General features: G+C 52.0%; 17 protein-coding genes across 23 annotated transcripts; 5 read left to right on the top strand and 12 right to left on the bottom strand.

The window, feature by feature from the left end:
• Positions 1 to 2364: 2364 nt before the first annotated feature.
• Positions 2365 to 4485, bottom strand: FXYD2 (FXYD domain containing ion transport regulator 2). Its single transcript, XM_071576288.1, has 6 exons — positions 4403 to 4485; positions 3715 to 3753; positions 3518 to 3592; positions 2858 to 2894; positions 2704 to 2734; positions 2365 to 2534 (listed from the first exon to the last, which is right to left on the bottom strand). Exons 1-5 carry the CDS (start codon positions 4410 to 4412, stop codon positions 2710 to 2712), a joined length of 186 nt encoding a protein of 61 aa, XP_071432389.1. The 5' UTR covers positions 4413 to 4485; the 3' UTR covers positions 2365 to 2534; positions 2704 to 2709.
• A 1141-nt stretch (positions 4486 to 5626) lies between these two features.
• FXYD6 (FXYD domain containing ion transport regulator 6) lies at positions 5627 to 15293 on the bottom strand. 4 transcript variants are annotated; one of them, XM_071576284.1, is made up of 8 exons: positions 15182 to 15293; positions 8933 to 8995; positions 8706 to 8747; positions 8523 to 8597; positions 8351 to 8387; positions 8027 to 8076; positions 7871 to 7913; positions 5627 to 7370 (listed from the first exon to the last, which is right to left on the bottom strand). In XM_071576284.1, the coding sequence occupies exons 2-7, from the start codon at positions 8988 to 8990 to the stop codon at positions 7885 to 7887; spliced, it is 291 nt and encodes a 96-aa protein (XP_071432385.1). In that variant the 5' UTR covers positions 8991 to 8995; positions 15182 to 15293; the 3' UTR covers positions 5627 to 7370; positions 7871 to 7884. The 4 variants fall into 4 exon arrangements, with proteins under 4 accessions (XP_071432385.1, XP_071432386.1, XP_071432387.1 ...); XM_071576285.1 differs by having other exon boundaries at positions 8933 to 8992; XM_071576286.1 differs by lacking the exon at positions 15182 to 15293 and adding an exon at positions 14060 to 14268.
• A 4643-nt stretch (positions 15294 to 19936) lies between these two features.
• On the bottom strand, positions 19937 to 30094 carry TMPRSS13 (transmembrane serine protease 13). The gene is made up of 13 exons (XM_071576347.1): positions 29941 to 30094; positions 24888 to 25059; positions 24469 to 24570; positions 23688 to 23810; positions 23475 to 23604; positions 23152 to 23244; positions 23020 to 23063; positions 22605 to 22764; positions 22348 to 22520; positions 21883 to 21981; positions 21502 to 21644; positions 21241 to 21393; positions 19937 to 21125 (listed from the first exon to the last, which is right to left on the bottom strand). Exons 1-13 carry the CDS (start codon positions 29959 to 29961, stop codon positions 21111 to 21113), a joined length of 1428 nt encoding a protein of 475 aa, XP_071432448.1. The 5' UTR covers positions 29962 to 30094; the 3' UTR covers positions 19937 to 21110.
• A 3005-nt stretch (positions 30095 to 33099) lies between these two features.
• IL10RA (interleukin 10 receptor subunit alpha) lies at positions 33100 to 37482 on the top strand. Its single transcript, XM_071576375.1, has 7 exons — positions 33100 to 33199; positions 34019 to 34139; positions 34264 to 34442; positions 34710 to 34888; positions 35207 to 35357; positions 35520 to 35647; positions 35787 to 37482. Exons 1-7 carry the CDS (start codon positions 33136 to 33138, stop codon positions 36696 to 36698), a joined length of 1734 nt encoding a protein of 577 aa, XP_071432476.1. The 5' UTR covers positions 33100 to 33135; the 3' UTR covers positions 36699 to 37482.
• On the bottom strand, positions 37301 to 52112 carry SMIM35 (small integral membrane protein 35). Its single transcript, XM_071576377.1, has 8 exons — positions 51956 to 52112; positions 47168 to 47304; positions 43061 to 43154; positions 42460 to 42655; positions 40815 to 40931; positions 40441 to 40474; positions 40091 to 40220; positions 37301 to 39570 (listed from the first exon to the last, which is right to left on the bottom strand). Exons 4-7 carry the CDS (start codon positions 42473 to 42475, stop codon positions 40115 to 40117), a joined length of 273 nt encoding a protein of 90 aa, XP_071432478.1. The 5' UTR covers positions 42476 to 42655; positions 43061 to 43154; positions 47168 to 47304; positions 51956 to 52112; the 3' UTR covers positions 37301 to 39570; positions 40091 to 40114.
• On the top strand, positions 44593 to 52519 carry TMPRSS4 (transmembrane serine protease 4). The gene is made up of 13 exons (XM_071576376.1): positions 44593 to 44759; positions 48120 to 48150; positions 48229 to 48342; positions 48492 to 48644; positions 48752 to 48881; positions 49883 to 49984; positions 50100 to 50140; positions 50610 to 50769; positions 50965 to 51131; positions 51356 to 51451; positions 51558 to 51697; positions 51833 to 51982; positions 52146 to 52519. The coding sequence occupies exons 1-13, from the start codon at positions 44751 to 44753 to the stop codon at positions 52155 to 52157; spliced, it is 1305 nt and encodes a 434-aa protein (XP_071432477.1). The 5' UTR covers positions 44593 to 44750; the 3' UTR covers positions 52158 to 52519.
• Positions 52520 to 52640: 121 nt separating this feature from the next.
• SCN4B (sodium voltage-gated channel beta subunit 4) lies at positions 52641 to 60015 on the bottom strand. The gene is made up of 5 exons (XM_071576189.1): positions 59852 to 60015; positions 56498 to 56661; positions 55600 to 55825; positions 55233 to 55362; positions 52641 to 55125 (listed from the first exon to the last, which is right to left on the bottom strand). Exons 1-5 carry the CDS (start codon positions 59913 to 59915, stop codon positions 55032 to 55034), a joined length of 678 nt encoding a protein of 225 aa, XP_071432290.1. The 5' UTR covers positions 59916 to 60015; the 3' UTR covers positions 52641 to 55031.
• Positions 60016 to 65189: 5174 nt separating this feature from the next.
• On the bottom strand, positions 65190 to 70619 carry SCN2B (sodium voltage-gated channel beta subunit 2). 2 transcript variants are annotated; one of them, XM_071576394.1, is made up of 4 exons: positions 70360 to 70619; positions 67721 to 67887; positions 67363 to 67573; positions 65190 to 67210 (listed from the first exon to the last, which is right to left on the bottom strand). In XM_071576394.1, the coding sequence occupies exons 1-4, from the start codon at positions 70529 to 70531 to the stop codon at positions 67011 to 67013; spliced, it is 750 nt and encodes a 249-aa protein (XP_071432495.1). In that variant the 5' UTR covers positions 70532 to 70619; the 3' UTR covers positions 65190 to 67010. The 2 variants fall into 2 exon arrangements, with proteins under 2 accessions (XP_071432495.1, XP_071432496.1); XM_071576395.1 differs by lacking the exon at positions 70360 to 70619 and adding an exon at positions 68790 to 70302.
• Positions 70620 to 72151: 1532 nt separating this feature from the next.
• LOC139682163 (myelin protein zero-like protein 2) lies at positions 72152 to 78004 on the bottom strand. 2 transcript variants are annotated; one of them, XM_071576209.1, is made up of 8 exons: positions 77835 to 78004; positions 75970 to 76018; positions 74482 to 74639; positions 73883 to 74108; positions 73606 to 73720; positions 73197 to 73251; positions 72888 to 72983; positions 72152 to 72670 (listed from the first exon to the last, which is right to left on the bottom strand). In XM_071576209.1, exons 2-8 carry the CDS (start codon positions 76010 to 76012, stop codon positions 72509 to 72511), a joined length of 855 nt encoding a protein of 284 aa, XP_071432310.1. In that variant the 5' UTR covers positions 76013 to 76018; positions 77835 to 78004; the 3' UTR covers positions 72152 to 72508. The 2 variants fall into 2 exon arrangements, with proteins under 2 accessions (XP_071432310.1, XP_071432311.1); XM_071576210.1 differs by having other exon boundaries at positions 73606 to 73717.
• Positions 78005 to 79160: 1156 nt separating this feature from the next.
• On the bottom strand, positions 79161 to 86048 carry MPZL3 (myelin protein zero like 3). Its single transcript, XM_071576390.1, has 6 exons — positions 85940 to 86048; positions 84497 to 84663; positions 83875 to 84085; positions 83060 to 83225; positions 82145 to 82208; positions 79161 to 80187 (listed from the first exon to the last, which is right to left on the bottom strand). The coding sequence occupies exons 1-6, from the start codon at positions 85998 to 86000 to the stop codon at positions 80161 to 80163; spliced, it is 696 nt and encodes a 231-aa protein (XP_071432491.1). The 5' UTR covers positions 86001 to 86048; the 3' UTR covers positions 79161 to 80160.
• A 252-nt stretch (positions 86049 to 86300) lies between these two features.
• MPZL2 (myelin protein zero like 2) lies at positions 86301 to 91018 on the bottom strand. The gene is made up of 6 exons (XM_071576259.1): positions 90742 to 91018; positions 89230 to 89396; positions 88619 to 88829; positions 88231 to 88375; positions 87699 to 87785; positions 86301 to 87164 (listed from the first exon to the last, which is right to left on the bottom strand). The coding sequence occupies exons 1-5, from the start codon at positions 90794 to 90796 to the stop codon at positions 87725 to 87727; spliced, it is 639 nt and encodes a 212-aa protein (XP_071432360.1). The 5' UTR covers positions 90797 to 91018; the 3' UTR covers positions 86301 to 87164; positions 87699 to 87724.
• Positions 90592 to 97657, top strand: CD3E (CD3 epsilon subunit of T-cell receptor complex). Its single transcript, XM_071576258.1, has 9 exons — positions 90592 to 91047; positions 93708 to 93880; positions 93985 to 94084; positions 95114 to 95134; positions 95432 to 95446; positions 95585 to 95785; positions 96467 to 96619; positions 97024 to 97070; positions 97386 to 97657. Exons 2-9 carry the CDS (start codon positions 93746 to 93748, stop codon positions 97440 to 97442), a joined length of 729 nt encoding a protein of 242 aa, XP_071432359.1. The 5' UTR covers positions 90592 to 91047; positions 93708 to 93745; the 3' UTR covers positions 97443 to 97657.
• A 1848-nt stretch (positions 97658 to 99505) lies between these two features.
• Positions 99506 to 101580, bottom strand: CD3D (CD3 delta subunit of T-cell receptor complex). Its single transcript, XM_071576199.1, has 5 exons — positions 101403 to 101580; positions 100743 to 100949; positions 100175 to 100306; positions 99997 to 100040; positions 99506 to 99724 (listed from the first exon to the last, which is right to left on the bottom strand). Exons 1-5 carry the CDS (start codon positions 101473 to 101475, stop codon positions 99662 to 99664), a joined length of 519 nt encoding a protein of 172 aa, XP_071432300.1. The 5' UTR covers positions 101476 to 101580; the 3' UTR covers positions 99506 to 99661.
• Positions 101581 to 102482: 902 nt separating this feature from the next.
• ZW10 (zw10 kinetochore protein) lies at positions 102483 to 112800 on the top strand. Its single transcript, XM_071576336.1, has 16 exons — positions 102483 to 102615; positions 103198 to 103332; positions 104318 to 104419; positions 104587 to 104664; positions 104756 to 104915; positions 105116 to 105262; positions 105819 to 106010; positions 106193 to 106356; positions 106552 to 106734; positions 106998 to 107236; positions 108168 to 108239; positions 108906 to 109075; positions 109633 to 109763; positions 110033 to 110164; positions 110391 to 110593; positions 111444 to 112800. Exons 1-16 carry the CDS (start codon positions 102499 to 102501, stop codon positions 111562 to 111564), a joined length of 2346 nt encoding a protein of 781 aa, XP_071432437.1. The 5' UTR covers positions 102483 to 102498; the 3' UTR covers positions 111565 to 112800.
• On the bottom strand, positions 112295 to 116833 carry TMPRSS5 (transmembrane serine protease 5). The gene is made up of 12 exons (XM_071576059.1): positions 116797 to 116833; positions 116511 to 116618; positions 116129 to 116251; positions 115599 to 115695; positions 115191 to 115304; positions 114947 to 114990; positions 114653 to 114815; positions 114387 to 114559; positions 113928 to 114026; positions 113585 to 113727; positions 113090 to 113242; positions 112295 to 112336 (listed from the first exon to the last, which is right to left on the bottom strand). The coding sequence occupies exons 1-12, from the start codon at positions 116831 to 116833 to the stop codon at positions 112295 to 112297; spliced, it is 1296 nt and encodes a 431-aa protein (XP_071432160.1).
• Positions 116834 to 153249: 36416 nt separating this feature from the next.
• On the top strand, positions 153250 to 184625 carry DRD2 (dopamine receptor D2). Of its 2 annotated transcripts, XM_071576387.1 has the most exons (8): positions 153250 to 153942; positions 172860 to 173163; positions 175325 to 175434; positions 175917 to 176053; positions 177986 to 178176; positions 179353 to 179439; positions 180079 to 180418; positions 180933 to 184625. In XM_071576387.1, the coding sequence occupies exons 2-8, from the start codon at positions 172891 to 172893 to the stop codon at positions 181124 to 181126; spliced, it is 1332 nt and encodes a 443-aa protein (XP_071432488.1). In that variant the 5' UTR covers positions 153250 to 153942; positions 172860 to 172890; the 3' UTR covers positions 181127 to 184625. The 2 variants fall into 2 exon arrangements, with proteins under 2 accessions (XP_071432488.1, XP_071432489.1); XM_071576388.1 differs by lacking the exon at positions 179353 to 179439.
• A 5553-nt stretch (positions 184626 to 190178) lies between these two features.
• ANKK1 (ankyrin repeat and kinase domain containing 1) lies at positions 190179 to 201832 on the bottom strand. The gene is made up of 8 exons (XM_071576343.1): positions 201604 to 201832; positions 199777 to 200071; positions 199280 to 199431; positions 198369 to 198418; positions 198116 to 198271; positions 197772 to 197890; positions 196825 to 196870; positions 190179 to 196415 (listed from the first exon to the last, which is right to left on the bottom strand). Exons 1-8 carry the CDS (start codon positions 201789 to 201791, stop codon positions 195067 to 195069), a joined length of 2355 nt encoding a protein of 784 aa, XP_071432444.1. The 5' UTR covers positions 201792 to 201832; the 3' UTR covers positions 190179 to 195066.
• Positions 201833 to 212061: the final 10229 nt, after the last annotated feature.

Raw genomic sequence — 212061 nt, 5'->3', positions numbered from 1 at the left:
GTGGTCTGCTCAGGTTCCCTCTCCCATAGCTCCTGGATTCAACATCCAAAGCAAAGGACTGTGGAGGCATGGAGAGCAGAGGCAGCTGGCAGCCCCTCTGCCCTGGCACAGGGAGGCCACATTTACTGTGCATCATGTGATTTGCTCTCGCCTTTCCTCTGTTCCTGGTTCTCAGATTCCCTGGGATTCCCGGAGGAGCACCAAGCTGGGCTGCTCACAGTTTAGCTCTTACAAGAGCCTGCCCTCCAAATATGGCACCCAGTGCAAGTGTTTGGGTGCTGGAGCACGTCCTGTGCTGCCACTGCCCCCCTGTGAGTGTCCCCAGCCCCTGGCTCAGCCCCCAGCCCGGCCAGGGGTGCGAGGGGCTGTGCAGGTGCAGGCACACGTGGGTGTCCACAAGCCGTGCAGAATAATGCTATTAATGCCATCTGGTGCCGAGACAGAGATCCCACACAGGCAGCCAGACACAGCTTTTCACTCCCCATAATCCCCTGCCCCCGAGCCATGGGGGCTCTGTCTGTGGGGCTCCATGGGGGGCTGAAGGGCACGGCTGTGCCCTGTGCACTGGCACACTTGGGGAAGGCAGCAGGCTCAGGGGTGCAAAACCCTGCTGAGGATGGGTCACTTCACACCCTTCCTGCCTGCTGGGGCTTTTGGCCCCTACTTTTGGGGGACACAAGCCCACTGCACTCAGCATTGACTGGGGGTCAAAGCAAGGAGCAAGCAGGGCAGCTCTGCTGTGATCAAACCCTTCTGTGCTGTTAAACAGGTACTTTCCATAGAATCAGAATCATTCACATCAGAAAACACCTTTAAGGTCATCAAGTTCAACCATTAACCATTTTCTCCTTCAGCTGAAGGACCCCAGTCCATGTTTAAGCTGTGTGAAGCTGCAATGACTCTTCATCAGTGAGTCAGTGTCAAGTCAAAATTATATTCCAAAATAATCTCCTTACTGTGTTAAATAAGCACCTCAGATTAGACAAATTGCACGGATTTCGTCTAATAACCTTCCCCCAGCTAATCCTATTTTTCTGTCAATGTCTGACCTATATCAAAGCCCAAATGGACCTTGGGAGGTGATTTCTCCATCCCAGCACCACCAGCATGGTTTGGCTTCCAGAAGGCAGCGCCTCACACACCTGAACCCCTGCAGTGGCTTCAGGTGAGAGTGGGAAACTTGGTGTTTCTCACCCAAAGTGTTCCCTGATCAAGCACCCCTGGAATGCTGAGGGCAGTGGTGGGGGACAGGCACCCCTGCCCTTCGGTCACTAGGGGTCTGTGTTGGTCCAGCTCACGGCACACAGAGTGACCCTCCCTCCTCACTCACCCCGCCCAATTGTGGGAGGGTTCTGCCTTTTTTTTTAAGAGTCTTTTTTTTTCCTCTGTATTCGAAGCTGAGAGAGGCCGTGAGCTCTCACAGAGCTCCGAGCTCCATCCCAGCCCTGTTCCTGACCGAAAAGGATGCCTCGATCAAGCTGTGTCATGCCGTGGTGGGCTGACCTTGGCTGAACTCCAGTTGCCCACTGAGCTACTCCCTCACTCCTCTCCTCAGCAGGACAGGAAGGGAGAAAAAAAGAGGGAAAATCCCCCAGACTCGTGAGTCAGGATAAAGGCAGTTAAGAAATCAAAAACAAAGGGAAAAAGAAAAAAAGAAAAAGAAAGAGAAAAAGAAAAAGGAAAAGAAAAAAGAAAAAAAGAAAAAGAAAAAAAGAAAAAGAAAGCCCAAAATATTGTATTCTCTACTTCCCATCCGCAGGCAATGTCCAGTCCCTTCCCGAAAAGCAGAGGTCACTCCGAAAGAGAAATGTCATAAATCACGAATATCCCCCCTTCCTCCTCCTTTCCCTTACCTTTTACACCTGAGCAGGTGTCACACGGCTTGGAATGTCCCTTTGGTCAGTTTAGGGCTGTCTTGGCGATGCACCCTCTCAGAATCCTGCCCATCCCATCCTGCTGATGGAGATGTTGGAGAGACAGCACTGATGCTGTGGGAGCAGCAGGAGCCAAAACTGGTGTGTTACCAACACCTCCCCAGCTCTCAGCACCACGAGGGCTGAAATGGGGAGAATTAATTCTGTCCTAGCCCGACACAAGCACCCAAAGAGCCCCATATGAGCCTGCTGCAGCCAGACCCTGCCTGTGCATCCCAGGGGAAAGGCACGTGCGGGAGAAGAAATATCCGGAGTAGAGCCAGGGTGGAGCCAGCCGGCTGTTCCATGCCGCGGGGTGCGGAGGGGCCGGCAGGAGCCTTTCCTGGCTGAATCCCTTCCTGGCTCTGGGGTGGAAGATGTCTGCAGGGCAGAAAGGTGTTTTGGCGCTGCGCCAGGAGAGTGGGCGATTCAAACGCCTTTGGGCACAGAGTTCGACATTTCTGAGCTTAAACTTTATTAGCCAAGAAACTTTTGCTGGGTCTTAAAGGAGGGAGAAGCGTGAGGGTAGTTTGCATTTGGCCTTACAGGGTAAGGCAGAAGGAGTGGCCCTTGGCAAGGACTTGTTGCCTTCTGATGCAGCTTCATAGTGGTAGGGCAGCTCTGAAAACAGACAGAGGGAGGGTTACGTGTCCACCGAGGCCAGCGTGTCCCAGCCCCTCTCCCCCTCCAACACAAACCTCCTGTAGGTACTTCCCTGCAGCACAGGTACCCCAAGCATCGCTCCCTGCAGAGGGAGCCTGGCTGCCAGCTGGAGCCTCCTGCAGCCTACCTGCACCTACAGGTTCTCCTCGTTCTCTTGCCTGTGGAGCAAAAAGCAAGGGGAGATATGTCACACTGGACGGGGAGTGCAAGCCCAGATCCCTCCTTTCAGGACTAGAGCACTGAGGAGAGATGAGGCTGGCTGAAAATTGTGCAATACCCACCTTGGCTTCTTCTTCCCTCTGCAGTGGAACCGCTGGCCTGGTGGAAAAGGAGTGACTGAGGTCCCTGGGGCTGAGCCTCTCCACCTCACCCCTGCAAGCCCTGGCACTGCCCAGTCACAAATGCCCTCTTGGAGGTCTGTCTGTCTTCTAAGCTGTCCCACAATTGCAAATGCTGTTGGTTTTCATATTTTTCTCCCTAAAATTGCTGGGCACAGTCACGGTGCTGCAGCCGCCCCAGCCCCACAGAGCAGTGCGGGTATGGAGCAGTGCCAGAACACACAGGGAGGCTCACAGGGTGCCCTGGGTCACTCTGGGAGCTGCTGAGGTCCGAGGGCTCTGGGAACACCACTTTCTTGCTCTGGAAATGTCAGAGTTTTCTCTGCTATTTTTAAGGAGTGACCTTCCCTCTGAAGCCTTGGCGCTGGCAGGGAAACACTAAATATTTACGTGGTCTCCTTCCCAACTCGCTCTCTGTTGGGAGCGTGCCTGGATGGAAAGTTCCCAGGCAGCCCCGGGGGCAGGCTGTGCCCACCCCTGGTGCTGTGGGGCAGTGTGGGTGATCCCCAGCCCCACACTCAGCCAGAGGAGTGGGGCAAGCAAAGCAGGGGGCGTATGCAGGGAATGGAGCTGAGAGGGTGCCCAGCCCACACAGGCACTTACTGAGGATGATGAGAAGCCCAATCACAAAAGCCACAACTGCGAAAATCAGCCCCCCATTGCGGATGGTGTCATAGTCTGTAGAGGAGGAGAGCCAAGAGGTGTCAGCCCAGCCAGGGTGTGGGGCTGAGCCCACAGTGCAGAGCCCACGGCAGTGTGGGAGGGGGCTGCCTGTCCCCCTGCCCAGGGCACACACTCACCATAGCTGAACCTGTCCATGCCCTGCTCGGGCACTTGCTCTGGAAAAGAGGAGAAATCCCAGTGAGAGACAGGTCCTGGGCACTGGGCTCATGGCACGGAGGTGGGAGAGACCAGGAATGGGGACTGCAAGGGAGAGCGCTGTGACTTCCTTAGTGTCTATCCAACCCAGCCAGTAAACGTTTCCCAAAGCCCTGCATTTCACCCTAGGAATTTTAACGTCTGTGGTAAATTCGTGGGATGCATTTGCAAGCTGCATTTGCAGGATGCACAGGAGTTTTCAATCTCCAGCTGAAGCTGCAGACTTCACTGCCCTTGGGAAGCACCACTGCCTGCAGGACTCCGTGGCTCTGCTCCCCTGACACACAGAACTGAACAACCCTTCGGGCTCACAGCTCACACCAAGGTGCATCCCAGCAACCCCCCTCCATGCCAGCAGGCTCATCCTTCTGACAGGTGCGTGTCCCCACTCCAGCCACCTTACCTGACTGCACATCCCTCTGCCAGGAGCTGTTTGGAAGCAGAAATCAACCCAAGAAGCCAAACACCAGCTGGCACCGATGTGCCAGTGGGTCGCAGAGCTCTGAGGATTCATCCCCATGTCTCCCCCTCAATCCTCTGGGAGAGTTTCCCCCGTGTAGGCTGCATGGCAGGAGATAGAGATGCCCCAGTGAAAGTGTCTGCCCTTACCATCACCCATCGCCTCGGCGTGTTGTCCAGCGGGCGCCTCGCTCTGTGAGTGGGGCACTCGCAGGAAAGCGCATTAATTGGGAGACAAACCTCATTAAACATTAATGGCTTCGGTGTAATGTTTATCGCAGTCACGAGGGGAGGCACAGGGCTCTCTCCCTCCCGCCTTTGGGAAGGAGGGGAGGGGAAGGCAGGGCAGCACCCACTGTAACAGCCAGAGGGGAGGGCTGGGCACCCCAAGTCATGAGTGTCCCTGTCCCAACCCTCCCTCAATTTCCCAGCGTCAGCCTGACTGGGCTTCACCTCCCGCAGTGGTGGCGATTCCGACAGACAGGCTGGGATACAGGCTGAGACTGCCTTTTGCTAGAGAGAAGCGGGCAGCACACCCTGCCCTCCCAGCCTGGCACTGTGTTTGTCCCACAGCCAGGTCAGCACTTCCCAGCCCAGCATGGAACCATCCCAGGGGTCCTGCAGCCCCCTGGCACTGCGATGTCCGTGGTGCATCCCTGCTGGCAGTGGGGCACCAGGATGCTCTGCCCCCCAGGGTAGTGCCAGCCTCAGCCCCAACAAGACCAGGTGCCAGGAGGGCTGTGCAATCCAGTTTGCTCTAATCTCACAATCAGTGAGCGGGAGTCACGCGCCCAAGCTGATTAGTGCCAGGGTGGCCATGGGAAAGCCAACCCCAAAGGAGGCTCCCCTTGGCATGGCTAAGGAGTGTGGGCACCAGGAGCCCACGACAGCCCAGCTCTGGCGCCACGGAGTGAAGCCAAGCCCTGGAGGGTGCTGTGTGGGGCCGCCAGGGTGGCACTGCTGCCACAGCACCCTGGCAGTGCTCAGCATCCCCCGGTCCAGCGCGGCAGCAGCCCAACACAGCGGCTCCCAAAAAGCCAAGGGACAAGGAGTCTCTGTGCCCACGGCCCCACGCTCCTTCACACGGGCTCTGGCTCTTGTTGAGGCGCTCCTGGCTGCAGGAGGGAGCGCAGAGAGGGGGCTTGGCCCGCACAAAGCCCATCTGTGCTGCCCAGGGAGCTGCCCCTGCTCGTCTCTCCTCCCATGGGGACAGCGTGGGAGCTGCCGGCACCTCGCCCAGCCGGGCTGCCCTGGGAACGCCACAACCCTCGAGATGATGCAGCCAGGCACCGATAGAAACGATATTTTATTCCTTTCCCCTTAGGTCACAGCACAGAGCACACCAGCCCTCCAGAACAGCAGCACACTCGCCTCTTTAAAAGGAAACACAATAGCTCAGTTTATTTTACAACAGTCAGGGCTTGGCCATTTTACACACCACAGGGGTCTCTTTGTTTCGTGTTAACACCGACGGCACACTATGGACAGCACAGGCACTCCGATGGGACACCCACACCACTGGCACTCAGGGGCTGGGCCGAGGGGTCTGCTCTGCCTGGGAGATCTCTCAGGAGGGAGGGAAGTGGCATAGTATTGAAGACATAGTCCCTCTGCATGGCACAGATGGGGACAGATCTTCCCAGGGACACCGAGGGATGGCAAGCACACAGGGACACAGCCCACCCCGGAGGCAGGGCCACCACGGTGGGCTGGGCACAGCAGAAACCCCTCTCAAAACCATCCTGGGGGGCAAGACCCCCTTCCCGGTGTGGGGATGGCACCCTGAGGTGTTTCAGTGTAGCACTGATGACCCCCTGCTTCTGCCCAGCTAAATGCCCCACATCTGAGTTGACAGTCCTCAGCCCCAGCTGAGGTTTTGCCTGCCTGTGGGCTTGGGGAAGAGCCAAAAAACACAGTTTTGCCTCTGAGCCACGAGCGAACACAAGGTGATGATGGACTCTGGGCTCAGCACGTTGTCACAGTGCAAGCTCAGGTGTGCATAACCCCAGAGCATCGCTGCCTCTTGCTGCTGCTCCACGGGGGAAGGGGTAGCTGGCACTGGGAGTGACACAGAACTGCCACGGGACAACACGCAGCACTGACACAGGTGGCACAGGCAGCGACAAGGCATGGGGAGGGACAGGGAGCACCAGGAGGAAACGCTGCTGCCCCTTCCCTGTCGGAGACAAGCACAGACAGGATCTTTGTTTCTCTTTAGCCCTCGGACTGTGTAACCTGCCCAGCTCTGTCCACGGGCAGAGTGCTGCAAGGAGCTGGTTTGTGCTGGTTAGCAGGGTCACCACTGTGCAGCCGCCCCCTTTCACAGTGTCACTGTGCTGCAAACCTCACGGGCTTCTCTGCCACCACGGCCTTTCCTCGCTCAAAGCGGTGTCCCACAGGTTAACCAGGGACAGAAGCATGGGGTGCCAAGCAGGTGAGACAGGAGAGCTCCCTTCAGCCTTGAATCCAGCACCCCAGTGCTCCTAGCGAGGGAAGCCGAGCTGTGGGATGTCTCTGCCCGACTCGCCCCCCACTGCAGCTGCCTTTGGGTTATTGCTGAAATGGCCATGGGTAGTCCAGAGCCACACTGGGCAGGTCCCTGGGGCACTACAGGACAGGTCCCCAAGCCCTGCCCAACACCACCAGCAGGGGAACCACCAACACCTGCTGGCAGCACTGCCGGCACGGTGCGGGCTGTGCTGCTGGCTCTGGGCTGGGGGACAGGGTGTCCCTGCCCCACAGCCCACACTCCCTGCCCCACACAGCCCCCGTTGCCAGGCTTGGAGGGCAGCCCAAAGGGCAACGCCTGCCAGTCCTACACAGCCCGAATCACACGCACAGCACGAGAAAGGTGAGGAGAAAGTCACGATTACAACATCAGCAACAACTAGCCCTAGAGGTAATGATCATCTCACAGCAACATTACACATCACGGGAGGCAGAGTGGACGGTGACTGGAGTTTAGTCGGGTTAGGAAACAGAACCGGTGCTGGAGTACAGAGGGTAACACAGACACAGCAGCTTTGTGCCTCCTGAGAGGGACCTGCTGCTGCGATTTCAGTTTCCTCGCAGGCCGTGGGCATCTGCGGTCCGAGCGTCTGTCCTCGGGGCTCTGGGTCTGCGTGGGGAGGAAAGGAGTGAGTCAGCCTGGGAGCACTGATGCCTCTCCCTGCAATGGGTCTCGTACCCTGGCAGCACAAACTGCCAGTACGGGCTTCCCCCCGCTGCAAACAGGGGCACAGCCCAGGAGCTCAGAGAGCTCTGACTGCAGGCACCGAGTGAGATGCCCTGAGGGACTCCTACCCAGCTCTCTAAACACCCTAAAACCAAAACCACTTTGGGGTGGAGAAGCACAAGAGAAGGAAGTGTAACACAAGGGAAAATCCGGACAGATGCTTCCTTTTCCTGCTGAGCTGCCTGAGGACAGTCAGGACCTTGCCAGCACTGAGAGTTTTCCTGCTGTGGCCCCTACCAGTGCTCACACCCACACCATCCCCAGATGCCGAACTCCCCAGTCCCAGCAGACTGGCCTGCTCAGAGCCCTGCATTCACTCCCACACATGGCCCCAGCTGTCCCTCCCATCCTGATGCCACCACCCAGACTGGCAGGGGACTCACCGCATGGCTCCTGTTCAGTTCTCTGCTTTTGGTGCCCCTGTTGCTGCAAAGGAAAGAGCAGAAGGGTTTGTGGTGCCCACCCAGCACTGGGAGCTCTGTGGGCAGGTGGCTGTGACACGGGGCAGTGGCACAGTGGGCAGGGGACAGTGACCTTACCATTTGAGGTGATCAGGGTCTCTGCCTGAGCCTCCTCATCCCCTGGAGCCCTGCAAGGAGAGGAGCACGGTGAGAGCCACTGGGATCTGTGCCCCATCCCAGAGGTGGGATGCCCAACAGCACAGGGACATGCTGAGGAAGGTGCTCTGGGAGCATGTGGAGCTCCTCTGCCACCCAGAAGCTCTGCAGCAGAGTGTCCCCCAGCTTTGGGCATCCAAAAGGGACACTCAGAGAGTGCAGCCATGCTGCCAGCTGTGGGAGGGAGCCTGGGAGCAAAGGGAGCTTTTAAAGGGAGATGTTGCCCACCGGGCTGCCCTCACTCACCTGGGTTTCTGGTTGAAACTGCACCTGCACCTCCTGCCTGCAAGGGAAGAGAAACTCTGTAAGCATGGCCAAAGTAGGAATGGAGTGTGGTCTTTTCCAGTGTGCCCCACCACGAGAACAGCCCCAGCTGCCCCAGCCTGCCAGCCCAGCACCTGCCAGCCCCCCAACTTACTGAGTATAAGGAGAATGCCAACGGTGAACAGGACCACGGCAAACACCAGCCCCCCGATTCTCAGGCTCTGGTAATCTGGGGAAGGAGACACAGGGGGCTCAGTCTTGCTGGGTTCAGAGAATGGGGCAGCTCTTTTGCTCCCCATGGCACATGCACACCCACCCCACATACAGCCATGCTCACCATAGTTAAAGGGGTCCTCCTCCTCCTTCTCCTGGGTGGCCACTGGAAATGAGAAGACAAGGGGTGTGAGGGGAGCAAGCCATGGATCCCAGCTGGCACAGGCTCCCCATGGGAGTTGTGGACTCTTAGGGCTGCTGCCCCATACCCCATTCCAGACCCCTTGGATCTGTGGGGTGGCTGTTCCCCACAGTCCCACAGCCTTTTCCCAGGAAGCACTTGGCACCTACCGTCTGCCATGGCCGCTGGCACCAGCAGGGAGCAGAGGAAGATGAGCGCTGCCTCCATGGCTGCTGTGAGAGAGGGGAGAGGCAGCTGTCAGCACCCAGATGGCTCATGGAGGGCACCACGACGGGTCAGGGGCACAGGGGTACTAAAGACAACCCATGGCTGGTTGTGTGGGCAGGCAGGGCCAGACCATGCCATGGGGAAAGGAGACAGGCTGGCCTTGTGAAGCACACAGGGTCTGGCTACAATACCTGGTGCCATTGCTGTGCCCAGCCTCATGGGGACACATCAGCTCCCAGGCATGAGGAGAAGGGTTTGAGTGGACAGACAGACTTTTTGTGGGGTTCAGTACTGTGTTTTCAACCATCTCTGCATTTGGCACAGATTTCAGTGCAGTCTCGAGTTTGCTCTGCAGGCAATGGGGCCAGCACCAGGGCTGTGATCTCTTCATCAAGGTCAATACTGTGCCCTTCACCCAGAGCATACTTTAATTTGTCCCAATTAGCATAGCAATTACAGCACACAATGAGGCCAGTGGCCCTGGTGGGACCTGAGCTTGAAGCCATACTTGCCCTCCAGGCTCCCTGCACTCACCTGCAGCAGCAAGGAGAGACCATAAATAACCTCAGTGTCCCTCACAGCTGAGCCTGTCCCTGTCCCTTCACACACTGGGGACACCTGGATGAAGCACAGATCCTTCTCCCAAGGATGCCAGTCTGGGTGTAGCATCACTGTGGGCAGGCTGTGACACTCCCTGGCAGCTTGGTCAGGGGTGCACATCCCAAAGTGCTGCACCCATTTGGGATGGGCACCCTCATTTCTAGGGCCAACCAGGCAGCACTGCTCTGCCAAGGGAGGGCACTGCCAGCACTCATGGTACCAACAACCTGCTACAAGCATCCCTTCTCCAGCTCCCAGGGGGACAGGGGGGAGCTGTTCTCTATCCTGTCAGCCGGCACAGGGCACTGCAGACCCCCTGGCTGTGTGCAGGGGACACCTCATGCCAGGAGGAGAGGAGCTGGCTGATGCACTCCTCCAATGGGCTCTGGAGGGTGGATGCAGACCGGGTGCTGCCTCCCTGGCCCCTGCAGCTCCCCATGCCTGTCCCAGGGCCCTGCCTGGTTGTGTGTGCAGTGCCAGGCAGTCACCGAGTGCCCCGATGGTGGGGCTGGGTGGCCATACATGGTCAGGAGCACGGAGAGGGCTCGCTGCTGGCATGGGAGAGGACAGAGGTCTATCAGGCACCCTGCATGGCACTGATAGCACCGAGTGCTCCAGAGCTGCTGCAGCTGCTGCGCTGGATTAGAGCCGATAAGGAAGGGGCCCTCGGCAGAGCAGGAATTCAGCTCGCTGACGGATGCAGATCCCGGCGTGCGACTATTCAGCCCTTCCAGAGCCTGACCTGATTCCAATGCAACCTCCATCCCAGCTCACCCCAGCTGCCAGCAACAGGGGAGGCAGCTCGGCTGCCCCAGGCTGGCTCCTCAGAGCACCAAAATCCCCCAGATTCTGCCAGAGCCCCTTCACCCAGTTTGTACTCCACGCTCCCAGGATTGGCAGGCACAGAGCGGGCTCAGCAGAGCCCACCAGTGCTGTCCCTGGCAGCATTTGGCTCTGTGGCCAGTCACCAGTGCTGCCCTGGGGAGCCAGTTCCCATCACACCCACAGGGGATGCAGCCCCAAGCCTGACCTTGCCAACACGAGGAGCACATTCCCACAGCTTGCCTTATTCATCATAACAAGTAGCATCCCATGATAATTCCCATCCTTCCCTCCCCTTCCACGATTTGCCATTCCAAAGGCGATGTGTTTATCCAAACACAGGAGGGTTTCATCTCCCTCTGCTGCAGCTGCCACTGCCATTGTGTAGTGCAGGGCTGCACTGGATTGCTCCCTGTGCCCAGACAAACCCCCTCGTTTGCCCGAGACACATCATTTGAGATAATTACCAGGTCTTAGAAACACACACAAAGAACCTACAGCTGGTGACACAGTAACTTCGAGCTGCACATTTCCCCACGTCCTTTATCTCCCGTCTTTTATCTCTTCTCCACTGAGTCTGCCAGCGCAAAATCAGAGTCATTACCCATATGAGGGTGCTGCGTGTGCACAAGAGATGTGATACCGCTCACACTATCACAACATGAACAGTATTAATTGGCTCTTGGAGAATATTAATGACGCCTTTATTTTTCAAACAAACCATCCATTAGATTTTCACTGTTTATTCTGCCATTATTTGCCTGCTATTGGAGCATCCCATTCAGGGAATTTTGCATTATTCTCTGCCCTGAGCCCCTCCATGTGACACTGGGCCCTGCTCAGCCACACACACCATTTCCAACCCTCTGCTCAGCTTTTGGCTTCCCACACGGAGCACGGCAGAGTTCACTGTTTGGCCCAGCCAGGCACGCAGCACACATATGTTCTTTGTTTTTCTAACTCAATTCCTAGAATTCACACACTTCCGCACACTACAACTTATCTCCACACGAGTTACCCGCCAGGATTGGCAGTGTCCCTGCTCCAAAGGCAAACACAGCGTTCTGCAGTGCAAACGAGCCCAGCTCCCCTCCAAGGCAGCATATGCTTTGTGAACAGCCACAGGTTTTTTGGGTTGCTCCAAGCTGGCCCACCCACTTCTTCCTGAAGCTGAAATAAAGTGAGAAGAGGAAACATTGCCGAGGGTTTGCCGTTCTCCCTGCTCCTGCCTTCCCTTGCAGATTCCAGCTGCACCTTGGCACAAAGGAGAGGAAAACAGCAGCTGCCTCAGGAGCAGCAGCAGTGCTGAGCTCAGCCACTTCCTCACCACCCAAATCTTCCTGTTTTCTGCCCATGGGTGACAGAGAGTTTGGAGTCACCACCCTGAGCTGCCACGTATCCATGCACACCACGGGGACTGGCAATGCCTGTGACTTGAATCACAACATGGGGTTTTCCTGTTAAAACTGTGAGATCTGGCTGAACGCGGAGAGGTAGAGTGGCAAAGAGCGGGGCAGCAGTGTCCAGGGACCCTTCCCTTTCATCTCAACTCAGTCTGCTGTTTCATGAGGGAAACCAGAATTTTTCCCCCCACCCCTATCTGCACAGCGATAAGGAGGCATCTGGAACTTGGGAGAGGCTGAGAGGGAAGGAAGGAGCGATACAGAGTGAGGGAATACCTGGAATTTGCTGTTTTCTGGGAGGATCTGGATGAGAACAGACTGAGGGAATAACCCTGTGCTGCAGAGGTGGCTGTGGCTGGACCTGCCCCATGATGAAAGGTTGCAGGGGCTCAGTTCCCTCTGCCCAGCACAGCTGCGTTGGGTGGCAGCACCAAGGCCACCCTCGCCACTCCCAGCCCACGCTGTGCCACGTGTCAGGAGCCACCCTGGGGTGATTCACCGCCCTGCCACGCGCACAGTCAACACGCTTCCCTCCCTGCAGAGCACGGCCACAGCTCCTCCTCAGCCTCTTCCTTCTGGATAATCCCTCCTTGCAATTCCCATGCTGCCGGGTTGGCGCGTGTGCGTGCGTGGAGCCTGCGCAAGGGACGGGAGTGGGGTAAATCCGGGCGAACAGCCCCGGTCTCTCCTGCCTGGCTTGGCTTTCTGCAGCACAGCAAATCATGCCAGAGCAAGGCAGGTGAATTTATAACGCCATTGGATCTTCAAGTTCCCTCTTTCCTTTCCATTGTTTAGCATAGATCTGCCCTGTCAAGTCTCAGCCATCACAGCGTAATGCCGGGCAGCCTCCGCCTTCCGTCAGGAGTCCTCAGGGCATCTCCTGAAGATCAGACCTAGTTAAAATCTCTGGTTTCTGTGCAAAGCCCCCCAGACCGTGACAGCAGTGCTCTGTTGCCCGGGGCGTTTAGGAGCGTGCATGTGTGAATGGACATTTCCAGCTCTGCATAGATGTGCTCTTCTGCCATTTCACGTCAGCATCAATCTGGCTATTAATGTGCCTGTTGTTGTGCCTCGTGTGCCTAAATGAGAGAGAAGGAGAGATTTCCAGCCCTCGCCATTCTGATACGGACGGCACTTCCCAAATCCGGTGCTGATTCAGAGGCTGACTGCATGGAAGACACAAAACTGACTTTACTATGGTCTAATTGTCTTTTATGGGTTTGGGGTGTCTCTAAGCACATGCTGTGCTGCATCCCTCACCAGAACCCCAGAATTCCACTTGCAGGGCTTCTTCCAGCCTCATGGAATTGGCCCTAACCCATCAAGGAGCCTCAGCCAAAGCTGCCTGGCCACGTCTGGCTTGGCACAGTCCCTGGCCCGCCATGACAACATCCCAACAAGCAGCAGTAGGCACAAAGCAGTGAGGACAACCCTCCACTGAGGAAAATCTCCAGTGCAAGCACTGCTGAGGTAATGGCTGCCTGGCCAGAGAATTCAGCTGTGGGCTCTGGGAGGCAGTAAACATCATCACCACCTCCAATCAGGAATCTGCTGCTCCTGATCCCTCCTTATTTGCTTAACAGGTGCTGTAAACCTCACCATGCACCTGCCTGGACTGTTCCACCACACCCAGCCCCCTTTGGCCACACACCACCTAAACAAGCCCAGGCTCCTTCTGCTGAGCAGGGCACGGCTGGGCACCAGCACATGGGAATCACACAGGTGAGACAAAGCAGAGGTTACCTGGCAGATCCTGGTGGTGAGAGAAACTCGAATCACCAGCACGCACTCACAGAGCAGCGTGTGGGAGAAGCTGTTTCAGGCTCCCATGCGTGCTGGGTACCACAACACTGCTCAGCAGCACATGAGAGCAGACATTTTCTCTGTTCTCTCCTCTGCTGTCACCATCAGCCACGACCATGAGGCAGAGACCAGTCCCCAGCAGCATGGCTGGTGTCTAAACCAGCACCACCACACGCTGCATGGAGGGATAGGCAGGTGGCAGAGCACTCAGGCAGGGCAGGGCAGAGCAGGACACCTTGGCTACGCCACTGCCAGTGGTGCCTTCTCTGTGCTCAGGGCCACAACAGCTGCAGAGCTCAGTGGCCTCTTTACACCTTGGAAACACACAAAGAGCCTGAAAGGCAAACACTGGGGAACAGCTGAACACAGAGCTGCTGCTTCGCTGTGCCAGGGAGTCGTCCTCAACACCTGGCAAAGCCGTGACTCTCCACCATGTTTTACCTGGATGGGTACATTGCAAGCTGGCAGATAAAATTCCAAGATGAGAGTGAGATATTAGGCTGTTGGGAGGAAGGCACAGGCAGCCTTACACCTTGCAGGCATGAGATATTCTCTAGCAGGTCCCAGGCACGTTCCAACAAGTGGCCTTGCTTGGCAGCCATGGCACTTCACGCTGGCATCTCTCCCTTTCATGTTCCACCTCACTTTGCCTTGGAACCCTGGTCCTGCTGCACACAGGCAGGGATTCTCCAGGCTTGTCTTTGTCAAACTGGAAGCAAAACCACCCAATGAGACTGAGAATCCCAACGGGACCCAAAAGCACCGTGAAGCACTGCGGGCTTGCCAAAATGGGTGCTTCAACCTAATCCACACACGGCTTTTCCCAAGAGGCTGCTCTTTCACGCTGCTTATTCACATCCACACAAACCACCTGTCACTTTCCCTCCCACAGAAATATCCCTGCAAGATCCGAGTTCCACCACATGGCCTCCAAAATCCGTCTCTTTGGAAGCATTAATTACACACCCTGAGAGACACGCTCTTCCCTTCCTCCAGACGCCTTCCCGGGATAAGGCGCTTGGCTGTTTACACACGGTGTTACTACAATATTGAACAACAGGAGCCAGAGCGCTGCCAAGGGCTGCGAGAGGAGGGATCCCCCCACTCCCCGGGATCCCCCTCCTCTCAGGGATCCCCCTGCTCTGCAGAGCCCTGCCAGCCTGGTGAGCACTGGGTGTGAACCAGGTCTACCCACGGTGGTCTCGGGTGGGATCCGCCGGGGCATCTTCCCCAGCACGGGAGGGGGGCTGGTAACCAGGCAACGGTGGGATGAGGGGAAACCGCGGTACCCGGCGTTGCCATGGCAGCCGCCGGGGCCGGGATGCGGGAGGGTCGGGGCGCGGGGCGATGCCCCGGGGCAGCGGGGCGAGGTCTCGGACGCCTCCGGGGCAGGAGCGGGCTGGGGCGCAGTACCGCACACCGGCATCGGGACACGGGCCCCCGAGCGCGCACCGCCGAGCCCGGCGCTGCCGGGCGGACCCCGACCACCCTCCCTCCAACCCGACCACCCTCCTTCCCGCTCTCCCCACCGGCTCCGCGACGCCCCTCGACGGCCGGACCCACCTGCGCTGGCCGTGCAGAGCCGGGCAGAGCCGGGCTGGCCCCGCGGCTCCGGGCGGTGCCGGGGGAGCGGAGCGGAGCGCGGAGCGGGGCTGCCGCACAAAGGGGAGCGGGCGGGCGGGGCGGGGGCGGTGCCTGCGGGCCGGGGGGCGCGGGCAGCGGCGGGGGCGCGGCCAACACGGTCCGGCCCTCGGAGACTCCCAGATCCCCCCAGAGGAGGGCACGGGGATTCTCAGGGGGGATGGAGCATCTCCGCTGTGAACGCAAGGTGGGAGAGCTGCGTGTTCAGCTTGGAGAAGAGAAGGCTCTGGGAAGAACTTAGAGCTCCTTCTAGTACCTGAAGGGGCTCCAAGAGAACTAGAGAGTAACTTCAGACAAGGGCATGAAGTCATGGGACAGGGGACAATGACTTCCCACTGCCAAGGCAGGGTCAGATTAGATATCAGGAAGAAATCTTCCCCTGTGAAGGTGGTGAGGCACTGACACAGATTGCCCAGAGAAGCTGAGGTTGTCCCATCCCTGAAAGTGTCCAAGGCCAGATTGGACAGGGCTTGGAGCAACCTGGTCTAGTGGAAGGTGTCCCTGTCCATGGCAGCAGGATTGGAATGAGATGAGCTTTCAGATCCCTTCCAACACAACCCATTCTGTGATTCTATGGTTCTCCAAAAGTCATGGAGTTTGCGGGGTGCAGCTCTGAAGGGGAAACACTTATCTGGCTTTGAAATGTTCCTTCACACGCTGGAGGAGTAGGGGTGGGCTCTGCACCTACCATGGAGGGACCAGGGCAAGCAGTGAGCAAGGAACAGGCTGCTGGAGCTCCTCTGGCGCCAACAGAAAATACACATGGGTGAGTTGGCAAACACGGAGCAGGAGCTTTTGTGTCTTGCTGCCTCCTGAGGGCGGGAAGGCAGAGCTGGGAAAGGGACTGCCACGCTGCCAAGCCAGGTGGCCCAGTTCACAGGGCTTCAGTCACATCATTCAGTCAAATCTCAGGGGCCATCCAGGCCGGGGTGGGCAGCAGGGGCACTTCCAGGCTGGCCTGGCTCAGTCGTGGTAGCACCTGGTTTGGTTTCAGGCACACTCAGGATCTGCTGCCTGCACTGGCTCCACCAGCATTTAGCAGCTGCAGAAAAACAGACCCTTTGGGTCTCACCCAGAGCTGGTCAGGAACCAGCACAAACTTTAGGCAGCCACTGCTGCCTGAGAGGAGAAGGGCTGGACAAAAGGCTGCTGTGAATGCTCTGTCACAGAGTTTTGTGGCAAGCGACCAGTTTATTCCCATCAGACAGCTGGGAATGTGGGGAGGAGCAAGACTGGGAGGGAGATACATGTTTAATATAGGATGTGAAATGGGAATAGGGTGCTGGGGGCACTGCCAGGAGCCTTGGGCACCACTCCCTTCCAGGCCAGACTGGCATACCCGTGTCTGCCTGGCTCCTGCTGCTGCCCTGGAGAGCCATTTCTTCTCAAAAAAACACCTCAGCAATGCTGTCATCACTGAGCTGGCTCATCCCATAATAAGTCAAATGCATCTTAGATAGAAATCAGGCAGTGACGGCACACAGACTATTCTACAGCCATTTCCCAGGTTCCAGTAAAGCATACAAAGGAAAATAAACCAGCACTGGCATTTCAAGGCAATTATTCAAAGGGTCAAGAGATACAGACCAACACGGAGGAGCTGGACAACATCAAGTCTGTTTAATGCATAGGGATAACGTGATAAGGCTGTCAGTTACCCTGCAGAGAGGGAAGCTGGGATCAAGCTGTTATAATCGAGTTTTGGGCTTCTCCGACCTTATCTGCCTCTCAGCTGTCATTATCCACAGCACACAGTAAAACATTCAGGTGTGACCATGCCCTGGGGACTGCAGCAAGTGTGTGGGGTCTCTGCAGATCCCCCAACACTGATCCCCCATGCAGCAGCAGCCAGGACTCAGGGCTGGATGCAGCTGGATGTGCTCTATGTTCTCTGTCCCCTGGTTCTTTATTTGCAAATTTCCAAGGTGCTGCCCAAAGGGATTAGAATGGAAAGAAGTGGCAGTATAGATTTTTTTTCCTCTACAAACTCAGGTAAAATAGAGACCCCCACTTTGAAGGTGGGGAAGGTCTGCTGTGCTGCTCCCATTGGAGAAAAGCTGCTCTGTCAGTTGCTAATGGTAAACATTTGCCCTTGCTGCTGGGGAGACTGTACTGAGCTCCAGCATCTTTTCTGGGCAAATTGGGCAAAAAGTGATTGGGAGGCCAGGCAGGAGATGCTGATTTATGCTAATGAAGAGGCTGGGCTGTTCTCCTCAGCTATTTAAGTTAACAGGAACACTGCCAGTAACTTCAACAGGGCATGATTTTAACTGAGCGTGTGTCCCTTACCCTGGAGCAGGCATCTCCTCCCCATATGCTGGGAACAGGGATGGAGCCACTTGCTCTCCAGAGCTTTCACCTCCAATTTAAACGTCTCTCCATGTAATGCCAAGCTTGAGAACTGCCTACTGGGTGGCAGTGCAGCCCTCACACTGCTCAGGGACACAGTAGGACTGCACAGTGACAAAAGCTCTGTGTACCCATAAGGCTGCGTGTACCCCAGTAACATCACTTTCCATCAGGCCCAAGTCACTCCCAGTTCCCTGAATCCCTCCAGGAGTGAGGATCAAGCAGTGGCTGCACTGAAGCTCCTGCATTCCCCTGTCAAGCACAGCCAGTGCTGGTATTGCACAAGATGAAGTCCAGCGTCTCTGTGCCAAGTGATGATGTTACTGATCATGGAAGGGAACCAATCCCAAACTAGAGGAAAAACATTTTTGTGGAGAAACATCATCACTGAAACCCTATAAACAAATCTGTTTTGACACAGCAGAACAAAGAGCTATAAAAGGAGAGTTCGGGAAAACCACCACTAATGGGCGGTAATTCACGTGGTGCCCGCCAGACTGTATTTTTGTAACTTTTGTGCCCTGGGGACACTTGCCTCTCATTTCCAAAGCATGGAGGAATATGGGAACAGCCCAGCCAGATGAGGAACCATACTCAGCACTCCTTGTCTTAAAAGATGCTCCAGAGTAGGATGTGTTGAGCAAGAAAAGGAGCTTTACAAGAGCCACAGGTGATGGCTGGGGCTGTCCCAGGAGGCTCCTCAGGGCTGGGTTGATGCCCACCACATCTGTACTCCCCCTGTGTATGGATAGTGCTCCAGAAGTGAAGGCAGAACAGTGTCCAAGGCTCCATCTACACAGCATTTGGGAACAGCATGGGCAGCCGTGGCCAGGCAGCTTCACAGGAAAATTAATCACTTCTAATCTGCTTAGAAAACTTCAGCCCTTGGGAAAACAGAGCATACCTTCCCCTGGGCCTGGGAGGAGACACCACTGGATGGCAGGTTTAGAAGAAATAAATTACATTTGTATTAAGGGCTGAAAGTGTTTCTCTGCTGTGAGAGACTATTTCAGAAGAGAATAACCCCTGTGGAGGTGAAACCCACAGCGAAGGAGCAGGTCCTCAACATGTTGCAATGGAGTTACCATTACTGTTCCCAGGAACAAAGCTCCAGGAAGATCAGCTCTTAGTGGGTTCCAGTTTTTGTGTTATTTTTTCTCAAAAGACCAATTTCTCCTTTAACAATAATAATTATAATGAGCTGCTGCTTTGTGGGGCACATTATGACTTATCAACAGAAACCCTGAGATCCCAGAGAACCTCTGGACAAACATAATCTGGGTCTGTGACTAAAAACCCATTGAATTCCTAGTTAAACCAGACCAACATAAAATGGGGAAGGCACATGAGACCTCTATTCTTACTCAAGATCAGCTGCTTCTGTTCATGGAAAAATCTGTTGTTGTCACCACTGCATGTGCAGGGTGGTTTTGTAACACGTGCAGCCTCTGTGTGCAGGGAGCAAGAACTCCCCATTCCTCCCTGGAATTCAATAGGTTTGCCCAGGCCCTTTTCACATGTTATAAAGTGAAAACAGTCTCCTGGGCTCTGCACACCCTGTTCTTCACGGGCGGCTCCTGCATCCGTGGGAGGTTTCTGGGCTGCTGCTCTGGAAAGGGATTTGAGGTCAGGCTGACTCAGTGCCTCCCAAAAGGCAGTGACTTGCTTTGTTTTAGTTCAGGTCTGGAGCAGCCGCCCAGCACTGCTCCAAATCCACCAGTAAAGCAAAACAGGGATTGCACTCACTCTTCCCTCTCAGCAGACAGGTGGCAGCCTGAGCTCCAGGGAGAGGCAGGAGCTTTCTGCACACCTACAGCCAGACTAGACCTGCTATCCCAAACTGCAAACACAAACCACAGCTCTCTGCCTGTCCATAACCTTTCCCATGGGAAACAGCACTGGGGACACAGAGGATGCTCCCAGGAGGTGAGGAATCTAAGAATTCTTTCTCCCAGCCACAAGCAGTAACCCAGAGGATGAAGGACAGGAAGGACCAGTCCATCTCATGTGCCCACAGGAATGGTGACAGCCAGGAAGCAGCTCAGGAATGGATGGGCACTGGGGGGCTTAATCCCCCATAGACCTTTGTCTGAGGGCTGCACACCCTGCAGCATCCCACTGCTCACTGCACACCAGTCCCATGGGCCCACTGCCACGTGTTGCTTTGCTGCCAAGGCCAAAAACCTGATGTGAAGATGGGGCAGCCCTGGGGCATTACAGCAGGGTCCCCACCAGGGCCATGCCCCAATGATCCCTTGGTACTTTGGCACTAAGACTCACCATTTTCTCTCCAGTCCATTCAAAAGAGCCATTTCCAAGTGGAATGCTGCTAAAACATTTATTAGAGGAGTGCAGGGTGGCCAGGCAATCCAGGACCCTTCTGCAGCTGAACACGTGGCTGGGGAGAGGAGCAGCCAGCCTCTGCTCACCGTGGGGGATCTCCCACAGCACCTCGTGTGTCCCCAGCATCCACAAGGATGTGAGCACTTGTTTCCTCGAGGGAATGTTTCTGTTTTCCAGCGTGGCCAGGGAGGTGAGGCTGGCTGTGCCATCCCTGTGTGCTGGGCAGCCCGAAGGAGGAGGCAGCAATCCAGCATGGCCACTGAGCTCACAGCAGGGCTGGCTCACGCTGGGCACTGCCTGGCAGGTTGCCTGCTCTGCATCACACTCCAGCTTGGCCTCTGGCTGCTGCTGGCTTCTGTCACACCTCACACAGCCACCCCCACAGCACAGACCTGCCCCACGCTGCTGCCAAATCCTGCCCAGAGCAGGGTGGGGACTGAGGCCGGCAGAAGTCCTGGAGGGGAGTGCTGGCTCCGACCAGATCCACGGCATGGAAAAATAAACAGGTATTTCTCTCACAGGGAGGAATGCTGTGTAAAAGGCACTTCGTAAATCTGTTCACAAACATGAGAGCAGTGGCTGCTCCTCCCAGAGGGTGGAATAACCGCACCTCGGGGCTCCTCTGCATGAGAAAACCATGTGTGATCTCAGAGGTGTGGGCAGTGTGGACACAGCTGCCCCATCCCACACCCCAAGGCAGCACAGCTGTGATCTGGCATGGGAAGTGTTTCCTCAACGTGGGCACCCCAATTCCATTGACAGGCACCAGTCACAGCCACTGAGGGTGTCACAGTCCTGCCAGGAAGCACTTGTGACACCCTGTCCAGACAGGGTCTATTTACAGGAGAAGAACCACAGACATGGGGTGAGGAGGTGCCCCCAGCCAGCATGGCCAGCTGCCAGCATGGGCTGTGTGCTCCTGGGGCTGGCTGGGTGCTGTGCCCCGCTGCCTCCAGGTCACCCCCTGGCACCAGGCAAGGGCAGTCACTTCACATGTGCCATTTTTGTAGAGTTCGGGTGCAGCAACAGGTCCCTGGGTGCACAGACAGTCCAGAGAGAGATGTGGGATTGGCTGGTAGCATTGTACCCTGGCAGCAGCCCAGGGCAGTGGCCTGTGCCAGCTGGAAAGGCACAGCCCAGACAAGTGTCCATCCTGCTCTTAGTCATTCTCGCTCTGCAAAGGAGAGAGAGGAGAGCAAGGGTGAGGTGCCAGGGCCTGGGCTGGGGGGGTACAGCCCCTCTCCATGCACGCAGGGCCTTCCTGCCCAAGCACAGCACTGCCACCTCACCTCCATTTTGCTGTATATCCAGCTGAGGAGCTTTGTCACACGTGTGTAAACTCCAGGCTTGTTCTTCTGGCCACATCCTGTTCCCCAGCTCGTCACCCCAGCCACATACCAGCGGCCATTGTCCTCGCAGACCAGCGGCCCTCCGCTGTCACCCTGGCTCAGAGGAGCAGAGCAGTGAGGAGGGGAGACAGGAGATGCCCCTCTGGGAGGTATCCAAAAGTGAGCAGCCCTCTCCTGGTGTGCCACATGCCCCCAGCTCACCTGACATGCATCTTTCCCTCCCTGCAGGTATCCAGCGCACATCATCCGTGGGGTCAGGTAGCCCTCGTACACCTTGTCACTGTTGCAGATCTTGTAGTCGATGAGCTTCACCTCAGCCTCCCGCAGCTTTGGGGACGTGTTATCTGCAAGGCAGGAAGAGCTGTGGGGCAGGGGGGGAGTCTCAGCCCCCACTGCCCCCAGGCCCCTCTGCAGCAGCGAGGGAGGAAGCTGGTGTTTCTTATGGGTCTTATTTCTGCAAAGCCTCACAAGCTGGGAGGGCAACCCCTGAGAGTTGTGCCTGTGGGAACGGTCCTCGAGTACCACAGCAGAGCTGTGCTTGTGGACAGGAGATGCCTGTGGAAAACCTGCATCCTCCCTCACCTTCATTCTCCCTGGTCTTCCCAAAGCCCGTGATGAAGCAGGACCTGCCGGTCTGGAATCGCTGGCTGTACATTGGGAGGCAGGCTGGGCGAACCTGGGCTGGAAGAAGACATGATGAAAGCCAGGCAAGGAAGGAGGGATGAGTCACCCCAGAGCAAAATAGCTGCCATAGTCATGAGCCCTGCAGCCAGGGAGGAGCATGGGGGGTGGGAAAGGTGACCCTCTCTGCCCACCCCAGCATAAATACTGGTGACACAGCTGAGCCCATGGCTGCATGTGCCAGCTGCTTCCTGGCCATGGGATAGGCAAGAGAAAGGAAGGTGGCCTCAGCAAAGTTGGATGCTCCAGCTGGCAGCAGGTCCACACACCCCAGAGTATGATTCCAAGGGGACCTGAGCTGCTTTTCACTCCTGCCCATCCTCAGTCTCTCCCTGTCCTCTGTGCAGGTAAGCTGTGAGGCCTCACCTGAGAGCGTCAGTGGCCTGGAGAGCTTCATGAGAGCGATGTCATAGTCATCGTGGTCATCACTGTAGTTGGAGTTGATGATGACCTGGGAGACAGGGATGCCCTCCATGGGCTGCTTCAGGTCCGACACCCCACCATACACCTTCCAGTCGTCCAGGATCTTCATGCTGTTCCTGGAGGGGTGAGATGGGGCAGGAAGGGGTAAGATATGGGGTGTGGGGCTGGGCTGAATGCCCCCAGGTGGCAGCAGCACTCACATGAAGAAGCAGTGGGCTGCAGTGAGGACCCACTGTGCGTCGATGATGGTGCCACCGCAGATGTGGATCGGCCCGTACTGCACGCTGACCTGCCACGGCCATTTGTTCACTGAGGTTTCCTTTCCCCCGATGATCCGGCCAGAAATCCTCTGCCCACAGGCTGGAAGGGAGAGCAGGGCTGAGAGAAGGGCTTGAGGGAGAAGGTGAGCACGGAGTGAGGAAACACACAACATCCCCCCCACCCGCAGGCACCACTCATAGGGGCAGTGGGGAAATGCAGTTTTGTAGTTTTCTGCTACCCAGGTTTGTTGGAAAACACCCCATTTGTCCAACCCTGAGCAGAGAAGGGGGGAAAGCACTCCCAAGCCTGTGGAAAGACTCCCTGCCCACCCTTGGCCATGTGCCAGCCCCTTACTTGTGCATCGGAGCGAGACGTACTTTCCTGTGAGACACTGTGAGCTGCAGGAGAGAGGAGGGAGACACAGCCTCAGCCCCATTCCTGCAGCACCACGGCAGGGGCAGGGCAGGAGGTGATGCTGCCTGGTACCTGTTGAGGCTCTGCTGGATGGTCTCTCGCTCATCAGTCACCGTGAGACTCTTGCCAGAGACACGCAGGGGGATGTATTCAGTCTGTGATGCACTGGGGGGAGAGAGAAGAGACAGTGAGGGTCCCCATGGCCAGGCGCTTGTCTGGTCCCTGCCTTATGCTCAGAGCAGCACTGGACATGCCACCTTCCATCAGAAAGCACAATGCTGGCAGAAAGAGCACAGCACACGCTGGCGCCCAGTCAGGGCAGGGGGCCAGAGCAGCACCCAGGGGGTTGGCAGAGCCCCAGTGCCTGAGCAGAACAACCCATCCTCAGGAATTACTTCTGAAATCCCAGCTGCCGGCAGGTCTTTCTGGAGAAGGACTCGTCCCAGGCGCTGCTGCACACTGGCAGCCACTGGCTCTCGGTGCTGGAGTAGACGTGGAGCAAGGACTCCTCAGATGTGAAACGCACTGTAGGATGGAGCAGGTGGGTCAGGGGTGATCAGCATCCTAGGGTGTCCCCACTCCCACTGCCCCAGCTCCCAGTGCCTCACCACAGCCCAGTTCATCACTCCGCTGGGAGCAGTCGACGATGCCGTCACAGCGCACTGCGCTGTCCTTGCAGCTCTCCGCAGGTTCCTTGTACACGATGCCCGTCTGAGACCGCCAGAACATAACTAGGACCAAGAAAATATCACGCTTAGGACAGGGTTAGGCGTGGCTGTGACCCACCTGGATGGGCATCTGGAGGTATTCCAAGCATGGGGGCACTCCCAAACACCGGGCATGAGCATGAGCTGTGTTTGAGCTGAGAGCAAAAAGCTGCTGCACACAGGACTGGAGGGGGACTGGCCACCCTGAGCACTCCCCCTGTGCAAGACCCTCTCCCTTCACCCACAGAAAGATAAACTCTGCCTGTTAGTGCTTCAAGCCCACCAGCTGGAGAACGGCAGCTGGATGTTACCAGGATTAAAGGGATTTCCCAATGTCTGTACCAATTTATTTGGTAGATTCTGCCCTGAGGAGGGTAAGTGTGGGTGCTACTAGGGGTGCCCTGTTGCCATCAAAGCGAGCCCAGCAGAAGGAAAGCCTTTGCAGCCCCAAGCCCAGCAAATACCACTGTCAGCCCAGGCAGCAGATCTCCTTTCCTGGGCTCCTGTCTCTCCACCAGATGTCAGGAACACTTAGGGAATGGGAAGAGCACATTGCTGCCTCTGATCCAGGGCTTCCCTCTGGCACTTCCCAGCATAGATATTCCCAGTCTGTGCTAACCCCCAACCCCTCTGAGATCCCCTCTAGGAGCCCCAAGCCACCCCAGGCTGGACCCTCACTCACACAGCAGGATGAGGGCGATGAGCAGCACGATGAGGACGGAGACGCAGAAGATGAGTGCAAGACGCCGCTGGCTCATGCAGGGAGCTCTGAACATGGAGGATCCTGGCAGCAGGACAGAGGCAGGGTCAGGGCGAGCAGCTGCCTCCCCAAGGCACCCAGACCCTCCTACCCGCCACCGGCTCCTCAGAGGACCCTCAAGATGTGGAAACCAGGGTCATGCACACCCCGCACTGAGATGTGTTCATGGACCTCTCCCTTGCCCCTGGTACCCCTCACACCCCCAGGGAAACATCAGCCTGTGGCCAAGGCTTGTGCCAGCAGCAGGCACAGGCATCCATCTCTGCCTCCCTCCATCCCTCCCCACTCTGGGTGGGACTGGGGCCAGGGCAGGCAGAGACCACCCTGGGCACCATCCTTACGTGTGCTCTCACAGGCCGTGCAGGGGGTCGGGGCCGGGCTGGACTCGGGGCTGTAGGGTTTGAAGCTGATGCCGAGGACGTTCTCTCGAGGCTGCGGAATTCGGGCGCCGAAGATGCTGCTGACCGTGGAGGCATGGAGGCTGGGAGGGACACTGCCAGGTGATGCAGCGGTCTGGGAGCAGAGGACACTGTTACTGGCAGTGATTGATGCCCACTGGAGAGTCCCCCAGCTGCCACCATGCCAGCTGTGAAGGCAAGTGTGACACAGAGCTGAGCCCCCTGGCACCACACTGAGCCCCCTGGCACCACCAGCTGTGGGTGCTGTTGGTTATTTCTCACAGCACCATGAACCTACTGGAGAGTCACCACTCTACTGCTCCTCTCTGCACCAGAGCCTGAGCTGTATCCCATCCAGGATGGCCCAAAACCTTGTTGTCACGCAGCTTTTCCCCTTCAGGTGGATGAATTCCCCAGACCCATCGCTGTGATCGGAGCAATCAGCCGGGTATTTGGCATTGGGTCAGTCAGTCCGTGGCCCAGTTCCACAGGGTTAGTGCCCCAATTTATACATCTATCCTTAATTAGCCATTTGAAAAATACAGTGTAATTTCCAGCTGTTATTTAGTAATACTTAATAATCGGTGTTTTCCAAGCCCTGAAACGTCCTGTACCCTGGAATGCTGCTCTGCAGTTGTGTCACTCCTAATCCATGAATTCACCAAAGAATATGTACCTGTTTCCTTTCCTCAAGATACACTCTTCCAAGTGCTCCATCAGCTACAGAAGCCAGAGCCTCTCATTTGCCTTCAGAGAGGACCTGTATACAGATCCCCCCAAAAATGCAGCTTCCTCTGCCTTTTGTAAAATCTCCGTAGGATGGATGGGGCTTGGAGCAACCTGCTCTAGTGGAAGGTGTCCCTGTCTATGGCAGGGTATTGGTATTGGATAAGCTTTATGTCCCTTCCAACCCAAACCATTATAGGATTCTATAATGCTGCTGACGTCCCACTGAAGGGGCACCCAGGAGAAGTGGAGCCATCACTCCCCAGGGATCACTTACCAGTCAGAGGTGGCTCTAACACATCCCTCTGGAAGCCTGTCTCTGATATTTGGCCCTGAAGCTGCTAGAGGTGACCTTTCCTCAGGACCAGAAAACATCCCTTTCCCTGTAATCCAGCAAGCAGTAGCACCCAGGCTGGATCATGGCTCTGAGACAGGCAGAGGATGGAACATAGAGCAGGAGCAGTGGTGGGAGCCATCATTGCCCTTCCAGCTGGATTTTCTCTCCCCCCGTGTTTCCTGCCACGCGGGAATCGGGAGCTCTAATGGGCAGGTCGCGAGGCTGCTCAGGCTCATGCTTTGTAAAGACAGCTGTGCCCTTTCTTGCAATGCGGTGGTGTAACTTCCTGGGCATTATCCGTGAGTCACAGCCCCGGCGTGGCCACGCCGAGCCGGCTCAGCTCCACTGCACACCGGGGACACGCACAGCGCTCCCGGACTGTGCCCGGGGAGCTCATCACCCGCAGAGCCGGCGAGCACAGCACCCCGGGCTCTGGGGATGCTGCCTGGCCACCCGCCCTGGCCAGCAGCGGGGTGTGCAGGGCCAACCCCCGGCACTGACCTACTCCCATCGCCCGCGGGGCCCTTGGCACAGGCAGCACTAACACCTCCTGCCCGTGGGGAGCCACCTCTCCACTCGTGTCAGGCTCCCCAAGCTCCGGTGCGTGAGGAGGAGAGAGGCACTTTCTGTCTCACAGCATCACCCCACTCTCACCCCTTCCTTCCACACAGCAAGAACAAGCCTGGATCTGCTCAGCCTGCAGGCTGAGGTTTCCCTACACCAGAAGCCCAGGATGGCTGAGCTGAAGCCTTGCCTTCTCCTGAAGGTGCTGAGGAGCCCAAGAGAGCCCCTCAGTGTGTTCTGTTCTGTTAGAAGGGCTGGGGAGTGCCCAGCACTGCCCTTCCCTGATGAGCCTGAGCAGTCACACAGGTGGGATTCCGATTGTCACATGCCCACATCATGGAGCATCCCTGGGTACCCTCAGTGCCCACTGTTAGACAGAGAACACAGTCAGTGAAAGCTGGAGCTGTGGCAGGTCCTGACCTGCTGATTTGCAGAAACAAAGCAATGTGTGGATGCCAGGAATCCTTCCCAGGGAAAGAATTTCTCCTGTGTATGTATAAATTAAGTTTTTCTAAGTACCCTTTTACAATGGCATTTTTGTGCTATCTCCACACTTGTGATATTTCCAGTCTCACCCTGCAGCAAGCACAATCCTTTGCTTGTCAGACCAGCAGAATTACAAACTTCCAAAGGACAAACCTTTCTATCACACTAGAAAACACAGCCCAGCTTGCCCAGGGAGCCAACGATGCTGGGTGCTGCAGCACTTCCACCTCCAGTGTGCAAATATATCAAATTAACACCGAAGTACGCTATAGGTCACACCGCTCTGAACACTCCTCAGCAGGAAGCATGTGCCCTTTTATATTCAACTGAACTTTTAGCTACTTGTTTCCTCAAAAGTCTAAGTCCAATTAATTTCGTAGGCCAATCAGAGAAGCTAACCAAGCTTTTGCCATGGGCTCCAGGTAACCAGCACACCTGTTGTAAGGCCACTGCAGCAGAGAAAATAGCAGCGGTTCTACAAAGATGTTTCTGTTAAGAAGAGTACATAACCCTGGTGAGTGAGTGACAGCTCCTGCCCACAAAACCTTTACTCATCCTCTGCTGGCTTTTGAGTAAAAGTCAGAGGCAGAGCCGAGCCTGTATCGCACACGTGGCTGCGGTTTGAGGCCTTTCTCTGACGCCCTCTCTGCAAACGTTCCACCAGCCCCGAGAGCAATGTGTGTCAAAGGCAAGTGCCGGGAGGGGAAGCACAGTCTGTGGCAGGGATGGATCTCAGAGAGCAGCTAGGAAGGATTTTGGGGACACACGGGGACTCCTGGCCAGCTCTGCTCACCTGGCATTTGGCAGCAAGTGGACACTGCCTGTCTGCAACACAAGCCCTTTGCTAAAGCTGTCTGGAGTGTAAACACCACCTCCCTCCTCCCTTCTCTGAGGCTCTGAGCAGGGGTGGGCAAAGCACCTGAACCACAGACAGCAGTGCTGAGCTGCCCATCCCCTCTGCACCGTGAGCTGTCACGTGCACTGAGCTGCAGCTCGGCTCCCTGCTGCAGAGGGAAGGCCCCCATATCCATGGAAGCAGGGGACAATCACCTGGGGAAACATGATCCAGACTGGGCTGGAGGCTCAGGATCCATGGGCAATGGGGAGGGAAGCAGAGAAACCAGCCAACAGACTCTCACAGTTTCAGACTGGGAGGAAGAGTGGAAGCCAGGTAACACCTGGGTGTTGCAACTGGACCCAGGGCCCAGCAGTGCCTCGGAGGAGCAGAAGGACACAGCAGCTACTCAAAATCTGGAGCGTCAAGAGGGGAGGGAGGCAGCCTGTCTTAAATAAGTTGGAAGGAGCTACCTCAATAGGAAATCATCCCCCAGCTCAGCTCGGCTGCCCGCCCTCACCATCACTCCCAGTTGCTCACAGACCCATGCCCAGACAGGGAACTGGATCCTTCACCTGTGGTGGAGCACAGATTGTGCAGATCAGCCCAGCCAGAACACAATGGAGACACTGTTCTTGCCAGGGACAAAGTCATCCCCAGCCGGTGAGAGCCTCTAATCCTTGCCATTGACACCGTCCTGCTTGTCCTGCTTGAGTGCCACAGCTGAGCAGGGCCTCTCTGGCAGGGGACAGCCCCCAGCCCCAGAATGGGGCAGGAGCTGCAAGAGGATGATGCTGAGCCTCTGATGCTGTAAAGGGGCAGCACACGGGGAACTGAAATCCCAAAGCACACCAGGGCCATTTTGCAAGCACAGGTGAGAAGCCATGCCAATTAAGTCAGTGTGATGTGGCCAGGGACAAGCTGCCCTATGCCAGTGTGAGCAGCGACCGAAAATGTTCCAGGGTGTGAGTAATGGCTGCTCACCCCATTGCACGGATGGGCACACAGAGACACGGAAACATGAAGAGACTCTCTCGCAGCTGCAGAGCCAAGGGTGGCTCCTGGGACTCCTGATGGCCCATTTAATCCAAGTGACAAAGCCAAGGTGGCCCAGTGGGGATGTCCAGTATTGGGCAATTGTCTCTCTCTGTAGGCACCCCAGTTTCTGTCTTGCTGCCACCAAGATGAAGTGATGCCACTTGCTTTTAGGTCACCCAGTGGTGGGACCACGCTGCAGAGCAGAGCTGGGGTCAGGCTGCTCCTCGGACCCAGCCAGCACAAACCCACTGTGCCCCTGCTCCTGGCTGGCACCACCACACCAAGGGACAGGAAGGGGAATGTGTTACAACTGGCTCTGCCTCCCCTTGAGCCCCATCCACCCCATCACCACTGGCTTTGCACGTCCCGGACGTCGCTGGCACAGCCGGCAGTGCTCGGCACGGTAATTACCGCTGGCCTCGCCCAGGCGGGCTGAGCACGGTGCCCAGCCGGGATGGATGTTTTCCTCATGACAGGATGCTCATCACAGTTCCACATCCTAGGCTGAGCAGGTCCCAGTAAACCCAGCCCAAAACCAGTATGGAGAGCAGGTGAAAGGGAGCAGCAGGGCTGAGCCCACCAGGGCACTGCTGCCAACGTGATGGTGAAAAGTGCCGGAGGGCTCAGGAACGTGCAGCTCCCCTGGATGCCAAGCGGAATCAGATCCCACTGACAGCACCAACTGGTCCCCCTGGTTCACAATCCACTTCAACATGGCAAAGAAGAGTACTGGGGGCCTCGACACCTCCTCTGCCAGCATGGGGCTGACACCGAGGATGCTGGTGACTGTCCTTCTCCCTCCACGTGCCAAGGGGTGCCGGAGGCAGCAGCCCCCCCGGGCAACTCATCCTGGCTCCTTCTCCCCACTGGCTGCTGCGAAGGCAACACCCCGGAGAGCAGGGAGGAGAGTCTGGGCTCTCCAGCAAACCCCAAGGAGAGCAGGTCCGTCCAGCCCGAAGCACCTCCGTACCCCCAGGCGGGTCAGAGCGAGGGAGCCGCCCGCACCTTACCGGAGAGGTTTTGCCGTCCATGGGCCGCCGCGGGCAGGGCTGGGATCACAGCTCCGACACGGCCATCCTGCGCAGCGCGATGCCGAGCAAAGCCGGGTGCCGGGGACGGGGCAGGAGCTGTTTGGAGAGCGGGCTCGTACGTCAGTGCCAGCGCCAGGCGCGGAGGGAAACCAGTTGGACCTGCCGCCCGGCTCCACCGCTGCCTGTTTCCCAACTGCTCCAGGCAGAGCATGCAAAACACCTGCCTCTGTGCCGGCCACCCCGCAGAGAGACACGAGGCAGGGGCAGTGGGGGCCTGGCTGTGGCCAGAGGGATAGAAATCTGGGAAAAGGTGAGGCCTGGCCCCAGAGCTCTGCTGCATCCTGGCTGCTCTCCTGGCTGTCTGTCCACCCAATTCCCCCCTTTCTTCCCTCTGTGTCCATCCACACCTCTCCAGTTCAGCCAAGGGCATGCCAGCTGAGGATGGGAAGGAAGGCGATGCACAGCCATGCCCAGTCCTAGGAAAACCTTTCTGGTGTGACCCAGAAGTCAAGAATTCCATTTCCTAGGAAAATGAAATGCACTTTCCCTCTAGTTTCTCCAGAGGCCTTTTTACTCCTTCACTAATAAAGGGATGCTTTTGGCCGTAGACAGCAGTGGCCTCCTGCCTCTCCTGCAGGCAAAAGCAGGGGGATATTTTGCTTTACTTAGAACTCAGGTAGAAACATTAAAATACCCAGATCAAAAGAAAAAGTCCAGCTCTATCCTGTGCTTTCTAATATCCAGACCCCGGACCTATGACCCTCACTGCCACACATTTCTCCTGGCATTATTCATAGTGTAAGTCCCTTATTCATCAAGCTCCCCACCCACACCTGCTCAACAGAAGGGCAGGAGACAAGCATGGACATCCAAACTTGGAGAAAACCCTGCTGCAAAGCCCTTTCATTTCAAGGCTGATAAGCCTGGGCTGGATCCCACTGTTGCCTCCTGTTCTGGGAATCCTGTCTTCCAGGGGGGTTTCTGAGCCAGCCCTCACTCCGCAGCACACTCTTCTGCAGTTTTTGCAGGCAGGAGTGGGTTTGGGGGGTTTTTGTTTGCTTTTTGTGGTTCCTTTGTTCCTCTGCATGTTGTTCTTTCTGGGTGCTGGGGCTGGCTGAGCACTGAGCTGCATCCTCAGAGAGCCATGCCCACAGGAGCTGCAGCATCCTCTTCAAAAAGGGATTTTCAGAAAGCAGCTCCAGGTGACAACTCCAGGAATCATTCACTGCTTGCTGGTGTTTCTACAAAGCCACCTACAGAAAGCAAATTACAGAGAACGTGTTTGGCTTGACCCCAGCAACCTGATGGTAAATGTCAGTGAGCACAACAGCTCCCAGGTGAAATCCTCACCCTTGCCTGCTGGTAACTGCTCCTGTGAACCCTGCAGCACCCTCCTGTTCTCCCAGCTAGCACAGAGGTGATAATAGCACACACAGTCAGAGCCGGCTCCACCAGCCCAGGAGAGCCTGGCAGCTCCTCCCCACTCTGCTCCCACCTCCAGGCACAAGGGGATTGTAACAGCAGAGGATCACTCTGCTTTTGTCCTGTGGCAAGTTGTGCAGAACCAGCCCTCCGGCCCCAGTCCCACACTGAATGGTGCAGCATTGCTGTCTGACCCCTCTGTCACCCTGGGAAAACTTCCTGAGGGACTTCAGAAAGGGAAACACAGGTCCAGGTGACCCACCATGCAGCAGCTCAGGTGCCAGCCCAAACCCCACAGGGTGCTTGTGCCTCTCATCATCCAAGCGTTCTGAAGAACTCTTGTTCCTCCTCAGCGTGTTTCATTTTCCCTTAAATCTCCAACCCACTTCTCCCAAGACTCTGAACTGCCTCACCCACAGGACCAGCACTGACTTATCCACAAAGCTCCCTCTTTCCTCGTTTTTGGTCCTGTTGGTTTTAATTGTCATTACTTTACACAAAACAAAAGCTGTGGCTTTGTGTGGGATGGGCTGTGCTTCATCTCAGGACTCCTAAGTTCAGGGACTGCCAGATCTGACTCAGGATCTGATAGCAGAGTGATAGGACAGCAGCTGGTCTGCCATGGACAGGGCAATAAACCCAGGGTGAGGAGGGGATCTGGTGCTGGTGCTCTGGCCAGGCTGCAAGTTCATGGAAGTCCTTGACCTTCAGCAGGAAGGATGAGTCAGGAAAAACAGCAGAAATCTCCCACTTAAGGCATTTAAGATGGTTCTTCAAGGAGGGATCTGAGGTTCTGTGCCTCTATGCCCACCAAGCCAGGCCTGACTTGATATTCTCTGAGTCTGTCCAAAGCACTTTTTGTTTCTCTTACTCTTTTTGTCTGTGTTCTTTCCACTAATTTCCCAGTGGGAAATTCCTCTTCTTGTGGCGAATCACGCTGCATCACGAGGGCCCCAGGAAAGCCCTCTGCTGTAATTCCACCTGCCAGAAGGCAAAGCAGAGGACTCACAACCCTCTGGGGGGTAGTTCAGGTCCCAGCATCACCAGACAGGCAGAACATCACCATGGGGCCAGACTCCACGGCCACGTGAGTCATGGCCATACCTGGGGGGCTACCAGAGCCCCAGGGATAGTGACAGCCCCTCTGCCACACTGGACTTCAGATATGTGTAGGTGTTTGCAGGGGACAGAATAGTCCAGAAATTGTCCCTCAGCCCAAGAAACAGGGAAAGAAACAGGAGGGTACAGAAGGAGCCAAAAGGAAGGGAAAGACAAAACCCTCTTCTGGGGCTCCAGGGCTGGATAGAACCTGGTTGAATTTAGCTGCTGTCAGGACAGAATATGGTGCTGTGCTCTGTAAAATCCTTGTGACAGGTCACCCTCAGTGCTAACACTCACCTTTGCTGTGCTTTTAACATCTCTTTACATAACAAAGCAGGAAAAGCAGAAGCACCCTATGCTTGTACTGGCCTTTCTCAGCACTGCACCGTTTTGCTCAGAAAAGCCCCCAGAATTCTTCATTTTCAGGCTGCTGTTGGAAATGCCCAGCCTGGGGCTGAGATATTGGCTGGGGGTGAGTGGGTGGACAGAAAAAAAAAGTGGAAGTGGCTGCACAGTGACTTTCCTCTTGCTCTGTGTACGCCTCCAAGACGTCACTGAGCCAACCCCCGAGGAAAAACAGGCGCTCAGAGCCCGCCAGAGCAGAGCTCAGCACTGCGCTCACCCTGCTGCCACAGAGGATGCTGAGCTGCCATGGGCCCCTCCACCACCACCCTGGCACTTTGCCTGGCACTGCTCCTCACCTGGACGACAGACGGTGAGTCTCTTGCCCACACCGTGCTGGTTTTCATCTCCCTGCTGGCTGTGGCTGAGCCCCACAGCTCTGGGTAGGCTGTTCTGATCCCCTCCACACCCAGGATGGGGGAGGTAAGCAGGGAGGAGGTTGGGCATCATCACTGGGTGCTCAGCCCTCAGACTGGAGGTTTGGAGCAGGACACAGCCAGGGCTCTCTGCTTGCCTTTTGTTGCTGTTTGGAAGCCCAATAGCTCTGTGAGTCCTCAGCCTTGCTTATCCCCGCTGGTGTGGTCATAGGTGAGGTGCCACTGTCACTGCTCGGTGCTGGGCTCAGTGTTTGCTGGCTGACAGTGGTTGTTGAGGAGACCCACACAGGAAGGGTGGCAAACGTTATCAAGCGGGGCTTTGCTGCCAGGTGACAGTACTGAAATCGAGCAGGAGGTGTGAAAAAGTCTGTTTCATCCAGGCAGCAAATGAGCAAAACAGGAAAGATAAGTCCAAACAGAGCTGCAAGAAAGCTGAATCCAAAACAGAGCCCCTCTCCCCAATGGCAGGGGATTGGGGATGCAAATATAGCTCTTTTCTTGGGGCAGAAAAACACCGGGAACATCCCAGTTGGGCTGAACTGGGCTCTCCCCAAAAAGAGAGGAAGAAGAAGATGGAGATGAGCAAATACTGAAACGTGGAAAAAGAAACTCAGGGAAATCCTACATATTTTGAGTGTGTAATTTGGGAGTGATACTCCAGGAGGCCATCCCAAGGGCTCTGCCCAGCTCCAGTGGGCACCAGTGGGACAGTGGGATGCACAGCCTCACCCAATGCCCACCTTTGGTCCCAACAGGTGAGGAACTGGCGAGCCCCCAGCATGTGCGTTTCGATGCCAAGATCGCGTGGCACCTTCTGCGGTGGAAGCCGGGACACAACCACTCTGGGGACATCTGCTACGACGTGGAGTACCGAGTGTGAGTGCAGTGATGGGGGCACGGGCAGGGGGGTGATACCTGCCTGGCATCTGATCCCAACAGCAGGGCAGTCGAGTCCCTGTGCTGCCCACATGGCTCTCACCCCCGGTGCTTCTCCCCACAGCTACGGCAGGAATGTCTCCTGGACAGCCATCCCAGAGTGCACAGGGACCTTGGGGCACTCCTGTGACCTCACCTACTACACCCTGGATCCCGAGAGGCGCTACCTGGCACGGGTCAGGGCTGTCTCTGGAAACCACACGTCCTCATGGCAAAGGACCAACCCCTTTTCCCCACAAGAAGGTAGGTTGGGGTCTGCCTTCACTCAGGCAGGGGTGGGAGTCTCTGAGGATGGTGAGGTCAGGGTGCTAAACAGCTTGAGAAGTACTGTGGGATCAATGAGAGCAGGGATATTTCCCTGCATACCTTCCTGGAGGGCTGGTGGGCTGCAGGATGGGATGGGACAAAGCGAGGATGGGTGGCCCTGGCTGTAAGAGACAGTCACAGCTCAGTCCAGCGCTGCAAACAGGAGACAGCCCTAATGTGCTTTCCTGACTGACTTGCTTCCAGCCATCCTGCACCTGTCGGGTCACAGCCTCTCTGTGAGAGGCAACACCATCCACGTGCAGCTCCAGCTGCTTTTCCAGGCTGGGAACACCACTGTGAACTTCGAGGACATACATGAGGACATACACGAGAACACGAGGCAGTACCAGGTGTACGTCAGGAGGAGGCAGGACAACAAGACGGTGAGATGAGTTGCTGCTCCCATGCTCTTCCCACCTGTCCCACACAGTGCTGCTCAAGTGGAAAATCATATTATTAAAGCACAGTCTTCTGTAAAACTAAACATTGAGCTTTCTCACAGCCACGATATCACAGAGATGTTTCTCTGTGTGTTTTATTGCAGTAGACTCCCTGACTCCTGCCATTTTGGGTCTAGCTGCCATCAGCCCTATCTGACACACCCCAGGGACAAGGGAGGAGGGGGGAGCAAAGACGGAGTGCCCTGCCCTCCTGTGGGAGCTGGGAGCTCTCAGGTACCAGCCTGTGCTCTCTTGTTGCAGTTTGTCAAGACGGAGACCACCCCAGAGTTCACCATCACCAGCCTGTTCTGGGGTACCGAGTACTGCCTGAGCGTGGAGCCCAGTGTGACCAACCGGCCCGTCCCCACCATGCGCACCGACGAGCAGTGTGTCACCACTGCCCAGAGAGACTGTGAGTGGGCAGCCAGGGAAGGTGGGGGGACTCATGGGATGCAGACCCTCCTCAGCCTCCTGTCCCTACGGGCATGGGGGTCCACGCCAGGACAGCTGCTCTGTGCAATGTGCACTGAAAGTGCTGCCTTTCTCCCTCACCTGGACATGTCCTCTCTTGCAGGGAGTGAAAAGCTTCTTCCAAGCATCCTCAGCTCCTCCTTCATTGCACTGTTGCTTTTTCTGGGCATCCTGGTGTCTCTGCTGGTGTGCACCTACATAAAGAAGCCCATGAAGACCCCGTCTGTCCTGGTAAGACAGGGACGTGCCAGGCCCATGGCACCATTTGCGGCTGGTGTGGAGGTGCAGAGGCAGGCATGGGGAGCACTGGGAGAGGCCAGCAACACGAGGGACAAAGCACAGATCAATCTCTTCTTTTTCTCCCTCTCAGAAGTCCTTCATGAAGCAGAGCTCGCTGTGGGTGGATCACGAGCCCCCATCCTTGGGCAGCCTGGATGCAGATCTCATCCCGCAGCTGTTCCTGTGCCAGAAGGATCCACAGCCAGACAGCAGCCTTGTCAGCAGCACCAGCACAACCCAGCAGCCCCTGGAGCAGGACTGGAGGCTCCCAGTGTGGCCTGAGGACCGGCTGTGCCTGCTGGGGCCTGTGGGGAGCAGAGACAACAGCGGCACCAGCACCGACAGCGGCATCTGCCTGCACATCCCCTCCTCCTCTGAACTGAGCTGCCCCACGGACTCTGAGCCCCAGGGCTACAAGAGACAGCTGCCCACTGGTGATGACAGTGGTGTGGGCTTGGAGAGTGCCTGCCCTGGTTCCACATGCTCCTCCAGCAGCGGAAACAGCAGCCAAGGGGAGTCCAGCCTCTCCCCTGCCACCAGCCAGGAGGATGTGGAGTTCCGTGGGTACTTGCAGCAGTCCAGGGGCACAGTGGAGCCAAGCCAGGACCCAGTCAAGGGGGTGCCCCTCTTGGGCTGTGCAGGGTCCATGCAGAGCACAGACGTTGTGCTGGATGTTGAGTGCTCTGAGCTGGCTGTGTCCAAAGGATATTTGAAACAGTCCTCTGCAGAGCATCCCCGCAGCCACACACAGGACCTTGCACCACCTGCCTTGGGCTTTTCCAGCCAGATTGGACCCCTAGCCCCCACTTTGCTGAGTTGGGAGTCTCCCTTGGCCTCCAAAACTGGTCCTGAGCTCCTGAAAGCTCCCTGTGACATTAGTATCTTCAACACTGACTTCCTGGGGATGCTGCCCCTCACCTCCAGCCTCAGCACTGACTGGCTCACGCTGCCAGTGAACCCCCTGAGCCTGCTCAGTGGGGACAGCAAGGACAGCCGCCTGTGAGCCATCCCCAGGCTGGGGAGCAGGTACTGACAGCCCTGCACATGATCCAACTACCTCTTCTTCCCACTGCCCGTGGGGAGCAGCCACTCAATAAGCTATTGCCAATCCCTGAATGTTAACACACCAAACTGAGCAGTGCCAGGACGAGATGTGCCCCAGGAGCACCTGCTCAGCTATTGGTGGGCCTTCTTTTGTCCCAGTACTGCTGGGACAGCCCCCAGTGTGTCCTTCCACCTGGTCTCTTGTGTACAGCTAACAAGAGACATGGATCAACTGCGCTGGAGGAGTTCACTCCAACCTCCTCGGACCACCAGGCCCAAGGATACCCACCAGGATATTTCCCAAGGATGATCCTGCCTTGTCTGCTCTCCTCAGCAGCCCAGCATGGAGCTTAGGCCAGTCCTGTGCTTCCACTTCCCCCTTCCCCAGGCCAGCACTGGGCTCCTCCAGCTGACGTCCACAGCTCTGGTGACACCCTCCAGTGTCATCCAGACCTTTCACAACACAGACACTGGAAGCAGAGCGCAGCCTGACATCAGCCATCCTGCTGCTGGGAGGATGGCACTCCCACCCTGGCTGCCCTCACATGGAGGCAGCAAGGGACTTTCCTGACCCTACAGAGACCCTTTGGCAGAGCCCCAGGGCACTGGTTGGCTCTGGGAGAAAATGGGATGCACCAGCATGAGCTGGGGTAGCCCTGCCCACACTATGGTCCATATTCTACCACTGTTCTTTACAGACATTATTTATTCTATTTAATTTGTAAATACAAAGGATGTGGTGTTATTTATTTGGTCTGTTTTTCTGTTCAGACTCTCCTAAGGTCAAGCTGTACTTTCTGTTTTCAGATACAGACATTCCCCATCAGCAAAGGGCAACAGGCCTTTGCCTCACATGAGGAAGGGCATTTCCACATCAGAGCTGGAAAAAGGAGAACCAAGCCAGCTCATCAAGAGCTTGTCACGCACCTGAGGACCAGAGTGGTTGTCCCAGGGCAGTGTTGTGAGAACACTCACCAGGGAAGTAGCAGGGAAAAGGATCTGGGTTGCTCATGGTGATTCCACAGAGATGCACTGGGTGTGCAGTGCATCCCATGGGACAGCACTTGGGGTCATTACCAGAGAGAGACAGGAACATCTCAAGGCAGAGCAGAACAAATCCAACCCACGGGTTGGGGAAACCAGGAAGGCTGAGCATGGCATTTTGACAGGCTTGTTGACATGGTGGTATTTGGTCATAGATTAGACTTGATGATCTCAGAGGTCTTTTCCAACCTGGTTGATTCTGTGATTCTGTGAACAGTTATTGTCAGAACGGAAACAGCATGAGATGGAACAATTCACCGTGGGCCATACACTTGACTACTGCCAGATCACAGCAAAGTCTTTCCAAGAGTCACGTAGTTTCCAAGAACCTTCACGGTGGGATAGTCCCATTAAAACTGTTGGTGAAAACCCTCCTCAGGGAGTATGTTTTTCAGGTGAAAGCATGAGTCAGTGGAGGCAGGAGAAGGGGGTTGATCACTGCAAGGTGGCCCTTTGTTATGTCTGATGTTGCAGTAATCTCACAATCTCACTTGAAATCAGTCCTTGCACCCCACAATGTGGAGGGTCCTGTGTTCCTCCTCCTGCCCCTCCATTGACCCCATTCCTTCTATGAATGTGTATTTCAGGGATTGGAGCTTTTAGCTTTCTTTTTTTTTCTTTTTTTTTTTTCAACTTCCTCTGGAAAACAGAGTCATCAAAACTAAGTTTGACCCTTTTTTTTTAGTTTTTCTTTTAAACACTGCTGACGTCAAGCTCTGTGGCTGGATCCTGTGCTGTGCTGAGCACTGTCAGTTCCTGCTCACCACGAAGGGCTCCAGCTGGCAGCACATGGGCCAAAGGAGGTGCCACTGACCCCCTCCATGAACAGGCAGAGCTCTTCTTTCAACCAAATCCTGGAGTTTGCCAGAAAGTCTCAGATCACAGGGTTAGGTTTCAGTGGCCGAGAGTTTGGATGGTTCCTCTGACTCTCTGGAAATCCCACTCTGTCCTCACTGGTTTCCCTACACGCAGCCACGTGGTCTCACAAGTTTCTCTTCATTTTCCTTCTGAGAAAAGTTTGAAAAGAAATGGTCCCAAAGCCCTCCTGTGCCTCACCAACCGTCGCCATCCTGGCAGGGCTGCTCTCTGTGGCCACAGCAGCTTTCCCATGGCTGCTCTCATGCTCTGGACACTTCCACAGCCACTTGCTCTGTCAAGACTGAAGGCAATTGGTATGAAAAAATCAGAAGAAACCCCACAGGGACTTTCTGAGGTGTTTGCTTGTACTGTTGGTTCAGGGGACAAACTCCCACACTGGTCCAGATATTGGAGTGAGGAGGGGATTTGGAACAGACTTCCCATTTCTTCACAGCATTTCCCGCAGCTGTACAAACCCAGTCACGCAGTTCTGGGGCTCCTGGTCATCCTCCTCTGCTGGTTCTCTGCACTTCTGGTGCTGTTCACTAAGTGCCTGGTTCCAGATCTCCTGAGCATGGAGGTGGCTGGTCCTGAGGGCTGGAGGGTCTCTGAGCCATGAGAAAGGTGGCTGTTTTCTCCACAATGAGTGCTGAGGAAACCTGGGATAAAGCTGCATCATCTTCCTCCATCCCAACAAGAGGAGGCCCTGCCTGTGCCAGCCCCAGGCACCTGCTGTGCTGCCCATGGCCAGCCAGGGAACTGTGGTTGGGAAGCTGATGGAGAAGCTTCCAGAGAACTGGAATTCTGAAAGTCTCTTTGAACACATCCACGTGTATCGCCTGCTTCAGGTGCCGGGATGGGGAGTTGGACCAGATGGTCTCCAGAGATCCCTTCCAATCCCAACTATTCTGTGATTCTGCAAATCTTTTCTTAAAAATGGAAACTGCACGTTACCATTTCATAAGAAATCCAGCACATTCAGGGGCTGATTTTTACAGAAGTGAAAATGGAGGAGTTCCCCCCAGCCGGTTTTGGTTGCTTTTTTGGTTGGTGCTGGGTGGTGGGTGAAAGGCAGCAAGAGGAAGCGGTGCAGGAGTGCCCAGGCTCCAGCCCCAGCCCCCTTTGCCCCTGCCCACATATTCCATCCCAGGCTGAGGACAGTGGGGAAATAAATGAAAACCAAAGCCTGTGCAGGAGAAATGAAAGCCAGAGCCAAGGAAAGCCCCTGTAGCACCACAGCCACAGGATTTCTGCTGAAAAACCTTGGGACTATCCCAGGGAAAGCTGCGATGCCCAGGGGCTACAAGGCAGCAGGAAGGCTTTGGAACACAGCACTCTCTCCCCCCTGGGGTCCCCACAGGGGCACCCACAGTCTGTGCTGGGGGACAAGCATGGCTGGGGACACCGACACCCATCACCAGGCAGGGGGGAACAGGGGTGATGTCCTACCTGCTCACCAGCCTGGCTCCCACCTCACGGCCCCTGGTTGTGGAAGGGCTCATAGCCACTGCCTGTGGCACTCAGAGAGCCACTGATGCTGAATGGGGGCACCAACTCCATTGCCACTGAGCCCTTCCCACTGCAGGGAAAGCAAAGATGTCAGCAAGCTGCCTGTCCTCCTGAAACCCCTGCCAGCCCACAGGGTGGGGACTGTCCCCATGGAGTCCCCCAGAAAAACTGTCCTGAGGAGGCAGCACCTGCAGGCTGGTGGGTTTAGGACTGGTGAGGATGTGTGACAGCTCAGCACTGCACAAAGTGAGCAGCCAGCCCACCCCAGGTTCCCCCACTGCATCACTCACCGGGTGTGGTAGAGGCTGAAGACAAAGTCAGGCCCTGGAGAGGCAGGAGGAAGAGGAGAGAGAGGGGTATCAGAGGTGTCAGAGCCACATGATGCCACAAATTCACCTTGTCTTTGCTGTGACTCTGTGTGGCAGCACAGGGACAGGCAGGACAGGCAGGACAGGCAGTGAGACAGCACCAGAACATCACTGTGCATCCCCCTCCTCCTTGTGTATCCCCAGCTTGCCCCAGAGCCCCCCTGCACGTAGGTTTCCACAGCCCTCCGGGGCCAGCTAAGGTCAGGTGTGCTCCCCACACCCCAGACCCTGCAGCCCTGTCCTTAGAACCCTCCCTGCCCTGTCACCACCTGTCCCCCTGCTCTGCCCACACTCACGGCGCCAGCACTGGCCCCTCTGGTACCACTGGATGAAGGTGTAGCCAAAAGCCATGAGGATCAGCAAGGCCAGCCCGATGCCAAGGACAGCCCCAGTCACGTTGATGGGCTCTTGCCCTGTAAAGCAGAGGGAGAAGGAGCTCTGCAGACAAACCCCTGTGGGAGGCTGGGGGTTCTGATCATCCCGTGGTGGACACAGGACAGCTGAGGGCTGGGATATGACCCTCCACCCTATGCTATTCCTATAGAGGGGATGGACTGCACACCACAAGGCTGTTGAGTGCTCTGGCATGGAGATTTTTGCTACCTCCAAAGCCCTGTGATGGTCACACAGACACCACCTCTGCTGTCCCCAGGTGTCCTGGAAGGCGGGATGGTGACTGGGACAGGAGCTGACCACTCTGACGATGCTGTATTCCCACTTCTGGTCCCACTCACACTGTCATGGGTAGCAGTTCTTTTCCCGACTACCCCTGGAGCCATTTATCCCTGCAGCCAGCCCGGCACAGCCGCACAGACCCATTTCTGGGCTGGCAGTTCCCTCTAGAGGATGCACTCGTCAGGGCAAGCAGCCTCCTGCTGCCAGGGCCAGGCTGGGACGGGACATAGAAAGGGCTGTGCAGGGACATGGATGAGGCTGTGCAGGACTTCTGCAGGGCTCTGCACCACTCCATCCCTCCTATTCATGGCCCAGGGGCTGGAGAAGTCCAGCACCAGCCAGTGCTCCCAGGATTGCCAGGGGGACACCAAGGTGCCCATCACAGCAGAGCCACTGAGAATCCATCTCTCTGCTGACAGCTCTGGGGGCAGCTGTGCCCTGGAGAGCACAGGGAGGGCTGGGCACTGCCCCGCAGCACAGTCAGCCCCGCATTGGAGGGTACAGAGACGGGTCCTGCGCCGTGCAGCGTCAGGAGTGAGGAGGCAGCAGAAAGGGATGACCTAACAGCAGCTAAATTTAGGCAGATGCCAGTGGAGTGAGAACATTTCCCCTGTGGTCACAGTGTTTGCATAGTGAGCAAAGTCCCGGAACATTCTGCAACCTGCAGCACTTGCTCTACTTGATGGGTTCCACCAAAGAGGTGGGAGCACCAGAGTGTCTGAGAACACCTGAGTTCCACAGCACAGGAGCAGGAGCAGCCTGCCCTTCCTTCCCTTCCACCAGGCCCTCCTGGCAGGGCTGAGGGGGCCAGGATACATGGGCAGCCAATGCCTCCTGCTTCTGCTGGGGCAGAGGGGAGATGGAGCTCTGGGACCCCAGAGGGGTGAGGTCAGGGAGCTGCTGCAGCCGTGATTCATGTGCAGGAGCTGTGGGGCAGGAGGAACGTGGTGCAACAGCCTCCCTGAATCAGCTGGCTGCCGAAACTGCCCTGTCCCCACGCCTACTGCCAGTGGGAGGGTGATGGCTTCATGCCCAGGCCCTGCCCCGTGCTGTGTGTGGGAGGCATCTCTGCCTTGACACCATCGGGAGCAGACATCCCCACATCCCAGCAGGATGGCTCTGAGCAGCGCTGCTGGAGGCAGAGCCGTGGCTGCAGCTGAGCCCCAGCTCACAGACAGCTGGAGGAGGAAGGACATCAAAGCACTGCCCTTGCCACAAAACACCCCACCTTTGCCCTGTGGGGGGAGAAAAAGGCCACCCACTCACCTGACTGGGGGTCCATCTCCCGGTCTTGTGCCCAGGAGCTGCTCACGGCTGTCCCAGGCTGGAGGATGCTGCAGCAGAGCCCTGTGTGTGCTGGAGGCTGGCACGTCCTGCCCGTGCCCTCCTCTGCCAGTGACACAGTTGTCTCACCACCCTCACTGCAGCAAGGCCAGGCACCAGTCCTCACCCACTGGTTCAACTGGTTCCAGGGGAGAAAGCAGAGGAGCTCTGGCAGACATGGCAGACGGCACATCCCAGTGCCCAGCCCAGCCTCCCCAACCCTTGGGATGGGCATGATGCCCACCTGTGTGGGCAGGTATGCCCTCCCACTGCAGGAAGAGGCTGCACTGGGAGCCTGAGGGACAAGGACAGCCTGTACACAGGTGTGTCCAGCCCTGGTAAGGTTCTAGAGGGGCTGTGTCCTTTGGCAATCACCTCCTGGCAAAGACCATCAGCCAGGCGGGTGGGAGGGTCCCACACAGAGTCCGGGCTTGGACATTTGGGGATACTCACAAGGGTTATGGCCCCCATGCAGAACCCCAGGGGGACAGGAGTTCCCCACCAACTGCCCCCAGTCAGATATCTCCTGAGATGATGCACTTACAGCTGTATGAGATCATCTTCTCCAAGTCCCAAACCACGGGGTCAGGTGGGAATCAGCTTCTGCTTGTGGAAAGAGGGAAAACCACTTCCCGTGGCTGCAGCGAGAAATGACAAACAGGGATAACCATTAACAGCTGGAAACTGGGCATCCAGGGGGAAAAATCCTTCTTGCTTTGTGGCACCTTGCCAGGCACAGCCTTTACTATACCCCAATGCCAGTGGCACAGGGTGGCCAGGGCAGGAGCCAAGCCCCCCAGCATCCTCCCCAGGGTAAGCAGCTCAGTCCAAGGGCAGGGGTGACGCCTGGGACCTGCAGGGATGCTGGCTGGGATGCAGAGCCAGCAGGAGGCAGAAGGGACAACAGGTATTGCAGACCCCCAGGTACTGGCATTGCCCAGCTCAGATAGAGAGAATGAGACCACTTCTTGCTGGATGGGAGAGGGCATGGATGGGGTGTGTAAATGTGTGGCTCTGGGGCATTGATGGTCACACAGAGCTCTGGCCCAGCCTTGCCTGACCCCTGCATGACCCCAAAGGAACCAGGATGCCCAGAAACCTGTGTCATGCCAGGGCTCTGGGTGCAGGAGGCCACGGAAGGGTGACAGGCTGGAAATGCAGCTGCGCTCCAGGAAGCAAAGCCCTGAAGGCGCATGGAGCTGTGACATAACCTCTGCAAACCTCAGCAGCTTCTTCAAAACCTTTATAACCTTCTACCATGTGACCTCCCTCCCCATGGATGCTCCCCAGCTCCTTTCCCTTCCATGGCAGCAGGGCTGGCATTGGGATGCTCTGGGAAGGTTGCCAGGACTCACCATGGCATACCAGGGACCCAGTCTCTGCACAGCTCCCCACTACTGCAGCCCCTAAACCAGTTTTCGAGCTGAAGTCTGTCACAGGCAGAGCACTTCCCAATATAGGGCTGGAGGGCTGTAAGAACCCCCCTCCTACACACCTCTGCCAGCCCCAGCTTGTGCAACACAACATCCAACCAGACCAGCTTCTCTGCAAATAGATGGGGGTTGCAAGAGAAGGTCACAGCCATCCCTGAGCCCCAGGAAAACCTTCCTCAGGCACTCACTTGCTTTCCATTTGACTTCCCTCCAGCTCTGCCAGGAGCAGTGCCAGCTGTGACCTGGGGCAGCGCGGGGACACACAGACCGAGTGACCCGAGAGTCAGGTAACCTCACACACAAACTCTCCTCCTTTCCTCCTCCACCTACTAAAACATCTCTTTAAAAACAACCCAGTGCAATGCGGAAGAGACGGACAAAGAGCAGGGTGGCCGTGCATCCCCTTATCATCAGGAGGAGCAGGAAAAATCAGTCAGTTCACTTCTGATAAGCTATTTGGTGACAGCAGCTCTGCAGGTGAGTCACCCTCCAGTGTCAGATGCTCAGGAGATTACAGCAGGTGATGGTGCTGCTGATAGACCGGTGTTATATTACAATACAGACCATGATTCCTGTTTCACAATTCCCCTTGTGGGTTTTAAGGAGTGCTGGGGCGGTCCTGTCCCAGTGTGAGTGCAGCACGGGCACAGAGCACAGGCACAGGGGTGCAGGAGCATCGCTGGCAGTGGCTTCTGGGCATTGGGACACCTGCAGCCTACCCGTGCCCTGCACTGGAGGATATTCTGTGATTCTGGGATATTTGCTGGGTGTCTGCAGGCAGAAGGACCACGTTGGAGCTGGATGAACATGGTGAGTCGCTGACAGCTCTGCCCCCTACCCCTGGCCCCAGCTCTTCGCACACTCCACATCCTGCTGCACTCGCAGCCCGGCACTGCCAGGAGCAATTCTCTGGTGATGAGGCAGCCCAGGCTCCAAGAGCTGCTGCTCCCCAGCCCTGGCAGCATCCAGGTAGTGTTCTACCTGTGCTCTCAACACCGCATGGTGGCTGGTGGATATGGCACCTGGGTACCCCCCGCCCCTGAGCTCTCACTCCCCTGTTTCTCTGGCTTGCCTCAGCCCTCTCCCAGCTCGGGAAGCAGACAAGCAGACAAGCAAGGCAGTGTGTCTTGCACTCTGCATGCCAAGGGGAATGAGCCCTTCTGGAGTGTCTTATCCCGCCTGAGAAAGGGATGGTTCTTGGGTATCACCTGGGTGAGAGCCAGGCCCCCTCTGTCCTGCAGTGCAGCTCCCACTTTGGGACTGTCAGTCCCTGTGCTCAGCACAGGGGGCACAATCAGCCACCTGCAGTGCCCTTTGCCAGCAAAGCCATGGCCACCAAACCCCAGCCTGGCAGGCAGTCCCTCCCTAGGAAGGAAAGACTTCCCTGAGAAGTCAGACAGGTACAACCCAGCTCTCTGGACACTGTAAAACCCTCCATCAGCAACACACCAGGATATCATCCCCTCCAGGGCAGGGAACTCACCCCCTGCATGGCAGCAACTGCTCCACACACCTGTGGGTTAAATCCCTGCAGACAAGGAGTCAGCCCTGGAGTTTAATCACCCTGGGAAGCTTGGTTTTGTGAGGGAGCATTCCACCTGCTCCTGAGGGAGGGAAGAAGCACAGCTCAGCACACCCTGCAGCCCCCCACCACAGAGGGCAGATGGTGAGGAGCCAGCTGCACCCCTGGCCCACCAGATGGTGTGGGTGAAGAGGTTCATCAGAACTCCATGGCTGCTGGACTGGCATTTGCTGGAGCACATAATGGCCATATTGACATAAGGTGCTTTGGGAGAACACAGCAAGGGAGCTCAATTAGTTACGGTAGCCTTGGGTTCTCCAGGAAATCATGTGCCTCCACTCCACACAGGAGTGGGCACAGCTCTTACCTAACCTTGGATTTAACCAGTGCAGCTCTTGCTCATAGTGTGGGTTTGAGAGGAGTCAGAAAGAGGCAGCCCTGGGCAGCTCCAAGGTGTGAATGCCTTTGAAAGAGAGGAGGAGGTTTGTGGAATGACGAAAATTAAAAAAAAAAAACCAAAACCAAAACCAAAACAACAATAACCTCTTATCCCACCTGCATCTGCCCCAGACCTGCACAGGTGTCTCAGAAAGGAGCCTGATACTGGATGACGTGATGGGGACAAGTATGGGCAGCCTGGGGACAGGCAGGGGCAGCATTGCCACAGCAGTGCCCCTCAGCCATGGAGGCTGGAGGATCCATCACAGCCTGGGACCGTTCCCACAGGGAACCGTTAACATCCCATTATCCAGGTCATGCCCAGCCCAGGCCCAAGGTGACACAAGAGGTCAGCTTGAGGAAGGACCAGCCCCACGTGCCATGGGCTGGCTGCACTGGAGGGTGTATGTGCAGCATTGCCGAACTCCCAGGGCTCCTGCAGGCACCAGGTGCTGCAGAAAAGCATCTCTGGAAGGGCAGCAGTGATGAGAGGTGGATACAGGTTCCCCTTCCCACCCTGTCCTCCTGCTCCCAGAAGCTCCCCAGCTCCCTGCCACCAGGAGACAGGCTCTCTTCCTTGTGGGAGCTGATCAGAGCCCATCACAGTATGGGGAATTTGGCATAACCTGCCCACACCCAGCACAGGCTCCAGCTGAGCTCAGCTGTTTGGAGAAAAGCCACTGGCATTTCCTCAAAGGAGCCAGACATTGGCATGCTGGGGCACAGCCACATGCCCACAGCACCTGGTGGGATCCTCACCTGCAAAGGTCACTTCTTGTTCCCAAAACCGGCAGCCCAAGCCATGGAGCAGGAACATGATGGGGAGACAACATGTCCTGGCTGGGCGAGGGGCAGCGACCCAAGTGAGCAGTACATAATCCAAGGGGCCTTTTTGTCTTGGCACAAGAATAATGGCTTGGCACTTGCCTGTAAAATCCTGCAGGTAGATTGTGTGTGCATGGCTAAATGTGCCCCGGTACAGTGACCCAGAGAGGGAGGGCTTATCTCTCCTCTGTCCTGCCCTGGGCTGGAGGACAGCTCCTTACCCACATGTCCAGTCCCACTGCACTGCTCTTCTAAGTCCTCTGCTCTCATTTGAGTTGACTAAAGCTATCATCTCCAGCCCTGTGCTGCTTCTGAAGTCCAGAAGTTGGAACAAAGGCTTCCAAGCTCTCCTGGATTGTGCTGCTGGATCTGTGGGTTTATCACAGCGGGTTTAGTCTTCCTTACCTCTGTTCATGCAAAAACCTTGTCTTACCTGGAGTGGCAGAGCCCAGAAGCAACAGCAAAGGAAAAGAGTTCACTGAGGCTGGCCAGGCATGGAAAGGACCAGTCTCAGCAGAGCAGGAACATCCTTCCAGTCTGCTGCTGTTCAATGGTACGGCACAAACACGGCTGCAAAACAGGGCAACAGGATCATACGGTGCCCACCTGAACCCCTCAAAGGAGCTCTGGGCTCTGCCCAGCACCAGCCCACTCACCAAGGGCAAGGTGCCCAGTGCAGCACTCAGGACCTGCCTTCCTGCAGTTCTTGTAGGAGAAGCTGTTACAGGAGGATAATGTTGGGGAGATCAAGCGGATCAATGCCTGATTCATCACCAGCCCAGCCTTGGCTGCTGCCAGGCTGTGTTTACTGTGTGTCCTAGCAGCGGCACAGCCTGCACTCCCTCCCTCCCCGCCCTGGGAGTGCTGGCTCCCATGGGCTGGTTCCTCCAGCGCTCTGGCAGCCTGTCAGGGAGCACTCGGGCTGTGCCTCCTGGTGTCTGACCCTACTGAAGATATAACCCCCGTCGTGACATGCCTGTGTGCCACAGCCCTGCAGGCTTGTGTATTTTGACTCAGAGTTTCTTGGCACATCAGAAAGTGCCTCTTTCATAACATCTATGACTTGTTAAGCCTCTGGTGTGTTAATGGCAGTAACTCCATAACATTAGTAGCCACTTACTGAAATAACAGAGCAGGTGACCTCGGGTGACAGCGGAGCCAAGTGTTGTCACATCAGGTCACACCATCCCTATCTCCAGCAGCTCTAAATCTGGATGGAACTTGAGGCAGTTTCCCTGCCCATCTCTGCTGCCCTCCTTGGGGTGGCTGGTCATGTCAGCTGTGAGCTCACCATGGAGCCAGCTCTCCACACTGCTACAGATCCCTCCAACTGCTCTTTGTCTGCAGTTTCACCCTGGTAACTGGTTGTCCCCTCTGGTTTGCAGGACTCAGCCTCGGAGCGGCTGAACAGCAGAGGTAATACCTGTGGGACCTGGGGGTGAGTGATGCCAGGCTGAGCCTGGCCACACAGGGACACACTCCTCTGTGTCGCAGGTCCCAGCACGAGATGCAAATCCTCCAGGACACTGGAGTCCTTCAAGCGGGTTGGCATCCTCATTCTGGCCGTGGTGCTCACCCTCGCCTGCCTGGTTGCCATCGGGTTCCTGGGTACAGATCCCAACCTCTTCTCCCCCTCCTTTTGCATGGCCATGGCTCAGCAAATATGGCTCTGGACCAGCTCCTTGCTGAGCACCCCTGTGCCAGCCCAGAGCTCACCCATCAGCCAGAGCTTGGTGCTGAGCCCCCTTTACCTCTAGTCAAGGTTTACCTGGACCACCACTACTTGTTCTGCAAACAGCCCCTGAAGCTGGTGCCGCTGCAGCGCGTGTGTGACGGGGAGGTGGACTGTCTGCAGGGCGAGGACGAGGCCAACTGTCCCCAGTGGGTCCCTGAGGGGTCTCCGCCTGGGGGTGAGTGCAGGACATGCCATGAGGGCTCTGGAGGGGCTGTGCTGCTGTGGCCACCCCCCGCCTGCTAAAGCCACCCATGCTGAAGCTGACTTTGTGTCTGCCTCCAGCCCGTGTTTCCAAAGACAGATCCATCCTGCAGGTGCTCAACAGGAACACTGAAGCCTGGTCCTGTGTCTGCCATGACCACTTCGACCTGGTGCTGGCCAAGGCAGCCTGTGAGCAGATGGGCTACAGGAGGTACATGGTTGCTTTCCCCATGTCTTGCTCCACTGTTTTATCTGTGCCTCTCCCATAAAAGCTCTTTTGGAATGGGGCTCTGATTACCTACAGAGCACTCAGAGCTCTGCACTAATGGTTTCAGTCCATCCCCATCACACAGGAGCTGGCTTGGAGCCCTGGCACCCTCCCACATAAGCAGAGTGCTTTGTCCAGTGTTGTCTGCTCTAACCCCAACCCTTGGGCACCCTGCCCTGCTCCTGTGTCTCACCTCATCCCCACCTCCCTGCAGCACTGCCCTCACCAGAGCAGCCCAGGTTCTCCCTGCCAACGTAACTCACCTGGGCAGGGGTGGGCACAGGGCCCCTTTATAGCCTGGGACAGCAGCTCTTGGCTGGGGCTGTGGGTGCTGCAGAGCTGGGCTGGATCACTGCAGCTGCCATGAAGCTTCATGTCATGAACCTGTGTCACCCTTGTGCCCTGCCCTGAGCTAGCAGCAAGTTTGGGGTGTTGCAGTCAACTGCAGCTGGTTAAACCTGAAATTTGGGGGAAACTGCTTGTTATTGCCCCTGGATTAAGGGAGAATTTGAGTAAAATTAGGGGTACATTAGGAAGATGTGTTCTGGTGTTTGGGCCCTTCTAGGAGCACAGACAAAGCCCAAGATGGTGTTTTCCAGCTGCAGAAAGTCAGGGATTGATGCTTGGAGCAAAGGTCCCAGATGTCCCTCAGAGACACCTGCCCTCTTCTCTTCATAGCGGGAGCACTCTCCCTTCCTACAATTGCTTCTATCCTTGGTTCCTGGGCTCAGTGGACAGTCCCCTCAACCTGCCAGTGGCCCTTCAGGAAAGTGGCACTTCCTCCTTTGACATCCCTGTATCTCTGTCCCAAGGAACCCCTTTCTACCTTGGGATTCAGGCTCCCAATGTGCTCAGGCACCAGTGCCTGTCCTCTCTCAGTACCTGTGCCCCACTGGTAGCACACCTGGATGCATTTGCTGACCTGTGCCCTCCATGTCTTTCAGCACCCCTACTTTCCAGGGGGTGGAGGCAAGTGCAGGACAGCCCCTGCCTCCCCGTGAGGTCATCCTGAACAATGGGAGCCTCCAGGTGCTGGAGCCAGGCAGGTGAGTGGGGACCATGTGGGAAGTGACCACAGCCCCGAGCGGGAGCCTGTGCTGCCTGGAAGCAGATCCAGAGCTTGTTCTCCCCAAAACCCAGCCCTTTTCCTCTCTCTTCCAGAAAGTGCCTCTCTGGGTTGGTTGTTTCACTCTTTTGTTCCAGTAAGTACTATGATGGTGGATGCACCTTGTAGGCACCTTGTGCTGCCCCAGGTCCTCACTCCTGGCACAGTCCCATGGGCTGCACTGTGGCCGGGGGAACCCAGTTCCAGCCTCAGCCCTCCCCTTTCCCACTCCCTACAGTGTTTACATGAGGAAAGTTGGATGTAATTACTGCTAACCTCGTTAAGCCAGTACAAACCTTCCAGAAATGAAACACCTAAGGGAGGCTTACCCAGCTTGCCTCAATGGGTTTCCTTTTGCCGATGAATTGCCCTAATTAAACCAATCCTCCTGTTGGGCTGGAGGGGGCAGGGGATGGCTGGACCCTGGATGGGGCAAGGGCTGACAGTGGTGTCATGGGGGTGAGGCACCCCAGCCACAGCCTGCAAGGTGCACGAGCCTCCGTCCCCACTCACCCTGTCCCTCTCTGTCCCTCCTAATGTGTCCCTTTGTCCTCCCACGCCTGCAGGCTGCGGGCAGAGCATCAGGACACCACGTGTGCTGGGCGGGAGCCCGGCTGCCATCGAGACGTGGCCCTGGCAGGTCAGTTTGCAGTACAGGAAGGAGCACATCTGCGGGGGCAGCATCATCGACCCCGGCTGGGTCCTGACGGCCGCGCACTGCTTCAAGTGAGTCGGCACCTCTGCGGCTCCTCCAGGCTGAGTCCCGCTGGGTTTAAGCCACGTGTTGATTAAATGTGGTGTAATTAACACTTCTGTGCCCCTCAATCCAACGCAGCCGACTGATGCTGTGCAGGCAGCGCCCTGCTGCCTGTCCCCATGGAGGGACAAGCAGGGAGCAGTGACAGAGCTGTCTGTGCGCAGGAACAACCCCATCATCCAGAGCTGGCGTGTGAAGGCTGGCTCTGACCTCCTCTCCAGCACTGCCACCTTTGCCGTGGAGAAGGTCTTCCTGGCCGAGGTGACACCCGCATCCCCCAAAGACAATGACATTGCCCTGGTGAAGCTGCGCTCTCCCCTGCATGTCTCAGGTGAGCAGTGGCACACCCTTCTTTGGGACAGGAGGTCTGAGTGTCCTCTGGTGGCATGGAAGGTGGGCTGGGAAGGGGATGCCCAGCCGGCACGAAGCAGGGAGGGCCATGTGACAACAGTGCCCCACAAGAGCATGGCAGGGAGTGAGGTGCCTGGCTGGTGGGTGGCCCCAGCCAGTCTGGGCCCTTTCCCCGTGAGTCTCACCTAGACATCTCCCTTCCAGACAGCACCAAGCCAATCTGCCTGCCTTATTTCGACGAGGAGCTGGTGCCAGGCACACCCCTCTGGGTGATAGGCTGGGGCTACACGGAGGAGCACGGTGAGCTGCACGGCGTGGGGGTGATGGGGTCCCTGCTCGCAGGAGGAGAGGGCTGGTGGACTCCCTTCTCACCCAGGGTCCCTCTAAGCAGCCCTTTATCCTGCAGGGAAGCTGTCAGAGCGCCTGCAGCAGGCAGAGGTGGAGCTCATAGACAAGCAGAGCTGCAACCTGGCTGCCTACCACGGGGACGTCACTGAGAGGATGCTGTGTGCCGGCCTGCCCCAGGGTGGGGTAGACACCTGCCAGGTGGGGGACCTGGGCCAGAATGAGGGGTGGATGGGTCTGCACCCATCCACAACACAGCCCCTCTGAGGGGAGAGCTGTAGTGGGAAAGGGGGGCTGGGCCTCCTGAGCCCCCCTCAGAGGGTCTGTCCTTTGCAGGGGGACAGCGGCGGGCCCCTCCTGTACTCAGGCAGGCATTGGCAGGTGGTGGGCATCGTCAGCTGGGGCCAGGGCTGTGGGACCCCCAGTACACCCGGCGTCTACACCAGTGTCCGTGCCTACCTCGACTGGATCTACTCCGTCCGCAGGGTCAGTCTGTCCTGCCGTATGCACAGGTTTTGGGGGGTGATGAGGGAGAGGCAGCCCTCTTCAGCTGAGCTGTCTCCTTAAGGACACAACTATTTTCCTCTTGGTTTTGGTTGCCTTTTCAAAAGTTTCAGTTTCTTCTCTCTCTCTCTCTCTCTCCTTGCAGTCGGAGCTCTGAGACCTGCCGGAACAGGTCGCTCCTCTCCCCAAGCCTCCCTCCCCATCCCTATGCCCTTGGCTGTCTCGGCTTTGGTAACAGCTGGGACATGGATTTCCAGCCACAGAAGGTGAGCTGAGCCTCCCAAACCCTCACTGGCAGCTGTGATTTAGGATTTCAGAGCCCAGCCAAGGAGACAAAGGGTGGCTCAGAGCAATGGCCACCCAATACCGTGAAGGAATCTGACCAGCTCAAGCTCCCTTCCAGACAAAGATTAATTTATTGCCCTGTGCTGACCCTGCTGTTGCATGATGGCTCCTGGGGGCGAAGCTGCTGTCAGCTCATTCCTGTTATACAGAGAGAAATGATGTTTGTGCTATAGAGTATCCCCATATCCCCATTAAAGGAAAGGATTTGTTTTTTCATGCAGCCTCTGAACTCTTTGTCCCCCCTTCACAGACCTAAACAGACACCCACAGCAACCCAAACCACAGTGAGTTTCTCTAGTAAACATAAACTTTATTTCATTCAAGGCAAAGCTAACTAAACCTCTACAGTGCAAAAATGTGCTGTAAGTCGTCACAGAGCCTGTCGCGCACACATCCTGTGCTTACACGCAGGTGTCTCCCCCACAGATTTACATATGCTTGTACACATACATGTCTGTGGCTGCACACACCCCAGGTGTGCCCTGGAAAGCCTCTGCAGACCCCCCAAAGCCCAAGGGGCAGCAGAGACCCCACCAGTGCTGGCACAAACCCCCAAGGGCAGCCCGCTCCCCTGGGGCCCCCGCTCTGCGTGCAGCACCTGTGTGCATATAGAGTTACGTTCCAAAAAACTGCTTATGTGGACCTCTTCCATCGAGCCAGAGGAGTAATCCATGCATAGTGCAGCATTGCATATCCGGCGGGAAGTGGAACTGCGCCCACACGCCGACGAGAAAAGGCCAACAGGTTAGGACAGCTAAAAATAGTTCTTTAAAAAAACTCCCTCCCTCCCCTCACTGTCCTCTCCCACAGGAGGGCTCCTCCAAGGACAGGCCGGGGGTCTCTCAGGGTGACTGGGAGGTCTCACACCTCCTCCTGCGTGTTCACACGTGGCAATGGCCCGTCACAACGCCAGGCATCAGAGGGACTCCTGCCCCGGGACCTTGGCAAAGCCATGCAGAGCACCCCACACCTCCCGTGAGGTAGCTCAGACTTACTGTCCCCACTTTACGGATGGGGAAACTGAAGCACAAAGAAGTGATGTGCCTGAGGGTCCCACAACCCCCAGAGAGCAGACCAGGATCCCAACTCCCACTTGCATGTCTGACCAGCAGCCGAGGCAACCTGCCCGGTGCCAGGTGCCAGTGTCTGTCCCATGTCCCAGTACATGGCCCTGATCCAGTGGGTGCCACTGAGCCCAGCCTGGTGTGGTCAGCCTGCTGTACTCCAAGCTGCCTTCCATGTCACCATCTCCAGAGAAGGTAGCACCCATCCTTTCCTTGCTCACCTACCTTCCACTCCAGCACCTCTGCTAGAGCACAAGGCCCCACAGCCAAGCAAGTCAGGGCTCAGCTGTGATTCCCAAATTAGAGAGGGGCTTCACTGTCAGACACCCACAAATAGGAGAAATAGGGAACAAAGCACATTGTAAAGGACATTGTCAGCCTCAGTTGTAGAATCAGCTCATTCACTTAATGTCTTCCATCCTTGGGTTGCCTGAGTCCACTCACAAAGACCCTCTGGCTTTTAGTGGCACCCCTTATCCCAGGATCTCAAAGCACTTCACAAGCATTAGCCACGGAAGCCTCACGATCACCACGTGAGGAAGGGCAGTATTATTATCCCCATTTTATAGATGGGGAAACTGAGGCATGGAGAGGCAGAGCAACTTGCCCAAGGTTGCCCAGTAGGCCAGTGGCACAGCCCTGGCCTGGCCCCCCTTGCCAGACTGTGCTCCCTCCCTGCATGGCAGATGGATGCCACAGTTTTCCTTTGGTGAAAGGGCAACACAATCGGCTGCTTTCCCATTGGAGCCTAATATAAAAATATCCATCTAACGAGTTCAGCCTTGGCATCAGCATCAAAAGCACCACTGCTCTGAGTGCCAAGCTTCAGAAAGAGGGGAGGGGGACAGCACAAACCAAGGGAGGGCTCCCAGGGTGGCTGCCTGGGGAGAAGCCCCTGCTGTCCCCAGGGTTGGCCCTCCACACGGGCAAAGCCAGTGTGAAACATGACACAGCCAGGCCCAGCTGCTGATCTCCCCAGCCCTGCTGTGGGAGGAACTGAGGCACAGCAAGGGGCCTCTCACTGATTTGGTTATCCAATGCTTAACAGGGGAGCTGAAGCCAAGCCCCATCACAGCAGCCCTGTTTCTTCCCATTCTGTGCTTGACTCACGGGAGATGCAGCAGCAGGAGACTCTGTCTCTAATGGCCAGCTCTGTGCATCCTTGCTCTGCTCCAGAAACCTTCTGGATGAAGCAGGCAGCTTCCAACCACCCCAGCATCCAGCAAGCCACCCCACACTCCTCACAGCCTCTGCTCTCCAGGAACACTGGGACCCCTGGTCGCCCACCACCTGGCACCCCCAGGCACAGTACCCACCTGGCTGCACACCAGGGCACTCCCAGCCCCCGAGCCCTTCCTTGCCTGCCCGGCACCCTCTTGCCTTCACTCAGAGCAGAGCAGGCAGCTCCCTCTGCCCCAGCAGCCTCCCAGTCTGAGTGCGCGAGAAGCTCCCAGTCCCCGTGGCAGCTGAAGCCTTCTCCGAGAAGCAGTGCAGGTTGCAGGCACGTGTGTAATAGAAACATGTCTCAAGCGTTGGCAGTTCGGAAAGAAAACAAAAGGGGAAGGCTCGTCCCCTGCCCAGGCTCCCACTGAAGGGTGAGCTGGGCTCGGGATGCTGCTGCTTCATGCCTTTGGTGGTGCTTTTTGTTCCGCCTTGGAGCCGGCCAGACCATTCTCAGTGTTGTCATTCCCTGACGAGCTCACCAGACACTCCTTCCTGCGGGAGAGCACATGGCCAGCTGACAGCCCCCAGCCCCTCCTGACCCCTCGCACCACGGCCCTGGCCCCGGGGAGCCCTGTCCACAGCAGCACCCCCACACTCACTTCCCATCCTGGATCTTCTTGATGATGAACAGGACAACCCTCTTGATGAGCATGAAGAGGATGAGGAGGCCGATGAGCCCCCCTACAACGCCCACGATGATGAGCGTCACAGTGTTGTCTGTCTCCACCACTGCAGGAGAGAAGGTGCTGAGGGGGCTCAGGAGGGGAGCAGGGAGCTCCCAGATGCACATCCCACCCCAAAAAGCAGCTATCCCTTCAACCATGAGCCTTGCCCTTCAGGAATGCCAACCAACCACCTGCAGGACACCCCATGCATCACCATAAGAGTGAATCAAGGCAGGTGCCAGCATGGCTTGGCATCTCCGCCACCCCATTGCTACTCAGGGGAGTCCTGGCCAGCACTCACTCTTGTGGACCACGGTGAGGAAGATGGTGGCATTGTGCTGTGCGTTCCTCTCCTTGGGGTTCTTGACGTGGCAGGTGTATTTCCCAGCATCGCTGAACTCCACGTTGTTCAGCACGATGGAGATGTTGTAGTCCTTCTTGGTTGTGGAGCCAACAAATTCGACCCGCGGGTTGCCTGTCACGAAGGTGGGCTCTGTGGCCGTGTTCTTTATCTTGCCTTGGTAAATCTGCAGGGGTGCAGGGTGTGGGGTCAGCTGGGCTCCCAGCGTTCCCACATGAGAGGAAGCCTGGAGTTCTCCTGACAGTGCCTTGCCTCAGGTCTGCACACACAGACACTCACTGTCCCAGTACACCCCCTTAAAGCCATGGAGGAGGACCCAATGCACATTCCAAAGGGAAGCAGCAGATTAATCTGATTAATCTGGCCCGCCCTGCAGTGACAGTACAGACCAGGTAAAACATAGGAGAAACCCTGCCAGAGAGAGCCCTTTTGCTGGCCAGACCAGCTCCAAACCAGCCCTTCTGCTAAGTAGTTGAGGAGTGGAATATTCCCAGCAGGATGCAAATCTATACAGAAGCTTTACTACTACAGAACAAGTGAAGGAGGAGAAAATTAACCCCATTTTGCCCAAACTCCAGACTTGCACCTGAACAACCATTTTATGAAAATAAATGAGCCTGTGGGCAGCGGCAAATCTAGAACAGCTTTGTGCCAAAAGCACAGATGTGCTGGGGTATTTGAGTCACCCTGTTTGCACAGCCTTGTCCCACCCAGAGCTGGTGACACTCAGAGAGATGGGCATCCCACACAACTGTGAGAACTGCAGTGCTGGTCTGCACTGGGGAAGCAGAAAAGGTCCTGCCACAAAAGCAGAGGCAAAGCCAGGAGAGCCACCCACCATCTCTGTCGAGTTGAAATACCATGTGAAGACCAGGTCCTGGAAGCCCATGCAGGTAGTGAAGGTGCAGGGCAGCAGGACATTGGAGTTATTCAGAGCCATCACAGTGTTGGTCTTCCCCACAGACACCTCCAAGGCGAAGGCAATGGCGAAGATGTGCAAACCTGGCAGGGAGGAGGGGAGGAGAAATGAGGACATGGGTTTGTCACCCCTCATCCCTTCAGCATGGCAGGCTGGTATGGCAGGAGCAAAAGTGCATGTCCCCAGCACCAGTGTGGATCAGTGAGAGAGGGGACCTGCTCCTGGAGGAACTGGGACTGGCTGGCACCCACAGGGGCAGCACGGGTTGAAAGGGAACCATAATATCACCACGAGTGAAGCGCACAAATGAAAGGCCTGATTTGCATGTTATCCACAGGCCTTCAGCTAAACCTTAAAGGGGGAGAAAGAAAGCCAAAGCAAAGCAGAGCTCTGTTCTTCATGAAGGAGCTGGAACAGTAATTAGTGTCGCTGTCCTGGCCGCCTGCCACCCGCCGTCCCCCTCACAGCCAGTGCAGCTCCTCACAGCTCCGGGTGACCCTCCAGAGCAGCACCCTCACTCCTGGGAGCTGAGGGCCTCAGCTCCCTCTGGAGACGGCAGATGACCTTCAAACTGGAGAATGCAGCTCTCCTGCTCCTCGCCTCCCCATGAGCTAGGAGAAAGGCATCGAGGAGCAGGTACAAGCACAGCTGCACTGAAAGCTCTCGGGGTGCCACACAGGGACTGGCATTTCACCCCTGTGCACCAGCCACTGTCCACACAGATCCCTTCCGGGGGCACAGGAATACTTCTTGGGGCACAGAAATGCTCCTGGTCAGAGGAGCAGCCCCACTCCTCATCCCCACCACACTGTCCCGTTTGTATGATGTGGCATGGGCAAGATGTGACACAACCTAGCAAAGCACTGTCCTCCCCTTTCCTAGACCTCATCCACCCCTGCAGAGCTTTTCCTGGGTGCTCTGACACTAAAGCCAGGGGACACAGCTCTTCCCACAGCTATGAGCCGATCCCCAGCTCCTCCAACACCTTAACTCGGACACACCGCCCTCAGCCTCAGATTCGCATCTCTCTGCAGCCGCCTCAGCTGCTGATTTATTCTCCCACACATGCCGGTGCTAACAACTCCCCAGGCACGTCGCAGCCGGAGCCAAGCCCGAGAGCCCTGCATCCTGGGCTCCGGGCCCTGCTGCAGTGCTGCATTGCAAGCACTGCAGGGAAAGAGTTATTTAACTTTATACAGGAGCACTCTGTTTTGCTCGAGAGGCCGTAGCTAATGACAGGGAGTGGTTCCCCACCAGATGGAATCTCCTGCAGCTGCCAGGCTCAAAGACCAGCCCCAGGCTACAGAGGGGACTTCACAGCAGGAATGTCCCAGGGGAATCATGCTGCTACCTGGAGTAGGAGCTGGCAGAGGGATGCCTGGCTCTGCAGGTATGTCTGAGCAGGCGAGGTGTTGCAAGCAGACACTTACTTACAGGAAAGATGATTCCTTGCAGCTTGTAACACTTTTAATCCTGTCTGCCACTGTTAGAATGTCATGAACATAATCTGAATCGAAGTGTGGGGTAAATCAAGGCTGACCTTGTTCCTGTCACGCTGTGGTATCCAGGAAGACAAAATTGATATGTGACCACTAAATAAAGCACAGAGGAAAACACGCCGGGAGATCACTGGCTGAACCTGCCACACACCAGCTGTCAGCATTACTTTTCCATATGCCCAAAGCTGGTGCACTTTGCACCACCAGAGCCCCAACCTTCAGTGCACGGGGCCAGCCCCACCGGGGGCTCCAGACTGCCTCCATGCCTGCAGGCACCAGCATTCCCTAAGAGACAGCCAAAGGGAAGTAGGGAACAGCCACTCCTGCTGCTGTAAGAGCCTTGGCTACCTGCTCTTTTGCTCAGCCCCACTAATGAGGGGTCCCACTGCCACTGAGCGATGTGCTCAACCAGAACCACCATCTCTGGGAAAGCTGCTCTGTAAAAACTTTCACTGTGCAGAACAGCCAGCAAGACCTCCTGGCACAGGCTGAAAGCCGTATCTGGCAGGCTGGCCAGGCTCTTCTCCAGCAGGGTTCAAGGGAAGAGCTCCCAGGGTGGCTGGAGCCCAGCTATGATGTGCTCTGGGACAGGACACATGGCCCTAACCCTTCTTGTGGGCACCAATGGAAGAAGCTGTGCCCTGGCTCCCTGGTGCAGCCAGGATCTCACTGCCACTCTCTGGGGAGCATGGCATTCCCGAAATGCACACACACACAGACCTGCCCAGCATCCCTCTTCCCACCTCCCTTTCTAGTTCCCAGCCCACCTGAGTGACCTGTGGGATGAGGGTCACACCTCCAACGTCCCCCGCCCTAAGTGGTCTCCAGCATCTTCAAGCCTCTCCTACCACCCCACTGCCAGCCCCATGCTGAAAGCATCTTCAACCAGGTGCTGGCACCCAAATACTGCAGGGAGTCAGGTACTTACATGCCTTTTTGTGTCTCCAGCTCCCTTAAACTTAAGAACTATGCCCTCTAAAACGCCTCCCAAGGGAGTTTCCCGGTAGCAAGGGCTGCACATCCAGCCCTTTTTTCCAAGCTGACACGAGGATGACCCACGGGAGCAGGAGTGCAGCGGGTGCGTGAGGCTGATGCAGGCGGCTGGAACCAGCCCCAGGTGAGCAGTGGGGAGGGGACGGCTGCGAGCACCTCCCTGCACCCTGTGGCAGGGGAATCTCGGGCATCCCCGGGCACAGGGCTGGGCATCATGCTCCAAGCAGCGGCCCCTGCAACGCGGGGTCCGTCCCGGCGCCGGGGACAAGCGCATGCGAATGGTTGTTGTACAAAATGAACTGTAAGACAATGACCTGTCGGCGGGCGTGCTGGCGCTGAAGCAGTGCATGGCCTCCCCACGGCCATCCCCCGGTCACGGGCGGGCGGGCAGCGCGGTCCCCGCTCGCCGGGCAGCGCAGGAGCGGGGCAAAGCGGGGTACAGCCGCAGTGCTCGCAGGAGAAGCGCCGGCCACGGGAGCGCTGGTGCGGGCAGGGCAGGGGCCGGAGCCGGGACTTCGGAGCTCGGGCTCGGCTGCCAAGTCACCTTGACCAAGTGACTTATCCCCGGACTGTCCGTCTGCAGAGCGGAGAGCGGCGTTAGCGCCCGCGGGCGGCATCCCCGGGCGCGGCGGGCGGGATGCGGGGGCCGAGCGCGGAGCGGGGGTTCCCCCGCCTCGGGTCCCCGGGACAAGGTCCCCGCCGGAGAGCCGGGGGAGCGGGGCAGGACGCGGGCGGTACCCGGGGCGTGGAGCGGGTCCCCGCAGCCCCCCGCGCCCCTTACCCAGGAGTGCGGCCAACAGGCGCGGCGCGGCGCGGTGGCGAGCGGCGGGCGAGCCCGGGGCCATGGCTGCGGCGCGGTGCGGGGAGGTGCGGGGCGGTGCGGTGCGGAGCGGTCCCTGCTGCCCGCAGCGCCCGGCTCTGGTCGCCCCCGCGGAGGGCGAACGGAGCCGGGCGGGGCCGCGCCGGGCGGGGCTGCGCTGAGCCTTCCTCCGCCCTCCTCCGCATCCCCCCGCGCATCCCCCCGCATTCCACCGCCCCGCGCATCCGCCTGCCCGGGGGCTCGGGGTGCGCTCCCTGGAGCAGCGCAGTGACGGTCTGCCCTGCACCCCGAATCCTGGGGTTGGATTTGGGCACCTCACAAGAAGGACACTGTGGTGCTGGAGCGTATCCAAAGAAGGGTCTGCGGCACAAGTCTGATGAGGACCGGCTGAGAGAGCTGGGGATGCTCAAGAGGTTCAGGGAGGACCTTATCGCTCTCTGCAACTCCCTGACAGGAGGGTGGAGCCAGGTGGGCGTCGGGCTCTGCTCCCAGGGAACAAGGGACAGGATGAGAGGAAATGGCTTCAAGTTGCTCTAGGGGAGGTTTGGATTAGATTTTAGGGAAAATTTCTTCACAGAGCTGTCCAGCACTGGCTCAAGTGCCCAGGGCAGTGTTGGAGTCACCAGCCCTGTAAGAGTTCAAAAAACATGTGGGTGTTGCACTTGGGGACAAGTTTTAGTGGCGGCCTTGGCAGTGCTGGGTTAACAGTTGGATGCAATGATCTCAGTGGTTTTTTTAAACCTTAACAATTCTATGATGGCCTGGGAAAGCTGGGCTGGTGCTGCCCTGGGCCATCTTTGGAAAGGGCCAAAGTGCCACTAAGGCTGGTGGCTTCCCTGCAGCTGCAGGGAGGACAAAGAATGGGACAGCCTCAGCTGTCACTTGGGCATCTCACAGAGCGACAAAACAAGTGTCCCTGCCCTCCATCCCCAAGGCACCTCCCAAACCCAAGGCAGACAGAAGATGCAGGTGGAGATTCAGATCCAGCCACCAGTGGGCAGAGGGACCCACTCAGTCCTCAAGGAAACTTGCTGTTCTCACCCTGAGCTTGTTCCAGAACAATTGGCTGCAGGTTATCAGAGGCAGTAACCATTTCTTGATATTCAGCACTACACACCATAAACTGAGCAGCAGACAAAATCAGGTGGAAAAGAGATTTTCAATCAGCTGGAGTCATAACGTCTGATTCCCTGATAGCTGATATCAAACCTATTGTACATGATGATTGCAGTCCACAATCTTTCATTGACTTATGTAATTCTTTTATAATTCATAAGGAAGACAATCACCCTGCCTGTGTGTCCAGGGTGCTACAACCCTTCACAGCATGTCGAGTCTCCTCATCCCCTCTCCAGATCCCTTTGCAGCTCACTCTCCTGCCCACTTGGCCAGCAGCATGAAGCAGGAGGGAAGAGAGAAAGCAGGAGCTTTGCAGGGCACAGGGACATCCCAGGGGAGCCTGAGAGGATGTCAGCAGTGCCTGTGGGTTGAGGCATTAGGGCTGCAGATCTGGCAACAGAGACAGGAAAAGTACGGGTGGAGCGGGCTGGGCAGCGCTGGCAGCCGCGCTGCAGGAGTGGCGTGCACGGTACTGCTGATGCAGCAGAAGGTGCCTTGGCAGGCGGCTGTGGTGGATAGAGAGGTGATGGATACACAGAGGTGAGTGGAGCTGCAGGCACCAGTGACCAGGCAGGCACAGTGCCAAGACAGGAGGAGAAGCACTGCATTTGCTGGAGCATCACTAATTGTGAGAGGGGAGGCAGAGAGGTCTGAGGGGGTGGAGGGATGCCTGTCACCTCCCTGCATGATGGCTCCTGGGGTCAGAGTCACAGGTGAAGGTGAGTCTGAGGCTGGAATCTTCAGCATCCAATGAGCAGGACCATGGAGACCTGCAGCACTGGGGACCAGGAACAGTAGCACCCTTACCCTGGTGCAGGGAAAGGCCATTAGATGTGAAAAACCCCCTTCTGTGATGCTCAAGTGTCTGCCAAGTTTACTTCCTAAACGAGGGGTCAAGCTGGAATGCGTTTGGCCAAGCTGTGATTTAGGAATCCTACCAGCAGAACCCCAAATCCTTTTGGAGGCAGGAAGGCTGGAAGTAGCAGCACCACCTGGCTGCAAAGGCTGGCCACAGAATACAAAAGAGCTGCTGTGAACACTGGTACAAACAGGGTGCACTGGGCAGGTGGGTACCCAGCTCATTCCATGCTGACATGCTCCTGCAGCCACATTTCCCTGCTCAGCATCTCTGCAGAGGCAGCAGCCCGGTGCCCCACTGTGCCTGGGGCCAGCTGTGCCCACACAGCCCAGGGCTCAGAGTGGGATGCTGGCTGTCACCAGAGCCTGATAGAGATGTCACACTTGGCAGTTCCAGCCGGTCTCCCCGGCCGACTGATCTCGTGAGACATCTGCCACTGCCGCGGGCCGGGAAAGGCTCTGCTCTCCCACAGCCCGGCCCCGATGAGCAGCGTGTGCCACGGCCAGGAAGGGCACTCACAGCAGCTGGCCCCGGGATTTTGGCACTATGCTGATGTCCAGCATGAGACCCGGGATTCCTGTGGCTCAGCGGAAACTTGTTCTGCTGAGTCCAGCACCAGGATGCTGTGTCTGGTTTCAGGGAAGGTGAGCTCCCTCTGCTCGAACACTGTCACCTCCCGGGGGGACAGGAAGAAGGGCCCAGGGGTGCTGCCAGCTGGTTCACAGCCTGTGGGAGGGAGGGAGACACAGTGGCTGTCTATGCACCTTCACTCTCACTTTGCACTGGTGGAGCTGGGAGGGTTAAAATGCCAGGCTGCTGATCCCCGAGGAGGGCTCTTGCCTCCCTCCACGTGGGTACCAACCAGGTAGGACTGAGCAGAGCAGTTGGGCTGCAGCCTCCCAGCTCAATGCAGCAGGAGCAGTGCTGGCCCCAGCTGCCCTGGAGCATCCTGCCAGGGGCTGTCCCAGGAGGACAGCGCCAGCCCCCTCCCAAACCTCCCCGAGCCAGAGGATGCTGAGCTCCCAGACCTGGAGCAGGCAGAACCCTCCTGCCAATGGAGGAGGAGGAGGTGGCAACGCTGGAACAGAGCTTCCCATCAGCACCTTATATTTACTGCAAGGTCCTCTGGCTGTGACCTTTAAAAGACAAGGTGGCCTGGCAGCCCGGGAGCTGGCAGTGGGCAGGAGGCACCCGCAGGGATTGGACTCTGCAGGACTGTCCTGGCTGGGATGGACCCACCGAGCTGGGAGCTGAGAGGTTCTGGGCACACAGACTGCGGGTGAGTACCTGGATGCCTTTGTCATTCCAGCTCTCCCCTGCCTGCAGCTCTCCCTTGGAACAATGCTTTCCCCTCTCCCTGCATCCCTCCCCCTGCCAGCGCTGTGCTGCCGCTGCCTCCTCGCCCCTGCCCACAGAGCCGGCTGCCCTCCGGAGCTGCACAGGTTCCTCACCCCCTTTCATGGGCCCTTTAAACAAGCAGGGAAAGAGCAGCAGTGTCCCCCGGCAGCCACTGCAGAGGCATCTGCAAGAAGCACTGAGGCAACCCTGCTGTGTCCCAGGAGAAAGTTTCTTCTGACCTGACACAGCCTGAGGCCACCTCCACTGAACTCTCCCCATTCCATCTCTTCAGAGTTACCCTTCCCACCCCTCAGAGCCCAGGAGTTCACCACCCCAGGCTGTCCTCTTTCCAGGTCCCCTTCTCCCAGCCCCAGGAGCTGGACAGCATCCCAGGACAAATTCTGGGCTCCTCTGAGTCCCCTGTGACTCTCTGCACAGCACAAGGCAGAATTCCCTGTCACTTCCTGACTCTTCTCTTGCTCTTTGACACCTGTAATCCCACCTGGTCTAAGGAAGTTAAAGTGGTCTGTAAAAGGGACTGTCCCTGGCTCTACAGAAGCACTAGAGTGTTGCAGCCACTGCCCTTGGTCCCCTGCAGTGAAGAACTCACCCTTGTCCTGTCTCACGGGGTCTTCTCCATGATCCCACACGAGCTTTTTGCCAGCAACATTCCAAGAGGTGTCCTGAAAGTGCCAAGCTGTGGATCCCCCATCCCCTTTGCCTGTGGCTGTGTTCACTCCTCCATGGGGCTGACCCCCCAGAGCCGGGAGGGGCAATAACCCCGTGCCATCCTCCAGAGAGCTGCTCCTCACTGTACAGAGAAGTAGTTCCCTGCCATGGTCCAGGTATCAATTGGCTGCAGCCCCCGGCACCAGCCCAGCACTGCAGGACTGTGTCAGCAGGACAGTGGAGGTGATTTGGGTGCCCTTCCTAAGGGAGGGAGAGGTGCTGTGGGGACGTGGAAGTTTTCTGCAGTGCTAACCCCACAGCCAGGCACAGGGCAAGGTGTTCAGGGTGCAGTGCTTGGGCAGGCAGGGACATGGAAGAGCTCATTCCATTGGCACTGCTGGCTGCCACCCAGCTGCTGGGAGCAGCAGTGGGCTGTTGAGGGGGTAAGGCAGGGCAGGAAGGCAGCACTGGCCTGGGAAAGAGGTGACTGTAGATGTGTAAGGGCAGCTGCTGGACGCTGATTGTGTAGAGAATTGGGATGCACTGGTGTTCAGCAGCCCAGGTAGAAGGGCAGTGGGGAGATGCATGACAGAGGGCAGCTGTCAGAGCTCCCTTCGCGTCTCCACGGTGGGTAAATTGATGGATGTGCCTATTAACTGTGCCCCAGTTGTGCCGAGCTGCTCCAGAGCATCCACACGGCGTTGCTGGATTGCTGAGTGGGAGAGCAGCCCAGTTACGGGTGTCCATCACCCAGCACCTGCCCTGGGCTCTGCTGGAGCCTGCTGAGCCTTGCGTGCCATGCCCCTGGGCAGCCATCAATCCTGACTCTCTGCAGAGCAGGGATGGGGAAAATGGCAGGGCACAGGTCTTTGTGGCACAGCTGGAGTGCTCACAGTGGGTGCTGAGCACCCCTGAAATCTCAGTGTGGGAAGGCTGGGGCAGCACTGGCCACTGTCCCACATCCAGCAGTGCCCTGCCTGCCCCTGGCTCTGTGGAGCTCCCAGTGGTGGAGCTGTGGACACACAGGCTGCCCTTGGCTCCTTCAGCACCCAAAGCACCACAGCAGGATCAAGCTCCCCACAGGAATTTGCTTGTCCCCCCTGGGGCAGGTGCACAGGCAGAGCAGATGAGGGACCTGTCCTGCCTCTCCCGGCAGCAGCACAAAAGCATCGAGCGCAAAGTTTGTGTTTTGTTGTTCTTTTGTTTGTTTGACTGTACAAAGAGCAATAAAAACATCCTACACTCAGCAGAACAGCAAGAGAAGCCCATCGGAAGGCGCAAACCCGAGGCCACACCACGACCGATACCAGCCCCTCCTGTGTGTATAGATATATATTTGTAGACTCTGTTGTGTACAGATATGTACATACAGATGCATTGGCAAGTTGCAATCCAAAGAATATAGTGCACGAAAGAAATGAAAGGCAGATGCAAGGCTGGCCATGTGCAACACTCAGAGCCCTCTGGGCGTCGAGTTGCCGGCCCAGTCCCACGTGGAGCCAGGGACAGCCCGGCTCTGAGCAGAAGGCGGTGTGGGAACACCGCTGGCACTGTGCGGGGGAGCCACGGGCGTGGGGTGTGCGGGGACAGGCAGCTCAGCCCAGCCCTCTCTGGGACGGGACAGGGGGAGCCACACGTGGGATACGGCACATTCCTGCTGCGGATGGGAAGGGGAGCGGCGTGGGAGCCCAGCGAGGTGGAGCGCCATGGAGAGGGCACATGGGGCTGGGGTGGAAAGCGATGGGGCAGAGCAGGGAGGGCACGGATGTCCCTTCATCCCAGGGGCCTGACAGCATTGCCTGTGGCACTGCTGGGATGGCACCCACCCAGGGACACAGCAAAGGTCTTCCTTCTCCCCTGGCAGTGCTGCTCGTGCGTGGGTCCCTGGGCAGTGTCCCCTGTGGCTCTGTGCACTGCTCTTCTCCTGCCCCACACCCTGCCTGCCATGGGAGAAGAAAAGCCCAGGCATGGTGCTGCAGGGCACACTGCCCTGGAACACTTCCCTAGCTGACCCTGGAGTGCTCCAGCCCCTCAGCTCACCTGCCAGGTGAGGCAGGTGGCACTGGGCACGGGGCTTGCAGCTGGGCACGCTGGCAGTGCATTGCCATGGCAGTTATGGGTTGCGCAGTGCTCTGCAGGGAGGCTGGAGGAGGCAGTCTCAGCATGACAGGGCTGCGTGAGGGTGACAGAGATGTCCTAACTCGGGGCCTGCTGTTGTGCCCAGTCCTTCCCAGCAAGTGACCAAGATCTCCTCTTCCTCCCAGCAGCTCCTCGACCTGAGCAGCCTCACCCTGCCACACCCCACCACCTCAGTTTGACACATCAAAAGAACATTTTCCATTACAATTACCCTTTCCAAGAAGGAAATAACCACAAAAAGTCAGCTAATGCTCAGACCCAAAAATAGCCCAGGAGGCAGAAGGGTACATTCTTTGCAAACCAGGAGCCATTAGTGGTTCCAAAACAGAGCAAAGCTCCGTGGCACTGTGAGCTAATGTCATTACCCAGCCCTCAGCTTCCGAGCAGCCTGGGACAGTCCCTGAGGAGTGTGAGCTTTCTGTCTCAGCACCCTCAGCACTGGCACACAGGACTTGCAAGCAGGAGACTGGCAGCTGTCTGAGATCCTTCGGGATGGGAACACCAGAGCCTGTGCTCCAGGCACAGCAGGAGCACCTCGGGAATGAACCATGGCTCTTAGGACAGAGGGCCACTGGCCCCTGCTCATGATTTCTACTGGGACAGAGTGCAGACAACTGGGCACGAGGCTGCCCAGACCCCTCTGCCCTTCCTGGCACTCCCTGCTCCAGTCCCTTCATGTATGGGGACCGCACTGGTTCCCCCTCTCCCACACCAGCCTGTCCCCAGTACCTCCTCACAACTCAGGCACTCAGAGCAGGGGACAGGCTGATCCCAGCTCAGCCTCAGGGCAGCCTTGATGTGCTTCAGCCCTCCTCCCCAGCCCTGCCCACCAAGGCCAGGCTCCAGGGACCTTCTCTCCGTGCCCTGCTCCAGGCTGGGTTGGGTATTTGGATGGAAGGAGGGATGCTCTGGGGAGACAGAAATCCTTGCTCTGGGAAGCACAACGAGAGGGTCACGCTGTACAGGGGTGAAAAGGGAGGGGCGGGCAGGGGGGCATTACTTGGTGCCCTCATCTGGGTTGCCTTCACCATCTGTCTTCCCTTCCTCCTCCGTCTTCTGGTCGTCTGTGTTGAGCCTCTGCTGCTTTTTCCGGCGCACACATTTCACCACCATCAGCACCAGGATCACCACGGCCAAGAAGCCGCCCACAGAGGCGCCCACGATGACAGCCACTGTTGAGTCATGCTTTGGGGGCTCTGGGGAGACAGGACATGGGCTCAGGGCACAGACCCATCCACTGGAGACAACTGGGAACAGGCAGGACTCCTGCTCCAAGAGCCAGAGAGCAAACCCTGCATGGAGCAGAGAGCCAGCCTTGCACCCAAGAGTGCCCCACCACACGACTGACCTTTGGTGAGCACCTTCAGGCTGATGCTGGCGTAGCCCCGGTGCCGGTCCGGGGGGTTCAGGACGTAGCAGTTGTAGATGCCCTCGTCCTCCAGCTGCACGTTTTTGAGGGTAAAGGACACGTCGTACTTGGCAGGGTTCCCGGTGAACTCCACCCGGTTCCCAAAGCGGTCCAGCTGCTTGTTCATGATCTTCAACCGGAACTGCAGAAACTGAGCAGCCAAGTGGGAGAGGAGGTCAGGCAACACTTGGCAACTCACACCTTTGTTCCTCAGCTGGGCATCCCCTCCCTGCACATGCTGCCCTGCAAGAGACCCCAAGAAACACACACAACTACTTTGAGCCCCAGTGAGACTCACCAGCTCCTCTGAGCAGTTACTGCACTCCTGGTACGTCCAGTTGAGGGAAAACTGCTTGTTCTCCACTTTGTAGCAGGAGTTGAAGGTGCAGGAGAGCTTCACGGAGGTGCCATTCAAGGCATTGATGATGGGGGGGGCCATGACCTCCATGCCCAGTCCCGGGGGTGCTGTCGAATGCAGATGAGTTAGGAAGGGGGCACATCCTGCAGCCAACCTGACTGGGGCCTGGCATTGCCCTCCAGGCACATCCACACACACTGCATCCAGCCAGGAATGGGATTTCCTTACACAGCAGTGGCAGAGAACAAGGGAAGCAGCCCCAACCTTGGCACCAATCCCCTGTCTGGACAGGAAGAGCATCATCCCTGCCCTGCCAGGGCTGATGACCCTTCTGTGCCATGCCTGGTGCTGAATCCTGCTGACTCCCAGCCAGCCCTGCTCCTGCCGTTGCCCGAGGCTTTCCTGCTGCAGGATCGATAGCGCCGTGCGAGGGCTGGATGCAGCGTCAGCACACGGGGCTCGGCGCCACAGCCGCCCTGAAATTTATGGCTGCGCTCATCAGATTTCATTCCCAGCAGGACACACTACGGCAGCGAGGGCTGGGAGCTGCCAGGGCTGGCCCCAGGGGCTGCAGGGGGAATGCAGATGCTCCTCCCTCCCAGCAGTGCCCACACAAGGATTTTCCAGCTGGGAATGACCAGAGCAAGATCTTGGTTGCCAGTCCCTGCTCCCTGACCTCGCTATGGCAGAGAAACAGTTCCTAGTGCAGTTTGCTGGGCAGGACTCACCTGGGGAATGGGCAGGGATGGAGTGAATGTGACCTGCTCCCTACTCAACTCCTTCCCTGCAGCTCCCCTAAACTGCTGCCTGCCCCAGCAGCACCCCAGACCCAGTGCCTGCATCCAGCACCTCCCCTCCCTGGAAGGAGGCTGCAAACACCGAGGCTAACCCTGAGAAGCACAGGGACTCAGAGCCCTGGGAGGGATGGGACCGTAAAGGGGAGGGGTGGCATCTCACAGGGCAGGGACAGCCACACTGCCACCAGCAGGTGCTTTTCCGATCACCTCACCTCTCCCCTTGGGCTGCTGCTCTTTGCTCTCAAACCTTCTTCCCGAGGTGCTCCCGAGTCCAGCCCTGCGGCCGAGCTGGATGCATGTCCAGGCTGCTCCGCTGGCCACTCCACTCCGTCTGCAAGCAGGGCAGGAAAGGGGCCAGGCTCTGCAGCCAGGGAAAAGAGTCTTTCCCAAGTCACAGATATGGCTGTTTCAAGCCACAGGTCCTGCTGCAAAGTGTGAACCTGCAGCACCCTGAAGCTCTCTGGGTGGCAGAGGGGTGCCCTCAGGTGTGGCCAAGCCCTGGAGATGGCTCCTTGTTGTGCTGGAAGCTGTGGAGAGCACTCTCCATTCAGCCCCAGTGAAACAGGGATGGGGACAGCTGGCATATGGGGACAAGTTGCAGCACCCAAGGAAGGAAGAAGTGTCCTGAGCCAGTGTTGCAGCCCTGCTGCCCCATCACAGCTTTAGATGCTTCCAAGAAAACCTTGCAGGGATGGGAGAGAAGAGCCAGGAGCTGACCTGTCTCAGCAGGCCTGGTTGGAGGGGTCCCTGTGTGGAGTTCTGAGCACCCATCACTTGATGCCCTGTGTGCCTGCAATTGGGTGACCTGGCTTTGTCCTGTAGCCTCGGATTGCCCCAGGGCTCTGCAGAGGGATGAGATACCAAGAGGAGCAATCCTGTCACCTAAATCAGGGAGACCACGGCCTGGCAGGATTGTGCTGGAGCCAGAGGGTCCTTACAGGCAGCCAGCACGTGCCCTGGGAGTACCCATGTGTGTGAGTCCAAACACTGCCATTGCCCAGCACTGGGGGACAACAGAATTGGGGGAAGAAGCCCCTAAAACCCCTGGGACCGACTGTCCAGGCTGCGTCCTTCGGTGCTGCGCAGGCTCCCAAATGCTCCGTCATGCTGCACCCTGCACCCAGGGAGGTAAAATTACAGCAGCCTCTCAACCAGACCTCACTAGCATTTGTGTCCTCCTTTTCCAGGCTCTCTCCTCAGGGATAAGGCAGCCCAACAGGAGCTCCAGGACAGCATGAACAGCACTTCAAAGAAGTGATGTGTTCCCGTTTGCGATCGATACCGACCCAAAGCTGCTGACGCGCTGCTGGCTGCTGGGCAGGATGCAGGGAACACATCCCCCCCAGCCCGTGCTGCACTGCCAGCCTGGTGCCTGCTCCCCCAGCTGCCAGCCACCACCCCAGGGGACAGCCACAAGCCACCACAGCCCACCTGCCACCACTTTCCCAGCGAGGCACATCCCCTCTCCCCATGGCAGCCCACTGCTCTCCCCGGCATGCAAACAGCCTCGAGCTCAGCACCCAGCGAGCGGGATGCACAGCTTTTGTAGGAGGAGATGCAGTTGCAACATACCCCCCACCCTGCCCAAAAAGCAGGTCACCCTGGCTGGTGGCTCTCTGCGGGGCGCATGCTGGACCACCTCCATCCCCATCCCTGCGGCACGGCGCTTCCCGCTGGCTCAGCTCACCAGGAGGGGCTGGCAGGTGGGGAGGGGGGCTCCTGGCCGGGCAGGGGGGTGTCTGCCCACCTGGCTGCATGCAAGGGCATCAAGCCGACACTTACCCAGCGAGAGGAGCAAGGTGAGGCCAGTGAGGAACAAGGTGGGCTGCGGGAGCCAGGCTTCCAGGCTCATTTTGGAGGATTTTTGTGTGTGGAGAGGACGTGGTGTTGGGCGTGGGTTTTGGAGGTGGTGGTGGGGTTTTTTTCGAACGCCCGGGTTATTTGCAGGTGACATATAACATTAGAGCCGCTTTATTTCCACAGCCCAATATGGCTGGAGCGGTGCTGGGGCGAAAAAAAGGCAGTAAATGCTGTGGTTGGTGGATTGCAGCCGGCGGAGTGGGAGGGCGGAAAAATTTTTCCCTGAACTGCAGGCGACAGCTCCTGGCACTCCAGTTCTGTGCTCTGCTCGTGTGCTGTGGCACAGGATGGGTTTCTGTGGCCTCTGCAGCCCCCTGGTTTCAGTGGGGCTGTGCAGATGTGTCCCCCTTGCCCTGCTGGAGGTTGGTGACCAGCCACGCTCACACCATCCATGGCAGCAGTTCTCATTCAGCTGAGCCTGGGAACACTGGAAATGCACTCCTGAAGCCAGGTGGAGAGCAGAGGGGCCCATCCAGGCTGGGAAGAGCAGAGGGGCCCAAGGAGGCAGCCTGCACAGCAGCCTGGTCAGCATGCCCAGGAGGAGGCAGCACAGGTAGAAGTGCTCACGGTCACCTGTCTGCTCCCAGACCACTGTAAGGGCAGCTCCCCTGCTTCCCAGGGCTGCCAAACTCTGCCATGACCCCAGCAGCATGCTCCCCCAGCCAGGGCAACACCTCTCCTCACCCAGCTCTTGGGGCAGGAAGGCTCTGCCCAGCACTAACAGAGCTAGAGAAAGTCTTTGATCCCATTGGCACCATGGAAGCCTTTAGGTCCTGGACTCAGGCTGCAGAGATGGGTGCAGGAAGGAGACCTCAGGGAGACCAGAAAGGCAGTGAGTGCAGCTGCTCAGCCCCTTGGTTCTCGTGCCCCAGGACACAGGGAGGAGGAGTTTGCTGAGACAGCATCAGTGGGGAGGAAAGGCAAGGAACATGCTGGAGCCGGGGCACATCTTGGTTCCGACACACCAGAGCCCTGGGGAGGAAGGGATGGGGCAACAGGGAGGCAGGAGGGATGCAGAGGGGCTCTGCTACCTAACCAGCTTCAGGAGGGAGCAGGACAGCTGGGAGAGAAGGCATCAGAGAGTTCAGAAAATGTCAGGGCAAACACACTCACAGCAGTTTCCCACCCTCTCTGCTCAGCCACAACGGCTCCCACGACCTCACAAAGTCAGTGTGAGGTCACATGTGACCCTGCAACCCCCTCAAACCAGCTCCTGCTGCTGGTTCCTCCTGCGATCCCATCGCTCTGCCTCCTCCAGGAAAAGAGAGCAGGGTGTCAACGTGAACCAAGGCGGCAGCGGCAGCGCTGCAGTCTCCGGCAGTGGTGGGAGGTGGAGGGTCCCGGCGCTCCCTCCGCACCTGGAGGTGTCAAACATCTATATATAGAGCAGGAGCAGTGCCAGCACCCGCCGAGACGCTGCTCTGGAGGCCTCAGAGGGGTGTGCTGGGCTCCCCCCAGCCAGGGCTGCCTGTCCTGAGTGTAGGGTGGGTGCTCACTCAATGCCAGGGACACATGTGAGTGCACACACTCTGCTCCTGGGGTCTGTCCTGCTCCCCTCCATCCCTGTCTTGCTGCAAAGGGACCCCTTTGTGGCCCATTTGTCTTTACTGCTCCCCAGGTGCCCTGTGTGAGGCTGCACGTGGGTGCAGGGGCTTCCAGGCCTTGGGGCAGACAGTTCTTGGCACACTTGGACATCAAAAGCTTAAGCACAAGGTAAAACAAAGACAGGGAAGAGTCCCTGAGTTTTATTATCTTTAGAATAACACCATGTTGGCTTCTGCTGCATCTCCCCCCTTGGAGATCCTTATCTCAGGACCAGGCTCAAAACTAGAGCATGGAGGCTGTGCCCACTGTGCCCCTCTCCAGAGACCAGGAAGCAAGAGGGACAGGTGTCCCCTGGTCCCCTGCAGACAGTTGGGGTGGGCTGTGCCCAAGCAGTGCCCTGGCACAGAGCACACAGTGAAGTATCACCAGTTGTCAGAGGAAGGACTGGCAGCAGCAAAATGCTGGTCACCCAAAGGGACAAAGGTGTCAGACACACTTGGCCAAGGGGTTTTGTCCTCCAGCATGGCTATTTCTCCTGGTGTGGAGCCCAGGAAAGTGGCTCCTCTGGTGTCCTGTGGGGCTCCTTGCTTTGTCCATCACCTTGACTCCCTTCTCCCATCCATTCTGCTGGGATCACCCTCTTGGACAGCTCCACGTAGACACCATTCTCCAGGCAGTGGGAAGGGTGCTGCAGGAGCAAGGGACAAGGTGTGAGTCTCACCACAGATATCAGGGTCTGTTTGGAAAGGGTAGGAGGTAAGGGATGCTGCTGTCTGGCATAGGGAATGAGGGGTCTGGCCTGGATGCTGTCACCCTGGTGAGGGGGGCAGTGATGTGGGGGTTACATCAGCCCCACAGCTGTACACTCTGCTCACGTCTGCTTGGGGCAGTTGTCCACTCCTCACCATGGTTATGTAGATGTCCTCAGCTCTCCTCTTCTTCTTTCCATCCTGTTCAGCCTTGGGTATCTCAGCTCCAGGGACTGAGCAGTAAAGCACTTCCTGCAAGGGGAGATCAGGATGTTTGGAACTGGGCAGTTCCCAAACACACAGGGCTGCCTGACCCCACTGACAGGGCAGGCAGCAAGAGCCATGGTTGTGTTTGGGCAGTAAATGGAAGCTCATGCCTGGCCAGTGTGGGATCCCCCACCTTGGCCTCCCCAGCCCTGAGCCCACACACCCGACCTCAGTTATCCCTCCAGTCTCAGCTCTCACCTCTGCTTTTTTCTTGCTGTTTCCAATCTTTTTCATGGCTGTGTTGGATGTAAACCTTGAAGGAAAGCAACAGCAGTGTCATCTGCAGCAAGAAGCATCATCTGCTCCTCCTGCCCCTCCTTCCCTTTCCTGGGACACTGGCATCCCTTTTCCACATGACTCAGCCAGGCCATTCCTGATGCTGGTAGAGCCCAGAAAGTTTGGGAGCCAAAGGGGGACTGGCCAGGGCAGAGTGACACTAGATGGCAGCAGGAGCCTGCACCCCACACCTGGGGAGCTGAACCCTCACACCCGAGAACCTGCCCTGCATGGGCCAGCTCAGGGTAATGCTTGGCTGGGAAGAGCAGCACAGGAAGGCTGCAGGGAGGTGCTTTGCTCAGCCCCTTAAACCCAGAGCCAGTGTTGGTACCTCTTCCTCACACAGAGTCCAGCCAGGAATGCCACCACCACGGCCACACAGACACAGCCCACCACTGCCGGCCAAAACCCGGAGTCTCTCGGGGGCACAGGATCCGGGTCATCTTCTGGGGAGACACCAAGGCAGGGGTGGCACCACAGGGACCCCAACCATGCTGCAGGAGAGCCGTGGTGGCAGGTCTGAGAGCCTCCAGAGCCTCTGCAGCCCCTCAGTGTGGGGCCAAACAGGGTGAGGGGAGACAGGAACAGTCACAGGGCACAGCACACACCTCTCTGCACCGGGGGGCTGACGTGCAGCACTGTGCGGTTCCTGAAGATGTTGCTGTTGAGGTCCAGCCGGATCTCACACTCGTAGGTGCCACTGTCATTCACGTGCAGGTCCCGCAGTAGGATGGAGCCATCCCAGTGGGAGCGGCTCCCTCGCCACTGCACCCGGTCCTTGAAACGGCCCACAGGGACCACACGGTCATTGTAGTAATAAAGCACCATCTCCTCCTGCCAGGGCACAGCCAGCATCAGGTGAAAGGAGCCCAGAGGAAGGCACTGCCCTGTGAGCCTTCCCTCCTCTGGAGCCCTCAGGTCCCTGCTCTCTCCCTCTCCCCATGGAGTTCTTGCCTTGCACAGAGCCCAACTCACTCTGTGGAAACTCCCAGGATGCAGCACCCAGTGAGGTGCTTCCCCTGCAGCGTGGGGCCATGGGGAGATTGGAGGTGTCCTGTCACCACACAGGGAACCTTCCTGCCCTCATGGAACATTCCTCCCCTTGTAGAATCTTCCTCCACAGCCTCTCCAGAGCTGCCTCACTCACCCTCCCCTGCCACCAGCCCCAGAGTCCCATTTCACCACCCACCCCCCGATCCCGACCCACCTGTGTGCCGGCCCCTGCCTTGTACAGCCAGTCCACCTTCAACACGGTCCAGCCCCTGTTCTCCAGGTCTAGGAAGCGGCACTGCAGCAGCACAGAGTCCCCAGCGCTAGCTTGAAGCTGAGGCTCTGTGAACACCCAACCAGACCCTCCGCATCGCTCTGCCAGGGACAAGGACAGCAGGATGAGTCCAGGGAGCACAGCCAGGTGCAGCCTGCCTGTCCCCATTGGTATCTCCTCTCCAGGTAAGCCTGGGGCTCACAGCACTGACCAGTCCAGAGGCAAAGCCTCCCCCTGACCCCTGCTCTTGGCGTGCCTGGGATGTGGGGCAGCACATCCTCCCACCGCCAGACCAGGGGCTGCTGTGCTCGCTGAACAAGCTGTGCAGAAGGGAAGTTGTGAAGCACAACCCCAACCCTCCACGCCTTGGAGCCAAAGCCTGCAGCTCCTGCAGGGCTGTTCCTGTGAGTCACTGCCTGGGAGAACCTGTGCTGCTCTCATCTGTACCAGCCCAGGGGCAATTCAACCGCTTCACACAGATCTCAGTTCCTCCTTCACAACCTGCCCATTTGGCTTCCTTCCCCTTTGCTCACACAGGCTCCAGACCTGGGATCCTACTTGTCTGGCCACATAACTACAGTCTGGGGTTTCCAGAGAAGTTGGACAGTGGGAATAAAAACCAAAAGAGAGGAACATCAAAGAGCGCAGAGCTGACACAACCAGCATGAAGCAGCTGTTGGCACGCTGGGCTGCAGAGCGTGCAGCAGGGAGGGGATTAAAGGTCTCTTCCAAAAAAACAGTTCTGTGAAACTAGTGGGGCAGAAAACACCACTGGAGCTCATTAGAAGAAACCCTGCATGCTCCAGAGCCTGCACTGGCACTGGAGAGGAGAGGCTGAGGCTCTGGCAGTTGTCTGTTGAGAAGTAAATCTGAGCAGGGAGCTGCTTGTCCTCATGTCTGACCCACTCTGCTCAGCCTTTCCCTAAGTCACTGAGGGCTGGGCCCTGGCCAAGCACCAAGTGCTTGTCTGATGTCCTGTAAATAATAAATGCAAAGTGCCACACTTTCCCAAACAGGTTCTTTTGGTCTTGACCATCTGCAGAGCTGAAAATGACAAATACTTGCCAGCGGAGAAGACCAGGGGAGTGAGTTGCCTCAAGCAGAGCCAAAATCAGTATCTTGGAAACCTTTCCCTGTATTTAGACTTGGTGAAGCTGTTCTACTTCTTTCAAGGCCTTGGAGCCTGACTAAGTACAGAACACATCCAGGGATGCCACTGCAATTTGAAGCCTATATATATATACATATGTGAGGTCTGCAGGAAGGGAAGATGCAGCACCCAGAGACCTGAGGAGTTACTGGTACCCAGGAGAGAAGCCCAGTTATTGCTGCAGCTCTGAGGGGTTCTGGCTACAGAAGAAGAGGAACCAACAGATCTTACAGCAAAGGCAGAGAGGAAAGAAGGCAAGGTAAGTAAAACTTGTAGCTTACCCAACCATGTCAGCACCAGAGTCAGGCTCAGCAACACCTTCATCTTACTCTGAAAAGAACAGCAGAAGTGACATCAGTCTCCTGGGGCAGGACATCAACAACTTGCCACCAGGTCAACGTCAGAGAAAGACTCTGCAGCCTGATGTGCAGCCTCTCAAGTTGCGAGCCTGAAACTCAGCAAAGCACAGGTGGCAGACACCAGGTCTCTGGTTTGTGAGACTGCTCTGAGCCCTGGAAAGGAAGAGCGAGTGTGGGGGAAAGGGCTCAGCCTAAACCCCTTTGTGTTTTCCCCTAAGTCATGAATCTTTCCGGTGGTTTGGGGGTCGAGCCTCTGACATCTGAGAAGAGATGTTCATAGGTGTTAACTCTGCTCACAGAGCAGTGGGATGTTTTTAATACCACAGAGGCAGAGAGGTTTGGTTCTAAAAACACAGACTCCCTACTCCAGGATTAACCCCCTTTCCCCAGGGTGATGCACACAGAGAGAGGTTCTGCTGGAGCCCCTTTGGGGTCTGTTCAGACAGTGCCTCATTTGGTCACTGGGTTCAGCTTGACCTGCTGCACATCGCTCAAAATAAAGCTGACATCTCCTTTCTACACATTCTAGATAGGTCCTGCAGCCCAAGGAGGGCCTGGCTATCATCATCAGGAATATGATAGCTGGTGTTGCAAGGAAGGCAAAGTCAGTACCCTGCTGGCTGTGTCCCTGCTCCCTGATTCCCAGCTATGCCCATCAAAGATGCTGAACATATTTAAGGGCAAAAAGTTACTGAGAGAAGCAATCCTGCCTGGACAACCTGCACAAGACAGTTGGATTTGAGGCTGCCATCACCAGCATGTGTTTTCCAATACAGGCATTCTTGCTGCAGAAAGACAAGAGCTGAATCATCTCTGACATCTTGGTAGCTTCTCTCTAACTCATGTAAGTGAGAGGATCTTTAGACCAGCCTCAGACAGGGATTACAGGCCCAGAATTAGCTACTGGGTACCTATGGATCTGTTCTAGGCTGAGAAAGTCACTACAGCTTTGCAGTCAGTAAAACCCTCTGCTCTTGACCACCCTCCCCTTTCCAGAAACAAAAATCCTGCAAAGTGGCAGCACACCTTGTGGAATAGTCTCAGCTCTGCCTTTAAAACCACAGGCCCCCTTTGAGGTCTGTGTTTCTGGCAGTGGAGGTGCAGTTTGTGGTTTGGCTGTGCTGTTTGCAGCTCTGCTGTGACACAGTTTGCTGCACACACAACCTACAAACACAGCACAGCTCCTGCTCAGCTCCAAAGCTCAGCTGGGGCAGCACACCCCGGTGCAGCAGGCCACAGCATCCTACTTTCCAGAGACACTGCCCAAAGCTGCACACTCACACAGAGCTGCACCCACTCAGGACCACCCCCATACAGGACCCAAAATAGCAGCCAGCTAAGAAATAATCCTCAGCACACAGAAACCTGGCATTTCTACACTCAGAACCTCCTAAGTTCCCTGCAGCTGAGCTACTGAGGCTCTGGGCCTTACTTGTCACTGAGTTCTTCCTGGATGTATTATCCTATTTTTGAGAATAAATTCTGGTCCTGCCTGGGAACACATTTTTGTAGGGTGTCCCCCTGTGACAGGCACCAGTAAGTGGGTGCTGAGATGCACCAGCTGGAGACAGCACCCACTCACCCAGCTGACATGTGTTTTATGGTGCTGACACATCCAAATCACCTTTACCAAACAGATTGGGAGGGGAAAAAGACAGACACCACACAGCCTTCCCATTTTCCTACTTTCCCACATGGTATCTGAATCTCCAGCATTTCTGATTCCCTGGTTCTCTTTTCAGGAAAAACAATGGGGGGAAAAAAGTATTTTTGCAAAAACTACTCACCCAGTGTGGGTTAGGGCAGTCAACTCGTCTTGCATGAAGGGTTCTTCAGTGACTGATTTAGAGTATCTGAATTGGTAGTTAATATTTCAGAGTATCTGAAGCAGTTGCTGTCTTGAGTTTGTATGTGTGAGATATTTCACTTGTCAGACTTTGTTCCTTTTCTCAGGTCCAGCCTGATGGCCTCTCTCACACGCAAGAGGAAGTAGATTAACAAATCAGAATGTGGAAGGGCTGCAACAGAGAGGTCCCAACAACTGCAGGAGCACCAGCCCGAGAGGAGATGATGGGGATGCAGCAGCTTCAGGAGAAGGCATCTCACAGGTACAAACTGCCCCAGTCCTTCCATCATGGCAGAACAACCAGTCATTATGTGGGATGGCAAGGATGGAGGCACACAACCTGTGCTCCCTCCTGGTTTGTTCTGGGGGATCAGAGCTGGTTAGAGACCCATCACTGCTGCAGACTGGATGTTGTCCTCACGAGACAGCAGCAGTGACGCTGAGTAACTGTGTTGTACTTTACTAGTGGTGCTGCCAGAAGCCCCAGACCAGCAGACACCTTGTGGGCTAAAGGGTCCTTTAACACCCCTGTCACAGCAGGTCCCTTCAGAAACACCCACCAGACACTGTCTTCCTCTGCTGCACCCCCCAGCCACTTTGAAAACCTGTTTTCACCCTTCCTCTTTCTCTGAAACACCAAAGCAACTCCTGTTCTCTATTCCAGTATCAGTGGCTTTAATGGTACACCAAGAAATTTCCATATGCATAACAAAGCAAGAGAAAGCTCACTCTCACTCAACACCATGCACAGTCCAGAGTGCCAGCACCTCCCTGGTGGCAGTGCAGCTTTGCCCAGGATCCAGGATTTGCAAAGGAGCCACAGTTGAAGGCAAACACTTTGCAGCAAATAGGTCTTTCATTTCCACAAAGAACTTGCGTGATGTGTGACTGCCAAGAGTGGAACAGCAAAGCCACTTCCTCCAGGCTGCAAAATCCCATGAACAGCCTTTCCCAGGAAACTTTTAGCTCACATTGTGTCACCAAGAAGCACAAACATTTTAAATATTGCTTTATAGCAGACAGGAGAAAAGTGTATTTGTCTGCCTGGAGATGCAGATCCACAGCTGACCTGCTTCTCAGTAAGGAACTTCAAATACCTGAAATTTGCAGCCATCATAGAGATGCCAAAGGGGGATTTGGTACCTGTTCCCTTTTGGGTTAAATCTGCTCCCTTTACCCATCACCACATGACAATTTTTATACCTATGCAACAACTCAGGATGAGTTTTATGAGTTCAATTGTGTTTAACCAAAGTTATCCACAGGCCAAAATGAAATAAAGCAATTTATTGGTAATGGCACATCAAAACCAGCAGTAAACTTGTACCCCATCTAAAAAGGGAGAATATTTGACCCATATTTATACACAGGAAGAAAGCAGCAAACAGCAGCTCTTTAGGGATTGAGCAGATATGAACTCTACTGCTCTCTGTCATTCATTAAGGGACAAGGTTGGTAAAAGAGGAAATGCTCTTCCTTAAGGGGAAGCAAAGCTGCAGGATTGGCCATTTCCCGAAAATGGTACCCAGGAGAGGAAGAAAACGACTACTGCAAACAGAACGTTGGGTTTGGGCAGTGCTTGAGTCCATGGTTGAGGTAGATGGGGTTGTGTGTCCCCAGATACAGAGTCCCCATTTGTATTTCTGATTTTCAATTTAAAAAAATGTTTTCTATGAATTGTGCTTCACTTTTACATGTAGAAGGAGATGCAGCCAGTGATGCAGCTGATTAAGCCAAGAAATAGTCAAAAAGCTGTAAGTTCTCTTTGCTCCAAGGATGCCAGATACAACTTCACCAAACTGGCCTGAGCCACCAGCAAACACATTCTGAAAAAACTGAGAATAAACGTTGTCAGTGCTCAAAGATGAGCAGCCCAGAGCTCTGGAGCAGCCTCTTCTTCAGGAGATTTGGTGCCAAGAGCTCAGGAAAGGAGGAATATTACCAACAACTCAAAAATTTGCAAGTGAACCAAGACACAGAGGGCTGGGAGGACACAGCCTGTACAGCTGTAGGCACAGAGGCTTCTACAGGCACTGCTCAAGCAGGGTTAGAAGATTTTCTTTTCCCCAATAATTTAGAAGGATTTTTTAAAAATCATTATTTTGTGCTTGGATGAAAGTGAACTATGCCATCAGCATCATTCTTCCAATCTACCAGGAAAAGGGCATGTCCCTCAGTCTGCACTGGTTATCCAGCAGCTTTCACAGGTATCTAGCCATGATTTTCAGTGCTGTAGTTTTGTTCTTTGTCCATAGATCAGGCTGTCCTCAGTATGGATCTTCCTCGTCCGTGTCCTAAACAGGGAGCATGGAGAGAGAAATTGAGACTTTGTGGGAAGACAGGAGTCAAGGCATGAGTTCAGCAAAATGTTGAGCCTGCTGGGCTTCTGACAAGAGCCTAAATGCTTCCCAAAATGCTGCTGTGCTTGAGCAAGCCAGAGGACTTGCATAAACACTGGTATAAATACATGTAAATGTATATATATATATATGTATGAGCACTTGCAGCTAAGTCTGTTTGACTTCTCACAGACACACAGATCAATCACCACGGTAAAACCAACATGTGAAGTGTGTTTTAAGAGAAGAAGCAGCTAAAGTTCAACCCAAAGATGAGCCATAAAGTGCAGCACAAAACAAAAGCACCACCAATCCCTGCAGAGACAGGCCTGAGCAGCACAAATTATTGGTTTTTCCAGCTACAACAACCACCTATTTTCAGAGTCTGTAATTCTAACCACGGGAATCATTTGCTGGCGTCCCCACGAGCCAGACATGCAGCTCTCAGCTTGAAACTCACTCAAACTCCTCAGCTCTACAAGGGAAATCTCACTAACTCTCCAGTCATTTTAAGTCCAAAGAGATTTTTCGATGGCTTTGCAATTGTAGCTGTTGGGTAAAATATTAAGCAAGGAAAGGTACATTACAGAAATCTCAAAAATGTAGAATCATTAACGTGAGTGCTACAGGAGTCTCAGAGACCTGATTAGACAAATATTTCAGTATCAAAGAATCAACTCTGACAAAAAACATGAAAGCAGGAGGATTATATCAATTATATCCAATTTGGCTCCTCCCAAAGGATAAGAAGAAATTTTTCACCTTTTAAGATCTCCCAGTGCCTGACAGGATTTCTCTCACCAAATTGGAGCTCCATCCTTTCCCACCTGGTCCCTCCCTGCTCCCCAGTGTGTCCCTTGGAACAACCTTTACAACTCCCAAGGCACTTTCCCTTTGGCACAAAGCATTTCCTACTTTCTGCACCTCTCCAAACTCTTGTTCCCAACACTGCTGCATTGTAACTGCTGTGTCTTATGTAGAAATGTAAATATTTAATATTTACCTTCCATAATTGCTTGTTTTTCATTCTGTATCTAACAGGAACCATCAGCACACGCCTGTCTCAAGGCTCATGAATTTAGGACATTTTAAATCACTGGCATTAGAACAGTGAAGCAACACATATTTAAATCCTCCTTAACAGATGTCCTGACTATGTATAAAAGGTAAAAAGGTGCCTCAGGTAAGTTCACTCTGTAGGACACCGTGGAAAAAATGAAAACACTCAAATTACTCTGGAATGTGCCACCCTTGTGGCTGCTGATTCCAGCACACAGGACTCACACAAAACAGGGCAGCAGGTGGGAAAAACACTCAGTAGTCTCAGCACAAGGCACCTGATTAGCAGAAGCTGCTGATGAGTAGGAAGTGAATGAGCAGAATTAAAGGCAACCACACACAACAAAGCACAACAAACAAAAAGTCACAAACAAACAAACAAACCACAGGAGTTTAGCAACATTCTGTTGCAATGGAAACAGGGTAAAAGGAGGAAGTCTCCAAAAGGGAGGCAGGGCCACACGGTGCCACCTCCACAAGAACACAGTGCATTGAGGTGGCACTGCCACCCCTCCTCACCCCAGCACTGCCAACCCCCAGACTGCTCCTGCAGAGCCTTTGGAGACACAGCAGCCAGCACTTAAATTCTGGATTTTCATCTTAAAATGACAGCTTTGCATTCTACGAAGTCAAATGAAAAATGGATCTCAAGCCAACTTCCCCCACCAGGACCACAGCACGACCAGCAGTTCTCTCTCCCTGCAGCTGAGAAGCACATGGAGTTTAAGCCCAGCATTTGGGACACCTCCTGGACATCCAGAGGGGTTATGACAAGCTCTACCTGCTGCTCTCAGCATCTTCTACAAACATCAAAGTTGGCAAAACCACTGTGAAAACACCAGCTTTCACTTACCACACAGTTCAGACACCACGCTCCGAGTTTCCCACAGCAGCCAGTCCTCTCTGTGTGCTCAGGCCTGCAGAAAAAGCACAGGATTAGGTTGGACTTTTCTTCCCCAAACATAATAAAAAGCCCTACAGACTCTGAATTCTATTTATACCACACAGAATCAAAGGTTCTTCATTGTGATGAAAAGCCTTTGATTCTGCACAGCAAAACCAAAGGGAATAAAGACTGTCAGGTCCCTCATTCTGAAGGCAGATATTTCACTTAAGTACCACGAAGAGTACAACAAGAGTTGCTATTTTGGCTGGCAAATCATAAAACACCAATCAGAACACTGAAACACTGCAGTAAAAACCCTATTCTTCAAGGAATTGCAGTACTGGAGTCACTGCAAAGCCAGGGGCAGCTCCTGCATTAAACTGTTACTTGGTTTTTCTCACCACTGAACCTTCCAGAGCAGAATCACCCCCAGGGCAGAAGGGAATTTGGAGTCCAAAGCTCCTTCAGTACCTGGAATCTCTGCTCAGGCCACCACAGGGGAACCAGGTAGCATTATTAGGTTTGTTTTGTTGTTATGGATACTTCACACCAAAAAGCAACATGGAAAGCTCATGTAGGCAAATTATGTCGCTGACTCAGCTGAAATAAAGCCCATTACAGAAGTGAAAGGATGTCTGACCCTAAACTGCTTTGGTTCCACAGCCTCACATGAATGACAGAAAAAGGGAACATACAGAGCTTGGTTCATGCTCCAACATGGGGATTTTCCAAAGCTTTCTGGCTGCTGAATCATGCTTCTGGAGAAGCAGAATCAGCACCTGAACCACAGACACTGAGCACTGGCAGTGGAGAAACCACCCTCTGGCCTGTGCCAACAGGCCAGAGTGGAAATACAGGCTTGAGGTTACAGCCAGAACTTACTCATCAGACACTTCGATGGAGGATTTCTTGTAGCCACCTTTTCTTTTCTCCTTTAGCATCCCGAATTTCCTTCCCATCCTTACCAGCAGCAGGATGACCACGATGATGGAAGGGAGAAACACCAAAATGGACAGCAATGTTGCTGAGGTCAGCTGGAAGGAGAGACCTGCAGGGAGACACAGTTGTACCAGCAGTGAAATACAGTGAAATTCAGCTTTTCTAAGTCCCTGGGACAAACATTCAGCCAGGACACAGCTTGGTGGCCTTTCCATGTAAAGCACAGGGCTGGCAGATTTGAAACAGCCTGTCACCAAATCTGTGGGATTCCTGTCACAAACCCAGCCCTGACGGGTGCTTGAGATGCAAAGAACTACAAAGGAAGGCAGGTCACGACACAGTTCTATCAGCACGTCTGAGCTGCAAATTTGGGGCAGGTCTGGCACGCAGAGCACATGAGGAGACTGAGCATTACTGACAACCAGTGCTTGTGATGTGAGCATTGTTTTTAGGCCAGTGTTTCCTCAACGTTTAACTTGTTCTACTGCAGTATTTGGAGACTAAAACTCCTGAACAAAGGGACACTTTTGATTTCTGTTATTGCCACAGCTCCCTCTGCCCCTTCCTGCCCCAAATAAATCCAATAGTTCTCAATGTATTGAGCTGAGAATGCAGGGCTGAGGTAACTCTTTCTGAAACTTTAACAAGGAACTCCAGGGAACATCTTCCAGGTGATGCTCAGAGTTCCAGGATCCCAACATAGCTGAAATGCAGATCCATTACACAGCTGAGGCCAAGCCATGGAAATGGAGCCTTACCCCTCTCTGTAACTACCAGCACAGTCTGGGGGATGTTGTGGTACACATCTGGAGGATTCTTCACACTGCAGAAGAATGTCCCGTTGTCACTCAACTCTGGGCTTTGGATAGCAATGGAAGCATCACCATTGGCAACATTCCCGACCCAAGATACCCTGTCTTTGAACTTTCCCACTGTTGTTGGGTGTGGAATGGACTGATAATGGAAAACCTAAAAGGAGGCAGAGACGATAATTGTGTCAATAAAACACTCATCCAAGAAAGCAAAGAAAAATGCTTTTTGGATTGAAATCATAAAGGAATACACATTAAGAAGTCAGCAAGAATACTTCCTATACAAGAGAAACAAAACTACCAGTCAGATCTTGACAGTGATACTGTGCATAGCATAATGCAGCACTTGTAGCAAAGCCCTGAATTTACCCACTTTATCATGTTTATGCTATTTTGCATTTACACTGAGTATTTTTTTCCCAAGGAACCCCAAAGGGAAAGAAGGCAACAAAGCCTCCCAAACCACAAAGTGATGCAGCAGCACAGCAAAGCAAACAAAATTCAGATTTTCAGCACACAAAGAGGCCTGGTCAGAGTCCACTAGAAAAAGGCTCCCTATTCCACTTACTGTCTCCATCTGGCCACCATCAAGGGGTCGGTATGTCCAGTACACCAAGAGGTTCTCAGTGATGGGGGAACTGGATTTGAACGAGCATTTCAGCAGGGCTTGCTCACCAACGAAAGCTCTCACTTTAGGGCTGGCTTTAATTTCCAGGGAAAGAACATTGCAGGCACCTGATGGAACAGGCACAAAAGACAAGGATTAATTTCTTGTTGCCAGTAAGGTGCAGGAGTACTGATATCCCAAAAGTACCAACACTGTGCAGGTCATCCATGACCCAAAGACTGAAGCAGACTAATCATCCTTCACAATTAAATTCGAAGGAAAGCAAACAACTTCCATAACCAATTCTCCGTGGGACTAGCTGTAAATAAAGTATCTGGAAAATACCACCAAGAGCCTGCTTATATTTAGATGTGGAGATAAAGACCTGAGAAATGGAATCTCTGATGAGATGCAAAGTACCAGCTTTAGCTACTTTATTTTAAGGTATCTTTACTTTAAGGCAATTCTGGCTCTGTCTGTCTTGCCACAGACCCTGAATTCCGCATGCACCGGGCCAAGAGCCACCCCGCAGCGGTAAGAGCTCTTAGTTCTTGTTTCCAGCGTGTGCATCGCCCCTGCCTGGCTCAGCCGCTGCAGGCTCAGCCCGCCCGGCGCTCCGCGGAGCATCGCTCACATCCCGCCTTTGGCAAACCTCCCACTCCCGGCTTAGGAAGGAGGAGACGGCGATACTGTGCAGGAAGTTCTGCTCTGGTGGTGGCACCTTATTCCGCTGCTGTGCGGGCTCCGAAGGAGCAGGAATGGGATTATATTCCCGCGCCGCTTCCAGCGCCCCGCGGAGCGCACAGCGCGGCCGGAGCGACCCCGCGGCCATCCCCGCCCCGGGACGGCCCTTCCTGAGCTTCCCACCGCCCCGGAACGGCCCTTCCCGAGCCTCCCACCGCCCCACGGACCGTCCACCGCTCCGGGACGGCCACTCCCGAGCCTCCCACCGCCCCACGGACCGTCCACCGCTCCGGGACGGCCACTCCCGAGCCTCCCACCGCCCCACGGACCGTCCACCGCTCCGGGACGGCCACTCCCGAGCCTCCCACCGCCCCACGGACCGTCCACCGCTCCGGGACGGCCACTCCCGAGCCTCCCGCCGCCCCACGGACCGTCCACCGCTCCGGGACGGCCTTTCCCGAGCCTCCCACCGCCCTGGGACAGCCATTCCTGAGCTTCCCACCGCCCCAGGACGGCCCTTCCCGAGCTTCCCACCGCTCCATGGACCATCCACCGCCCGCGAAGCATCCGCTGCCCCCGGAGCCGCATCCCGGGCCCTTCCCGCCCGGTTCCCACGCGGGACCCCCCGGCTCCACCGCACCGCGGGTAGCGCCGCTCCCGTCCCGCCCTATCCCAATCCATCCCATCCCGTCGCATCCCATCCCCTCCGCGCCCCGTTACCGAGCAGCAGCAGCAGGACCCCCTGCGGGAGGAGGCGGCCGCCGGCCCCTCGGAGCCGCATCCCTGCCGGGCTCAGCCCCGGAACATGGCGCTCACCTGGCGCAGGTGAGGGCGGGGCAGCCCCAAAATGGCCGCGCCACCTGGGCACACCTGGGGCGGCCGCGCAGCCCCGGCCGTGCCATCCCGGAGGGGCTGCTCACCCCCTAGTTCCCCACCCTCGGGTCGGGACCGCTCACCCCGAACCCCCCACCCTCGGGTCGGGGTCAGCCCCCTGGGTGCCTTTTCGGCACTTTTGGGGGGCAAACCTGCTCAGCTGGGGGGCTGCGGGTCCGGGGCACAGCCCCCCACTGACCAGCACAGCTCTCAGCAAAGTGCATTTATTTGTGACACGGAATGGAAAGTGAAAAGACACGTAATGTGGCCGGCACATTACAGGCTATAAAGCCATAAAAACACTCTTCAAAACAAACAGGTCGCTGCTTTGTTTTGGGGCTGGTTAAGTATCATAACAGGTTTGATTTGAGGCTCGTTGAGTATCACAACAGGTTTGATCTGGGGCCAAAGGAAGGGCAGTGTTGGGAGCGGGAGAAGGAAAAGGAGGGGAGCCATGGAAGGCACTGCCCTCAACCCCCACAGCAACAAAACCCCCAAAGCTGCAAGAGATGAATATGAAAACCACACCAACTGATGAATCTCCCCACTAATAGTAAAGAGCACACATTGCCCAGCTCTAACACTGTCCATTTAAAGTAGAAAAGGGATTTAAAGGAAGTTTGTTGTAAAAACTGGCTGCTCCTCTGCTCCCTCACTGATCAGTCTTTGTTTTCCTGATGTCAAGGCAGACTTTGGGGGAGGAAAAACAGGGCAACAAAAGGCACATAGTGATTTTTAAGGTGCAAGAGTGCATCTGCTCAAAAACTTCCAAACCCTCCATTCAGTCAGACATCTTGGCACTTTGTTCAAATCTTCTGGCATTTTTTCATCTTCAGAGCAACCTTCTCCAGGTTCTGCAGGTGTGAAGATGAAGGAAAGCTCCTTGTTCGTGGGACAAGTTTCTCCTGCTTTGCTTTACTGAGGAAGTTCAGAACTCGTGCAGTGTCACCCTCTTTCCTTGCCAGAATTTCAGGTTGAGCAGAGGTACCACGTTCACAGCATGAGGTGTCTGTAATTCAGCTTTGTTCTAACATCTGAAATTACAGGCTTTCACCATCTGCTTTAGAAGTGCCTAAGAAGAAAGATTATAAGAAAAACAAACTCATTACTCAGGGTCACACCTGAAAACAAAAATAATAGAAACAACTGCTGACCTCAGAAAGTGAGTGGGTAAAATTGTGCTGAAATGTTTAAGCAAAGCCAGCAACTATGGAAACAGCTCGAGTCTTCCTGCAGCAATTTTAAAACAATAAAGATTAAATGAATAAAAAAGCAGATTCAAAACTGGCAAAAGGAAATTAATTCATTCCTCTTTATCCACAAAGCAGGAATGTCATGGAAAGCAGCAACAGCAGCTTTACTACAAATGATCCCCAAGACTAGGGTGGAGAAATCTCTTGTACATTTAAGAGGCAGTTTCTCTTTGCTGCCGTTTATCTGCCAGTCTCCCTTTGAAGGATCTCCAACAGCAAAGTGTGACTGTGACCTCAACTCTTTCTGTTTATGGCACTCATGGCCTGTTAACTGTGAATAGCAGTGAAATACCTGAGAGATTCTGTCTTAGAAAGCCCCCAGGAACACTGAGACATTAATTAGAGATGGATACCTGCACTGTGTACACCAATTAGACCTTTAGTCTTCTAATGGACTGTCTTCCTTTTCTTCTCTCCTCTTCAGGCTCTCCTTTTCTTTACTGTTATTAAAAGAAACAAGGAGGGGGGGAGGGAGAAGAAAACAGAAGCCCAAATCAGTGTCAGATATCCTGAGCAGGAGGATGTTCCGAGTCACACACGGCAGATATAAGGAGTTACATGATAAGAGAAGTGTGTTAATGTTTGGTGACCACAGTGCCAGGCTCAGGAGAGAGAGTGATCATCTGCCAGCTACCACCACAGCAGCTGGATCCTTCTCAGAGTGAGGAGCCACCGTGAAGGGCAAGAGCCAAACGAGGACTCCAGAGCTGGTTCATCCTGGGTCTCTGTTCTGCCTGCAGACACGCAGCTAATTATCACTAATTGTGTTGGCAGTTTTGCATTGTAGATGTTCAGTGCAGGGTCCCAGCCAGTAATTGAGGGGAGCCACTGAGATACACTTGACAAGCTTTCCCAGGAGCCCTTCCCTCCCTCCTCTGTCCTTACAGTTCAGCGTCTGCCACCTCAGTCCTCTTCTCTTGCGCTTTCCTGCGACGCTGTCGACAGATAATCACAACTGCCACCACGATGATCATCAGCACAGAAGCAGATCCAATGGCCACGGCCAGGAAATGGATTTCTGAGAAATTCACTGTGTGGAGGGAGACAGAGAAATGAACCAGAGGGACAAACAGGGGGCTGTGGTGTGAGGCATGAGACTGAGGGCCTCCATGTGTGAATAAAACCTTTCCTTAGGCTCCTTTTCCCCCTCTATCTTCTACCTACCCTCATGCTTTCTACTTATAACCCCTTTTCTTCCATAATTTTCCCAAATGTGGAGAAAGACCGGGTTCACAAGACCTCCTGGGGAAGGGGGGGGTTCTTGTCCTCTCACCTTTCTGCACAACCCGGAGTCTCACTTCCCCAATGGTGCCATAAACATCTGGTGAGTTGGTCACCTGGCAGGTGAAGGTCCCGTTGTCGGTGGGCTGCAGGTTCCAGATCATGATGGAAACATCGTTACGCTCGACATTCCCATCCCAGGTGACTCTCTCCTTAAACCGCCCCGAAGGAGGCTTGTGGGGCTCCTTCAGGTAGTAAAACACCTGCAGGAATCATGGAAAGATGGAAAGGTCTGGGTTGGGAGGAGCCCTGAGCATTCCAGGGCACTGTAAGTCGTGCCAGGTACAGGATGCCAGCTAAGACAGGGCTGTGGTGTCAGCAGGCACAGCTTCATCAAGCCACAAATATTTCAACCCTGGTCACCCAAAACTAAACACAAACAATGTTTTTTTAGCCAGGGTCTATAAACAGAACTCATTGCTCAGATTAATCATTACAGGTGGCAGAGAAAAGGCCCAAATGTTCAAAGTTGTGGGTCTCAGGTGTGCATGTCCATACCCACAGCTGCAACTGCCGCAGTCACTGGGCTCACCCAGTGCTGGGTCATGGGACTGGTTTGTTGGGGCAAACCAGTTTGAAACGGAGCATGAAGATCTCACTCACCGGCTCGTGGGAGCTCATGTCCTCGGGCTGGAAGTTCCAGGTCACTGACAGCTGCTGGCTGATGGGGCTGCTGCTGGAAAAGGTGCATTTCAGCCGCTGGTTTGTGCCGTTCACAGCAACCACCTCCTTGGGAGTGTAAACTTCCACTGCTGCCGCCAGCCAAAATGCTGCAGGGAAAACACAGGGGGGAAATCACTGTCTGGGTGTGAGCTCATCACTGCTCCGGGTCCGTGTTTACTCTGGGCAGAGCCTGCCTTATCTGGTCCTGGCAATGATTGTCTCAGCTATAACTGCTGAGGGGGGTGATCCTGCAGATTTCTTCAGAAAATCAGTCCTGCCCATTCAAATTGGGCTGCTGAGACCCAGGAAATAACTTCTAATTCCTTTTTTAGAACGAACCTCATGCACACCATGGTGAAAACTGCTCTTACTGATGTGAGAAAGGCCTGTTGGAGGGTTAAGAGCCCAGCTGGACAACTGCAGTCAAATATAGTCAGGCTGAGGAACTTCAGGGGAAATCCTCAAGGTAAAGTGCATTTGTTCATCAAAGAAACATCCTCTGTTAACCACACCACCACAGCTGCTGCTTTAAAAATAAGTGAGCATTGCTGAGTCAATGCTGGCCTGAGAGAAGGACAACCAGCAAGAGGGACAACAGCAAGGCACAGAAAAGAGGAAAATGAAAAATAGGAAAACCAAAGAATTGCTAGTGAAGAAAAAAAATGAATGATTTCCTGTCACTTTAAGAAATTAACTTACCCCAGTGTGATTCAAGCCAAAAAAAGCTTATCTAAGGTTGTAAAATAGGGCTTCATAATGGAGATATATTTAAAAGTAATTTATAACCAAAGACTTCCTTCCAAATAACCTCTTATCTCAAAAGGGAAAGTATTTGAAATGCCAAAGCATCCAAGGTATTCAGATTTGGAAAACTTCATTGGCAGAGATTGTGTTTCTTATCCAAAGATCCAGTGCCAAATCTTCTCATTAAAAAAACAAAATAAACAAAGAAACAAACGAACCTGTGGGAAATAAGTTTGAAACACTTTTTCCAAGTCAGATTACATCCATGTGCTCGTGCATTTGGGAAAAGAGGACGTGGTATACTTAAAATTCAGGTATTTTGATATAAACCACTGAAACTTCAAGAGTTTGTTAGTCTGGAAATGTCACAGTATAAAGGAGCCGAACCCGGGGCTCCTGAACAATCTCTGATTGTTTAGGAACAAAGGTAGGAAAAATGGTCTAAGAGTAAAGTTCAGATTCCCGGCAGGAGAGAAAAAGACGCTGTAACCCGAGCGCAGGAGGGGATCAATGTTCTTCCGCCCGAACACGCCTAAACCTGTTTGTGAAGAAACTCAATCACTTCATGTCACTTCCAGCAAACCCCGGAGAGAACGAATTGCGGCACAACAAGTACCTGAGGAAAGTCTCTGTCTCCGTGAGAATTTAAGGGACAGGAGGAGGAGAGCCAGGATGGCAGCGGGGCCAGGCAGGGGAAGGTTTCCTTACCTGGGAGCTGCACCCCAAGGACCAGCACAGCACCCGCCGAGGTGCGGCCGCGCATCGGGAGGCACGTCGGGGCTCACGGGGTGAGCGCTGCTGGAAGGAGAAAGTCCTCTCAGGCTCTCGAAAACTGGGACAAAATTGGTTTCTCAAAGTCCTCCCAGCACATCAGAGCAAATTCCTTCCTGCCAGCTTGGCCTGCAAGGCAACCTGAGCGCTCTTGGTGCTTGAGTCAGCACTCCCTGCCCTGGTACCGTGGGAAGGTGCGGCAGCACCAATCACTTCTCCGGGTAAAACAGGGAGATTTTCAAGGTAAGATTAATTTCTTCTCCCTCCCATATTCCTTTGCTCTTTTGTGTTGCAATCATTCCTCCTCCCAGCTTCCACCTGAAACCACTCCCCTCTTGTGGGAGGTAGTTTTGCTTCTAAAAGAAAATTTGCCCGAAGGTGTTCATAGACAGCTCAAAGGAATGAGGGCCCTGGTTTGGGTTTTTTTGTTTGTTTGTTGTTGGTTTTTTTCCCCAAAACCTGCAAAGAGTCTCAAAAGAGCAACCCAAAACAAACAGTCTGTGACAGCAATGTGGGCACAGGTCCGGTGGATTGAAGCATCCCACCAAAAGGCAGATACCTACAGTACAATGATTTTAACATTCCTTGGTTGCAGCCAACCCACAGAAGGATTGGGAGACTGCTTGGGAAGTTCTTGGAAAAGTCAGAAGACAAGGACACTGGACATGAGTCCAGCTCAGGGTAGTCCAGGCACAGCTGTGGAAACCTCATGGTGCTTCACAAGTGAGGAACTCCGTGGGACACAAAATATTTTGCTGGAGACACGTGGCAGTTGTCAGAGCATGAAACTGAGCCCTGTGTGTGTTGGCAAAATAAGGATGTTTGCATTCAACGGCCATAAATCACTGCAACAGCAGAATCTGTGCTGGCTGTGGCAGCGTTTGGTCCATGGAGTCATCCCCAGGTTATCAGCTCTAGTTGTGACTGATGCTGATTTTCCAAGGCAGGGCTGGGGAGGGTGCCCGAAGCCCTGGGTGGTTTGAGACACTTCCTTCAGCTGAGGAGCAGAAGGAGGGAACTCTTAGGAGTTTTTGGTTTACCAGAGACACACCGAGAGAATGTCAGATCTGGCCAGAACGTTTTGTAGAAAGAGGACAACAGATTCTCAGAGTTCTGCTGAGGGGCAACCAAATGGATATTTCTCCCATTTGCTTCTATAACATTCTTGGGTAATTTCTGAGGAGAATGCTGAATTTCTTTTTAACTTTTAAACTTCAAGTTACGAATCTTGCAATATAAAGAAGCACTGACGCAAACAATCTCGTGGATTGTCGACAGAACAGCACAGAGAATATCGGGTCTGTTGATGTGTCTCTGCTAATAGCTCTGAGACACCAAGTATCTCTATTTTCACAGGAATAATTTAGCCCCTCGTTAACCCTTCATCACTGCATCTCCCCTGATTTCCATTCAGTAACTATTCCAAAACATCATCTCATTTTCTTTCATCACCACCCTGAACATTTATCGGGCTGGGGGGTTGTTCTGATTGTGTTCAAAGCACTGCAAGGCAGTTCTTAGCAGGCAATTTGCAGCCACTTCCTAACACCCTAACTTTGCAGCCCCTTCCTAACTTCCTATTTCTGCGAAGAACTGGGGACAGGCTCTATTCCCATCTTTACTTTTACTAATCTTCATTTTATTTCAAAGCGTGTTAAGAGAAGATTATGTCCCTGGCACACTCAGTAGTAACGTAAATTCTCTGATGTTTCATTTTGAAACTGAAATAACTAAAAGAAAGCTCTAGGAAGCGTCCTAATAAAGCAAATAGGGCCCACAACACTGGGATTAGCCACGTCAGTAAACAGTGAATTCTTGGGAAGGAGTGAGAAGCCACCTCCATCCCTCAGGCATCTGGGAAGGAGTCCCTTGAGGTCTGTGCCAGGTGCAGAATGTGGAGAGCCCCGTGGAAGGAGAGAGATTGGGATGGTTTGGAATGTCTTCCCTGGACCTGAGCCTCCAAATCCCCACGATCCTCCCAACACTTGAGCAGCTCTGTCGGCTTGGAGCAGAGGGAGATGGACGGGCGGTGTGTTCCCACTCTGTTCGTGCCGCATCCCTGCTGGAAAGAGAAACCTCTCACAGATCCTCCGTAACGAGCTGAAAGATGAAATTCTCAAAGTCTTCCCAGCACAGCGGAGGAATTCTGAGCCCCCCCTGCCCCGGGGTGGGTCTGTGCCTGCCCCACACCCAGGTTGGGAGGGAACGGCCCCTCCGCGCGGTCCTGGCCGGGGCAGGAGCCCCCTCTAGTGGGGACCGGCCACTGCCAGGCGGGATGGCCAACCCCGGGCTGGAGAACCCTCCAAAAATGATGCTGGAATCCTCTGGGTGGGCCAGTGGCACAGGGGGCGAGCACAGGGGCTGGGCTGCTCCCGGCAGGGCACGGAAGGATGTCCCAGCTCCCGAAGAGCAGCCCGTACGGGCTCGGTGCTCTGCCCATGCAGGGGCTCCTCATATGGGATTTCTGATCCCTCTGTTTTGCCTTCTAGGGTCTCAAGGGGACCAACAAGGAAACCAGAGAGGGAGTCTTCATGAGGAATTGTAGGGATAGACCAAGGAAGAATGGGTTAAAACTAAAGAGAGTAGGATTAAATGGGATATTAGGAAAAATCCTTCCCTGTGAGGGTGGGCAGGCCCTGGCACAGGTTGCCCAGAGAAGCTGTGGCTGCCCCATCCCTGGGAGTGTCCAAGGCCAGGTTGGATGGGGCTTGGAGCAACCTGGGATAGTCAAAGGTGTCCTTGCCCATGGCAGGGAGTGGAACTGGATGCTCTTCTTTACAGTTCCTTCCAACCCAAACCATTCCACGATTCTACATGAACTCCAGAAACTCTCTCTTTGAAAAGCTGATAGGAAGGTCCTGATTGCAAATCTAGTCCCGTCTCATTTCTCCTGCTGCTCCCAGGGCAGCTGCCAGAGCCCCCCTGAGGCTCGGATGGGCTGATGCAGAGCAGCCACCCCTCGCTGCCAGTGACGTCCTGTGAAGACATTTTGAGCCTCTGCACTTCCTGGCTTGGGCTTATTTCACCCCACGTGTCCCGGCTCTGCCTTGGCTGCTCGCAGGTTCCACTGGAAACAGTGAGTCCTCCCAGCCCTGCTGTCAGCAATTCTGGGGAAGCATCCTGAGCCTCTTGCTTGTGAGCAGACCTTGGAAAGCCACCGTGTTCTTTGCTGCCTCACAGGGATGCCAGTGTGATGTGGTAGAGAAGAGCAAGAGGAGGAGGAACACAAGGATGAGGTTGGAGCCGTCCTGGCCTCTCCTGGGGCTCCTGCTCTGTGCAGGTGAGTCTTCAGGCAGCAGGGTTGGAGCTTGATGCAGTGTGAACTGTAAGGTTCTGTGGGTTAAATTTTATTTTTCATGCCTTATCCATGCAGTTTTCTTACACTATTTTATGATCCTGGGTAAATACATCAGTTCAGAGTCAGTTGGATATCCCATGGGAGGAATTTCCACCTCACCAGTTTCAACTGAGCTGTTGGTTTAGGATGAAGTGCAGAGGATCTGCAAAGGCTCCAAAAAAGCTGGTAACAATGAGATAAGTTTGAAAGATAATTAATTAGGAGGTACTACAATAAAACTTCAACTACTCTGCCAATGTGCTACAAACACCAACTGCTAATCTTTGGGAAGATGGAAAACATCTGGTCTAGCAATGGCCTGTTCTTTTTTTCAAATTTAAATTCATCTATAGAAAGAAAAAAGCATCAGACCACCTTCTCTCCAGCCAAGCCCTATGTCTGTGGAATTTCAAATCTACAATTACTTCCTATTGACAAATATCTTTAAAGGAAATCACAAGTCTGATTCACATCTAAAAACTATTTCTTTAATATTCCAGCTCCAGAGCCTCTCATGGAGCTGGTTGTTTCCTACAGGGCAGAAAACTCACAAAAGATAAACTGTTTTACAGCCTTAAATCGAGGGTCAGGGTCCCACCTGCAGTGAGTTCACAAGGTTCTTACTGCAGAAACCAGGCAGGATTTTCCAGCAGTCTTTGCTCCATGATAATAAAGCACAATTTTAGAGTGTACAGCTTGCAATAACAACCCTTCTTCTAAACTGAGTCAGAAAATTATTCAAGTTTCCATTCTGGGTTAAGCTGTGTTAAAAATGGCTTTCAAGGGAAAAGGCTTAATTTCAAAACAACATCCTGTCTCACTACCAGAATATTTCTGATGTCTTCAGCATGAATATAGGATTATAAACATCTCGTTAAAGCAGCTGAGTTCAGAAAGGATATCCTGGAATTAGGGAAGGTGTATCATATCAGGGGCTAAATTACTTAATACTTCTTATTTTTTCTTTCATAGCTGGTGTTGCAGCTCAGGAGGGTAAGTGTGTTTTACCATCATTCTTACCTATTTAATATGATCAAAAGACCAAATATGCCTCACAAGTGAGGGCTGAAAGTCAAATAGAAATAATTGAATTTTGCACATATTGTAGGATAGGAAAAATTCACTGTTTATTAATTGACAGTGAACTCAGTGAAGGAAAAATTGGCTGTCATGAATTGTCCTTAATTATTACCAGTGAGCCCCAAGCAAGGCTGGGCATTTTCCAACAGCAACAAGCAGCAAGGCAATAGTGAGGTGATATTTTAACACTCCTTATTCTCTTCTTTGCAGATGAAGCACAGGAGGGTAAGTGAATTTTACCAGCATTCTTAACAATGTGACATAAAGACTGCACATGTCTCACTGCTGAGGACTAAAAAGCAGATTGAAATATTTGAGTTTTCCCCTTGGTTTCCTTTCTACTTGGTCTGCCTGCCCATGAAGAATTCCTGGTGGAGATTTCTGGTACCACGGTGACAATCACATGTCCCTTGACCTCAGACAGCATAAGCTGGGAGGGAAAAGGGGGAACAACAGACACAGACGACACGAGGAAGTACATTCTAAAGGACCATGACAGCTCTCCTGTCTACCTGAGCTGTGCATCAGGGAGTGAGAAGCATGAGCTGTACCTGAATGCCAGAGGTGAGTGAAAAGCCCTCAGTCTACAGGCTAAAGCCTGCACAGTTCAGTGGTGGGTTATCAGGAGCTGAGACTTGATTTTCAGCACTGCTGGAAGTCAGATTAGATACTTTAAGGCATCTCAAATGGCGCCAGATACCTGAATTTAGGCAATCAAATCTTCTAGTTTCACTGTGCACCAAAATGATCACTGTGTGTTTGATTCTCCTGGATCACTCTTTTCCCAAGGGAAATTCCCCAGCAGTAGGTTGGAGGGGAAAGAAACTGCACAGCAGTTTGTGCTGGAAATTACACAGCGCTTTAAAACAAAGAGAGAAAATGTACCAACAAATGAAAAACTGGGTACAAACAGCTGGGAAAAATAAACACCCAGTGGGAGAGATTACTTAAAAATGTAGTAGTTTCTTCAGCACTTGGTGCTTTTGCAAAAAGACCTTTCTTCCTCCTGACAGACAGAAGGTGAGTGTGATGCTGTGCAGCCCTTCCCTGCACAGGCAGTGAAAGAGTCTGAGAGCCCAATTTTTGGCCAAAGGAATCTCCTCTTCCATTCTGTTTGCTCTTTTCCCCTTCCCACCAGAGCTGTTATCTCTCTGCCAGCACTAATGAGATGAGTGGGGCCAGGGCTTTCCCTGCTGGAAGGGAAGGGAGCCCAGCTCTGAGCATCCCCATCTCTCCTCCTGGCAGTGTGTGCCAACTGCGTGGAGCTGGACACCCTGACGGTCACAGGGATCATCGCTGCGGATCTTCTCATCACCCTGGGGGTGCTCATTCTGGTCTATTACTTCAGCAGAGACAGGAAGGGGCGAGCAAGCACCGGTCCTGCCCCTCGGCCACGAGGTAGGAGCCGTTTCAGGCTTCTCTGCTCTCCGTGGTGGCCACTGGGCACTAAATGAAGCCCCCATGGTGTGATGGAGCACCCTCTGCTCTCCCTGAGCTTCCAAACAATGCTCCTGCTTCCCACATCTGTTGCTGCAGGGTGCCTTTGTGCATGGGATGGGAACAGCTGCTTTGGCAGAGTTTCTGCCCATGGGAACACATTTCCCATTGGGTCTGTGCTGGGGCCAACCCTGCAGAGCAGATGCTCCTGGCAGCAGCTGGCTCTTTGAAAGCTCTAAGCTCCTAAGAAAGCCATGCAAATTGACCTGTGGATCCGTGGCATTTCCCTGGGATCCTCATGGAAGTCCCTCGTGCTGTGTTACCCGGATCATCACAAGGATCACCTCTCTGTGCCTCTGTTTCAGGTCAGAAGACGCAGCGTCCTCCCCCTGTTCCAAACCCAGACTATGAGGTAGGGAATGCTTTCCATCCCTCTGCTGGCTGGGGAGGGCAAGCCAGGTTGGGAATTGGTAGAATTTATCTTTTTGATCCTTTGAAGAAGCATCCAGTCCAGCTCCAAGCTTTCCCATGAATGGAGGAAAAACGGTGCTGAGGGTGAAGCCCCTTCTCCCGGTGCTGCCACAAGGATTTGGGAACAGAACTGCAGCTCCCTGTGCTCTGCACCCACCACACACCAGCATTGTGTCTGCTCTGCTGTGCTTTTCCCCAAGTGTTATGTGGACTAAGATAAGAGTTCCCAAATTAACATCTTTTTTTCTTCCCACAGCCCATCCGGAAAGGCCAGCGGGAGGTGTATGCAGGCTTGGAATCCAGGGGTTTCTGAACTTCCCAGGATGACAGGCTGGAAGCACAGGAGCTAAATGCTTCTGCACATCTTGGTCCCAGCTCTCTGCAGCTCTGCTGAGGCATTTTGTGGTAAGCCAGGTCAGGCACCTGCTGTCCCACCCTGGTGTGTGCCTTGGTTTGACATCAGGAAACAGCAACAAATGAACAATTGGCAAGAGGAGTTTTCCTTCTCATTAAAGGACTGCAGCCTCACTCATGGTTCCTGGCCTTCTTTTCCCTTACATTTCTCTCTACTCCAGTTCATACTCTGGTTTTCCCTTTCCACTTAATTTCTGCCCTGAGTGCCTCCACTTTTGCCCAGTGCCTCTCTGGGCAGCGAGTGGATCCTTCAGAGTGTCTGGCCTCTGACCTTGTCTAGACCTCATGTTCACAACCTTGTCTTGATTTGCTGCCCAGGACTGTAGCAAAAGGAACACAGACAGTCAATATATTAAAAACAAAATGCCACAACAGCACTGGGACAGGTTAAGAAGGAACCAAGTGATGCTGGAACATTTCTGGTCTAACACTGGCTGAGCCACCCACGGTTCTGTTACAGAGCAGAGCAACAGCTCTGAGGAAAGGAAACAGCAGCAGTGATGGGGGCTGGGGGTGGTTTAACCCTTGAGTTTCAGTGTGGGGGGATAAACACCCAGCCAGCCCCATGTGCAGGTTGCTGTGCTCAGCCGCAGGATGTGGTTTGGGAGGCACAGCTGGGTTTGCCATACAAGGCTCTGAACAGCGAGCAGGAAGGTTGCAAGATACAAACAGCACTAACCCCCAGCAGCTCCAAAACCAGTCTGGGTGCTCACCTTCTGCAAAACAGCACTGCTCCAGGGGTGCCTGCTCAGCCCAGCCATGGAGCCCATTCCAGGGGTGGGATGGGAGAAGTTTGGACCACTCTGGGTGTACAAGATCTGAACTTTGGCTTCAGGTTACACCCCAGTGCTTCTGCCACTGTTTATGGAGTATATAAATGTACAAGTTTGCCCTCTGTTTGCCACAGCCACTGCCATCCCACACACTCCTTGTCTCAGTGGGATAAGCACCCACCCAGTGACAAGACCTCTCTGCCTCTGTGCTCACCTGCACTGGAGAAATATTTCTTTGTCCTTCCAAAGGTGAGGTGCTGACGAGCCTCTCACAATGTGGCTCTTGGATTTGTGCTTCTCCTGCTCTTTGGGTGGGGTTGGCCACCTTTGCTCATGGCTTTGAGATCTGATGGTAATGAAAGAGCTACAAACTAGGCAGTAATTTTTTAAATGAAGTCCTACCCAGATGGCTTTGCAGGTAAAGGCAGGTATTGACATATTCTACCTGCAATGGCCACATCAGGCTGACCCCCCACTGGACAGGAGAGAGCACAAAACCCACCAAGACATTATTCTGCTCCCCTAAAGAGCAAAATGTTGTCATGTAAGACCCAACACCATAGGAAAACAGGTTCTTTCCTTGTTCATTGCCAACAAGGCTGATCACACACTGATCCCTCTAAGGGCACCTGTGAGGCACCCACAGCTCTGCACAGACTGCATGTTGTTTGCTGTATCACATGTCACGGATTTTTGGGCAGTTTTTATTGTGTTACCTCTTTTTTTCCTTTATGCCACTGAAAAATGGTGCAGTGGATTGCCTGAGCCACAAGGCAATTCTCAGCCCAGTGCTCTCTAAAGCCTGGCACCCAGACTCATAGCAAAGCAGGAAAACACAACCTACAGGTGTGTGCAGCAGGTACAGGGAGAGTGACCTGGTTTCTGAGGTCTCTAACTGCTGGCTGGTGTCTGCCTCCCATGGTGGGACAGGCAGGATCCTTGTGGTTCTGTGGACATCCAGGCAGATCCCATCAAACATGCACCTTCCCCAGATTCCACATCCTATCCAAGGTGCATCTTCCCAGATTCCCAATCCCATCCAATATGCACCTTCCCCAGATTCCAGATCCCATCCACTGTGCATCTTCCCAGATTCCTGATCCCATCCAATATGCACCTTCCCCAGATTCCAGATCCCATCCAGTATGTACCTTCCAGGGACCTCAACACAACAGATGGAGCAGGGAGGTTGTGGGACAGGCTTATCTTTAATGAGAGCAATACAGAAGTGCAGGAGGTTGTGGAATGAGCACAGCACTAAAGCAGCCCACCCTGGCATGGAGCAGGAGGGATCTCCAGGCAAAACCTGCATGTTGGTGGAGTCACAGCCTGCAGAGTTCCCACCTCACTTGCGGGCCCGCGCGGGTGCCAGCCGGCTGTACTGCCCATCATCCCGCTCTCCGAGGGGCTGGCAGGGAAAAAAGGGGAGATGAAACCATGTCTGTCCAGTCCTCTCCTTGCCAGGCCTTTGGCAAATGACCCTCCCCACACACAGAGCTTAACCCAGAGAGTAAGAGCTCAGTTTGCTCATCCTCAGGGTCATTCAGGGGAGGCAGCTGCCCCAGCAGAGAACAACCTGCAGAGTGTCTCAGTGCCTCCAGGCACTGAGTATCCCCCAGCAGTCCTGCCCTCATGGCAGCACGGAGCCCACACCACACTCAGGTGTGCTACAACACTCACCTGGTAGAGCTGGTCATTGGCAATCAGGTTCTGCCTGTCTGAAGCTAAACAGAGAGAGAAGGTGCTCAGGGATCAGGGGGGCCATGGGCAGCGTGGTGGCTTTGCAAACAAACCCAAGCTGCCACCTGGGTGCCACACAGCAGCTGCTGGAGATGCCCAGGCTCTGTTGTCGCCTCACCTCGTGACAGGCGTCCCCTGTCGTGGCCGGTGACGCAGTACACGGCCATTGCCAGCAGCACCGTGGCCATCACATCCGCCATCACGATCCCCGAGATGGTGGCAGCGTCCACCTCGATGCAGTTCTGGCACACTGGAAGCCCACAAGGACACAGACACTGAAAGCAGGACCATGTCCGGCACCCTGTGCCTTGGCTCCTGGGGCCGGTCTTGAGTCCAGAGTGCTCAGCCAGCTCTGCCAGTCCAGGCAGGCTCCAGCCCCAGGTTAAGAGAGGCCAGGGATGAGAGTTTGGCTTGTTGTGTCACCCAGAGCAGTGGTACAACCTGCCACGTGTCCCCCAGCACTCAGTGCAGGGCCAGAGAGTGGCCAGCAACGAGGCAAGTCACAAGCACTAACTGGGGCTGCAGAGCTCTCATGGTACACCAGATGCAGGGGAATCTGCAGCTTATCTGCAGCAAACTGACAGAGCAGCCCACAGACTCTGGGAAATCAGTTGTTCCCTCAAAACTTTGCTTGGGTGAAAACTCCAGGCAGTTCTGGCTCTAGAAACCAGGTGTACAAGACTTACTGCGATAGTGCACCTGGAGCTTTCTCTTTTTGCCTCCTGTTTCACACGTGTAGAGGCCTCTGGGATCATCATAAACTCCACTCAACTCCAGCTGAGGTGTGTCTCCAACAGGAATCCCATCTTTCATCCATGAGACTGAACCTTGTTGGGCTGTTCCACACTGCAAGAACACTTTCCCACTGGATTCTTTCACGGTTATTTTATTTTCTGTGAAAAAAACCCCAACAAGATTACAAAGAGCTTCAATGCTGAGTTATCAACTCTCACAGTGGGGCAGAACTCAGAGCTCCGTCATGGAGATGAAGAATCATGTCAGGTTGTCCCTGAGCAGCAGAAAGGCCACCACAGACAAAAACGTCTGGAGAAAGCAGACTCTGCCATTACAAGGCAGGGTTGAACTATCACAGGGAGCAGCAGACACAGCTTCACGCTGTCACAGCAATGGTCTAGGGCAGGTAGAGCTGGCAGTGATCCCACCCTCACTGCACCAATTCCCTTTTCTCCAGGGACATTTGGAACCTCACATCCAGGTGGAAAACCCCACCAAGGCACAGGGCTCTTTCCCAGCACCCTCCCAGCACCCCAGACACCGGGAGCAACATGGGAGCACCTCCAGGGACCACGGCAAATGTCCCCCTGACCCAAGACCCAGGGACTCACCTTGGTTACCCCAGCTGGGCATGGCCAGGCTGGCAAGCAGAGCCCAGACAGCCAGGGCCCTTCCCCTCCACATGGCACAGAGCTGGTGGTGGTTCTGTCCCCTGTTCAGAGAACTCCTCACCACAACACACCACCCGCCCCAGAGCTGCGTCAGGTGCCGGATGCAGGGGCTGGAGCTGCTGCTGGGGATGGCTGGGGTGTTCTCAGCCTGCTCCTCACCCCAAACCAGCCTGTCCCTCACCCCAAACTAGCCTGCCCCATGGCAGGGCAGCTGGGGCTGAGGTGGGGATACAGTAATACCAACACAGGGACCCCTCAAGAAAATGGATTTTATCTCCAGCATCCACTGGCCCCCCCAACAGTTTTCACTGGGTGTCTTCCAAGCCATAGATCTCCAGCATCCACTGGTGCCTCCCAGACTATTGAACCCCAGCACCCACTGGTATGCCCACCAGATATAAACCTCCAGCAGCCACTGGTTCCCCAGCACCCACTGGTGTCCCCCCAGCTATTGAACCGCAGAACACACTGGTATCCCAGATACAAACCTCCAGCATCCACTGGTCCCCCCCACAGCAGTCACACACCTCCAGTTTTCACTGGTGTCCCCCAATCCATAGATCTCCAGTACCCACTGGTGTCCCCCAAACTATTGAACCCCAGCATCTATTGGTGTCCCCCAGACTACAGAACCCCAGCATCCACTGGTTTCCCCCCCCAAATTTAAACCTCCAGCATCCACTGGTCCCCCAGCACCCACTGGTGTCCCTCCAGCTATAGAACTCCAGCATCTACTGGTGTCCCCAAAACTACTGAACCCCAGCACCTACTGGTGTCTCCCCAGATATAAACCTCCAGCATCTACTGGTCCCCCAGCATCCACTGGTGTCCTCCCATGCTATAGAACCCCATCACTCACTGGTGTCTCCCCATCCACAGACCCGCTCAGCACCCTGGGAGCCCCCCAGCACCCACTGCCCCGTGTCCCCCCAGCCCCGCAGGTGTGTCCGGGCACAGTCTCGAACCCGCGGCCCCTGGGTTCAGCTTCGCGGCGCGGCGTGTCCCTGTCGGCCGCCGTAGTGGCGCTGGCGCGGCCATGGCGGCGCGGGCGGGCTCGCTGGTGGCGGCCGTGCTGGCGCACTCGGGCCGCCTCGACAAGGAGGACCTGGGCAGCCGCGTCCGCCGCCTCTCCCGCCGCGTCGAGGAGCTCAAGGCACGGCTGCGGACGGGGCGGGGACGCGGGGGGCGTAGGGAGATACGGGGAGTGGGGCCGGCGGAGCCGGGCCGGGTCGGGGTGCCCAGCGCTGGGTCATCCTGGAGTGTCCAGCCTGGTCCGGACTGAGGTGTCCAGCGTGGGGTGTCCAGCCCTGGGTCGTCCTGGGGTGTCCAGCGTGAGGTGTCCAGCCCTGGGTCATCCTGAGTGTCCAGCGTTGGGTGTCCAGATTGGGATGTCCAGCCCCGGGTCGTTGTGGGGTGTCGGGAGTGGGGTGTCCAGCGCTGGATCATCCTGAGTGTCCAGCCTGGTCCAGACTGGGATGTCCAGCTCGGGGTCATCCTGGGGTGTCTAGCCTGGTCTGGACTGGGATGTTCAGCCCTGGTTCATTCCAGGATGCCCAGCCCTGGTCCATTCCAGGGGTTCCCAGCTGTGGTTCATCCCAAGGTGTCCAGCCCTGGTTCATCTCGAGGTTCCAGCCATGGTTCATTTCAGGATGCCCAGCCCTGGTTCATCCCAGGGTTTCCCAGCCCTGTTGGGGTCCCTGCCCCAGGAGGTGACACTGTCTCTGTCTGTCCTCAGGGGGAAGTCTGCAACATGATTAACAAGAAGTACAGCGAGTTCCTGCCCAGCATGCAGAGTGCAGAGGAGCTGGTGGCACAGGTGGACGGACTGTCCAGCAACATCGACCTACTCAGGGTGGACATTGAGAACAAGGTGACTCCTGCAGGGTGCTGGGAGGTTCCACCCACTGTCACCCCAAATCTGCAGCCCCCACCCCATCGTGGGGTGTAGCAAAGGGACTGAGGGGAGGAGGTCACAGCCCCAGGGCTGCCAGAGCTCAAGGGGTGTTTGGACAACACTTTCAGGCATGTGGTGGGATTTTGGGGTGGATGGCAGGGCCAGGAGTTGGACTGGATGATCCTTGTGAGTCCCTTCCCACTCAGGATGTTCCATCATTCTGTGACAGACCCTGAGTGATGTCACCCCTAAGGAATGCCCTGAGGTGACACGGGGGTGTGTGACAGCAGGGTGTAGGTTCAGAGCTGTCATTAAGGGATTGTCTTCTTGTTGTGCAGGTGGGAAGTGTGTCACAGTGTCCTCCAGAGAGAAGGACCAGCCCTGGCTGGTGCAGGGGCTGTGACACACAAACTGACCAGCTCCTTGTTGGTCCCACAGTGGTTTAGGGCAGAGCAGGAACTCAAATCATACCTGTGCACATCAGCTGAAGTTCTAAGGAGAACATGAGCAGCTCCTGCAGGTCGGATTCCAGCCCCACACTCTCATTATTGCCTCTTTGATGTCCCAGCATCTGGAGTTCTGCAGTGGTGGTCACTGAGAATGAACTTTTGACTCAGTTCAAGCATTATTCAATTTTAATGACTGTGCTAAAGGAACACTGAAGTCATTTTGACTGCATTTTAAGACTGGATTTCCTTACAGTGCCTTTAAAAAACCTGTAATCTGGTAGGAACTAGAGGATCTGTAAGGGCCCTTCAAACTAACCATTCTATAACTCTTATTTATTTAAAGAAAAGTCAGTCTGTAAGTGTTTGTAATGCTTAAAAGGCATAAAATGGTTGGGGACTTTTTCCTCCTCACCACATTATCCTGGTAACAGAAATACTTTAAACCTCATGTTTTAAGAGGAAATGTGCCTGATAAAAATTGCTGTCAGTGAACTGAAGTTTTGCCATTTTAGGTCCAGCGAGACCTGAACGTGGCTGTTGCTGAATTCACTGAGTTGAAGCAGCAGCTGGAGCGAGACACGCTGGTCCTGAGTGTCCTGAAAAAGCTGCAGGAGGTGAGGAAGGGAGGGGCAGCTTCAAACCATGCTCCTCACTCTGAGACATTGTTCTGGGCTTTTTTGAATGTCTGGAACTCCCCTGTCTCTCAGTGTGTTGTTAAAAATTGAAGTTTCACAGCAGAGCTGTTACATCTGTCACACCTGAATCTGTCTGACTGTTGCAGTTTGATAGAGCTGTTAAAGAGCACAAGACTGCGTTGAGGGAAAGGAAATACATTGCAGCAGCTCAGCAACTGGAAAAGGTACTGATGGCTTCTTCATGACTTCCCCTGGGTGGTTTTGCTTAGCAGGGACAGCACTCAGCAGTGTTTTGTGTCTGATCTCTCCCACCAGGCACGGAGCAGCCTCAGGAATCTGGAATCCCGCAAGGGCTTTGAGCTGAAGATCCTGAGAGCTCTTGGCACGGAGCTCACAGTGCAGACACAGAACATGCTCTGCCACCTCGGGGAGGAGTGGCAGAAGCTCATTGTGTGGCAGCTCCCTCCTTCCAAAGGTGATTTGTTTCACTTTTTGCTTCACTGTTTGAAATTACTGTTTTCAGGCACTGATAGGATAAGAAATACAGTAAAACTGTTGGACAAAGGTGGTTTGAGCTCTTTGTGAAAAGGGAGAGCGTTGCTTTAGCTGCCACCTGAGGGCTGCAGGAGCTTCTCCTGTCCCATTCTGACAGAGATGGTGGTTCTTTGTATTTAGAAAGCAGCCTGGAGGCAGTGGTGCACTCAGAGCTGCGCTTGCACATGGTGCCATCCAAGGAGGAGGAGGTTGCTGGCCCACCTGTGGTGTCTGTGCTCCAGGCCTTGGCTGTCCTGGGAGAGCTGCACACCAGGCTGAAAACTTTTGGTAAGACACACCAGGCAAACAGAGCCCCAGTAGCCCATGTGGGCAGAGTTTCAGGGTTGGGGATGGATAGTGAGATCCACGTCGCTCCGGCAGTACACTGGAACTGAAGTCAATGCTGTCATTTTTATTAATAGGAAATTATTTTCCTATTATTTACCTGGAATTATTTATCCTTTCCTGAGAACCCCAGTAGCCCATGTGGGCAGAGTTTCAGGGTTGGGGATGGATAGTGAGATCCACGTTGCTCCGGCAGTACATTGGAACTGAAGTCAATGCTGTCATTTTTATTAATAGGAAATTATTTTCCTATTATTTACCTGGAATTATTTATCCTTTCCTGACAGTTCAGTATGCTCTTAGTCTGTTTCTGTGTGGTTTCATAGTCTGATACTTAAAGAGTTTTGCCTGATTAGCTGTTTTCTGATACAGCTGATCTAGAGAGTGTTTCTTCCACTTCATGCAGAGTCTCTACATCCAAAATAGTCAGGGTTGGACCTCACTGGAGCAAACTGCCTGCCCTCTGCTGTTGGGAAACATATTTTTTTCATTTCCTCAGGCCAGTTGCTGCTGAAATACATCCTCAAGCCACTGATTTCATACCCATCTCTGCAGCCACTCACTGAGGAACAGCCAGACATGTTCATCCTGAGGTTTAAATCCGAGGAGCCCACCTTGGATCAGTCCTCTCCTATGGAGGTTTTTCACAAGATCAAGCTTATTTTTGAAGCTCTCCACAAATACCTGCTAAGTAGGTAGTTCCTCCCTTTTGTAGCTAGTCTGTGTTCAGTTCCTTGTTCATGTAATTGGAGCAGAAGCTGCTGAAATATCTGGTTGTTAAAGAAAAAGAAAGAGGAAAGCCTTTTGAGCTGGTGAAGGGTCTGGTCCAGGAAACAGCTGTGCTGAAATCCATTTGTGTTCCCTGGAATGCAGATGTGCCTCTGGAGCAGCCTGGGGAGGACAGGAAGGATGGCAGAGTCACACTGGCAGAGCTGCTGGGTGAGCTGATCTGGGAAGAGCTCTCCAACTGCCTCGTTCAGAACTGCCTGGTGAATTCCATCCCAACCAACAGCAGCAAACTGGAGCAGTATGCAGAGGTGGGTCTCAAAACAATCCCTCAGGAGGTGCCAGATGGCCAGTTTGAGCACAATGCCCCAGGTAATCCTGTGTTAGTGCCTTTTAAACCCTGTTTTCATCCCTTGCTTTCAGCTGAGAGGAAGTTCATCCAAATTTTAGTTTGATTTGATTTTAGGAAGCTGTATTAATGTAGAATACATGTCTGCTCTTCTCAGGTGATTAAATCCACAGAGGAATTTGAGAAAGCCTTAAAGAACATGCAGTTTTTGAAAGGAGACACGACTGACTTGCTGAAATACGCCCGGAACGTCAACTCTCACTTTGCCAGCAAAAAGTGCCAGGATGTGATTGCAGCAGCCAGAAACCTGATGACCTCAGAAATCCACAACACTGTAAAGGTGATGCAATACACAAGTTTTTCTATGTGGAAAAATGGGTGTTGGGGAAGGATTGTCTAGAACTGTCAAGTTGTTTTTTTGAGGAGCACTCAGGATTATTTGGGGGTCTTGACAAATAACAAATTCTAAGCATTTTTAATAGTTCTGCAGTCTTGTGTTTATCTTGGGTCTTAACTCTCTGTCATTCAATGCTTTACTGTCTTGCACAGCCTCCTGTCTGTGGGTTCTAAATTCCATTATATTTCTCTCTTGTCTTCCCTTAGATCACACCTGATTCCTGTGTAGCCCTACCACAGCTTCCTGATCCTGGCTCAGGGGACCACTTGAAAAAGCAGAAACCCTCTAACCTTGTGCATAATGGCACAGTAAATTTGGAGAATGAGACCAAACTGAGCCAGCACACCTTCTCCCTGCCCACCTGCCGCATCAGCTCCTCCGTGGAGCAGCTCATGGAGCTGGTTTATCAGACACTCCTGGAGGCCTCAGTCAGCACAGACCAGTGGTAGGAATTGTTTGTCAGTGTGTCAGAAGCTCATTGCCTCTAGCAACACCAAGCATCTGTTAACTCAGATTAAAAGAACTTTTAATAATAGAATATACTTAAAAATGAGAATTAGTGATTAAAGTTGCTCCCATTTTGGCTGGAGGATTCAACCCTAGGGTTGTACAGGAGGCTGGTACATTTGATAACTCTGCAGTACACAGGTTAAACAGCCTTCTGGGATTAGGTTTTCAGGGAACATTCAGGTGCACTGCTTTGTATTTTAGCTATTAAAGCAGGGTAGGCAGGGTAAACTCCCCAGTGTACACAACATAGTTCATGGCTTCTGGGGAGAAATGCTACTGCAGTGTTTACTTCACTGCTTTATCCCACCTTAGCTCTCAGTTTTTTAGAAGCATCAAACCCATCTCTTCTCTCCAAACCAAATGATAAGTGTTGGCACCCATTGTGAGCAGAGTTCTTGCTGTCTTTGTGCTGGTGAAAGCAAAGACCTCCAGCTCTACAGCTGGCAGGGCTCTTGGGAGAAAACAGCTACTCTGGGGACCCACATAAAGTCTGCTTTAAAGAACAGAAACAACAGCCCTGGAGCAAGAGAGTTGCCCAGGTAACCAGCTGCCCTTCAGTGGCAGAGAGAGGGCTGAGTGTTTGTGCACACCTGGTGGGGAAGAGACACTGTCCCCTTTGTTCCTGGGGTTTCAGATGTCTCCCTTCTGCCATGAGGGCAGAAGCTTTTCCACACTGAACTTACAAGGTCACCACAACCTTTGTGAGTTTTCCAGAACACTGACATGGCTGTAATTCATCCTGACAATCCACTCTTTGTGACAGTGCCTCAGTGCTAATAAAACCTTGTTTTGGAGAAGGCTGAGGGTCACCTGTGAGCATGACATTAATTCCAGTGACAAGCTGACCTGAACTTTTTCCCCTGTAGCTGTGTGCAGCTCTTCTACTCCGTGAGGAGAATCTTCCAGCTGTTCTATGAAGTGGTGCCAACATACCACAAGTAAGTGTGTCTGTGTGTGTTTCCCAGGGCCTGCTTTGAGAGGGAATAACACTACTGCAACACTCCCACCTGTCCACTGCAGCCAGAGATTACCAAGGGCTTCCTCCAGCAGCAAAAAGCTACTCCTAATCTGTTACTAAATCCTACCTGTGCAAAGGAGGTGCTTGAGGGTTTCTGAGTTGCCAGTCTTATGAGCAATGGAATGGTTGAAGTTCTTACACAGTTGTATTTGTTTCCAGCCACATAACTTTGACTCCAGGTCTGATGCACAGATTTTTATGATGTTTTTCCTGCCAAAAAAAGCAGCAGTGAAGACTGAAGGGGCACAATCCCATCAGAGAACACTGGGGTGTTTCTGACAGAACTTCTCTCCCTTTTCCTCAACATACCTTTGCTGTAACAAAGTATATTTCTGTTTGAAAGCCCATTGCTAGAAAAAGTGTGGATATAACACATGGTTCAAATGCCTCATTTCAAACTCCTTTCTTGTAAGATCCTTTGAGGATGTGACAGATTAAATGTTTTTATTCTGACCAATGTCAGTCAGGCCTTGCCCATTTCCTGCAACACCTGCAGTGAGTTTCTCTAGGGAAAGCATGACTATTTTTTTAACAGATTAATTGATAAATCCATTTCTTTCTTCTCTCTTCCTCCTTCCTGGGGCAGGGAGAGCCTGCAGAAGTTCCCCCAGCTGGCAGCCATCCACCACAACAACTGCATGTACCTGGCTCACCACCTGCTCACCCTGGGCCACCAGTTCCGCTACTGCACCGCCAACATCCTGAGCAACGAGGCAGCCTCCTTTGTGGACCTGGTGCCTGCCTTCAGGAGACTGGGTAACTTCACCTGCAGTCTTGAAATACACTGGTGGATCACATGGAAATCAGTCCTGGCAGTTGGTGCTGAATGGTTTCATGTAGGTGTGGCTGTTGGCTCACTGTGAGCAGTCCATTATTATTTTCTGGACAGGTGACAACAACATTTTCTGAATTGGGAAGTTTTGGCTCTTTTAGACTCAATTCTTTTCCAGCACATAATTCCAAGTACATTCCAGTACCCAGTACAGTGCTGTAGCACTGCATTTTAGGATCTGCTGCTCTGTCCTTTGATGTTTTCTTCAGCTTATTTTATGGAAACAAATTCAGAGGAAAGTTTGTGGGAGCTCACAGGAGTCACCCACAGTTAATTCTGCTGCTCAAAAGTGTTGCAGCAATGCAAGCTGCACAAGAGCTTACTGGTTAAATGGGCTCTGTGAGACTGTTTAGGGACTGGAAATTTGATGGAAAATAAAACACTGTGGCAAGTTCATTATTCAGCAGTGACAGGCATAAATAGGCAGAGCAAATTTAGTAATTGCTTGATTATTTCTCTCTGCTTGCTTTTGCTCCTAAAGGGATGGAGTGTTTCAAGGCCCAGATGCGAGTGCAGAAGGGGGAAATCCTGGAAAGGCTCTCAAGTGCCAGGAATTTTTCTAATATGGATGATGAGGAAAATTTCCGTGCAGCAAACAAAGCCATAAGGCAGGTAAGGAAGGCAGTCAAAGCCAGACATCCCTTTGCAAGGAAGGTCCAGAGAGTCGTGAAGAGTTTCAGCAGAGTGGAACTCTTAAACCAACTATTTTCTGACATAATGGTTTGGGTTTTTTAATCCTGAGCTGTGTCTTTAGCAGGATATTTCATTGCCTTTTGCTGTTTTCAGTCTGATTTCTGACCATATGTGGTCACCTTATCACTTGGTGCCTTTCTAATGTTCTTTTTGATAACACAGAGGTAACACAGAGCTGTTAATTCCAGGTCTTGCATCAGTTGAAGAGACTGGGCCAGGTCTGGCAAGATGTCTTTCCAGTGACTGTGTACTGCAAGGCCATGGGGACCCTACTGAACACAGCCATGGCAGAGATTGTCACCAGGATTGTTGCCCTGGAGGTACCTGCTGGGGTGGATGTGCCAGCCCTGGGGTGGTGGGGACAGTTGGCATTTGTGACCTCTGGGAGTCCATCCCAAGATCAGATTTCAGGGGAACAGTTATATTTCACAGAAATTATAATTGTGTGTCCATGGGAAATGTTCACAATACCAATTTTTCATTTCACTTTGCATTCCAAAACCAAATCTCCCCACTCTCCACTGTTACATATTTTCTCAACTCCAGGATATCTCTGCAGAAGATGCAGACAGACTGTACTCACTCTGTAGGATCATGGTGGAGGAGGGACCCCAAGTTTTCACCCCTCTACCTGAAGAAGACAAAAACAAGAAGTATCAAGAGGAAGTTCCAATTTATGTGCAGAAGTGGATGACATTCAAAGAGCTGATGATCATCTTGCAAGCCAACCTCCAGGAAATAGTGGATCAGTAGGTGTTTTCCTTTCTTCCTTCTTGGTTGGTCCTCAGGAGCAGGGAAGTGTCTGACACCAGCAGGGCCTGTTCAGAGGACAGGCAGTCACTGCTGCTGAGGATCAGGCAGGGTGGTTTTGTCTGGGTGTTCAGAGTCCATTTCAAGCTTGCTCACAATTTCCTGCAGCTGAAAGAAAAGGCACAGTGGTGAAACCCAAGTGCTATAAGAGAGCCAACCACAGACTGTTGGTGCATCCCCTTGGCTTCTTCAAGTTCAGGAGTATCTCACAGGGAGCAGCCTGGCACTTCCCCTGTTGCTGTTGCACCCGAGTGGCCTCTGCCTTTTTAGGACGCTGTTTCTTGCTGCTTTATACCTTGCAAGGGGGATTCATCTGAATGACCCTCAAGGATTTGTACTTCTGTTAACTTCAGCTGGCAGGAGTTGTGAGCAGCTCCCTCACAGCTCCCTCCTCAGCTGGCTCTGGAGGGCAAGAAAACACCCAGTTCTCAGCAGGTTAAACCAGAAAGGCACCAGCCACAGGGAGAGCACAGAGGGAGGGCAGCTCCTTCCCTGGGCCTCTGGAACTGTGTTTTTCACCAAAGGTTCCCAACTCCACTTCTCCCTGGGCATAAACCTCTTTTTTGTGTTCTTAAGGAGCTGAATGGGAATTTTGCAGACAGGCTTATTTAGGAGAAGGTAAGGCCACTGAGTGCAGAAATCACCTGTTGCTTTGTATGCCTGGCAATTCTGGACTCAGGCTGCACACATGCTTAGGGTAATGACCACTGGAAATGTCCTCAGAGGACTTGTTTTAGTGTACCATTTCTGGGCAGTTTGGTCAGATAGAGCTCTTTCTCTCCCATGCAGGTGGGCAGATGGGAAGGGCCCTCTGGCAGCTGAATTCTCAGCAGCTGAAGTGAAGAGTCTGATCCGAGCCTTGTTCCAGAACACAGAGAGGAGAGCAGCAGCACTGGCCAAAATCAAGTAACTCCACGTTTACACCTGCACCTTGCATCTTCTGATAAAGCAAGAGCAAACTGAGACTTTCAACTATTTTCTTGATTTCACCATTTTTATTTCTACTGGTATAAAAAAGATTAGAATTGGGTAAGTGCTTTCTGGAGCTTGGCTGGGGGAGAAAAGGAACATTTCCTGGTGTCTGAGGGCAGAGAGTGTGGTCTGGGAGTCTGGGACCAGAAAAAGCACAGGTGAGGAAAGGACACTGACTGTCAGGTAGAGCAATTTGGGCTTGAAATTTTGGGAGTTCTGCCCAAATCCAGGTTTTCCTTTGTGAACTGGTGTGTGTACAGTCCTGGTGAAGAAGAGATGCTTCTGCTGATGGTTGCTGATTCCCATTCTCTAGGATTTCATCTTCCTGTTCAGTCCAGCATAGGAAAATAAATCAAACCTTGTATCCAGCACCTCTGTGAGCACAGGCAGACAAACCTCCCATGTGAGGGGCTGTGTAACCTCATCTCATACTGGCCTCAGGGTCCTGGAGAGGATTTTTATTGCTCAATGGTGACTCTCATCTATGCAGTTCTACATCAGGGGGCCTGTAGCCCCTCTGTGTCTTACCTCTTCTGTCCCTGCAAGTTACTCATGATACCCACAGACTCTGAGAGCTATTGATGCCCTCCCAGGAATGCTGAAGTGCCAAACGTAGCTCTTTCCCACCTCAGGATTCTCTGAGGAACAGACCTCAAGAGAGCAACAGTTTAGGGGGGGATGTGAGGAAAGGTGATCCTGTGCAGAGTGAACTGTTGGTGAAGACACAGGGTTTTGCACAAGTAGCAAAATTCTCTTTGTTTCTCCTGGAAAATATCTTAAAACTGACTTAGAATTTTTCAGTCTCGCTTTATGAACTGTAGAAGCCAGTTCAGCTCCTTCCTTTACATTTTTGTTGGGTGTGAACTGGCAAGCTCTGGTGTCTTTCTGGTGTTATATTTTCTGTCCTTTAAGAATGTGGGAATGCAGCAGGGAAGGGAAATCCTGAAGCAGAATCTGACTGCCACTTAAACTCACCTTTTTCTTTTCTTCCCCTCCAAGTGATTTACTCAAAGGCTGAGAGTGTTTCCCTTACACTGACATCTCATATGATCCCCTGTCCCTTTTACACACAGCAATCAAAAAAACACCTCTTTTGAAAAAACAGCATTTGTCCCATGTTTATTGTTCACAGAAATGTAATTTGCTATTTTCTTTAATAAACTATTTATACTGAGCATGTTTGGGATTCTGTTCAGGTTACAAGTGACGGGATGAATCAGCCCCAGACTGTTCTCCACTTATTACGTGGAAGGGGCAAAGTGTAGCTCTGTGAAGTCTCTCCTTGCCTTATTTCTAGTGGATCTATTTAAATAAAAAAGAAAACACAAAACGAAATCAGTACCATAAAAGAGGTTGTCCCAGAGGCTCAAGGGGAATGATGGAAGGAGTTCAATAGGATGCTGGCCCTGGGATTTGTCTGTGAAAAATGCTGTGGGACAGGCTGGGCACGCACCTGGGCTTACCTCAGTGACCTGGTGAATCCAGGGCAGGAGCTGAGCCACATTGGTGTAGACCCCGGAGTGGTTGGGCTCAGCACAGCCCTGGCCCCAGCTCACGATGCCCACCAAGCGCCACGTGGATCCATCCCAGCACACCAGGGGGCCCCCACTGTCCCCCTGTGGGGCAGAGCCAGGGCTGAGGGAGCTGCTCTGCCCCATGGGCAGATCTGGCAGATCACAGAATCACCGCATGGTTTGGGTTGGAAGAACCTTAGAGCCCATCCCACTCCCCCCCTGCCATGGGCAGGGACACCTTTCACTATCCCAGGTTGCTCCAAGCCCCATCCAACCTGACTTTGGACACTTCCAGGGATGGCACATCCAAAATTCTGGGCAACCTGTTCCAGTGCCTCACCAAGGACCTCATCAGGCTGGCATCTCCCACCCAGCTTTGTTCCAAGAAGCTGGAAGGAGGATCCAGGTGCACCCCCAGCACTCCCCACTGCTCCGAGCTCTTACCTGGCACGCATCCACCTGCCCCCAGGGGTACCCAGCACACAACATCCTGGCAGTGAGCTCCCCTGAGTACATGCACGAGCTGTTGCACCTCTTGGTCCCGATCAGGGGCACCAGGGCTTCCTTCAGCGTCCCTGCCACCTGTGCTGGGGATGGGGAAAGAGGAGCCAAGGGTGAAACAAGGTCTGCAGGGAGCAATGGGGAGCGCAGGGCACTGTCTGGGCAAGGCAGAGATGGGGAGATGGAACTGCTTTATGGGATTAGATACAGCCAGGCTGATGGGTGTGGGGAGCAAGGGCAAGGTCTCCAGGCAGTGCTGAGGGACAGGAGCAGGATGGGAGCTCACCTTGATCAGGGGTTGTGTAGCCCCAGCCAGAGACCCAGCACTGCGTGCCCTGGAGGAGGTCCTGGTGGGAGGGCAGCAGGCACACGGCACGGATGGCATCTGGGGAGAAGGTGACAGGGAAAGGGCCAGGGCAGTGGGGACAGCTTGGTCAGGAGCAGCCAGGGAAGGGCTGCAGAGCCCCCAGCCTGGCTCAGAGATGTAAAAAGCTCTGAGTATTCTTCAAGAGACTCAAGGCCAGGCTGGATGGAGCTCTGAGCAGGCCAGTCTAGTGGGAGGTGTCCCTGCCCATGGCAGGGGTTGGAACAAGATGATCTGTAAGGTCCCTTCTAGCCCAGGCCATTCAGTGGTTCTGTAAGTAACTGCTCTGAAGGGGCAGGTTCAGAAGAGGCTGGTTTTGGGACAGCTTTTCATTGTGGGACAGGACAGACAGTTACACAGAAGGACACGACAGCACCTTACCTGAGAAATTGAGGGGGACTCGGAGCTTCATCAGGGCAATGTCGTAGTCGAGGCTGTTGTCGTTGTAGAGCGGGTGGTGAATGATCTCCTGCACTGGCACCCCAGCCTCCTGCCTGAGGGAGCCGTGGGTGATGGACCCTGCAAACACCAGCCAGGCAGAGGCCTGGAGCCTCCTGGAGCTGAGAGAACACCCAACACTGAGCAGAGGGCAGCAAGCACTGGGACCTGGGGGAGCAGAAGGGTGGGCACAGGGAGCACGGAGGTACCTGTGCACACAGTGAGCTGCCGTGAGGATCCACTCCTGTGCCAGCACAGAGCCCCCACAGCGGTGCTGGGAGCCCTGGCACACACTGACCTGCCAGGGCCAGCGCCCAGGGGGCACATCTGCCCCTCCAACAACCCTCACAGTCCCGACGGGCAGCCCACACTCTGCAAGGCACAGGTTAGAAGAGACTCCACACCCTTACTGCAGGGCCAGGAGAACAAGTGGAATGGGGGAAAAGAAACTGCTGGATCCAGGCAGAGATCCTGGGCAAACAGGAGAGGAGGGAATTGCTCACCTGAGCATTTCAGAGCCACGATTCGACCAGATCCACAGCTGATCCTGTGCAGGAGTAAACAGCAGGAATAAATCCTCGTGGTCAGGATAAACAGCAACCAAAATCTCTGGGGCACTGAGGAGCTCCAGGGAGGCCTCAGCAGCTTCCAAAGGGGCTGTTTACTGCACAGCACCTGCACAGCTTGCTATGCTCTTAAGCCTGAAAAAAGGCTTCAACAAACTGCTTCCCTCAGAGCAGCTCTTACCTGACCTGCCACAAATCTTCCAGGCTGCCGTCCTGGTGGGGTCTCACCTGAAGGAACTGCTGCTCACCACTCACCCTGACATCAGTCAGGTTCACTCCTTTCTGATGGGTCATTCTGCAGAAACAACAGGAGTTGTCCCAGGAAGAGGATCAGGAACGTGACCCTGCCATGGGAGCAACGCTCTGCAGTCCTGCAGCTCTGGCAGCTGCTCTTGGCAGGGAGGATCTTCTGGAGCAGGTCCCCGTGTCATCCATGGCCAGGGGTTCCACCTGCATTCCCCAGGGAGCTGTGTGACCTGGCACTGCTGCCCTGGCAAACCCCCAACCTTCAACCTCCTGCTTCTGCCAAGATCGTCCCCCTTAGAGAAGGGCAAACAGGGGCCAAAGCAGCTGCCTGTGCTGTGCCCACCTGAGGTACCCGAGCTGCTCGCACAGCTGGGTGCCCAGGGAATGATTCCAGCCCTCGTGGCACACCAGGAGCCAGCCAGGATGTCCTTCCAGCTGAGCTTCCAGCAGGGAGCTTGCCATGTTTATCCTGAAAGACACTAAAACCATTCCATCAAAGCCCCCTCCTTCGCAGTGCTCTCTGCAGGGTCAGGGACAGATAAAGTAAGAAAAAACCCACCCAAAGCCCCAGAAAAGAAACATTGGAGGAATTAGGAACTATAAATGAACACAGTCAGGGGGTGGTCACAGGCAAAGGAGCCCTGCAAGAGTTGCCTTTGCTGTGGGACCCCTTTGTTCAACGAAGCTGCAATTCTGGGGGAAGAAACAGGACTTAGAAAAATAGCAAAACAACAGTAGGACACAGCTAGTGGGTCAGCAGAAGTTACTTATTTTTAAAGAGTCTCCTCTCTGTTCTCTCTGGGCTTGGCAGGCACTGTTCTGTACGTTGCTCCCCTCTGCCCACCCTCTTTGGCAGGAGGCAAAGACACAAACCTGTGCTGGGAGCGCCCCGGACCACGGGCTCTTCCTCCTCCCTGTCACCACACGCTGGGATCGCATCCAGTCCCTGCAGCTCGGGGGAGCCCTGCTCTGGCTGAGCCTCCTGCAGGTGTTTCACTTCAGGAAACAGAGAAGGGAGTGGAGATGGACTCACACAGCCTGGGCAGCACCCAGGGTGCACGATACAGGAGACAATTCTGCACTGCCACTGGAAGAGGGGAGTGAACCTCACTGGCACCACAACAACCAGCAGCAGAGCCTTCACCAGCCACGTCTCTCCATTCCAAGCCACAGCTGACGGACCAAGGAGCTCCCATCACCACCCCCTCCAGTGCTGCCACCCCAGACTCGCTCAGTGTGGCCGCAGGACACTGACCCAGGAGCCACGTCCCAGCCGCCGTCCCCGCCAGCAGCCCAGCGACCCCAAGCAGCAGGAACAGCCTCCTGAGGGTGCAGACAGTCCCAAAAGATGCCTCAGCAGGATCTTTAAAAGAGGGACAGAGGATCAGTGTGGTTTGCCCGTCTCACAGCTCTCCCAAGCCTCTGGTGAAGCCCTTGGGTTGCTGTGCAGCAGTTTCTGGGGCTCGTTGCTCCTCCGCTGCAAGGCCAGGAGGAGCTGAGCTAAGCCTGTGGATTCTGTGAGAGGTCCAGACCCCCAGCACCCTCCCCATTGCCGAAGGCCATGAACAGCTCACCCATGTGTCCCAGAGAGGGCTGTGCCCCCTGTGCTCCCCTCCTTGGCTCAGCTGCCACGCTCCTGGGGCTGTGCACGGCATCCTCCAGATGGTTGGGGTTGTCAGGAAGGCGCTCAGGCAAGTCTGGGCTCTGGGGAGAGGAGCAGAGTCCTGGGAGCAGAGCAGTAACAAAGACTGGGTGTGGTGGAAGGGGACAAGCTCTGGAGTCCCTCCTCACCATGGCAGCAGGAGCAGAGCTGTGGGAGCAGAGCACACAGATCTCCAGTGACCCAGCTCAGGTTCCCCCGCCCGCATGCGCAGCGGCCACACTCAGGGGTCTCCTTGTTCCAAAATGCCCCTTCTCCTACTGACAGGGCCCTCGCAGGGGTGGAGAGGATTGTTCAGCTGCCCCCACCCCACCCCTCCATCCCCCTGCTCCCAGGAGCTGCCCAGGCTGGGGAGCCCCAAGGGAACGCTCCCATCCCTCACTGAGCAAGATCAGCAGCTGTTGAGCTCCCTCAGCTCTCAAACCCACCTCCCACCTGCTTTCCCCCTTTACCCCCTCCATTACCTGCCATATGAGAAGCCCCAAGTGCTGCTGAGGTGCTGTTGGTGTGAGGGGGGGCTGCAGCTCCAGTCAGCCCTGCTGGCTTTGAGCACCTTGGGGATCAAAACATCCTCAGCTGGCAAAAGATCAGGAAAGAGCCTGGAGCCGCTTTTTATCACCCCCACATCTCCAGCCAAGCACCTGCCAGCTGTGACATGTAAAGGACAACTCTGCTGCCCACAAGCTGCATTAGGGATGTGCTGGTGAGGGCTGGTGGGGCCCCATCACTCAGCAAGATCCCCCCCACCCCGTGTGCCCACAGACCCCAGGGAAACAGCCCCACCTCCCCAGAGGGGTTTTCCCTGCAGCCTTTGAGTGTAGCACACCAAGAGCAGCAAAGGTCAGGCAGCGGCTCTCAGCTCAGCTTCTCATTTTCCATCTAATTCCTTGTTGCTGAAAGATGCCGACACCCCACGGGAGGGGAAGAGTTTCTAACCCCGTGCTGGGTACTGGCTGGGCCTTGTTGGGGCAGGAGATGCTTTTCTTGCCAGTGCAGAGCTCCCGTGGAACAGAAATCGCTTGTGCTGCTGCATCCCCTGACCCAGGGGGTGCTCCAGCACAGTTGTCACACCGGAGGTGGTGCCACATCCCCAGAAACAAAAGCAGCAACAGACTGAAAGAGCTGTCTCATGAAAGAGAGACCTGTCTTATTTACATACTTCTCCACCCTCAAAAGATACAGCTGATGGCTTGTTGCTCAAAATACCAATGAATTTTTAATGTTATTTAAGCAAGGAAACTCCTATGAATGTTTCATGACCTGTCCTGCAGGTTCACGCTGTCCATGAACAGCACCAGGTGTGTTGTGGCACAAACCCACCCTGTGCTGGGCAGATGGTGTGAAAACAGGGGAGTTGGGGTTGGTTTGGATTTTTTTCTCCAGGCCTCCCATCTCGTTTAGTGTTCAGGCCAGAAAGCAACAGCCAAGGCTGCAAATACCCCCCAAATCACAACCTGGCTCAGTGACTGGCCCTTCCCTGGCCATGGCTGTGCTGGACCAGGGGCACTGGAGCATCTCCTCAGCCTGAGGAGGACTCTAGATGGTGCTGGAGCACCAGTGGGAAAGGAGAGAACAGCCAAGCACTGAAACCAGCCTGAGCATCCTTTGCTGTTCTGGACACAGAGGAGAGGAAGGACTCACCCAGGTCAGGTCATCTCCTCTCAGCATCCCACACCCTGAGGCTGTCAGAAAACCAACCTTTGCAAAAGTCAAATGAAGATTCAAAGGTTAATTGAAGATGGGAGCACAGCCAGCAAAAAAAATCCACCTTGACTGCAACAACACTGTGAGCAGGGATCAGTCCATGCAGGGGGAATGATAAACCAGAGTAGATTCCAAAGGGATACACCAGGAACAGTTAAAAAATAAAGACTCATCACTCAGCCCATGCTGCCTCTCTGCTCTGAGTCATGTTCCTTCTTCCTTTTAAAACTCATTAAAGAAAGATCAATATTTCTACCTATCCTGCTTGCCTGCAATAAGAAATGAGAGAGTTTTCCAAATTAAACATTGACACATGGATGGAAAAGGGAGGAAGGGGAGCAGCAACAAAGCTTTTCTGTCCCAGTTTCCATCATTTTTTCCATGGTTCTGCAGAAAAATGAAGCAAAAGAGAAGCAACAGCGATGCCAGACCTTGAGAGCTGCTGAAATGCCCACACTACAGGGATACCTGGCATGTGGCAGAGATGCTGTGAAGCATAAGACATTCCCTTTGTCATTTTTTTAACTTATTCCCATTGGAACAGCCTCCCCTTTCCCACTGGGAGCAGCGAGCAGAGCACAGCTGTGGAGCAACCAGCCAGATGTTGTCTCAGTGCCTGAACCCCAGAGCTGGCAAGGTCAGGGCTGTGCACAGCAGCGTGAGGAGCTGCTCTGGGACATGAGGCACTTTGGCCTTGGGCTCTAACAAGCACAAATTGTCTCCAGTTCTTCTGCTGAGATTAGCAAGAAGGAGTCAATAATTGGCACATAAAACTGTGTATTCAACACCTCGCCCTGATGCTGTTCTCCAAACTCCCAATTACAAGATTTCAAAGCAGCTTTAACAGCTTTTACTGAGTTTCACCTACTTTAACTCTCTGTTTTAGCCTCTGCTGATTGCTCCATCCTTTCCCACAAAAGCTGAGTTCTTCCTCAGGGATGTTTTACAAGAGCATTTAGTGACAGGACAAGGGGTAATAGTTTCAAACTGACAGAGAGGAGGTTTGGATTGGATATTGGGAAAAAATTCATCCTTGTGAGGGTGGGCAGGCTCTGGCACAGGGTGCCCAGAGAAGCTGTGGCTGCCCCATCCCTGGAAGGGTCCAAGGCCAGGTTGGAAGGGCCTTGGAGCAACCTGGGATAGTGGAAGGTGTCCCTGCCCATGGCAGGGGTGGCACTGGATCATCTGTAAGGTCCCTTCCAACCCAAATCATTCCAGGATTCTTTAATTTAGCCAGAGAGACCCTAAATTTCCAAAACAGTATTAGGGGGAGGGAAAACCCCCAAGTTTCACTTATCAGATTTAAAGCATCTCTTGTTGCTGCTTTTGTCTCAAGGAGAGGTTTTAAACCCTTCTTGCACTCTCTGAGTGCTCCCATCACACCCCAAGATGCCCATGTCCCCCTTGGGACCCCCAAACCCTTCCCAGGACCCCCAAAATCCCCCCCCCGCCCCCCCAAAATGCCCATCTCCCCTCTGGGACCCCAATCCCCCCCACTCACTGAAGACCCCTAAAACTCCCTCCCAGGACCCCCAAAATCCCTTCCTGGGACCCCAAAACCCTCCCCTGGGACCCCCAAAATCCCTTTCAGGACCCCAAAATCCCACCTGGGACCCCCAAAACTTTCTCTCTGAGCCCCCAAAATCCCCCCCTGGATCCCCAAAACCACCCCTGGAACCCCCAAAATCCCCTCTGGGACCCCCAAATCTCCCGACTGTCACAGCTGGACAGCCCTGGGGGGAGCAAACAGTAGTTCAGGTGTAATTAGGGCTGGGAGCTCCCAGCAATACTGGCTGCATTCCACACCTCAGGCTGCCTCCAAGGCCAGGTCTCTGCTCCTCACCTGGTGCCAAGAGAGCTTTCTTTTGGAAAAAAAACAGCTTGTGAGCTCCAGTTCTGTGCTCTGAGGGACACCCAGTGTTTAAGTTCCTCCATACTGAAGTTGCAGACCAGCAGTGCAAAGCCCTGGGAGACTGAAAACCTTCTGTGCTCACCCCAGAGGAATTCAAGGAGAGAAGACCCAATAAAAGCAGCCAAGTAAATGTGGAGCAAGGCAGGATTTATTGGGGGCAGGACAAGCACAGTCAGTCTCATTCTCCAGTCTGCTGAAGCAAAAGGTTCTGCAACAACTGGGGGCAGAAAGGGGCAATAAGTGAGAAATGACCATCGATTTAATTCAGCAGCTGCAGTTCACAGGTTCTCCTGTCTGTTCCACCTCTTGGACCAGTTCCTTCCTTACCTCATTTCTTCTTCCTCCCCTTCACCTCCTATCTAATAAAAGTGCCTCTCTGTGAGATAAGGCAGCTGCTGGAAGGCTGTAATGAGAGAAATGGCCAAAAGCAACAGCCTAAAACCCTGCCTGGTCCTGGTAACCCTCTGCCAAATCTCGTCAGGGGTGATGAATCCTGGATTGTGTTTTCCCAGAAGTGATGCTGTGGTCAAAATAAAGAAAAAATATTTTAAAAATTAATAATAAGCCCCCAAACAGCCTCCCACACTGCCCCACCTCAGGCAGGGGGATGCAGTGACATGAAGGAAGGGAGTTTATGGGTTCATTTGCCTGATGCATCTCCCACTGCAGCACAGAGGCACATGCAGAGCAGAACCCATCCACAGCCCTGTTCCAGCCTCTTTCCAGAGGCAATTTGCTGTGTAATGATTATGGAGTTGAGAAGGCAATTTCAGGAAAACTAGTTTCTCTCTAGAAGGAATTGAATAGAGGAACTATTATAACCTGATGCACTAATTTATTCAAAAAGCAGCTGGCACCACGTGAGGCAGGCAGGGACAATTTAGAGGCAATTCTCTGCAGACTGTTCCAGCCTCCCCAGCTCCAGGGCAGGGCACAAGCCCTGCCTCAAACACTGCAGGATCCAGAGGCTCTTGCTCCACACAAGCCAGGACTTCTTAAGGAAAGGGTGACAATTCCCAGGTCCTGTGAGTTCCCTCACATGTCCCCGTGTCTGAGGCTTCACTCATGGCTGTCACTTCCTTCAGACACCTTGTGCTTCCCAGGTGAAAACAGACACCCTGCTGGATAGAAGGCAAAAGGCCAGAGAGGGAACTGAAGCCTGGAAAAGCACTATCACAGCACAGAAACACAACGAGCCACTCAGTTCTGCAGCAGTTTGCTCACCTCTTGCTTCAGAGGAGCAGAGAGAGATGTCCTGGCTCCTGTGCATGCTGTGGCTCTGGTGGGAAACTCTCAGAACTAACCTTGAACAGGGCATTTTCATTCCCTGCACCTTCCAGCTCATGCCTGCCGTGCTCAGAGATGACTGTAAGTTATTTGATGCTCATGTGTTTGTGCTTCTGCAGAGGACAGACAGTCAGAAAAGGGCTGGGCCCTGGATTCTCATCCATCACCTCATAAATGAAGAATTTGAGGATGGGGGATGAAGTGTTTTCATTGTCTGCATCATGTTCCAGCACAAGCCTCTCCTGAGGGATTTCTCCTCAGAGACAAGTCAGAGAAGAGGAATTGTTAAGGAGCAATTAATATTATGCTCCTTTATGGCCATTTCCAAACACAGGTCATTTTGTCACTTTGTCATCTGACTCTTTGCCCTTGCAAATTGCTGAGGACCAAAATCCCAGGAAGAGAAAAGGGAAAGGCCTTCAGGAGACAGGGTGGCACTCACTGTGCCCACACACCCTGCCTGAAAGCCCAGCTTGGTGCAGCTCCAGGGAAATGGCCCTGGGGTGCCTGTTGGCAGCAGGACAGCACTGGGAGCAGTTTGCCACTGCAGATGGCACAGAGGGAGGAGCAGAGACAGGCTGTGCCCTGGGCTGGCCTCACATCCCAGCCCAGACAGGCAGCCTGCCATGTGGGCTGTGAGATATGGCAGCAACTTGCCCTCCCCTGCAGCCCAGATGAAGTCACAGTGATGTCATGGTGGGTGAAGGGCTGCCAGGTCCTGCCAGTGCAGCACAGCATCACCCTGTGCCTGCAGCAGGGGGGCTGAACCTGCTCTGCCCAACCCTTTCCCTCGCCAGAAACAAAAGAACAAACAGAAAACATCCCATCTCTGAAGTTCTCAGCAATTTCTGAGACACAGCCTGGCCTGAGGCACAGCAGGGAAAAATACAGGTAATCCTTACATTAATCCTTACATTAATCCTTACATTAATCCTTACATTAATCCTTACATTCTGCCCTGCCAAGAAGGCTGAAGAGAACCCAGATGTGTGAGAGTCCCTGTGTGCCTTCCCCCTGCAGGAAGCTCTGCAGCCTGAACCAATCCAGCAGTGAGGGATCCTCCTGACCTGCAGAGCCCTCAGCCTGCTGGCACAGAGCTCCCACCTCACCAGCTTCTCCCCTCCCCGAGGGCACTGGAGAGTCAGGGGGCAGACAGATGTTCCTCAGAGCCCGCAGTTCCAGCAGATGCTTTTCCTGAACCTCTGCCCCTGTTCTTTTCCTGCCCCTGCTCTGTTCTGGGGATGTTCCTCCCAGGATTTCATCCCAGCTGTTGAACAGACACATTAGCAAAGCAGGTGCTGGTTGTGATTTCCTCTAGAAATAGCTCTCTAATGTAGCCTAATTAGGAAAATGAACATTCCTAAGGAAGCCAATGGGCTTCCCAAAGGCAGGCTGTGCCCACCTCACCCTCCACAGCAGTCCAAGGCCAGTGGTGCTCCTGCCTGCACCTGCAGGACAGCCTTCCCTGCCCCAAAATCACTCTCTGCTCTGCTCCCAGAAGGTCCCTGAAGTCCACACCAGGAGCAGCAGAGTTTTCCATTTCTGGTTCTTTCTCAAGATCAAGAAGCATTGCATTTGGAGAACCTTTCTGCATCCTTTACTTCCCAGGGGACACATCCTTGGCAGGGCTTTGGGTCTATAAGGTAGAAAATCGAGTAGCAATCAAGGTCCTGCCAGAAAGTTATCCACCTGCGAAGATGTACAGGTCTCTGGGCTGCCATTAGAGCCTGCTAAACACCCAATAAAATTAACTCTGTGCACTCAGGGGGAGCCTCTGCTTTCTCTGCACAGTTAACCTGCCAACATTCCTTGGAAATCTGTCATTGTTCAGCTCAGCACCTTCTCACTCAATGAGAAAAAGGTGCATCCAGGAGAAGGTGGATGTTCCTGCCAGCCTTGCCTGCAAGACAGTGGAGTGAGAGGCTACTAAACCCAACTGCCTTCTTAGCAACAGAAATAAATGTTTCCCCAGCCAGCAGCATCATTTTTTCTGTACTCACTTCCTTGTTGTATCCTCAGAATTCCTGTCCTCTCCTCCATGACAGGGCACAAAGTCATGGCCAGAGCTGTTAACCAAAAGCACCAGGCTCTAAGCTCACTCACACAGCCTCATTATGAGTCCTAATTAAATAATTACACATTTTCATTCACTGTAATCACAGCCCCTACTTATGTAAATAAATATGCTGACAGCAATTACAAAATTATTAAACTCTATTACAAAATATAGATTCAGTTAAAGAGAAAAACACATCAGAGAGGTCCAATCCTCGCCCCTGGACCAGTCTGCTTTGCCTTGTCCCCTCACACTCTGACATCTCATGGCAAACCAGGGGTCCCCTGCACACCCTGACACCTCATTTAGCACCAGGGAACCCCTTCCCACCTGGAATTCATCTGCATTTCTCCAGGCTACAAAGTGAAACACCTCTAATGCATCCAGACGTGGAATTAACTCTCCTTATGCCAACATTTGCCAGTGCCAGGCCCAGCAGCAACACTCCAAGAAAGTATATTTAGGAGAGTAAAATTCCAAAATAACCTTTCCTTCACCTTTCTTATTTGTTTCCTCCCATACATTCATGTGAGGTTGTTACTCAGCAATTTAAAACAGTGGCCTTGATGCCTCCCCCAAGGATCACCTAAAGCTCAAACCAAAAATTCCCTTCCTCTTCCTATTTTTCACCTCTGCATTCAGCACTTTGGCAAGCATGGCCTCTCTGCAGCTCAGGAATTATCAGATTTGCAAAGCAGTCCCTGCCAGCTGGGGAAGGGGAAAAAAAAATGGGATTTCACTTAGGAACTGCTGCAGTACCTATTTATTAGCTCAGATGCATATCAGCCCAATTTACCTTCCTGAAAGAGACTCAGCTGTTTTCCAGGAGAAAATTCCACTTCAGAACTCAGTGCTCTCATTAACTGCGAGATTTGAAGGGAACAAGGACATTTCTCCACATGATGAAACACCCTTGGCACTGAGTACTTCACTTCCCTGTCCTTCCCAGTTCCTATTGCTCTTTCTTTTGCCTGTCAGACACTTTCCATCTCGATGACTTCTGCAAGCAGAGACTCCCTCTGAATGGTCCATTCCAGCACTCATTTTGCACCGAAGGATCTGTGCTGAGCTGACATCCCACCGACATCCCACTTTGCCTTCCTTCTGCTCTGCCAGACAGCCCCTCGTTCGGTAACAGGTTTTTTAGGGGAAAAAGCAGCAGCCACAGCTTTAGGATCACCCCTACTCCACACCTCAGTCCTGCAGGGGGGTCACAGCCTGGTTTCTGTGGGAGGGGGGATTTCTCTCTCACTGCACAGTTAAGAAGGGGAAAGGGGCTTGTCGGGTTATGAAAATTTAACTTCCAACAGCAAGAAAACTGACAAGCTTAAACAGTAAACTTTGGTCAACAAAGGCTGAGAGAAATTCCATCACCAAGAACAGAGAAGGCTGGTGATGCTCAGCGTGAAGATAAAGCTGCCTCCTGCCTTGAGATAAGAAAGGGCTCTAGAATGAATGTTATCAGACAATGTTGTAACCCCTTGCTCTCTTCCCCTCACGTAAATCCCTGAGATAACAGAGCAATGACTGTTTCTGTAACCGAGCAAGGTATTGTGTAATTGCTGGTTAACATCAGCCCTCCCTGGATTAGCATAACCCTCCCTCCCTATTATTAGCATGTGCTGCCCCAAAGCCCTTAAATTAAGTGTCGGGTGTCCAATAAAAGATTCCAGTTTTCATCCCCATGAATGGGATCGTTATTATTGACCTTCACAGGGGATCCTCTCGCAGAGGTAAAAAGGGGGACGAGGAGCCGAGCTCTGTCAGCTGGAAGGTGCTCACTGAACAAATCGGGCTGGGGTTGGAACACGCGGCTCGTGGCTGTGAGGAATTGCTCATGTCCCGTCGGGCTCAGGTGTCTGAGCATCCCGAGGCAGCTGAGCTGGAACGGAGTTTGTGCGGATCAGCAAGATAGACAGGGGGGATGGAGACGGCAAATATCAGCGAGAAATGCAGCCCTGGGCAAAACCCCAACTTTGCCTTTCCCCTGGTAGCAAACATGTTCATCGGTGCCAGACGAGGGTTTTTTTGGGGAGACAGAAACACACAAAACCTCCCAACTCCATTCAGTGCCTCCCTGACATCCGATCCCGTCAGATCTCGGAAGCTCAGCAGGGTCAGCCCCGGATTAGTACTCGGATGGGAGACCTCCTGGGAAATGTCGGGGGCTGTAGGTTCTAGTCCCGAGGACTTCACTGGCACCGTCCAAGCTCGCTCGGCCGTGGCAGATGAACCTCAGGACTGAAACGGTGGGGCCAGTTCTGTGCACGCTGAGCCTCACCTGAAATCCACTGCTCAGGCTGGAAGGGCACGTGGGGACAGCCCTGCCCAAATCTTCGTTCGCGAAGCCGAGCCACACACACACACATCTTGAACATTTTTCCCATGACTACAACCCAGCGCTGATCAAAGCAAACCCTCAGCATTCCTCCTGGCAAAACGTAGTTATTGTCACGGCATAAATCGCACAAGTGTAGAAAAAAATGGGCTTCCCTATCCCCCCCTCTGTTTGCAAGTGGCCGATTAGCACGTTGGTTTCGCTGGGATCGTTTGGTAACAAAGCTTTGCAAGTGGACTAAGTTAGAGCTGTGCCTTCAGTCGAGATTTGAGTTCTCCCTCTGGAATCTGAGCCCCAATTAGCCAGGATTGCATCAGGACTTCGCTTTAAATATGAGACAAGTGACCGCGGTCAGGCGGAATGAAATATCCAGGGCTTGCTGGGTGGGCTCTGGCACATCATCCCACAGACTTCCCAGCGTGGAAAGGGAAGGCATCACCTCACAAAATGTCTGTATTTCCACAATGGATATCGGACATTTCCCTCAACTATTAGTAATGACACCATAATTGTAATAAAAGCATTAATAAATAATTCTTACATTCCGGAAAGTACCGAGCTCAGGAGGAAACCAAACACATCTGTGAGCATCAACCACTTGCTTTTTCTTTTTTTTTTTTTTTCCTGTTTGTTTGACACAACAAAGGAAGAATCATCTGGGAAAACAATGATCCTAAATGGGAGCCCTCGGGCCCTCCGGAGGCACGGCCAGATTGTGCCATCCTTTGTGGCACAGCAGAGCTTTTGAGCGGTGCTGAGAGGGTGCTTTGGCTTAACACAGTTGCCATCTGTGACTCGTCCTTTAGTCAAAAATAGACATATATTGTAGGAAGTCTCAGCAATCCAGATATTTGTCATTTTTGAGTCATAGGGAGAACTGTAAAACTCAGTGTAGATGTACAGCTGAAAAGGTTCCACGCTAATATACGTATAATTACCTCTGGAGTTTCTAACTGATTGATTGTCGGAGCAGTTTGAGCTCCGCAGTTCAGGGATGTGGCTTAGTCTGATTCTTTCCAGCCTTATCTGGACTGGTGGTACCTCATTAAATGCTGATGAACCCGAGGGCAAAGCCTTTCTCAGCCAACACTGTCCATAGAACGGGCACCTTGATGTATGTATGGCCAAACTTCGCGAACGCAGATTTGGGCAGGGCTGTCCCCACGTGCCCTTCCAGCCTGCGCAGTGGATTTTAGGTGAGGCTCAGCGTGCGCAGAACTGTCCCCACCGTTTCAGTCCTGAGGTTCATCTGCCACGGCCGAGCGAGCTTGGACGGTGCCAGTGAAGTCCTCAGGACTAGAACCTACAGCCCCCGGCATTTCCCAGGAGGTCTCCCATCCGAGTACTAATCCGGGGCTGACCCTGCTGAGCTTCCGAGATCTGACGGGATCGGATGTCAGGGAGGCATTTAACTGTAAATACACAGCCCAAGCACAGCATCTTCACTACAATATCCATCTGCAATAATGGTCTTTACTCACTCAAGACACCTGATTTTGAAAAGCAGTTTGCCAATAAATCACCCCAAGCACAACACTGGAACAAAGTGGCTGTGTTTGAGCCTAAAGATTGGGTTTCTTACCCCAGAACTACAGAGAGGTGGTTTGCACATGCAAGAAAACATCAGGTTTCCCAAGGCCAAGGAAACTTTTGCTTTTGTCACTGCGAGATGATGAGTCAGCCCCATGTTTGCAGGCAAGGAAGGAAAGAAACCTTCTTTACCCTCACTTTCTAAGGGCTTTTGGGAGCTGCTCTTTCCTGCAGGGATGTGCAGCAAAGAGGCAGCTGCAGCAGGAATTTTGGACACCCCTGTCCCTCTGCCAGCCAGGGAGAGCCCCGACTGTGCTCTGCAGCTTTCAGAGCCACAGTGCAGGGCTGCCTTTACTCATCAACACATTTGTCTCCTTCCTTCTCACTCCAGCGAGATTTGTCAATCGCTGTGAAATGGAAGGGAGGTGGCAAAGAGACTTTTGATGTTTGACATGTTTCCCGGAGCCCAGAGCTGGTTACTGTCCCCAGCGCCCCGGGGAAAGGGCAGCAGCTGCTGTTCCAGGGACACTGTGACTGTCACCCTCTGAAAAAAGAGACACTTCCATCAGGCCAGAAGACCCAGCACATCCAACTACGGATTTCTGACACCAGTAGAGCACATCACTGAGCACCAGCAGGGACTCAGCCCCAGCACTGAGCTGAGCTGTGCCTGTGCCTGTTGGCAGGACCCTGTGCCCGCCTTGGCCCTGCAGAACTCACCCCACAACCGCAGCACTCACCTCTGCATCACTTTCTGCCTCAAGGGCTGAGAGGAGGCTCTTCCCCTTCTTTGTGGTGCAGCCCCTGCCCCAGTGGAGGGCTAGGAGCATCCCAGCAGCCTCCCCACCTGCAGGCACTTGCTGCTCACCAGTTTGCCCTTCAAAAATCAAATTCCATCCTTATGTCCTGCCCAGTAATACCCGGGCAAGGTGAAGGGGCTCTGGTGGTGATTTACCCCCTGCACTTTGCAAAGAGGGCACGTCTGATCCTTTCTGTGCAAGGAGAAGGGCAGCAGGGTGGTGTCTTTAACCCACTACTGCCTGTCCCCTTCAACATCTCCTCAGGAACCATCTCTGGAGTGCATTTGTGTCCCCCAAAAAATCAGCTCCCCAGCCCAGAACCTCCCAAACTCCCTACCCCTGCAAGACTCCTCAGAGCAGGTTCATTACTTCCTGCTGGCAATTTCCAAGGTGGTGATCTAATGAGTCATTAAAGACAAACAAGAAATAGGAGAAAGCATTTGACTTAGCACTTCTTTCCAAAAAATACAGTAGCTGCAGAATTTTAAGTAGAGCAAACCAGAGAAATTTTAATAATATTAAGCTTAAATTGACAGCAAAAAGAGTGAATACAAAAGAGTAACAAAAAACCAAAATATATATAAACCATAAGGCATTGTGAAAAGAATATGATTAAGCTTTAAAAGTTATACATTGAAAATTTAGACAGTGCTGGGAATGAGGTCTTTTCTCTGGTTAAGAAATATCCTCCCATATAATCAGATAACAAAGACTATAATAATTCATACAAAGGGAGCTGGTGCTTGCAGGCTTCATGTTGGCTTCCCTTTACTCTCCAGAGCCCAGATCTGCAGCTCAGGGGACACACCTGTACCTTGGGTGTGATCTCTGTGTTTCTGGGGCATCACACACATGCTCTGCGTGTCACCTTTTCTCTGCCAAACAAAACCTGAGCTGCTGCTCAGCACCGAAGCAGAGTCCTGAACACTCCAACAGAGTCCAAATCTGTGAGCCAACCTCTGTGTCTTGGCTGCTCTCCCTCAGCCTCAGGTAGAAATCACAGGTTTTACTGTAAAAACAAACATGAAAATCCCCGTGTTTGTTTCCTGCATTAATTCTCACTGTTACAGCAATGGAAACAACAGCCAGGCTGCAGGGCTGGCACTCACTGGGCAGACACTCAGCACTGGATGGAGCAGCAGAGGAGATGTTGAGGGTCAGGAGTGGAGCAGCAGCTCCCAAAGGATCCCTGGGGATGGATCTGCTGCTCAGGGGCAGCTCTGCCCTCACCCCCAGGTCCCTCTAACTCATTCCAGAGTTGGTGATGGAGCACAGAGAAGGAAGGGCTGTGACAAACAGCCCTGGTTTGCACAGTGAGAGATGAATAATCCAACAAGGTCAGGCCCCAAGAGGTCTTTGTGCTCTCTGCGCTCGGAGTTTACACTTTTGGGGTCACGGTGGTTCTCATCTCTCACCAAATGTGTCTGCAGAAGGAAAGACATTTATTCTCCTGTCAGAAAGGACTGTAAGGTCAATTCATGTCTAGAAATAGAGGTTGGACTGAGTTGTAGGGTCTGAGGGTTCAGGAAGGTTTGGCTTTAGAGGCCCATCTTGATGTGAAGTGCCATGTGCTCCTTCCCTTTTCCTGTGTTATGGAGCAGAGCAGGGAGTGCAGTGAAGGAGGGTCTGGCACAACAACCATCTTCCACTTTCCAAAGCTGGACAGAACACCACACCTTGTTTCAGAGCATCACTGCATCAAAAAGAGCTTTTTAACCTGTCATTTTCGGACAAATCACAGCATTTCTCATGTACAAACACAACCTGCAGTGGCTGTTGATTCCAGCCCTCTCCCCAGTCACCAAGGGGTTCTGCAGTTTCCTTTGTGAAATGCTGTATTGATCACAGCAGATAATTACTGCTTAATAAAGGCATTCCTGATCAATTGCTCCTACCATGAAAATTCCCGCAGTGGCTTCATCACTTCTCTGTTGGTGAGGTTTGCAGTGTTTGATAAATTGTCACTTCATGTTTGAAAGCTGAGCAGCTTTGCAGTTGCTTTGTTTGCTTGTTTGTTTGTTTGTTTTAAAGGATGGTGGAGGAAGAAGAAAACCAGAGTGAGTCTGCAGTGATATCTTCACACAAAGCACAACCAGACATTAAATCAGAATCCAGCTCTGTTTAGGTGATGGTTCATGAGGGAGGAAAGCAAGGCAAGGACAGGGGGTTTCTCCCACCAGCTCTTGCCTTTGGGAAGTCACCAGAACTCACCACAAAACTGCCCCCTCCTCCTCAAAAGCGTCACCCTGTCCCTTGGTCCCCATGGCCTCCCACCCCTGGGAAGGTGTGGGACACTCCTTTGGGTGACACTGCCCTGAGGGACTGCAGGACACACAGAGAGAAACTGAGATTTGGCAATGATGAATAATGAAGGATGTGATTCCTACAGTGCTGGTTTTTTGCTGTTACATAAATAACAACAACAATGATAATAATAATAATAGCACAATATTGGCAGATACCAGGGGGATTAAACATCAAATTAATATTTAGCAAGGTTAGGATTAAGCAGAAATAACAGCTTTATGATTAGAGTCTGAAACTGCTGCTAATAACGACTGATTATACTCCTGCAGAGGAAGAATTACAAGTACTTAAGGACAAATAACCTTCCCAAAATTGTTGGCAGCTCAAAGCAGAGAAGCACCAAGAAGCCCAATAAATGCTCTGTGTGATGGGGCTGTTTTGTGGACAGAGCAGAGGTGGGGGAGGATGGAGAGTGGTTTCCAGCAGATAAAACAATTGCTTGTCTCCACTTCCACAGCTACCAAAGCTTTGGGGAGAAGTTAAACTTCTGAGCATAAAAAGGGTAATAAAAACCTCCTCAATTTGCTGCTGCCCAGTGGAACGAGGCAGCTCTGCTCTCTGCACTGGAGCCCCTGTAGCAGGAGCTTTGCTTATTTGGAATTATTTCACATGTAACTTGGCAGTGCCTTGCTTTTCCAGCTCATTAGGTCTGTCTTTGTGGCTCTGGTCACCTCCTCTGGGCTCCTCTCAGAGGGCTGCTTTGCTCTGGGTTGCTTTTCTCCCCGCTGCCATCACTTGGCAACGCAGCACAGGCAGCGAGTTCGTCCTGTTGGGTAAAGCTGAGAGTGAAGGAGAAACAGTCCCGGGGGATCCTGCTGGGCACTCCCTGTGAGATGAGAGACAACTCCTGAAAAAGCCTTTAACAGGAAAAGCAGCGAGGAGAGCTGGGAATGGGAAGGGATGGGAGCAGCGACAGGCAAAGACAAACGGATTTAGTGGGGAAGCTCCTGTGACAGGAGCCAGGAGAGACCAGCTCTCCTCCTCCCATTGCCTGGTGTTTTGTATGATGGAAAACCATTGTTTACTCCTAATTATTGCTGCACACACATCCATCCCTTCTTGGCTCATCCTTTCCCTGACTTTCAGACTGTCCCAGAATAGCTCTTTTGGGAGGATCTACCAAAACAAGGCTCTTTCTTGACAAGAGACTCCCTGCAGTTACACACCCACATCTCACTATCTGGTTACTACTTCCCAACCACCTGTAGCAGACAGAACCACTCAGTAAGGGAGGAAGCCTGAAATTCTCTTAATCAGACACACACACTGCAGATTCCCCCAGGAATCCTGCCCTTCCAGGAGTGTCATCCAACTGCACATGCAAATCCACCTGCTGGAAACACCCCTGGGCCACTGTGCCTGGTAATCCAGCCACAGGTACTCAGACTACCCACAGGAGAGAAGATAAAGGGGATCCCAATTGCGACGTTTCTCTGTGTCAGTTTGGAATTCATGGTGGTGTTAATGCAGCAAACGTGACTTTGTGTGCATTAGGAACTCACAGCTCCCCCAAAGGCACACTCCAGCAGCAGAACACACTTAGGGGAGGTGTTTCCATCAAATCTTCCTCACTGGAGATATTCCAGAACCATCTGGGCACAATCCTGTGCCCTGTGCTCTGGGATGATCCTGTTTGAACAGGGAGGTTGGACCAGATGACCCACTGTGGTCCCTTCCAACCTGACCCATCCTGTGGTTCTGTAAACTGCTGTAATAATCCTTGCTCAACACCTTATAAACAATATTTTCTGTGCAATTATTACAGAAAACTAAAACCTTGTTGTTCATGTATATGTGTATTTGCAGGAGATGATGAGGAAAAAGTCACAAAGATTTAAAACATTTTAAGAAAAGAGAAATTTCATGGAATTATGACACATTTACTAAAGAAAGAGAAATCTATGATGTGTGTTTGCCACATCCTCCCCATCTCCCCTGCCACAGAACCTTCATTGGAAAAATTTCTTCCTTTATTCTCTGGGCAATATTGAGCTCAAGCCCTTCCCAAAACTGGCTCCTATGGATGAGGGTCCAGAGGGTCAGATGGACACTCCAGCCCATGCTGGATTTGACTTTTCCTCCTTTTATTTCTTTCATTTCCTCTTTGTTGGGAATAATTTCAGGTAAACTCTGCTTGCCATTTGAAAGTATGAAGTTTTTTGTTCCTGTAATTACTCCAAACCTCCATGAAAGCCTTAAGCAGCTCAGCCTGGCTTTCTCCTGCCAGCTGAAGTCCCTGCCTTTTCCTCAGGGATGGAGCTCCTTGGGAATTCCAGGAGGGTTGCACAGCTCTGCACTGAAGGTGATGGAGGGATTCACAGGGGGTAAAATGTTACCAGACAGGAGCTCTGGGTGGCCACATTTAACTAAATTGGTGGGAAATCCTTTCCCAGGATCAATTCATGCACTCCCCAGTGCAGGGGGTTACAGACAGTTGTGTGAGGGATGGGGGCATACAGGGAATGGGTGTTTGCAGTCACCAGGCTGGGTTGAAATAAATGTTTGGCATCACTGAAGCAGATCCAGAGCCCCCAGGATTCTGGGCAATCCACAGGAGATGAAAATAGTTAATTTAAAAGAAGTGTCCTTTAAGAGCTCCAGCCCCAGGCACAAGACACAGCTCAGGCAGGAATTTTGTCAAAAGCTGGTGATTAATTGATTCTGTTGCAGATTAATAATGAAAGGGAAGCTGATGGTAACTCCTCACTGCCTCTCCTCAGTGCCCCTCCATCTGTCTCCAGGGAAGCACCACCAAGATACTTTGTGTGATGCATCAGGCTCTAAAATCGAGATTAGAACAGGGAAAAGCAGAAAGAAACCAAGCCCAGCTTTCTAAAGGAGAAAAATGGGGCCTGTGGCCAAATGGGCACATTTAATGGTTTCATGCTGCACTGGGGGAAGATCTAGTTTGGAAAACCACTCTCTGCACACAGTAGAGATGCTCATGGCTCTGCTGTCTGATGTCCTGGCTGGGCATCCATCAGGACAAGTCTTGTTCAAAGCATTTGTAGAACTGTATTAACCTGCAAAAAGAACTTCTGGTCTGCAACAGCCTGGAAGGCAAGAGCTGGATGGACTTGTGGTACCAAGGCAATAAGAGAAGCTTGATGTCAGGCTGCAAGGCTGAGGAGAAGGAAAATCTGTTTCCTCCTGTACTGGTCACTCCCTGATCTGGGATTTTATTGCCTTCCTGCAAGACTGTGCAAGCACGACTCATTTCATCGATTCCCTGCTAACTTTGATGGATTTATTGCACCCAAGGCAGTCTGGCCATGGAGTTTGGCTCCTCTGGCTCCAGCTGGCTGCTGCCTGGTGGACAACTGCACCCTTCAGACCTGTTCCCATCTCCCAGCCCTCCTGCCGAGCCATTCCTGACCCCTTGGCCCATCCCACTTTTATCTGAGCCCCTTTTTCTTGCCTTGGCCCTGTCTGGGGTGAGTGGTGGCACATGAGCTGTGCCTGGGCTGTAATTCAGGGGCTCTGCCTCCAACACTATTGGCTGCAATATCATAATTAAGCTGACAGAGCAGCAGACTGTGGCAGCTGGGGCTGTGATTCACGGCCAGCACGAGGCTCCAGGAGCGCAGAACCAGGGCCTTGTGCCTCCTCCCACTTAGCTAATCAAATGAAAATAGAAGAAATTAAGCCTTCAATTAATCTCCCCCTCCCCCCGCGGCTCGCCTGTGGTGCTGAGCAGATCCACATCAATTTGCCAGAGGCCAACAGGGAGAGGGAAACAAGCTGGGAAGAGGCAGCTCAGATATTTTGCCCAAACATCCATAAGAGAGAAAAAGCCCAAGTTGTGCCTAAAAAGTTAATTTTTAGGAGCTCACTGTAACATTAGTAACTAATGGGAGCTATTTCCTAAGAATAAAGTTCAGCAGCATCTCTGGCTCATTCATATATGACCTCAAAATTAATGTTTGAATTAAAGCTTGGCCAGACCAAGCCCAGGTGAGGAGGAAGAAAGGTCAGTGGTGCCTGAGAGAGCACCAAGGCCACTGTGATGCCCACAGAGGGGCAGAAAGGTTGGCAAAGAGACAAAACACCAGTATGGGTGTCAAAATGGTGCTGTGCCACCCTCAGCTAAAATCATGGAAGTGTCAGGAATGTCTCCTTTGCCTCTAGATGGCTTCACAGCTCAGGGCACTAAACTGGGTTTAGGCAGGGACAGAGTAATAGGTTTATTCTTAGATAATCAATCAGAGGGCAGTTGGTTTGCGTCGCTGGTTGGTCGCCAAAGGCAATGCAAAGGAGGTTATAGGACATGTAGGATCAGCTCCATCACCCAGATTAATGAGGTTACATAACCATGGGTGGCTGTACCAGGCCTTGTTTTCCATGTGGATGGGATGGAGCTGCCACGTTCCATGGGGAGTGGAATGAGCTCGAGTGAACAAGGCCCACAGAGTGTCCCATCCCAGATTTGATTTCTCTGATCTTTATTGAGAAGGAGGATTGATTCTATTACCCCTGGTACAGAGCAAAAGCCCTTTTCCCACTTACTGGAGGTGCATCCAAGCAGGCCCTGTATGAAGGCAACTCTGATTCCTGGGAAATGCCCTGCTTCTCTGGAGTTTGCTTTTGGTATTTGTACCCATTTTGGCTGACTTAGCCAAACCTCAGGAATAACTATTTCCTTTCCCCACTCCTGGATTAACCATCAGAAATGAATGTTTTCAAGCTAAAAAATAAAACTAGTACATAAACATCCCTCCACAAGGCTGAAAGCTGAGCTCTGCTGTGGCTGCAGTTCCACTGCCTTGTAGATTTAAAGGTGCTTTTATTTCTTTGCTCATGCAAGGCAGTGGCTGAGCCTTGTTCGAGGCTTCCCAGGTGTGACCTGCTCAGCTGAGCAGAGCTCCTGCCATTTGCCTGATAAACACAGTCCCCATGGAAGTGAGAGGAGTGTCTGGTTTTGAGTTCCATCCACCCTTCCCATTCTGCCTGCAATTCCCTTCTAATTTGATTTTAGAAAAGGAAACCAAGGTAGAGCCATTGCCTTGTGTTATCACAGTCTGTTCTGAATTGGAAGGGACCCACAAGGATCATTGAGTCCAACTCTTCAGTCAATGGCCCATACAGGGGATTGAACCCATGACCTTGGCATTATTACAACCAAGTTTTAACCAACTGAGCTGATCTCAGGGATATTTTTTTAATAAGCCATATCATGGAGTTCACTTTCCTCTCACTTCTGCTACACTCAGCAGTGCTGAACTTCACCCAGAGAATTATAATAAATTCCTTATGTTGTTCTGATTTTTCTTTTCAATACCTGCCATGCCCAAGCAAGAGGAAGGGCAGTCCTTGTGCTTTCGAGTTGGGCACGAAGAGAACCCTCCCTGCCCAGCTTGGCTGCTCTCAGCAATCCTCCCCCTGCCAGAAGGCAGCAGCCACAGGCAGCTGGGTGAAGAGTCCTCCCTCCTGCCTACACACACAGGTAACCGTGGGCGGGCAATTCAAGTCCGGGTTTAGAGTTTTAGCGTTTGATTGCCGTGCGTCAGTCGCAGGGAGCGTCATGTATATGCATGACCTGCCTCCGGAGCATCCCGGAGCAGGCGAGCACAGCCTGAGCCTCCCGGGGCAGCCACACTCCCAGCTCCTCGTTCCCAGGTAGCACCTTCATATTGCTTGGGTTGCAAAGCTTGGACAGCTAAAAATAGCCAGTCTGACACAGCAGCTTGGATGGGGCTTGGAGCAATCTGGACTAGTGGGAGGTGTCTCTGTCCAAGGCAGGGGGTGATATGAGGTAATCTCTAAGGTCCCTCCCAACACAAACCATCCTGTGGTTCTACAATTCTGTCTTTTCTACACTGCCTTCTTTCATAGAGTCATAGAATGGATTGGGTTGGAAAAGACCTCCGAGATCATCAAGTCCAACCCTTGATCCAACCCCACTGTGATCACCAGCCCAGGGCACTCTGTGCCCTGGGCTGGTGATCACAGTGGGGTTGGATCAAGATGTGTTGGATTCTCACTCAGTTCCACATCCATTGGATTGGAAAAGACCCCCGAGATCATCAAGTCCAACCCTTGGTCCAACTCCAGTCCCTTTACCAGATCATGGCACTCAGTGCCATGGCCAAGCTCAGCTGAAAAACCTCCAGGGATGGGGAATCCACCCCCTCTCTGGGCAGCCCATTCCAATCTCTGAGCACTCTCTCTGCAAAGAAGTTCTTTCTGCTCTCCAACTTCAATTTCCCCTGTCAGAGCTTGAGCCCATCGTGCCCCCTTGTCCTATTGCTGAGTGCCTGGGAGAAGAGACCAACCCCCACCTGGCCAGAACTTCCCTTCAGGGAGTTCCAGACAGTGCTGAGGTCACCTCTGAGCCTCCTCTTCTCCAGGCTGAACACCCCCAGCTCCCTCAGCCTCTCCCCACAGCACTTGTGCTCCAGTCCCTTCTCCAGCCTCGTTGCTCTTCTCTGAACTTCTTCTTTGTGCCTCTTTTCACAAAAGTCCCCTGGCTGGAGACTGTGGGATCAATGGAAGGGACACAACTTCTTCTTTGCTTCACATTACATCACTTTCCCGTTCCATTTAAGGGGAAATATTTCTGAAAATGGTCAGCAAGGGGTATCTACAAAGCAAAACTCAGCAGACATGAACATTTCCTCTTGATTAGAAACATGTGGTAATACAGAAATAAGTCCAATTTCATAACACTGAGTTCACTTACCAAGAGGATTTGCTTTCATAGGCTACAGAAGCAACTGCTTGTGGTAATTCCTCAGGGCAGCCATGGGAAATCAGGCCCTGGACTGATCACAGTGGTGCCTTTTATAATTATTTATGTAGTTGACTTTGTTTCTTTATTGACATCTTAGCTCTTTTTTCAGGTAGGTGTTTGTCCCAAGACCTGGACATGCCAATTAAGTCATTTGCCACACTCAGTCCCATGGGGGTGGGCAGAGCCATGCCTTGCTCTGGTATTTTTGTTCTGCTGTCCATGAAACCATCCTGGGGGTGCACATCTCTGCATTAAAACAACACTCAGTGACTACCAAGGATGAGGACACAGCAGACAGGGCAGAGCACTGGGTGAGATCCCTGGATTTCTGCACTGTGCCTTTGGAGACTGACATAAAACAAAGCAGAACACAAGTGAAAGGCTTGTCATGACATAAAATGTTTTGCAGGTTCATCCAAGGGAAAAAAAAAAAAGGAAACAAACTCCCAGATGAGCAAACCATGAAACAGCTGAAAATAAAACAATTCAATTCGTGTGAGGCTTTCTAACAAGAGCTGGGCAGTGGCACAGGCTGAGCTGCACCTCACCCACTGCTTTGGAAATGCTGGAAATGGAACATTCCCATTGCCTTGGTCAAGGGGCTGAAAATCCCTCTGCCCCAGGAGCTCTCCCCAGATAGAAAAACACCCTGCAAGGCTCCTGAACAGTTTTCAGAGATCTCTTGCTTCATACAACTCTTAATTATCAAAACATTTCCGAGCCAGGACAGGCAATAATGGCTCCCACTGGCAGGTTTAACTCTGGTCTTGGTACAGCAAAAGCATCTGCCCCTTGTGAGGAGATGAAAGAACAGCTGGGAAGAATTCTGAGTGTGAACATCACCCCTAAACAAATATTAGTGCTGGGTTTCACTCTGTGAAGTGTTTCTTTTGCTTGCACATCAGTTGTGCTGAGCAGCTGCTCATCACTCAGGAAACATCCAGCAGAAAACCCAGATACTGTTCCATTTACTTGCTATTTTTGAGGGTCAGAGGAACAAAACACATGTTTTTTTGCTGCAGGCTTGAATCCTAATCCTTATTCTTCCAAGATCCACAGAGCTCACAGTAAGGAGATATCATCTTTTATCCTCAAATCCTGGAAAAGAGTTCTTACTGGTGAGGTTTCTGAATTATCTGGCAATGCCTGGAGAGATTTAGGGAAGTTTTATTATGTTATGACACAGAGAAACCTTTATGTGAGCACAACACAATGTGAATCACTGGACTGAGAGTCAAAATGGGCAGTCCCAGAAAGTCCTCTAAAAATTTCCCGTGCCTTATTTTAATAAGACACAAAAAAGTTATAATTTCTGTCATTTGAATTTCAAATCCAACAGAAAGATCTACCTGATGCTTCTATTTTAAAATGCAATTCTTTCTTCTCTTTTCTTTTCAACTCCTTTGCAGAACCAAACATCATGTTTCATCTCCAAGCAGTGAGATTAAAAAAAGCCAAAACAATTAGTGGGGAGCTGATGAAGGTGACAGGGTCATAATTAGTGCTGTTCCTCTCCAGCATGTGTTTATCATGCTAACAGAACAAGTCACTCACAGGGTTAGAGTCATGAGCTGCAGGAGCACACATGGATTGTGCAGCTCTAACTCTGCTGGGGCTGCTCTGCAGGGAGGGGAAGCACAAAGGAAATATTTTAAAGGTGGGACAGCACGTTGTGTCAATGAGCAAATGTGAACTGGCTGCTGGGAGAGGCTCTGTGTGCCTGGCACTGTGCAGCCTCTCTGTGGCATTCTCAGGGTGGTCTGTGCTGGGACAGGGGCAGTCCTGGTGCCAGTTCTATGATATTTCAAGAGAAAATGGCTTTGTGTCAGGGCACCAGGGGCACTTGTGCTCAGCAGCACCTGCACAGTGAGCAGAGGGCAGGGGATGCTGGAGGCAAATCCTCCAGGAACCCCAAATCCTCCAGGAATCCCAAACCAGCCTCCTTGGTGGGCACAAATCAGACAGACTAATCTGATAGTCAAGAGATGCCTTGGAGCAGCCCAAGCCCAGCTTCAGGCTCTGGGCAGAGCTGTTGCATCACAGAATCACAGACTCATAGAATGGATTGGGTTGGAAAAGCCCTCCGAGATCATCAAGTCCAACCCTTGGTCCAACTCCAGTCCCTTTACCAGATCATGGCACTCAGTGCCACGGCCAAGCTCAGCTTAAAAACCTCCAGGGATGGGGAATCCACCCCCTCTCTGGGCAGCCCATTCCAATCCCTGAGCACTCTCTCTGCAAAGAATTTCTTTCTGATCTCCAACTTCAATTTCCCCTGTCAGAGCTTGAGCCCATCGTGCCCCCTTGTCCTATTGCTGAGTGCCTGGGAGAAGAGACCAACTCCCACCTGGCCAGAACTTCCCTTCAGGGAGTTCCAGACAGTGCTGAGGTCACCTCTGAGCCTCCTCTTCTCCAGGCTGAACACCCCCAGCTCCCTCAGCCTCTCCCCACAGCACTTGTGCTCCAGTCCCTTCTCCACCCTTGTTGCTCTTCTCTGGCCCCGCTCCAGCCCCTCAATCTCTTTTCTGAACTGAGGGGCCCAGAGCTGAACACAACACTCAAGGTGTGGCCTCACCAACACAGAGTGCAGGGGAAGGGTCCCACGGGCACATTCCCACCTCCAGCAGGACAGCCCAGTGGGCTCCTGCCTTCCCCCAGAGCTGGGCTGTGCCCAGGGTTACCCACAGCCTCAGCCAGCCTGGGGGCTGCCCCTCCTGACCCCCTGCTCACAGTCCTGAAGCCTCTTGGAGTGTTTTCTGTCCAGAAGGATCCTCCCCACCCCATGGAGAGGAGACTCACCAAAATCCAGCTGCTGAAACAGCTCAGCTGATTTTTCAATGTTCACCAAAGGACCAGAAAACAGATCCTGGGAGAGCTGCTGGTGGAAATCTGCCCAGTTAGACACCTTGAAAGAACTCTTTGTAAATACCTTCTCTTCACCCTCCCCACTCAAGGATGTTTCAGCAACTGGGTACTTCTTGCAGCCTTTTGCAAGGACTTGACTAATCTGCTTAAAACTCTTTTGTCTTCCTGTATCCAGAGCTGAAAATGAGCAGCAATTACCCAGGGAGGACGTCCCTGTGAGAATCCCTTGCTAATTAGGCCTTAAGTGATTAGTTCCCTTCCCATCTTGCCCTAAATCTCTGTATTTTTCCCTGGTGTTGCAAAGTCAGCTGGAGAGAAAGAAACAATCAGCAACTCTTATTTGACTATGTGCAAACACATGTCCAGGAGGAGCAGAGAAAGTGGGAAATGGGAACTGTGGAAGGTGTGGAATGAGCATTACATGGAATGTCCAGATGAACACTATTTATTACTCTGAAATGTGATTAAAAATTTGGGTGATTTTGAAGAAACAGGAACATCTCTGCCTCAAGATACACCAGTGCTCCAGTGGCAGGTCAAGGAAAAGCTTCCCCTGGTTTAATAATCCTGAATTCAGTGCCATATTTCACTGACAAAACCAAGAGAGCCACTGACTAAACATCATTTCCATGGCTAAATCCTTGCCTTCCACTGGGGTTTGGCACATGTCTGCAGAAAAACACCCTGAGCCATCAGTAATGACTTTAAATCATCTGAACTACCTCTGCCCAGCTGCAGGATGGCTCCCCATTTCAGCAATTATAATTAAACCAGTTACATGACTCGTTTAACAAGCTGGTATTTTCTCACTGATGGCCTGCTCAGTGTGCTGAGAGAGGTGGGCAGCTGCAGGGTTAATAAAAACCCTGGTCTAGAGCCCTAATCTGTGAGGAAAGTGCCTAATTAAGCTCATTGACACCTGCTACCAATATTCATGGAGTCTGTTATTTGCATTGCTTAACATTATTGAGATTTCTTTTTATAATATGTGGGCAAATCTTAATGCAGGAGACACCTGGAAAGGGGGAATAGGGCACCTCATCTGCCAGCAAAGAATGGCAGCACTGGAGCAATTTTGCCTCCTCTCTGACACTTGCCCAGCTGTTTCCATGGCACTTCCCTGCCTCACAGCCTGCCTGGCATCTGCTTGCAGCAGGAGCAAAGGATCCTCCCTGTTCCTGCCTCAGTGCAGGACCAGGGGCACGAAGGGACAGGGCAGAGGACACAGAAATAAGCACAGACTCCAACCCAAGTCGTGGCTTAACACAGGCTCCTTGCACAGGACAGACTGATGGCCCAGAGCAGCTGCACCAGGAAAGCTGTGGGAGCCTCAGTCCTTGCTTCCCATGGATCTGCAGCCCTTTTTCCATGAGCCCAACCAAGCCAGGACAATATTCCTGCTGCTCCTTTCCTTGTCTTTCCGTTCCTCTTTCTCGCCTTCCAAAGTAACTTCAAAATTCTGTATTAATGCCAAAAAATACAACAATACCAGAGCATTTTGGGATGCAGAGGAAAGATCATCTTGTACTGACCTCGTCCTACAGAAAAGCTGGAATCTGCTGATTCCATGGAGTTACAGGGCACATCCCTACAGAAAAGCTGGAATCTGCTGATTCCATGGAGTTACAGGGCACATCAAGATTCTGGGTGGGGAGTCACATCTGGAAGGACTCTGTGCACACCCACACTGAGATATCTCAGATCTGCTCCAATCCTGCCCAGAACAGGCACTGAGGAACCTGCTGGCTCTGCTGCCAGAGGATTCTTGTTTCCACATTTGCCAGAGTTTGTTTATTCTCTTTATCTGCCTTCCCACAAAAAAACTCCAGTCTCCCAGATCAGGAATGTTTTTCAGAAATCCCATTGAAATTGGTTTAGACTCATTTGCTCACTGATTTCAGAATCAATAGTTCTGTCTGACAGCCAGGATGGCCACAGACTGAGAGGACAGAGAAGCAGAGCAGGGACAGCATAAAGCAGGAGAAGGGGCTCTGTGGAACTGAACTGCACAGGCAGCCCAAGGGGTGACAGACAAGAAAAAGGCCTGGATAAACCCTGAGTGCTGCAAAGGAACCTCCTGCTTCCCTTATCCCAAAAAAAGCTGTGCCAAGTACCTGTGCTGCTCCCACAGCTTTGCAGCCAGCTCCTAAAGACGGAGCTTTCTTGTCTGTGGGTTCAATAAACAGCAGCCTGTTATCATATTTATTTGCTGATTGAATCTAAATTACATGTGAGATGCTCACTGCAGAATGGCTCTGTGGAATTAGCAGTTCAATCCCGCTCTTTTTTAATAAGGATTCTGATTGCAGCAGTGATACATCCTGCAGGCTCGATGGTTAAGCCTCAAATGAATTCAAAATAAAAGGAAAAAAAAAAGTGGAGATAATCTCCAAGTGCCAATTTGCCTTTTAAACCTGATTTACCAACTCCTGAAACATTTGCTGGTAGTGGAGGGGGGAGAAATTGGTAAATGGTGATGGTTGGAACATTCTTGAAAAGATGGTAAATAAGCTGAGCTTTAGCTGGGAGCTTCAACCAAACTCAGAGAAAAGCCTGGTCTGTGGGCTCTGGGCTTCAAATGCAGGAGACCCAGAGTCAGTTCCTGCCTCTCAGGGAAAATGCTGCTCATCAGGAATGCAGCCCTGACCTTTGGTGCTGTTATTGAGCGGGGCTGAGCCCCTCCTGGGGGAGGGCAGGCTGAGCTCGTGGCACCAGGTGAGCTCTCTGCAAACAGAGCTGAGGCTCCTCCTGAACTTTGCAGAGATTCCCGGTGGGCACACAGATGTGTGTGCCAGGGATGAGCAGCCCAGCCCTGTAACCCCTTCAGGGATGCCCTGGAGAGAAGCAAAGGCTGCAGCTCCAACCCCATCCTGCTCTCTGCTCCAAAGGCTGGTTATTGTGAGGAGCCTCCCTTGGCATTCCCACCCAGAACAGTCAAACCAGCACCTTGTTGTGTTTCCTGCCACTCTGGGAATGATTCCAGGGCAAAGCTTCCAACAGACCTGTCAGTCTGGGGTGAGATGAGAGACCTTTCAGCTCAGTGTCCAGAGGCTGAATGTAAATCCACAACCACATTCCATCTGTTTTCACAGAGCTCTGGGACACGCAGGGAATATTTAGGACTATGCAGACCTGGAGCAGCCTCACAAGTGAAGCCAAAGCCCACCCTAAGCTGGACTTAGGACCAGCTTTTCTTCCACTACCAAAGGTCCTTCGAACATGGATTCAGGCACTTTTCTCTCCTTAAGAATGAACATCCCAAGTGGGAAACAGGCAGATCGTGGATCCCTGTTTTGTATTTCCCTCCCTCAGAGCAGCTCCAGACCCTGAGCACAGACATTGGGCATTTCCCAGCACAACAAAATGCTCCATGGGTAAGAGCTGTCCCAATCCTCAGGGAAGGCATTAACAATAGAAAATTAAATGCCAAGTTCACGTTCCCATGTGTGACAATCCAAAGATATAATTTCCGTGACAGTTTTTCTCCCTAATTAGAAGCATAATTAAAAATTACTCTTGAAAAAAAAAGCATTTTGCTTTTTCCCTCCCCATTTAAGGGAACAAAATCCTTGGAGGATAAGCCTAAAAGCAAGATTGCAGGAGAAAAACTGCACTGGTGAGTCCTTTGGAAACAGATTGAGCTGAACACTTGGAGATGCATCAATCACTTTGCCTCCTCCTCTAGTTTGGGTAGAAAAACAGTGGAGAGACATTAACTCTGTTTCAAGCCCTACCATTTCTTGCCTTTTTTTTCCCCCTCTCTCTCCAGTTTATTACCCAAAATTGTCCAGGTCACAGGGTAATTCTCTCTCACAGCACAACCCTTATTAGACACTCAAGAACCAAACTATGAGGCACAAACGTGCAGGGAATTGAGACAATTTCTGCTGCTCCTTCTCAGTCTTGCAGGATCAGGACACTGAACCTGGCCAGGCTGGTGTGAGTGCTGAACACAGGGGGGTCCTGGGGAGAAATACCTGCAGGGCATCTGAAATAAAAATTCTGCAGTGCAGATAAAAATGAATAGTTAGGAGTCTGAGTTTTCCTACATGATTTTCCTTCTCCACCCTGAATAAAAATTCTTAAGGATGAAATAGCCCTGAATGAGTTTGGTAAGAACTCCAGCTCAGGTGAGGATACCAAAGGATTTTTGGTGGTTTCTGCTTCACCAAACATGTGAACCAAGAATGAAAAGCTCAGATTTCAGGCAAAAACCCCACATGAAGGCTCACCCTGTCATGGGAACAGCCCAATTTCTGTGATGACAGGCAGAGGTTCAGAACACTCAGCTAATTACACGGTGCTGGTAATTATTGGTATAAAACTGACGTTGAAGGCAGATGCAAAGTGCTGGTGTCATTTTTTAGGCACAGAGTTACAAGGCTCAGAAATGTCAAGTCAAAATTTCATTTTGAAATCCAATTCCAAGCTTTTTACATGTAGGGTTTTTTAATCTAATGACAATTCCTGTGCTCAGGGAAACAGCTTTCCTTTATAAATTGTATCAGGTTTTTTGGATCCTGTTTTTTTCATAACCAGGTTACTCCTCTGACACAAAATCTCTGTTTCAAGGGAGATTTTTTGAATTCTTTGGTATAAAATAAGAAACAATCCTATGGGGTGGAGTAACCCTTTGGTCAGTTGGGGGCAGCTGACCCAGCTGGGTCCTCTCCAAACTTCTGGAGCATTCCCAGCCAACTTATTGCCCGGGTAGACTGAGGAGCAGAGAAAACCTGGAGCAGTGCAAGGGGAATAACCAGGGGAGGATTTACCCGTCAACGCTGCTCTGAGCACAAAACCAACCCCCAAACCAGCTACCAAAGACTGCCCTAGAGAAACAGGCCCAGCTACAAGAAGTGTCCATGGCCAGGCTGGACATGGCTTGGAGCATCCTGGTCCAGTGGAAGGTGTCCCTGCCCATGGAATGAGATGATCTAAAAGGTTCTTTCCAACCCAAACCATCCTGTGATTTTGTGGTTTTATGAAATCCCACCTCTCTCAGCACCTGTTCAGCCCCACAGGTGGGGCAGAGCTGCCTTCAGCAGGGCTGCCTTCAGCAGGCTGACACAAAAACCCCTCTCTGTATTAATGTAAATTACACTTAATTAGTAGAAGACAGTAAACTTTTGCTATAGGCAAATAGATCCTGAATTGGCTGACACGTGAGCTATAAAATCCAAGGGCTCCTGCCACACATGGCAGGGCCATCTGCTGATAGCAAGCCCTGCTCCAAAGACTTTGCTGCCTTGATTATGCAAATCAGGGCGATTATTTCATCCTCAAGACTGCAGCAAGATAATTACCACACAATAAATCACCCCAACTCAAGCAACTGCAAATGAATTTGGAGCTTTATCGCCATAATTGCAATTGCATCGCTGTTATTAACTGAGCAGGATGGAGGACATCAGGCCCCAGAGATACTTCCCTACTGGCTGTGATTTAAATTAGAATTGTTTGGCATCCCTCAGCCTGCTGGGAGGCTGCAAAGGGGCTTTGTTTTCAGTGATATGACTCGGTTTCTCTATAAGTACAATTTCCACTTGCCCTTTAGTCTGGGGTTTGGCTGATTCATTCAAAAGGACTGAAGCAAAGCATATGGAGTGAGTGGCAGCCTTTCTGCTGCCATCAGTAAACTCACAACGAAGTCCTAAGCCTATTTTTGTTCAAATTATCACAACTGGAGCTGAAAACCTCTCACCTAAAACTGGTTTGGTTCTCACCCTTACCTGGCTGTGGTTCTCCAAGTTCCTGAGCGTGGCTGAACAGGCACTTAAGAGAAAGTAAACTCAGATAAAACCTCACTTACAACACCTCAACAGAGCAGAAACTCTCCCAGGAGGTTTTATTGTGAAGACAAAAGCAGTGTCATTTTTTTTGGCTGTGTTTTCTTTGGAACAGCCACACTCCAAGCCAGAAGGAGCCAAGCCTGGAATTCCCTCCAGCTGCAGCAGGAATTCTGCATTACCTGTGCCCCAGGTGCCTGGGGGATTTCAACAAGTGAGAGGATGTTCCTTCCTTTGGTTCATTTATATTAAAACATAATCAATTACAGGGGTTTAGGACACACACATGTTGCAGGTTTAGGGGATAAAGGATGAGATTTGACATAAATACATTTATAAAGGAGGAAAATGTCTGATGGTTTGGGAAATTTAGAGATATTGAAAGAAGTATTTGACATCTATATTAACTCAAAGCCCTAAATGGGCTGGGCTTGTTTACATTGCTGCAGTCTTATTACAGGGTGAATTTTACCAGCTGTCTTGCTGAACAGTCATTTAGCCTTAAACTATAGTTAAAACTGTCATGGTTTTAAGCAAATTATATCACGTAAAGTAATTATTTCCCTAACTGCAAAGAGGATCCAGGTAGCTTGTGAATCTCATTTCTGAAAAAGAGCTCACAAAGAGCCCTCCGTGTGAGAGTCACAGATTTGGAGACTTTCTGTGCTCCAGGAAGGGCCCAGGAAGCTTGAGGAGAGAGCTGGGAATGTTTGGAAGCAGCCAGGAAAGGAAGAAATTCCTGCTAAACAAAGCTGCTCATTGCACAGACTGACCACATGATTCTCAACCATCCCAGCAGAACTTCTTCCTGCCCCAATAAACCCCAGTCCTGGTGATTAATACACACTTTACACTCACTGTGCCCCAGGGAAGGGGCTCAAGAGGCATTCTGGGGTTATAAACTACAGCAATCAGGGGCCAGCCAGGGGAAGGGAGATGTAATTCCTCTTTGATTTAGGAGAGTTCTCAGAGAACCCCCTAAAAGGTTCTCTCTGTGTGCAACAGGCAGCTCCCAGTGGGGTTTGCTGAACTGCTGAGGGGGCTGGAAAGTTTAATGTATTCCAAGCTTTGCCTCCCAGGCTGGCAGAGCCAGACTGTGGCCTGTGGGTGTCTGTCCCTGGGGTGTTCACTGATGCTGAGCAACTGCAGCTTTTCTGCCTCATTGACAACGAGCCTTTCCAGGGGTTTCTCAGCCTCCTCAGTTCCCCATCTCCCACTCCCAGCTGAGTGTTTTGCTGCTTTCACACACTGGGTGATGTGTGTGTGGCACCAACATGGGCCCATCTGTTCTCCTTCATTCTGCTCTTTTCCATTTCACAGGAAAAGGGAGGATTCAGACCCAGAGCCCTGCACTGCAGACGAGTGTTCCTTGAGGACAGTCCCCTCGAGAGGCTGAATCTGGCACTGGGTATAGCCTGGCTAGTGGCAATTGGACATTAATGACCATCAAACATCCATTCTGGTGGCAGAATGGAACTTGCATCATATTTGGGGGCCTCATTCAAAACGTGTGCTGCCCAAAAATCCAGCAATTGTCACCCACCAACAAGGGCTGATGCACAATGGCAAAGCACCATTGACTGGCCACTGAGCAGCCACTACACCAGCCCATAATGAGTCTAAATTAGGGATTTTGAGAGTTGTTAAAAGTGCTTATTTTTTTTTCCTCACCACAAAGCCAGGCAGGTTATTTAATGAAGATACTGCTGGAATCATGACATGGCAGAGGCACAATGGAGCAAAATTCCCAGAGAGTTCTGGACCCAAAAAATGGCAGAAGTCAGCTTTGAATTTGGTCGATGACAGTGGGATGTGACAGGATTGTCTTTGATCTCATATCAAAGCATTGTCAGTCTCCCCCTCTGCCTCGGGGAAGAAAAATTGCAGCTGGAGCATTGGTTGGTATCAGAGGCCCCACCTTAGATCTGTCAGCACCAGGCACACAAAAACTGGGGTGACTCAGTTTTGTAGTTGTGTCCCTCTGAAACATTCCCACCATTCCCAGCCCGTGTGAACCAGGAGCACCACGGAGCCAGTGGGGGGCTGTTGCATCACGAGCAATCACAATTAACTCTAATTACACATCTTCACTGGCTGCCAAGCTTTGGAAAAATAACAAGGAGGTGAAAAAAAAAATCTCAGAAAAGAGGCTCTTGCAATCCAGGTGAATTTTTCCAAGCTGATTGCCAACACTCGAGGTTCCCAAGGGCCTTTTTTAGCAGAGAAAAAGCACCAGACAAAGCAATGGGGAGAACAGGAAAACTCATCTCCTTTCATCTTTTAAAATAACCTAGAGGTAGCACTCAAAATTTGGGATGTTTAGATATTTGGGGGCCACCAGAGTTTCCCTTTTCTCTGCTTCCCTGGATAAATCACGTGTGACACAGCTCTGATAACACCCCACCAACTCCATCACCACTGGAAGAGTCAGCTACTGGATTTTCTTCAGGTTCATCAGAATTCATAAACTGCACCAGGTGCTTTTAAATCATCCTTCTCTTGTCCTTATCTCTCATGGAAAATATTGCACTCAGGGAGATGAGCACCCGGCACAAAAGGCAGGAGCTGCTGGTGAGGAACAATGGCCCTGCCGTGGAATCCTGGCCCCTTTCAGCAGCAGGTCTTTTATAGTTGTCCAAAAAAAGGAAATTAACTGAGTATTTTAGTTTCCAGAAAGCCACTCTGAGAATTCAATGTTACTCTGCAACCCTGAGAGCACCAGGGAGGATATTTCAACCCTTTATTCACTGACAAATTGTTATTGACACTCTGCTTCAAGCCTGGATTTGCTCTCCAGGGAGCTCAGCCAGTGTTTTTATAAACACCATCTACAGCAAATTTGGCTTTATTTGAATATGCACTGATAGCATTTCCCCAGTCAGGAATCCTGTGGGAATTGCACAGACCACTTTAGAGGATAAAAGCAACAGTAAGAAACAGTAAGAAATCAGATACTGATTAATATGTGAACTCCAAGCCCACGTTAATCCAAAATTTTGTCCTAAATTTAGGCTAAGACAGAGAAAATGTAAAAACTTGCCCCTGTGCCCCACAGGAAATCAGTGACAGAGGCAGGTCAGGTGCCTGTGTCCAATTCTCTCTAATGTTAGAACTTTCTGGTGCATAAAATGTATGTTGAGCCCACTATTGACTCCTCTGTGACACTATTGATTCAAGGGAGAAACCAGCATTTTCCTGGCCCATCTTTGGAAAGACACAAGAAGATGAGAATTCATTTCCTTCCCAGAGATATCAATACCTCTCTTGACTTCTGAAGAAATTTCATGCCAAAGGCTATTGATTTCTTCAAGTTGAACTGAGCAGATTCAGTCAGTTCCAGTGCTGCGTGACCAGGTTGGATCTGAGCTCGAGCACTCTGGGAATGCAGCAGGTCTGGAGCACCAAAACCTCCTTGGGATCCCAGGGATGGGGTGGAACAGGATGGACTGACCCACAGGGTCACTCTGGGGACCTCCTTGTGGCAGCTCTCAGGGACCCAAAAGTGGCAGTTTTCTTACCTGACATAATTTATAGCACTGAAAGAACAAGATCTCAGATCCTGAGGGACTCCTGATGCTTCTCCTTTCCACACCTGCTGACTGACTACTAAAAGCATATTTGATAGGACTCTTCCTGGTGGCCTGTGACTCTCTGTGCCTGGTTAAAACATGATCTGCAGGGATGTCTAGAGCCAGAATTTCCCAAGGTTACATTTGATACCATGCAATTAAAAGCCATCCTGTACCAAGCAGTGGGTACTTTCTCTGGCAGGACTAATGAGCTTTCATGCACCAGTGCAAGGCATGGAGATAATCATTTCCCAGAAACCTGTTCTGCTGAGGAAAGCAAAGTCTCCCCCTGCACTACAAGTGTGTGCAAGACTCTGGTAATGTTGCTTGTTTTGGCAGAAAAGACAAAAAAACTGCAGAGCATTCAAGTTCACAAGGCTCATTATGACTAATCTGCTTTCCTGAGCTGCAGGTCTTTTATTCAGGAGTCAGATGTAGGTCTGCCATCTTCTGCAGAAGATGCTAATGTGCTGGTTGATATATTTATAACAAAGGGGGCCCAGCCTGCAGCCAAATGGCCCTGCAGCAGCTCTGGGAGAGGAGAACTGCCAAATTCCAGCCAGGTCTGCACATGGATCCACCTCCACCTTCTGCACCAGCCTGGCTGGTGGAGACAGCAAGAGAGGCAGACTGAGCTACAAAAAGGAGCAGTGGGGCTTGGGGTTTGGCCCCTGACTGGGGTTCCTGATGCCAAATCCAGAGTGGGCTGTGGGTGCCACAAAGGAACTGCTGGGCTTCAACAGCCTGGGCTTGTTGTTGCATTTGTGTGACTCTCCTCCTCACCTGCTCAGCACTGACCCTCCAAGAAGGGCATTTTTAGGAGCCTGCAGGGCCAGTGTTTGCACAAGATCCACAGCAATTCCCATGAACTCACAAGTACTGCACTGAAACAGCAAAGGGTCTTCACTGTGCTGAGGCAGGTTTTGTGTGACACACTTTATGTGAGACCTGAGCACCATTTAGGAGTGTATGTGATGCACTTGTATTAATTAATTAGCATTAAAGAGTTTTGGTGGGGGTTTCTTATGCATTGATTTGCTCTGAGAATCTTCCTTATTTTTATATTTATGGAATGTTGATTCCAGAAGGGCAAAGCCAAAGAGATGAGCCTGGCACAGAAAGCAACAAAGTTGTGATAAACTTGCAGGGAAGCTCATTCTACAGTTCAGGACTGGTCCCTAAGAAACCTCTGCCTTGTCCCCAGGGGAGTCAGAAACATTTCCCCTTCCACATTTGTGGCCAACTCTTCCTTTCCTCAGAGAAATCGAATTGTCAGTCAAGCCCCTCTCTCTCTTCAGAGCTTTCCACAGCAGCAGCGTGTGGAGGAGCAGGAAAATAATGAGCTGGCTGGTGGTGAGGAGCTCAGTGACTGGTGTTCCACTGCCATGTCCCTTTTTCAGTGACATGGTGCAGTGCAGGAGGCAGTTTATCTCCTGCCACTCCCTGTGCTGCTCAGATTGCTGAGTCTTCTGCTAAAGAAGCAAGAAGAGAGAACACGTTGAGGAAATGCTGCAGAACACTCACAATATTTGCCCCAGGAAATGTCCTCCACGAACAAGAAATGCCCTGAAAAGAAAAGATTCTGCTTCTCCTAAGAAGGTTATACTTGTGGGTTTGAAGTTTCATTTTATTTTGGCTTCACGTTCAGGGTTATGGTTTTTTTAGAAGTCAGTTTTTCTTGTTATTGTGCTTTATTTTCTCTCATGATTCATCTGACTCTAGGGCATTTATTGAAATCCTTGATACAAAATTCAAGGGAAATGAATCTCACTTTAAACTTCCCAAGGACAGCTACATCACCCTGTTAAAGTCTCCTGCAGTTTTCTGCAGCTCTTCCCATTCCAGATGAACAGACGAGGTGCATTTCTGGCCCAGTAGCTGTGATTTATAACACATCTCCCATCAGACCAGCCATTGCTTTAATTCATAGTTTTCCAGTGGAAAAAAGGAAAGCTTTTTTCCTTTAGTAGGACTGAAAAAAATGTAGCAGCAGCAGCAGCAGCAACACAGAGATATGAGTTTTACAAGCAGTTAAACACATCCAGTCTGTAAATCAAAGGGCTGAGGCAGAAGGGAAAGTGTCAGTGAGGCTCAGAGCTCGTGCATTAAACACCTTTCCCAGTTCTGAGTTATTAAATTGCTGTTTTCCTGACTCAGTGTAGTTAATTTTCTTATAGATGGCTGGATGGAAAACATCTTGTGACACAATCAGGAGTCTAAGAGAGGACAGATTCTTCTTGGCTTCAGAGAAAGCATAAACATCTCAAAGAGTGCTGTCCATCCATTAGATAAATATACTTATTTTGAGGCAAGCAAAATGTACAAAAACACTCCTGTCCTGCTTTCCAGGAGAAATAATTGTTCTGTATATACCCAGCTCTAGTATTTATTTGGTTCCCTTGGCACTGCAAAACTCACAGTGGAACAATAATTGGCTAAAAAGGAAATTATTGCAATAACACTTGGAAAGTTCAGGAGAATCCAGTTTGACTTTAGCACTGGAGATGACTCAGAAAGACCAGTTTGTGTACACACAATCAGGGTATGCAGCATCCCAAAAGAGGCAGGAGCTTTAGGGTTTCACTGTCACGAAAGGCTGAAAGCAGTTTTTGAGATCCACTCCTTTGAAGAAAATCCCCCAGAAACTGAATTTCTTTAAAACCCTAAAACCCAACCACAGAGGTGGATTCCTTCCTGTTTTTATTTTGTTAAGTGCTATTTGGCAATATGAAAAACACATTCAGAAAAGATATCAAGCCATTTCTGGGGGAGGGGGGGAAGAGCTTGCTTAGGAAACACTCCTCAATTTATGGATTGCTAATGCTTTGAGAGTGAGGCAGCGTGAAGGATATTAAACTCTAAGAAGATATTAAAATACTGCAACAGCAGCTACACTTTCAGGAAATGGTTTCTCTTGGTATTTGAATTGCAAAGAGATCTATTCTCCATTACTGAGTGTTTTAACAAGGAGCACTTGCTCAGATCTCAGCCTGGGTGCTCAGCAAATGCCCGGGACGTGCTGGGACCTTCTGCTGGGGAAGGATTCAGGTGAGTGGTGCCCCTGCTTGGCAGTGCCCTGCTTCTGTGCACAGAAGGTGTTCAAGCTGTCAACAGTGGGAACAACAACTACACTCAGCTTCCTTACTCGGAATTTCTGCTTTCCTATTTTAACCACGCTGGAGGGTCATTCCACGCTTTCCCTGCCTGTCGTGTGAAACCCTCCAGCTGTGCAGAGGCAAGGGCAACCATAACCTTGGAGCTCAGAGGGCGCCCGGTGTTCCGGGACCTTGTAGAACATCCCCTGGCAGAGCATTCCCTGGCAGAGCATCCCGGGAGGAGCATCCCGGGTGGAGCATCCCCGGCGCTCACCTGGGGGTGCGTGCGCTGGGCAGGGCAGGGCAGGGCAGGGCAGGGAGGGGAAGGGCTGGTTCCCCCCGCGGGTCCCTCGGGGCGGGAGCTGTTCCCGCTGTCCCCGGGGCTGCGGAGGGAGCGGCTGCGCCCCTCGGAGCGTCCCCGGCCCGGCGCTGTCCCGCTCCCGGTGCTGGAGCCGCTCCCGCATTCCCGGTGCCGGAGCCGCCCGTCCCCGCCCGCGGAGTCCGGGGGGATTCGGGGGAGGAAACCTGGTCCCCTCCCCTCTCAGCGTCAGGCGAGGCAGAGAGGGAAGCGCTGCGGGAATTCGCATCCCGCGGGCAGCGCAGGGAGCCGGAGTGGAAACAGGTTGTCGGGATCGCGCCGTGGGAGGAAGGCGCGGCTCTGAGCTCGGCTCAGCCGGATCTGGGCTCTGCCAGACGAGACCGAGGAGCTGCTGTGCTGAGAGAGATGGACAGCGATTTACTGCCGAGATCATCGCCTCTCCCGGGAAGCTGAGCCGCTTCCCGAGCTCCTGAAGTTCCAGCGGCCGCGAGCTCAGCCTGGGCTTAACCACGGCAAGTCTCACCTGCACCAGTCCCGGCTGGCAGGGCTCAGGCAGGTGATTCTTTCTCTTTTTTGCTCCTCTGCTCGGGCGTGAATGCTGAACACCAAGAAGTCTGCTTGAAGGCCTGGGAGAGCTTGGGAAAAGCCACGGTGGAGAGTTGTGGTGTTTTGGATATACTTGGCACACAGTGCTCACACCTCTGCTCGAGGCATTCGTATGGCTTGAAGGTAAGAGATCCGTGTTGATGCTGTTCCTCAAGAAGTAGGAATGTTGTGAATATCCCGGTAAGGGAATACAGAGAGTAGTGGCTGGTGAGATCACCACTGCCTAGAGATGTAAATCAAGACAGGAGAAAAGGGAAAATATTTGTTGTTGTATCCAAAGACCCATTCAGCTGTTCTCTTCTCCAAGAGAATAGGTGAAAGCGAGTTTTCAAATTGAAAAACTGAGGCTGCCTTATCTCTTGACCTAAACCACTCACTGCAAGCCAATAAACAGTTGTTATTGTATGCTAAAGAGGCGTTTAGAGTTGCTAAGAAGCTCGGCTCATTTTTAGAAGTTCAATACTCAACATTGCTCTCACACAGACACAATGGAAGGAGAGTGACAGGGAGAGCTGTAGGAGGAGGATGTGTGGATAGGATATAATGTAGGTACACTCCATTTCCCCGGGGAACAAGACTGTTCAGTCAAATCGTTTGAGGCAAAACACTGTTTCATCTTCTACGACATTCATTTTTTTATGTGTGGTACAGCTAAACTTGAGTCCCTTCAGATTTCCCTCTCAGCCCCACTCCTGGACAACCTTTCCTGGTGAAGGAGGGGTCTGTCACCTTTGCCTGAAGAAGCCCTGGAAGGGAAACCTGTCAGAAATACTTCTCTGAATGTTGCAAGTAGATTTTGTGCAAGGTTTACAGTCACCTTTGTGGCATGAAGGGCAGCTGAATCATTCCTGGTTTTAAACTGATTTTTTTTCCATTGCCCTCCAGCTCTAAGTTTTACTCAGCTCTCTGAAAGCAGTGAAAAGTGGGGCTTTAGAGCAGGGAAGTTGGCACTGGGATGGCACTGGGTCCTAGTCAGTGCTGGAGTATTTTTGGTCTAAGTTGTTGTCTGGGGGTTGTTTCCACACAGTTAACACACCCTCACTTGTTAATTCTCAAGTCTCTCTCAGCCCGACTTTCCCACATGCAAAAAAATGGAGCCCCAGAGCTCACAGCGTGAGGAACATGAATCACTCTTCTCCGAGTAGAGCTCACAGAGAAAAAGAAAAATAACTTGGTTGTTTTATAAATAACCAGGCACAAGATTATAATATAACTGGTCAAAGAGGTTACACATGCATTTCACTGCGTGGGTTGGGTTTCCAACGTGCTCTGTGTTTTGGGTAATTGCTGTTCTTTAAACACACGGTGGTATTAAAACTCACAATCCTGTGCCTGTGGGGTTTTATCTCTTTCAAAGGAAAAGTCCATTAATTGCTTGTAGTAGTCTAGAAAAAAACAGGTTCTTGACAATATTTCTGACTCCATCAAATAAGTGTAAAGAGCACTTTTCATTATTTTTCCCCATTTAACTTCTTTTTTCATACTGCAGAAATTCTGTTACATTCAAACCTCTCTTCTTTACTTCTGACCAGAGTTTTTGTAAAAGCACTTTCTGCTGATTTATGTACAATGTGATTGTCTTTTCCTTGCATGGAAAGTGAGTGGCACAGCAGGGAAATACACCGGGGAGAGAGAAGCACAGATTTCAAATCTCCTGGCCATTTCCAATCACAAAAAAGTGAGTTTGGGCCCTGCCCTTCTCCCTTAGTATTTCTGGAGACATCTACAGAGCAGCTGCCTGTCAGGAGTGAAGTGAGTTGCCCTAAGTGATGTGTCACACAGCACAAAACACACCCAGAAGTGTTTCATGCGGGTGCCTGTGTGCAAATCCAGTGTGCAAAATTTGCTGTTGGTTTTATCTTTGCATGTGACTTCCCTGGGCACCACTGGCATTGCAGGGGGGTGAGAAAGAGGCACAACCTGGTCCTGATTGTTTCAGGCTCCAGAGGGACGTGTGTGACCCCTGAAAAGCCAGTGAATAGTCAGTGTAGGGTGTGTTGTAGGTAAGATGGATTGTACTCAGACCCAAACAGCTTCTCCCCGTGACATTTGGCTCCTGTGACCCTCCCACACTCTGGATTTGATCAGCTCAGTGGTCACACAGTGCCCCTCATGCCCACCCTGACCTGCTGCCCCAGCCCAGCCATGGAATGCTGAGGGGAGCAGGTTCCATCCAGCCCTGCCCTCCAAGGCAAGGTGATTTATCTGAGCACTCCTCTCACAGGGGAGGCACAGCTGGACAGGCACTCTCTCTGCAGCCCTGCCTGTGTGCAGGGGCTCACAGATTGCACTCCAATCTCCTCCAGCTTGGCTGGAGTGGGAGACACCTGCCTGGGAAAAATACTCAGCCTTTCCTCTAATGGCACTTCATTGCTGGTTCAGTGTCCCCCCCTCATCCTCCCTCGGGCTGACAGGCCCAGGCAGTGCCACCATCAGCAAGGGCTCCAGGCACTGGGCAGGGGGAACACAAGTTGCAAACCTGCTGGGAAGTGCAGCTGGACCAGAGCAGGCTCAGTCTGTAGCCAGGCTGAGCAGCACAGACCAGTGAGGACCTGTGACTAAGCTGTTCCCCCTCAACGACACAGGCTTAGCACAAAAAGTAAGATTTCCTGTGTGTCCTTCTAAAATCCATCCTTTATATTAAATCAGCAAATCTCCACCCTCTCATCCTCTGTTTGCTTAAACTTTGGAATTCAAAACCAAGCTTGTAGAATCACAGAATATGCTGAGCTGGAAGGGGCCCACAGGAATCATCCAGTGCAGCTCCTGACTCTGCCCAGGACACCCCAACAATCCCACCCTGTCCCTCAGAGTGTTGTCCAAACCCTCCTGGAGCTCTGGCAGCTGCCCTGGGGAGCCTGGTCAGTGCCCACCACCCTCTGGGGAAGAACCTTTTCCTCAGATCCAACCTGATCCTGCCCTGGCACAGCTCCAGCTCTTTCCTGGGTCCTGTCCCTGCTCACAGAGAGCAGAGACTGGAAGTTTTGATCCAATGGCACAGATAAGGCTCTGCACTGTGCAACAGCCAAATGGTCCTGGAACTGCAAAACTCTCCATGAGCAGGTGTGGATTGACTTATCCCCAGGCTCTCCCATCCTTGGAATGAGAAGTACATGGAATTATGCTCTGAAGCTGCCTCTGAAACTGCAGGGAGTTTTTATATGGAAACAAAACCCCAAGATTCCTCCAGAAGAAAGCAGAATTCCACATTACTGTGAAAACTTTGGACACTGCAATTTCCACTGTGTGAAAGAAGCCATGGAGTGAACTCCTAAGCCCCAAGTTCTGTTTCTGCAGAGCATTTGCTTGCTTGTCTTTAGCACCCTTGTGCTGAACATAACCTTTTCCTGCCCAGTAATTTTCTGGAACAAATATTAAATACAAATTCTCTAAAACAACAACAACAATAAAAAACTGTGAAAAATACTCATCTTCAAATGCACAAGGTTTTGTAGCTCTTCGGATATGAACAAAATGGATTTGGCTCATGCACCTCAAACCCTTTCATAGTAACTCGTTTTTAATTTCACCCTCTGTGCACAAATTCCTGGTGAGCCCTGAGGGAATCTGGGACTGAGTCTTGGCTTTCTCACATGCCCAGAGCTGATATCCAGGACACAGAGGGCAGGGAGTATGTCCATGTTTAGCTGTGAAGCTTCTGGCCACAGGATGTGTGCGTGCAAAGTGTTCCCAAACTGACTCAGGTTCAAAGGGACAGGAGGGAATTTCAATTCCAAGGGAAGAATTCCACTGATCATTAATAAATGCATAGAAACCACACTGGTGCAATGAACAGCTGGATGATGGGAGAGTATCTGCAAGAATATCATATATATATTTCTCCATTTTTACACTCCTGCCCAGGCAATGGCTTTTGGATGCTGTTGGATAAAAGACACCAGACTGGTGGAACTTTGCCTGACCTCTCAGGGCTGGTTTTTAAAGCCCACAGGAGAAAATACAGTGGGATAAGTGTTAAAATGTATTCAGGTTTGTAATGTATGGAAGAAAGATTTTGAAAGAATTGTCTGGGCTCAAACTTCACTGTATTTAACAACTAAACACTTGCAGTAACTCTGTTTGCTCCAGCCAGCTCCCAAGGAGCAGAGAGACCAATCAGTTTGTGCCAGGCCACTGCTAAAGGGATTCTTTGGGAAAGGGGGAGGCAATTGTTTAAGTCCTGTCAGATGCATCATCCCTTGAGCTGTTACAAAACCAACCTATATTCAACCTAAGATGATTGCTAATAACTATTAACTCCTCTACCAATTGTTCTGCTTCAATCATGTTTTCTCTTGCTGTCCTTCACGGGGATATTTTTAGCATTATAATTTTTTTTTTTTAAGATGTGACTGTGTGTTCAGTTGCTGCTTCTCTGTACATCCCTCCCAATTATCCTGGTGGGTATTTTTCTCTCAACCCCCTAGAATGGGTTTATTTCTGGTTTACTCTTCCCTGTTGGTTTCCATGTGGTTATGTGGGAGGCTGCACTTTCTTTATCAAAGCAGAGAGCCATGATTAGTCCATTCAGAAAATGTAAATGCAGCCTTATGTGTTCTGTAGAGCTGGAGAAAGAGAGACTGTGAGGAGCAATAAATCTGGCAATAATAGAACACAACATTAAGCCCTGGAGGTTGGCCTGGATGAGCTCAGTGATGTCCACACTCCACATTTCCAGTGGAGCTAAATAAACACAGCGAGCCCTTGTGCTGCTGCTGGGAGAGCTAATCACAGTCCTGCTGGACTCAGGGGCATCTCTGCCATTGTGCAGCCTGTGCTGGACACTCCTTTGGATTTGTAGCTCCTTTCTCTAATGTTCCATCATTTATCCCGAATTTCAGACTCTGTACCCTCAGCTGTTTCTGCCTGAGATGTCCCAGGATCTGCAAACACTTACTAGCTGATAAACACATATATTTGATTTTGCTCCCTGCTTCAGGTTGCCAACTGCTAATGCTGGGGATGGATCAGCAAAATCAGCCCCATTGAGGATGCTCTGAGCAATCTGCAGCTTTAGAGAGAAATGAACTCTTCACCAGCAGCTCAGGTCTTTCAATCATCTCCCCTGAATGCTGCAGCTGAGGCACTGCATCAACTCAGACTATTACCTAAAATATTGCACCTTGCAAATGACTTGTCTAAACTGAATCCTGTTTTGATGTCTCAGGCAATCTGGAGCCTCAGCAAATGAAGATTCTGTTTGCAACAGGCCCTCTCTGACCCCCAGCACCTCTGAACATGCATATTTCATCCTTTTGCATATTTGTGAGCCAGCCAAGGAAAATGTGATTACCTGTGGGATTACTGAGGTCTGGAGTTACATTTCCAACCTCTTTATCTGTTCTCTGGTGACCATTCCAGGCAAGAACACCTTTGAGTTACAGCCTTATCCTTATGCTTGGGAACCCAGTGCTCTCCCAGTTCAGAGGCGACAGGACACCTCCAGCCTTGAGACATTTGCACACAGATTTAGGAGGTGAATTTTAGTCACTCACATCTGAAAAGCTACAATTTATCAACTTAAAAAGCATTAAAAATAGAAGCAACACCCATCCTCTCATAAATATATCATGGAACAGAAAGAATCACCCATGTTGCAGTGTATGAATCATTCCTCACCCCCAGGAGGTGATGGACATTCTAAAAATGTGACAGTGACTTCTAAAATAGTAGTTCTAATAAATACTACAGGAATACTTTAGCCCACCATCACTGAATGGTCTGGAGATACGTGCAAGCTCCTTATTTGCCCTTTCTTAATGGCAACCAGACTGTAAGAATTAGAGGGGTTTCATTATCCTACTAACTAGGGAATTAAAAAATCAACATAAGAACCTCCATGTGGGTGGAGTCCTACAAATCCTTATTACTGGTATATTTTCATTTGCAAAGCAGGTATCTCACATTAGTTGTGATCCATGGCTGGGCACTCTGGGCCTCTGCCAGTGTAACAGGTTATTAAAGCATTACAGTTATTATTGTTATTTTACTATGGCACATAAAGGTACCAATGAACTTCAGGTTTCCCCTCATTTTTCCTCTGTAGAAAACTAGACTAAAAGAGAAGCCTTTTCCTTAAATTTTGACATTGATTGTAAACTATGCTTTAGGATTTCTCTTTGGAGATAGAGCTGCCAGGTGGTTCTGCATCTATTTCCAGACTGAAGACAAGGACTGAGAGTAAATTCCAGCCCATTTGGTCACATGTATTTCCATTCTCAGGGATATACATCTATTAATAACTGCAGGGCTTCCTCCCTATCTGACAGAACACTGGAGTTCTGCCTGTGGGTGTTTCTGAGCCTGGTCACACCAGAGTGGGTCAATACATTGAAATTGCTCTGCAGGGACAGTGCCAGGGCCTCCCAGGGAGCTGGGCAGGCTCAGGGGCACAGGGCTGGGCACTGAACAGCATCACAGAGCTCCAATAACCCAAGGGCAGCCTTGCCCAGCAGGGTGGTGCTCAGGGCTGCATGGTTGGGGCACATAAAGTCCACCCCAGCCTTGTCCTGGCCCCTTGTCTTTCCCCCTGTCCTAAAGGAGCCCATGGCACTGTGCAAGGTGGTTTATATTGGCCACATGTGGAGGAATCAGCAGGGACTTTGCAGGAAATGGTGTCATTTTGGGAACTCCAATGGTTGCAGCACAGAGAGAGCTCCGGTGGCAGAAACGTCTTTTGAGCAAATCTGAGGAAATTGGTGCATTTTTACCATCCTTGGTGCAAAGGAAAAGCTGCACATAGAGCAGATTTGGAGGGTGAGGAAAAACTCCTTTAAAATGGCTTATTCTGACCCCCCCAATGCCAGTGTGGGTTCTGCAGAGCTGGAGAACCAGGGCTGGCTGAAAACTCCAAACCCATTTCCATTGGCAGTCGAACCAAACCAGTATTTTCCAGAGAGCTGCTGTTCTCACATGTTTTCTTTCCTTCTTTCGCCCTCCCCCAATAATTTCTTTGCTAACACATTTTGTTCAGCTGCAAACACTCTGGGGTGGGAGCTGCTGGCAGGGGTTAATGTTCCCAGACAAGAGATTGTTTCTGGCATTGGCATTTTACCATCCCCTCGTTCCACACCACGAGCAAAGTCCAAATATCCCTCCTGGAGCACAAACATGCATTTCCTTTGGAAGATGTTTTACTAATGGAGGGAGAAATGCATCTGCAATTATTCATTATGTAGGAGGATGTTTGTCTACATGTGATGTCTAAATCTTTGTTGCCCTTTCCAAGTGTTATTTTTATTTATCCGGAGGTTTTAATTTTCTTTTTCTCAGTGTGAAAGAAGAATCAATTAGGAAATTACAACCCTAAAAGCCAATGACAAGAAGGGATAATAGTAAGATTCTTTGGGGCTGCATTTTGCAGTTCAGTTTGCCATTGACTTTCTGATTCAGGAGGCCTCACAATCCCACCCACCAAACCTCAGCATTAGAGCCTTTGCTTGTAGAGACAATAAAGGTCCTTGAGAAAAAGAGTGATTAAAAAAATCACAAGCAAAGAAACAGTAAAGCCAAGCAATTACTACATCTGTGCAGGAGATAGTCCAACAACTTGTACATGTCCCTCAGCATTCAGTGTTCCCACCAAGATACAATTCTAAGACCTTAATGTGTCAGATGTGACAATGCAGTGACCACTAAGAGTGTGTCTGATTTTTGATATGAGTGAAAAATTAAAGTTTCAGGCAACACCATCAGGCCATGATTACAGAACAAATCACATCTCTTACAGACAGTGATTGGTTTCTTTTTCCTGGAGAGGCTCGAGAAGGGACCTGTGCCTGCAGGGTGAGCACCTAAGAGAGAACATTTATTTTAGGAAGACCAAGACCTGTCCCTGGAGAAGGTTTTTCTTGGATTTCTGTGTTGCTTTCACCTTTAGCAAGTCAGGCACGTGTGTTCACATCATGCACATCCTGCTTTCAGCCCTGATTTATACTGCTGATGAATTAAGCAGCCCCTGAAGGCAGCCCTGGGTTTAGTCCTGCCTTAACTTCCACAATAACTCCCTAATTAAAAACATTAGTGCTCCTTGCAACGCTCCAGCTGGAAGAGTATCTGCTCCCTGCCAAGCTGGGGAGAATATTCATGCCTTTCTGGAGCCCTGCTGGTGACTTTGGGCTGGGAACTGTGAGATGGCACAGGGGCACTGGAGCCTTCCCAGGGGCCTGGCTGTTCCTGCAGCAGTGGCAACTTCTGCTCATTTTGGGGATTTCACTGATAAACTTTGGAGGAGAAATGGATTTATTTTGTGTAGTAAAGATACCTGTGTAGCAACACTTCACAGCAGGCTGGAGGTTGTGCTGACAGGGTAAAAGTCAAGTAGAACTTGGGAGGGCAGAGTGTGTGAGTGTGTGCAGTGACCCCAGGGCAGGACAGAGCGAGAGGAATTCCTCAAATCCTCCAAAATATTGAACATCTCGTGGGCATTGAAGCTTTCAATAACCTTTTTCCTGGCTGGGGATTTGTCAGTGGTGCTACCCAACAAATCATGTAAAGTACAAGGGGACCATAGATGCCTTTTTAAGTTTTTTTTTTGTGCAGAATCATCCCAAAGCCATCAACTGAGCAAGGGATAATTGGCAACAGGCTGGAGACCTGGGAGTCCAATCTATTCTTAGGCTGTGATCCACACATGTGCTGTAGTTAGACTTGGGAATGCTAATGAGTGAATTTTAATGAAGGCCTGTGGGAGAAGTTCAGCTTAGTGCCTTCTGCCTGGTGAAAACAAGAGGACAGATAAAACCTTAAACCACTTTTCCAACGCCTTGGGAGCTCAGGGATGGGCAGAACAGCCATAAATTCACCTGGAGAACGAGTGGAACCACATGGGGTGGGAGTGAAACCCTTTCACCATCAAACAGGGGAGGACCCTTCTGCTCTTAGGAAACTTGATTGGCACCAGACAAACAGTTCCAAAGGCCAGGCAGAGAAAAATAAAACCTGTAAGTGAAGTGCACAGCCACCTTTTTTCCTCACAGTGTAGCCAGATTAGCATTGGCACAAAACCCTTGAGATCCATTTGCTGGGGAAGGATCTCAAAAGGAGCAACCAGAACCAGATGGGCAGCAGAGAAAGTTGAGGAGCTTTAACTTACAGAAAGCAAGTAAGAATGCTTGATTTCTCCAGGAGTTTGCAAATCCTGTCCTCAAACACTGGCAGGACGGAGGCCAGTTCCTCTTCCTACTCTGTCTCCATGAGGGACACCTCAGGGCAGGTCTGGGAAGCTGTGGGAATGTTGGGAGCACAGGAATTGGATCTCTGGAGCAGGAGCACGAGGGAACACTTGACTCCCGTGATCCCAGGGAGGGAAGTGCCAGTGAGTCAGGCAGGGTTGTCTGATCCCAGATGACACCTCTTGTCACTTTGCATCTCCCACTGGCTCAGCTGAAAGGCTGGGGGGAAGAGATGCCTGGCTCCTTCCCAGCCTGCTTCCCTGCTGTGTGTTCCAAGGGCAGTGAGTGGCTCCCCTTCCCAGGGAAAAGGGGGGTGTGAGTCAGGACTCACAGCACCAGCACCTCAGGGGGTCATGCCTTCGAGTTTCCCAGCCTCTGGAATGGCAATGATGCCAGGAAATGGGTCCTGCCAAGGCTTCAATAGCTCCCTGCAAGATCTCTCTCTGTAAATTTAAACCCTTTTTAAAAAAAATCCTTTAAAAGTTTGTTCCCTGGCATTCCCAGGTGGGTTTACTTGGAACATTGCACATGGCTCTTGCTGTCTCTTGTGTCTGACTGAACACATATGGTGCCTGTGCTGCACCAGCTGAGGGCCAAATCCAAGGGAAATCATGGCAAAACTCCCACTGGGAAGAAAATCGTGCCTAGGAGCAATAACTCTTCCAAGAACTTGAGCTTTGAATCAAAGCAAGCAACAGTAAATAAGGTTTTCTGCAGAGGGAATTAGTGCCTCCGTGGTGGGGTAAATTGAACAGAGAGGGGACATGATGGCATTGGAATGGAAGGGCAAGGAGCAATCACATCTTGCAAACAGCAAAGGTAATGAACCATTTTGTGTATCTGGAAGCCATTCAAGAAGGTCAAACCAAGAAGTTCAGACAAACCCTTGTGATGGAGTGGCCGGGGGGCACAGCAGGGACTCTCCAAGTCCTTCCCAGCACCGTGCCCACAAAAACAGATGCTGATTTCCAGCAGCTGCTGATCCAGCACAATTCCTGCATGGCTGAACGCCCAGTCTGGGGGAGAAGGTGGAAAAGGACACATCCAGAATTAGAGGTGCCTTCTACAACTCCCAGTTTGCCTGCAAAGATGTCAGAGGTGGGTGTTGGGAGGCAGGATTTGAGCTGAGCGGTTGAGCTGATTTAGGTCAGGGATTAAATGATTAAAGACCATTAGGATGTGAAATTTGAGGAGCACTGGCTGAGCTGTGTCAAGGGATACACGGAGCCCCCTCGCCTTCCCTCTGGGATTGCAGCCTGGATCTTGTTCCTTTGCCAGCAGGGACAGGGAGTAAATTAATTTAATGCTTTGTTGAAGTTTTAAATGCAGGGAAGTGGCACTTGGGGCAAGGGGCAGTGACGTGAGTGCTGTGCTGGTTGACACTGAGCTATTAAAAGGGACTTTGTGGGAAATATCAGTCATGTGTGGTTTGGGGCAAACTCCCACAACTCCAAGGAAAAGAGGGGAAAAAAGAACCCTCTTCTGGAACTCAGTTCTTTTGGCAAAGATTTTTGCAAACCAGCTCAGTGGTAGGAGTGGCAGCAAAAAGAGCAGGTGCTCAGTGAGAGTTCAGTGGCATAAGGGGAGGGCAAATATTTGATCACTTCAATCCGAATTATTATTATTTACTTTTAATAAAATAGGGCTGAAGGACTCAGAGCTAAAGTATCCTTGTACTGGGTGCTGCATAAACATGGGAAGCCTCAATGGAGGGAGGGAAAAAGGTTTATTCAAGCGAGGAATTAACACAATCTATTTCTGCAATTAAATTGTTATACACTTCAAATGCCAAGAAGCAAAACATACAGTGAACATTAAACAGATAAAACCAAATAATAATAATAAAAAATCCTTAAATGTTTGTCACATTTTAACCAGCACCTGAAAGCAAATATTTTGCTCAGATTTCAACCTCTTCTGTACATGACTAAGGGGGATGGGAAGTGAAGAGATTCAATATTTTCCATTCCTCAAAAGTAACACAATTATCTCCATGACTGATTAAAGGTTATTTGCAGACATTGGTGGATAATCTCGAACACAGAACAAATTCTAAAAGAATATATATCACCAGTATTCAAGAAGCTGGGAATTTATTGGATTAGTCAGAAGCTCAGATTTAGTCAGAGAGATTTGGCATTAGGATACAAATAAAAGAATTAAGAAAAAAAATGGCTTTTGTACAGAAGAGAGTGTTGGGTCTACAGTAGTGCAATATTTAATCAGAACCAATATATTCCAGGCAGAGGAGCTGTCTCTGACAGTGACCATCTATATGTGAGAACACAGGGAAGAAATAAATTCCTCCCCTTTAACCACTGAATATCAAGAGGTGTCCAATATTTCTGTCTGGGTGTCCAACGTGGAGAGGACACACAGGCAGAAATTATTTAAAACCCCCTTTCTGAACTCAGGTAACCAAAATGCTTTGAGTGAGATCTTCCCAAAGAAAAGGGTATAATAAATAATAAAAATTTAACTAAAATGTCAGAGTAGACAGTTATTGCCATAGAGCTCATCTTGTTCCACTCCCTGCCATGGGAAGGAACATCCTCTACTAGACCAGGTTGCTCCAGCCTGGCCTTGGACACTTCCAGGGATGGGGAGTCCACAAAAACATATTATGAATTTTTAAGGGGTTTTTTTTTCTCATTTTGACTCAAGATGATTCAATAGGTTTGAAATCCTGACAGATCCTAAAAAGCTCATTTATGAAAAAACAAACAAATGAATGAAACAACAATAACCCAACCCACTACAGCCCTTCCTTGCCAAAGTTACTTGTTTTGACTGTTTAACATATTGGACTGAGGAAGTGTTAAAATTGGAGCATTCCCAGTAATTTCTGATAAGTCACATGATGAGCTGCAAGTCTTGAGTAAAGACAAGGCTTCTTTAAAAACTGAATATGCTTTTTCATTAGCAGAAGGTCAAGGCAAAGAAAATTAGAGCAGTATTTTTCCACCTCTAGGAAAGACACCACTGAATTTTTCCTTTCCATGAGGACTTGCAAAGAAACCTGGCAAGGCTTGACTGAAGGGTGAGATTTTCAGAGGATGTGAAAGCAGGAGGAAGTTAATTCCAGGAGAAATTCAGTCTTGGAACATCCTTCTCCAGGCTGAATTTCCACACAGCACACTCTGCTCCCTCGGTGCCACTTCTGCTGCACCACAACAGTGCTGGGGAACGTTCTGGTCCAGCACAGGGAGATGGACAACTGCTCTGGGAAAAGGGAAAATTCCTCCCTCCCCTCCCTGCCAGACAAACTCAGTGTCAGGCAATGGCTCTTGGTGTCACAGGGAAGGAGGGACGATTAAAGCACCAACAGCACAAGTGGAGAACTGAGAAATCAGGAGATTTCTTGAAATCAAAAGCCTCAGAGCATCTGCATTAAGCACAGGGATCAGCCTCACAGTTCTGGGGTTCCAAAGCCATGGGATGGTCCTGTCAGCCCTTCCCAGAGCAAAGAACCTCCTCTGCCTTCCAGAGCCTGGAGCTCAGGCTGCTGAGGGTCCCTGCACCTCTGTCCCTGGGAAAGAGCTGAATCTCTTCACAAAGAGCTCTGAATGATGGGATTACTGAGCAGGAAAGTGCTGTGAGCTGAAAATATTGTGGCATCAGCAAGAGAATTGGAGTGGGTGACTCAAAGGGTGGCAGAGGTGTATTATCCACCCCCCTGTGCTAACAGCTCTGCTGAGCATGAACAGGAGGAAATGCTGGCATTAGGGCTCTATAACACACTCTGGGGGGATGTGAGAACACTCCTGAGTTAAAGCATCCAATGAGACATTGAGCAAAACACGGGAAATGCAGGAATGTTCCTGAATCAGAAGTGAGCAACAAACTGCGGTTAATGTGCCTCGCACTTGCACAGCAAAGGATCTGGAGGGTGGGGAGGCAGGAGAAAGGCAGGAGGGGGGGAAGCTTTTCAGGGCTTTTGAAAGGAGCTGATGGGCAGAACTGTTTGGGTTGGAGATGAAGGTTGCCCAGGGTTAAAATTGGAATCATAGAATCATAGAATGGATTGGGTTGGAAAAGACCTCTGAGATCATCAAGTCCAACCCTTGGTCCAACTCCAGTCCCTTTACCAGATCATGGCACTCAGTGCCATGGCCAAGCTCAGCTGAAAAACCTCCAGGGATGGGGAATCCACCCCCTCTCTGGGCAGACCATTCCAATGCCTGAGCACTCTCTCTGCAAAGAATCTTTTTCTGCTCTCCAACTTCAATTTCCCCTGGCAGAGCTTGAGCCCATCATGCCCCCTTGTCCTATTGCTGAGTGCCTGGGAGAAGAGACCAACTCCCACCTGGCCAGAACTTCCCTTCAGGGAGTTCCAGACAGTGCTGAGGTCACCTCTGAGCCTCCTCTTCTCCAGGCTGAACACCCCCAGCTCCCTCAGCCTCTCCCCACAGCACTTGTGCTCCAGTCCCTTCTCCAGCCCCCCTAAAAACCTTGTTGGGATTTTTGCCTCTAATCCTGTCCCTCTGGGTGTAGAGGTGACTAAACCTCCTGCTTGTGTAATCTACTGGTTACTAGAGGTTTTACCACTAAGGCAACACCAGGAGTGTGGAAAGTCAAGTTCTCCCAGTTGTGCTCCTGACAGACACAGCGAGTGCTCAGAGCTGCCTCAGGTGTAATTACTGCCAGGCCCTCGTCAGTCAGGGCTGTCACATCCCTGCTCTATTTGCATGTACAACTCAGTGCCTGGAGGAGTCAGGTTTATTTAAAGCCACCAGGACTTTGCTGGGTGAGTTCTGGATCAGCTGCTCCTGGAGTGGCAGAGGCCAGAGCAAGTGGGTGGGATTTTTCATCAGGTCAAGACAAAATTTACTAATTTTCCTAATTCCTGGCCTTTCCTCCTCCTTCCCACGTCTGCACACACTGTCCCCTGTGCAGAACTGGATGGGAAAAGGTTCTCACTCACTGCTGGTTGTTCCACACCTTCCTTGCTCTGCAGGGAACCATGGCCAGGAATTCACAGCCTGGATTAGCAATTCTGGGCTTCCATGCAAAAAAATAGTGAAACTAATTCAGAACCTGCTTTTCTCTGCACAGAACTCCTGAACAGGGAAACAAAACAGTTTCTCAAACACACTTCTTTCCCCTTCTCCTTCTCTTCCACCTCCTCCCTGCTCCAAAAGGTGTTATTTCCCTCGATTGGAATGTCTCTGTTGCATTCTCAGTGGAGCCCAGTAAACAACATCAAGAAGCTTCTTCAGGACAGAAAGGATGTCACTTTGACAGCTTTCCTATGGCCCATTGATTCCAAAATTTCCGAGGCAAATGACAGCACATTTCACTTAGACAGTGATTTCTGTGAAAAAGAGAAGCCTTTGGAGAAAATCTGTCTCTGAGCACCTTTCTCACACAGTCCCAGGCAACCCTCAGCAACCTGGTGGGTACCTCTGGGTAGCAGCAACCAGCAGGAAATGTCAATCTGGCAAGAACTGCAGGCAAAATCCCTTGGGAAAGGGAGGGGGAGTCTGTTCTGGGGAAGCATCTGCCATTGGGATGTTGTCACTGGTGGCTTTTACTGCTGTGTCCCTGTTGGATGCACGTCGAGTTCAGCCTCAAGCCAAGTAGTGTGGTTGTGTGTGGAACCCAGAGAAAAGCCTGGGCCCTGAAAGCTGGCCCTGAACTTCAGATTTCATCTGAAATTCGTGATGTCTGGGTCAAAACTTTAGGGAATTTCACAGTGTTTCGTGCAGAAGCAAAGGCTGGCTGTGTGTTTTGGCAGCCAGATTAGCTCTGAAAGGCCACAAATCTTCACCAAACAGAAACCAGATGCTGCAGTGACACGAGTCCCAGGGTCTGACACTCACTCAGGATCAGGCATTTTGTGCCTGAGGGTGTTTGCAAGCAGAGTAAAAACCAAAAGGAGTGTGGCACCTTTGCTATTTCTGGGAGGAAAAAGACTGAACTAGGGCATGTCTGACCAAGAGCAGAGGCAGAGCCAGGCACTGCTCACACACAGGGGAGCTGGAGGTAGGAGTTTGTGCTGGAGCTTTCCACCCTCCACTTCCCTGTCTCCATATGGGAGAGCAGACTCTGTTCCTGGAATACACATTTCGTGTTTCAGACCTTGCCAGAGAGACAAAAGGGTTTGTTGCTGCCACTTGTGAACATCCCACATTTGCCAGGGAGATCTTGTGCTTGTTTGCCACAAATGTAATCAGATGATCACTCAGGAGGAGCCAGGGAGAAATACCAGCATTGCAAACAAACATCTTTCAGTTTGTTCTCTGGAAAGAACCAGGAGTTGACAGCAAAGGAGGGAAAACCTCTGGCTCTGCATTCACAGCCTCTCTCCTGGCTCCCTTCTGCCTGCATTTTCCAGCAGCCAGGAAGCACATTCCCTCCAGCTGCTGGAAGACCTCGGGAAAGCTGCTTCCCACTCAGGTTGTGCTTGCACAGGGCCCCTGGGGGAGGGTGATGTAAAGGGGAGCAGCACAGCCTGGGGTACACACCTGATTCCAGGGCAGGGAGAGCAGCAGGGATGCTCTGGGAGTGTAGGCTGGGAATGTAGGATGGGGATACAGGATGGGGATGAAGGATGGGGATGAAGGATGGGGATGCTCTGTGGATGCAGGATGGGGATGTTCTGAGGATACAGGATGGGGATGCTCTAGGGATGTGATGGGGATGCAGGATGGGAATGCAGGATGGGGACGCAAGATGGGGATGCAGGATGGGGATGCTCTGGAGATACAGGATGGGGATGCAGGTTGGGGATGCTCTGGAGATGCAGGATGGGGATGCAGGATGGGGATGCAGGATGGGGATGCTCTGGGGACATTCTGGGGATGCAGGATGGGGATGCAGGATGGGAATGCAGGATGGGAAAGCTCTGGAGATACAGGATGGGGATGCTCTGGGGATACAGGATACTGCTGCATTCCTGGCAGCAAACACGAGGCTGTGACCTTGCTGTTCTGTCCTGCCCTTGACCTGTCAGCAAATCCATATCTGGATTAGCTCAGCCACACTCAAATCTGTGGAGACTCTGTGGGAATTAGAGTGGCTTTACTGCAGTTAATTCACAAAGGAATTTGTTGCATTTTGGACCCTGCCCACATCCCCATCCAGGCTCAGCTGAGACAGGAACTCAGGGATTGTGAACCTCAACAAGGACAGTGCAGAGCCATTTGTACCTTTCCCCTGCCTTTGTGGCCCCTTCCCTCCCCAGGAAAATGCAGACACCTGGGCAAACACAGGGAAAAGCACTTGCTTTTCTAGTTGGCTCTTTAAGTGCTTCTTTCTTCTCTGCTGAGAGACTGTCAGCACTAAAATGAAAAGTGCTCCTCAAAGCAGGACTCACAAGACACCTTAATAGCCACCAAAATGCTTCCAAATGATGCCAGTTCTGGGTCTGGAGAAAATAAGATTATTTTTAGGACTGAAAACTCAAACTTTCAAAAGTTAGGAGTGAACAGAGTTGTCCATGTAGTTGTAATTTGGACCACAAAGGTATGTGGTGGATACAGCCTTTAATTGCATCATCACACATTTTTAGTTTTGAGGTTTTGGTGTTTTAGTTTCCCTATTTCATGCAAAATATTTGGAACTTTTTTCTGTTTCATTTCCCTGAATTAATTTTTTTTTCCTAAAAACAGACCCAACAAAACCTTTTCATTTTTCAGTGTTCAAACATGACTTTTAACTTTCCTCATGACAACCAGCTGTACACAAGGACAAAAATTATTCCTGTAAAGAGTTCTATTGAAAGAAAGAAAAATTCTTGTAGAAGATTCAGAAAGAAATGAAGAGATTTTTGATCACTTTACCCAGTATTTTCTCTACCCTCCTTAAACCCAATAAAGTAAATTCTCAATAGATGGACACGAGAGATGAGCTGTAAATAGTTCCTGCAACTCCACCACTGAGTTGTTCCAGCCAGAAAAAGGGCTGGAATTGCTGTTTCCTCACCCTTGTCTTTGGCTTTTCCTTGAAGAATAATTCTGGTTTGAGACTTGCAGAGCCAATAGAGGCCCCAGGGGCTGATCCTCTACATATCAAACCATTCCACTCCTTTTGTATTTTAAGATACTTTTCCATCCTCCTCTTTTTTTTTCCTCCATCCTGCATTTTCTGCATGTTTCTCGAGATAGTTTTGCATTATCAAAGGGCAACAGGAGAAGAGAAAAAGCTGCTGCTGTATTTAGCATTGATTTTTCCCCTTCACTCTGAGTCACAGAACTAACATTTAATTAATTTCTGACACTTTGACAGCTCCTAAGAAGACATTTGTAGAGCTATCAAGTGCCGCTGATAGCACTGTCAGACAGACACTTTTTGAATTATCAGCTATTAAGGACCCATATGCAACAAATTTCCAAGGATTATTATCCAAATTGTTCTCTGAATGAGAAAAGCACACAAAAGCTCAGTGAAACATAAAGGGGCCATTGTTCCCAGGTGAATTTGATATTTGCAAATGTTTTGCTATTTTGATCACTTATGTGGTTTAATAAATCGAATTCACTTTGTCTTTTATTAAGAAAATTAAGTGGCCTGGGTGTGGGGTGGCTGAGAACATGGCCAGGCTTGCCAGTCAGAGTGGATTTTAGGGAGATACAGCTTGAGAAACATGGAATACTTGATCTCAGGAAGTGCTGAGCAGGGAATGAGGTCATAGAGTCATTTAGGTTGGAAAGGCCACCAAGTCCAACTGTCAGCCCAACACCACCCGTGGTCCCCACAAAACCACGTCCCCAAGTGTCACATCCACAGGTTTTTTGAACTCTTCCAGGGATGGGGAATCCACCCCTGTCTGTTCCAGTGCTTTACAGCCCTTCCTGTGAAGAAACTTTTCCCAATATCCAGTCTGAACCTCTTCTGGTGCAAATCAAGGCCATTTCTCATGGAGGAGATCCCTTCTTCTCCCAGGGACCTTCCCTTCTTGGAGGGAAGAAGGTTCCTCCAAGACCTCTCAAACCAGAAACCCCAAACCCAAAGTAGGCAGTTTTCTCTTGAACAGCTCCTGCCTTTGCTCTTTGTTGGTGCTGACATGGCAGGGACAGCCCAGCCCAGCCCTGACTGCAAATCTGCTGCTGTCAAGTTCCATTATTGTCACTATTTGGGGCTTAGGGTTTTAAATTTATTTATTTCACTGCTGGAGGAAAGAAAAAAAAAGGAAAAGGAAGAGCAAAGGGAAATAAAAAAGCAACACAGCCCAGAGCCCCATGAAACACATGGAAAATAAATAAAGGGGTCAAGGCACATCTGCCCTGAACTGTGCACACCCAACATGGAGCAGGGAATGGCAGGGGAGCCAAGACCAGGGGCCTGGGCACTGCCTGGGCAGGGGGTGGCACAGGGTAAGTGGCATCTCTGGGAATCACAGGATATGCTGGGCTGGAAGGGCCCAAAAAGGATCATCATCCCAACTCCTGGCCCTGCCCAGGACCATCCCCGAGTCACCCTCTGTGCCCCAGAGCATCATCCAAACCCTCCTGCAGCTCTGGCAGCCTTGGGGCTGTGCCCACTGCTCTGGGGAGCCTGGTCAGTGCCCACCACCCTCTGGGGGAAGAATCTCTTTCTAAGATCCAACCTAACCCTACCCTGACACAACTCCAGGCCATTCCCTGGGGGCTGTCCCTGGTCCCCCAGAGCAGAGATCAGTGCCCGCCCCTCTTCCTCTCACAAAGAAGGTGTAACTGCATTGAGGTCTCCTGTCAGTCACAAGCCTAATTCTCCAATTGCCTTCTCATTACTGCAGCCCTTCAGAAACAGGGGTTTGATTGTAATTTTATTTTTTGATGCTGGACTCGATGAGTCTCATGTGTCCCTTCCAGCTCAGTGTATTTGCTGTGGTTTCATTTTATTCCCTGTGCTGACTCTGCCTGTCTTTCCACCCTCTCCGTGCAGGGTGGAGCTGGAGCCTGGCACTCTGACCTCCATGGATCCCCTAAACCTCTCGTGGTACGACAGCGACAGGAACTGGAGCAGGGCCCTGAACGCTTCCCAGGCTGGGCAGAAGCCCCAGTACAACTACTATGCCATGCTGCTCACCCTCCTCATCTTCGTCATCGTCTTCGGCAACGTGCTGGTGTGCATGGCCGTGTCCCGGGAGCGCGCCCTGCAAACCACCACCAACTACCTGATCGTCAGCCTGGCCGTGGCAGACCTGCTGCTGGCCACCCTCGTCATGCCCTGGGTGGTCTACCTGGAGGTAGGAGAAGGCTTGGGCTTGTTCTGCTGCTCCAGGCAGGGAGGGAGGGGGAAGTCCGGAAATCTGTTACTCCCCAACTTCCTGAGTTTCCCAAGTGTTTCTCGGTTCCAGGTTTTTCCAGGAGATGGATGTGAAAGCTCAGCTGCTGTTCAGAGGGATAAATTAGAGTCCCATTGTACCATAATTCAGGGAGGTTCAGCTTAGGCATTAGGAAGGAATTCTTTACAGAGACAGTGATCAGACATTGGAAGGGGCTGCCCAGGGAGGTGGTGGATTCACCATCCCTGCAGATGTTCAGGAATGAGGCACTCAGTGCCATGGCAAGGTGGTGTTTGCTCAAAGGTTGGACTTGATGACCTCTGAGGTCTCTTCCAGCCTGGCTGGTTCTGTGACTCTGTGATAAATGTGGCCTTCCAACAGAGCAGGGAAAGGACCCCAATTTTATTTAGTCAAAACTACACAAAAATGAATCTGCAGCTACACCAGGAGTGTCACACTGAACCACATCAAATGTGCTGAGCTGGAAGAGACCAACAGTGGTCATCAAGTCCAACAATCAAAAAAAAAACATAGCACTGAAACGCCTATTTCTGAAGGGCTGAAGTGATGAGAAGGCAGTGGTAGAAGCAGAGTGTAAATCCAGAGCATTTATGTCATGATATATGAGAGAAGATCCCAAGGGAGATACTTTTCAGCCCTGCCTTTGGCACATGGGTTTGGTACAACACTCTGTGGAGTTTACAGTTAATTTTCAGGCACTCCTTTCTGAGGGAAAATGATAACACAGAGAGGAGAGCAGGGGAAGAAGCCACTGTCAATGAGCCCATTAAGTACTAATGCAAAGCAAAACAAACCCGGTGACATGACATAGGCTGTCGAGAAAGCACAATAGTAATTATCACTCGAGTTAATTATTGTTTTCATGGCACTTCAAAAATGTAAAGCATCGTGCATCTGCTAAGGCTTATTAACATGACCACAGGCTGGTTGTGAGTGCAGCCAATGCCTCTGGGACTGGCTGGGCCCTTTTATTCTGTTTCTCTGTTGCCACAACCCATTTTAACCCATTTAAGTTGGACAATTTTTTTCAGGCTTTGTGTCACAAAAACTAATATCAAAATGAAATACTTAAAACCATAAACAACCCCAAACAAATCTACCTCCAAACTTCTGAGGGTTCTCCTACAATAATGAAAGCACCAAGAGAAACTGATTTTTGCAGAGGTTTCTATCTGGCTGGAAACCTTTGCCTTTGGGCAAATTCTCATCAAAGTTACTGATGTAACTGTGTCTTAAGTGCTTTTTTAATCACTGAGTATTCATCTGTCACTCAGGCTTCAATGCAGTCATTCTCCCTTCTTTATGCTGCCTATGGTTATGTATATCAGAGCAGAAATAACTGAAGATTAGATATCTTATTCATTCTATTTTCAAATGCAGTAGGACTCTATTTTTATTAGAGGGAAATATACTTTTTTCATCACATGTCAAACACAGCAGTCCGAATAATTGCTATTAAACTTAATTGGCAAAGTTCAGCTTCGATAGCAAGAGAAGTGAAGAGAAAAAGGCTACTGGTGACTGGAAGTAATATCAGTAGTTCTTTGTCTTTAGCACATCATGAAGAGTGTTAAAGAATTTTCATTCTGGATTAAATTCATTTTCACCAAAAAAAAAAAGTGAGGAATGTCTACCCTGATCTTAGACTGAGAAATGAAGGAAAGCTCCTGTTTGTCTACTGTTGACCTTTGCTGGGTATAATTGCAAAAAAAATGTCTAATGAAGAGCTGCAAGTACAATTAGAGGTGCTTGGAATTAATATTAATGTAATTGCTTCCTCATTCTGCTTTGAAACATTTCAGAGACCTGTTTAAGTCCTTCATGGTTCCTTCTGACTTCGAGGAGACTTGTGCTCCCTGATGTCACTGCAATATGAGCCCAGATTTGCTGCTTGGGCTGCCCAAATCAGTGCAGGTGATGGGGTGGAATTAGGGAGCACGAAATCACACCAGCCCTTGGGGGAACCTTGGATGGAACAGAGAATTTCCTTTGAACCAGCAAACTCCAACTCCCCACAAGCACCTCTAACTTTGTGCCAAACTCTCCCTTCAGGTCCTCTCAACAGGGAACTCTGTGCCCACCTCCCTCTCTCTCTCTGCAGGTGGTTGGTGAGTGGAGGTTCAGTCGGATCCACTGTGATATCTTTGTGACCCTGGATGTCATGATGTGCACTGCCAGCATCCTCAACCTCTGTGCCATCAGCATAGACAGGTGAGGGCTCCTGCCAGCAAGTCGTGTCACAGCCACCTTTATGTGGTCTAATTTTACCTGTGACTCAGAGGCTTGAAAATGGGGAGTGAGTGGTGGTGGTGTCTTTTGAGGAGCAATTTAGGGGATCTCAGTGAGCTCTGAGCACGGATTCTGTCAGAAGACATAGAAACACCCATCTTGAGAATGTAAATTACATTGTCTGTGTACGTTTCCACGAGTTTGGTCCTTCTGTTTGTTATTCTGGAGTGGTGGAACAGGCAGCAGGGGGAAGGCAGCAGCTCAGAGTGGAAGGGGAATGCTGTGCTGAGCTGAGCCCAAGCTCCTGCCTCCCAGCCCAGGGGCTGCACACACGTCAGGACATGGGGAATCTGCCTTGCTGGAGCAGGCTCTCAGCCACAGCAGCTGGGTGCAGGTGCCAGTTTGGCAGCCCTGGCAGGCTGGCAGCAGGCTGGCAGCAGGCTGGGGGTGTGTCTCCCATGCAGGTACACAGCCGTGGCCATGCCCATGCTCTACAACACCCGCTACAGCTCCAAGCGCAGGGTCACCGTCATGATTGCTGTGGTCTGGGTGCTCTCATTTGCCATCTCCTGCCCGCTGCTCTTCGGCCTCAACAACCCAGGTGAGTGTTTTGCCACCTCCAGCTGCCTCCTGGCACCATCCTGGGTGCCCAGGCAGCCTCTGATACCTGTCAGGAGTCAGCACAGGGCTCAGGTTTTAGGTGTGTTGGGATGCTCCCACCACTGTTTAAGGTGTCCTCTGCCAATGTCACCCAGTTTGGCAGCTGCTCCTGGGTCTGTTTTGTCTCTTGCTGTTCCACACCAGTGTTACAGACCCACCAGAACTGAGGTGATGTGGAGGTTTACACAACACCAGCCAGTGTTGCCTTAACATTTGTCTACCACTAATTCAAAATCCCTCTTATATTAAAACATGTGAAAAAGGAAAGTTGTAGGATAAAACCTTCCCTGAGACAGGAGAGGAAGGGCCTGGCAGTTCAGCCATGAGTTTGATGGGAAGCCTGGATTGGATACAGCATGGGATCAGTGGGCTTTTAGCTACAAGGCAAGCAGTAATCAGGGACTTAGGGCTGATGTGACTCCTACAAGACCAGGGAAGCTGCTGTTGTGGTAGCATTTCCATCTCACATGGTGGTGCCTCCCTGGAAGCTGAATCCCTCCCTGCCTGGGCATCTGTGCCTCTGGAAGACTCTGGGCATCAGGGAAAGTGATACAGGAATCCCTCAAGAAAAAAAGATTTTATCCCTTCTCCATAAAATCATATGGTCTTTACTAATTTTTATTCAGAACTGTACAAACTTTGTATTTTACCACGGTTTGTCAGTGACCTTAACCATGCATAGCTTCAGACAAAGAGGAATTTAACCCTGTAGCTGTAAGATGAACTGTAAGAAATAATCCAAAATCCTTGTTTAGATTAGAGGCCAAGCTGTAAGAAATAAATCAGACAACCTGCCTAAATTAGAGATCCGAAGCTGTAACATTGTTTAGTGAAAAGGAAATTCAGAGCTGCAGAGATAAGAGCAGCCCATTAGAGCTGTTAAAAGTCACCCTAAATCTGCTGCTTAACTCTGGGGAGGGGTTATCAGTTTAAGGATATAAACCTGGAAACACAAAAGTCTTGTTGAACATGTCCTTGGTGGAATTATCCCCATGTTCCCAGCGCTGAATGAAAGGAAGGATTTTGTTCTGTTCTATTGGATTATATAAAGTTAGCCCAGGTTTAACATAAATTAGTAAAGATCATATGATTTTATGGAGAAGGGATAAAATACATTTGCTTGAGGGGTCCCTGGATCAACCCCCAGCTATTGAACCCCAGCACCCACTGGTGTCTCCCAAACTATTGAACCCCAGCACCCACTGGTGTTTCCCCAGCCATTGAACCCCAGCACCCACTGGTGTCTCCCAAACTATTGAACCCCAGCACCCACTGGTGTCCCTCCAGCTATTGAACCCCAGCACCCACTGGTGTTTCCCCAGCTATTGAACCCCAGCACCCACTGGTGTCCCCCCAGCTATCGAACCCCAGCACCCACTGGTGTCTCCCAAACTATTGAACCCCAGCACCCACTGGTGTCCCCCAAACTATTGAACCCCAGCACCCACTGGTGTCCCCCCAGCTATTGAACCCCAGCACCCACTGGTGTCCCCCAAACTATTGAATCCCAGCACCCACTGGTGTCCCCCCAGCTATCAAACCCCAGCACCCACTGGTGTCCCCCCAGCTATTGAACCCCAGCACCCACTGGTGTCCCCTCAGCTGTAACACTATTTAAAAGGAAATTCAGAGCTGCAGGGGTAAGAGCAGCCCATTAGAGCTGTTAAAAGTCACCCTAAATCTGCTGCTTAACTCTGGGGAGGGTTTATCAGTTTAAGGATATAAACCTGAAAACACAAAAGTCTTGCTGAACATGTCCTTGGTGGGGTTACCCCCCATGTTCCCAGCGCTGAATGAAAGGAAGGATTTTGTTCTATTCCATTGGATTTGATTGTTTTCTTCAACCAAGAGCCTGACACCCTCTGTGTTGCAGATGCCAAGGAGTGCATCATTGCCAACCCTGCCTTCGTGGTGTACTCCTCCATCGTGTCCTTCTACGTGCCCTTCATGGTGACGCTGCTGGTGTACGTGCAGATCTACATGGTGCTGCGGCGGCGCAGGAAGCGCGTCACCACCAAGCGCAGCAGCCACGTCCTGGACTCGGACACGCAGGCCCCCCTGAAGGTGACTGCCCCTCTGGCTGGCTCTCAGCACTCTGCTCATCCTCTCCCCTCCCTACTCCACTCCCCACAGCGCTTTCTTCTCTCTCCACATGTCCCTGGCTGGACTAGGGGAAAGGCTGGAGTGCAGAGGGGAGTGCTGTGTCCTGTGCCACTCTGGAGTCACAGCTGCACGCTCTGGAGTCCCAGGTGCTTCACAGGCCACCCTGGATCTCAGGGGGTGTTCCAGCAGCAGATCTGCACTAGGAGCTGCTGCATTAACCAGAGGGCACCTCCTCTGGCTCTGCTGAGCTTGGGTGGGGTACCCAAGAATACAGGCTACACTATTGTCTGAGTCAGTGCTGCTGCTGGGGGAAGAATCACAGAAGGAAGGAATGGTTTGGGTTGGAAAGGATTTTAAAGCTCACATAGTTCCAACTCCCTGCCACGGGCAGGGACACCTTCCACTAGACCAAGCTGCTCAGAGCTCCATCCAGCCTTGCCTTGGACACTTCCAGGGATGGGGCAGACACAGCATCTCTGGGCAACCTGTGCCAGGCCTCTCCACCTTCACAGGGAAGAATTCCTTCCTAATCTCTGATCTAAACCTGCCCTCCGGTTTAAGGTCACTCCCCTGTGTCCTGTCACTCCATTCCCTTGTGAAAAGCCCTCCTCCAGCTTTCTTGTAGTCCCTGTTTAGGTGCTATAAGGTCTCCCCAGGGTTCCGTGGAAATGGTTTGTGTGTTTGGGGAGCAAACCACATCACTGGTACCCACAGTCCTGCGGGAAACAACCTCTCAAAGCAGGAGATGTGTGTGAGTGGAGCCCAGCTGAGCAGGCTGAGTGGCAAACAGCTCAGTCAAAACACTGCCCTGGCAGCACAGGCAAAACAGCCAGGGGGAATGTGTAGCCCCAGAGGCACCACCTCCAAACTGTGCTGCCTCAGGGCCACTGCCATGCCAAGGAGAGGAGACAGGGATAGACAAACACCAGCAGATCTTTGAGGCTTCCTTCCTTTGGTGAAAAGCCCAAGGGATGGTCACCTCCATCACTGCTTCTCCAGAGTAGTTTTCCATCATCCTCACACTGACTAATTCCTGCCTCATGCCCTATGTTTGTATTTCCACGTGCCTCCCTTACCAGCTTCCCTTCCCAATTGCTCTGTGCCTGTGTAACCTCTGAGCTGGTGCTTGCCCCTTAGGACAAATGCACTCATCCAGAAGACGTCAAGCTCTGCACAGTTATTGTGAAGTCCAATGGGAGCTTCCAAGTTAATAAGCGCAAAGTGGTGAGTGTTAAAGAGAAGTGGTAGCTTTTCAGAGCATTTAGCCTTCCCCCTCTCACCCCTCAGGACACACAATTAATTTATGCAGGGTGGGAGAAAAATAAACTAAGAACAAAGGTTACCATTCAATCTCACAATTTAAATATTCTTCCTGTCCCTTAGAGTGAAGCAGGGGGTTTAAAAGGATAGAGTTCAAAAAGTCAGACTAATCTCACCTAAAGATCAGCTCTAAAAGCCATGGCATTTGAACATTTTGTGTCTTTGATTTCCTTCTCCTCTCTGTTATTTAAATCTTGAACTGCATTGGCCGTTTTGAGTTTTGCTTGTTGATTTATTTTTTGTTTATTTGCATTCTGAAAACCTAAATAAAATCCATGGGGAGTGGAGACAGCATCTCTCACATTTCTGAGCCTCTCTGTGCAACGAAGGAGAACCCTCCAGTGAAGTTCTGTCAATCCTATCTACCCAAAATACCTCTATCTGTAAACATTTCACAGCCCTTTCTCCGAGCATCAGGTAGGGAGGGAGAAGAGGGATTGACTTTTCTCCAGCATCATCCAGCTTCACTCTGTAAGGAATATTTTTTGCTCCTCTTGGTTTATTTATCTGTCTTCATGTTGTGGACATTTGATTCTTGTTCAGGAGGCAGAGAGTCACATGGAAGAGATGGAAATGGAGATGGTGTCCAGCACCAGCCCCCCTGAGAAAACCACCTTCAGACCCGCAGCACCAAGTAACCACCAGCTGGTTGTGCCAGTTGGGTCTAATCGAGGCAACAACTCTACCCTGCAGACATCCCTGAACAGCCCTGGCAGAGTGGAGAAGAATGGACACGCCAAAGAGACACACCACACAGCCAAGGTCTTCGAGATCCACTCCCTGCCCAACGGCAAGACGAGGAACTTTCTCAAGGCTGTGACCAGGAGGAAACTGTCCCAGCAGAAGGAGAAAAAGGCCACCCAGATGTTGGCCATCGTCCTTGGTGAGAGTGTGCCCTGGCTGCCCTGGTGCTGCTGTGCAAATCCAACCCCTGCCCAGGACTAGGGCAGCCAGGCTGGACATCCAGCATCGATTTTCTGTGCCTCCATAAATACACTTTCCCTTGATATGTAGGCAAGAGGCTGCCCATAGGAGGTGCCTCCTTCCCAGCCATGGGCAGCTGGCAGTGCTGTACAAAGGGCTCCCAAAGCTGCCCATCGTGGGGTGTCTGGGCTCCCAAAGCACAGCTGAATGCAGCACAAAAGGCAGCACAGCTCAGCAGGGAGCTGGCACCCCAAAGGCCAGAGCTGCTGGTGTATCTGCTCTAATTACACCAGCAGAGAAGTTCTTTAGTACCTGGAGAGAGCATAGGCTGAGACTTAACACACAAACAGAGGGCTTATTCCTCAGGGAAATATTTTTCCTCTATCCCCAAAAGAACCTCACTGTTCTCAGGCTCAAAATCTGTTCAGCTTTCAGCAATCAAAATGTGTCTCTCTCCTTTTTTTCCCCCCCAGGTGTTTTCATCATCTGCTGGCTCCCGTTCTTCATCACCCACATCCTCAACATGCACTGCGATTGCAACATCCCCCCGGCCATGTACAGCGCCTTTACATGGCTGGGCTATGTCAACAGTGCTGTCAACCCGATTATCTACACCACCTTCAACGTGGAGTTTCGCAAGGCTTTCATGAAGATCCTCCACTGCTAAAAGTCAACAAGAAGCAACTGCATTTTTTCAGGAGAGAGGGGGAAAAGAAAAGAAACCGACGCCATTCACGCACACAACGGGCAGCCATGGAGGGGTCTCGTGTGCTGGGCACGAGGCCTCGGGTGTGACAGCAGTGCCATGCCCACACCTCGCTGGGGACGGAGGTGGGGGGTTCTCTCATCCCTCGGGGTGACCTTTGGGACACCAGTCCCACCAGGGCACTTTTGGAGCTACCCTCACACTGTGCTTGAAGTGGGAGCGAAAACCGAGGCACGCTCGCTTGGTTGGTGCCTGTGGCCACCCAGCCTCGAGGGCATTGGGCACAGACAGTCACAGAGCCACGTGGAGGTGGCAGTGGGGCACTCAACTCTCACCAAAGACAAGACCATCTTTTCTGCTTTGCTGCAGGAGCCAGAAACAGGCAGAGCTTGCAGGAGCTCCACTCAACAGCTTTGCCTTCGCCTCGAGCCAACTCACCCAGTGTTAAACTGCTGAAGCCTTCAGAAAAAAAAACACAAAAAAAACACTTTAAGAGGTCCCCAAGAGGGTCAGGAAGGTTCTGCCACCCACAGACCCAACCCTGCAGCAATGTGGGCCTACAAGCCATGGGCAGAAGGAAGAAGGGGACATCAGTCTCATGTCTGGTGTAAATATGAATCAACAGGATGAACTGAACAGGAGCCCAAGCCAAAAACAAGAGATGGAGAGAGAAACTCAAGAAGTGGTAGCTTGTCTTGCATGGTGTACATCAAACAGGACACCCCCATCTCTCATCAGCAGCGATTTCTGCCCACCAGCATCTCATCTCCAGTCTCTCACCAGGATTCCAAGCCCGGGGAGGAGTGGTGGCGTGGTGAATGTAGAACTCCAGGACAGGGTGCCAGGGGAGTCACCTGCAGCCCTGACCACCTCAGGTGGGAGCTTGGACAAGTCAGCCAGGTTTGGTCTGGCTCTCCTCACCTGCCACAGAGCCAAGGACCACCTCGGGTCTGGTTTGCCTAAGTCTCTCAGTAGAGAGTGCAGAATAACATTGTGCCTAATTTAAATAACCAGTGAAGGAGATAAAACTGTGTTTTGGAAAAAGCCAGAATAAAACCCCAAGAAAGCCCCTGCCTGGACCAGCTCCTGTGTCTAAGTTGGACTTTGGGAAGGTCTGGATGTTCCCAGCATCTCTTATCCCCTGATACCTATTTTTCCATGGATTATAAGAATTGAAAACCCATAACAGCAAAACTCCACTATGCTGAATCAGGCATTGGGAAATCCACACTGTACTTACTAGTTGTACTCAGTTCACAATATATTTTGCAATATCTCTGTAAATAAAACATAGCAAGATGAATAAAATGACATGGAAATAGGTCTGGCTAGAAATTCCTGTAGGATGTGGAGCAGCAGATGATTTCAACAGCCATATGCAGAGGCAGAACTCCCTACCTGCTGTTTTCTGAAGATGCTAAACCATCATCCAGAGAGCAATATAGTCCCTTTTCTCTCTATGCAGCTTGTGGAATATTCACATAGCTTCTGCTTCAGAGTAGATAAAGTTCAGTGCCAAGGGTTTCTTTAATTCCCTGGGTTTGCTGTGTTGCTAACAAAGCATTTCCCTGTGCTGGTGGGAGGTGTTCCAGCTCTGTATCAGGAAGAGATTATGTCAAGCAGCTGTAAAACAAAATCTCAGCTGTTTTCTGAAATTGAAACAGCAGCCCCACCCTAATCCAGAACGTTTCCATTCCAAACTTGGTGTTCCTGGAAGAGGCTGATATCCAGTGCTTTTAATATTTAGCCCACAAACTTGTATAACATTTGGACGTGGCTCTTCGAGGTCTGTTCGTAGCTGAAAACTGGAAACACTCAGGAGATCTCAAGCAAACATTGGCTGGTCATTTTCCCCCAGATTTAACCAAGCAGGTTCAGTCAGTGGTGGGAATCATCTCAGGCTGGTATCACTTAGAAAATTCACAGAATGACATAAAGTCAGTAGGGTTTTGGGTAGAAAAATAGTAACAAGTTGCTGGTCAATTTTCTAATATATTTACAAGCAGGAAGAGGCCATTTGACTTGGTGAATTAACAGGTGGGGAGCTGAATCAAAATAGAAAATAATATGCATATAGGAAAAAAAAAAAGCTTTAAAGCATGTGGAAGTTGTCATAGATGATATTTGCACTGCACTAAACCACAGTGTGAGCCCTCAAAATAAGGAATGTGAACAATATCTCACCTTTGTGCCATAATTTTGCTTTGTGTTCAGTGTTAACCCAGGATAAATCATCATCTCCAATACTGTGTACCTTGTTCCAAAATTTAGTCTCTCAATCTAGGTATGGCTCAACTCACTGGAACCACTACACAAAAAAACCTCTTCCAAAACATCATGGAGGGAAAAAAGCTGCTGAAAAAGGGCCAGTGTCCTTCATGTGTTTGCCAACTGGGACCAAAACTCCAGGTGTCATTTCCTACAAGTATTCATGAGGAATTACCTGCAGCCCAACCTTCATTGCAATGACATTCTAAGCCACTCATCCCCAACACTCCAGGCTCCAAGGTATGGGGTGGGAATATCTCTGTCCCCACTGCCCTTGGAATGGTGGCACTGCCATGTCTGTTCAGCTCTGCAGCAGCTTTTCCTTTCCCATCTGCACTTACAACCAACAAACTAAAGCACTTTCCATCGAGCCACTTTTTGAGAGTGGACCCAAACACACCATCACCTCTGGCTTTACAAAGAATAAACCAATGTCAAGAGCAAGGACAGGCTTTGCCAACAGCTTGCACAGCACCTGGCACAAGGACAACCAGCCCGTGGTTGGGATGGAAGATGCTTGTGGAAGCTTCTAAAGAGTGATGAGAAATCAGCTGCATCACGAGGGACTCGGAGGCCTCTTGCCCACAGAGCTGAACGTGGCAAATACAGACCTCACTGTTCCTTCCACTGTGGAAAACCCACTGCTTTCCCAAAGACTCCTGATTGGCAGGACATGCTGGTGATGGTCAGGGGACTGATCTGGTTTAAAACACCTTCATGAGAAGATTTCATTTCTTTGCTCCTCGAGAACTTCAGGGCCTATTTTGTGATTCATTATTTATATCTAAACATTTAGTTCTGCTTATTGAGTCTTCCTGTTCCTGCTTTTCCTCCCTGTGATTCCCAGCTTGCTGAAGCCCAGGGGGGGCTCTTGGCACCCCCAAAAAGGTTTGAATTAAAAGCCAGTGAATTCTGCCTGCACTGCATTTGCTGCTTGCCTGCTTGCTCCCACTCCACCATGCTCTTTATCCTCCTGATGAAGACTAAATGAACTACAGTAGGTCCAACCAGCTTATTGAATCCTGCTGGAAAATAAAAACAAAAAGGGAAAAAAAAAAGACAAACAGGAAAAATAAAGCCACTACCTCTGTGGTGGAAATCTGCAGTGCAAACATGGCTCCCTGAGGAGTCAGGAATGTATAAATGCCCATCACAGGTACGTGTGACACCAACACGTGTCTTCATGCAGCACTGTCATTAAACAGAGACTTGCACAAGCCACCCTGGTGTTACCTGATTGTTTTGTTCTGTTTAACACCAGCAGTGTGAGGGCTCAGGCCCCAGGGACACTGGTTGTGCTGCAGAGCACAAACACCAACAGGCAAATCCACCTCCACGTGACATCTTGTCTTCCTTTTGTTTACTTTTCTGAAAAGTTGCATTTTAACTCTTTCTCCCCTTATCCCACTCTGTCTTTAAGAACTCCAGTGTTTGTCCAGCCTGAAGCTACAAGGATCAAACATGGGAAAGGAAAGGTGCAGAGAAACACAGGCAGAAAGAAAATGAGCTTAAATTTCTCTGTGTCTCTTGTCTTCTGGACAAAAGTGGGCTGGGGAGGCTGGAGGAGGAAGGGATGGAAAGCAGAGAAATGCCCAGCCAGGAGCTGGGTCCTGCTGGTACCTGTGGCATCACACCAGCTGCCTGTCTGTGCTGCTTGGCACTGCTCAGTCACACCTGGCCCATGGCAGTGTCTTATCCCAACTCACAGGGAGCTTTTTCCTTCTGGATTTCACTTGAATTTGTGCTGGAGAACTTTATTTCATTCAGGAATATTCATGTTGCACTTCCTGTGGCCCTGTTTTCTCAAGATACCCACCAAAATGTTTGGTATTTGTGCAGGTGAACCTCAGCCAGGCTTAGTCAGCACTTCTGTCTAAAGATTATTTTCTTTATACAAAAAAGAAAAAACAAGAAATTCCTTCCCACTCCTAGGAAAGAAAATTCTCTATTTCCAAGGAGTAGCAAACTAAAATTTTAGTTTAATGGTGTTTTGGATCCTTGGCATGAACAAAAGGTTTTAGTCTACCTGAACACAGGGCAAAGATAATCCCTGCCCTGAAGTCCTCAGTTTATGCAGAAACCAGAATCTCCAGAGCTGCTGAGTTCAAATGAGGTTTCATTCTCCTTGCTGGATGATTCAGCTCAATGTCAGTGTGACTGAGGGAAAATTAGGGGCTCAAATGACCCCTCCCCTCCCTGACACACCAGAGTAAATGGCACTCTGAGATGAACCAGGGCACACACAGGTTGTTTGCAGCCTGTCTGGCCTCAGCCTGGCAGCATCAAAGGCAGTGCCAGGACTGCCCCCTCCCAGCCAGATTTTACTGCTGAGGTGGGGACTATAAAACACCATTCACACCACCCCAAAAAAAAGAGAAAACAGGATGAGCTGTCCATCTCCTGGGGCATTTCAGTGAGTCTTGCAGCTTCAGGTCAGGCCTGACAGATTCAGGGGTGTGCTTTGTTCTGCACATCCAGCAAAAACCAAACAAAAAAACAACAAAAAAAGATTAAAGCAGTTACACTTGTTAAATCAACTCCTTCTCTTTAATCAAAGCTTCTTTTAATAATCTAAGCTGCTCCCCCAAGTCTTTGACAATACCAGACTGTCTGCTTCCTAAATAGCTTTTTGACTCATAAATAACAACTTTCTCCACCAAAGAAAGAGTGATGGATGGTGGACTAAATATAATTAAGGTATAATGAATAATTAACAGACCTAGAAATGCCTGTAAAGAGACTTAAAGCAGCAAAGCAAACCCAGGCCCTTTAAATGAGCAAAAACATTCTGCATCCCAAGCTGCCATGCTGGGCCCAGGGAAAAAAAAAGTGGGATAATGAAAGCAAGGGAGCACATTTAGGCAAGCTTGGCATTGCTTCCCTGCTGCACGTAATCAGCTCAGCCCTGGCTCTGCTGAGAGGGGGGTGGCATCACTGCCTGCTCATGCCAGGCTGGCTGGAGGGCAGCAAGGAGGCAGAGCAGAGGTTTGGGGTGGTTCTGTGTGAAAAGCCACCCCTCGTGGGGCTGAGCTGCCAGGGCAGAGGGGAATGTGCCCTGTGCATTGGCAGCAGGTGAAGCAGAACAGCCACAAAGGCAGGAGAGCTGCTGAGAGAAGGCTCTGCAGGGGCACTGGGGGGCTCAGCTGGTGCCACCTCACTGCAGAGTGTCCTCAGCACAGAGGAAAATCAGCCTCCCAGGCCTCCTGCCCTGCCTGAGACACCCAGCAGCTCTGGGTGGGGTGCCCAGCAGCTCTGGCTGGGGTGCCCAGCAGCTCTGGCTGGGGTGCCCAGCAGGGCAGGGGGCTGTGGTGCCTGAGCCAGGGTTTGGTGGTGAGAGGTACCTGTGAAATCCTAACTCTGCAGCAACCTGCTGGTTGCCCCCTCCAGCCATCCCTGTGCCCACCCCATGAGCCTCCTGCCCCCTCCATCACCTCACTTTCATTTCATAGAATCACAGACAGGGTTGGGTTGGAAGGGACCTTAAAGCCCATCTCATTCCAGCCCCTGCCCTGGGCAGGGACACTTTCAGCAGCATCTTTCTGGCTTTAGTCCCTCCCCAGCACTGCCCATCCCTGCTGGAAGGGCTGCCCTGAGCCCCTTTTTGGGGCCAGTGCCATGTGCCAGCTCATCCTGGGGCTGGGCACAGGAGCCACAGCAACTTTTCACCTGGAGCCTGAGAGACTTGGGATAGGGAATATCTTGGGGATATTCAGGTTGGCCAATTCCTGAGCACTGCTTTGCAAAATAACCAAGTCCCAGGGACAGGGAGTCACATCAGCCTGGACCTGTGACCTCAGTGGGGCCAGGACAGAGAACCCAGGCACTGTCCAGATCCTTTCTCCCATGGCTGATATTGTGGGCTTTCAATAGTGACTACTGCACATGGGGAAAAAATAAATCAGTAGAATTCAAGCATCCTCATGGCTATCTCTGCATTCACCCGTGGTGTAGCTACAAACAAACCCCTTTCAGGTGTGTGCAGAGCAGATGCAAAGGGCTACAAACATTTCCTTGGAGAAAACTGGGTCATAATTTCAGACTTTGTAACTGCATCAAATGTTTCACAACACTCATTGCTAATATTTATTTAATAATGCAGCCAACGAGCTGATTTTTTTTATTCACACTGTGGGGAAAGGCAAGAAAAGCCCAAATTAACATTAGCCAGAAATCTAATCTGGTCTCCAAACAGCAAGAATCTGTGATTCAGAATCACAACAGAGAATCTGTGCAGCCCTCGTGAGTGTGAGTTCAGAGAACGCTGTCAAATCACCAGCTGGAAAATGTACAAAGCTTCAGAGGAAAAGCCAGGAGCTGAAAATGTGATTGAACAAGACAGGTTATGAGCTGAGAGTTGTCTGTGGAGAAATGGACAGTCAGTGCCAGTCTAAACAAATATGTACATCTCTCAAAACACCTCCCTCCCTCTGGGAGCTTTAGTCAGAAATAAAAGTGACTTTGATCTGGCATAATTCTTCAAGTTTGATAGAAATAAACACACCCAGCAAGAAGGCAAAGCAGCTGCTGGGAGTCCTGTAAAGGGCCTTGGCATGGGGATGGCTCTGCTCACAGCAGGGACAGCCAGGGGGGCTCTGATGGTGACACAAATGTGGTGCCAGGTGCTCTGGGCAGTGGGTTAAACCCACCCTCCTGTGCCCATATCTGACCCTGCTCCAGCCCATTGCAAGGGGTGAGTCAGTGACACACAGAGCTGATTTTAAAGAGCTTGTGCCTCCCTCTGGGCTGGGCTCACTGGGAGGGAATAGCCCAGATAATGGTCCAGAAGGTGAGGGTTTGACCCCGACCACGACTGGTGAGTTGGCAATGCCCCTCAGAGTGGGTTGGCTGAAGGAAGAGACACCACGGGAGATGTTGGTGCCTTTGGAGCTCTGCACACCCACCTTGCACCCTGTTCTGCTATAAATGGCAGCACAAGAGCAGAAGAACAGGGAATCAGCTCCTGCAACACATGGAGGCTGCAGTCTGAATGCAAAAGTCACACCAAATTAACCTGGGGATGTAGATTTATAACTGAATTATTGTGGCTTGCAATTTACTGTGCTCCAGTAATTGAGTTTGTGCATGTTCTCAGCTGGTGGCAGATGCTCCGGGCCACATTCCTTCATTATGTTGACATTAACTTGCCTACCTGGCACTTGCCATGAGGTGAGATTATGCAGAGGGTGATTTACTGGGGCTCAGGTAGTGCTGGGTAACCTGTGGGTCTGCCTTTGTGTCTGAGCCCACCCATCAAAGGCAACACTGAGCTCTCAGCCTGTCTTGTAAGGGACATGTCTGATTGCCTTTGTGATAAACAAGCCTTGAATCACTTCAAAGATGAAACCAGAATCACTGGGGAAGATTACAGGGAGTGAAACACTAGAACTGGGCCATGATTCAGGGAAAATGCCAGTAAATTCTACCTTGTTCTTAATTAAAAAAGGCAGAGGGGAGTTTTTCATGAAGGAGACTGATTGAGATGCTCCTGTTCCCCCTGCCAGAGGCAGCCTGGCTGAATGCAGCAAGGAAACAGGTGGGGCAGAGCTGTCATCCTGCAGGCACAAACACTGTGGTCCCTCCAGAGTGGTGCCAGCATTGGGACAGAGTTCCCCCATTCCAGGGGCTCATCCCTGTCCTAAAGGGCAGAGCAGAAAGTCCCAGATCTCTTTCTAAATCTGAGCCATAACAAAGTAGATTCGAAATTTCCCTCTTCCTACAAACACATCAAGAGTTTCCCACCTTTGAGGTGAACTCCACCTTTCCTCTGGTTTTGCCTATTTCTTTCATGGTGGTTGTTGTTGATTTTCTCTCTGCTACTTTTGGAACGTGTCTAGGTGGGTTCTGGGACATTTTCCTGCACTCCCTGGAGCCTGCAGGGATGAGCCATGAACAAAACAAACTGTGCTCAGCAGCAGGAGCAACAAATTGGGCAGCAAAACAGACCTGCTCAGGCTCCTGGGAGGAATCAGTGGGGCTCAGACAACTCTTTAAGCAAAATAAAGGCAGGTCAGGCTGAGCAAAACCTTTTGGCAGACTGGAGTCTTTTCCAAAAAGAGAAAATTAATTCCCTGAACTCCTTCTAAGGATTTTTTTCCCCTTCTTGGAGCAGACATTAAAGTTTGTCCAAAGAATAGCAATAAAATCTTTGAGGTGGTTAAAAACACTCCTCTGCCTTGTTAAGAAATAAACTTGTGTTTAAGAGCAGTAAAAGTGCCATGGAATGAGTCCAGAAATGCCCCAAAGTTCAGTTCTGTCACAGCTAAACCCTCTCAGTGTCCATAATGTTTCTTTTTTTCCAAAGTAATGGCCTTGCACCACAGCAGCAAACAAAAGCTCATTTTCTCCTTTATTGCAGCTAATTAGTGCACCCCTTAATTGCTGACCCTGGTCTCGTCCTCTCTATGATTGCTCCAGATGGAGGTGGAATCTTTAATGGGATATTTTCTAACTAGCAAGGTCAGTGGGATTTATATATTTATTTTTATTCAGGAGTCACATCTCTGCAGGATGGAGAGTTCAGGCACCTTCTGTGGGTTTTCTGTAGGATGATTTTGATTTTTTATCTTCTCAATCATTCATTTTTCAAACCAGATTTTTAAAAAACAGAACTGAATGACTTATTAAATAACTGACAATCTCTTATAGTTTGATGTTGTATGTATGGTCCCCAAAATGCCTCTGCAACTGAATTATACTGACACAACTCAGGATATCATAAAGGGTATTTACATTCTAGAGAGCAAAAAAAGCTGGAGGGTGTTTATTCCAGGAGTTCACTCATGTCCCCCTTAATAAATGGCATTGGACAGAGGGAGCTGTGATAAATCAGAGTTAACTCTTCACCCTGATCCCTGGTGGAAATCCAGTGACTTCAGCAGAAATGTAGATTAAATCTTTCATTAGTTGCACATTTGCAGGTTTGGGACCCAAACCCCCAGACTGGTAACCCATGGCCAGAAATTCCTCCTCCTTTGGGTAACTCTGGCAAAGCTCCTGCATCCTGTCCAGAACTTAACATGAAATGATTCTGGGTGATACAAACCCAATCATTTTTGTATTCTTCCAGTTGAGCTTCACTTATTTTTAGGTGCAATTGTTTCCATCCTTTAATTAAACTCTAGCCAAAACTCTAAGTTTTTGTTTCTTTTTTTTTTTTTAGCTGTTGGCCTTGGAAGGGCTCTCCAAGTTTTTTTCTGAAGGGAAAGTCAGAGCAATGTGTTCCAGGGCTGGTGTTCTGTGGAGGACAAGAGCTCATCCTCACTGCTCTTGGTAACACCAATCCTTGCCAGAAAAATGCTATTTATAGTCACAAATTTATGATTCTCTGACCCCCCCAACACAGGCAGCTGCTGCTGGGGAGCAGCTTTATGGCTCTGAACCTCTGAGCTTCCCTGCTGTTCCTCTAGCAGGGATATAAATCTCTCTTTCTGGGCACTAAAGGCTTTTCCCAAGGGTGTGAGAAGCCCTGAATTCCCAGAGTGAGAGTGTGAACCACAACATCTCCTCCCCAGACTGTCCCCAAGGAGCTGAACTCTGGGGGGCTGTAACCCTGCAAATCCTGTCAGGCTTTAAAAACCATCAGTGTTGGGGTTGGGGTTGGTTTAGGTTTCTTTTTTCTTTTTTTCTTTTTTCCCAAATAAGAGAGGGAGGCCAGTAGCAAATTGCAGAGAAGGGTTTCATGCTGTGCTCTGAGCCAGAAGAAAGGAAAGCAGCAGCTGATGAAAGGATCCAAAGATGTTAAACTTGCTGGGGATGAAAGGCCTGGTGGGAGAGAACAGCAAGTGCTCCTTGATGCCCAGTGAGGTCCCTTTTCCCATCACTGATGGAAGTGGAGCAGGGACAGAACTGGGTGGGGAGCTGCTTTTTGAAGGGATCTCTGGCTTTGGTTCAAAGGGAGAGCATTAAAGCCCTCCCTAAAGCTGGGGAGGAGCACAGGGAAGTGCTGGATAGTCTGGAAAGAGCAGCCAGAGCAGGATTAATTGTGTCAGGCCCTGAAAAGGCTGGGGAGGGAGGCAGGAATGTCTCACACTGACGTCTGATACAGTACAGAGCCTACAACCACCTCCTTGGAATAAAAAGAAACACATAGAATTCACTATTTCTTCTTACATTAAAATCACTCCCTCCTACATTCACATCATTGCTGTCAGAAACATCTTGATTTTCCACACCTAAGGGGCTATGGAAAAAAACAAGCATTTCTGCTAAAAATAAACTTCTCCCCCCACCCCTCCAGCTGTATTTGTTCAGATCTATTTTCCTTTAAAATGTGGGATTATTTTAATTTTAATTTCATCACATACCTACATAATTGCAGCACTGCCAAACAAACAAATTGCAGGAGCAAAGCCAAACATAGATGTAAACTGATTTAATTTTGCTGTGAACATTTCCCCACAGAAGAGCTCAGCTTTTCACTGAAACATCCACATTTTGATCATCTCTTCTTCAAACAAATTTCACATCAGAAATTCGTCTGCTGATACGACAAATCCCCTCTCACTCACTGTTAGTGAGGTTGGACATTTCTCAAGGGAAAAATTCTTTGTCATGGAATGGTTTGGGTTGGAAAGGACCTTATAGATCATCCTGTTCCCCACCTGGCATGGGGAAGCTTCCAGCAGCCCAGGCTGCTCCAAGCCCCATCCAACCTGGCCTTGGACACTTCCAGGGATCCCAACTTTCCCCCTTCTGGTCACAATGTGAGCTGTGATTCAGACCATTCTCTGGTTCTGCTGATCTATTTCCTCTTTACAGAATTTATTTGTGGAAAACACTTAAGCGTGTCTTCAAAGTCCTTCCCTGGCCATTTCCCCATGGGTGTCTTGGCCAGCAGGGATGGAAATGGGATGCAGACAGTGGGTTTGGTGTGCCCAGATGGCATCAGAAGTAACAGGCCATGGGGTGGCTCAGGAAGAGCTCACAGGAATCAGGGGGGGAACAGGATGAGTTTAAGGTCCCTTCCAACCCAAAACATTCTCATTTCAGAGGTGCCTCCAACACAGTGCAAAGGGCAGTGGTAAAGCCATGTGGGGAAAGGTGTCCTGGCTGGGTGTTTTTCCCAGGGCAGCACTGCAGAGCCATCCCATGAGAGGCTGCAGAATTCCCTGTCCAAGGGAGCAACACCACCCTGCCCACCCCAGGGTACCTCAAAACATGATTTTTGTGGCATAAGCATCACCAAATTTGATCGTTTTCAATTCAATTAAGAGCTGAACTCAGTGATCCTTGTGGCCCCTTCCAATATATTCTGTGAAACCCAAACAGTGCCCAAAGGAAGGAGCTGCTCAGGAGATTCCTGTCCTGCCTCTGGTCCCCCCAAAGACCCCCCTGACAGGAGCTGCCTTGGCAGGAACATGATATCACCATCAGGGTATTCATCAGCAGGGACAAAAGACTGAAATGGGTTTGAACAAGGGGGGAAAAAGGGTGGTGGGGGGAGATGGAGAGCTACGATTAATTTTAGAAATAACGAGCTGCACAGTCCCAAAGTGGAGGTTGGGATGCAGCTCTCCAGAGTTTGTAAAGACTCATTTAATTTCTATAGAAACTGAGCAGCAAACAGGTAATTTTCTCTGCAAATTGCTTCTATCACCTCTGTAATGCTCTGCAAGGGGAATGTATTTCCCTCGTGTCTTCTTAATCCCCTGTTATTTTCATTATAAATTTAATTAAGCTCTTCTAGAGAATGTTCTATGACATACGAGCCGAGTTTTGTTTTTCTGTCAGAGTGAGGGCAGAAAGGAGCTGCTGAATTATGTGGCAATTGGATTTCTTTTTGCTGTGTAAATATTTCAAACAATATTAAACAGCAGAGACATTTGCTGAATCAGAACAGCTGCACTGAGGGGAAAAGCTGCACACAAAGGTCTGAGAATCCAAAGGATTCCTTCCAGCCAGGCCTTTCCTCCTTGGACACAGCCCAGAGCTGCCATCTGTGGGACATCAAGGGCAGGTAAATCAGGTAAATCAAGCAGCCCTTGGACCAAAGCTCCCAGTGCAGCCATGAATGCAGAACATCCCACCCTGGTGTGAAGTGGCATTTAAGGATCCTCCCTGGATCAGAGCACAGTCTCAGTCCTTGTGAGAGCATTTGATGCTGTGCCTGCCTCAATTCCAAGATATTATTATTCCAGGGAGGGCTCTGAGTGTCCTCCTGGTTGTCCTTGGGGGTGGTTACCCAGCAACCCGTGCTGAGCTCTCCATGTTCCAGGAGAACAGAACCTGGATGGGACATTGCACCAAATTCCCTGGTCCACCATCCTGCCCATTTCCTACAGAGAGTTGACACCACTGGATAAAATTCATCAACTCCTGAGATTCCCAGTGTCCTGAGTCACACAAGTGATGCTGAAGGCAGGTTTATTATAGTAATTTAGAGGTGCTCAGAACAGGGTCTTGGCTGCCTTGTGTGACCAAACAAATCCATTTCCCCCCCCTCACTTTCCATTTTAACCAAGTGAGAGCTGAGAAACCTGTCCCTGATGGAGTCACTGACAGCAAAGCCACACGTTTGGCCAAGCTCAGCCGAGTCCACATTCCTGAGCCCCCACACAGCCTGAATTTCAACTGCAGGATGTTCAGAGCTGGCCAGAACCATCAAGAATAAACCCCAAACCATCCTTACTGAATAACAAGGCATTTAATACCTGTCACTGCTGTCCATTTAGGAGGGATTCTGACAGCCTAAACTTTGCCACTTGACTTTCCAAGAAGGAAAAGCGAGTCAGTCCTTCAAGCCTCATCTCACCCCACAGGTCCAGCTGCTCCCTGGAGATTAAAGGGACTAAAATGAACACCAGAGGTTCCTGTCACAAATTTGAGCCCCTGAGAGCACACACATTAGGGAAAGAAAAGGAAAACTGAACAAACACTCAGGCCCTTGGGGTTTAGCCTTCAATTAGGAGCATTCTCTCCATTCCTTGGGCACCAGCTCAGTGTAAAAAGGTGTGACTATCCCTCCTCTCCTTCACTCCAGCTGATGAGTGAGGAAAGCTCTGGCAGCAGAACAGTCCCTTCAAAGCACTGAAGGCTTGAAGTGTTATTCTGGAATTTCTTCTCTCTCTGCTGCATCCATTTAAATACTCTACTAGTGATTTTTTTTTCCCCTTCCTTGCTTTGATTCTTGTTACAACAATGAGATGTCAGAAATCTGACACGTTGCTGTACCATATGCTTGGGGTCTATTTCCAGCAGCAGGTGAGAATCTCACTATTCAATTCCCACCTGGGCCAGGGTCATTTTACACCAATTTTCTCTGTAGGAAAACATGGAATAAAAGCAATAAAACCTGTGGAAATCATGTATATATGCTGTGCACAGCTTCAGCATTGCCCATATGAACATATATCCCTTTCCATCCCTGCACAGCAAGTATTAAACAGGAAAGCTTTGCCTAAAGCCAATATGACCAAGTGAAAATGTTCTACAAGCTTGGTCAGACCCTGGAAAATAACTTCTCAGCTTCCTCCTGCAGCTTCATTTTTCTTTTACTCATTGCTGTTCATGCTTAGAAACGTCCATGTCAAAAAGGAAATTATTTTCCTGTAATCACCAAGTGACAGAACAAGGTGCTTTAAGGAGTAGCATCTGACATTGGAAACCTCAAGTCATAAATGCCAGAGCTGATGGATTTACAAATCTGTCCTTGCTGGAACGAGTCTGGGCCTTGAAATCTTCGCATCATTCACCAGAGTCCTGCTCCCCGCTTTACTCATCCCCGAGTCCTTGCCTTCAAGCAGAGTAATGATGTTCTCTCTCTGGTGCCTGATTGCCAGCTGGAGGGCCGTGCAGCCAGTGATGTCCTCCACGTCCAGCAGAGCTCCAGCCTTGATCAGGGTCTTGATGATGGCCATGTTGCCCTTGAGCACGGCCAGGTGCAGGGGCGTCCAGCCCACCTTGTTGCTGGCGTTGACGTCCGCCCTGCACTCCAGGAGGTTGATGACGGTGAGGAAGGAGCCCCTGAGGACAGCAAAGTGCAGGGGGGCCCAGCCTGACTTCTCGGGGACGTTGGGGTCTGCCCCTCCCCTCAGGAGCTCACACACCACGGGCTCGTCGCCGTAGCGCGTGGCCAAGTGCAGGGGCGTCCAGTCCATGCTGCCCTTGGCGCTGAGCCGGGCACGGCTGCGCCGGAGCAGCCGGATGATCTCCACGTGGCCCTTGAAGGACGCCAAGTGCAGGGGGGTCCAGCCTTTGTCCGTCCTCAGCTCCACGTTGGCCCCGTGCTTGATGAGCTTCTCGCAGATGAGGTACTTGCCCCTGACCACGGCCAGGTGCAGGGCGCTGTAGTGGTTCTGGTCCAGGCTGTTCACGCAGGTCCCGTTCTTCAGCAGGTAGTGCACCACCCTGAACTTGCCCCTCTCCACAGCCACGTGCAGTGGGGTCCTGTGGTTCTTCTGCTTCTTCTCCAGGTCAGCCCCTTGGCTGGCGAGCAGCTTCACCAGGCTGACGTGGCCAAAGCAAGCTGCAACGTGCAGGGCGGTTTTCCCGTCCACCTCCTGTGTGTTGGAGTCAGCCTGGCGGGACAGCAGCACCCGGGCCACGTTCTCAAAGTTGTTCTGTGCTGCCAAGTGCAGGGGGGTCCACCCATCGTGCTCCTGGGCGTTCACTCGTGCCTGGTGGTCCAGCAGCAGCCGCACAGTCCTGTCGTCCCCGTTCTGGGCGGCGAAGTGCAGGGGGGTCCAACCATCCTCATCGGACGTGTTGGGGTCGGCACCGTGCTCGATGAGGATGGAGCAGATCTCTGGCAGCCTCTTCTGCACAGCCATGATCAGTGGGGTGTAGCCACAGCCCACCTGGCTGTTCACGTTGGCTTTGCAGCTCAGCAGGAACTTCACCTTCTCGGCGTTGCCCTGGATCACCATGAGGTGCAGCAAGGTGAGCCCGTTCTCGTGGACTCTGCAGATCTCCTCGGACAGGAGCTCCTCTGGGCTTTCAGCCTCGCTGTAGGGAGGTGGGAGAGGAACCTCCTGGTTATCCATTTCTAAAGGCAGGGAGACAGGAGAAAAAGAATAAAACTGAGTAAAATAACTCAACAGGAGGGAGAGCACGTGACTCTTTGTAGAATGAAATGAAGTCATTTTAGAGATATGGAATATGAAATGAGGCCAGACCACCTCTGTGCAGCCCCTCAGAGAGCAGTGGCACCTTTGGCCTCCCTCATGGACGCTGTATCTGCTCTTTCCTGTAGAGTTCATTTTCCTACATTTAAAATGTCACCCACACAGAAAACTTTATGAGCCACATCCTCCTACAATGAAAGAATTTTTGTAGGTTTCCCCTTCTTGGATCAAGGGTTGGACTTAATGATCTCAGAGGTCTCTTCCAACCCTGTCGAGTCTATGACTGTATGATTCTTTATTTTTCAATTTTAAAGCCAGTCCCCTACTTACCACCACTCCTGGTGTCTCGGGGGAAGGTGAACTCCTCTTTGTCACTCTTGTTTTCAGGAAGGGAAGAAGAAAAAGTCGTAAGACAAAGTTGCTCAATGACATTATGTAATGTTTGCACACAGTTCTTGGCTACTGCTCTGGAGTTTTGTATTGTCATTCAAGTTTTATCATTTTAATTGTTGATTATCATTGTATTATCATTTTCATCCAATCCAAAACTCAGCTGAGCAAAGCAGGGCACAAACAGGGATGTGGGAGCCTGAAAATGATCTGTGGAGATCAATGAGCTGTTCCTCCTCTTACTCATTTGCTCCCAAACATACATATATTCTGCTCCCTTCCTGCATCACGTGCCCATGGCAGCATCACAAACTCACTTCCTTCATTTTTATGGACCCTCAACCCCCTCCCCTGTTTCTCTATTCTAGTCCCAGTTCCACTCCAGGAGCTGGGATAAAACTGTGACTGTCCAGAAACCTGATTTTTTCCTTGGCCAAAGAAACACAAGGATTTAAAACTATTTTTTTTTCTTATTTTCTGTAAGAGTTGTTCAAACTGGAACATCCCCTGTTCTGTGGAGCTGAAAAATGCTGATTTAAGCACAAATGCCAGAGCCATGAACAGAACCCTCGTGGATTCTGTGTCTGATTGAGCTCCTTTTAATGACTGAGCCCAACATGATTAACTCCCTTCATCTGAACAGGCCCAAAGAAGACTCTTCCTCTCAGACTATCACTTAACACACTGGCCAGCTTGTAAATTTATTTGCATGTTTCTTATCCCCACATGTGATTCACAGATGCACAACCTGTGCAAACACAGCACTCAAAGGTGCTGAATCGCCTTAGAGTGAGGAGAGATGAGAGAGGAAACATTCCCAAGGAGTGGCAAGCACAGGGGGAGGACTCAGTGGAATTTCCCTGGTGGCAGAGGGAAGTTCTGCTCACCTGCTGGTTCCCAGAGATGGCAGGTTTGTGGGACATCTTCCTGACAAGGCGCTCGTTCTCTGGGTCCACCACCAGGCTCTGTATCAGTGCCAGCAGCATGTCTGTCTCCACAGGGATATCTGCCAGGGCAACACACACTGTTAGCTCTGCAGGCTGCCCAGGGGCTCAGATCCCAGACAGGACAGGAGTTTTTCACGTGGGAAGAAAGGGAAAAAGGACCCAGAGGATGTTTGGCATCACATGGGCACCAAGCAGTTAAATCTGACACTCGTCACTGGGGAAGTTACACACAAACTTGTTAATCCCTGCAGCTGATTTTTGGGCAGTCCATAGCACAGTCCCACCTGAAAAGCTTGGCCTTTGCTTGGGGTCTTGGTCCCAGCACCTCTTCATCAAGTCCACCATCTGCTGGCACTCCCCAGGCCAGTCATCGCTGATGAGCTCCAGCCCCGGCCTCTTGCCCGCTGCCACCTTGACTATGATGGCCATCATGTTGGCTCCTGCAAAAGAGCAGCACACCCTGGGCTTTTCCTCTGTGAGGGCAGCTGTAAGGAACATTTCCCAAGAGCAGAGCATGGAGGAAGGGCTCGTATTTACCTGCATAGGGTTTCTTCTGCATCAGCACCTCCCAGATGACGATTGCGAAGCTGCGGGCAAGGGGAGATGGTACAGAAAATGCACTCATGGCTTTTATCTTCTTGAGAAATGGGAAAATTAGGAAAGAGGGTTTTCAAGAAGGAAAGATTTCACCCCCCAGACCAAATGGGTCAGGTCTTGTGATTCTGTCTTATATGTCTCTGATGCCTCAGCAAAAGGGTCAGCGTAGGGAATTAAGGACTTAGAGCCTTTCTTGTGAAACTTGGGCTCTCAGTGCCCTTTTTTTTTCTTCACTTTATTCACATTGGGGTTTAGAGCTCTTGACTACTGCAAATTCACCTGGCCCTGCAAATCCTCCTTGGCTTCTTGCCTTTGGTTACTGTTTGGTGGGGAGGGTCAAGGAGCTGAGGAATTTCCAGACATTTAAATGTGTCTTGTGCAAATATGCTGCAAAGCTCTTTGCCCCAAAGGAAAAAAGCCAAGTTGAAATCTCTCCTCCTCCTGTTCCTGACCAAAATGAAGCTGATACCAAAGCAGACAAACAATATTAGAGTTGTTTTAAAAGCAAAATGAATCTGAGCAGGCACTGCTATGAAAGAGCAGACACTGTGTGTTCTGGGCTCTAATCTGACTCATTTTTATAATAACTTCCAGCAACCAAACAGGGTGTGGTGGCACCTGGGGCAATACACTCAGCAGCTCACATGGGGTGGGTGCTGCTGGTAAGAGATGATGATTGTCCACAGAAAATCCCCCTCCCTCTCAGTCTCCACCACTGAGATACCCCATCACTCCCAGCCTGTTCCCCATGTCATAAAACAGATTTTAAACTATTTGAGGCAAAGTGCCAGTCCCTCTTGCTCAGTGGAAGAGCTCAGTGACAGCCCTGAGGGCCCTCTGGCAGCCCTTACCTGTACACATCATACTTGATTCCGGGGGGTTTGCTGTTCTGTAGGAACATTTCGGGGGGGATGTAGCTCAGAGTGCCCCTCAAAGCAGAGCTCTCGATGTACTGCATTGGGCTGGATTGCTCCATCCACTTGGACAGCCCGAAGTCTGAGATCTGCAAGCAGGACAAAGGAGAGCCTTTCCTGTAAAGCTCACACCTCACCCTCCTCCTGTTGGCTGGGACATCTCCCTCCCTTCAGGAGCAGAGACATGAGCAGCTGGAACTTGATAAAACCCTGGTAAAACTGTGCCCTTAAATTCCCAGTTCTGGCACAGCTTATCTGTGTGACCTCAAGATTATAAAGTAATTTGTTGCTTCTTATAAGCCCCACTGCTCAGTCTTCCATGGGGTGTTCCTGAAGGACTTGGGATCCCAGAATTCTGGACTTGTTTGGCAAAAATAACCTTTCTCTTCTTTGAGAAAGAGCCTGTCCCTCCAAACACAGCACTCAGGTCTTACCTTGACGTGCATATTCCCATCCAGGAGAATGTTCCCTGGTTTGAGATCCAAGTGCAGCAGAGGAGGAGTCATGCTATGCAGGAAATTCATAGCCAAGCCCATCTCGTGGATAACTCGGAATTTCAGCTGCCATGACATTCTGTGAGTGGGAAGGATTTTCTCCAAGGACCCTCTGGCCATGTATTCCATCACTATCCCCAAAGGGCTGTTGCACACCCCATAGATGGTGACAATGTGCTGGAATTTGATTTTCTCCATTTTGGTTGCCTCCTCCATTAGACAGTTCATACTGGTCCTGGGAAAATGAAAATTAAAATTTAAATAGAAAGTGGAGCCAAGGAATTATATCAGTTGATTGACAGGCTCAGTAAGTGCAGTGGCTCAGTCATATCCAGCCCTGCATACCCCAAACAGATTCATCCTAATTTGCCCCTTGAACTGATGATAATGCAGCCACATCAGGGGATGGAACTGGATGATCTTTAAGGCCCTTTCCAACCCATTCAGGCATTCTATGGAATTCCCAAGGGATGTTTCATGATGTCAGGAGCAGCCAGAGCTCAGTGAACCACAGTGTCCCCAGGCCATGCCTTGGCCATAGCTGTGCCTCCACCTCTGCCTGCAGCCTCCTGTCCCTGAGCACGGTGAATCTGGTCCCAGAGGGAGTCCAGACACTCCTGTTTCTCACTGCAGCTCTGGCAGACCTGTTCCACTGGAGGTAAACCTGTTTCACTGAAGCTTTGCTCTTCCCAACCTGCTCAACAAGTTGGGGTGCCCGAAGCGCTCCGAGAGCAGCCAAGCACTAAAGGGCCAAGGCTGCCTTTGAAAAGCACACCCTGGGAATGAAGCTGAGCTTCCCACAACACTCTGCCAGGCCACTCATAGATCTGAAGTGGTTCAGCTGAGCAAATCCTTCTGCCAGACTTCCTCTAGCAGGTTCCCCACAGTGAAATGTATCGAGGAATTCCAGGCATTTTGCTAAAATTGATAAATACAGAGGCCAAACTGATTAATTTGACTCTCTTTTTTTTTTTTTTTCCCCCAAAGGAGAACAAAATGCAAGTGCAGTATCTGCAGAGCATAAACATAACAAACTGAGGACAGACACTGCTCAGGAACCACCTCAATTGTTGTCAGTAACAAGAAATTGTAGTAGGGTGGGATTTTCAGCCAGGCAGGATCCTTCCAAGTTGAATGGAATAAAATTTTAAATTAAATGGCTTCATCAATCCAGTGGTTTTCCCATCAGTTCTGCCTGTATTATAAGTGTCATCAGCAGTGGTTGTGATTACCTGGCTCTGCTCCATCTCCAGCCCCAGGGTGGGTCAGCAGAAGAGTCTCTGCTGGTGAGAGACAGCAAAAAGCAAAGTGAAGGTGCAGGTGCCCCAGTGAGAGGAAAGGGCAGGTCTGGAGGCTGCAGCGAGGGAGGGAGCAGAGCTTTGTGAGCCCAGCAAAAGCAGCTGGAAATTCTGTGTCCCTCAGCTTTAACCCTGGTGGGTTTAATGACTAATTTAGCTTAATAGATACACATGAGGGAAAGCTGCAAGGCAGTACCCAGGCTGCTCTTACCCATGTGCCCAATTTCAGGTGCCTTTCAGCCTCCAATTCCAACACCAACTGTTCAGATTAACTCTGTTCCTTTCCCCCTTGCACATCCACACCTGAGACAGGAAAAGAGGCAGAACTCCAGACCACCCATCCCCTCTGGGTGCCAAAAACTCACCTTCCCAAGGAGAAGCAGCCACATGCACCTTTCCCTCAGAGTTTTAGCCCCAAAGCAGCCCTGGACAGCTCTGATGTCTGGGCCAGAGCAGAGCACACAGTTACCTGTCGGTGCTGGAGTCCTGCAGCAGGTATGGAGAGCATTTCACAGCATAAACCGTCCTCCACCTCTTGTGCTTCACCTGGTACACGTGCCCAAAGCCTCCACTGGCCACTTTCACCCAGTCATCCTCAAAATCCTCCTTGTTGAAGACAGTCAGGCTGCCCAGGTGCCGGTCCCGCTCAGAAGCCATGGCAGAAGAGGCAGCCTGGCTCTCTGCCTCCTGCCTGGGTGGTGTCCCAGGGGAGGAAGCAGCTCCTCCTGCTCCTGCCTTGCCCGGGGAGGTGGGGACTCACCCCAGGTGAGCCGTGGTAGCTCTGCCAGGAGGTGGATCCTGAGTGTTAATCTCATTGAATATGCAAAGAAGCTGCATGACTTAATTCCAGGAAATTTTTTTCCACAAAGCTCAGGGATCCAGCAGTGGGTGGGCAAGCAAGATGGAAAATGGTGCAAACCACAATCCTTTCTGGGGGTGGGATTCCTCACCTGGAGCATCAGCACACGCTGGGGACAGCGAGGGAAGGAAAGGAGAAATCCACGAGGCTCCTGTGTGAGCTGGATTAAGGAGTGAAAAACACTCCAGAAAGGCAAAGAACAGAGAAAACCCCCGAAGCAGAGTGTGGTGAGCACGAGTTCATGAGCCTGAGAAAATACTTCAACAGAAATACAAGAACTGTGGTGATCCTGAGCAGTTCCCTCGGGGATAAAACCTGCTGTTGAGTGCCTGGAAGGGGTGTTTGGAGGAATAAAGAATACTGGGGATGTTCCAGCATCCCCATGTGAGCCCCAGGAATGTAACAGGGATTTCCTGACGCTGGTCTGGGGCTCGTGATGCAGCTCAGTAATGGTTTAGCTCTCCCTGTAGGTGCTGTCAAATACAACGTGGTGCTGATTTCCTCAGCACTACTGCAATACAAATAATCATTAGTGTTTCTGCAGGGTAGTTCTTTAATTGTCATCGAGTTTGACCTGGAATTTCCAGCTGCATCAGATCTTTAAGAAATTCCTGGAGGGAGACAGAGCCAGGTGGAAGTGTGAGCTGTTCTCCTGCTCCATTTACACGAGGTGCTCTGGCAGTGGCCCCTCACTCACTGCAAGGCTTTAGGGAATGAAGGAAAAGGTAAAAAGCCACTCAGGCTCTGCAGCCTTTTAGGGAAAAAAAAACCACATTGGAATGTGATTGTTACCAATTCCACACCACTCCTTAAGAGTTGCCCACCAGGAGTGATGCTCCTGGCACAGGTTCTGCCCTGGCCACCTCCACTCCCAGTTGCTGGCACTCACCTGACAACACAGTTTTGGAGCTGAGGACACTTGTTGGGGCTCCACTCCCTCATGTTCAGGCACAGGCAAGACACACACTCACTGCAATGCTCGATTTTATTGTAGAGAGTTGAGGAGAAGGTGAGGGAGTGGGGGGTCAGTCCATGGCTGCAGAGTGGCAGCAGCTGCTGCCTCACTCCCTCCACAGACCTTCCAGGTGTGCTCAGTCCTGGGCAAACAGCTCAGGCACGTTCCAGAGGCAGTTTAATGGCATCAAAATAAACCAGTGAGGCAGTCAGGCTGATCATCTACACTGTGGCCCCAAAGACAGGAAGATCCCTTCCCACAGGTGCCTTTCTCTTGCCTCGCAGCTCCTTCCACACACCAGGGATGCCTCTTCCTTCTTCCCCACCAGCAGCTGCTGCACAGGCAGCAGGAGGCTGTGGACACCGTGGAGAAGCCTCTGTTCCTCCAGGAGAGAGGGAAGTGGGCCTGGACCCCCAACCAACCACCCCCCATACACTGAAGTGCCCCCAGGAAATCTGTTAAAGGAAAAACCTGTTCATGTCCCCCACACTATGGATGCCTTTCCCCAGTGTATCCCAACAAATTCCAAGTACAATCTGGTGCTGGAGTTTTCCATCAGCATCTGCTGCAGCTATCCCTGCACTGCCAGTGGTACCAGTGTTGGTGGCACAGTGCTGGTGGCAGGCGTGGCACAGGCCATCAGGGTCTAACTGACCCTCCCTCCTTCCAGACTCGTGGGGAGACTCCCAAATTCTTGGAGGCTGATGCAGGTGGAAGTGTGAGCCCCTCGGGTGTGTTTGCTCTGGCAGGGGCCCCTTCCCCACCTGCATTCTGGTATCAACAGTGAAGAAACTGGAGCCAGAGGCTGACTGTGCAGAGCTCTATTTCTGTCCTACCACATCCAGCCTTAAGGACAAACCCTTTGGCATTCCCAACTTTCTCCCACAACGTGGAATTTACCAACGGGCAGTGGGTGGAAACTTGTTAGAGAAAACAGTACTATGAGTAAAGCAAAAGGGGGAAGGGACTGGGCTCCTGAGAGATGAGAAGAGCTGTAAAGCCAAAGGGCTGGATCTCTGGAGCTCCTGGGAGCTGCCACCTTCCCAATATCATCATTTTCCCTCTGTTCTCCCTGCTGGCAGGCTCTGTTTTACAGTGGTTTATTTTCCTTGCTCTTCTGCACCCTGATTTCCTCTCTGCTCTCCCCATTCACAGCCTGTGCTGGTGCTGCACATGCTGCAGTTCAAGCTCTGCTCTCCCTCACAGCTGGGCCACTACAATTCCTTCTCCACCCTGCAGTTGGTGGACTCGCTGGTGCAGAGGAAAGGAAGGAAGGAGGGACGTGCCCAGGGCAGAGGAGGGACATCCCTCTTGCTCCCTGAGTCAGCAGAAGCTCTACAAAAGCACTACAGTGTGCAAAGCAGAAGCTGTTGCTCCCCTGGTGGCTGCGGTGGGGACGTGGGAGCTGCAGGACCAGGCAGATGCTCCAGGTCACAGCCCCTGGACTTCTCCAAAGTGGGGATAGCAGATGGGTTTGGTTTTCTGCCGGTGGTGCAGCCAAAGGCCCATGAAAGCACTGCCCAGGACAGCAAAGCCAGTGAGTGAGCCCAGCAGGATGGGCAGCAGCAGGGCAGAGCCAGGACCTGCAAACAGAGAGGGGGAATCAGGCAGTGAACAAGGGGAAGAGAGGGGGGGAGGAGAAAGAGAAGGTTAAACTCCCCCCCCCCCCCATCTTCAGAGCATGCCAGGCAGGTATGAAAATTTCTCTCACTAGATCAGTTTGAGTGGGCAGTGCCTTTTCAAACACACAACCTTTGCCATAAGATTCCAGCAATAAATGTTCTTTCCATGAGCAACTAAAGGCACAAGAAATTAGGGATGGATTTAAGAAGTCTCTCATGTTCATGTTCAGTGTCACTCTTTCCTGTAAACATCTCTCACAACTGTTTTAATGACATTCCTCATCCTCACTCAAGGTTTCATCAAAATACCACAACATGCAGGAAAATTCTTTACAGCTAGAGGACATTCTGCCTCATTTTCCTCCCCTTTCATCCTCCTAAAGCTTCAATTCCTTCAGAGGATGCATTTGATTGTGTCTCCTGGCTCAAAGTCTGTTGGATCTGATGCTGATTAACCATCACGTCTGGGATTTAGGAAGGCCAGAACAAAGGTGAGGAGTTGCTGGGATATAATTTAGTCACACCAGATGGCTGTCAAGAAAGTTGTAAAAACTACTGCTTTTCTTGCAGCAGGAAAAGCTGAACAGAACCTTCTCAAGAGAGAGACAGAGAAGATAAAGCAGGAGACTCACCTTCCACAGGTTTGTACAGAAATCTGTCCTTCATCCTCCAAACTGGACCAAAGGAAACCAGGTTGTGCAGGTTTCCATAGCTGTTCCTGTCACTGGGCTGGAGAATTTGCTCCACACTTTCCAAGCAGTCCTGGGAAAGACATGGAAAACTTCTGAAAGCGTGTTGGTGGCACCTGACCAGGATCTCCTGCCCCAGGGGCTCACAGCAGGCACAGGTCTTCTCAGATCCCACCTTTTCCAGCTCTGTTGTCATTCCAAAAGGTGAGTTGCTAATTCTTGGACCAGCACCATGTAGATCTCTATTCCCTAACTCCTTTTCCTTAGGGATTAGCAGCTATTTCTAGATTTAATAAAATTAACTGCTTATCCAGGCTTGAACAAAGGGTATGGGGTGACCTTGGTGTGGTGACTTGGAAGCACCAGATCTTTCCTTAGTCCTGCCAGGACAGACCCACCCCACGTACCTGCTCACATCCTGCTTTTCCATGGAGACAGACATTCAGCTCACAGTGCAGATAGGCCAGGGAGTGGTTCAGCATCTGGAACAGCTGGATGGTGAAGCTGGCAGAGCTGGACCTGCTGCTCTGCAGCAACTGGATGTGCCTGCACTCAGATGGAAGCCTGGCAGGAACAAATGGCAAGAAGTTTCAAATTCCAGCTCTCCCTGACTAAAGGCAGGATCTGCTGGCAGGGTCTGCAGGAGCTCAAAGCCACACAGCTGCATCTACCCTAAGAATTAAACAAAAATCCCCAAAATTCAGCTTTACAGGCTGTACCTGCCCTGCTGTGGAGGCCACAGCCCAAGAGCAAGAGAATTGTTTCTTGGAGGTTGATTTTGGCACAACCAGCAGAATGGCTGCTGTGGGGTGACAGTCACTCCCTGACCCACTTCTGACACACATTTCACGCTGCAGTGGTTTTACAAACATCAGCTAAGGAATCCTCTCAATTTTCCTGTGGTCAGGAGAGGCCAGAATGGCCAAGGAATGCTGATGGAGAAAGGGGATCCTGTGGAGGAGCCTGGTTTCCATCCTGCACTGCTCTGCTCTCAGGATGAGCATCATCCCAGGAACATGCTGTGCACTGACACCTGTCCCAGCACATGTGGGGAATTGGGATGGTTTATTTACATGAATCAAAGGGAACTTTTCTTTCCCTGAGGGCTCTTTGCCTTATCAAGCCCTTGGTGTTAATTACAAGACAGCCCAGGGAGCAGAGCAATGAGAGTTGTCACTGCTTGGAGCTTTCTCCCAAGAGCTCCTCCTGCAGCCACAGGATCCAGGAGAGGGTTCCCTGAGGGTCCCAGGTGAGGTGGAGCCCATCCCATGCCCAGGGTTTGTGTCCCACCTGTGGAACAGGCAGCACTGGGCACCCGGGGCCGTGGGGCTGGCAGAGGGGGTGACACAGCAGGAGCGGATCTGCACCAGGGGCTGCTCCAGGGAGTGGCTGCTGTTGTCCTGCACGGCCACCAAGGCCAGGAAGGTGTCCTGGGAAGGTGCTGGAGAGCCCTGGGGCTCAGGGCTGGCATCGCCCACGGGGCTCAGGCTCAGCCGCACCGTGTGGTTGCCGGAGCCGCAGGTGGCATCGCTCAGCACTGCCAGGCTGTGGGAAAGAGGGAAACAGGGAACAGTGAGGCACTGCCAGGCTGTGGGAAAGAGGGACACGGGGAACAGTGAGTAACTGCCAGGCTGTGGGAAAGAGGGAAATGGGGAACAGTGAGGCACTGCCAGGCTGTGGGAAAGAGGGAAATGGGGAACAGTGAGGCACTGCCAGGCTGTGGGAAAGAGGGAAATGGGGAACAGTGAGGCACTGCCAGGCTGTGGGAAAGAGGGACACAGGGAACAGTGAGGCACTGCCAGGCTGTGGGAAAGAGGGAAATGGGGAACAGTGAGTAACTGCCAGGCTGTGGGAAAGAGGGAAATGGGGAACAGTGAGGCACTGCCAGGCTGTGGGAAAGAGGGAAATGGGGAACAGTGAGTAACTGCCAGGCTGTGGGAAAGAGGGAAACGGGGAACAGTGAGGCACTGCCAGGCTGTGGGAAAGAGGGAAACGGGGAACAGTGAGGCACTGCCAGGCTGTGGGAAAGAGGGAAACAGGGAAAATGAGGCACTGCCAGGCTGTGGGAAAGAGGGACACAGGGAACAGTGAGGCACTGCCAGGCTGTGGGAAAGAGGGACACAGGGAACAGTGAGGCACTGCCAGGCTGTGGGAAAGAGGGAAACAGGGAAAACGAGGCACTACCAGGCTGTGGGAAAGAGGCAAACAGGGAAAATGAGGCACTGCCAGGCTCCATGGGCTGGTGGGGGTCAAACAGCACCAGGTAAGATCCCTCAGTGACATCAAACACTTCCAGGGATGGGGCAGCCACAGATGCTCTGCCCAACCTGTGCCAGTGTCTCACCACCCTCCCATGGAAGATTTGTTTCCTAATACACCATCTCAACCTGCTCTCTTTCAGTGTAAGGCCATTCCCTGTGTCCTCTCATTCCAGGCCCTTGTCAATATTAACCCCCTGTGTTCAAATCACCAGCAGAAATGACACAGAGCTAATGAATTACCCGTTCAGGACGGTGACATCCGACTGCAGACCCCTCCTCTGGTGTGGATCCTTCGGGGTGCTGGGCTGGGGGTCCAGCAGGGTCACAACAGTCACCAGGTCTGTCACCTCCTGTGTCCTGCCCAGCTCCTCTGCCTCCGTGTGCCACAGCAGCCTCTCGGATGAGTCAGTGGCTGCAACACCCAGCAGGGCACTGCCCTGGGCTGTGAGTGCCCCCAGGCTCCCAGCAGGATCGGAGGGGCTCTCCAGGGTGGGAAGGAGCTGGATGGGGTCTCTGGCCAGGAGCATCTCAGCATCACTGACAGCTGCTTTCTGGGAGCCAGCTGGCTGATGGGTGACCTGATTCACCAGCCTCTTAGAGACAGCAAATGCTGCTGTTGTAGGTGGCCCAGTGGCACTCACAGCACTGCCAGGGCTGGAATGACCAGCCTCCTGTCCCATGGCATCATCCAGGGACACCTTCCCCAGAGGGTGTCTGGGTGATGCAGACATGGGTACCTGCATGGGCAGGTGGCTGCTGGGGCCTGTGTCTCCTTTTGCTTCCCCCTCACCCTTCCCCACTGCTGCCAGACCCACAGCTGAGGGGGTCACTCTGGCAGCCGTGGGCAGCACCCACTGTGGGTCAGGTTGGAAGGTTGATGTTGGCAGGGGAAGCACTTTTCTGGTTGTGAGGGCAGTGGTGGTGTGGCCAACCTGAGGGGCAGACAGAGCAGGCAGTGCTGGTGGAGCCTGTGGCGTGCCCTGGGTGGGTTTGGGATGTCTCTCCTGAGCAGTGCCAGGTCCTGTGGGCACAGAGGGCTGTGCTGATGCTAAAACCAGCCCACTCCCAGGAGCTGCTGCTGTGGGGGGCTGCTGTGCCCCTGTGCCAGCTGTGGCTGGCAGAGACACACTTGCTCCCAAGGACTGACCAGCTCCTGCTTTTCCTGAGCTTGTGCTGGTTTCTGTTGGCTTTGTGATGTCCCCCACACTGCCCTGTGGGAACAGTTTGGCAGGAGCAGGGTGGGTTTGGTCACGTTTCAGGGCTGCCAGCAGGGGAATGTGTGCAGGTGCAGGTGCAGGTGGGCTGGAATACACTCTTGGAGGAGTCACTGCTGCCAGGAGTGTCCCAGACACTGCTGCTTTCCTTTGTCCCTCTGTTGGAAGGGGAGTCTGCTCTGGTGCTGCTGTTGGTCTCTCTGTCCTTACAAAGGGCTTGGGCACCATGGCAGTGAATTCCAAGCGCTGAGTGAGCTCAGGTTGTGCAGAAGTGATGTGGGTTTGTGCTGCTGTAGCAGGCACAGAGGCTCCTCCTGAACGAGCTGTGCTGCCCAGGGCAGCCCCTCTGTGCTCATTCCCAGCTGGAGGCACTGAGGAAGCTGAGGACATGCTGGGTACCACTGGTGACAGCAGCAATGTGGTCCTTGGGGGCCTTTGAGGTGTGGCCTGCAGAGGTTTGATGCTTGTGAACACCTTTAATGGTGTTTTTGTGGTTCCAGCTGAGCGTGAGGCCAAACAGCCCCTGCAGAGAGCAGGGGCAGAGCTCAGGGTGGCCACTGAGCCTTGGCCATGGGGAGCAGCTTGCAGTGGCCCACTGTGCTGAACTCGACCTGCAGCCCCTGTGCTGGTGGGCAGAGGCTGGGCTGGCACTGGGAAATCATGGAGACCCTTTGCTGGCAGTAAGGGAGTTACAGAACGTGGGTTTTCAGTGGTGAAAAAAGCCTTGGGGGAAATATGGGGGCTCTGCTGTGTGGGTACCACAGATGGTGGCACAGGGGAGGTGCCAGGCTCTGCCAACACCCTGCTCAGGAAAAGCAAATCGGTGCCCTTGGCCTCCTGGGAATGGGGAGCAGGGATCTGCATCTCCTCTGGCATCCTGGGCAGGTGCAAAGCCTGAGCTGTGCTGCTCATCCCCATCCCTGGGTCCAGCAAAGGACCTGGTGCTGAGGTGACAGCCTGGACCAAGCCCAGAGGGGCTGTGTCATTGGGATTAGTTGGCTGAGAAGTTACTTTTGTTCTCTCTGCTTGCTGGTTGGACACAGTGGACAGAGTGGTTTCAGATTTAGCAGTGGGATGAGAGGAGCTGGTTTTCCCATGGCTGCTCTCAGGGGTCACCCCATTTGTGACCAGGTGGGCAGTTTTGTGGTCACCTTCACCTTGAGAAAAGGGGGAATCTGCCCTGTCTGTGGGCAGCAGGAGAAACACAGGCCTAACCAGAACCAGACTAGAAGGACTCACACGTTGGAAGTTCATGAGGTCCAGCACTGAGGAATTTGATGCTGCCAGGATCTGTTGAATGGAAACCAGACCCCCAACACTGGTATTTGGGAATTTTGTGGGTAGAGGGGACTCCTGCATGGGCTGCAGGCAAATCATGCCATTAGTGCTCTTAAACAGAAAGGACAAGTATGGGGCTGGTGGCAGCAGGGGCAGGGGGTCACCTCCGGCAGCACTGAGGTTCCTGGTGGCTGCATCGAGGGACATCCTGAACTGCTGCACCAGAGCCTGTGCCAGGTGTGCTGGGAGCTCAGCAGCAGCACTGGGCACCACTGGAGCAGGATGTGCTGTGGTTGGGCTGGATTGGCTTCCCCGTGCATGGGGTGGGGGCACTTCTGAAACAGAAGCTGCCAGGCTGCCAATGTGGTGGGTCTGGGGGGCTGGAGGGGCCAAGCTGGGAGAGGGAACTGCCTGGTTCCTGTGGCCTTGGGGTGCAGAGAGGCTGGGCACTGGGCTGGCTGCTGCAGAACCAGCTTCACCTGCCTGCTGGGGGAGACTTTGCTTTCTCCTGGAGTCTTCCACTGTGCTCAGCTGCAGCACCACAGCAAAGGCTTCCTGAGACACAGGATGGGCAGAAACACCCTGAGCCCCAGACCCAGAACCTGTGGATGTGGATGAAGTTGTTGGCATGTGAAGTCTTCTCTCAGCAGACGTGGGGATGCCCATGGGCTGCAATCCAGCACGAGTGGGCAAAGATGCACCTGGTGGCTGAAGCCCTTCAAGCACAGAATCCCAAGGCTGAAGGTCTGCATTCCCAAAGGCAAACATTCCTGGAGAAGGTGCAGATGTTACTTCTTTTCGGTCTTTAGTAGTTTGGAAAAGTTTTAAAGTGGAAATCTCTGCTGGGCTTAATGAGGATGGATTAGCAGAAGTCTGTGGGCTCTCAGGGGATAGAGATTTTCCAGGGTTTCTTGTCATCATCCCATGATCAGCATCTCTTTGCAGAGCTACAACTGTGGTTTCTTGAGAGCTCCTGTTGGTTTCCTGGGAAGCACATTTAGAGCAGTTGAGAGCCCTGTACAAAGCCAGGGGCTGTCGTCCTTCAGTTGTGCTAAGGGGAACTTGTAATGGAGATGGAATTAATCCACTGGGAACTGGGGATTCCATCAACAAGGAAGGAGGTACATGGCCTGGTGAGAGTGTCTGCAGAGCAGGCAGCTGGGTTGGGTGTCCAGGGCCATTTGTCACAGCTGCTGTTGAATTTCTGCCTTTGCTGGCTGTTGTTTCTTGCTGCAGAGACAAACCAGGGGAAAACTGAAGGGCCCTGGCATGTGTTGTTCTGGAATAAACTCCACCCAGGTCCCCTGGCTTTGGTGGGACTGTGGAAGTTGTAACTCCAGCATCCATACCTTGAGTCTTCTCCAGGTGTGCAGGTGCCACACCTGCCCTGCTTGTGTTCCTTGGCCTTTGGCTGGTGGGAGGGACCCCTGTGGGTGCCCAGCCCAGCCCTGCACTGCCCAGAGCAACCCTGACTCCAGTGGCAAAGGGAGGTGCTGCTGCTTCTTTTCCTGGAGGATCTAAATGGACTGCTGAAGTCAGAAGAGGAGTTTTAGGTCTTGTCACCTCCATCTGCTTGAGGACAGAAGGGGAAGGGACAGCTGTGAGCTTGGGAGGGTCCTGGTGTGTCCCTGCACTGGGGAGAACAGAAGGGGAAGGGACAGCTGTGAGCTCAGGAGGGTCCTGGTGTGTCCCTGCACTGGGGAGAACAGAAGGGGAAGGGACAGCTGTGAGCTCAGGAGGGTCCTGGTGTGTCCCTGTACTGGGGAGGGGCTGGGACAGCCTGGCACCAGGGCTGGCAGGGCTGGCACCAGCCCCAGGAGTCTCTCCTGGTTTCCTTTGGAGTGACCTGTCTGGCTGCTCCAGAGGTGTGGTGGCCTGTGGTCCTTGTGTGGAGACAGGGGTGCTTAAGCTGCCCAAGGGCTTGCCAGGCAAAGTGAGTCCATGCTGGAGTTTCCAAGGTGCAGTTTGTGTGTGCAGGGGCTCAGACACCTGCAGGTTCCCAGCCAAGTGTCCAGGCAGCAGAGCTGTTCTGTTTGCAGCTCCCTCTGT

The sequence above is a fragment of the Pithys albifrons genome, chromosome 23 (genome assembly GCF_047495875.1).
Source record: "Pithys albifrons albifrons isolate INPA30051 chromosome 23, PitAlb_v1, whole genome shotgun sequence".
Lineage (NCBI taxonomy): Eukaryota > Metazoa > Chordata > Aves > Passeriformes > Thamnophilidae > Pithys > Pithys albifrons.
The sequence above is the reverse complement of the archived record's forward strand: the minus strand, read 5'-3'. Positions and strand labels throughout refer to the sequence as shown.

What these genes read in the sequence shown, in the direction of transcription:
- ZW10 (XM_071576336.1), top strand. Translation starts at nt 102,499, where the DNA reads ATGGCGGCGCGGGCGGGCTCGCTGGTGGCGGCCGTGCTGGCGCACTCG. An exon ending in GTGGTGCCAACATACCACAA is followed by an intron (nt 108,240 to 108,905) that starts GTAAGTGTGTCT and finishes TTCCTGGGGCAG; the next exon opens with GGAGAGCCTGCAGAAGTTCC. An exon ending in CTCCAGGAAATAGTGGATCA is followed by an intron (nt 110,594 to 111,443) that starts GTAGGTGTTTTC and finishes TCTCCCATGCAG; the next exon opens with GTGGGCAGATGGGAAGGGCC.
- TMPRSS4 (XM_071576376.1), top strand. An exon ending in TGAGGGGTCTCCGCCTGGGG is followed by an intron (nt 48,645 to 48,751) that starts GTGAGTGCAGGA and finishes GTCTGCCTCCAG; the next exon opens with CCCGTGTTTCCAAAGACAGA. An exon ending in CAGGTGCTGGAGCCAGGCAG is followed by an intron (nt 49,985 to 50,099) that starts GTGAGTGGGGAC and finishes TCTCTCTTCCAG; the next exon opens with AAAGTGCCTCTCTGGGTTGG.
- MPZL3 (XM_071576390.1), bottom strand. Translation starts at nt 86,000, where the DNA reads ATGCGGCTCCGAGGGGCCGGCGGCCGCCTCCTCCCGCAGGGGGTCCTG. An exon ending in GGTCCTGCTGCTGCTGCTCG is followed by an intron (nt 84,664 to 85,939) that starts GTAACGGGGCGC and finishes CTGTTCCATCAG; the next exon opens with GTGCCTGCAATGTTCTTTCC. An exon ending in TCCATCGAAGTGTCTGATGA is followed by an intron (nt 82,209 to 83,059) that starts GTAAGTTCTGGC and finishes CTTTTTCTGCAG; the next exon opens with GCCTGAGCACACAGAGAGGA.
- SCN2B (XM_071576394.1), bottom strand. Translation starts at nt 70,531, where the DNA reads ATGTCACCTGCAAATAACCCGGGCGTTCGAAAAAAACCCCACCACCAC. An exon ending in GTAACTGCTCAGAGGAGCTG is followed by an intron (nt 67,574 to 67,720) that starts GTGAGTCTCACT and finishes TTGGCTGCTCAG; the next exon opens with TTTCTGCAGTTCCGGTTGAA. An exon ending in CCTGAAGGTGCTCACCAAAG is followed by an intron (nt 67,211 to 67,362) that starts GTCAGTCGTGTG and finishes CTGTCTCCCCAG; the next exon opens with AGCCCCCAAAGCATGACTCA.
- CD3E (XM_071576258.1), top strand. Translation starts at nt 93,746, where the DNA reads ATGCAGAGCAGCCACCCCTCGCTGCCAGTGACGTCCTGTGAAGACATT. An exon ending in GCTGTACCTGAATGCCAGAG is followed by an intron (nt 95,786 to 96,466) that starts GTGAGTGAAAAG and finishes TCCTCCTGGCAG; the next exon opens with TGTGTGCCAACTGCGTGGAG. An exon ending in TTCCAAACCCAGACTATGAG is followed by an intron (nt 97,071 to 97,385) that starts GTAGGGAATGCT and finishes TTCTTCCCACAG; the next exon opens with CCCATCCGGAAAGGCCAGCG.
- TMPRSS13 (XM_071576347.1), bottom strand. Translation starts at nt 29,961, where the DNA reads ATGGACGGCAAAACCTCTCCG. An exon ending in ATCCAGCAGAGCCTCAACAG is followed by an intron (nt 23,064 to 23,151) that starts GTACCAGGCAGC and finishes TCTCTCCTGCAG; the next exon opens with CTCACAGTGTCTCACAGGAA. An exon ending in GAAGACCAGGGAGAATGAAG is followed by an intron (nt 21,645 to 21,882) that starts GTGAGGGAGGAT and finishes CCTGCCTTGCAG; the next exon opens with ATAACACGTCCCCAAAGCTG.
- LOC139682163 (XM_071576209.1), bottom strand. Translation starts at nt 76,012, where the DNA reads ATGAAGGTGTTGCTGAGCCTGACTCTGGTGCTGACATGGTTGG. An exon ending in CAGCCCCCCGGTGCAGAGAG is followed by an intron (nt 73,721 to 73,882) that starts GTGTGTGCTGTG and finishes GTGTCTCCCCAG; the next exon opens with AAGATGACCCGGATCCTGTG. An exon ending in ACAGCAAGAAAAAAGCAGAG is followed by an intron (nt 72,984 to 73,196) that starts GTGAGAGCTGAG and finishes CTCCCCTTGCAG; the next exon opens with GAAGTGCTTTACTGCTCAGT.
- DRD2 (XM_071576387.1), top strand. Translation starts at nt 172,891, where the DNA reads ATGGATCCCCTAAACCTCTCGTGGTACGACAGCGACAGGAACTGGAGC. An exon ending in CCTGGGTGGTCTACCTGGAG is followed by an intron (nt 173,164 to 175,324) that starts GTAGGAGAAGGC and finishes CTCTCTCTGCAG; the next exon opens with GTGGTTGGTGAGTGGAGGTT. An exon ending in TGTGCCATCAGCATAGACAG is followed by an intron (nt 175,435 to 175,916) that starts GTGAGGGCTCCT and finishes TCTCCCATGCAG; the next exon opens with GTACACAGCCGTGGCCATGC.
- IL10RA (XM_071576375.1), top strand. Translation starts at nt 33,136, where the DNA reads ATGGGCCCCTCCACCACCACCCTGGCACTTTGCCTGGCACTGCTCCTC. An exon ending in CCCCTTTTCCCCACAAGAAG is followed by an intron (nt 34,443 to 34,709) that starts GTAGGTTGGGGT and finishes ACTTGCTTCCAG; the next exon opens with CCATCCTGCACCTGTCGGGT. An exon ending in GGAGGCAGGACAACAAGACG is followed by an intron (nt 34,889 to 35,206) that starts GTGAGATGAGTT and finishes CTCTTGTTGCAG; the next exon opens with TTTGTCAAGACGGAGACCAC.
- MPZL2 (XM_071576259.1), bottom strand. Translation starts at nt 90,796, where the DNA reads ATGCGCGGCCGCACCTCGGCGGGTGCTGTGCTGGTCCTTGGGGTGCAG. An exon ending in ACTCCGGGTTGTGCAGAAAG is followed by an intron (nt 88,376 to 88,618) that starts GTGAGAGGACAA and finishes CCCTCCACACAG; the next exon opens with TGAATTTCTCAGAAATCCAT. An exon ending in GAGGTGGCAGACGCTGAACT is followed by an intron (nt 87,786 to 88,230) that starts GTAAGGACAGAG and finishes TTTTAATAACAG; the next exon opens with TAAAGAAAAGGAGAGCCTGA.
- FXYD2 (XM_071576288.1), bottom strand. An exon ending in TGGGCTTCTCATCATCCTCA is followed by an intron (nt 2,895 to 3,517) that starts GTAAGTGCCTGT and finishes CTTTTCCACCAG; the next exon opens with GCCAGCGGTTCCACTGCAGA. An exon ending in AGAGGGAAGAAGAAGCCAAG is followed by an intron (nt 2,735 to 2,857) that starts GTGGGTATTGCA and finishes TTTGCTCCACAG; the next exon opens with GCAAGAGAACGAGGAGAACC.
- FXYD6 (XM_071576283.1), bottom strand. Translation starts at nt 12,539, where the DNA reads ATGATTTGCTGTGCTGCAGAAAGCCAAGCCAGGCAGGAGAGACCGGGG. An exon ending in GGAGGACCCCTTTAACTATG is followed by an intron (nt 8,598 to 8,705) that starts GTGAGCATGGCT and finishes CTCCTTCCCCAG; the next exon opens with ATTACCAGAGCCTGAGAATC. An exon ending in AGTTTCAACCAGAAACCCAG is followed by an intron (nt 8,077 to 8,350) that starts GTGAGTGAGGGC and finishes CTCTCCTTGCAG; the next exon opens with GGCTCCAGGGGATGAGGAGG.
- ANKK1 (XM_071576343.1), bottom strand. Translation starts at nt 201,791, where the DNA reads ATGGCTTCTGAGCGGGACCGGCACCTGGGCAGCCTGACTGTCTTCAAC. An exon ending in CAGGACTCCAGCACCGACAG is followed by an intron (nt 200,072 to 201,603) that starts GTAACTGTGTGC and finishes TCATTTTCCCAG; the next exon opens with GACCAGTATGAACTGTCTAA. An exon ending in CCATCTCTGGGAACCAGCAG is followed by an intron (nt 196,871 to 197,771) that starts GTGAGCAGAACT and finishes CCTGAAAACAAG; the next exon opens with AGTGACAAAGAGGAGTTCAC.
- CD3D (XM_071576199.1), bottom strand. Translation starts at nt 101,475, where the DNA reads ATGTGGAGGGGAAGGGCCCTGGCTGTCTGGGCTCTGCTTGCCAGCCTG. An exon ending in GCTCCAGGTGCACTATCGCA is followed by an intron (nt 100,307 to 100,742) that starts GTAAGTCTTGTA and finishes GTGGGCTTCCAG; the next exon opens with TGTGCCAGAACTGCATCGAG. An exon ending in CCAATGACCAGCTCTACCAG is followed by an intron (nt 99,725 to 99,996) that starts GTGAGTGTTGTA and finishes TTTCCCTGCCAG; the next exon opens with CCCCTCGGAGAGCGGGATGA.
- SCN4B (XM_071576189.1), bottom strand. Translation starts at nt 59,915, where the DNA reads ATGGCCCCGGGCTCGCCCGCCGCTCGCCACCGCGCCGCGCCGCGCCTG. An exon ending in ATTTCAACTCGACAGAGATG is followed by an intron (nt 55,826 to 56,497) that starts GTGGGTGGCTCT and finishes GCACCCCTGCAG; the next exon opens with ATTTACCAAGGCAAGATAAA. An exon ending in AAGAAGATCCAGGATGGGAA is followed by an intron (nt 55,126 to 55,232) that starts GTGAGTGTGGGG and finishes GCTCTCCCGCAG; the next exon opens with GAAGGAGTGTCTGGTGAGCT.
- TMPRSS5 (XM_071576059.1), bottom strand. Translation starts at nt 116,833, where the DNA reads ATGGGTGAGCTGTTCATGGCCTTCGGCAATGGGGAGG. An exon ending in GCAGCTCACTGTGTGCACAG is followed by an intron (nt 114,560 to 114,652) that starts GTACCTCCGTGC and finishes TCTCAGCTCCAG; the next exon opens with GAGGCTCCAGGCCTCTGCCT. An exon ending in GGATTCACCAGGTCACTGAG is followed by an intron (nt 112,337 to 113,089) that starts GTAAGCCCAGGT and finishes CTTCACCAACAG; the next exon opens with TTCACTCTGCACAGGATCAC.
- SMIM35 (XM_071576377.1), bottom strand. An exon ending in GAGGGGCCAGTGCTGGCGCC is followed by an intron (nt 40,475 to 40,814) that starts GTGAGTGTGGGC and finishes CTGCCTCTCCAG; the next exon opens with GGCCTGACTTTGTCTTCAGC. An exon ending in TTCAGCCTCTACCACACCCG is followed by an intron (nt 40,221 to 40,440) that starts GTGAGTGATGCA and finishes CTTTCCCTGCAG; the next exon opens with TGGGAAGGGCTCAGTGGCAA.